At 46.9% G+C, this 288358-nt stretch overlaps 3 protein-coding genes across 4 annotated transcripts; 1 reads left to right on the top strand and 2 right to left on the bottom strand.

Moving 5' to 3' along the window:
- Positions 1 to 62466: 62466 nt before the first annotated feature.
- CRABP2 (cellular retinoic acid binding protein 2) lies at positions 62467 to 237056 on the bottom strand. 2 transcript variants are annotated; one of them, XM_063947074.1, is made up of 5 exons: positions 236964 to 237056; positions 133320 to 133447; positions 76623 to 76801; positions 64247 to 64363; positions 62467 to 63594 (listed from the first exon to the last, which is right to left on the bottom strand). In XM_063947074.1, the coding sequence occupies exons 3-5, from the start codon at positions 76788 to 76790 to the stop codon at positions 63544 to 63546; spliced, it is 336 nt and encodes a 111-aa protein (XP_063803144.1). In that variant the 5' UTR covers positions 76791 to 76801; positions 133320 to 133447; positions 236964 to 237056; the 3' UTR covers positions 62467 to 63543. The 2 variants fall into 2 exon arrangements, with proteins under 2 accessions (XP_063803144.1, XP_063803143.1); XM_063947073.1 differs by lacking the exons at positions 133320 to 133447; positions 236964 to 237056 and adding an exon at positions 99845 to 100190.
- A 1434-nt stretch (positions 237057 to 238490) lies between these two features.
- ISG20L2 (interferon stimulated exonuclease gene 20 like 2) lies at positions 238491 to 260190 on the bottom strand. Its single transcript, XM_063947072.1, has 4 exons — positions 259999 to 260190; positions 243692 to 244582; positions 242462 to 242662; positions 238491 to 238697 (listed from the first exon to the last, which is right to left on the bottom strand). The coding sequence occupies exons 2-4, from the start codon at positions 244460 to 244462 to the stop codon at positions 238584 to 238586; spliced, it is 1086 nt and encodes a 361-aa protein (XP_063803142.1). The 5' UTR covers positions 244463 to 244582; positions 259999 to 260190; the 3' UTR covers positions 238491 to 238583.
- Positions 260191 to 260224: 34 nt separating this feature from the next.
- On the top strand, positions 260225 to 274697 carry METTL25B (methyltransferase like 25B). Its single transcript, XM_063947071.1, has 10 exons — positions 260225 to 260321; positions 261735 to 261872; positions 264650 to 264761; positions 265179 to 265300; positions 267532 to 267745; positions 268513 to 268575; positions 269634 to 269777; positions 270883 to 271652; positions 273407 to 273591; positions 274481 to 274697. The coding sequence occupies exons 2-10, from the start codon at positions 261826 to 261828 to the stop codon at positions 274612 to 274614; spliced, it is 1791 nt and encodes a 596-aa protein (XP_063803141.1). The 5' UTR covers positions 260225 to 260321; positions 261735 to 261825; the 3' UTR covers positions 274615 to 274697.
- The last annotated feature ends 13661 nt before the right edge of the window (positions 274698 to 288358 follow it).

Here is a 288358-nt window from a genome sequence, read left to right as displayed (position 1 = left end):
GAGTGATCTCGCACAGAATCTATTCAGTGCATACATCCCTAAGACATCATTCACAGTTGTATCGCATGTACATGAGCCGATGCACGTAACACTATATCAGTTGTCGGTTGTACAAACGATATATTGCAAAGTGTGTATCCATTTTGTGACCTGAAGTCCCTCGGCCTACAGTAAATCGATAGGTTGTGTTCTGAATACTGTTTGTGCACCCCATAAAATGACTTCAGTCATGTCACTGGTTCCTAGCTTATTAATAGCAGGTGTTCTCATGCAGCATGGGACCAGATCACAAAATGGCTGCCTCCGATTGTGTGGCTGATGAATGGAGAAATTACCTCACAGAAAAGAGCCAGCCACTACTAAGTCAATATATCCCTGCAGGAGCCTCCGTTACACACATTAATAGCAGGCGTTCTCATGCATCATGGGATCAGATCACAAAATGGCTGCCTCCACTTTGTGTGGCTCACGAATGGAGAAATTACCTCACAGAAAAGAGCCACCAACAACTAAGTCAATATATCCCTGCAGGAGCCTCCGTTACACACATTAATAGCAGGCGTTCTCATGCATCATGGGATCAGATCACAAAATGGCTGCCTCCACTTTGTGTGGCTCACGAATGGAGAAATTACCTCACAGAAAAGAGCCACCAACAACTAAGTCAATATATCCCTGCAGGAGCCTCCATTACACACATTGGCCCTCATTCCGAGTTGTTCGCTCGTTCTTTTTCATCGCATCGCAGTGAAAATCCGCTTAGTACGCATGCGCAAAGTTCGCACTGCGACTGCGCCAAGTAACTTTACTATGAAGAAAGTATTTTTACTCACGGCTTTTTCTTCGCTCCGGCGATCGTAATGTGATTGACAGGAAATGGGTGTTACTGGGCGGAAACACGGCGTTTCAGGGGCGTGTGGCTGAAAACGCTACCGTTTCCGGAAAAAACGCAGGAGTGGCCGGAGAAACGGTGGGAGTGCCTGGGCGAACGCTGGGTGTGTTTGTGACGTCAACCAGGAACGACAAGCACTGAACTGATCGCACAGGCAGAGTAAGTCTGGAGCTACTCTGAAACTGCTAAGTAGTTGGTAATCGCAATATTGCGAATACATCGGTCGCAATTTTAAGAAGCTAAGATTCACTCCCAGTAGGCGGCGGCTTAGCGTGTGTAACTCTGCTAAATTCGCCTTGCGACCGATCAACTCGGAATGAGGGCCATTGTTCCTCCAGTTTATACCTAACCTGAATCTCATTGTGTTTGTTTTACATGACACAGGCTTAAGTGTATTACTTCTCTTATCCGGCACATTCTAACTTCCCATGGGGTTGAGAAAACCATTTACTGTGCAATTAAAGTTACACCTGCTAATGAGAATGCATTTAAGTTTTAGTTGAGGTTAAGACGATTGTGCGTACAAGCCCTTCGGCCATGATGGCTTATCCGTGAGTTCACATCTGCAAAGCTACTAATTGACTTTGTATAGGATTAGTAAAAACGAAACCTCAATGTAAACCTTTTAAAATAGCTGAGGAGGAATTCTTTGCTGTCCGAAGAGCTTAGGATAAAATGCAGATGAGCTTAATTAGCGAGCTGTTGTTTTCCTAATTGAAGAACCAATTATCTCATTAATTAATAAGAACCCAGGGGGGGTGGGGTGAGGTTGGAGGCAAACCAGGATTACTCAATTCAGGCATTGCGGTGACTTTAGGGGCGTCTTTGCTGGTTCGGACCCCTGAAACAGGTCTTATTTGTTCATGTGTTTTGCCCATAGATCTTGGATATATGCTGAGGTCAGCTTTACTTTAGCATAATCTGTCCCTGTCTGAGGTAACCCTACAGAAAGGCCTGACCTGGGTGTCCGTCCATGGGAAGACTGAAGTATTGTCATTGTGGCATTGAAAGCTGATAAACAGTGCAGATATGAGTACTAACAATGGAAGAGTGGACAGTACAAGGACAAATTGTTTACTGAGCAACTTTCTTTGCCTGTCAGAGAAAGGAAGTCAGCTGGTTCACTCTGTTTTGCTTTTCCACAGTTACATGGCCATCAGAATAAAGCTGAAACAACTGGGATGAAATGGGGTGATTCTTGTGATCTCACAAGAATTGGGGTAGGACGTGTATTAATTTAATACTTATTTACTTGATATGTATATACATTTTAAAGGTATTATACAGAGAGAGCAAAAAAAAAAAAAAAAACATCGGGAGTGGGTGCTGCCACACTGATACCCCTTTCACACCGCAGCTTGTACCCGGTAATTTGCCGTTTTTACTGGCTTCCTAAACGGTTCCAGCTGCGATGTGAAAGGGTCACCTTCAATTTACCGTTTACAAAATACCGGTATTTTGAAATGGTAAAAAAGCAGGGTCCTACCCGTTTCAGACCCGTTTAATTGTGCAGTGTGAAAGGGTCTGAAATGGTATTTGCAAGCCACAGAAGGTGATAGGCTGTCTCCATGTGCGATCTCACCAGGCAGAAGCAGGAAATAAACATTTAAAATGACAACCACTGTTTTGTATGGGTGAAACGGGTTCAGTGTGAAAGGTACCAAAATGGTAATGAAATGGTAATATAGTAGTTACAACATGCGATGTGAAGGGGGTTTAACTGCTCAGACCCGTTTTAAGAACCGTTTCAAAAGCAGGTTTTGCGATGTGAAAGCAGCATGTCTGTGCTGGCAAAAGGAAACCAGCTCTAGGTCTTAATGGAACAGTGCCCCTAGTGGCCTAATCAGGGAAAGTGCAACAAGGATTCCCAGAATGCTTTGCGGAAATGTAATAACATAGAGACCCCATTTGACACCTGCGCACACACTTCTGATCTAGTGCCACATGTCTGTGGGGTGGCGTCTATTGAAACTGCAATACAGCAATTCTCACGAGGGCCTTTCACATGTCCCAGCCGCTTCCTCTGCTAAATGCTTGTGGGAACAGCTGGGCCATAAACAAACCTTTATGGTATAATTCACTAGGGCTTACCAAACACGTAACATTCCTGTATGTTTAGAGCGATACTAGTTACCAGCCTGTCAAAATGACGGAACAACATAACTGTAATGCCAGCGCTGACGGCTCTGTGCCTAAACGGAGCAATACTTAAATTGCTCTATCAGGTGCCATCTAGGGGCCACCAGTGCGCAAAACCCTTGAATTCCCCCCCATAGAGGTGAGAAGCCTTTTATTATATAGGATGTTTCTGTACGAGGCTGGTGAGGAGATTCCTCTCCCTCGTTGTACAACGCTACTGTGGAAGGATTGCTTCTTAATAAACATATAATAATACAATGGGGAAAAGTGCTTGCTGTCTTTAGCGGCATGCAATAAAATGAGGTGCCGGATACTAACATGACTAGGTGGTGGGTATGTGGCATCTACCCTCATCACTCCGGCTGCAGCCCTCCTCGCCCAACTCTACTTGTTTCTGCACACTCTTGTCAGCTTTACTTTTATTATACGTGTGATTCCCAAGAACAAATAAGTTATAATAGCTTGGTTCATGTGCCCCTAAAGGCCCTCATTCCGAGTTGATCACTCGCTAGCTGCTTTTAGCAGCAGTGCAAACGCTAAGCCGCCGCCCTCTGAGAGTGTATCTTAGCTTAGCAGAAGTGCAAACGAAAGGATCGCAGCGCTGCTACAAAAAAAGATTGTGCAGTTTCTGAGCAGCTCCAGACCTACTCCTACCTAGCGATCACTTCAGACTGTTTTGTTCCTGGTTTGACGTCACAAACACGTCCTGCGTTCGGCCAGCCACTCCCCTGTTTCCCCAGCCACTCCTGCGTTTTTATCGGGCACGCTTGCGTTTTTACACACACTCCCCGAAAACGGGCAGTTACCACCCAGAAACACCCACTTCCTGTCAATCACTCTGCGGCCAGCACTGCGACTGAAAAGCGTCGCTTGACCTTGTGTGAAACTGCATAGTTTTGTGTGAAAGTACGTCGCGCGTGCGCACTGCCCCATACGCATGCGCAGAAATGCCGCTTTTTCACCTAATTGCCGCGCTGCGACCTAAAGCAGCTAGTAAACAACTTGAAATGACCCTCATAGTTCCTAAAATACCCGAAACAATGAAGAGGAAGGATAACTAATAATACTGTGTTTTACAGGACAATATAGGGAAAAAATTAAATACAATTTATAAATATATATTTTTATATAACATATTGGAAGTGAATTGTCATAATACTGGTTGAGTATCCCTTATCCAAAATGCCTGGGACCAGAAGTATTTTGGATATCTGATTTTTCCGTATTTTGGAATAATTGCATATCATAATGAGATATCATGGTGATGGGACCTAAGTCTAAGCACAGAATACATTTATGTTACATATACACCTTATACACACAGCCTGAAGGTCATTTTAGCCAATATTTTTTTAACTTTGTGCATTAAATAAAGTGTGTCTACATTCACACAATTCATTTATGTTTCATATACACCTTATACACACAGCCTGAAGGTCATTTAATACAATATTTCTCTAACGTCCTAGTGGATGCTGGGGATTCCGTAAGGACCATGGGGAATAGACGGGCTCCGCAGGAGACAGGGCACTTTAAGAAAGAATTTGGATTCTGATGTGTTCTGGCTCCTCCCTCTATGTCCCTCCTCCAGACCTCAGTTTGAATCTGTGCCCGGACGAGCTGGGTGCTACTTAGTGAGCTCTCCTGAGCTTGCTATAAGAAAGTATTTTGTTAGGTTTTTTATCTTCAGAGAGATCTGCTGGCAACAGACTCTCTGCTACGTGGGACTGAGAAGCAGCCCTACTCACTGAAGATAGGTCCTGCTTCTTAGGCTACTGGACACCATTAGCTCCAGAGGGATCGTACACAGGATCGCACCCTTGGTCGTCCGATCCCGGAGCCGCGCCGCCGTCCCCCTCGCAGAGCCGGAAGACAGAAGCCGGTGACAGAAGCAAGAAGACTTCGAAATCGGCGGCAGAAGACTCCAGTCTTCATATGAGGTAGCGCACAGCACTGCAGCTGTGTGCCATTGCTCCCACACTAAACCCACATACTCCAGTCACTGTAGGGTGCAGGGCGCAGGGGGGGGCGCCCTGGGCAGCAATTAGAGACCTCTTTGTCAAAAGTTGGCATAATATACAGTTGGGCACTGTATATATGTATGAGCCCCCGCCAAAATTGTACATGAAAGCGGGACAGAAGCCCGCCGTCGAGGGGGCGGGGCTTCTTCCTCAGCACTCACCAGCGCCATGTTTTTTCTCCACAGCACCGCTGAGAGGAAGCTCCCCAGTCTCTCCCCTGCAGTTACACGGTAGAAGAGGGTAAAAAGAGAGGGGGGGGGCACATAATTAGGCGCAAAAATCAATATAAACAGCAGCTACTGGGTTAACATTAAGTTACTGTGTTATTCCTGGGTTAATAGCGCTGGGGTGTGTGCTGGCATACTCTCTCTCTCTGTCTCTCCAAAGGGCCTTATGGAGGAATTGTCTTCAGATGAGCATTCCCTGAGTGTGAGGTGTGTCGGTACGTGTGTGTCGACATGTCTGAGGTAAAAGGCTCCCCTAAGGAGGAGATGGAGCAAATATGTGTGTGAGAGGGTGTCTCCGTCGACAACGCCGACACCTGTTTGGATATGTGTAATTAAGTGCTAAGGTGAATTTATTGCACAAAAGATTAGAGAACAGACAGGAAATCTACCCATATCTGTCCCTATGTCGCAGAGACCTTCAGAGTCTCTCAATGCTCACTATCCAAAATAATAGACACTGATATCGACACGGAGTTTGACTCCAGTGTCGACTACGATAATGCAAAGTTACAGCCAAAATGGCAGAAAAGTATTCAATATATGATTATTGTAATAAAAGATGATTTGCATATCACTGATGACTCATCTGTCCCTGACACAAGGGTACACATGTTTAAGGGGAAGAAAGCTGAGGTAAATTTCCCTCCTCTCATGATGAAAAAAAGCGGGAATCTCCAGACAAGAGACTGCAGTTTCTCACAAAGAATTCTCAGGCAGTATCCTTTCCCCACTAGGGCCAGGATATGATGGGAATCTTCCCCTAGGGTGTCACGTTTGCCCAAAAGGTAGCCCTGACGTAACAGCTATTCTCAGGGATCCTGCAGATAGCGTGCACATTCTGGTACACTACTCAGACCGGCGATTGTGTCGGCATGGGTTTATAGCGCTGTGGCAGCGTGGACAGGTACCTTATCAGCAGAGATTAAGACCCTAGTATGCATATAGATATATATATATATATATGTATATATAGAGATATATATATATATATTAAAGATGCTGTCTTAAGAGATATGTATGTATAAAACATGCCCAAAGAGACATGAGTATACTGGGTCCTAGAGTCAAAGCTATGTCGATTTCTGCTTGTCGTGTCCTGTAGAATATGCAATGGACAGATGATGCCGACTTAAGAGGCATATGGAAGGCTGAGGATTGTGTGGAGAAGGGTTCTCGGACCTGGGCCCTCATTCCGAGTTGATCGCTCGTTATTTTTCATCGCATCGCAGTGAAATTTCGCTTAGTGCGCATGCGCAATAGTCGCACTGCGACTGCGCCAAGTAACTTTGCTATGAAGATAGGATTTTTACTCACGGCTTTTTCTTCGCTCCGGCGATCGTAGTGTGATTGACAGGAAATGGGTGTTACTGGGCGGAAACACGGCGTTTTAGGGGCGTGTGGATGAAAACGCTACCGTTTCCGGAAAAAACGCAGGAGTGGCCGGAGAAACGGGGGAGTGTCTGAGCGAACGCTGGGTGTGTTTCTGACGTCAATCCAGGAACGACAAGCACTGAACTGATCGCACAGGCAGAGTAAGTGTGGAGCTACTCTAAAACTGCTAAGTAGTTTGTGATCGCAATAATGCGAATACATCGGTCGCAATTTTAGGATGCTAAGATACACTCCCAGTAGGCGTAGGCTTAGCGTGTGTAACTCTGCTAAATTCGCCTTGCGACCGATCAACTTGGAATGAGGGCCCTGGTCTCCACAGCTATAGCTGGTAATTCTGATATTTTGCCTTATATTCCTGCACAGCCTAGGAAAGCACGACATTATTAAATGCAGCCTTTCGAAAAAGAGACCAGAAAGTCCGAGGTGCGTCCTTTCTTGACAGAGGCGGGGGTAGAGGAAAGAAGCTGCACAACACAGCTAGTTCCCAGGAACAGAAGTCCTCCCCGGCCTCTACAAAAATCCACCGCATGTCGCTGGGGCTCCACAGGCGGAGCTAGGCCCGGTGGGGGCACGCCTTCGTAAGTTCAGCCACAAGTGGGTTCACTCCCTGTTAGATCCCTGGGCAATAGATATGGTGTCTCAGGGATACAAGCTGGACTTTGAGAAGATGCCCCCTCACAGACGGCCCTGCCGGCTTCCCCCCACGAGAGGGAAACAGTGTTAACTGCAATTCACAAATTATATCTTCAACAGGTGGTGGTCAAGGTTCCCCTCCTTCAACAAGGAGGGGGGTATTATTCGACCATGTTGTAGTCCCGAAACCAGATGGTTCGGTCAGACCCATATTGAATTTAAAATCCCTGAACATATACCTGAAAAGGTTCAAGTTCAAGATGGAATCGCTAAGAGCGGTCATTGCAAGCCTAAAAGGGGGAGAGTTTATGGTGGCTCGGGACATAACGGATGCATACCTTCATGTCTCCATTTATCCACCTCATCAGGCGTACCTCAGAATTGCGGTACGGGATTGTCATTACCAATTTCAGACGTTGCCGTTTGGTCTCTCCACGGCCTTGAGAATATTCACCATGGTAATGGCGGAAATGATGGTGCTCCTGCGGAAGCAAGGTATCACTATTATCACGTACTTGGACGATCTCCTCATAAAAGCGAGATCAAGAGAGCAGTTGCTGAACAGCGTATCACTTTCTCTGGAAGTATAATGGCAACACGGCTGGATTCTATATATTCCAAAGTCGCAGTTGGTTCTTACAGCTCATCTGCCTCTCCTAGTCATGATCCTAGGCACAGACCAGAAAAGGGTTTATCTCCTGATAGAGAGAGCTCAGGAGCTCGTGACACTGGTCAGGAATCTATTAAAACCAAAACAGGTATCAGTGCATCACTGCACTCGAGTCCTGGGAAGGAGGGTGGCATCATACGAGGCCATTCCCTTCGGCAGGTTCCATGCAAGGACCTTCCAATGGGACTTACTGGACAAGTGGTCCGGATCACATCTTCAGATGCATCGGTTAATCACCCTATCCCCCAGGGCCAGGGTGTCTCTCCTGTGGTGGCTGCAGAGTGCTCACCTTCTCGAAGGTCGCAGATTCGGCATTCAGGACTGGGTCCTGGTGACCACGGATGCAAGCCTCCGAGGGTGGGGGGCAGTCACACAGGGAAGAAATTTCCAAGGGCTGTGGTCAAGGCAGGAGACTTGCCTTCACAACAATATCCTGGAACTAAGGGCCATATACAACGCCCTAAGTCAAGCGGAGACCCTGCTTCGCGACCAACTGGTTCTGATTCAGTCAGACAATATCACCGCAGTGGCTCATGTAACCGCCAAGGCGGCACAAGGAGCAGGGTGGCGATGGTAGAAGCCACCAGAATTCTTTGCTGGGCGGAGAATCACGTAAGCGCACTGTCAGCAGTGTTCATTCCGTGAGTGGACAACTGGGAAGCAGACTTCCTCAGCAGGCATGACCTCCACCCGGGAGAGTGGGGACTTCATTGAGAAGTCTTCATGCAGATTGCAAGTCGGTGGGAACTGCCACAGGTGTACATGATGGCATCTCGCCTCAACAAAAAGCTGCAGAGATATTGCGCCAGGTCAAGAGACCCTCAGGCGATAGCTGTGGACGCACTGGTGACACCGTGGGTGTTCCCGTCAGTCTATGTATTTCCTCCTCTTCCTCTCATACCCAAGGTGCTGAGAATCATAAGAAAAGAGGAGTGAGAACAATACTCTATGTTCCGGATTGGCCAAGAAGGACTTGGTTTCCAGATCTACAAGAAATGCTCACAGAGGACCCGTGGCCTCTGCCTCTAAGACAGGACTTGTGCAACAGGGGCCCTGTCTGTTCCAAGACTTACCGCGGCTGCGTTTGACGGCATGGCGGTTGAACGCCGGATCCTAGCAGAAATTGGCATTCCGGATGAGGTCATTCCTACGCTGATAGAGGCTAGGAAGGATGTGACGGCTCAACATTATCACCGTATATGGCGAAAATCTGTTGCTTGGTGTGAGGCCAGGAATGCCCCTACGGAGGAATTCCAGCTGGGCCGTTGCATTCACTTCCTACAGTCGGGAGTGACTTTGGGCCTGAAATTGGGTTCCATTAAGGTCCAGATTTCGGCTCTATCCATTTTCTTTCAAAAAGACCTGGCTTCTCTTCCTGAAGTCCAGACGTTTGTAAAGGGAGTGCTGCATATTCAGCCCCCTTTTGTGCCTCCAGTGGCACCTTGGGATCTTAACGTGGTGTTGAGTTTCCTGAAGTCACACTGGTTTGAGCCACTCAAAATCGTGGAGTTAAAATTTCTCACGTGGAAGGTGGTCATGCTATTAGCCTTGGCGTCAGCTAGGCGTGTGTCAGAATTAGCGGCTTTGTCACATAAAAGCCCTATCTGGTTTTCCATATGGACAGGGCAGAATTGCGGACTCGTCCACAATTTCTGCCAAAGGTGGTGTCATCCTTTCATATGAACCAACCTATTGTGGTGCCTGTGGCTACTCGTGATTTGGAGGATTCCGAGTTACTAGATGTGGTCAGGGCTTTGAAGGTTTATGTAGCCAGAACGGCTAGAGTCAGGAAAACTGAGTCGCTGTTTATCCTGTATGCATCCAACAAGCTGGGTGCTCCTGATTCAAAGCAAACTATTGCTCGCTGGATCTGTAACACGATTCAGCAGGCTCATTCTGCGGCTGGATTGCCGTTTCCAAAATCAGTAAAAGCCCACTCCACAAGGAAGGTGGGCTCTTCTTGGGCGGCTGCCCGAGGGGTCTCGGCATTACAGCTTTGCCGAGCAGCTACTTGGTGAGGTTCGAACACTTTTGAAAAATTTTACAAGTTTGATACCCTGGCTGAGGAGGACCTTGAGTTTGCCCATTCGGTGCTGCAGAGTCATCCGCACTCTCCCGCCCGTTTGGGAGCTTTAGTATAATCCCCATGGTCCTTACGGAGTCCCCAGCATCCACTAGGACGTTAGAGAAAATAAGATTTTACTTACCGGTAAATCTATTTCTTGTAGTCCGTAGTGGATGCTGGGCGCCCGTCCCAAGTGCGGACTTCTTCTGCAATACTTGTATATAGTTATTGCTTAAATAAGGGTTATGTTTGGTTGCATCAGGGTTGATCTGATGCTCCGTTGTTGTTCATACTATTAACTGGGTATGTTTATCACAAGTTGTACGGTGTGATTGGTGTGACTGGTATGAGTCTTGCCCTGGATTCCAAAATCCTTTCCTTGTACTGTCAGCTCTTCCGGGCACAGTTTCTCTAACTGAGGTCTGGAGGAGGGACATAGAGGGAGGAGCCAGAACACACCAGAATCCAAATTCTTTCTTAAAGTGCCCTGTCTCCTGCAGAGCCCGTCTATTCACCATGGTCCTTACGGAGTCCCCAGCATCCACTACGGACTACGAGAAATAGATTTACCGGTAAGTAAAATCTTATTTTTTAATAACTTTGTGTATTAAACAAAGTTTGTGTACATTGAGCCATCAAAAAACAAAGGTTTCACTATCTCAATCTCACTCAAAAAAGTCCGTATTTCGGAATATTTGGATATGGGATACTCAACCTGTAAATGGTTACTACGCTGACCAGACCAAAGTATACGTATTCCATAAGTAAGAATAAACCTAATTTCATCTATGAAGACCCCATTCACTCACAAGCAGGTAACACTTCTCTATTCTCACTTGTCCTGCCATAGGGCTTAATTCAGACCTGATCGCAGGAGCAAATTTGTTAGCAGTTGGGCAAATACATGTGCACTGCAGTGGGGGGCAGATGTAACATGTGCAGAGAGAGTTAGATTTAGGTGGGGTGTGTTCAAACTGAAATCTAAATTGCAGTGTAAAAATAAACAGCCAGTATTTACCCTGCACAGAAACAAAATAACCCACCCAAATCTAACTCTCTCTGCACATGTTACATCTGCCCCACCTGCAGTGCACATGGTTTTGACCATTAGCTAACACATTTGCTGCTGCGAGCAACTCCGAACTAGGCCCATAGTGTGCTACTGGCGGACATTTTGATTGTGGCATCACCTTTCTTAATGGGATTGAGGTCTTGCAGGTCTCATCCTGAGCCATTAGCCCAGGCATTCCCAACCGCGGTCCTCAAGGCACACCAACAGTGCAGGTTTTAGTGATATCCAGGCTTCAGCCCAGATGGTTAAATCAAAATAACTGAGGTACTAATTAAGTCACCTGTGTTCAAGCCTGGATATCACTAAAACCAGAACTGTTAGTGTGCCTTGAGGACCGAGGTTGGGAAACACTGCATTAGCCAGAATATAAAACTGTCACTTGGATGGGACTTGTTAAATAGTAATACGTAGGTCATTAGACCTCTGGAGACTTGGACTGCTGTTCCCAGATCTATATATATTTGTAAGTCCTCAGTCGCTCATATCATGAGTGTAGTAGTAACCTTTCTCTATAACAGTGGTTCTCAAACTCGGTCCTCAGGACCCCACACAGTGCATGTTTTGCAGGTAACCCAGCAGGTGCACAGGTGTATTAATTATTCACTGACGCATTTTAAAAGGTCCACAGGTGGAGCTAATTATTTCACTTGTGATTTTGTGAGGAGACCTGCAAAACATGCACCGTGTGGGGTCCTGAGGACTGAGTTTGAGAACCTGTGCTCTATAACAAAGATGCAGATGTAGATAACAAGTCCCAACAACACACTAGTTTTCAAATATTTTTGGGGGTCCATTTATCAAAGCTTGGAGAGAGATAAATTGGAGCTCATGCGCCACTTTATCTCTCTCCAACCTTTGATAAATCTGCCCCTAACAGTTGGAGAGCGGATTGGCTGGTGCTTTCTCTTTCTCTCCAAGGTTTGATACTTCTCCCCCATTGAGCCCTTTTACAGGTGCAAACACTCCCATTTGTAAGCAAAATGGCTTTGATTTGCTATGGTCTATTAATGGTCAATTAATGAAGTTAGCTCCTGCAATAACCCATACTCTCCCCTCTGTGATGTCTGGGTGCAGCATGGAAACATATCATCATAAACCTGAGCATCCATATTATTGTACACAAATCACCTCAGGCCTAGTGGCGTAGCCAGCTTTTGACAGGAGAGTGGCATTAAGATGGAAAATACCCCCTTACCCAATTAAACACTTTTTGTGAAGAACCTTACTCTGGGACCCCACATTTTGTTATACCGTCCTGCACTTTAAAAACCTGACATACACTGACGGCCACATATGCTTGACGGTTTTCCAGCCATCTTGCGCTTCACAGGCAGAGCCAGACTGTTCCATTTGACTCCCTTTCCTAGCTAGGAAGTCAGCAGTGGAGAGAGGGGACTTGGGGGTGGGGAATATATGGCTGGAATCTGCGATCTGCCTATTGGTAGATCAAGCACTGGTTGTTGCCCGGCAATGTAGCCCCCTTTCTCCTAGACAAAGTAGTCGGCCCCTCATAGTCATGGCCTCCATACTGTAAAAACAACACAGGGCTGGCGCCAGTAGAGGCACCATTTTTTAAAAAGGTTTTTGGCAGAGAGTGCAGTTGCTCCCCCTGCACTCTCCCTGTCTATGCCACTGCCCAGTCAGTGAAGGGGATGGGATCTGAGGGAAGGGGGGCAGTCTACTCCCCCCATATGAATTATGTATTAATTATTTTATTACCAGTTATTTCTATAGCGCACACATATTCCGCAGCACTTTACAGAGAATATTTGGTCATTCACATAAGTCCCTGCAAAGCAAACCTGCACAAACCTGGGGAGAACATACAAACTCCACAACATGAGGGCCACTGTAGGACTGTGCCAGTCTCACGGGTTGATATGACATAATATTCTCCGCCTCAATGACCAGGTTCCAGCTCTTCCATGGCCCTTTGGAAGTGTTAAGCTGAGATGTGCAGTGGGCAGCGATGGGACTCATTAGCGGGTAAGGCACAGCATGTGATTGATGGCATGGTAACTGGCATCTGTGCCTGTCACTATATATTAGTAGAATCTGTCTCGGCTATTGATCAAAGCGTGTCTCATTCTTTGTGGGTCTAGTGTTGATCCTGGATAATCTGCTTAGTGCTCTTGTTCGCGCGGTGACCTTTTCGGGAAAGCCATTAGCTTCTTCCCGTCTCCCAGGCCCTGCCAGAGAAGTGACCGATGTGTAACTCTCTCCGTACTTAAAGGGCATATTTCTATTATCCATGTGTCTGGTGCAAGATCAAGGGGAGCCACGTAAACGTGGCAAATGTTCCGCTTTGCACTATTCAGTTCCTCACCTTTTGCACTTTGTGACCAAAAGGACTGTTTGCATCTTATTTCCCCCAAAACCGTAAAAGGGGGAATGCAGAACGGCCTATCCCTTGTACCCATTTCCTTTGCCCTGTGTTCTCCATTTGTCTGGCAGCCATTGACGGAAAAGGCATGCTGGTACTTGTGGTTACACAATGGCTACCAGCAGTTCCAGACGAACACAAATGAGTCCCCTAGACTCAAAATGACATAGGGGCTTTTAGCTTTGCTTCCAATTTACACTCACCAGACAGCGCACTTGTCTTACAATGTCTGGCCAGCGGGCGCTTTCATAGAACTGTTCAATACTTTGGTCATGGAAAATGGCTCTTTGGATGTAGACGTGCGCTATATTTGCACTGTATCAAACTGGAGCCATAGACAGTCGGAACAGATCAGATCTAGGAACGCTTGCAAGATCTTCTAAACGGAAACACATTTTTTTAATATACACTAGGACAGATCTTGTAGGGGAGGGGGGAGGTTGCAGCCGGGTGGGGGGCTTCAGAAGAGCCTTGTGCATTGCGTCACCATGGATGTACCTGCTACAATTTGGGTCTTTTTGCAGAGGGGTAGAAAACTGGTCGAGGCTGGCCTGTTCTCCTGAGAGAACTCCTTGACATTCCAGTAGCTTCATTCCAACAACCTCAATATGGTTTCTGTCCCACAGAGTCGGGAACCTTCACTCAAATTGGCTAATAATTGGTAGTACCAGCGAGTCTGAGGTTCTGTCCCCTGTAGGTATGGTAATTGTGCTGGGAATAGTCTGGCTCTTGCCTTCTTCCATCTAGCAGTCCCAGCAAGATAGTGTTGATACTTCTGCTTGTGCCACAAGCTAGAGAACCTGTAGAGTTGGCCTTGGGTCATTCAGACCTGCATCCTAAACACAAAACACAGATTAGCTGCAGACAGAAATATATATGGTTTTCTCAAGAGCAACCAAGACAAGCCCCCCGGACAGGTCCATAGCTCAATCAAACTCAGTGAGATCCACCATAGCAAACCCGACCTCCCACCAGTCTCTAGAAACACTGGTGTTTTTATTGTTGGGTATCTAGTGAGGGAGGGCTGTAACTGCCAGTTGGTGCTCATCAAGGTGTTGTCCCATCCAAGATTCAACGATCCACAAATATTAACCACAGAGGCGGTGGCCGCCTAAAGCCAGGCTTGCCTTTCAGTCTCCATAGCTGCATTTGGGTGCACTCATTTTCTGAGCATGCGCAGTGTGCATTAACACTAGATACACCACACAAATGGAGGACAGTTTGCGTCAGATCCTTTAATATGGAAGTCTATGTAGGCTGTCTTTCAGTCATATGGAGTAGTGGCACCCGCAATGATTTTGAAAAGTTAGCTCCCAGGATCCTGGCCATCTGCACCCAATGACAAATTTGCAGATAAGTTACATTGGTAGAAGCAATAATAAGTGTTGCAGATAATTTCAGGAGCGTACAGAGGGTTGTGCGACTGAAGCCAATGGGGAGCCGGTTCCTTTACTTCCGGTCCCGGTATTCTTCCTGTATATACAAGTGGTCACTGGACCACGGAGAAAGATTTTGTGAAATGTAGCCCACAGGCGTTAGCTGTCGGGGCCAAACTACGGAAAGCTGAGGTTTTTTGGAGCTTGGAACATTACATAATTTATCCGCCCCACTTAGAAACCTATTGGGGGCTGTTTTTGCAACAGTCACCCCTTCATATATTTGTGGGATACGTAATGTTTGCAGGATTATAACAGATGTTTTGGGATAATATGTCCCAAAGATTTTTAAGCACCTTCATTTTTTCTCTTCACTTGGGCATTACAGACGGTGTAATGGTTAGCATTACTTACTCACCGCACTCATGATATCATGAGTTTGATTGCCACCATTGCCCAAACTGTGTGGAGTTTGTATATTCTCCCCGTACTTGCGTGCGTAATCTGGTTTCTGCCTACAATCCAATAATTTACTGGCAGGTAAATAGGCTCCTGACAAAAAAAAAAAAAAGAACTCTACTGTGTACTTGGGCAAACTAGATGGGCCAAGTGTTTATCTGCCGTCAAAGTTCTATATTTCTATCTCCTTACATGAAAACCCGCTCACAACGTTGGAACCCAGACTAAAAATAAAATGTGATTTCTCCATCTCTGAGACATAGGCTCCAATTGAAAGAACAGGGACTTGGCGATTTCCATGAGGACAAAAGGCTGTTTTTGAAACCACATACAGACTCGTCAGTATAGAACTGTTGTTCTGACACGAGGGTGACTGAGTAATGTATTTCCAATAGGGAGATTGTCCATCAGGAATGTAATTGTCCCATTCACTACTATTGGGGTTACTAAACTTTTGAGTGATGCTAGCGGAATATTCTTTTTACTCAGGATATGTCCCTTTCCCTCACCCATTATCCTCCCAAATCCTATGTCTCCCTCCCCCTGTGAGCCTGCTTTTCCTATGTAAAAGAGGGTCTTCAGAATAGCTATGTCCCCAGCCTTTGGAATGGAGATCAGAGATTGAATTAGCTGTCTTTATAATGGTGACGGAGCCAGCAGGGGGTCCAGAGTCCTGGAAGAATTAGTGTCCCACCTACTTTTAGGTCTTAGAATTGGTCAAGCATATTATTTAACCCCTTCACTAAGAGACCGACTACCCCATTGTCATTGGGAAAACCAAGAAAGTATCATGCAGACATGAGGTGGGCAGATGTGAAGAACTATGGACTCCATTTTTCACCAGTTTCAGTCTGACTGATATCCACAATGATGTGCCAAGTAGCGTTGCCTCTGATTGTGTCTATGATGATAAGCTGGTCTAGAAGTGAGGGTTAGTGCGATACGGGCAGAAGTCAACCTACAGTACTGTGGTAGCACATATTCCACATCTCTTGACCATGCCTCATCAGTTTGGTCTCCACATCTGTGAAATGATTGCTCACAGATCCTGGTTCAATGGAGTACAAATCAAGTGCCTGGGACACAATGTGTGGACAGCTTAAAGGATAAGTCCCACCACTTGTGGACTCTGTATTATACAAAAGCAAGAGATAAATGACCATTTTTGTCAGTGGACCTCCAAGCCTCTGTGCTGCAGTGTGTTGGGTACACTCTTTAGTTGAGTGCCATACTGGACTTTTAAATGATGTGGATACCAGTAGCATTCAAAATGAAGTTATTATGCTTTGGGAGATGTTAGCACTTACAGGGAAATGGATTAATCATAACAGATAATAACCCATATTGGGTTTTCAGTGTGTTTTAAAAAATAAATGTTGATCAGAGACTGGGGCATACAGTGCCTCCCAACTGTCCCGATTTCAGAGGGTCAGGCCCAAAGACATGCATCTTCAATGCCCACGGTGATTGAAGGGTGATTTTGAGCGTGTTGGGGCTATCCTAGTGCTTCATAGCGCTAGACATGTCCTTGTGGGCGTGGCTACTCTGGCTGCACCATGGCCATTCCACCCAACACCACCTTCTGTCTTCTGTCAGGGCCGTGTCCTGATATAGATTTATCCAATATTGGGAGCTATTGTGTGACTGAAGAAAAGTTAAATGTCTGAATCCATTGTGCATCCATTGTGTGAACATGGAGGCAGCCATTTTGTGGGCTCAAAACTTTTTTTTTTGTAATTTCTTTGATACAAAAAAAAAAATACAGCAAGCGACTCAAAACTTCTTTATAATAGCACAGAACTATGATACTCATTCATCCAGAGATGTAGATGTCTATTACATGCTGGCCCTCTTCAATGGTGGATTTTGGTACTGGAGGGGGGAGGGGAGGGGAGGGGAGGGGAGGGGAGGGGAGGGGGGGGGGGGCGGCGGCGGCATGTGCTAACTCCCAGCACCTTGGCCCCTTTACAAAATGCTAGGGAATATTGGTTCAGCTCATATAATGGCTGCCTCCACTGGCCACGGTTGCTCCTTATAGTATAATAAAACACACGTGGGTGGTGGATGATAGGTCGACAGTCATATGGGCGCAATAGGTTAACACCATATGGTCGACAGTCAAAAGGTCGACAAGGTCAAAAGGTAGGCAGTACAAAAGGTTGTTGGGTTCAAAAGGTCGACATGAAAATGGTCAACACAGAATTTTGGGGTTTTGTTTCATGTTTTTTTCACCTTTTGCGTAATTTACTATCCATGTCACCATCTGTTACCTTTAGTAACCTTGTGGTGAGTGAAGCACAAACTTGTGGCGAGTGTCACACAAGTGACACCCGAAAATCCCCCAAAAAGTGTCGGCCATTTAATATGTCAACCTTTTATACCTGTTGACCTATTGACTGTCAACCTGTTAATTCACACCCAACACAAAAAAAAATAACACTATGCTATAGTCAACATAGTGATAAATAATGAGGTGTGGCTATTAAATAACGAGCCTGATGTTGTAACTTACATTTAATAAAATGTAAGTTCATTTTAACTCCGTTCCACTTCTATGTGCTTCCCTTCTGCATCCACACACCGCTGCATTCTTATCTCCCATTGGTCAGATTCATGCTGTAGCTCATTATCTGTCGGCTGTGTCATCAGTACCTGATACAGAACAGGTTCACTTCAGTACAGATTTGACTTTAGGGAAAAGAAAGAAGTCACAAGGTGCTAGGTCTGGTGAGTATGGAGGGTGTTCTAGCACTGCAATCTGTTTCTCGGCCAAAAAAACTGCTTCACAGAGAGCTGTGTGGGCTGCTGCGTTGTCCTGATGGAGGATGAAACCATTTTTCCACAACTCTGGCCTCTTTCTTCTGATTTTTTCCTGCAAAGTTTCTAGAACATTTTTGTAGTAATGCTGATTCACTTTTGTGCTTCCGGTACCCAGTCTGCTGCAATAACACCCTAGATATTGCTTGAAGGGAATCTTATCTGTAGCTCAGCTGTCAAAATTGTTGCATGCAGAGAGCTCTGCCTTCCACTCTGCACACACGTGTTGGAGGGAGAGTCCAGCGCAGTACTGGACGGAGGCAGTGGTATGGTGAGTCACAGAGGCGGGGGGAGGTGGCAGTGGGCACACACACTGGACTCAGCAGCTCCACACTGACCGTCCCTCACTGTTCCCTACACTCACCCTCATTGCACACTACACTCACCCTCACGTCTTCCTACTCCCACCCTCCCTTACTGCTTTCTATAACAACCTTCACTCACTGCTACCTACACCCACTCTCTCTGCTCCCTATACTCACCCTCACTGCTCCCTACACCAACTCTCTCTGCTCCCTTAACTCACTTCTCCCTACACTCACCCTTACTGCTCCCTACACCCACTCTATTCCCCTCACTCACTGCTCCCTACACCATCTCTCTCTGCTCCCCTAACTCACTGTAGCACTCACCTTTATTGCACCCTACGCTACACCCTACACTCACCCTCCCCTACTGCACTCTAGAACAAACTTCACTCACTGCTTCCTACACCCACTCTCTCTGCTCCCCTCACTCACTGCTCCCTACATCCTTCCTCACTGTTCTCTACACTCACCCACCCTTACTGCACCCACCCATACTGCTTCCTACTCCCATCCTCCCTTACTGCTCTCTCTAACAACCTTCACTCACTGCTCCCTATACTCACCCTCACTGCTCCCTACATCCACTCCCTCTGCTCCCCTCTCTCACTGCTCCCTACACCCTTCCTCACTGTTCCCTACACCCTTCCTCACTGTCCCCTACACTCACCCACACTCACTGCTCCATACACCCTTCCTCACTGTCCCCTACACTCACCCTCACTCAACTGCTCCCTACACCAGTCTCACTGCTCCTGCTCCCTACACCCTTCCTCACTGTTCCCTACACTCACCATCTCTCACTGCTCCCTACACCCTTCCATAATGTGGGCTCTACCTGGCATAATGTATATCAGGGGCTATATCTGGCATAATGTAGATCAGGGGCTATATCTGGCATAATGTATATCAGGGGCTCTACCTGGCATAATGTATATCAGGGGCTCTACCTGGCATAATTATATCAGGGGCTCTACCTGGCATAAGTGGGGTAGTTTGTCAGTAACTTGGAATGTGGATTGAACGTTCACAGAAATATGGTAGTTTGCAGCATAAAACAGGCAAATTACTGTCTAAGTTTGCATAGTTGTACAGAAAGGAAAGGTAAAGGAGGGCTGTTATGCCTCCTCTATGATATGAGACTTTTTTACTTCAGGGTCCACTTCCCTTAGGCCATTGTAGAGGAATGTAAGTTATGTAACCATAGTGTGGAAAGTCATGGGCTCCCAGTAACACAGCCCAGAACTTTACAGATGTGTCACTATTTATTGCATAATAAATAGTGACACATCCTTGACCTAGATGTTTGAGGAGAAGCCTGTCATGACGGTGGTCCACTGCAATAAATCCATGTGGACAAGCTCCTACTGAGTTCCGCTGTACAAACTCTTCCTCATGTGCCTCATAAGTCTCCTGTACAAACTGTCTGACAACTGAGTATTCCCTCTGACAAGTTTGAAGTTTACTGGCAACCTTTGACCTGTGAGGTCTCCAGGAGCCATTGCCATTAGTGACAGCCATCTTAACTTATCCTCTCTGCAACTTTACCAAAATAGTTACACTTGCCTTATATCGTGGCCACATGTTCCAGACATCTGGGAACCACTGTATCTGTGTGCGGCACGATTTCCACAGAAGTAAGAACAAATACTTACTTCAATAGTTTGTACTGTTATGTTTTTTTCCTGTCAGAAGAATATTTAAATTGATGTATAATGATGACGTGATGTATTCTGTTTACAGAAAATGTAAAATACGTTCATGCAGAGAAATATACAGGGGACGATGCTGAATGGAACCTACGTCTGTTCACGGAAATGAGGATACGTAGGCTATACAGCCTCATACTCACCTCCCATCACATCTACAGTCAGTGTCGGACTGGCACATGAAGAGCCCGCCGGGGGAATGCAGTTATAGGAGCCCATACTTAGGGCTGTTGCCAGCCTTCAAAGGGTGTGTGGCCAGCCTCCACAGAGGCTTGAAATACACAATAGTTTAGTGCAGTGTAATGCAACATATCTACCATGTATAATACAAGTGCACAGTCTGGAACCTGATCCCTAGAGGAAGGAGTGGGCCCTCAGGCAGTGGGGCCTACCGGTGGTTTCCCTGGTACCCCTGTGGGCCAGTCCGACTCTGTCTACAGTTATGACTGGAGAGGCGGGAACTGGCCTGTAACGGCCATTCTAACCTTACTAGCAGCAGACTAATTGCCTGGGCTGCTGGTGGAGCTAGGTGGGGGCCAGGTCCGTTGCCACCCCCTCAGTATATACCTGTGGGCGACGTCATCTTCCCTGAGTTATCTTTGGAAAGATGGTGCCGCCCATTGCAAGCAAAGATTCGGTCACTGTGTCGGAGTCTTTGTTCTATAGTGGCCAGTGTCATCTTCGCAAGTATTGTTGTGAAGATGGCGGTGGCCAGGGTGACCCCCTTCCTGATCAAGTAAGGTAGGAAGCGTTTTGCATATATTCCATGCGATTCGATACATCTAATCACATCGTGGGAAAAACCTGTCTCCCTGCAATCCACCAATCCACTCATGTCCTCTTTACAAAGCATGATCATAAATGACTTTTGCATTTTGAGTGCGCAGTGCTCCCCTGTGACGCCCCCGACTTGTGATATCATGTGGGGGCGGGGCCAGCAGCAGAAGCTTCCCATACGTACCTACACTCCCGCAAGTTGCAGGAGACTCCCAGAAGAGTAGGCAAACCCCCACATCCCGCCCACTTCCTAGTGAAGTGGGCAGGATGGAGAGATAATCCCAGGAATTGATGTGCCGTAAGGAAGGGGTGGGGTCAAATGACATTGGCATCGCCTCTCTGGACTCATCCTGAAGAGAAGAAAAGCTAGTAGGCATGGAACTTCTCGGACGCTCTACACACTGCGGGGTGCATGTTCCGAGTGTCCTTTGTAGTGAAGGAGCACCTCTGAGTGCAGGTTGCCATTCCAGGCGCTGTGCTAGCCAGATGCTGGGGGGGGTGGGGCAGCGATGATGCCGCTCCCAGGACCCGGGTACCTTTGGTGAATGCACCGCTCGCACACTACTCCCTACGTCCCTGTGAGTACGTCTCTTCAGTAGTATCTTAGTAGAGTCCAGCAAATGAGACTAAATGGTAATAACTACATCTTCCATTGTATCTAACATGGGGAGAAAAAATACAGGTATTAAAAATCAGGCATTAATCTGGGAGCGTCCCTGGAAAACAGGGACCGTTGGCATATCCTGGGACATGATGAGCTGTATTCTCATGTGTACTTGCTCAGTAATGGCTGCCTGTGGGCACTTGTTGGATGTCTCCCATCCGCCGCTGGACATGTTGGGAGTTACAGTACATAGCGCTGGGACACTGTGTGACGTACAGTGTGCTTATTGCACCATACGCTGGTGATCCGGTAGTGACTTGTTCTCCTGTCATTCTGCCTCTTTCATCTTCTCATGGTGCCAATATCCTTCTTGGCATAAAGACGGGTAAGCAGCCACCTCTATTTGTTCCACTTCCAATCAAGATGTTATTACGGGGCATAATATTTATTTATCGGTATATGACCCTGATGACCACAATTTCTTATCACAGCTTACAGAGGCAATAACAAAGTAAGGGTCGGCGGGATTTATCATTATGAAGGGGCTAATGCAATCACGGGATACGGTCATTAGGTCAACAACTATTGGTCAACATGGAAAAAGGGTGACATGCGTTTAAAAAAATAAAATAAAAAAATTCTTTATTTTTTGAACTTTTTTCATACTTAACGATCCACGTGGACTACCATTGGGAACGGTAACCTGTGCCGAGCGCAGCGGGACACGGTGCACTAATTAGGGTTCCCCGTCACTTTACGAATAAAACGGCACCAAAAAAAGTGAAAAAACTCATGTCGGCGTAATGCATGTCAACCAATAGTGGTCGACCTAATGACCCATACCCGCAATCGCTCTACTACCAGGATTGGTCCCCAGCCGCAGTACTGCGCATGTTCAGTTACCAGACTACACGTGTGCGAGCGCAGAGTGTTGTGTAGGAATCCTGTCCCAGGAAACTGTGCAGCGTGAAGCCCATAGGCTACAATGAGAGGGCGTCTTGGGCCTGGTACCTATCTCTCATTCCGGAGCTTAGTAAATGTGACATTTTAGCAGCCGCCACAGAAACCTATGGGGGCTGCTTTTTCAATCGGAGACAGGGGCCCGCATGAGATATGTTCGCCGTGCATACATTCTAGTCATGCTTAATCTTTTAGGGCAAAACGTATGTATTTAACAATTCAAGTGCTACTTGAATATGAAGCCCCCATATAAACTTGACTGAAAGCTCTGTCGCCCCTCCCATAACCCGGCCTTGTTCTTGAGTTCTCTTCGTCCCGGGAAAGTCACAGTAACAGCTATTGAACCCACCATCTTCATAGGACCATAGGATCAGGGCAGTCGAGTGCCGAGCTGGGCCCAGGTGCTTTTCAAGGGGCGTGGCCTAATCACAGGAGGTGTGGTCATGTACCCTTAGAAAAAAATACTGGAAAAAAAAACTATTTTAAGCACCTCCATGGCCACACTGCAGCCCAGTACACAGCCAAGTGTGCTGGGCTGAGGAAAAGAGTTGCTGCTGCCAGGTAAGGGGGAGGGGGCTTGGGACCTCACTGGGCCCCTCCATCAGACCTGGGCCCGGGTAATTTGTACCCAGCCCCCCCCACCCTCTCGGCACCACTGCATAGGACTGTTTCTCGGAAACGTGGCATCTTATATGCCTGGGCTGTAGCTGTTTTACTGGCCAGAAACTGCTTTCATCTCACTTTATTTTTATTTTCCATGATTGGTTATCACCAGATCTGCCTTCTGTGAACCTGCTGTGCTCCGACTGTTCTTACTACTGAATAAATATATTATTTACTATTATATTATTGTATTATATAATCTGCTGCCTTAACCCCTGTTATTCCAACAAAGACAACGTAATTCTCTGATTCTTACACCGTTCAGTAAGCAGCATCTGAGCACTTGATATAAAATGAGACTGAGTATACACACTGTCACGGTTTGATTTGGGGTGATGGATGGTTAGAGGAGGGGGAGGCGTGGGTGGGGGTGAGACGTCATATTAGCAGTTAGGGGAATGGGAAAAGCACACACACAGAAGGGATGAGGGGGAATGAGCCTGCCCTGGCCTCTGACCCGGGTGTCAGTGATAAAGTGGGTGCTAGGCTGAAGCTGGCGTGCCTGTCACAGCCTGGAGAAAAGACAAACAGGGGAGATTGTGTCCGTGGAGATAAAAGGGGGACCGGAGTCTGGGGATCTGGCCTCCCTGGGCCTTTGTCCGGCCAGGCTGGAGGCCGCACATAGGATCAGTCACATCATGTGATTGGGTCAATCAGTGACTTGAGGAGACACAAAGTCTAGGACTCCGGATAATCCATAACAGGCTTTATCTACTTCTAATACGGAGGAGATGTAACAAATGGATAACTCAGCCTCGCCACCTCTTGCCTCAGATTCAAACCGGCTCTCAAAACCCACGTGGTATAAAAGCCTTCCAGCTCTCACCCTGACCCACAGGTTCTCAGACTCGGTCCTCAGGACCCCACACAGGGCATGTTTTGCAGGTCTCCTCACAGAATCACAAGAGAAATAATTAGCTCCACCTGTGGACCTTTTAAAATATGTCAGTGAGTAATTAATACACCTGTGCACCTGCTGGGTGACCTGCAAAACATGCACTCTGTGGGGTCCTGAGGATAGAGTTTGAGAACCTGTGCCCTAACCCATCGCTCCATGCTCCTCACTCACTGTCTGTGTGTCTATTCCTCAACTTTTAGAGTGTAAGCTCTCACGAGCAGGACTCTCTTCCCTCGTGTTCTGTTCCTCCAATAATATAATACCATCATCTCTTACCCACTGCCAGCAACTGCGCTGCTTTTGCAGGTATTATGGCTGCATGTGCAGCGTTGTTATATACATTATCCAATGTTCTGCAATGTTTCATCCTGTAAGTCTTTTGCCATCTTTTTGTGTTATATTTACGCTGCTTATGTACTATGTAACTTTGTGCTGTGGACCCTTTGTATACTGGATGTTTATAATCTTAACAAAAAATATATATATATATATATATATATAGTCAGGAATCACGGCGGCACTCAGGAGACTTTTATATATATACATAATTTTATGAAAGTAATGTGTAAAAATATTAACTGTCCACCTCCTTTTTCAGGGCAAGACACTCCCCTGGAAATAGCTGAATAACCTATATTATATTATATTATAATATATAATATTTATATAACATACACACTTATAATAATGTGATATGTTGGGCATTTATAGTTCAAATTCCGCTTATTTAAATGGATAGTCTTTATTGTTTTCTCTTGTGGAACTTGTTAGTCATACGGACTCCACTACAGCACTTGAATCGCTGTTTTAAAATCCTCATCTGACTGGCTAACTATTGAAAGTGGAGTGCACTACTGTTAGGACTCCATGTTGCTACTCCTCCAGGGACGCTTCATTCCCTGTACCAAGATGGTCGCTGAGGCTTTTACTGAGTACGTGCGGAGCCATCTTGAGTGCCACAGTGGAGGACAATAATCATCCACTGGGCTCCAGTGAGACCTACAATTACCTGCTGCTTTGGACACTGTACCAGCATCCTGCAACGCTACCAGGTGAGCCCTGACACTCCGCTCTACCAGTGTGTGTATATAACAGTGAGTACGGCTGTACCTGCTTTTTCTTCAATAAAACCTTGCCACTGTTTATGTATTTGGGCTATAGCTGTAAGCCATCCGCTGGTGTGTGCGGAGACTCTGCTATATCCTCAGCCTGTACACACATATTTCCAAGCTATTTACTGAATTGAGTCCGGCACTCACACAATTGTAAACAGGGGTTGAAATGGAAATGTCAAAACAGCGCTGGTGAGCAACATTGGCTTCCGTATAATTAACAAGTGCCTTTCCATTATTCATTAAAAAAATAATTAATTTAAATAGTACTGCATAAATTAATACTGTAAAATAATTGAATCAGTGCTGTATAGAAAAAACAAAGCCTTCTCATGACCATTTTCTGGTTACACCGCCCTATGACAGCTGGAACAGGACAGCGAGTGCAGCTTGAATGCTTGGTAAATAGTTTCTCACAGCGGGATTACTGCCAGTGATACACCCTTGTATAGAGGGAAAGTTGACGCCTCTGTGTCTGCAGCAAGTAATCGTCATTAACATCAGTGTGTATCTGCATCTACCCTGTAGGTACGAAAGATACGCCTCCTAATGGAAGCATATGCCTATAGGGGAGATGCATCAAGCCTCGGAGAGAGATAAAGTGAAGAATTGCCCAAAGAATCAGCTGCTACCTGTCATTTCGTAGATTGTGCTAGATAGATGTCAGCAGCTGATTGGTTGCTTTGGGACTCGTCTAGATTTTATCACTCTCCAAGGCTTGGTACATCTCCCCCTGTGTGAGAACTCCCCTTCTCACCCAGTTCCACCTCCTATGGATGTAAGGTATGATATGTGTAAGATGCATGGCATGAATCGCTCATATACGCTCACCGATGTCAGCTCCACATTCATGGGATAATCATTAGGCTAAAAACACTAAAGAAATACAATAAATCTAAATAATGATATAAGTGTGAAATTGGTCAGCTTTATTATGTCATTAAAATAATATGGTCGGGGTGAGAAGCGCAGTCAGGTAATCGGTGGAGCCACCTGACTGAACGCAAGTTCTTTGAATAACGGCCCTCATTCCGAGTTGATCACACCAAGCAACTTTTTGCTGCCCATGCGATCATCTAGACGCCGCCTATGGGGGAGTGTATGTTAGCATGGGATCCGGTCTGAAGATCGACAGTGTCTAGGTCGACAATGTTTAGGTCGACCACTATAGGTCGACAGTCACTAGGTCGACATGGATGGAAGGTCGACAGGGTTTCTAGTTCGACATGTGCTAGGTCGACAGGTCTAAAAATCAACATGAGTTTTTCACATATTTTTTGGGGGGGGGGATTTTTTCATACTTAACGATCCACGTGGACTACGATTGGAACGGTAAAGTGTGCCGAGCGAAGCGGTAGCGGAGCGAAGGCACCATGCCCGAAGCATGGCGAGCGAAGCGAGCCATGCGAGGGGACGCGGTGCACTAATTGGGGTTCCCGGTCACTCTACGAAGAAAACGACACACAAAAAAAAAAAATATCCTCATGTCGACCTTTAGACCTGTCGACCTAGCACACGTCGACCTAGAAACCCTGTCGACCTTCCATCCATGTCGACCTAGTGACTGTCGACCTAAACATTGTCGACCTAGACACTGTCGATAAAACGAACCACACCCGTTAGCATAGCAGGGCTGTGATCGCTTGTGCAGCCCTGCTAAGCTAAAAAAGTTTCCTGCAAAACAAGACCAGCACTGGACATACTTACCCTGTGCGACGGATCCAGCGATGATGGGCTCGGCTTTGACGTCAGACATCCGCCCTCCATTCGCCTGGACACACCTACGTTTTTCTTACCACTCCCCAAAAACGGTCTCCAACGGTCAGTTGACGCCCAGGAACACCTTCCTGCAGTAAATCTTCTTGCGATCGCTTTTTCCACTGTCAGCGTCGTAACGACGCGTGTGCGCATTACGGCCCCCGCGCGTGCGCAGTAGTGACCCGGTCGCACTGTGCGAATGAAAGCACGCTGCGATTGGGTGGGAATGTCCCCCAACATCCGAATGGGCCAATTGCTTCCGCAATGCGGTACTTTCCACCACTTACCACATAGATACTAATCGCATATGTTCTACCATATTAGTAATGCAAAGGACAGTTTTCTCGATGAGAGCTGTGTCGGGACTTCTGGGTTTCAGACCTGGGAGTCCCTCTGGGGGTGCAGGGAGGGAACCAGTTAGATCCTTCTCAGAGGACATTGTAGAAAGAAGCCCATTGGCTTCTAGAGCGTAACGCCCCTCCGCATCTAAGCCCTGGAATGCATATGGGAAATGCACCCAAAGTTTGAATACAGTAGTTTTTAAAGTTTTGGCCCGCAATTTCCCCTTAGTACATCCCACCCCCAGTGTAGTGAAGCAGAGCGCACCTCACCAGTGCAGCAAGATGGCTTCCTGACTGCCGTTCTTAGCAGTATGGTGGCTTGTGACGTAAGCATAGGGGGGTGTAGGACAGGTAAGACCATTCTCCCATAAGAAAACACCCGGTCTCCTTCCCTATAAACTGATAGTAGAGAATTGCGCAGATCCCTGTGTTTTGGTGTTGGTTCTAATTCATCATGTTTTGGTTTTGGCAAAACCACCCTGAAGTGTTGCGGCTCGCATTTGGTCTATGGTTTGCTTAAAAAATAGATGTAAAAAATTTGATAACCATTGATAAGAATCATTAAGAATTGTTGTTGGGAAGAGCACAGAATGTAGAAAGAAGTTAGAAGGCATCTACCACTCACAGTAGCCCACCGTCTCCGCACACAGGAACCATGGGGCCTTCCATTTGGCCCTTTTGTTACAGTAAACTCATCATTCTATAAATCACTTTCAGCGTCTCCGAAAACAGCTGCGTTGTTCTGGAGACGTGAAGAATTGGGACCACCAAACCTTCCGATCAAAAAAGGGCGACATCTGCTCTCTGGGATCTTTTCTTCCATCGAATAAAGATGCGTCCCAGAGTCACAAAAACCCTCAGGCTTCTATGTTGGTGAGAACGTTGGCCGGGCTTTGTCAGACGTCTCCATTTTAATATCGGACGTCACTGTTATCAATCTTACGGAGCAGGGGAGAGGAAAATGCCTTGTGTATAGGAGGTGTCCATAAGCTATTAATAATTAAACGTTCCCATTCAGTCTGGCAGGAAGCTTTCATGCATTCTTACCTCTTGCCATTCATCCGTGTTTTGGTGATTCCTCATTCTCAGACGGCCGACTTCTTTTTGAGGAAGTATTCTCCATGGAACAGATGATAGAAGCACAGAGCCTTATATTTCATTGTGGACCCCCCCCCCCCCCCCCCAACAAGCAACATGGGGCGATGGGACGTGTCTGGAGTTATGGGGCTGAATACTACGCCCTGGAGGGTAAATAGTGCCAAGGCATTGGGCCGCAGCTTATTCAACCCCATTAGAAAGCAAGAACAACGAAGGCTTTAATACTAAAAAATATAATAGTCCTATACAGAGGATTAACTGGCCTTCAATAAGCACGTTAATGATTATTTCAGTCATGTACTGTAAGTGCATTCAGTATCTAAACAAGTAATGTAAATTTCACCCCGACCTGTCACGTATTGCTGGCAAAGGCTACTGTAATTATAGAATTAGCTCAGGATAGTGGTAACATAATGAATTTGATTATTTTAATTTATCTTACGTCATAGTGGATACTGGGGTCTTGTACCATGGGGTATAGATCGGGTTGTTTGTTCATATTTCGTGTGGTTCATAGGGATAAATAAGGGAATATCCCACGTGTTGCAAACAGGCTGCTTTTAACTGGCAGCGCAGGGCTGCATACAAAAACGATTGTCAGAGTATAGATCGGGTCCACTGGAGCCTGGCACTAAAAACTTTTATTGTGTGCTGGCTCCTCCCCTCTATGCCCCTCCTACCAGACTCAGTTTAGAAAAATGTGCCCAAGGAGTCGGGTGCATTACTCTGGAGCTCCAGAGAGTTTCCTTTTGTTTTTATTTTAGTTTATTATTTTCAGGTATCTCTGCTTGGCAGACAGACTACCTGCTTTGTGGGACTTAGAAGGGGGACTGAACCAACCTCCTGAGGGTTAATGGTTCGTAATCCCAGCTGACAGGACACTGAGCTCCTGAAGTACTGATCACACATCGTTAGTATGTGTGCCCACACCAGCAGCTAGCCGCCACCCTCTAACAGATGCCGAAGTACAAGGTGCAGTGAGTACAGGGTCCTGGTTAGCGGGTCCCTGGTGCAGTTTTGGCAGCAAGTCATGCGGCAGTCACGGGCCCAGAGCTACGGTGTTCCCTGCGGGCAAACTGGCTAAGGGCTGATGCCCCTCAGTGCTCACTGTCACAAAAAGGCTTTGTGTGTACTGTATGCATATTCTGATGTTACTTCTAACATAACCAGTATAAACTATTGATCAGGGACCGACCGCCATTACAGGGGGCGGGGCTTCCGGAGCAGGACATGAGGCGGGAAGGCCCCATTTCCTGCTGCTGCGGATCAAGGGCTGCATGCACGCTGCTCCTCCAGAGACCCACGATGCTACAGGACTCTGTGCTGGTACCAGGGGGTCATAGAAAGGGGGGAGCACACCAGCGGTAGCACCGCTGCACTACTGTCAGGTCATACACTTAGTTACACATTGTACTGCTGTGTTTCTGTGTGCTGGTGTCCGCTCCTCAGTGTCACTCCAGGGGCTCTCTAGGGTCTGTGTGGAGGTGTTGGTAAGTGGGCTGCGCTGTTATTACAGTTGTGTAAGATGTCTGTGGACATGGTAACGTGTGCTGCCTGTAACTCAACCCCGTCTTGAACAATGATCCTTATCTCCACAAGGTCACAGTTGACAGGCACCTGACTGGCTAGATAGTTTTAAAAGCATGATTCAGAATGTTAATTCAGAACTAGCTGCAGCTAGAAAAGAGAGACGGGTGTTAAAACACTCTATTGATTGTGTGACCAAAGCAGCAGATACCAGAAAGGCTTCTCAGCCCCGTCTAGTGGTTTCACCTAAACGCTCACTGTCACAGGTGCTCGGGTCTGATTCTGATCAGCCTGATGTAGATGATGATATGGATGAGGACAGCTCTCTGTCCCCTGGGGTGGAGGCCCTCATCTTTGCTGTGAGAGAGGCTCTTCACATACAACTCATCCGGCTCTGACTCCTGATCTGGTATTTTAATGTTAGACCAAAGACCTCCAGCAATTTTTTCCTGTGTCTAAAGAGTTAAACTCCCTGGCCAAGGAAGCATGGTTAAACCCTGATAAAAAAAAATTAAAATTCCCCAGAGGTTTTTAACTACTTTTCCCCTCCCAGCTGAGGACAGGAAGGTCTGGGAAAAACCCCAGTCAGTCGATACGTCTGTATCCAGACTGTCTAAGAAATTGGTACTGCCGGTGCCAGGGGCTATATCCCTAAAAGAGCCAGCTGACCGTAAGATTGAGACCACGCTTAAGGCAATATATACGGCAGCAGGCGCAGCACAACGCCCCACAATTGTTTGTGGGTGGATTTCCAGGGCGGCAGTCAAGCGATCAGATAATATTATTGACGGTTTAGACTCTCTGCCCCAGGATGAGGTAATTACTCTGCAGCAACATATACTGTACAGGATGCTGCAAATTTTATGAGTGAGGCTATTAAAGAGTTGTGTAAGATAAATGGCCGCACTACTGCTATGGCTGTTTCGGTGCGCAGAGCTCTTTGGTTACGTCAGTGGTCAGCAGATGCTGATTCCAAAAAGGGTGTAGAAAATCTTCCCTTTACAGGTGATGCCTTGCTTGGAGATTAATGAAATAAATGGGTCTCCCAAGCAACGGCGGGTAATTCTACCTATCTGCCGTCGGCTGCGCCACCTGCTAGATGTTCTTACACAGGACACTCCTTGCAGTCCTTTCCTGTGGCAAGGTTCAGAGGCAGAGGCCGTGGGGGTCTCTACCACTCCAAGAGGATCTCATGGTAAGTCCCGTAAACCTGCAACTGCTGCATCCCTGGACCAGACCACCGAATCCCCTGCAGCTAAGCCTTCTGCGTGACGGTTGGCCCCAGCAGCAAGGCGACTTTCAGGTAGATGCTCGCCTTCAACACTTCGCCCATGTGTGGGCGGAATCCTGCTGGGATCCTTAGGTGAGGGACCTCATTTCCCAAAGATACCAGCTAGAATTTCAAACACTCCTCACAGATTTTTCAATTCAGGCTTTCCAGCTTTACCCGCAGCAAAAGTTACCTTTACGAGAGGCTATTCAAAAACTCTTGCAGACGGGAGTGGTGGTTCCAGTACCTCCTCCGTTATGCATCAGGGGTTTTTACTCCAGTCTTTTTGTCTCTAAACCCGTATCTGCGGGTGTTCAAATTCAAGATGGAATCCCTGCGGGTAGTGGTGTCCGCTCTGGAGGAGGAGGAATTCCTGATGTCTCTGGATGTCAAGGATGCTTACCTACACATTCCCATGTGCCCCCTCATCAGGCTTACCTCAGGTTCGCCATATTGGACAACCATTTCCAGTTTCAAGCCTTACCCTTTGGATTATCCACAGATCATGGCGGAGATGATGCTGCAACGCGCATGATGGGAGTCAACATGGACGATCTCCTGATAAAGGCTGTTCCAAGGAGTGTCAAGCTGCACAGTATCGATCTTACGACTCGCCTACTTCCGGATCATGGGTGGATCCTAAAGTTTCAGAAATCTCACCTGGAACCGACCCAATGTCTTTAATTCCTGGGAATGATTCTGGATACAGTGTCTCAAAATGTATTTCTCCCGATGGACAAGGCCTTGACTATCCAGGCTATGGTTCGATTGGTGCTCAGTCCTCGCAAGGTATCCATACATCTTTGCATTCGATTACTGGGCAAGATGGTGGCTGCTTACGAAGCAATCCAATACGACAGATTCTATGCCTGTCCATTTCAGCTGGATCTACTGGACAAATGGTCGTGGTCTCACCTTCATATGTATCAGGAAGTGACCTTATCTCTGAAATCCCGGATTTCTCTATTATGGTGGCTACAGGTTCCTCACCTGGTAGAGGGCAGGAGTTTCAATATCTACTCATGGACTCTACTGACAATGGATGCCAGCCTCCGGGGTTGGGGGACTGTGACCCAAGAGGCCCAGATCCAGCGGATATGGTCGAGACAGGAGTCTGTTCTGCTGATAAACATCCTGGAACTCAGGGCAATTTACAATGCTCTTCTGCAGGCGTCTCATCTCCTGAAGGATCAGGCGATCCAGGTTCAGCCGGACAACGCCACGGCTGTGGCGTACATAAACCGACAATGGGGAACAAGAAGCAGAGCGGCGATGCGAGATTTGTCAAAAATCCTCCTTTGGGCGGAGGCCAACGTAAGGGCCATCTCGGCCATATTCATTCCAGGAGTGGACAACTGGAAAGCAGACTTCCTCAACAGGCACGACTTCCATCCGGGGGAATGGGGCCTACATCCCCAGGTGTCCAGGTGTTTCAACAGCTAATTCACCAGTGGAGCTGTTCCCAGGTAGATCTGATGGCTTCTCAACTCAACAAGAAGGTATGCCATTACTGTTCCAGAACGAGGGATCCGCAGGCTGTTGCAGTGAACGCACTGACGACGCCGTGGATGTACCAGTTTGTGTACCTGTTCCCTTCTCTACCGCTAATCCCAAGGCTTCTCAAAAGACTGAGAAGGGAAAGCGTTCAGGCAATTCTAATTGCCCCGGATTGGCCACGACGGGCGTGGTACTCGGACCTCCTAACCATGGCTCTGGAGGATCTCTGGCCTCTACCATTCCGAGAAGATCTTCTTCAACAGGGTCCGTTCGTCTATCCAGACTTACAGCGGCTACGTTTGATGGCTTGGAAGTTGAGAGGGAAATTCTAGCTAGGAAAGGTCTTCCCTCTACGGTCATTTCCACCAAGGTCCAGGTCGGGAAGATGGTTACGTTGAAACATTACCATCGTATCTGGAAAAAGTATGTTTCCTGGTGTGAGGGTAGAAAGGTTTCTCCCGTGGAATTTAGAATTGGTTGTTTTCTACTTTTCCTGCAAGCGGGAGTGGATATGGGCTTTTGGTTAGGCTCCATCAAAGTTCAGATTTCTGCGCTCTCTCTATTTTCTTCTAGAAACAACTTGCCATGTTTCCTGCCGTACAAACTTTCTTGAAGGGAGTTCTTCATTTGCAACCGCCCTTTGTACCTCCCACGGCTCCATGGGACCTCAATGTGGTTCTGTCCTTTCTCTAATCAAACTGGTTTGAACCCTTACATAGGATGGAGTTAAAATTTCTCACCTAGAAGACGGTGATGTTGTTGGCATTGGCGTCTACCAGACGGGTGTCTGAATTGGGGGCCTTATCCTGTAAGAGCCCTTATTAGATATTTCATGAAGACAGAGCGGAACTTGGGACCCATCCTCAGTTCTTGTCAAAAGTGGTGTCAGCATTTCATGTGAATCAACCTATTGTGGAACCAGTGTTGTCTGACGTTTCCGTTGGTCCCGGATGTGGTCAGGGCCCTGAAGATTTATGTCAAAAGGACAGCTCGTCATCTGAAATCTGACTCGCTGTTTGTCCTTTTATGATGCCTCCAAGGTTGGTTGGCCGGTTTCGAAGCAATCTATTGCTCGCTGGCTCTGGTTGACCATCCAACAGGCATATACTTCGGCGGCTCTGCCCTTGCAGACGTCTATTCAGGTCCACTTGACTAGGTCGGCGTGCTCTTCCTGGGCGGCTACCCGGGGAGTATCGGCCCTACAGTTGTGCCGTACAACATATGGCACATGTGTGGTATCATCTGGGGGGCAGGAGGAAGCACCTGAACTGCCATCCAGTTATGTCCATGTGTGAGGGAAGTTTTTATAAAAAAAATTAAAATAAATAGGAGAGTAGTGAGTTTGGGGTGGGATGTACTATGCACCATATTTTGGATGCAATACATCCCACTACTTATCGGGTGTATAGCAGCTGGACACTGAGAAGGATCCAACTGGCCAAAGCAACAAAAATGCCAGTTTCTGGAGTTGTGGACGCATTTTGGCCCTCATTCCGAGTTGATCGCTCGCTAGCTATTTTTTTGCAGCGCTGCGATCAGATAGTCGCCGCCTAAAGGGGAGTGTATTTTTGCTTTGCAAGTGTGTGAACGCGTGTGCAGCCGAGCTGGACGAAAACGTTTTTTGCAGTTTCTGAGTAACTCTGAACTTACTCAGCCGCTGCGATCACTTCAGCCTGTCCGGTCCCGGAATTGACGTCAGACACTCGCCCTGCAAACGCTTGGACACGCCTGCGTTTTCCCTACCACTCCCAGAAAACGTTCCGTTGACACCCATAAGCGCCCTCTTCCTGTCAATCTTCTTGCGATCGGTTGTGCGAATGGATTCGTCGCTAGAAGCCTTGCCCAGCAACGATGCTGTTTGTACCCGTACGATGCGCCTGCGCATTGTGATGCATGCGCAGTAGTAACCTGATCGCTGCGCTGCAAAAATCTGCAGTGTGCGATCAGCTCGGAATGACCCCCTTTGCTTTTAGTACATCCCGCCCTTGGTGAGGTAATCATTGCCATGGGACAGAGACGAGCCCTCTAGGGTCACACAGGACATCACACTGATAAAGTGAACTAGGCCTGACAAGCACGTGTACAAAGTACTCACACTACCAAGGCTGCAGAAACCAGTTTATGACAGGTAAATAAACACATCAAAGACTGCACCCACCTCACCTGCAGCCAAATACCTCACCCGCTTTTGTGAAAAGAAACAAGACCAGGTTGCTCCATAGGCCTCGCAGTTTCTGTCAGCAATACGCTTATTGTGTCACTGACAGAGAAATATTTCCTCATTGCTTACCAACTTGTGAGCCGCCCTTAGTCTTGTCTCGCTGCCAACGTGTCGCGGTGAGGACGCTATGCGGGACTTATTGTAGGACCATCAAAATATTATTTCAAGGGAGGATATATTTGCTGTTAGGGCTGGTGAGATTGTTATCCCCGTCACTTGTACAATACGTACTTTATGACGTTACACGTATGAGTGACAGTCGTCTTCCACCTGGATAGCGCAGCGCTGACTACAGTGAAGGAGAGCGCATTTCCGAGATTCGCCTGCTCGCTTTCACTTTTTATGGATGTTGTGGGGGACAGTGAAATGAAAGCTATATGCTTGGACGCTTCTGTACTGTTCCCCAGGTCAATAACACTGACATGAAATGTATGTATATTTTTGTATTCTGATTAGCATTCATTTTCATAGCACCAGCAAGTGATTGTAGCGCTATACAGAGTAACAGTGCAATAATCCATGCAGGCAATACAATATTATCAAACAGTACTGTCAGGAAATTAAACAGGATGATATTTAGGGGGTATTTCTGAGGTGGGAATAAAGCAAAAAAGAACTAGTAACTTAGCCTGTCGGTAAATCATCCTGTACTACATGAGGGATGGGGGGATGTATAAAGGGGGTAATTCCGAGTTGATCGCTCGCTGCCGATTTTCGCAGTGATCAGGTGAAAAAACGGCATTTATGCGCATGCGCAACGTACGGATACAAAGCTCTTTGTGGTTGTGCTCAGGTACTAGCAAAGTTTTTCTTCGCACTGACGGCAGCAAGAAGATTGACAGGACGGGGGCGTTACTGGGTGTCAACTGACTGTTTTCAGGGAGTGTTTGCAAAAACGCAGGCGTGTCTGGGCGTTCGCTGGGCGGGTGTATGACGTCAAATCCGGACACGAATAGGCTGAAGTGATTGCAAGCGCTGAGTAGGTTCAGAGCTACTCAGAAACTGCACAAACTGTTTTTGCAGATCTCGGCTGCACATGCGTTCGCACTTTTGCTAAGATAAAATACACTCCCCAGTGGGCTGCAGCATAGCATTTGCACGGCTGCTAAAAACTGTTAGCGAGCGATCAACTCGGAATGACACCCAATGTGCAGAGAGATTTACTTGTCAGAGGGGCCAAACTCATATGTAAATTGCAGTTTCAAAACAAGGCTGTTCAGCAGCTGTGGGCTACATGCAAAAGCAGCCAGTATTTACCCAGCATGCAAAAATAAAGACATTTGTTCCCCTCCCAACTCAGAATCAGCTCCTTAGAAGTGAATTAACCGCAGCAGCATCAATGCCCTGAGAGGGTGGACAGAAAGGTTTAGAGTGAGAGTGCGGTGAATACAAGGACAGTGCAGAGAGAGAAGCAAGAGGGTGAATAGCCTTGTGAGCGCTTGTAGCCTAGGGCAGTGGCTCCCAAACACGGTCCTCAGGGCACCCCTGTCCAGGTATTAGAGATATCCCTGCTTGAGCACCGATAATATAACTTAAACTGCCTGAGATGCTAATTAAGTCACTTGTGCCTAAGCATGGATATTCTTAAAACCTGGACTGTTGGGGTGCCTTGAGGACTGCGTTTGGGAACCACTAGTCTGGGGGATATAACAAGCATGTGGACAGGGAAGAGATGAGAAGGGAGGACAGTGGCTTTGTCTAATGGCAATTAGTGAACTCTGCCATTACATGGCCAGTAATGAATGAATTAACATTGATATATGCACTGGGAAATGAACCCAGGCACAGGGCCGTATCTATGGTGGTGCAGCCGGTGCTCGGCGCACAGCGCATATGCCCTGTGGTCGGTACTGGCCGCATTCACCCAGCGATTGCCTTTGTATGTGCCGCTGTCAGCTGCAGCGCTGGCCAGTGTAATGTATAATAGTAGGGGTGCGCCAGGCTCCTTATCTGCCATGCACATTACTGTGGCCAGCGCTGCAGCTGCCTATCCATGTTCTCCACCCCCTCCCCCAGCTCCCGTAGTGTCTTCAGGGACGTCATGACGGCTCTTCCAGTCCAGTCCCACAGTGCCCTGAAAGGAGCCGTTCCATCAGCGTTGGGCTGCAGAAGAGGCGGGGATGGAGTGTACGGCTTCACCCTGATCATATACTGTTATACAGGTAAGTGCTGTATTCAGAGAATGTGCGGGGGGAACGGGATCTTCTATTGTGTGTCATAATATGTATGGAGCATTTAACTGTGGGAACAATGTGTATGGGGCATTACTACTGTGTGGTCATAATGTGTATGGGGCATTACTTCTGTGGTAATAATGTGTATTGTGTTGGGCATTACTGTGTGGGCACAATGTGTATGGGGCATTACAACTGTGTGGGCATAATGTGTACGGGGCATTACTACTGTGTTGGCATAATGTGTACGGGGCATTACTACTGTGTTGGCATAATGTGTACGGGGCATTACTACTGTGGTCATAAAGTGTATGGGGCATTACTACTGTGTGGGCATAATGTGTAAGGGGCATTACTACTGTGTGGTCATAATGTGTATGGGGCACTACTACTGTGTGGGCATAATGTGTAAGGGCATTACTACTGTGTGGGCATAATGTGTATGGGGCACTACTACTGTGTGGGCATAATGTGTATGGGGCACTACTACTGTGTTGGCATAATGTGTACGGGGCATTACTACTGTGGTCATAATGTGTATGGGGCATTACTACTGTGTGGGCATAATGTGTAAGGGGCATTACTACTGTGTGGTCATAATGTGTATGGGGCACTACTATTGTGTGGGCATAATGTGTAAGGGCATTACTACTGTGTGGGCATAATGTGTACGGGGCATTACTACTGTGTTGGCATAATGTGTAAGGGGCATTACTACTGTGTTGGCATATTGTGTAAGGGGCATTACTACTGTGGTCATAATGTGTATGGGGCATTACTACTGTGTGGGCATAATGTGTATGGGGCATTACTACTGTGTGGGCATAATGTGTACGGGGCATTACTACTGTGTGGGCATAATGTGTACGGGGCATTACTACTGTGTGGGCATAATGTGTACGGGGCATTACTACTGTGTGGGCATAATGTGTACGGGGCATTACTACTGTGTGGGCATAATGTGTACGGGGCACTACTACTGTGTGGGCATAATGTGTACGGGGCATTACTACTGTGTTGGCATAATGTGTACGGGGCATTACTACTGTGTGGGCATAATGTGTGAGTGGCATTACTACTGTGGTCATAATGTGTATGGGGCATTACTACTGTGTGGGCATAATGTGTAAGGGCCTTACTACTGTGTGGCATAATGTGTAAGAAGCACTACTACTATGGGCGCAATGTGCATGGAGCATTACTACTGTGTGGCATAATGTGTAAGAGGCATTACTACTGTGTGGCATGATGTGTAAGAGGCATTACTACTGTGTAGCGTAATGTGTATAAGGGACACTACTGTACAGTGTAATGTGAATAAGGGGAACTACTGTGTGGTGTAATGTGAATTGGGGTACTATAGTGTGGCCATGCCTGTTCCATAATGGACTACACCCCTTTTCGTGGGCACGCTGTTTCTGTTTACAATATGCGGCGAGGGGGCACCAATGCTCTATCTGGCACAGGGCACTGCCCAGGCACATATAGAAAACACACAGTATTACACTCAGACGGCAATATATAGCCCTGGACTATCACAGTGAGCTGGGACTGCAGTATACATATAGTCGTAGTGAGACGGACAGATACACTACGTAGGGTGCGATAATAGTGTTGAGCTTTCAGTAAATAACGTAACATTCCTTGGAAATATTTCTTCCTCTTTTAATTTAATTTTCCAAACCTTTTATTTGTTTATTTTTTTAGAAACGATTAATTTCCCTGCTGCGCGCACCCAAAGTATATCCTCACTTTCATCATCTTATACGTACAGCTCCTGGCGCTGGGAGAGCCACAGGCAGCGGTCTTTACAAAGTTTTGGGGCAAACTCTCAGATCCACGAATATGGGTTAGGGCGGGGCCTGGGGCCAGTTCAAGATGTGGGTGGGGCCATGTCACAATGAGGCCAGTAATAATAAACAGGCCTCACAGACAGAAGATAATCCACATACATTGGCATTTATTACTTAATAATGTATGACATGATGATTAATTAGACATTATTTCAAAAGAAGAGAAACGCCTAAAGGCTAATAAACAATCAGTACACGTACATGTTGTTACCGGGGAACAGACTTTCACCCAAACAACTGATAGAAAAATAAATACATTATATGCCCTTTCCGGTATAAAAGCCGTATGGAACTTCCTCGCAGCTGATGCCTCTTGCATCAAGGGTACTGAGTGGGCATCAGCTGCAGCCAACCAATCACCATCCCTCGACACCAAAGGTGTCAGCAGAGGGGGCATACTGTACGTGAGTCCAAAAATGTGTCTCCTCTCTGCATTCTTCTAGTTAACTATGAGTGTGCAACCAGCGTCAAAGGGCGCAAAGCAGAGGTGGCGGTACCATTGCTGCCCCAGTAGGCCCCCCCTCTGCATACATCTTTAGGATGATTCCACAATGCCATGATGTCACATGTGCAGGCTGCTACGGCCCTGGTTGTAATTAATGAGGGTTGGGTGTTTTTGTATTGGTGAAAATCTATAATTGGGATATAGCCAAAAAGTCGACAGGCAGCATGTCAGCATTCTCAGAATGATACAGGGTTAGGCTACGGGCGGGAGGGATAGGGTTAGGCTGTGGGGAAAGGTTAGGAATAGGCTGCAGGGGAAGAGGTTAGGGTTAGGATGCAATGGAAGGTTAGGCTGCAGAGAGGGGGTTAAGCTGCGCGGGAGGTTAGGGTTAGGCTGCAGAGGGGGAGGTTAGGGTTAGGCTGTGAAGGTTAGTGTTAGGCTGCAGTGAGGGGGGTTAGGCTGATGGAGGAAAGTTAGGGTTAGGCTGCAGAGAGGGGGTTAGGCTGGGCGGGAGGTTAGGGTTAGGCTGTAGAGGGAGAGGTTAGGGTTAGTCTGCAGAGAGGGGGGTTAGACTGCGTGGGAAGTTAGGGTTAGTCTGCAGAGAGTGAAGTTAGGGTTAGGCTGCGGAGGTCAGGGTTAGCCTGCAGAGGGGTGTAGTAGGGTATGCCGGCGGCCAGGCTCCCGGCGACCAGCATACCGGCACCGGAATCCCGACCGCCTGTATACCGACAGCCGGGTGAGCGCAAATGAGCCCTTTGCGGGCTCGCTGATCCTCGCCATTCTGCGGGCACGGTGGCGCGCTACGCGTGCCACACTATCTATTCTCCCTCCAGGGGGGTTGTGGACCCCCAAGAGGGAGAAAATGTGTCGGTATGCTGGCTGTTGGGATTCCGGGGCCGGTATAATGTGCGCCGGGATCCCGACAGCCGCAAACTGAAGACCACCCCTGCAGAGGGAGAGGTTAGTGTTAGGCTGCAGATGGGGAGGTTAGGGTTGGGCTGCAGATGGGGAGGTTAGGTTTAGGCTGCAGAGAGGGGGTTAGGCTGTGTGGGAGGTTAGGGTTGGGCTGCAGAGGGGGAGGTTAGGGTTAGGCTGCAGAGGGGGAGGTTAGGGTTAGGCTGCAGAGGGGGAGGTTAGGGTTAGGCTGCAGAGGGGGAGGTTAGGGTTAGGCTGCAGAGGGGGAGGTTAGGGTTAGGCTGTGCGGGAGGTTAGGATTAGGCTGCAGAGGGGGGGTTAGGCTGTGCGGGAGGTTAGGATTAGGCTGCAGAGGGGGGGTTAGGCTGTGCGGGAGGTTAGGGTTAGGCTGCAGAGGGGGAGGTTAGGGTTAGGCTGCAGAGGGGGAGGTTAGGGTTAGGCTGCAGAGGGGGAGGTTAGGGTTAGGCTGCAGAGAGGAGGTTAGGGTTAGGCTGCGGGAGGTTAGGGTTAGGCTGCAGAGAGGAGGTTAGGGTTAGGCTGCAGAGGGGGAGGTTAGGGTTAGGCTGCAGAGGGGGAGGTTAGGGTTAGACTGCAGAGAGGAGGTTAGGGTTAGGCTGCAGAGGGGGAGGTTAGGGTTAGGCTGCAGAGGGGGAGGTTAGGGTTAGGCTGCAGAGGGGGAGGTTAGGGTTAGGCTGCAGAGAGGAGGTTAGGGTTAGGCTGCAGAGGGGGAGGTTAGGGTTAGGCTGCAGAGGGGGAGGTTAGGATTAGGCTGCAGGGGGGGGGGAGGTTAGGGTTAGGCTGCAGAGGGGGAGGTTAGGGTTAGGCTGCAGAGGGGGAGGTTAGTGTTAGGCTGCAGAGGGGGAGGTTAGTGTTAGGCTGCAGAGGGGGAGGTTAGGCTGCAGAGGGGGAGGTTAGGGTTAGGCTGCAGAGGGGGAGGTTAGGGTTAGGCTGCAGAGGGAGAGGTTAGTGTTAGGCTGCAGAGGGGGAGGTTAGGGTTAGGCTGCAGAGGGGGAGGTTAGGGTTAGGCTGCAGAGGGGGAGGTTAGGGTTAGGCTGCAGAGAGGAGGTTAGGGTTAGGCTGCAGAGGGGGAGGTTAGGGTTAGGCTGCAGAGGGGGAGGTAAGGGTTAGGCTGCAGAGGGGGAGGTTAGGGTTAGGCTGCAGAGGGGGAGGTTAGGTTAGGCTGCAGAGGGGGAGGTTAGGGTTAGGCTGCAGAGGGGGAGGTTAGGGTTAGGCTGATGGAGGAAGGTTAGGGTTAAGCACTAGAAGGCAAGTTAGGTGTAAGGATTAGTGTACAATACTCACCAAACCACCAGGACCCTGCAGACGCCACTGGAGCCGCCAGGAGCAGGTAAGTCACTGAAGGGCCACCAGGGACTATGGGGTCTATGTACTAAGCCAAGGAGAGTGATAAAGTGGTCGGAGATAAAGTACCAACCATTCAGCCCCTAACTGTCATATTACAGGCTGTGTTGAAAAATGACAGTTAGGAGCTGATTGGCTGAAACATTATCTCCGTCTACTTTATCTCTCTCTAAAGCTTAGTACATAGACCCCATATATGTCAACATTCTAACATGTTGACATTACATCACTGTATATATGATGTATTTTTACATTGTCAACAGCAACCCTATGACCACGTAGACATAATGAACGCCGTTGACATATATATATGTATGCAGCGACACGGTGCTACCATACGGGCGGGAAACGCAACATTCCTAGTTGTAATAAAGGAATAAATGACGCGGATTCAGTGAACAGCGGAGGCTCGGCGTCTCGGCCATAATCTCTGAAGAATGTAGGAGATTGGCGTCCACGTAACACTATCCTTTCTGAATCATTTCTCAGTATCCCCACCTCGCACAGCTGCTAACGATGGCTGCGCCAGCCGGATCTCTGGATGATGTGATCATTATCTCCAGCTCAAAGACAGGAGGGGGGTGGGGGGTCATTTAACCCTTTCTCGGCTGTAGGGGAATGTATCATGCGCGATCTGAAAACCTGTCACTTTTCTCTTGCAGTAAAGCGCGGTATTGGCACAAAAGGCGGATGAAAGACGATTTGGACCACCCAGAAAGTTGTGGGTTTTTTTCGTGTCCCTGCAAAACACAGTCACTACCTAATTCTTGGCATTCCTTTGTGTTCACGTTTTCCTGTATATGTGGGAAAAAAAATGAATCTGTTGTTGATGTGCCAGATTGACAGGGTGATAGTGTCAGGGTTTCAGCAGGTAAAAAGCCACAAATAGGCCGTGATTTATGGTGATGGAAAACGCAGTTCCGCCCCTCTTCAATCAGGGGGTGCACAGTACGGAGAGGCCTACCGAACAAAGAATGCGGCGATAAATGTACTACCGCTATGCTACTTTTCTCTCCATCTCTGGCTCCAGTGCAGCAGTAAGTTAGCCCTTAACACTCCCCGCCAGTATCGCCAAAGCAGGTTGAATTTGGCTCATCTGTCTGTGCCAGAATTGGATGGTAAGTTGCGTTGAGAAGCTAGGATAGACACTCAGCCTTATTGCTGCAATTTAATAACTAGCCCACTAGGCGAGACACAAGTGAATATGTTGCAACCGCGACATGACTGGTCTCAGGAAGGAGGTGCAAAACAGGTGCTGCAGACTCTGGAGAACTGCAGAAGTGCATCTTTACTAACAGCAGTCATGCTGAACAATGTCTGCAGTGGCTCTTCCTGTATAACACACATTTCCTGTGTCACAAACACTTCCTGTGTGACCAGGGTCATATTAAAAGCCACAACGGCTATTCTAGGACTGTCCTGCCCCCCCCCCCCCCCCAACCGTGGGACAGTTGAGGGGGAGCACTGTTGGGGAGATGGGGGTAGCACTGTCACTGCTGCTTTGTATAGCAGATAATTAATAGATGTCATGCACATGTGCACGACATCTATTCACAGTACAGGGAGATCTTGGGGGCTGCCCAGCTGTCCTCACTCATATCTCCAGTTGGGCTGCTTCCAGTTTTGGTTGTGTTTTATACACCAGTTAGAACGCACAGACAGGCATCCTTTTATTTATACCTTCAATGTTGCTCAAGGCAGGTTGATGACAGAAGGGTTTATTCATGAAGCAGTGAAGACAGGAGAGAAACAGACCAGTGGAGAAGTTGCCCATGGCAACCAATCAGCATCTCCCTTTCATTTTATAGAATGTACTTGATAAAGGCTTTCTTCAAAACTGATTGGTTCCATAGGCAACTTCCCTACTGGTCCTTTTCTCCATCTTTTCACTGCTTCATGAATAGGCCCCACAGTTACATGTCGCCCCCATCTACACAAGGTAGGAACTGGAACACCTGACCAGCAGACAGAAGCCCATTGGCAGTGATGGTGGATGACCTGGTGCCTTAGATGTGGCAACAGGCAAACTGATGACATTTGGAAAATGAAGCAGTGAAAAGTGTGGAAACGAGAGCCCGTGGAGAAGTTGCCCATGGCAACCAATCAGTGATGAGGTAACATTTATAAAGTGCTATATTAAAAATGATACGTCGCAGTACTTGGTTGCCATGGGCAACTTCTCCACTAGCTCACTACTCCGCACTTTTCACTGCTTCATGAATAGTCCCCTCTGAATGCACTAGTAGCTGTCATGGTAGAGGCCTCAGAATCCACAGGCAAGTTTTCGCTTAGCACTTGAGGTGCTGCATTGTCTGGGTGATATAAAGAAAAGCCTCCACTCTGCTCTATGTATGAGATGGCAGAATGGGCTTGGAGAGGGACAGCAATGGTGGAGTCTGCGCTTCAACCGGTGACCTTGCTTTTCTATATATTGGCCATTGCACTGGGTTAAATGAGAAAAATCTTCATACCACCATAAATCCTGTGATAGCTCCGTCTGCAAGTAGGTGGGTGCTCCATGGTCATAGAGGCTGTGATTTAAATCCCATGGTGAGCACTGTGCTATCTGTTGAGAAAATGACCCATTGCCTGAACCAAGTTTTCCAATTGAGGCCCTAGTTTCCATTGTTCTAATTATTTTGCAAGGTACTTTAAAAAATGAATTAAAAGCTGCGTAGCTCCATGCAGAAACCCTGTGGCCGACCTCCCCACTTCCAATGAGGCACGTCCTAGCTCAGATCTCCACCTTGAGGGCTCTCCTTGCATGGACTATGGAATATATAGGTCATTCCAGGGTGGTGACAGGGAAAGGTCTATGAAGATGCATAGAGCTATTCATTCTTATAGACGAGTTATCAATTTCTCCCGGGCGTGGTGCAGGAGTGCGTTCAGAGGCTTCACCACGTACATTGGAGACCACACTGTGACGGAAAGTCTGCCCATAGCATGCAGCCTGTGCAGGTGGCAATGGTGCTTTTCACAGTTGTGACTGCAGCTCTTCAAAGTGGGTGTCACAGCCCTGGTACATTCAGCTGTAACCAGAGGAAGGGCAGATACTGGCATCAGCAAGAAGCCACAGGTGCCACTAAAGCAGAAAAGTCTAATACGGTCGCAGCAACGTCCGACTCAGGATCTATCCTTTTGTTTGGAAATCTCCATGCATTTCGACAGAGGTAGGATAGATAGATAGATAGATAGATAGATAGATAGACAGACAGATAGACAATGACAGCATCCTCATTCGCAATTATTACACCTGACTGCTTCATAAAACTTCAAGGAGTCTTCCTTCTGCATCATGTCCTGTGCCGGCTCATAGAGCTAGTAGCCTGATACCGTGCAGGTTAGTGATGGGAAGGCGCAAGTTAAATACCCAATGCTGCTATCTTTTTCGTTAGTTGTAAAGCCCCCATGTAATTTACTAGATCAATTGAGTACATGATGAAACATCAAGGAGTCTCCCATCTGTATACGGCACTATCCTGGCTCACAGGGTTAGTATCCTGATACCGTGCTGATTAGGGAGGCCAATCCCGGGCCGTTTTTTCAATTTCGGGATTGAAAAACGCTCAATCCCGGGATCCCGGGATTGCAGTAGGGATCAGTGAAAAAGGGTGTAGGGAGCAGCGCTGGAGGGTAGGTAGCGGTGCGGGAGGGTGTAGGTAGCTGGGCGGGAGGATGTAGGTAGCGGTGCAGGAGGGTGTAGGTAGCGGGGAGGGTTGGTAGCGGCGCGGGAGGCTGTAGGTAGCGGCGCGGAAGGGAGGGAGGATGGAGGTAGCGGTGCGGGAGGGTGTAGGTAGCTGAGCAGGAGGATGGAGGTAGCGGTGCGGGAGGGTGTAGGTAGCTGGGCGGGAGGATGGAGGTAGCGGTGCGGGAGGGTGTTGGTAGCTGGGCGGGAGGATGGAGGTAGCGGTGCGGGAAGGTGTAGGTAGCTGGGCGGGAGGATGGAGGTAGCGGTGCGGGAGGGTGTAGGTAGCTGGGCGGGAGGATGGAGGTAGCGGTGCGGGAGGGTGTTGGTAGCTGGGCGGGAGGATGGAGGTAGCGGTGCGGGAAGGTGTAGGTAGCTGGGCGGGAGGATGGAGGTAGCGGTGCGGGAGGGTGTAGGTAGCTGGGCGGGAGGATGGAGGTAGCGGTGCGGGAGGGTGTTGGTAGCTGGGCGGGAGGATGGAGGTAGCGGTGCAGGAGGGTGTAGGTAGCTGGGCGGGAGGATGGAGGTAGCGGTGCGGGAGGGTGTTGGTAGCTGGGCAGGAGGATGGAGGTAGCGGTGCGGGAGGGTGTAGGTAGCGGGGAGGGTTGGTAGCAGCACGGGAGGGTGTAGGTAGCGGCGCGGAAGGGAGGGAGGCTGTAGGTAGCTGGGCAGGAGGATGGAGGTAGCGGTGCGGGAGGGTGTACGTAGCTGGGCGGGAGGCTGTAGGTAGCGGTGCTGGAAGGTGTAGGAAGTGGTGCGGGAGGATGTAGGTAGCTTGGAGGGTTAGTAGCAGCACCTGAGGGAGGCTGTTAGCACTGCACGGAGGTAGGGTGGGTGTAAGTAATACCACTTACTATTAGGTGGGCGGCAGCCATGGACACACTGAACGCGGCGGCATTTCAAATGAAGCGCCGGCTGCCAGCCAACCAGAGCTGGCGGACCGGCAGCCAATCAGGGAAGCGGCCGCAGCAGTCGCTCCTGATTGGCTGCCGCTGCTGCGGCAGCTTCCCTGATTGGCTGGCGGCCGGCGCTACATTTGAAGTGCCACCGCGTTCAGCGTTTGTCTATGGCTGCCGCCCGCCAAATGCTAAGTAGTATTACTTACACACCCACCCTGCCGCACATGCGCAATGTAATCCCGTGGATCCCGGGATTGGATGCTCCAATCCCGGGATTCAAATCCCGGCATTTTTGGGGCCAAATCCTGGGATCCCGCCGATCTCGAGCCCGCGATTGGCCTCCCTAGTGCTGATTAGTGATGGGGAGACCCAGGTTCTATTCCTCATTCTGCTTGCTTTTTAGTTGGGGAGACTCCATGTATTTCACTAGAGCAGTGGTTCTCAAACTCGGTCCTCAGGACCCCACACAGTGCATGTTTTGCAGGTCACCCAGCAAGTGCACAGGTGTATTAATTACTCACTGACACATTTTAAAAGGTCCACAGGTGAAGCCAACTATTTCACTTGCGATTCTGTGAGGAGACCTGCAAAACATGCACTGTGTGGGGTCCTGAGGACCGAGTTTGAGAACCTGTGCACTAGAGCACAGGTTCTCATACTCGGTCCTCAGGACCCCACACAGTGCATGTTTTGCAGGTAACCCAGCAGGTGCACAGGTGTGTTAATTACTCACAGACACATTTTAAAAGGTCCACAGGTGGAGCTAATTATGTCATTTGTGATTCTGTGAGAAGACTTGAAAAACATGCACTGTGTGGGGTCCTGAGGACTGAGTTTGAGAACCTGTGTGCTAGAGCAATAGAGTACATGATAAAACTTCAAGGAGTCTCCTGTCTGTATCAGGTCCTATGTTGGCTCACATGACTAGTATCCTGATACTGCACTGGTTAGTTATGGGGAAGCCCAGGTTCACTTCCCCATGCTGCTTCCTTTTTTAGGTAGATGGGAGATCTCCATGTAGTTCACTAGATCGATAGACTGCTTTATACAACTTCAAGTGGTCTTTCTTGTGTATCAGACACTATGATGGCTCGCGGGACTAGTAGCCTGATGCTGTAGTAGTCTGAGATGGAAAGGCACTGGTTCCGTTCTTTCTGTAGCTGCCTTTTTAGTACTAACACTTAAAATTGATATAAACATTTCATTTGTTAGTAAATATGTTTAAATCAATTAAAATGTGTTTTTAGATAATGTACCCTTATTGCTTATTACTGTTACATTAGAGTTATGACATTGAGACATATAGCTGAGTTGACCAGAAGGAAAAGCTGACTCCGTTGTTCCTTGGTATGTTACGCCAGGCTTCCTGGTAATTACATGATCTGACACAGCTGGCCAGTAGCCATGTGCTCACCTGTTCTTCTTGGTATCTGGGATGTTGCACCATGTGGAATACTGTGATAGAGATCACTACTTACTTGCATCAGGACCTGGCACAGTGCATACCTCTCAACATGACCCATTCCAGCAGGGACAGAATGCTCTGTTTCTGGACTTCTACTCTTAATTAATGATTGCCATCATCTGTGGCGAAACACATTTTTTTAATCAATTAACTAGTGCAACACAGGTGACAGCAATCATAAATTATAGAGCAGAGCATTTTGTTCCTCCTGGAATGGGTCATGTTGGGAAGTATGACAGTGCACTAGAGAAGGGTAACCTACTGGTGTAGCAATGCTGGCATCCCAGGTAGGATTCTTTCAGGTACCTTGGATGCTGCCTCATGAGGTGTCTTCTTTTTCCCTTAGGCATGCCATGCGGGCAAGCAGCAAGATTCTCTAGGGATAGTGATGGTAGAGTCCCTGCTTAGGGTCCCCCAGTCACGGTGGCCTCTCTGTTACTGCTCTGTGGAAGATGGATGACATGGACAAAATGCCCCCTGTTAGTGGGTAGAACACCTATGAAACCTGTGTGTAGTCCTGCAGAAGGCTGTCCCTTAGTGTTGATGTTGCACTTTAATAAATAATAAACACAATGCAACATCCACCTCAGGACACCTGACTGAGGATACAACCAATGTGGAAGCATTCTCAAGGTGCTCAAGCCTGGTTGGAGATTTGAACTCAGACCTCCAGCAACTGATAAGCAGAAGAACACCAGGCAGCCTTTCAGCTGAGCCACCACATGGACAAGCATATCCTGAGACTATTACCAATATCATTAGGCAGCCAGCTGGAAAATTACAAATACTGAAAATAACACTGGTCTTGGTATTCGAACCAGTGGCCTCATCACAACACTGGCAGTATCTTTCCACTAGGCCATTTAGCCTGCATATAGTGCTGCCAGCAGAAAAACTTAAGGGTACTAAGGTAAAAAGAAGCCACATGGGATTCAAACCAGGATCTTCACTACACTGTACATAGAATACCTGGCTGTTAGCTCACGGATCCAATTTGCCATGTGCCTGACTTGCGATACTTTTCTTAATGTTAACAATCAGCCTGCTGCAATATTCAAGGTACTAAAATGAAAGATAGCCTTAGCCTCCACTATCAGAGTCACTGTGTAAGGTTCTGTGCTGGCTTACAGGGCTTGCAACTGGATACTTCGATGGTTAGTGATGAGAAGCCCCAGGTTCAATACCCAATGCTGCTAGCATTTAGTTAGTTGTGAAGCCTCCATGTAATTTACTAGATCAATACAACAGTACATGATAAAACTTCAAGGAGTCTTCCCTTGGAGTCAGGTACTGTACTAGCTCACAGGGTTGGTAACTTGATATTGTTATGATTAGTGATGGGGAGACCCAGGTTCAATCCCCTATTCTGATTGCTTTTTAGTCAGTTGGGAAATCTCCATGTATTTCACTAGATCAATAGAGTACATGATAAAACTTCAAGGAATCAGATCCTCTGCTGGATCACACAGATAGTAGGCTAATACTGCACTGGTTTGTGATGTGGAGACCCAGGTTCAGTGCCAAATGCCTCTAAAGTTTTACTTAGTTGGGGAACCACCATGTGTTTCACTAGATTGTTAGAGTACTTGATAAAACTTCAAGGAGTTTCTCATAAATATCTGCTACTGAGCTGGCTCACAGGGCTAGTATTCTGTTACAGTGTTGGTTAGTGATGGGGAAACCAAGGTTCAATGTCCAATGCTGCTAGATTTTAGTTCGTTGGGAAACCTACATGTAATGTACTGGATTGACAGAGAACTTGATAAAACTTCAAGGAGACTTTCCTCTGTATAAGACACTGTGATGGCTTGCAGGTATAGTAACCTGACACAACGCTGGTTAGGTATGAGGACCCATAAGTTCAATACCCTATGCTGCTTCATTTTTAGGTAGATGGGAGGTCTCCATGTATTTCACTAGATCGATAGACTGCTTGATAAACTTCAAGGAGTCTTCCCGCTGTATCAGACATTGTGATTGCTCACATGACTAGTATCCTGATGCTGTACTGGTTAGTGATGTGAAGACACTGGTTCAATTCCCTGTGTGGTTACTTTTATTTAGTACTAACACTTAAAAATCGATATAAACATTGAATTTGTTAGTAAATATGTAGAAAACAACAACATTGATTTAGAATAAATTAAAATCTATTTTTTTAGTAAATGGACCCCTTATGGTTTTTTACTGTTGCATTGAGACATATAGCATAAAGCATATCTTGAGACTATAACCTATATCATCAGGCAGCCAGGAGGAAAATTACAAATACTGAAAATAACACTGTTCCAGGGATTCAAACCAGTCATCTCACCATAACTATTCAGAGAAACTATCCACTAAGCCACAGAGCCTGCACATGTTTTTGCTCAGCAGAGAGACCTTCTAAATGTGTATTCTGTGTTTTTTTGCACTAGATCAGTTTTGTAAATGATAAACATTCAAGGAGTCTTTTGTCTTGGTCAAGTACTGTGGTGGCACACAAGGCAAGTATCCTGCTCATGAATTGATCAATGATCAGGAGTTCCAGGTTCAATTCCCACTATAACATGTCTTTTAAGTTAGTTTAAAAGTCTCCTTGTTTTTGACTAGATTGATTGCATGATAAATACTCAAGGAGTTCTGGCACTGTGCTGGCTCACTGAGCTAGTAGGTGAGACTGTTCTGGTTAGTGATTTGGAATCCCTGGTTCAACTCCCACTGCAACCTTTATTTTAAGTTAGTTTGGAATCCTCCATGTATTTGACTAGTTTGATTGCATGATAAACCTTCAAGGAGTCTTTATTCTATATCAAGTACTGTGATGGCTTACAGGGCAAGTAGTTTGATACTGCAGTGGTTACATATGGGAAGACACTGGTTCAATTCCCTCTACAGCTTTCTTTGAGTACTAACACTTAAAAATGTCATTTGTAAATCTGCAATTTATCCCCAAAACACATCAATTAAGATCTATCTTTAGTAAACTTACCCCTTATTGTTTATTACTGTTGCATTAGAGTCATGACATGAGACATATAGCTGAGTTGACCAAAAGGAAAAGCTGAATCCGTTGTTCCTTGGTATGTTACACCAGGCTTCTTGGTAATGCATGATCTGACACAGCTGGCCAGTAGCCATGTGCTCACCTGTTCTTGGTATCTGGGATGTTGCACCATGTGGAATACTGTGATAGAGATCACTACTTACCTGTATCAGGACCTGGCACAGTGTATACCTCTCACCATGACCCATTCCAGGAGGGACAGAATGCTCTGTTTCTGGACTTCTACTCTTAATTAATGATTGCCATCATCTGTGGCAAAACACCTTTTTTAATCAATTAGTGCAACACAGGTGACAGCAATCATAAATTAAGAGCAGAGCATTTTGTTCCTCCTGGAATGGGTCATGTTGGGAAGTATGACAGTGCACTAGAGAAAGGTCACCTACTGGTGTAGCAATGCTGGCATCCAAGGTAGGATTCTTTCAGGTACCTTGGATGCTGCCTCATGAGGTGTCTTCTTTTTCCCTTAGGCATGCTATGTGGGCAAGCATGCAAGGTTCTCTAGGGACAGTGATGGTACAGTCCCTGCTTAGGGTCCCCACTCTTACTGTCTCCTGAGGCAGATGGATGACATGGACAAAATGCCCCCAGTCAGTGGGGAGATCACCTGTGAAACCAGATGGTGGTGTGTAGTCCTGCAGAAGGCTGTCCCTTAGTGTTGATGTTGCACTTTAATAAATAATAAACACAGTGCAACATCCAACTCAGGACACCTGACTGAGGATACAACCATCATCCACTAGCCCAGGGTACTCCATACCATGTGGAAGCATTCTCAAAGTGCACACTAAGCCTGGTTGGAGATTTGAACTCAGACCTCCAACAAGTGACAGGCAGAACGGGGCACCAGGCAGCCTTTCAGCTGAGCCACCACATGGCCAAGCATATTTGCAGACTATTACCAATATCATTAGGCAGCCAGGTGGAAAATTACAAATACTGAAAATAACACTGGTCCTGGGATTCAAACCAGTGGCCTCACCACAACAGCAGAGGTATCTTTCCACTAGGCCACTGAGTCTGCATATAACTCTGCACAGCAGAAAAACTTAATGTCTTGAACCACCCAGCTGCAACTTTAAGGGTACTAAGGTAAAAAGCAGCCAGAGAGGATTCAAACCGGGATCTTCACTAAGCAGTACATAGAGAATAAGGCTGTTAGCTCACGGATCCAACTTGCCATGTGCCTGACTTGCAATACTTTTCTTAATGTTTACAATCAGCCTGCTGCAATATTCAAGGTACTAAAATGAAAGATAGCCTTAGCCTCCACTATCAGTCACTGCGTAAGGTTATGTGCTGGCTCACAGGGCTTGCAACTGGGTACTTTACTGGTTAGTGTTGAAAAGCCCCAAGTTCAATACCCAATGCTGCTAGCTTTTAGTTAGTTGTGAAGCCTCCATGCAATTTGCTAGATCAATACAGTACAAGATAAAACTTCAAGGAGTCTTCCACTCAGTCAGGTACTGTCCTACCTCACAGGGTTGGTATCTTGATCTTGTTCTGATTAGTGATGGGGAGACCCAGGTTCAATATCTCAGTCTGCTCGTTTTTTTTGTCAGTTGGGAAATCTCCATGTATTTCACTAGATCGATAGAGTACATGATAAAACTTCAAGGAATCAGATCCTCTGCTGGATCACACAGATAGTAGGATAATACTGCACTGGTTTGTGCTGGGGAGCCCCAGGTTCAATGCCAATTGCCTCTAAATTTTTACTTAGTTGGGAAACCACCATGTGTTTTACTAGATTGTTAGAGTAGTTAATAAAACTTCAAGGAGTTTCTCACATATATCAGCTTCAGGGGTGGCTTACAGGGCTAGTACCCTGATACAGTGATGGGAAACCAAGGTTCAACGCCCAATCCTGCTAGATTTTAGTTCGTGGGGAAACCTCCATGTAATGTACTAGATTGACAGAGAACTTGATAAAACTTCAAGGAGACTTTCTTTTGTATCAGACAGTGTGATGGCTTGCAGGTATAGTAACCTGACACAACGCTGGTTAGGGATGGGGACACACAAGTTCAATTCCCTATGCTGCTTCCTTTTTTAGGTAGATGGGAGGTCTCCATGTATTTACTAGATCGATAGAGTGCTTGATAAACTTCAAGGAGTCTTCCCTTGGTATCAGATGTTGTGATGGCTCACATGACTAGTATCCTGATGCTGTACTGGTTAGTGGTGTGAAGACACTGGTTCAATTCCCTGTGTGATTACTTTTATTAGTACTAACACTTAAAAATCGATATAAACATTGAATTTGTTAGTAAATATATAGAAAACAACATTGATTTAAAATCAATTAAAATCTATTTTTAGTAAATTGACCCCTTATGGTTTTTAACTGTTACATTAGAGTCATGACATTGAGACATACAGCTGAGTTGACCAGAAGGAAAAGCTGACTCCGTTGTTCCTTGGTATGTTACGCCAGGCTTCTTGGTAATTACATGATCTGACACAGCTGGCCAGTAGCCATGTGCTCACCTGTTCTTCTTGGTATCTGGGATGTTGCACCATGTGGAATACTGTGATAGAGATCACTACTTACCTGGATCAGGACCTGGCACAGTGCTTACCTCTCACTATGGCCCATTCCAGCAGGGACAGAATGCTCTGTTTCTGGACTTCTACTCTTAATTAATGATTGCCATCATCTGTGGCGAAACACATTTTTTTAATTAATTAACTAGTGCAACACAGGTGACAGCAATCATAAATTAAGAGCAGAGCATTTTGTTCCTCCTGGAATGGGTCATGTTGGATAGTATGACATTGCACTAGAGCACAGGTTCTCAAACTCGGTCCTCAGGACCCCACACAGTGCATGTTTTGCAGGTCTCCTCACAGAATCACAAGTGAAATAATTAGCTCCACCTGTGGACCTTTTAAAATGTGTCAGCGAGTAATTAATACACCTGCTGGGTTACCTGCAAAACATGCACTGTGTGGGGTCCTGAGGACCGAGTTTGAGAACCACTGCACTAGAGAAAGGTCACCTACTGGTGTAGCAATTCTGGCGTCCAAGGTAGGATTCTATCAGGTACCTTGGATGCTGCCTCATGAGGTGTCTTCTTTTTCCCTTAGGCATGCTATGTGGGCAAGCAGCAAGGTTCTCTAGGGACTGTGATGGTAGAGTCCCTGCTTAGGATCCCCAGGCATGGTGGCCTCACTCTTACTGTCTCCTGTGGAAGATGGATGACATGGACAAAATGCCCCCAGTTAGTGGGGAGATCACCTGTGAAACCAGATGGTGGTGTGTAGTCCTCCAGAAGGCTGTCCCTTAATGTTGATGTTGCACTTTAATAAATAATAAACACAGTGCAACATCCAACTCAGGACACCTGACTGAGGATACAACCATCAACCACTAGCCCAGGGTGCTCCATGCCATGTGGAAGCATTTTCAAGGTGCTCAAGCCTGGTTGGAGACTTGAACCAAGACCTCCAGCAACTGATAGGCAGAAGAACACCAGGCAGCCTTTCAGCTGAGCCACCACATGGCTGAGACTATCCTGAGACTATCCTGAGACTATCCTGAGACTATCCTGAGACTATTACCAATATCATCAGGCAGCCAGGAGGAAAATCACAAATACTGAAAATAATACCAGTCCTGGGATTCAAACCAGTGACCTCACCATAAGTGTGCAGGGAAAGTATCCACTAAGCCACTGAACCTGCCTATAGCACTACATTGCAGAGATATGTTTCTCAATGTCTTGAACCACCCAGCTGCAACTTTAAGGGTACTAAGGTAAAAAGAAGCCAGATGGGATTCAAACCGGGATCTTCACTACACTGTACATAGAATACCTGGCTGTTAGCTCACGGATCCAATTTGCCATGTGCCAGACTTGCGATACTTTTCTTAATTTTACAACCAGCCTGCTGCAATATTCAAGGTACTAAAATGAAAGATAGCCTTAGCCTCCACTATCAGAGGCACTGTATAAGGTGTTGTGCTGGCTTACAGGGCTTGCAACTGGATATTTCTGGTTAGTGATGAGAAGCCCCAGGTTCAATACCCAATGCTGCTAGCTTTAAGTTAGTTGTGAAGCCTCCATGTAATTTGCTAGATCAATACAGTACATGATAAAACTTCAAGGAGTCTTCCACTTGGTCAGGTACTGTCCTAGCTCACATGGTTGGTGACTTGATACTGTTCTGCTTAGTGGTGGGGCGACCAAGGTTCAATATCCCATTCTGCTTGTTTTTTAGTCAGTTGGGGTCTCCATGTAGTTCAATAGATCAATAGAGTACAAGATAAAACTTCAAGGAATCTTCCTTCTGTATCTGATTCTGTGCTGTCTCACACAGGTAGTAGGCAAAGACCACACTGGTTTGTGTTGGGGAGCCCCAAGTTTAATGCCTCTAAATTTTTACTTAGTTGGGAAACCACCGTCTGTTTCACTAGATCACAGTTTCTCAAACTCTGTCCTCAGGACCCCACACGGTCCATGTTTTGCAGGTCACTTGTAGATTTTTCAAATGTGACAGTTGGTGATACACAGTGCAGCTGTTGGGTGACATGGAAAACGTGAACCGTGTGGGGTCCTGAGGACAGAGTTTGAGAACCACTGCACTAGATTGATAGAGTAGTTGATAAAACTTCAAGGAGTTTCTCATCTATGTCAGCTACTGGGGCAAAGACCACACTGGTTTGTGCTGGGGAGCCCCAGGTTCAATGCCTCTAAATTTTTACTTAGTTGGGAAACCACCATCTGTTTCACTAAATTGATAGAGTAGTTGATAAAACTTCAAGGAGTTTCTCATATATATCAGCTACTGGGGTGGCTCACAGGGCTAGTACCCTGATACAGTGCTGGTTAGTGATGGAGAAACCAAGGTTCAGCACCCAATGCTGCTAGCTTTTAGTTTGTTGGGAAACCGCCATGTAATGTACTTGATTTATAGAGTACTTGATAAAACTTCAAGGAGTCTGTCTTCTGTACCAGACAGTGTGATGGCTTGCAGGTATAGTAACCTGACACAGCGCTGGTTAGGGATGGGGACCCAGAGTTCAATTCCCCATGCTGCTTCATTTTTAGGTAGATGGGAGGTCTCCATGTAGTTCACTAGATCAATAGAGTGCTTGATAAACTTCAAGGAGTCTTACCTCCATATCAGACGTTGTGATGGCTCACATGACTAGTATCCTGATGCTGTACTGGTTAGTGATGTGAAGACACTGGTTCAAGTCTGTGTGGTTATTTTTTTTTAATACTAACACTTAAAAATCGATATAAACATTTAATTTGTTAGTAAATATGTAGAAAACAGCATTGATTTAAAATCAATTAAAATCTATTTTTAGTAAATTGACCCCTTATGTTTTTTTACTGTTGCATTAGAGTCATGACATTGAGACATATAGCCGAGTTGACCAGAAGGAAAATCTGACTCCGTTGTTCCTTGGTATGTTACACCAGGCTTCTTGGTAATGACATGATCTGACACAGCTGGCCAGTAGCCATGTACTCACCTGTTCTTCTTGGTATCTGGGATGTTGTACCATGTGGAATACTGTGATAGAGATCACTACTTACTTGGATCAGGACCTGGCACAGTGCATACCTCTCACCAGGACCCATTAGAGGAGGGACAGAATGCTCTGTTTCTGGACTTCTACTCTTAATTAATGATTGCCATCATCTGTGGCGAAACACCTTTTTTTAATCAAGCATCAAATCCTAACGTGGCTGTATTTTTAACATATACCAGGCTGGCTGTCGATATTGAGAATAGCCTCACTGCATGTTCCGTGGAATCAGCTGCCTTTGTGGGCTAGTGGCTATGCTCTTCTCCGCTGGTGCATGGTGGGGACCCTGGTTCTATTCCCGATGCTTCTCCTTTTAGTAACTTGCCTTCACGCTGACTGATGATATTGACAGAAGTCATCACTACGGCAAAGTGGCTCACTACACCAGTACCCATGTTCTTTAGTCATTACAATGGCGGAATCAGGGGTTTTAATCCCCAACAAGACCTATTGTTTATTGCTGTTGCTTTAGACTGAGTGATAACTTTGAGAAAAACAGTTGTGTAGACCATAGGTTCTCAAACTTGGTCCTCAGAACCCCAAACAATTGATGTTTTCCAGGTCACCCAGCTGATGCACAGATGTATTAATTACTTACAGACACGTTTTAAAAGGTCAACAGGTGGAGCTAATAATTTCACTTGTGATTCTGTGAGAAGACCTGGAAAACATGCACTGTGTGGGGTTCTGACCCTGAGGACTGATCTAAATCAATGTTGTGTTTCAGGGTCTAAATCGCACATTTGAACAAGCCACTGCTCAGCAGGGAGACTCAATGTCTTAAACCACCCAGCTGCAACTTTCAGGGCACTAAGATAAAAAGAAGCCAGACAGGATCCAAAACGGGATCCTTCTGCTGCATATAGATAACCGGGCCATTAGCTCACTGAGCCAACTTGTGTTTTGCCAGTCTTGTGATACTTTTCTCAATGTGTACAGTCAGCCTGATGCAACATTCAAGGTACTAAAATCATACCTCCCAACATGACCCTCTCCAGGAGGTACACAATGCTCTGCTCCTGGACTTTTCTCTTAATTTCTGATTGCTGGCACCTGATTTGAACAGGTTAATGTATAAGAAAGGTGTTTCAGCACAGGTGATGGCCATCATAAATTAAGAGGGAAGTCTAGGAGTAGATCATTCTGTCCCTCCTGGAGAGGGTCATGTTGGGAGGTATGCTAAAATTAAAGATTAGGATTAAAGGCCACATAGGCCTAGTGCTGAAAATGTCCAAGGGCCTATGGTGAGAAGGGGAGGAGCTATAACTAATGCTATGTGGGTGTGGCCAGTGCTATGTGGGTCTGGCCAGAGCCACATGGGCGTGTACACCTCCTACACTGTCAGCCCCACTGTTTCTCTACATCAGTGGTTCTCAAACTCGGTCCTCAGGACCCCACACAGTGCATGTTTTGCAGGTAACCCAGCAAGTGCACAGGTGTATTAATTACTCACTGACACATTTTAAAAGGTCCATAGGTGGAGCTAATTATTTCACTTGTAATTCTGTGAGGAGACCTGCAAAACATGCACTGTGTGGGGTCCTGAGGACAGAGTTTGAGAACCTGTGCTCTACACAAATAGTAAAAAAACTGCAGATTTTTTTTTGAGGAATCTAGAAATGCAATTGTAACACTTATGAATTATGGCCGACCATGGGGCCAGCGAGGCAGCTAATTATCATTATGCTGCGATGATGGCGGGCCTCCCACTTTGCTCTAGAGCACAGGTTCTCAAACTCGGTCCTCAGGACCCCACACGGTGCATGTTTTGCAGGTCTCCTCACAGAATTACAAGTGAAATAATTAGCTCCACCTGTGGACCTTTTAAAATGTGTCAGTGAGTAATTAATACACCTGTGCACCTGCTGGGTTACCTGCAAAACATGCACTGTGTGGGGTCCTGAGGACCGAGTTTGAGAACCACTGCTCTAGAGACTTGTGATTACCTACAATCCACGATGATTCCAGTGTTCCTGCAGCACCACTACCCAATGCCTATATACATTCAGCTACTGGTGAGCTGTATGACACCACACTCTGCTCAAGCTCAGTTTCATCACCAGTATATATGTAACAGTGAGTACGGCCGTACCTGCTATCTACCAATAAATCAACACCATTGGTATAGTAACTGGGCTGTTCATAGTGTGAGCCATTTTGAAGATAAAGCAGATACAGTCGTACTCACTGTTATACTCACTGATAGATGGAGCCGAGTTTGAGCAGAGTGGGGTGTCGTACAGATCACCAGCTGGCCAGTTTATGTAGGTACCAAGTTAGTGGTGCAGGATGCTGGAACAGTGGCTAAAACATCAGGTAACCACAGATCTCACTGGAGCTAAGAGGAAGACTACTGTATCCCACTGTGGTTGCTCCGCAAGTGCTCAAGCAAGCTCAATAGTAGCCTCTGCGGCCATCTTGGCACAGGGAATGTAGCTTCCCTGGAGGAGCAGCAACATGGAATCTGCGCAGTAGCGCGCTCCACTTTCAGCAGATTCAGGCTTACAAACAGGAAGTCTTGTGTGCATAGAAAAAGTGAACAACTCCATTATCTCATGAGCTGCACTGATTGGCTGGGAGCTCTGCTTCGCTACGTTGAGTAGACTGTCCCATAATACCGTACTAAGCCGCTGTAATGATTTTTTTATACTTTTCTTTTGACTCACAACGTGTGAGTGGCAGGCCCGTCTTGCGTTTGAAGTCACGGGCTGCGAGCTGACTCTTAAGCATGGTGGAATTAGCAATGGCTTAGACATGAATGTTGAGGATTTGATTCCTTGAGCAAACGTAATTAACCCTGTCTGTACCACTGCTTTGTTGTAATCTTTGCCTTATATACTGCATATGGAAAATGGGACGATGCCTTTTCTATAGGGATACAAATGTTACTTACAGGGATTCGCAGCATCTGTGCATTACATTAGTAGAGTGCTGTCCAAATAAGGATGGTGAACACAGGGGGCACCCAAAAGCCTCGAAGCGCCACATCTGGCTCACGGGCCTCCTGTTGGACAGCCCTGTGTTTATACTATTATATATTACAGATTAACTGTTTTCTGAGAACCAACATTACAACTAGAGCAATCTAATGCAGAAGTCACTCTTGTGATTACAGATGTGTACGGGTGCTGTACGTGTGACCGGCGGACAGGATGCCAATCTTTAAAATCCCAAAAGTGGCGAGTTAAGTATGCTTTCCCCTCCCTTCCCGCAGCCTAACCTACCCTTTAGTGCCTAACCCCAACTCCCCCTGCCCCCCGGTGGTGCCTAAATGTAACCCCCTTCTACCAGCAGCCTAACTCTCCCCCCTTTAGTGCCTAAACTTCCCACCGGTGATGCCTAACACTAACCCTCCCTCCCTGCAGCCCAACCCTAACCCCCCCTCCCCCCGTCGCAGCCTAACCCTAACCCCCCCAGGTGGCGCCTAAACATGACCTTCGCTCCCGGCCCTAACCCTAACTCGCCCGATACACTTACGGTTGGGATGCCGGCTGTCGGGATTCCAGTGTCGCCATTCTGAAGGGTGTTGCGATTCCGACTGCCGGGATCATCACAGCCGGTATCTCAACCGCATCCCACGGGTACAGGATATAACAGTGACACATACGCATTATCGGGATTTGAAGGCAGGGGGCCACGTAGGAAATGTAAATGTCATTCTGTGTTTCAGTGTCACTACTTCATTTAATTTTACGACCGGTACGGCAGCCATAAGCGCCACCTGCAGCTGTTACCATTTAAATGATCAGACAGGCTGCATATTAACATCTCCTGCTTCCTGATTGCCTTAACAGTGCACATGTGGAAGTTAGCGGAGCTACAACACTCAGCCTGCCACAGTGTGCGATCACAGCATAAATTAATGAGCACTCGCTCCCGAGTCCCACACATCTCAGCCACAAATGGCCCCATGCGGCATTGCTCCTAAGTTGTGCGTTAACTCTGCAGGGCAAACTGTGAAGTGCATGAAGAACTGGGGAAATCATCCTGGACCCCCCAAAAATGGCAAATAGGTTAGCAGAATAGTATAGGAGGCTGCTCCTGGACATAAGCAAAGTAGATTGTATTATTAAAATGTGTCAAATGGTTGATTTTTGCAACCTTAATTAATGGATGAAAAATTATAGCCAGCAATTGTACTTCAGCAAACAATAGTGTGTAGAGCAGGGGCGTATAACAGAGGAGGAGGCCAGTGTGCAGCCCCCTCTGTCCGGCCCCCTCCTCTCTAGCCGGCAGTGCAGTAAAAGTCTGAGTACTAGGGGCACAGACTCTATTGCGCAGAACTCTGGTGAAATGGTGCGGCGACCATTTTCCCGGAGATTTGTGGAGAGGTTCTACCACCGGCGGGGGACTCCGGAGAGGTGAGTATTAAACAAATGGTTGCAGGGTTTGCGTTATGGGGCCCTCCTGGACTGCACCCTTTATAGATAGATACACCAGTGGACTAGAGTATTTTCGGGTACAATATAATGTTTTTATTGTGGTTTTTGAGTGTCTAAATAAAATAAGTAAAATGTTGGGAAAAAAACCCTTGTAGGTCCCATCTGCAAGTTCCAAATTCCTTTTCCCATCTTGCGATATTCCTCGCAGACCCCAGTCAGTTTGGGGGGGCGGAGCAGTGGTAGCAACCGGCACAGTTCATCAAAACGGGGTAATTTTGTAGGCGTGACGGGTCCGGGGTCTCTTAGAAATACGGTGTGCAGACCAGTCCCCCCCCAACACACACCTTTTGGGTCCAGGGTCTCAGTGATCAGATGCAGTCTTCCTGGATGTCCAGATTCTACAGCCACAGTCTGAGTAACCTTAAGCCTACACAAACTGACTGTGCCTGAAAACACGGCGAATGCGACCAATGTTCGCGATGGTGATCCAAGGCGCACTCGGATCTCACAATTGCTAACAGGAGGAGTCCATCTCCTACAGATGCCTCTAGCATTTTAATTACACGGACTTGCACAGTCGCTTCCTTGTGGCTGTGCCGTTCCTTACAAATGTGAATTAGGCCCTATGTCCTGACATGTTTTACATTAAAATAGGGACTTTTTCCTAGCCGAGAGGTGCAAACTAAAAGCTGTGATTTTTCCCACTGAAACCTGAATTTAAGTGGACTTCTACGTGCATATCAAAAACCCAGCCACACATTAAAAAGTTGCGTCACCTACTTCGCGGCTAATTGAATTTGGTTGCTGAACATCCCAATCTTCTGATTGGATACTGGATGCTCCACCCTGCCCTATAACTGTCCTGCATGCCTGTGGGCAGCCAGTACAGAGAGAAGTATACCGTAGGTTCTCTAGCTCTAGTCACAGAAAAAGATGAATCCAATTACTTCTAAACCTAGAAAAATGTGTATGTTGTTCTGTGCTTTAAAGTCCAATTCATATTATGATCCCATCAGATAATACAGGGATGTCCACTTATAGGCTCTCCAAATCAACCTCTTTCCAAAGAGAACCACTGTCCCAGCATCTACCACATCTGTATAAAAGGAATAAATACATTCTTCCAAAAATTCTAAATTGCTTTATCTTACTTATAGGAACGTGTGTCCCAGTGCTCCTGTATTTTCCAGCAGAAACACAAACACATCACATTTCACAAAGGAAAATAAGGACAGCATTAAAGGTATATTAAGGAAAGCATTAATGGGATAATAAGGAAAAAAAAAAAAGGCATATAATGATAAAATAGTAGTTCTTGTTATCAGTATCCTAGGCTCAAATCTTGGCTGAGCGAAGCCTTTTTTGTAGTTTCCACCTGTGTCCATGTACCCCATTTGTGTACGGCCACTCTGAACCATTAAAAAAAAAAACAATAACAAAAACAACGGCCAATCGGAAACACGTAAAAACAAACAGCCAATCTGAACTACATAAAAACAGTCAATCTGAACCACAAAAACACAAACAGCCAATCTAAACCACGTAAAACCAAACAGCCAATCTGAACCACATAAAAACAGTCTATCTGAACCACGAAAATATAAACAGCCGATCTGAACCACATAAAAACAAACAGCCAATCTGAACCACACAGCAGCCATTCTGAACCACAAAAAATACAAACAGCAGCCAATCTGAGCCACATAAAAACAAACCACCACCAATCTGAACCACAAAAATACAAACAGCCAATCTGAACCACGTCAAAACAAACAGCAGCCAATCAGAACCATGAAAAGACAAAACTTTTTGAAGTATTTTTCTTTACTTAAAAAAACAAACATATGGACAAATAAATACAGAACAATGCATAAACTAGAAAAATAAAAGCAATGTGAGAAGATTCTACCTCAGGAAATAAAACATTTAGCTAGCAGTACTACATTTTCTAGCTATGTGTTTCAATACTATAAATGTATAAAATGCTTAAAGCCAGTTGTATTAAAGAAAAAAAAAGGAAATATCCATTTTCTCTTCTCAGGTGGCGCTATATTCTGGCTAAAAATGAACCTTTAGTCCTAAAGGAAAAAGGAGCAATATGGCTGCCTCTCTGTAGTGCTTTTAACCTCATTGGTTGCACACCTGTGTCTACTGTATGTACATATCAAACTGTCTATATAGAAGTAATGCACGGGTCTACTTTACAATCATTTTAATTATGTGCCTGTGGGTGAATGTGCACTGTGTTCTAGAACGTCTCTAAGACAAAACACTTCAAATCTGAAGGACATATTCACAAGGCTGGCGGCCATCTTTAAGAATTCTACTTTGAAACCCTATTTCTTTTTAAATTACTTTTTAATCGATTAGTATTATTGCAAATAAGTCAGGTGTTTGCCTCATTTTCTACCAATGCTGACTATCAACAAGCCTTTGTTTTCCTTTTCTGTTATACATTTTCTGGTTGCCCATCCTAAAATGGCGCAAAAGATTAGATGGCTGTACATAAAAAATGGCCGACAGAAACAGTTTTCCAAGAACAACTTGGAATGGTCAATCTAACATATAAATTAAACTTTTCATTTGGCACAGCCTAATTGACCTTTCAGTTATTACCCCATCACTCTTCGCACGAATATTAACGCTACAGTGTTGCCCACTCTGGTTATAAACGAGTCTTTGCGGCAAGATGAGAAAGAGGTCAATTCTACCATCTTCCAAAACAATAATGAAAGGCTGTGGCCATTGTAGGGTGAGTATTGACTTTATCGTGTCTTGCTGTAAACGGGATACTCTCTGCTTTAGAAGAAGTGGTTACTAAAGATTCAGACGGTGGGCCGGACAAGATCAACGCCTCAGATTTCTTAAGGTGGCTCGGTGAATTTAGTCTCTAACATAAATCCGTGTACAGACGACATCATCAGCAGTCATGGTCTACAAGGGAAAAGGAATAAAATAAGTATACAGTTTGCAACAGACGTTGTCACGGGGGCAGAATTCACATCCCCTAACCCACCCCCTTAGTGCCTAACCTTAACCCTCCCTTTTTAGCGCCGAACGCTAACTCTCCCTCTAGTGCCTAAAGCTAACCCCCCTTACCCCCTGCAACCTAAGCCTAACACTCCCCAGCATACTTATGATCGGGATGCCGACAGTTGAAATTCCGGCGTCGGCACTGTGATCGATGTCGGGATACCGCCGTGTCGGTATTCCGGCATCGGTGTTCCGACTACTGGCATCCCAAACGCCGGTATGCTAATTGGATCCTGAACCAGTGATATTACAGAGGCACCTTATGACTAACTTTCATGAGGAAACGTTTTCCGCACAAAATGGCTGCTCCACTGTGTTTAGGGCACAAAGCCAATGCCCATTCTACATTAGCTTTTAAATGTGCATCGTACTGACAGGAAACCGTGCAAGAACGGGCTTAGAAAGAACTTATTTGATAACATGGTGGAACAAATCCCATGTGTTGTCTGTGAAACGAGTCAGCAGCTTGTTTTTGCCAGTTTTACCAAAAAGTAAATGTTAGCTTGGACAACGTACAGCATGCTGTAGGGAATGGTGGGACTGGCGTTCTTACCAGGATAAGTTCTCCATCATTGGTCAGTTCTCGGGACCAGGAAGTCTTGGGTCCTTCTCCTTTCAGAAGTCTTTGCTCACATACCATTTTGTTCTCACTTTCCCATTTTGCCAGGCTCTGGAGAGAGATAAAAGGGAGGCACTTAATTAAATAACAAATAGGCCCTCCAGAAAAGGGCATTCAATACCAAGGACCCCCATCCGTCATGTGCAGGAGACAGCAGCCTCCTCCTGGAAGCTCATTACTGAGGACTCTAACACTCAATTTCCTCCTTTCTTCCACATTTCACCCACTTAACTTCCTGACTTTGGAAAGTGAATGGGGGCAGGGAGACAGCTGAAGTACAGACAAGGAGGGGTAACAAAGCATTACGGATGGACTCACTGAAAAGCCATCAGCAGCTTGAAGCACGGAGCTTACCATCAGCTGCGAGACCTGAGTGGCTCAGTTTGGATGCTCCTGATTGCTGCCTCCCTGCACTGTTTCTTAATGCTAAATGGGCTGAGCAATTGTTATATTAATGGGGCGTATTTTACATATGGAAATGAGCACACACACACACGTTTCAGCAAAAAATACATTAAAAAATTATATTTTGAAAACTCGCAAAGATTCATAACGGCAGGAAGCAAATCCTCCAGCCTTAATTTTACATTTTAAATATTAATAATAATAATAATAATAATATGAAATACCATTAAAATAAAATAAAAATGATATATTTGCACATTATGAATATAGGATTAAAGATCACAGAATCAAATGGCACAGTTTTGTTTTTTTACTATTAGAAGAAATGCCTATTGGACCTTTAGTCCAGTTTCCCATCCCTTGGACGTATTTATTCACAATGTTATAAAAAATTTACTGACTCGTAGCAGTTTTTACTAACATGTGGTTTCCATTTTTTTTTTTCAGAATTGAAAGTGAAGCAGAAACTACTCAAAGAAAAGGGCTAGGCAAAAGCTCATACGATAACACAATGTTTTACGGATTGCTTTGACACTTTTCCGTCAAGGGCATAACTTCTTATTTCCGCGCCCCTTGTCGCTGAACTGACAGAGAAAAATAATTACATATAGACAAGTGGCCATTTTATGGAGGAGCCATCTTTCCCCCCTCTACGGTTTATCAAAATGGATCATCTGAAATCGGTCTATTCATAGTAAATGGAAAAAGCGCAGATAGCGCAGGAGAGCGTGCGCTGGGAAGAATCTCAAGAGGAGTCACTGGAGCACACTATCAGACCTGGCTGCCAAGGCCGGAGAGTCATATGTCTGATAATGAGACCAGAATCGTGTAAGGCTGAAGGAAACAGAGCATGTGACTCCCTCCAGAGTTGTCACGCTTGGGTTAGTCCGTCAGGGGCCTTTGTGTCGGCTGGCCCAGTGCCAAGTGCTGGCTTTCCTCCTTTATTAAAAAGCGATGACCCATATTTTGTCAGAAATATTCTAGGTTCTCAAATTCAACTTCAACACCCGCTCATTGTCCTCAGTATAACGAGATTCATAAAAGGAAAAAAAAAAAAAAAAAACACCGCTACATAGGCTAGCTCCGGACAGTCCCAATTTTTGGAGGTGTTTGATCTCACTGGTAATGGCCGGATTGGGCCTCGGTGTTGGCGTATTGAGCGCAGTTTTTAAATAGAAGTTTACTGGGGCCGCTGAATAATGCTCCCTAGCAATACCGCCTGGCAGCGGTAAGATGGTATGTTTTTGTCAACTTTCATCTTATCAGTATTCATACCGTCAACGTGAGAATGTCACCATGTCAACATAATTAGAAAGTCAACACCACATTCCTGGGGGTCTAGCAGTAATTTAACTGTTACAGTAGATCCTACGGCTCCAGTGGTGACGTCCGATGGATCCTGCGTGGCTTCCGGCGGTAAGTGCCCCCCCCCCCTAATCCCAACCCTGCGCTGCCGAGCCAGGCAGAATGCTGACATGTCAGATTGTGAATGGCAACATTATGACTACATCCTGTATGGAGACCCTTACTGCGCTCACTAGACACTCCGGGGTCCGCTCTGCGTACGTGACCCGGAATATGCACACTGCACCGGAAGCCAGACCTGGGGTTCCAGTTGCAGATTCATTCATAGATATAAATAGAAAAAAATACATATATTGTTAGAAAATAAAAAAAGAATATACAGGATGAGTATCCCTTATCTAAAATGCTTGGGACCAGAAGTATTCTGGATATGTGCTTACCCTTTTCTTACTTTAATAATCTTCAGCTGCACCACATCCAGCAGTCTTCTGCCACCTGATACTTATTCCAGTGTCATCTGCTGATGTAGCTATGTCTATATACCCTGTACTTGTCCTATATTGTCGTCAACTGTAAGTTGCTGTTTTCCTGCTTGATTGTTTGTTTATGTACTCTGCAATTGGGCGCTGCGGAACCCTTGTGGCGCCATATAAATAAAGGATAATAATAATAATAATATGGAATTTTTCCGTATTTTGGAATAATTGCATACCATAATGAGATATCATGGCGGTATGACCTAAGTCTAAGCGGGATCCGGTCCGAAGATAGACAGTGCCTAGGTAGGCAATGTTTAGGTCGACCACTATAGGTCGACAGTCACTAGGTCGACAGGATCAGAAGGTCGACATGTTCTAGGTCGACAGGTCAAAAGGTCGACATGAGTTTTAAAAAAAACTTTTTCATACTTAACGATCCACGTGGAGCATGGCCAGCGAAGCGAGCCATGCTAGGGGACACGGTGCACTAATTGGGGTTCCCGGTCACTCTACGAAGAAAACTACACCAAAAAAACTCATGTCGACCTAGAACATGTCGACCTTCCGACCCTGTAGACCTAGTGACTGTCGACCTATAGTGGTCGACCTAAACATTGTCAACCTAGACACTATCTAATGATCCACACCCGTCTAAGCACAGAATGCATTTATGTTAGATATACACCTTATACACACAGCCTGAAGGTCATTTTAGCCAATATTTTTTAATAACTTTGTGCATTAAACAAAGTGTGTGTACATTCACACAATTCATTTATGTTTCATATACACCTTATACACACAGCCTGAAGGTCATTTAATACAATATTTTTAATAACTTTTTGTATTAAACAAAGTTTGTGTACATTGAGCCATCAGAAAACAAAGGTTTCACTATCTCACTCAAAAAAATCCGTATTTTTGGAATATTTGGATATGGGATACTCAACCTGTATATATATATAAAAAAAAATAAGAATTTACTTACCGATAATTCTATTTCTCGGAGTCCGTAGTGGATGCTGGGGTTCCTGAAAGGACCATGGGGAATAGCGGCTCCGCAGGAGACAGGGCACAAAAAAGTAAAGCTTTACTAGGTCAGGTGGTGTGCACTGGCTCCTCCCCCTATGACCCTCCTCCAGACTCCAGTTAGGTACTGTGCCCGGACGAGCATACACAATAAGGGAGGCATTTTGAATCCCGGGTAAGACTCATACCAGCCACACCAATCACACCGTACAACTTGTGATCTAAACCCAGTTAACAGTATGACAACAGAAAGGGCCTCTTAAAGATGGCTCCTTAACAATAACCCGAATTAGTTAACAATAACTATGTACAAGTATTGCAGATAATCCGCACTTGGGATGGGCGCCCAGCATCCACTACGGACTCCGAGAAATAGAATTATCGGTAAGTAAATTCTTATTTTCTCTATCGTCCTAAGTGGATGCTGGGGTTCCTGAAAGGACCATGGGGATTATACCAAAGCTCCCAAACGGGCGGGAGAGTGCGGATGACTCTGCAGCACCGAATGAGAGAACTCCAGGTCCTCCTTTGCCAGGGCATCAAATTTGTAAAATTTTACAAACGTGTTCTCCCCCGACCACGTAGCTGCTCGGCAGAGTTGTAATGCCGAGACCCCTCGGGCAGCCGCCCAAGATGAGCCCACCTTCCTTGTGGAGTGGGCTTTTACAGTTTTAGGCTGTGGCAGGCCTGCCACAGAATGTGCAAGTTGAATTGTGTTACAAATCCAACGAGCAATCGACTGCTTAGAAGCAGGTGCGCCCAACTTGTTGGGTGCATACAATATAAACAGCGAGTCAGATTTTCTGACTCCAGCCGTCCTTGCAATGTATATTTTTAAGGCTCTGACAACGTCCAACAACTTGGAGTCCTCCAAGTCGCTAGTGGCCGCAGGCACCACAATAGGTTGGTTCAGATGAAATGCTGATACCACTTTAGGGAGAAAATGCGGACGAGTCCGCAGTTCTGCCCTATCCGAATGGAAGATTAGATAAGGACTTTTATAAGATAAAGCCGCCAATTCAGATACTCTCCTGGCAGAGGCCAGGGCTAGTAACATAGTCACTTTCAATGTGAGATATTTCAAATCCACCTTTTTCAATGGTTCAAACCAATGGGATTTGAGGAAATCTAAAACTACATTTAGATCCCACGGTGCCACCGGAGGCACCACAGGAGGCTGTATATGCAGTACTCCCTTGACAAAAGTCTGGACCTCAGGGACAGAGGCCAATTCTTTTTGGAAGAATATTGACAGGGCCGAAATTTGAACCTTAATGGATCCCAATTTGAGACCCATAGATAATCCTGATTGCAGGAAATGTAGGAAACGACCCAGTTGGAATTCCTCCGTCGGAACCCTCCGATCCTCGCACCACGCTACATATTTTCGCCAAATGCGGTGATAATGTTTCACGGTGACTTCCTTCCGTGCCTTAATCAAGGTAGGAATGACTTCTTCTGGAATGCCTTTCCCTTTTAGGATCTGGCGTTCAACCGCCATGCCGTCAAACGCAGCCGCGGTAAGTCTTGAAAAAGACAGGGACCCTGCTGTAGCAGGTCCCTTCTCAGAGGTAGAGGCCACGGTTCGTCCGTGAGCATCTCTTGAAGTTCCGGATACCAAGTCCTTCTCGGCCAATCCGGAACCACTAGTATTGTTCTTACTCTTCTTTGCCGTATGATCTTCAATACCTTTGGTATGAGCGGCAGAGGAGGAAACACATACACTGACTGGTACACCCAAGGAGTTACCAGTGCGTCCACAGCTATTGCCTGTGGATCTCTTGACCTGGCGCAATATTTGTCCAGTTTCTTGTTGAGGCGAGACGCCATCATGTCTACAATTGGTCTTTCCCAACGGTCTATTAACATGTTGAAGACTTCTGGATGTAGACCCCACTCTCCCGGATGAAGATCGTGTCTGCTGAGGAAGTCTGCTTCCCAGTTGTCCACGCCCGGGATGAACACTGCTGACAGTGCTATCACGTGATTCTCCGCCCAGCGAAGAATCTTGGCAGCTTCTGCCATTGCACTCCTGCTTCTTGTGCCGCCCTGCCTGTTTACATGGGCGACCGCCGTGATGTTGTCCGACTGAATCAACACCGGCTTTCCTTGCAGGAGAAGTTCCGCCTGGCTTAGAGCATTGTAGATTGCTCTTAGTTCCAGAATGTTTATGTGAAGAGACTTTTCCAGACTCGTCCATACTCCCTGGAAGTTTCTTCCTTGTGTGACTGCTCCCCAGCCTCTCAGGCTGGCGTCCGTGGTCACCAGGATCCAATCCTGAATGCCGAATCTGCGGCCTTCTAATAGGTGAGCCTTCTGCAACCACCACAGAAGTGACACCCTTGTCTTTGGTGACAGGGTTATTCGCAGGTGCATCTGCAGATGCGACCCTGACCATTTGTCCAACAGATCCCTTTGGAATATTCTTGCATGGAATCTGCCGAATGGAATTGCTTCGTAAGAAGCCACCATTTTTCCCAGGACTCTTGTGCATTGATGTACTGACACTTTTCCTGGTTTTAGGAGGTTCCTGACCAGATCGGATAACTCCTTGGCTTTTTCCTCTGGAAGGAAAACCTTTTTCTGAACCGTGTCCAGAATCATTCCTAGGAACAGCAGACGAGTTGTCGGGATTAAATGGGATTTTGGAATATTCAGAATCCACCCGTGTTGTCTTAGCACCTCTTGAGATAGTGCTAAAGCTGTCTCCAGCTGTTCTCTGGACCTTGCCCTTATTAGGAGATCGTCCAAGTATGGGATAACTAATACGCCTTTTCTTCGAAGAAGAATCATCATCTCGGCCATTACCTTGGTAAAGACCCGAGGCGCCGTGGACAATCCGAACGGCAGCGTCTGAAACTGATAGTGACAGTTTTGAACAATGAACCTGAGGTACCCCTGGTGTGCGGGGTAAATCGGAACGTGTAGATACGCATCCTTGATGTCCAAGGATACCATAAAGTCCCCTTCTTCCAGGTTCGCTATCACTGCTCTGAGTGACTCCATCTTGAACTTGAACTTTTTTATGTAGAGGTTCAAGGACTTCAGATTTAGAATAGGCCTTACCGAGCCATCCGGCTTCGGTACCACAAATAGAGTGGAATAATACCCCTTTCCTTGTTGTAATAGGGGTACTTTGACTATCACCTGCTGAGCGTACAGCTTGTGAATGGCTTCCAACACCCTCTCCCTTTCGGAAGAGACGGTTGGTAAGGCAGACTTCAGGAAACGATGAGGAGTATCCGTCTCTAATTCCAACCTGTACCCCTGAGATATTATCTGCAGGATCCAGGGGTCTACCTGCGAGTGAGCCCACTGCGCGCTGTAATTTTTGAGACGGCCCCCCACTGTCCCCGAGTCCGCTTGAGAGGCCCCAGCGTCATGCTGAGGTTTTTGCAGGAGCCGGGGAGGGCTTCTGTTCCTGGGAAGGAGCTGCCTGTTGGTGTCTCTTCCCTCTTCCTCTGCCTCGTGGCAGGTACGACAAGCCCTTTGCTCTCTTATTTTTGTAGGAGCGAAAAGGCTGCGGTTGAAAGGTCGGTGCCTTTCTCTGTTGGGGAGTGACTTGAGGTAAAAAAGTGGATTTCCCGGCAGTAGCCGTGGCCACCAAGTCTGATAGACCAACTCCAAATAACTCCTCCCCTTTATACGGCAAAACCTCCATGTGACGTTTTGAATCCGCATCGCCTGTCCACTGTCGTGTCCATAAGGCTCTTCTGGCTGAAATGGACATAGCACTCACCCGAGATGCCAGTGTGCAAATATCCCTCTGTGCATCACGCATATAGATAAATGCATCCTTTATTTGTTCTAACGACAGTAAAACATTGTCCCTATCTAGGGTATCAATATTTTCAATCAGGGATTCTGACCAAACTACTCCAGCACTGCACATCCAGGCAGTTGCTATAGCTGGTCGTAGTATAACACCTGCATGTGTGTATATATTCTTTTGAATAACTTCCATCTTTCTATCTGATGGATCCTTAAGTGCGGCCGTCTCAGGAGAGGGTAACGCCACTTGTTTGGATAAGCGTGTGAGCGCCTTGTCCACCTTAGGGGGTGTTTCCCAGCGCGCCCTAACCTCTGGCGGGAAAGGGTATAATGCCAATAACTTTTTTGAAATTATCAACTTTTTATCAGGAGCAACCCACGCTTCATCACACACGTCATTTAATTCTTCTGATTCAGGAAAAACTGTTTGTAGTTTTTTCACACCATACATAATACCCTGTTTTACGGTATCTGTAGTATCAGCTAAATGTAACGTCTCCTTCATTGCCAAAATCATATAACGTGTGGCCCTACTGGAAAATACGTTTGAATTTCTACCGTCGTCACTGGAATCAGTGCCCGTGTCTGGGTCTGTGTCGACCGACTGAGGCAAAGGGCGTTTTACAGCCCCTGACGGTGTTTGAGGCGCCTGGACAGGCATTAATTGATTGTCCGGCCGCCTCATGTCCTCAACTGACTGTTTAAGGGAAGATAAACCATCACGTAATTCCACAAATAAAGGCATCCATTCTGGTGTCGACCCCCTGGGGGGTGACATCTGCATATTTGGCAATTGCTCCGCCTCCACACCAATATCGTCCTCATACATGTCGACACCACGTACCGACACACACCGCAAACTCACAGGGAATGCTCTAATGAAGACAGGACCCACTAGCCCTTTTGGGGAGACAGAGGGAGAGTCTGCCAGCACACACCACAAAGCGCTATATATACAAGGGATATCCTTATATTAAGTGCTCCCTTATAGCTGCTTTAATATATATATATATAGCCATTAATGTGCCCCCCCTCTCTGTTTTACCCTGTTTCTGTAGTGCAGTGCAGGGGAGAGACCTGGGAGCCGTTCTGACCAGCGGAGCTGTGACAGAAAATGGCGCCGTGTGCTGAGGAGATAGGCCCCGCCCCTTTTTCGGCGGGTTCTTCTCCCGCTATTTTTCCAGTCAGGCAGGGGTTAAATATCTCCATATAGCCCCTATGGGCTATATGTGAGGTATTTTTAGCCTTGTATAAGGTTTATATTTGCCTCTCAGAGCGCCCCCCCCCAGCGCTCTGCACCCTCAGTGACTGCCCAGTGAAGTGTGCTGAGAGGAAAATGGCGCACAGCTGCAGTGCTGTGCGCTACCTTATGAAGACTGAGGAGTCTTCAGCCGCCGTTTTCCGGACCTCTTCACGCTTCAGCATCTGCAAGGGGGTCGGCGGCGCGGCTCCGGGACCGGACTCCACGGCTGGGCCTGTGTTCGATCCCTCTGGAGCTAATGGTGTCCAGTAGCCAAGCAGCAAATCCACTCTGCATGCAGGTGAGTTTACTACTTTCCCCCTAAGTCCCACGTTGCAGTGATCCTGTTGCCAGCAGGACTCACTGTAAAGAAAAAAAACCTAAACTAAACTTTCTCTAAGCAGCTCTTTAGGAGAGCCACCTAGATTGCACCCTTCTCGTTCGGGCACAAAATCTAACTGGAGTCTGGAGGAGGGTCATAGGGGGAGGAGCCAGTGCACACCACCTGACCTAGTAAAGCTTTACTTTTTTGTGCCCTGTCTCCTGCGGAGCCGCTATTCCCCATGGTCCTTTCAGGAACCCCAGCATCCACTTAGGACGATAGAGAAATGTAGAAAAAGCTTTTTTTTCTTCATAATAAATATTTTTGGACGTAGCATCTGCTATAGTCATCCAAAGATAGCAATAGCATTAGGAGGACCGTTCCTTACTAAAGGAACTCCCTCATGGGTTGCATTACAGAGGGCTTCCTAAATAGAGAGAACACTCATATTCACATTTAGGACTTCTCCATCCATAATAAATAAACCCTTAAATATGATATATTTGTATATTTCCTTTATATGAGAGTCTGTGAAGTTTATGGACTATCATTATGTCAATGTGGAATATGACAAACAACCAATCAAAAATGAGCTTTGGTCAGTTGATGGCAAGTCAGAAAACGCTAGGAAATATGATTGGACGGGTTACTGTACACTTGCACTATTTCACAAAGTTAGAAGGTCGAGGCCCCAATACACGTAGCCTCCGTTTTCCCAACCCAACCGGAACCACCGATCAGCAGCCATAAATGATCCGCGATCCGTCAGGGAATTGGGGAAATTGTTAATGTTAAAAATCCCTGATTTGCCGATCCAGACCGTTTTTGGTCAGGATCGAAGAATTGAGAATTTTAAACTTGTCTAATTCGGCAACGCAGACGTCGGGAGAGTGAAAAATGGGGATAATCTGTGGCACATGGTTTGGTGCCATAACTCCTCACGTACAGCTATTGTATAGTTATATCTATGTTTAAATGTGTATATAAATGATACAAAAGAATGATATTATCCTTAAAAATACACTTTCTTGTATACTCAACCTTAAATAACCTGCCAGACCTCTGACACTACCTAGTTTTTCCTTCACTTACAATAAGCTATATACTGTATATTCAGTGAGAGAACTGTACGGCAGATGTATTGCCTCTAAGATTTGGCAGAGTTGCACTTTGGTGCTGAATTTCCACCTACAACAGATTCAGCATAACATCATTCTACCCAACCGCAAATTGCTTTGCAGAGAGAAGTGTAATTTCCTTTTTGCTAAAATAGGCATTCAATTAATATCCCAAGCTGCACTCGGGACTGCCTAAACTCATACCATACAGGGGACTCGAGAGGCGTCGGGAGTTCAGTTTCCACTTTCTCAGCTTCTGTAACGGTTTCAAAAAGGAACCAATTTAAGTTTTTTAACCCGCAGCGCTTGACGGAATAGCCGCAAGCCCCACTGGCCAAAGAGCCATGTTGGGGTTAATTGCATAAGCCTTCATGCCATAAATAAATAGCTTTGGGAGTCACTTGCTGGGAAGGGGGAGCTGGCTGCTTATCACCGGTCTTTTAATATATGCTAGAAGACATCTTCCAGCACGCTATAAACCAGGAACGGATTTCGGTAGATGATTTATTTAATGGCTCACCAACCGGCAGGGAAATCCACTCCTAAAAAAACAAGATTTTTTTTTTTTTTTTTTTGCAGAAACAATGAGTGCAGTGTTTCAGCCACCTGTGGCCAGAATCCCAAAATCGGTTATATGGGTACATTTTTTTTTTTTTTTCATTTTTTTTTTTTTGACACTTATAATAAAGGATAGTATTGAATTGCATATAACATAACTTGTCTTTGCTTGGATGTTATAGCTCGAGTTCATTTTAATGCTGGGAACACAGTTGTAAGGCAGGAAGTGTAAGGGCCTTAGTAACGCGGTAAACTGGGTCATAAAACTTACGTTCCATCCTGGCCACACACGGGGGCGTATTTATGTAGGAGCAAAAACAGGGGATTCGGCAGCAGTCGCTCAGTTCATTGTGGGAGGTTTCCATAGGACTGTCGTCTCTGGAGATAACGCTGTCTTTGCACGGGGGGGGGAAGCTTATTTAACAAGTATTCGGGTGATACGTGTCGTGCCAAGAGCTGGTCGTGGCGCTGACATGTCATGTTAGGAAAGGCATAATGCTCCTAAGCGCAACTCTAATTGCGAGTTGGTACTGGGTGACTGGAAACGGTGGTTTCCACTTGTAGACCCATTTTCTTGTGTTATACCAGCGCTAGTATAAAACACGAAAACGATGCCAGTGGCTGTGACACCTTACAAGCAGATTGTATTGCCTAAGAAAGAGAAGCTAGAAGTCTTGTTCAGTGTGAGACTGACGCAGTCGTTATGAACAACCGATATTCCGAATTTGGGCATTCAGGTCGACACCAAACTGTCGACAAGTTCTGAATGTGATCAAGTTCTGAACGTCATCAAAATCTGTGCGTGGACGTGGACAGTAGGTCAACTTTCAACAGTGTTGACATGTTCATATTGGCAACATATGACATGCCAACACAATCATGGTGACATACTGGTTTTTGCTTATTTTAGCTTAACCTTATTCCTAAACCTAACCATAAAAATAACAAAAATAAATAAATAATGGAAAGTCGGCATTTTGGTATCGACGTATAAAATGTTGACATTCTGAACGTGTCGACACATACTGTGTGTAAAAAAATCAGACCATGTCAGCATTCTGGTGTCGACATTATGACTATAGTGTCGACATTCTGAATGTTGACCTTCTGACTGGAACCCAGATGCAGAGTTGAATGCAACGCGTGCACGGAACTAAGGGGGTCAAGCCGAGTTGATCGCTAGCTGCCGTTGTTCGCAGCGCAGCGATCAGGCTAAAAATCGGCATTGCTCCGCAATGCGCACGCGCGACGTACGGGTACAAAGCCCATTGTGGTTGTGCACAGGTTCTAGCGAAGTTTTCAGTCGCACTGGCGGCCGCAAGAAGATTGACAGGAAGTGGGAGTTTCTGGGTGTCAACTGACAGTTTTCAGAGTGTGTTTGCAAAAACGCAGGCGTGTCTGAAAAAACGCAGGCGTAGATGGGCGGTGTATGACGTCAAATCCGGACACGAATAGGCTGAAGTGATCGCAAGCGCTGAGTAGGTTCTCTGAAACTGCACAAACTGTTTTTGCAGAGCTCGGCTGCACACGCGTTCGCACTTCTGCTAAGCTAAGATACACTCCCAGTGGGCGGCGGCATAGCGTTTGCACGGCTGCTAAAACCAGCTAGCGAGCGATCAACTTGGAATGACCCCCTAAATACGTACATTACCGGCATGCAAATATATCTCCAGTCCAGCCAACCAATATCCACGCGTTTGATTTCATGGCGGTCATTATTATCAGTGCGCACTTACCCCAGCCCCATCCTCTGTGCAAAATATGCATCTGAAACAGACGTAAGTACACATAGACTCAAACTCTGCATAGGCCGCAGTTCCGTACACACGCCCTGACTGGACCTATGTAAGGATGCCCAGTTACCACCCAATACGTTGGATACCCTCCACATATGGGCTTGTGTCCACCTCTGCACCAGGCCCCTTGAGTTACCACCCAATACGTTGGATACGCTCAACATATGGGTTTGTGACCACCTCTGCACCAGGCCCCTTGAGCGAGAGATTGTAATGGAATATTTCTGTCATGAAACCAGTAGAACTAACTAGTTGACTGACTGCATCTACAGTACCCTGATCCTCACCTTACATGGACGCCCATCTACAGTCTGTTCCTCAAATTCCTCCCCTATTTTGAAGTTGATCTCAGTGGTCCGGACGGTGGTGGAGGTTTTGATGTAGAACAACTGATCTTCCTGCTTGATCTCCACGGCTGGCTTAGAAGCAGCGGCCACTGCGATTTTCCGTAACATGACGTTGACGCCTGAGAAGACAGTTATAAACAAGTTTGGGTCAAAATGGAGTCACCTCAGACACTGCTGTTTCATAGTGAAGCATATAGCACAAAGCATATATTTCTCTATCGTCCTAAGTGGATGCTGGGGTTCCTGAAAGGACCATGGGGAATAGCGGCTCCGCAGGAGACAGGGCACAAAAAAGTAAAGCTTTACTAGGTCAGGTGGTGTGCACTGGCTCCTCCCCCTATGACCCTCCTCCAGACTCCAGTTAGATTTTGTGCCCGAACGAGAAGGGTGCAATCTAGGTGGCTCTCCTAAAGAGCTGCTTAGAGAAAGTTTAGTTTAGGTTTTTTTTCTTTACAGTGAGTCCTGCTGGCAACAGGATCACTGCAACGTGGGACTTAGGGGGAAAGTAGTAAACTCACCTGCATGCAGAGTGGATTTGCTGCTTGGCTACTGGACACCATTAGCTCCAGAGGGATCGAACACAGGCCCAGCCGTGGAGTCCGGTCCCGGAGCCGCGCCGCCGACCCCCTTGCAGATGCTGAAGCGTGAAGAGGTCCGGAAAACGGCGGCTGAAGACTCCTCAGTCTTCATAAGGTAGCGCACAGCACTGCAGCTGTGCGCCATTTTCCTCTCAGCACACTTCACTGGGCAGTCACTGAGGGTGCAGAGCGCTGGGGGGGGGCGCTCTGAGAGGCAAATATAAACCTTATACAAGGCTAAAAATACCTCACATATAGCCCATAGGGGCTATATGGAGATATTTAACCCCTGCCTGACTGGAAAAATAGCGGGAGAAGAACCCGCCGAAAAAGGGGCGGGGCCTATCTCCTCAGCACACGGCGCCATTTTCTGTCACAGCTCCGCTGGTCAGAACGGCTCCCAGGTCTCTCCCCTGCACTGCACTACAGAAACAGGGTAAAACAGAGAGGGGGGGCACATTAATGGCTATATATATATATATTAAAGCAGCTATAAGGGAGCACTTAATATAAGGATATCCCTTGTATATATAGCGCTTTGTGGTGTGTGCTGGCAGACTCTCCCTCTGTCTCCCCAAAAGGGCTAGTGGGTCCTGTCTTCATTAGAGCATTCCCTGTGAGTTTGCGGTGTGTGTCGGTACGTGGTGTCGACATGTATGAGGACGATATTGGTGTGGAGGCGGAGCAATTGCCAAATATGCAGATGTCACCCCCCAGGGGGTCGACACCAGAATGGATGCCTTTATTTGTGGAATTACGTGATGGTTTATCTTCCCTTAAACAGTCAGTTGAGGACATGAGGCGGCCGGACAATCAATTAATGCCTGTCCAGGCGCCTCAAACACCGTCAGGGGCTGTAAAACGCCCTTTGCCTCAGTCGGTCGACACAGACCCAGACACGGGCACTGATTCCAGTGACGACGGTAGAAATTCAAACGTATTTTCCAGTAGGGCCACACGTTATATGATTTTGGCAATGAAGGAGACGTTACATTTAGCTGATACTACAGATACCGTAAAACAGGGTATTATGTATGGTGTGAAAAAACTACAAACAGTTTTTCCTGAATCAGAAGAATTAAATGACGTGTGTGATGAAGCGTGGGTTGCTCCTGATAAAAAGTTGATAATTTCAAAAAAGTTATTGGCATTATACCCTTTCCCGCCAGAGGTTAGGGCGCGCTGGGAAACACCCCCTAAGGTGGACAAGGCGCTCACACGCTTATCCAAACAAGTGGCGTTACCCTCTCCTGAGACGGCCGCACTTAAGGATCCATCAGATAGAAAGATGGAAGTTATTCAAAAGAATATATACACACATGCAGGTGTTATACTACGACCAGCTATAGCAACTGCCTGGATGTGCAGTGCTGGAGTAGTTTGGTCAGAATCCCTGATTGAAAATATTGATACCCTAGATAGGGACAATGTTTTACTGTCGTTAGAACAAATAAAGGATGCATTTATCTATATGCGTGATGCACAGAGGGATATTTGCACACTGGCATCTCGGGTGAGTGCTATGTCCATTTCAGCCAGAAGAGCCTTATGGACACGACAGTGGACAGGCGATGCGGATTCAAAACGTCACATGGAGGTTTTGCCGTATAAAGGGGAGGAGTTATTTGGAGTTGGTCTATCAGACTTGGTGGCCACGGCTACTGCCGGGAAATCCACTTTTTTACCTCAAGTCACTCCCCAACAGAGAAAGGCACCGACCTTTCAACCGCAGCCTTTTCGCTCCTACAAAAATAAGAGAGCAAAGGGCTTGTCGTACCTGCCACGAGGCAGAGGAAGAGGGAAGAGACACCAACAGGCAGCTCCTTCCCAGGAACAGAAGCCCTCCCCGGCTCCTGCAAAAACCTCAGCATGACGCTGGGGCCTCTCAAGCGGACTCGGGGACAGTGGGGGGCCGTCTCAAAAATTACAGCGCGCAGTGGGCTCACTCGCAGGTAGACCCCTGGATCCTGCAGATAATATCTCAGGGGTACAGGTTGGAATTAGAGACGGATACTCCTCATCGTTTCCTGAAGTCTGCCTTACCAACCGTCTCTTCCGAAAGGGAGAGGGTGTTGGAAGCCATTCACAAGCTGTACGCTCAGCAGGTGATAGTCAAAGTACCCCTATTACAACAAGGAAAGGGGTATTATTCCACTCTATTTGTGGTACCGAAGCCGGATGGCTCGGTAAGGCCTATTCTAAATCTGAAGTCCTTGAACCTCTACATAAAAAAGTTCAAGTTCAAGATGGAGTCACTCAGAGCAGTGATAGCGAACCTGGAAGAAGGGGACTTTATGGTATCCTTGGACATCAAGGATGCGTATCTACACGTTCCGATTTACCCCGCACACCAGGGGTACCTCAGGTTCATTGTTCAAAACTGTCACTATCAGTTTCAGACGCTGCCGTTCGGATTGTCCACGGCGCCTCGGGTCTTTACCAAGGTAATGGCCGAGATGATGATTCTTCTTCGAAGAAAAGGCGTATTAGTTATCCCATACTTGGACGATCTCCTAATAAGGGCAAGGTCCAGAGAACAGCTGGAGACAGCTTTAGCACTATCTCAAGAGGTGCTAAGACAACACGGGTGGATTCTGAATATTCCAAAATCCCATTTAATCCCGACAACTCGTCTGCTGTTCCTAGGAATGATTCTGGACACGGTTCAGAAAAAGGTTTTCCTTCCAGAGGAAAAAGCCAAGGAGTTATCCGATCTGGTCAGGAACCTCCTAAAACCAGGAAAAGTGTCAGTACATCAATGCACAAGAGTCCTGGGAAAAATGGTGGCTTCTTACGAAGCAATTCCATTCGGCAGATTCCATGCAAGAATATTCCAAAGGGATCTGTTGGACAAATGGTCAGGGTCGCATCTGCAGATGCACCTGCGAATAACCCTGTCACCAAAGACAAGGGTGTCACTTCTGTGGTGGTTGCAGAAGGCTCACCTATTAGAAGGCCGCAGATTCGGCATTCAGGATTGGATCCTGGTGACCACGGACGCCAGCCTGAGAGGCTGGGGAGCAGTCACACAAGGAAGAAACTTCCAGGGAGTATGGACGAGTCTGGAAAAGTCTCTTCACATAAACATTCTGGAACTAAGAGCAATCTACAATGCTCTAAGCCAGGCGGAACTTCTCCTGCAAGGAAAGCCGGTGTTGATTCAGTCGGACAACATCACGGCGGTCGCCCATGTAAACAGGCAGGGCGGCACAAGAAGCAGGAGTGCAATGGCAGAAGCTGCCAAGATTCTTCGCTGGGCGGAGAATCACGTGATAGCACTGTCAGCAGTGTTCATCCCGGGCGTGGACAACTGGGAAGCAGACTTCCTCAGCAGACACGATCTTCATCCGGGAGAGTGGGGTCTACATCCAGAAGTCTTCAACATGTTAATAGACCGTTGGGAAAGACCAATTGTAGACATGATGGCGTCTCGCCTCAACAAGAAACTGGACAAATATTGCGCCAGGTCAAGAGATCCACAGGCAATAGCTGTGGACGCACTGGTAACTCCTTGGGTGTACCAGTCAGTGTATGTGTTTCCTCCTCTGCCGCTCATACCAAAGGTATTGAAGATCATACGGCAAAGAAGAGTAAGAACAATACTAGTGGTTCCGGATTGGCCGAGAAGGACTTGGTATCCGGAACTTCAAGAGATGCTCACGGACGAACCGTGGCCTCTACCTCTGAGAAGGGACCTGCTACAGCAGGGTCCCTGTCTTTTTCAAGACTTACCGCGGCTGCGTTTGACGGCATGGCGGTTGAACGCCAGATCCTAAAAGGGAAAGGCATTCCAGAAGAAGTCATTCCTACCTTGATTAAGGCACGGAAGGAAGTCACCGTGAAACATTATCACCGCATTTGGCGAAAATATGTAGCGTGGTGCGAGGATCGGAGGGTTCCGACGGAGGAATTCCAACTGGGTCGTTTCCTACATTTCCTGCAATCAGGATTATCTATGGGTCTCAAATTGGGATCCATTAAGGTTCAAATTTCGGCCCTGTCAATATTCTTCCAAAAAGAATTGGCCTCTGTCCCTGAGGTCCAGACTTTTGTCAAGGGAGTACTGCATATACAGCCTCCTGTGGTGCCTCCGGTGGCACCGTGGGATCTAAATGTAGTTTTAGATTTCCTCAAATCCCATTGGTTTGAACCATTGAAAAAGGTGGATTTGAAATATCTCACATTGAAAGTGACTATGTTACTAGCCCTGGCCTCTGCCAGGAGAGTATCTGAATTGGCGGCTTTATCTTATAAAAGTCCTTATCTAATCTTCCATTCGGATAGGGCAGAACTGCGGACTCGTCCGCATTTTCTCCCTAAAGTGGTATCAGCATTTCATCTGAACCAACCTATTGTGGTGCCTGCGGCCACTAGCGACTTGGAGGACTCCAAGTTGTTGGACGTTGTCAGAGCCTTAAAAATATACATTGCAAGGACGGCTGGAGTCAGAAAATCTGACTCGCTGTTTATATTGTATGCACCCAACAAGTTGGGCGCACCTGCTTCTAAGCAGTCGATTGCTCGTTGGATTTGTAACACAATTCAACTTGCACATTCTGTGGCAGGCCTGCCACAGCCTAAAACTGTAAAAGCCCACTCCACAAGGAAGGTGGGCTCATCTTGGGCGGCTGCCCGAGGGGTCTCGGCATTACAACTCTGCCGAGCAGCTACGTGGTCGGGGGAGAACACGTTTGTAAAATTTTACAAATTTGATGCCCTGGCAAAGGAGGACCTGGAGTTCTCTCATTCGGTGCTGCAGAGTCATCCGCACTCTCCCGCCCGTTTGGGAGCTTTGGTATAATCCCCATGGTCCTTTCAGGAACCCCAGCATCCACTTAGGACGATAGAGAAAATAAGAATTTACTTACCGATAATTCTATTTCTCGGAGTCCGTAGTGGATGCTGGGCGCCCATCCCAAGTGCGGATTATCTGCAATACTTGTACATAGTTATTGTTAACTAATTCGGGTTATTGTTAAGGAGCCATCTTTAAGAGGCCCTTTCTGTTGTCATACTGTTAACTGGGTTTAGATCACAAGTTGTACGGTGTGATTGGTGTGGCTGGTATGAGTCTTACCCGGGATTCAAAATGCCTCCCTTATTGTGTATGCTCGTCCGGGCACAGTACCTAACTGGAGTCTGGAGGAGGGTCATAGGGGGAGGAGCCAGTGCACACCACCTGACCTAGTAAAGCTTTACTTTTTTGTGCCCTGTCTCCTGCGGAGCCGCTATTCCCCATGGTCCTTTCAGGAACCCCAGCATCCACTACGGACTCCGAGAAATAGAATTATCGGTAAGTAAATTCTTATTATTTATAGTTTTGCTACAGGAAACGTTTGTGGTCAATTGACGTATTAAAAGGTCACCAGAGGAGACGGAACGCAGATGCTTTTCCTCAGACCTCCATTCCCATTTGTCATCAGACCCTCTGTCAACATAATGAGGGAGCCCTGTATCGCGTAACGCGACAGACAGATTCCTGTGACCTCTCCACACCTGTCTGCAATTATCCTTTATTGTTCCAACTCACAACAGATTCCACACAATGTGTTCTGAGTAGGTGCCAAGATCAAAACGAATGCTAAAATAATCATTTAAGTTGTTGCTGACACAGCGGAGGCAGCCATTTTGTGTGCTTAACTATTGAGAAGGCAACCTAGTATAAATTCACTAGGAAGCGGCGACATCGCTGAGGTGCAAAACACATTTATGGGCCTCAGTGATACCAGCGGCTCCTTATGAATATGTAAACTAATCATTCATAATCATTCCTTCAGTCCACAAAATGGATAAACGTTGGTGCAGCATACAACATGGCCAAGAGGTGTAGGAAAGAGATAACCTTTTAAGAACTGGAGTGGTTGCTCCCAAAAGACACAAATAAACACAGATAACTGTTATCGGAACTGGACTTTTTACTGAAGCGAAACCTTTCAGTCACAAATACAAGGTGGCGGGAAGGTGGCAGTGTGACCAATAAGCAAGGTATTTTAACACATCTGCATTCCTCCTGTCAGAGCATCCGACAACTTCTTTTTTAAGCACTAAGAACAGAACCTGTAATATCAGGGGGAAAAACACTAAATTACACAGTCGTGTCATTGCACTATTTCCTCGAGGCATAGATTATTACTGGACATGGGACATACTGTAGCAACATCAAAAATTGTCTTGTCACTGTAAAAGTATTTGGAATAGTGTTAAAACAAATTGTCCTGTTGTTCTTGGAGCATAAATCAGGGACATTTTATGCATTCATGAAAACTGGCTTCTGTCATGAAATATCCCAGTAACCCGACCCAAAGTTATTGCAATGCTTTAATATACTGTAGTAGATGTAGGCCTGGGGATTATGAAGGAACACACTTAATTAATACTGGAGCCGCTGTAACCAACACTTCTTCCTTTGCTAGTGACACTGGGAATAATAGGAGGTCATTAGAGACAGGGGGGGGGGGGGGGGGGGGGGGGAGAGATATGATTTTAGTACAGCATCATATGTCTAGGGCTTTTTCTGGTGGAAAAAAACCCCACATTTAAAAGGTAAACCCACAGTGTTACAGAGCGCCATATTCCAATTTTACAATTCGCCATACACATCTAGCAGTGGTCCCGTCTTGGTACCCTTGGCCATAGTCCCTTAGCTACGACCAGGGCTGTAAGCTAGGGAATAGAAACATAGAACTTGATGGCACGTGGTCCATCTAGTCTGACCCCCTTTTTTTTTTTTTTTACCATATTTTTATCTTAAAACTTATTTGATCCTTATTTCTTTGTAAGGATATCCTTATGTCTATCCCATGCATGTATAAATTGCTCCACTGTCTTAGCCTCTACCACCTCTGATGGGAGGCTATTCCAATTGTCCACTACCCTTTCTGGGAAGTAATTTTTCCTCATATTTCTCCTGAACCTCCCCCCCTCCAGTCTCAGTGCATGTCCTCGTGTCCTATTGCTACTCTTCATATGGAGAATGTTTCCCTCCTGGACTTTGTTAAAACCCTTGATATATTTGGTAGTAGGAAGCTCCTGGCCAGTGCTGCCAAACAGGAGCTTCCTACTACCAGTACTTGTTATGTGACATCATAATGTCAACTGCCAGAGGGTTAGAGCCGCCAACCCCCGGCAGTGGTCCACCGAATCTCGCTATGGCACTGCCTACAATATTTTGTTCTTTATCCACCATAATCCATTGGGAGGGAAAAAAACAAACAAAGGAGTGATATATAACTGCCCCCGAGGAGCTCCTTGTGAGCCCGCCTACTTAGTAGACATTCAGCCAATCAAGAGCAGTTTCTCCACTTTCAACTTAATTCACTGGGGGCGTGCAGTGGTTACAAAAACTACCAGCAGTAATTGATTGGTGCCTCACAGCCAGATGTAAATGAGTCCCAAAGCAGTTAGTAACCTGTGAGTAGAGGCATGTGACCACCAAGAGGCATGTCAGTGCAGCAGCTTCTTGCCATCAGTGCTGCACGCCGAGGGGGTGTGATCGCACAGACCAATAGGAATCTATATCCCCCTATAATATGGGCGTATATCTAACAATCACCAATGATCCCTATTAGTGCACAGAAAAAAAAACCAAAACGTTTGCAGGTGGAACCTCACAAGCTGGCCTTATCAATGTTCATCTTTAGGTAGCGGAAGGCCGATCGGATGACATACGGTCCTTTATCATTCTTTCAAAGCTGTTTAATATATATTGCCCTTTATTTTATTTGGGGGTGGGAGAGAACATCGGAGTGGTATAGTGTGAGGTGCAAGGACACAAGGAGAATTCCTGAGATGATCTCATTAGTGAAGCGTACAACAGGATGACTGGTTTGTCTTCTGAGGTCCCTGCTCGCCAACCAGACACAAGATCAGTGTAGACATATGATTTCCGAGAGCCGGGAAAGAAGGTCACGTCTGTAAAAGAGACGAGCATGATCCAGCTCGGTGCAAAATAAAAGGAGAGAGCTGTCATTTTCTCATAAAACCCATCTTGTTTGTAATGAATGAATAGAGAATAAGAGCCTTGTTTGCTCCAGGGCTTGGCTGGCAACTGAAGGAACGCTGGCAATGGCTCCATTCACGCTCCTCCCTGCATTCATACAACACCGAATAATCAAATCAGATTTCCTACTGTAGCTCATGGCCTTCTGTAACCTTTGGTACTCTGTATACCGGGGAGGGTTCCCGATGCCGCGGGGAAGATGACTCCACAAAACCTTTTTTTTTTTTCCACACAAGCCTATAGATTCCTCTCTAGCTCACCTTAAAAGACCATATTAACTTATATGGGGAAGTCTCTATAAAATGGTAGGACTGGAACTGAATTAATGATTATGATTGTCCTTTCCACACCTTATACTGTAATTCTGTATTGTCATTTTCCCGACCCTTCTAGCTCTTCTTATGCGAATGTGTAAAAGACAAGCATGGTTTAGTTAACACTACATTACAGTATTCAATACGGGGAGGATGTCACAGGGAAAACAGAGCTCAGAGGGTTGTGGTGAAGCGTCTCTGCTCACTAGATCAAGTGCAATGTGACTGTGGTTGCCATGGTAGTCAGATGGCACTGTGCAGAATTAATAGCCGCATGTAGAAACAAACCTTGGAAATATATTATTATTCTTTCAGGCTGAGAATGCCTCATTTTTTTTTACGTTTGATATGTAAAATGTCCGTACTCAGTAACCCCTCTGACAGAACAAATAGACCCTTGATAATTTGTAGCACTATGGCAAAGTAATTTCTCTCTCCTACGCATGGTTCTGAATAGTACCGGGGGGAGAAATGGCGCCGCTAGGAAGAGGTATGGGGGAGACTGCTGCACTTGGGTCCCCCGGTCACACTATGACCATCAAAGGTGAAGGTGCTGTACATTTGTAACAATAGTATAATTTTCATTCTTCATCCCAGAACGGCCTTGGCATTGAATGAAGGGTTCTGTCCGACCTTCCCAATGGGACTACATTATCCAGACCGGATAGGCAGTTGGGAAGGTAGGCGAACAAGTTCTGCCATTCAAATGTCCCGATTCCCACCAGTAAAAATGTTGAAAGGAATGTGGTTCCCATTGCCACCCTCCTACCTGGACGAACCCCATCACATAACGCACAATGCTTGTGTGCACATAATTATTGGATTTTGCAGACCAATCAAATGTCAGTGACCCTTATTCTGGTCCTAACCTTTTATTTCCACTTCAACATAAGATCGTAAACAACATACAAGTTAGATTTAAAATTCAAAGATGGTTTGGAGTTTTGGAACCAAGGCAAACATCGGAATTCGATACCAGACATTCTGGAATCCAAGTTCTAAAGCTGCAGGGTTAGGTTTTAAAGCGAGAAGAGAGGTGTTAAAATACTGAACAAATTAGGAGTTCCTGGAGACTGCTGAATAAAAGAAGACTTCTTATTTTTCTGCATCCCAGGCCGGCTGCAGACAGGCTTTGATCTTTCTATAACACGTTTAACACTAGGGTGATAGGACCATAAAGCCATAAAGTCTGCAGAAGATTTACGCCAGCCTCCATGACAATAGAGAAAGCAATAAAACGTGAAGGGCTGCTTTCTGCCTGTGAATCAGAGCGAGACCTGCAATTGTGATCAAAAAATCAAGGTGGTCTTTTAGCTTTTTGTCTGATGTAGAAATTAACAGCCCAGGGTACAGGGGTTAAACTAAGGCTGAAGGCAGAGATCAGAATGACCAGTTAGGGGGTTCAATAAGGTTGAGACAACAGACATTAATCTGATTGGGGGGGGGGGGGGGGTTATGAGCAGTTTTGGCTTCTCTCCCCTATTACTTGTTTATCTGATTACACCACCTATTACCAGTATAATATAAATCTCTCATCCCCTCCTGTATACAACACTGGGCTATAGCGTGTTTGATCCTTACAGTAAAACTTTTTTAACTAATTTGAATGATATTAATTTGTAACAAAGGTAAATTATCCTCTAGGAAACCTAGGCTTAGGGCCCAGATTGCCTTAACCCATGAGAGGCAGAGGAGGAGACCCAAACCAGTATCTGCACTTAGGGTAAGTCTGTGGTTAGGATAGATTTAGGCTGCGCCTAGGTTAAGGATGTGGTTAGGCTGCTCCTAGGGTAAGGATGTGGTTAGATATAGGATTAGGCTGCGCTTAGGGTATGGCTGTGGTTAGGCTGCGCTTAGGGTATGGCTGTGGTTAGGCTGCGCTTAGGGTAAGGCTGTGGTTAGGGATAGGGTTAGACTGCGCTTAGGGTAAGGCTGTGGTTAGGGATAGGGTTAGGCTGCGCTTAGGGTAAGGCTGTGGTTAGGGATAGGGTTAGGCTGCGCTTAAGGTATGGCTGTGGTTAGGCTGCGCTTAGGGTAAGGCAGTGGTTAGGTATAGGATTAGGCTGTGCTTAGGGTATGGCTGTGGTTAGGGATAGGGTTAGGCTGCGCTTAGGGTAAGGCTGTGGTTAGGGATAGGGTTAGGCTGTGCTTAGGGTAAGGCTGTGGTTAGGGATAGGGTTAGGCTGCGCTTAGGGTAAGGCTGTGGTTAGGCATAGGTTAGGCTACACTTAGTGTAAGGCTGTGGTTAGGGACAGGGTTAGGCTACATTTAGGGTAAGGCTGTGGTTAGGGATAGAATTAGGCGGTGCTTAGGAAAAGGCTGTGTTTAGGGATAGGGTTAGGCTGCGCTTAGGGTAAGGCTGTGGTTAGGGATAGGGTTAGGCTGCGCTTAGGGTAAGGCTGTGGTTAGGTCAATTTTGAAACCTTCTCAATATTCTCTTGTCATCTTGGTGAATGCAGATATTATGCATATCGATCTCCTATACCACAACCCACCAAACCTGCCAGAATTCCTGCCTGGTAGGCCTAGTGGCCCTAAGCCACGCTAAACAAGTTTCATTGCCCCACCTAATGTAATCAAATGCCACCCATATCTTTTTGTTTTGTTTTCTTGGGGCGAGGGTGGGGGTTTGGGAGAAGTTACCTTTAAGAAATCCATCTTATCAAGCTCAGGAGACTTCTCCATTAAGTACGGGTGAAATAGTAACCCTAGATAAAAATATCCAACATGTAATGATATGGTCATAAGCTATTAAAATATTCCTATCAGCTGGGAAGAGGAGAACCTGATATGAAGGCTCCAAGTACTTGAATTACATGGGACATGGTCATTGATAAATAAGTAGAGGTGACAGACAAATAGGATAGAGGCGTTCATTATATGACGAAGAATTGCTTTAACGGTAGTACGGGCAACAGATGCAGAAATGGACATCCAAAACAGTTTTTAAATAACGAATATTAGATGTTATTTCCACTGGGGCTGGCAGACCTTCCACTATGCTTTGACAGGCAATATTAACATAATTTTAGATCAGAAGGGCTGATATAACATCTAACACGTTTAGACGTGTGGATAATTGTGTTACAAAAACCTGTAAACAGATGAATCTTCTGATCACAGATTCTTACGCAACATCCATAGAATTTACTCTCTCTAATGAGGAGACGTATCAAACCTTAAAGAAAGAGTAAAAAGTACCAACCAGCCAGCTTATTTTACAGACTGCGCTTAAAAAAAATTCCAGAAGCTGATTGGTTGGTACTTTATCTCTCTCCAAGGATTGACACATCTCCCCCTAAAAAAAGAGTCTACCCAAAGATTCATCAAAAACTCATTAGGCTGCATCTTCAGGGGGGAGTGCTACACCCTTCAGCTGCCAAGGTGAGTGGGGATAGGTCTCCCTAACATCTGGCGGTTGGAACGTACCTGCTGATAGGGTTAGGACAGTCCAGAGCTTGAGCAAAAACTCATGGCGCCCCAGGTAAGATATTGGTTTGGGGGTCCTTTGTCCACAATCTCTTTGTTAAGAAAAAAATAAAAAGGAAAAATTAAGTTTAATTTGGGCCCCTTAATGCCCACTGGGCCCTAGGCAGCAGCCTAATTTTAACTGTATATGTTCCAGCTATGTTAGCACTGACGGAAGGTAGGTATCAGGTATAATCTGTTATATTATTATTTAAAATAAAAAAAGGGTTTTAGATGATCTTATATCAGATGACCCATACACCAGACACATAAAAAATAATAATAATAATAATAAAATAAAGCCTTAGTAATGTGTTTGAAAATAATAAAGAACTTGATTGAAAACAGCACGGCTCTCACTTTGATAAATGCAATGTTGTTTTTTACAGCTGGGAGCGCTGATAAAGGACCTCCAGTATGTCAGCTTTCACGCTGCGTCCTGCGCTCAACAATTAAATCCCATTAATTTTGTGTAGCTGGAGCAGCCTGCGGTGAGAACTCAGTATTTTTCTCTCGGTAGGGGATGTGGAAAGAGACCGGAGTCAGACTCCCAACTCAAACAGTCTCCTTTCCAGCTGGCAGTTCTCTGCTGGGAAAGAGCCAAGATTCTGCCAGCGCCTGGGCTGCCCAGTGTCTGGTGAACCACATGGCGGGAGGGGAGACAACGCCATGTCTCTGCACCTGTTGTGTGCGGCCTCTGCTAAATGCCGGGGGGATTTACCGTAATTAACCCCACCATCGCACATTGTGCAGCCCACAAGGGACAGTGAACCCCAGGAACCTCGCGTATTATACTCGTGTCACTCATTGCTTGTCTCTTTAAAATGATGACTTTCTGGATAATGATTTTAGGGTCACATGTGTTACATTGCCGCAACTGTAACTGGATATGAGAATGGAGATAAGTGCAAAGCATAGATAAATACATTGGGGCAGATGTATTAAGCCTGGAGAAGTGATAAAGCAGTGATAAGTGGAAAGTGATAATGCACCAGCCAATCAGCTCCTAACTGTTCATTTACATATTGGAGCTGATTGGCTGGTGCGTTATCACCTTGCACTTATCACTTCTTTATGCCTTCTCCAGGCTTATTACATCTGTATTCTGTACGACAGTACAAAATAACCCTTATGTCTTATACATGGCTCATAAACGTACGAGGACATCTGCGCTCGTCTTGCTCTGCAGATCTGCAAATGGGGATAATATCATTTAAACACTATAACAGCCGAGCCATTCCACCTGCCTAAAGTGTTTTATATTCGCTGACTAACTTCACCCCTTTGAGCTTCAAATCCAATCTGCATCGTCTGGAGCACAGAAAGTGAATTGTGCAAGAGCACATGAAGCCGACAGTGGGATTTATACCGGCAAGCCTCGCAGCGTCAATGTAATGGATGAAGTGCATTTAACCACTGAGCCACGCAGAGTTGCATAAACTATTTGAAAAGGAACATACATTTCTAGGTAATAAAGCCGACATCTCTGTAACTCTACTTATTGCTTTAGTGGGTATAAAGCTATACTGCAGTTCAAGAACATAGGGGGTCATTCCGACCCGATCGGTCGCTGCAGTTTATCACAGTGCAGGGATCGGGTTGGAACTGCACATGCGCCGGCGCATGGCAGCTTTCGTTACCTAGCGATCGTCTCTGAGACAGAGGCGGTCGCTGGGCGGGAGGGGGCTGAACGGCGGCGTTAAGCCGCCGTTTAGGGGGAGCTGTCCGGCCAACGCAGGCGTGGCCGGACCGTTGGGGGGGCGGGCCGCGGCGGCTGCATGACTTGCTCCTGCAGCTGGCCGGGAGTTACTCCTCAAATACAAAGGCATCGCTGCTGTGCGATGCCTTTGTATTTGTGCGAGGGGGGGGGGGGGGGCAGACTGACATGCGGGGCGGACTAGCCCTGTGCTGGGCGTCCCCCCCGCATGTCAGGGAAAATGATCGTAGCTGTGCTAAATTTAGCACAGCTACGATCAACCCGGAATGACCCCCATAGAACTATCTGCACCCCGTCTAGCACACTTTCCTCATTTTGGAACATCCCCTCTGGGAGATCCAACAAGTGAGGTGCAAGGGACAAGTGTGCTGGAGTGACAGGGCAATTTTGCGTCATCTTGTCCCTGCCCCCGCTGCGTGCTGACACACAATGCGTGGCCGTGATGACGCATTTTGCATCAAGGCCTCGCTTACCTCAGAAAGAGCGAAGCGGCGGCTTATTTTGTTGGGAGTCTGTCAGGACTCCCCGATATCCGTGAGTCTCCTGGAACATCTTCAATGCCAGATCCCACCCGGGAATTGGAAACGGCTCCTTCCCGGGTGGGATCAGACATTGGACCCTAACAGCTGGCTTCTGTTGCCATAGCAGTGGGGGCGCCGCCTCTCCTTATGCTGTGAACGGGTCCCATCGACCCAGCAACCGGTTCACACTGCCACTGACCCGGTATTCAACCCAGGAATAACCCTTCTTATTACCCGGGTTGAATTACCAAGTCAGGCAACCCGGGAATTCTCACATTGCACACCGACCCGTGTCGACCCGGCAATATGCCACGTCGATACCGGGTTATTTCTGCGATGAGAAATGGGTATTATTTTGATGGACTAGTCGGAAGTGGAAGTCGGTGATAACGGAAGTCGGTTACCTAGGGTTTTATTTGCAGAGAGAAGTGCACAGGACCCCTCCCCGCGGAGCCCCGCCACAGCCCCCCTGACGACAGATACTTAGCCTAAAACCTACCTGAGAAAACAATGGTGAAAACAGCATCACAATAGGTTCCGTGGTTTCAGAGTTTAACGCAATCAGACAAACGTTCTCATTTATAAGATGTATAGATTGTGTCTCAAACAGCAGTAATTTGCTGTAACCCACAGCAACAAATCAGATTTCAGCTTTCAGCTGTCAAGTGTAGTTGAACTAGAGAGCTTTAATTTGATTGGCTACTATGGGTAACGGCACATTAATGCTGTTTGAAGCAATGTTATTTAATACAGCCCTGTGCGCTCCCATTTGAAAGGCCGGTAACAAAATATCAACCCAGCAACTTCTCAGCGAGTGGTTCTATAAGACTTTATAGCCTCAGACTTATTTTGGGAGCCAGAGTTTTAGAAATATACAACAATAGGCTGCTTGCCAGTAGTGAAAGAGGTCTCTGCTTTAATACACATGTACACCAGAGTTACACAACTTTATATTGTTATAAATCAGGATATCACAGATTTTCCACAATTATTACTGGCAGAGTACCACGTCTGGTTCCTCCGGAGGGAATAAAGTTAATGAAAGGATATACTGTTGCATGACCAGCGAAGAAGAATCTGGACATAATATATCACTCAATATAGTTTTAATAGTGAAGTAATCTGTGCGACGCTATAGTATCAAGGCAGAACAATGTAGATATAAACATTCATCTGTAACGTGACCGAAGCTGGACAACGATCTCCGACGCTAGTGACAGAAATATTCTGTGTAGCCGTCACAGGAAAGGAAGCGTGTTTCAATAATGAACGCCTTATGGTAATATTTTATTCATCGCAGGTTGGCTGCTTTTTCGACTGTGAGGAAAGTGGACCTTGCTGACCCAGATCTACAGGCATCAGGCCTAACACCCATTGACGGGTGGCTCCAATGGACAAAAACCTCCAAAGCAATACTCTTGTAATACATTGAGCATGTTAAAGAGGTCAGTTTAGAAATAATGACAAATATGGCCACAATTGTTTGTTGTTCATGCCGCCAGCACACATCAGTGGCAGCCATTTTGTGAGCTGAACCAATATTTAAAAGTAACTAATCAATTCGCAATAAACCAAGGCCTGGTTCCTGGTGAAGTGGTTCAGCTCACAAAATGGCGGCTGCCACCGTCTGCTACAATGATATTCTACTGCCATTATGAATTTCGTAGTCTACGAATGCCGCTGTAGAGTCGATGAGAAGAATCGCTCAGAGGCGTGACTGTGTCACTTTGGGGTGTGTCACGTTCCCAGGTAGAATGCCTGGCTATTCCAATATCATTGGTGCCCGCATCACCCGGGGGAGTCCTAGCAATGTAATAAATGTCCTGAATTGGGGAAGTTGGGTAGTATAGGTACACCGCCATTTCCCAGTGAATTGATTCTCAGGAGTCACAAAATGGCTACCACCACCAACAGGTGCATGCAAACACATTAGAGATATATGGTTGATGTAATTCCACCTTTTTTTATGTTAATAAGCCGCATTGCAGCACACCGCTCAGTCTGCACGGGAACCATTGGACGGGTCTGCAGGCACAAGTTTCCATGCAGTCTCTACAATACACTGTAATGTGTTATATGTGACAGTGCTTGGTTCCCCTGTTGCAAATTGCAGTGTATCGGGAAGGCAGGAGAGCCGCATGGATACACGGGTCTGCAGAGCAGTCAGGCCATTTCCATATAGGCTAGGGGCGTGCAGATGAACGGCTCCTGTTTCTGAGGGACACTTTGTTGCTTGGATCACTGACTAGATAATTAAAATTAATCCACGGAAATGGAGATGTAATAATGTCGACACCATAATATTTAATGGCATAATGTCGACACAGCCAAGGCGTTGACACTAAAACATTTAGGATTAGGCTTAAAATTAGATGTCTACATTATGTACCTGCCGACAGTATGGTGTCTATATATGGCTACAATGTGACTGTCGACACATCCATTGAAGTGACAATCGAGTCAATTTTGGGGTCTCAACTATTCACATTATGAAATAAACAATTCCACCTGGATTATTAGGTGGTAGCGCCTAGAACTTGTCAGCGCACAGAGTATGACTGTGAATGCTGGGTAACGCAGCCGTACCCCCAGCACTAACTCTCTGCTGCTTAGCGGTACCAGGCACGCATTCCAACCCAGAGCTGTGATATTCCCCCAGGGATCTATGACAATCTGCAGGACAGACAAGCCGCAAACCGAGATCAGACGCCTCCCGTAATCTCCAGACACTTTTCCTGTGCTTGTCAGATTTTATAATCCTATTAAAATAAAACTACAGTGTGCTTTGATATCTCTAAGACTGTACTGGTCTCCTTAAAACTGCTGAATATTTATTAAAGCCAAGTCTTGACTGATTCGCATGTACAGAAATCTTGCGGCGCGGGTGAGAGAGAAGCGGTTTCCTGGAAGAAATTACTTGCAGGAATGGAGTTTAAAGAGGTCTGCAACATTCAGGATTAAAAGGGTCAAAAGAAATCCACATGTAGGGCTACTGCCGGAGAGCTAAAGCTAACTCCGTCCTCAAGGCTTGCCTAACAGTCCAGGGTTTAAGGATATCCATGGATGAGCACATATGTTATAATCAAACTGACTGCAGTACTAGTTAAGTATACTTAAGCATAGATATCCTTAAAACCTGGACTGTAAAGGGTGAGTTGGGAAACCCCTGAACTATAGGGTAGCTGGACTCGTAGAATGTTGAGTTGTAGATGGGTTAGGTAACCAATCGGAGGATGGAAGTTTAGCGCAGTGCCTCAGCTGTTACGTACTTGGCAATTAGTAGAGACACGTGGTGGACTGAACAATATTAATTAGAATACAGCCTATCTACTCAACAGGGATCAGTGACATCACGCTGTGCCGCAGTGATGTCACAAGGTCTTTGTAAATAAGTTGCTTTCTCATGAAAATCACCGCTACACAAACGGGATCCTATGAGGTTCTAGATAGCCATTTTTATAGTCTAGTGCAGATGTTCTCAAACGTGGTCCTCAAGGCACCACAACAGTCCAGGTTTTAGGTATATCCCTGGCTCAGCACAGATGGATAAATCAAATTGACTGAGGTGCTAATTAAGTCACCTGTGGCCAAGCATGGAAAAACTAAAAACCTGGACCATTGCGGCTGCTTTGAGGGATGCGTTTGAGAATCTGTGCATACACAGAATTTAATTATTGTACGAACGTAGCGCCAACACGGAGCGGATTGTGGCACACAGCAATTAGGACCTAATAGTCTAACAATAACGCAGTGGAAATATGATGAGCAAAAGAAATGATCCCACAACACAAACACATTGTCACCATAATAACAAATACAGGTTCTTACATCTAGAGCAGGGCTGGCCAAACCAGTCCTCGAGATCTACCAACAGGTCATGTTTTCCAGGCCTCCTGGAGATCTGTAGGCTTGTCAGTTAGGAATGAATGCAGCACATCTTAATTGGTAATGACTACACCTGTGTACTAGCTAGGTGGTCTGGAAAATGTGAACTGTTGGTAGATCTTGAGGACTAGTTTGGTCAGCCCTGATCTAGAGTACTATCGTCCTACTTGTAAGATTAGGTACTAGTGGGTGGTTACATACATCGTCCCGTTATGTACTGATAATTGGATATAAATGTACCACACATGGTAGCCGGTTCCGTAAATGTCTGTTGAGAGCCAATCTGTGATGTATCAGTCATTGGAAGCTGTATGGGTGCTCTGATTGGCTGGTATAGAATACTCATAGTAGAAAAAGAAGAGGTGCAAAATGATATTGTTCCCAGCTAGACAGGGACAGTGAGAGCGGTGTCTTGTGCAGCATTACCAGAAGGGGAGATGACCAGGGGACGGATGGGCTGTGTGCGCTCAGATAGGTGCTGCAATGTGTACCAGAAGATGAGTGAAGCAGAAGTGTCACCTGGGATGACAATGTAACTATTATTAGTTTAACAGCGTTAAACACAATCCCTTACATAGGAGAAGCCCGGAGAGGAGACGCTGCAGGTGTCTTCGGGGGGTGGGGCCGGACTGTGACATCACTAAGCCCCACCCCCGCATCGGGAAATGCCGCGATTTGCGGGTCCGCGGGAAGGGGGCGGGGCTAAAATGAAGCGATTTGCATCATTTTAACCCCTTCTCCACCCGACGGACCCACGAATGCGGGAGGTTATCTCTCCATCCTGCTCGCATCACTAGGGTGTGAGCAGGATGTGGGAGACCTGCCCACTCTTCCGGGGGTGCGGGGGGCTACCCCAAAAAACGGGAGCCTCCCGCAGCTTCCGGGAGAGTAGGTAAGTATGGGAGGGGGAGATGTCTGTGTATTAGGAGGAGGGGAGAGGTCAGTGTGCCCTGATGTCTGTGTATTGGGAGGAGGGGAGAGGTCAGTGTATCCCTGATGTCTGTGTATTAGGAGGAGGGAGAGGTCAGTGTGTCCTGATGACTGTGTATTAGGAGGAGGGGAGAGGTCAGCGTGTCCTGATGACTGTGTATTAGGAGGAGGGGAGATGTCAGCGCGTCCTGATGTCTGTGTATTAGGAGAAGGGGAGAGGTCAGTGTGTCCTGATGACTGTGTATTAGGAGGAGGGGGAGGTCAGTGTCTCCTGAGGTCTGTGTATTAGGAGGAGGGGAGAGGTCAGTGTGTCCTGATAACTGTGTATTAGGAGGAGGGGAGAGGTCAGTGTCCCCGGATGTCTGTGTATTAGGAGGAGGGGAGAGGTCAGTGCTCCCTGATGCCTGTGTATTAGGGGGAGGGCAGAGGTCAGTGTGTCCCTGATGCCTGTGTATTAGGAGTAGGGGAGATGTCAGTGTATCCCTGATGTCTGTGAATTCGGAGAAGGGGAGAAGTCAGGGTATCCCTGATGTCTGTGTATTCGGAGAAGGGGAGAAGTCAGTGTGTCCTGCGGTCTGTGTATTAGGAGAAGGGGAGAGGTCAGTGTGTCCTGAGGTCTGTGTATTAGGAGGAGGGGAGAGGTCAGTGTCTCCTGATGCCTGTGTATTAGGGGAGGGCAGAGGTCAGTGTGTCCCTGATGTCTGTGTATTAGGAGAAGGGGAGAGGTTAGTTTCCACTGATGTCTGTGTATTAGGATGAGGTGAGAGAAATAATTCTCCTGATGTCTGTGTATTAGGATGGAGTGAGCGATATTATTCTCCTGATGTCTGTGTATTAGGAAGGAGTGAGAGATAAAGTCTCAGATGTCTGTGTATTAGGATGGTGAGAGACAAAGTATCACGATGTCTGTGTATTAGGACAGGATGAGAGATATTATCCTAACGTCTGTGTATTAGGATGGAGTGAGAAATATTATTCTCCTGATGTCTGTGTATTATGACGGTGAGAGACAAAGTATCCCGATGTCTGTGTATTAGGACAGGATGAGAGATATTATTATCCTAATGTCTGTGTATTAGGATGGAGTGAGATACATTATTCTCCTGATGTCTGTGTATTAGGATGAGGTGAGAGAAATTATTCTCCTGATATCTGTGTATTAGGTAGGTTAATTTGCGTGAATGTGTGTACATGTGATAGGGAATATAGAGTGTAAGCTCCACTGGGGCAGGGACTGATGTGAATGAGCAAATATTCTCTGTGAAACGCTGCGGAATGCGTGTGCGCTATATAAATAATTGGTAATAAATAAAATGAGGTGAGTCAAATTATTCTCCTGATGTCTGTGTATTAGGACAGGATGAGAGATATTATTATCCTAATGTCTGTGTATTAGGATGGAGTGAGATGCATTATTCTCCTGATGTCTGTGTATTAGGATGGAGTGAGATATTCTCCAGATATCTGTGTATTAGGATGGAGCGAGCGATAAAGTCTCCAGATGTCTGTGTATTAGGATGGAGTGAGATATTTTCCTGATGTCTGTGTATTATGATAGTGCGAGAGATAAAGTCTCCTGATGTCTGTGCATTAGGAGGATGGCGTGAGATATACTCCTGACGTCTGTGTATTAGGATGGAGTGAGAGATAAAGTCTCAAGATGTCTGTGTATTAGGATGGTGCGAGAGATAAAGTCTCCAGATGTCTGTGTATTAGGATGGTGCGAGAGATAAAGTCTCCAGATGTCTGTGTATTAGGATGGCGCAAGAGATAAAGTCTCCTGATGTCTGTGTATTAGGATGGAGAGAGATATTCTCCTGATGTCTGTGTATTAGGATGGAGTGAGAGATAAAGACTCCTGATGTCTGTGTATTAGGATGAAGTGAGATATTCTCCTGATGTCTGTGTATTAGGATGGAGTGAGAGAAAAAGTCTCCTGATGTCTGTGTATTAGGATAGAGTGAGAGATAAAGTCTCCAGATGTCTGTGTATTAGGAAGGAGTGAGAGATAAAGTCTCAGATGTCTGTGTATTAGGATGGTGAGAGACAAAGTATCACGATGTCTGTGTATTAGGACAGGATGAGAGATATTATCCTAACGTCTGTGTATTAGGATGGAGTGAGAAATATTATTCTCCTGATGTCTGTGTATTAGGACGGTGAGAGACAAAGTATCCCGATGTCTGTGTATTAGGACAGGATGAGAGAAATTATCCTAACGTCTGTGTATTAGGATGGAGTGAGAAATATTATTCTCCTGATGTCTGTGTATTAGGACGGTGAGAGACAAAGTATCCCGATGTCTGTGTATTAGGACAGGATGAGAGATATTATTATCCTAATGTCTGTGTATTAGGATGGAGTGAGATACATTATTCTCCTGATGTCTGTGTATTAGGATGAGGTGAGAGAAATTATTCTCCTGATATCTGTGTATTAGGTAGGTTAATTGGCGTGAATGTGTGTACATGTGATAGGGAATATAGAGTGTAAGCTCCACTGGGGCAGGGACTGATGTGAATGAGCAAATATTCTCTGTGAAACGCTGCGGAATGCGTGTGCGCTATATAAATAACTGGTAATAAATAAAATGAGGTGAGTCAAATTGTTCTCCTGATGTCTGTGTATTAGGACAGGATGAGAGATATTATTATCCTAATGTCTGTGTATTAGGATGGAGTGAGATACATTATTCTCCTGATGTCTGTGTATTAGGATGGAGTGAGATATTCTCCAGATATCTGTGTATTAGGATGGAGCGAGCGATAAAGTCTCCAGATGTCTGTGTATTAGGATGGAGTGAGATATTTTCCTGATGTCTGTGTATTATGATAGTGCGAGAGATAAAGTCTCCTGATGTCTGTGCATTAGGAGGATGGCGTGAGATATACTCCTGACGTCTGTGTATTAGGATGGAGTGAGAGATAAAGTCTCAAGATGTCTGTGTATTAGGATGGTGTGAGAGATAAAGTCTGCAGATGTCTGTGTATTAGGATGGCGCAAGAGATAAAGTCTCCTGATGTCTGTGTATTAGGATGGAGAGAGATATTCTCCTGATGTCTGTGTATTAGGATGGAGTGAGAGATAAAGTCTCCTGATGTCTGTGTATTAGGATGAAGTGAGATATTCTCCTGATGTCTGTGTATTAGGATGGAGTGAGAGAAAAAGTCTCCTGATGTCTGTGTATTAGGATAGAGTGAGAGATAAAGTCTCCAGATGTCTGTGTATTAGGATGGAGTGAGAGATAAAGACTCCTGATGTCTGTGTATTAGGATGAAGCGATATATTCTCCTGATGTCTGTGTATTAGGATGGAGTGAGATATTCTCCTGATGTCTGTGTATTAGGATGGAGTGAGAGATAAAGTCTCCAGATGTCTGTGTATTAGGATGGAGTGAGAGATAAAGTCTCCAGATGTCTGTGTATTAGGATGGAGTGAGAGATTAAAGTCTCCAGATGTCTGTGTATTAGGATGGTGCGAGAGATAAAGTCTCCAGATGTCTGTGTATTAGGATGGAGTGAGAGATAAAGTCTCCAGATGTCTGTGTATTAGGATGGAACGAGAGATAAAGTCTCCAGATGTCTGTGTATTAGAACAAGGCGGCAGGTCCGTGCAGCTGCAAACAGATGACACATTCCCTGTACAATGGGATGTATTCTCATCTCTCAGACAGCGTGTCCTCAGCTCCCATCACACGTGAGCCCGGCTATCTGATGAAGCACAGATCTGATCTCTGATCAGCTTACTCACCCAACACTTTCAGTAGCTCCTCGAAATTCTCGGAATGCTTCATCTTCCAGTTCCCCGAGAAGTTGGGCATTTTCTGGGCTACGCTTGGATGAACCACACCACAAGGAATAAAAGAAATATATATGTATATAATCTGTGTGTCCGGCAGCTGCAGCGCTGAATGGGAGAGCTCTCCTGCCCCTCTGTACGGTTACACAGCCACCTTTCTGCAAGAGTCAGTGCTGACGGATTCAGCCAAGTATAGATGTGTCACTCCTAGCCCCAGGGGCTGAATTCAAAATGCAGCCTCACAGAAAGAGCTCTCTGCCCAATCTGTGCAGGTTAGACTAATGCAACATACAGCCTGCTCCCTGACTATATATATACCCCCCCCCCCCCTCCTCTCTCATATGTCTAATGCTGGATCACAAGCCACCTCCTGCCACTCACTCACCCCCCCCCCCATCTTTCCCCTGCCTCCCCGGGGAGGGGCTACACAACAAAACCTCTAGCAGTCCCACCTGTGGCTTTATCTTACAAACCCACCACCCACTTACAAAGTGAAGAAAACAACACAAAAAACTATTTAACTTAAGCTGACAATTAACCCACTATAAAGAGGGAAATGACTGCAGCGGTTTTTTTCCCCACAATTTTTTTCAGTTCCAGTGAGAATCTGACCCCATCGGAATAGACGCTGGTGATGGGGGTATATTTACTAATGTTGGATTTTGCGTTTTGGCTGATTTTGCAATTGGAGATTTACTAAAGGCAAAATCGAATGTAAAAGCGAATATTACACCAAATCCCAACCAAAAGCGAATATCGGAAAAACATCGGTACTTTTAAATGGACGAATATAGAATCCTCTTATTTACTAACATTCAAATTGAAAATCGAACACAAAATTGAACTACTAATCCCCAAAATAAGACTAATAGCCAACAGGCGATTGTAGCTTCTAGACAACATTCTATTGTCTAAACCCTCATTATGATGAATATAACAGTACAGATGACGGATCCTATCCGATGTTTTTGCAATTGTGCCATTATTGGTAAATTGCGCAGGCATATGCTTTGACTGCGCCAAAGTCTAATAGCGTCGGCATAGTGACCGCCGGGATCCCGATCGCAGTAACATAACCACATCCCGTAAAGGCTCTATGTGACAAATGACATGTTTTTATCCTACGTGTTTGGATTCCCTGCCCCCATATAGTGCCAGGCTGCGGCTTAGGGGGCACTGTATGCAACGACGCAGGACTCGTCATGCACAGAATAGGTCCCATGCATGCGCAGACATCCCACCATCGGAAATGTACACAAACCAGAATTAGTGGAACCACAGCACAGCAGTTTCTTGCAAGTGATCCCTGTTCCCATACACTATGGTGAGCAGATCTCTGTTAATTGAAGGAAAGAAGTAATGAGTAGTTTTTGGTCCATGGGGGTCATTCTGACCTGATTGCACGCTAGTTTTTTCGTTGCGATGTGATCAGGTCAAAACTGCGCATGCAGGCGCGTAGTACGGGTACAAAGCGGATCGTTGCTGAGCGATGGATTTAACAAAGAATCCATTCGCACAGCCGATCGCAAGGAGATTGACAGGAAGAGGGCGTTTGAGGGTGTCAACTGACCGTTTTCTGGGAGTGATTGGGAAAAATGCAGGCGTGTCCAAGCATTTGCAGGGCGGGTATCTGACGTCAATTCCGGACACGAACAGGCTGAAGTGATCGCAGCGGCTGAGTAAGTTCAAACCTACTCAGAAACTGTGCAAAACTTTTTTGTACCACTCGGCTGCACACTGATCGCAGCGCTGCAAAAAGTAGCTAGCGATCGATCAACTCAGAATGACCCCCCATGTTGGAACGGCTGCCATTTTGGACATTGGTAAACATTTTTATTTTTGAAATTTTTAAATCGACTGGATTTATTTCCTAAAATGGCAGAGTTTCACTATTATAATCATTGCCATTGTAAATCAGGGGCTTAAACACGCCTAAATTGGGAAGTGCTTAGATTAACTTGTTATGCCTTCTTCTGGACAGACAGTAGCAAGTGAACGGCTGAACTTGATGCACCAATGGTTGGTAACCATGAGGAGTTTAGCCTACTTGCATCCCACCACTAGTCGCATGCATATTAGTGTTTATTAATGCCATATGTTGCAGAAGTTCCTTGAAGCCAATAAGGTCATTAAACGGAATCAACACGGATTTGTGAAGGACAGATCATGTCAAACCAACTTACTTGGCTTTTATGAAACAGTAAGTGCGCACCTTAATCAGGGTAAGGAGGTGGATGTAATCTTTTTAGACTTTGCCAAAGCATTCGACACAGTACCACCCATGCGTCTTATCTATAAGCTACAAGAAATAGGGCTAGGGAGCACAATATGCACTTGGGTCAGTAATTGGTTAGATAATAGGAAGCAGCGCGTTGTGGTTAATGGATCATTTCCAAATTGGACTGAAGTGCTAAGTGGTGTGCCACAAGGGTCTGTACTTGGACCACTTTTGCCCAACATTTTCATTAACGACCTAACAGATGGTCTAGAGAGCATGGTGTCAATTTTTGCAGACGATACCAAATCGTGTAAGGTTATAAATACGGAGGGGGATGCTGAGTCTCTTCAGAATGACTTAGTTAAACTAGAAGCATGGGCAGCCAAATGGAGAATGAGCTTCAATACAGGTAATGCACTGTGGGGGCAAGACCAGAAATTACACCTACATACTAAATGGGGAAATATTAGGGGATTCTGTACTAGAAAAAGCATGCATAAAACAGGGAATTGATGCAAGGGACGAGAGTGTTATACTCCCATTATATCAATCACTAGTGAGGCCACATCTTGAATACTGTGTACAATTTTAGGCACCATACTACAAAAAGGATATCCTGGAGCTAGAAAAGGTTCAGAGGCAGGCGACCAAACTAATTAAGAGCATGGAGACGCTGGAATACGAGAAAAGGCTTGCAAGACTAGGCATGTTTACACTGGAAAAGAGGAGTCTAAGAGTGGACATGATCAACATCTACAAATATATAAGGGGACAATACACAGAGCTTGCGCGGGACCTGTTTTTGGTAAGATCAGCACAGAGGACAAATGGACACTCGCTTAGGTTGGAGGAGAGGAGTTTCCGCACAAAGCGGCAAAAAGTTATTTTTCACAGTAAGGACAATACGTGTTTGGAATTCCCTGCCTGAGAGAGTAGTAATGGCGGACTCAGTCAACACCTTTAAGAATGGATTAGATAAATTCCTAATAGATAAGGATTTCCAGGGTTATGGTGCGTAGTCACGCATTATAGTTACTATAAAAAGAGGAATAAACACAACGGCCGACATCCGCATCAGACAAAATTTAGTCCAAAAATAATCCCTGCACAGGGGACCACAAATAGGTTGAACTCGATGGACAAATTGTATTTTTTCAACCTTAGATACTATGTTACTATGTATGCAAGCGGGTAGTGCGGCAGCAGAGATGAGTACAATCCTGTATATTGTTAGGTGTGCACCATGCGTGCACTGTGGGAGCAATTAGGGACAACGTGCTTTCCACTTTGCCTCAGGCCTATGTAGTCCATTAATAAATGTGCATATCTGTGTTATGGACAAGCAGAAGTGTATATAGAAGATCACTGGAACTTTGCGCCTAGTCTGCGGCAAAATTCTGTATTTGTGCGCAATTGAAAGCGATTCTGCTCATCTCTACTATACATAAAAACCGTCACACGTCTTAATTCCCCTACTGGGCCATAAGATTGGCGGACGCAAGTGCTACGCAAAGGATCACATTTTGCTGAGTCCGTCAGTGCTGTACAGTCAGTGCCAGTGATCTGCCTGCAAATAACCAGCCTACTTTTCAGACTCCGTTTTTGGAATGCGTAAAGGCATTACTGAAAAGCAAAAAGCAAGTACACATGGTAGCACACATCGCTTAAGAAAATAAATAAGACCAACGCAGTACCTTGTTATGACCTACAGGTGATTTATAGCAGAGATGCTTAAAATATTAAAGACCGTTCCAAATTCCGCACAACCTTTGCGCAGTCCAACCTCAAACATATTGCTATTCATTTTTTGTTTGACCCTGTGGTGTGTATTGTATAACTGCTGCGGCGGTCACAGGAAGTAGAGGTTCAAGCAGTAACTTAACCACCACAGCTCGTCGTCAAAAGAGGTTAAAGATTTTTCTACAGCCGCGTCTAAGTCTTTTGCCAAAGCCGATTTCTTAATACCGAGATGCCCATTTGAGGCATCTTTCGATGGGGCATTTCATGCCCTATGGCTGGTGCGGTTTCTCCATCTGGGTACGGCGTCCTGTGTGAGCAGTTGTGTATCTGTAGACGCAGCCCCTAACAGCGACACGCCGGAATCTGCATACCTCCCAGGATTGTCCACTGACCAGGCGTCCTGTTCTGATCTTCATCTCTGAGTGCCAACGGTGGGAAACCATGCGCGGTGCCATTCAGATGCACACGCAGTCCAGCAACATTGGCCAATTGCGTGCGGCATCGGCACTGCGTGCCACCCAGGATCACGACCTAAGATTTTTATTTTTTGAGAACACCACATTTTTATTTTCTACAATGATCCCAATGTAGTTAAAAAAAATATTCCCAAAATTTTCCCAGATCTTGATGTTGCTACAACTTGCCCGGTAGCACGCCCTCAGGTTACATAGCCTATGTGCAAACTTCCGGTTGCCACCCAGTCACGACCCATTGTGTATATTAGTGCTGTATGTGTATTAGCTCTACACAGGGTTTTGCCCGCATAGCCGTTTAGTTAAGATTTGTGTGTATTTATATCCACTAGACTTGAGTTGCTAGTAAGACTTATATGCTTCTGTTTAGGACAAATTTTATCTACTCACTGCATTCCGTTTGCCCAGAAGATTGCTTGGAGAGTAGCCGCAGTTGGCTTCCCCATATCTCAGCTCCCCTTTCTCACCAGTTCCAGAGCAACCATATACCGAAACTGCAGGGAGGACGGTTATGTTATGCTTCCATTTCCATATATTTCTGTTCTGATCTGACAAAAAAAAAAAAAAAAAGAATATTGAGGCATATGAGTAAATGTTTCAACGGGGTGAAGTAAAATCCCGCTACTGAACAAGGGGCTGCTCCAGGGGGCCATTTTTCTCATCGTTCACCTCACAGTCCCAACTGAGCGCAAAGGAGCATGCGACTGCGCAGTCCAATAGGAAGCCATAGTTTGACCCTGGTGGTTACCGCTCCCATACCTTAATACCTCCCGACTGTCCTGATTTCTGTGGAACACTCTTGATTTGAGGGGACAGTTCCACTGTGTCACAGGCGCCACGTTTGGAAATATTTACCAGCTCACTATAGCACCTCCAGTGTATGCGCCAGCTGAATGGTGTTTTAGGCTTGAGGCAGCATGGCACATAAAAAGTTCTACAAATACCCACTGGCAGCAGTTGGCGCGGTCTGTGATGCAGACTTGCACATAGTGTGCCACTACCACACTCTGATTTGACGTTTGTACCGCCTAACATTTATCCAGGCAAAAATCAGGAAAATATATGCCCCGCCCTCTTTCCAAATATCCACCACCATGCACCAAGACTTAGCAGACAAGCTGAACCACTTTTATTGCAGGTTCGCAAAAGAAGTCCCCTGTGGCCCAAAACAATCACCTCTACGATGCCCCGAACACCGACGGCCAACTCCAGGCACTGCAAGTCGCCCAAGAAGAGGTGAAGGCACTGTTCAAAAGAGCCAAACCCAGAAAAGCTCCGGGTCCTGACAGAGTGTCACCATCTGCCCTGAAATCATGTGCGGATCAGCTTGCCCCCATATTCACCAAGTTCTTTAACAAATCACTGGAGCTACAGAAAGTCCCTTCCTGTCTCAAAAGGTGCTCTATTGTCCCGGTCCCCAAGAAACCCTCCATCACAAACCTGAACGATTACAGGCCGATAGCACAGACATCTGTGGTCATGAAAACGTTTGAGCGTCTGGTTTTGAATCACCTGAAAACTGTGACTGGCCCTCAACTGGACCCCCTACAGTTTGCCTATCGACTGAATCGGTGTGTCGAGGATGCAGTCAACCTGGGCCTGCACTACATTCTACACCATCTAGACATCCCCGGTACCTACGCGAGTGTCCTGTTTGTCGATTTCAGCTCGGCCTTCAATACAATCATCCCCAGCATCCTCCACCCCAAATTACTTCGCGTAGGGGTCCCAGAAGCAATCTGTTCCTGGATAGACTTCCTGACAGATAGGACACAGGTGGTGAAAGTGGGAGAATTCACCTCTCAAGCGCGGTCCATTAGTACAGGGGCTCGTCAGGGCTGTGTCATCTCACCCCTGCTCCTCAGAGGCGCAATCAGTAAAGATCATCAAATTCGCCGACACCACAGTCATCAGCCTCATCAAGGACGGGGACGAATCGGCCTATAGACGGGAAATAGACCGGTTGGCCCAGTGGTGCAGCCACAATAACCTTGAACTCAACCCCCTCAAAACTGTCGAGATTATAGTGGACTTCAGGAAGAAGTCAGCTAGTGCACCTCCGCTAATGATTGCTGTCAGTGTGGTAACGCTAGTGGACTCCTTCAAGTTCCTAGGGACCACAATCTCCCAGAACCTTGAATAGGGGTCCAACGCTGACGCCATTGTCGGGAACGTGCAGTAGAGGTTGTTCTTCCTCAGACAACTAAGAAAGTTCAACATCCCACAGAAGCTTCTGCTCCTCTTCTACTCCGCGACTGTGGAGTCGGTACTGTGCTCCTCGATACTGGTATGGTACGGCTCCGCCAGCGCGAGGGACAGATGCAGGCTCCAAAAGGTGGTCGGAACCGCAGAGAAGATCATCGGGGCCGACCTTACCTCAGTCCAGGACCTGTACCTGTCCAGAGCTAAAAAGCGGGCAACGAAGATAGTAAAGGACCAGCTACACCCCAGCCACAGCATGTTTAACTTGCTTCTTTCAGGCAGGCGCTACAGGGCCGTCCTCGCTGGGTCCACCAGAAGCCTCAAAAGTTTCTTTCCCCAAGTGGTCCACCTGCTGAACTCCTGAACATTGACTGACTAGACGTATATGTAACTCACTTGTGTCCCTACGGTATATGTCTGTATGACTTTTCTTACTCCCCCCCCCCCCCCCCCCACCTGCTTATCTGTTACCTACTTGCTGTTGTATAGCAAACCGGAGACAGATTCCTAGTATACCCAAGAATACCTGGCTAGTAAAGCTGATTCTGATATTGAGATAAAGCCCTACCCAATTCATCATAACCCCCAGCACTTTTACAGAACTGTAACTCTGGGTGTGCGTGCAGCCATCTCGGCGGCCATTTTGGGACCGGCAGGAATAGCTGCGTCAGGGTGCACTTCCTGGGTCCCCTCCTAAGGGTGAGCAGAAAGTCAAAAAATTGGCAAAATGATTCTTTATAATTCTATAATTGATCTCAGGAAGTAAAAGGGGATTCCACCCTGTTTCCACATGTAGTTATTTTATTCCATTAAAGAGTTAAACGGACGCGTGTTTCCAGAGAAGAGGCGTGATGAAATCCGAGATCTCCGGCCACCACGATATGAGGGTGGTAAGTAAATGCAGACGGAGCTGTAAGTGGCAAGTTTGCTGTTCATTGTGTCAGGATGGAGCCTTGCCCAAACATGTCCTTGAGGATAAGAACATGTGTACTCTTCTGTCATACAGGGTGAACTGTTCCCAAAAGGCACACAGTATGTCAGATTTAATCCCCTTTTATAAACCACTACAGCTAGCAAATCATTCCAAACACATTAGCTGGTTTTATTTTCCAAGAACTATTTTTTTTCTTCTTCATTTTTAACTGCTGGAATATCTGCCTGAGCGATAGATAACTGCACACTGGGGGCTAATGGAGAGTTGAATGTAAATCAGTTTTGAGTATTGATCTCTGCGCATGCTCCAGAGCCGAGAATACACCGCTATGTCGACGACGTTGAGCCAGAAGCATACTTATTTCATTCTGTCCCCTGGGAGGTGCCGTAGAGGGAATGTGAAGGTGAGAGGTGTAAGCGCATTGCGCTGTAAGTCACGCCATCACAACCATAATGCCAAGAATCATTTTACAGTGAATCTTGTTGTTATAACATCCGCCCTGCCCACTTTCCTGAGAAGAGGGCGGCATCTCAGGGGGTTGTCTACTCTCCGGGGAGCCTGGGAGGACTCCTCGAAATATGTGTGTTCAGGAGCATAGGCAAATATGATTGTGATGGCGGATTTTGGGCATAGAGATATGGAGAGAAGGGCACATGTGTCACATGGTAATGATTAGTCTCATAACCAAGAATGTGCGTGTTCACCATGATCTGGCTGCTCCTTTGGGCATTAGGGCCATTAGAGTAACTTAGAACATTAATAGTTCAGGTTTACGTAAACACTGAATGAGTGAAAGTCATCGCCGTGAGTACCGACAGTCGGGTCCTCATCGTAATCTGTTTTACATTGCTATTTTGAATTTGTCACAGAAGAAGTTGTCTTCTAGAAAAACACCACTGGCTACCACTCCATTCATTGATTCCTATGTTGTATACTGTGCACCCAGTATTTAATACACTGAATGGAGGATGAACGCAGAACAATGATGTGTGATCTGGATTTTATTAATTAAGCCAGCCTCCAACATGACCACATATGGGGAGTGGGAGTGGAATGAAGAGAACTGTAGAGGGTGAGTGGCTTGTGGAAGTGGAGTTTTGTAGAGGGCGAGTGGCGGGTCGAAGTATGGTGAGGAGTTCTGTAGAGGGTGAGTGGTTGGTAGAAATGGAATGATGTGTTCTGTAGAGGGTGAATGGCTAGTGGACGTCTGGTGAAATGTTCTGTAGAGGGTGAGTGACTGGTGGAAATGTAGTTAGGAGTTCTGTAGAGGGTGAGTGGCTGGTGGTAGTGTGGTAAGGGGTTCTGTAGAGGGTGAGGGGCTAGTGGAGGTGTGGTGAATAGTTCTGTAGAGGGTGAGTGGCTGCTGGAAGTGTTGTGAGGAGTTCTGTAGAGGGCGAGTGGCTGGTGGAAGTGTGGTAAGGAGTTCTGTAGAGGGTGAGTTGCTGGTGGAAGTGTGGTAAGGAGTTCTGTAGAGGGTGAGTTGCTGGTGGAAGTGCGGTGAGAAGTTCTGTAGAGGGTGAGTGGCTGGTGGAAGTGGAGTAAGGAGTTCTGTAGAGGGTGAGAAGATGGTGGAAGTGGAGTGAGGAGTTCTGTAGAGAGTGAGTTGCTGGTGGAAGTGTGGTAAGGAGTTCTGTAGAGGGTGAGTGGCTGGTGGAAGTGGAGTGAGGAGTTCTGTAGAGGGTGAGTTGCTGGTGGAAGTGTGGTAAGGAGTTCTGTAGAGGGTGAGTTGCTGGTGGAAGTGGAGTGAGGAGCTCTGTAGAGGGTGAGTTGCTGGTGGAAGTGTGGTAAGGAGTTCTGTAGAGGGTGAGTGGCTGGTGGAAGTGGAGTAAGGAGTTCTGTAGAGGGTGAGAAGATGGTGGAAGTGGAGTAAGGAGTTCTGTAGAGGGTGAGAAGATGGTGGAAGTGGAGTGAGGAGTTCTGTAGAGGGTGAATGGCTGCTGGAAGTGGAGAGAGGAGTTCTGTAGAGGGTGAGTGGCTGCTGGGATTGTGGTGAGGAGTTCTGTAGAGGGTGAAAGGATGCTGGAAGTGGAGAGAGGAGTTCTGTAGAGGGTGAGTGGCTGCTGGGATTGTGGTGAGGAGTTCTGTAGAGGGTGAGAAGATGGTGGAAGTGGAGTGAGGAGTTCTGTAGAGGGTGAGTGGCTGCTGGGGTTGTGGTGAGGAGTTCTGTAGAGGGTGAAAGGCTGTCTAGTGGAAAATGGAAATGGGTCAAAATTAGTTGAGGGGGACATTGTTTGGTGGACGTGGGTTGAGGAATTTTGCAGAGAAGGGGAAGGTGAAAGCGCAGGGAGGCTGGGTCATTGGTGAAAATTAAATATGGTGTCTGACAATAGGGGCGAGGGGGGGTTTGTCTGGTGGAAGTGAGGTAAGGAGTTCTGTAGATCTGGATCATATTGATAGTTTCATTGGTTTGTGGCTAAGTTGGCCCCTGTTCGTGTGTGCATTTGTGAGAGGGAAATTAGATTGTATGTTTCACTGTTGCTGGGACATATGTGAATGAATAAACATACTGTGACTGTACATCTCTGCCGAAATTGTTGGCTCTACATCAGTAAATTATAAAACGAATAACTACTAACAATACAGGGATATAACATGAGACAAAACGTGAGACGAGCCCGTTCACTAATGGTAAAGCCACGTGTTATGTAAGGGAAGGATCTGGGCAGATGAGATGGGCAAAGCCACCATTATCCCACGTCAGCTTTCACATTTCCTCCTGCAACAGCTGGAAAACATATGTGGTATCTGCCCCTTGTCTGTGTCCCAGCTGTCAGTCCTACTCGCACACAGCCAGGCGCCTCCTGCATAACACTATGCTGCCCACTGCTAGATCTATGTACTAAAATACTTCTCCCTTGCTCAACATACAGGGCTCCCCATGGCAGCAGCTGGTCCAGCTAATATAATCCATTCCCGCTGGGCAGGGGCACAGCCTCCAGGGTGGGGAAGACTGCACCATGGAGTAATCTACTATAGTTCCCCATTTGTCTAGGCTGGGGTGCAGAAGTGCAAGTAGACTGATACACGCACAGAGCTATGCAACCATTTGTGGTAGCCGGGACACCGCAGACGCAATGACCGGCTTGTTGCCATTAGTAACGGGCTGGGTTGTGTGGCCGCACTGCACTTGGCAGTGGGTGTTGGGAGAGAGGCTCCCAGCAGCGCTATGCTGACTTACAGTAAACGTCCCGAAAAAAAACATGGTAACAAACGTTGGAGATTGGTAAATCCGCCAGCACAGCAGCCTGATGGGAACCTATGGGGGTGTTGGAATGGAGGGACTGCAATAGATATCGGAGATATACTTTAATAAATATCCCCCAAAGAAATAAGGTGTTTTCAAAGGGACGACCTTGCAACCTAAAATCTCCCGCACAGCTAGCCACAGCAACATCCAATTCCCTGTATAATGGGGGTGATTCCGAGTTGTTCGCTCGCTAGCTGCTTTTAGCAGCATTGCACACGCTAGGCCGCCGCCCTCTGGGAATAGCGAAAGAAAGATTAGCAGAACTGCTAATAAATAATTCCTTGCAGTTTCTGAGTAGCTCCAAACCTACTCACAGATTGCGATCAGCTCAGTCCGTTTAGTTCCTGGTTTGACGTCACAAACACGCCCTGCGTTCGGCCAGCCACTCCCCCATTTCCCCAGCCACTCCCGCGTTTTAGCCTGACACGCCTGCGTTTTTTAGCACACTCCCGGGAAAACGCTGAGTTGCCACCCAGAAAGCCCCTTTCCTGTCAATCACACACCGATCAGCAGTGCGACTGAAAAGCGCAGCTGAAGCAACAGCAAAACTGCAAAGTTTTTAGTAAAATAACTAAGCGCATGCGCTCTGCGTACCATGCGCAGTTAGCAACAAATCGCAGCATAGCGAAAATCGGCAACGAGCGAACAACTCGGAATGACCCCCAATGTGCAATTCCCTGTACAATGTACATTTGTTTGCAGGTTTTGCAAAGAAATGTACATTCCCTCTGCACCTCCTGCCTCTCCTTTCCCAACACAAAGCTTCACATCTCTATAAATAATGATGTGGTACAGAAAAAATTAGCAACAGAGCATATCTATTAAACAAGTCATGGAAATAATTACTCTGGTTGGAGGATGTTAGTGGTATAATATAGCAGGACTCAGAGTCCCCATCCTTACAGCTGGTTATATATCCTCAATATCAGCCATTGCTCAGTGTAAGAGTGGTGCAGCAATAGCTCCACCTGCTGGTAGCATTGAGAACAGAACCCCCCCCCCCCCTCCCCAACCCTTGCAGTCACAGAGACCTATTTTATATATTTATTGACAATTATTAGTTTAGTGCCAGCATATTCTATTGCGGTTGCAATTGGGAACAAAAGAGTAATGAACGAGACCTATTTGTCATGAAATATTGGCGGCATATATTAAGTATCACCAGCATGTATGGCTGAGTCCCTTACACATATGCCGCACAATATTAATGCCCTTATACACATAATGACACACATAGTGCCCCCTACACATTTGCTGCACATTATTAGTGCCCCTACACACATAATGACACATATACAGTAGTACCCTGTTGCACATATACCACACATTATTAGTGCCCTTATACACATAATGACACACATAGTGCCCCTTACACATATGTTGCACAATGCATTTTTACATGACACACATAATGCTCCTTACACATATTCCGAACACTACTGCACAACCAACCCACTCACATGCACACAGCACTCACACTGCCACTAACACTGTGACCTCTGCCTCTGCTTGGATACAGATGTGTCCTCATAAATCTTGCCTCAATGCTAACGTCGGGCACCTTTTTTTTATGAAAATGCATCTTATTTGCATTGCTATGTGGCTAGGATGCACAAGCAGCTTCTGCTGATTAAAATGATATGCAGCATGCCTATATACTGTGTGAGACTGTGGCTGTGTCTGCATATGAAATGCTACACACAGATTATAGGCATGCCACATATCATTTTAATCAGCAGAAGCTGCTGATGCCCCTAGGCATATCAAATGCCTTAGGCAATTGCCTAGTTTGCCTATGCCTGGCTCTGCATCTGGGCGACATCGTATTCAAATCCAACTGAAAATAAACTGTATTTCATGCACTTTTGAATCATGTACTACAATGTTGAATAGCATTTACCATGCATTTTTTGTTAACCTTTAAACTTTTGGCGTTTTATTTTGCCTCACCCTGTAGAATGGTGTCCCACAAATACATGAAACATGAAATGAAATAAAATCAGTGGTTGACAGTGGCAAACGCAGGATTTGCATGGGGGGTTTCCAGAACTGGGCGGAGCCAATCACGGGGGTGGGGACTGAGGTGACCCAGTATATGCTGGGTCCGTAAAACTAGTGTGTCTGTGTGTGTGTGTGTGTGTGTGTGTGTGTGTGTGTGTATATATATATATATATATATACACACACATACATACATACACACATATCTACACATATATATATATATATATATATACACATACACACACACATACACATACATAGCATATTAAACAAGCATACATATATATATATATATATATATATGTACACACACATACAGTACACACACATATATATATATATATATATCATGTGTGTGTTTATATGTATGTATGTATGTATGTATGTATATATATATACACACATGTGTATATATATATATGTATGCACATGGATATATATGTACTATAATTAAAATAAAGTAAACTTTTATTGCACTTGCAAGTGCCACCAGGAAGACAGCAGGCTGCAGAGGACGCTAGACAGTCATTAATAATACTCATGCAGCTAAAAAAAAAAAAAAAAATTTTTTTTTTAAGTGGAGGGGGGTTTCTGGGTACTCGGAACCCCCCCCTGGGTGCGCCACTGGTTGATAACGGAAAATAATATTTTTCAGGACAACGCACACCCCAGTTCAAATCTCCTACCACATTCCTGTTTACATAGGGCAGGATTTCTTAATTCTCAGCTCAGAATAGGATTTATGTGATATGATGAAGTAGATCCGTCACCTACATATAATTGAGGCGGCCATTTTGTAGGTTTGCATACTACTCATGTCAATGCTGCCTATTCTTTCGCCAAGAATAAGCACCGTACTATTATAAATCAGGCCTTAGGAATATTAGTCAGGTGGGGTTGGGTATGCTTGACCGCCGGTCACCATACCAACGCTGGGATCTCAGCGTTTAGATGCCTGGCGGAGGGGGTGAGCGCAACAAAGCCCCTTGCGGGCTCGGTGGTGGGATGCGCTCGCCACAGGTTATAGTCCCACTCTATGGGTGTCGTGGAAATAGTCCCTGTTAGTCTACATGTCGACTGTTGGGACTATAAGGGTGCAGGATTCCGGTGTCTGTATTGTGACCGGTGGTCTCCTGACCGCCGGTCACGTAACTACCTGCCATCAGGTGTCATCAATATTATTCAGACCTTAGAAATAGTCAAGCATCATCTATAGTAGTCATGCATCATGAATATTAGTCAGACCTCATGAATGTTAGGTGGCTTTATGATTAATTAGGTCCTAGGAATATTAGTCAATCCTTATAAACATAATTGCCCACTCTCACACAAGTTTTGGGAGACTCTCGATATTTCGGGAAGTTCCCCTCATCCATGGAAGAGTTGCCGCATCTCCCACATCCCACATGATATCTAGTGAAGCGGGCAGGATGTAGCTCCGCCTCTTCCAGTGGACCAGCAAATCATGCTGTTTTGGGGTGGGGCCTAGTGATGGGACAGCCCACCCCTGCCCCCTGAGGTACCAAGCAGCGTCTCCTCTCCGGGCTTCTCCTGGAGAGGAAATCTGAGAAGTAGGTAAGTATGCTTATATATATAGTCAAGTGTCATCAATAGTAGTATCATTAATATTAGCCAGGGGATCAGTACGAAATCCCGCTGAACGGGATCGCGGCAGTCGGAATACCGACACCGGAATCCCAACCAGCACAATCCCGACAGGGGGGCGAGCGCAACGCAGCCCCTTGCGGGATCGCTGCGCTCGCTACACTCGGCACACTAATTTATTCTCCCTCTATGGGTGTCGAGGACACCCACGGAGGGAGAATATGTCGGGATTGTGCCGGTCGGGATTCCGGTGTTGGTATTCTGATCGCCGGGATTCCGTCCGGCAGGATCTTGACCGCATCCCTTAGCCAGGCCTTATGAATATTAGTCAGGCCTCATGAATATTAGTCAGGCTTTATGCCTCATGAATATAAGTCAGGCCTCAAGAATATAAGTCAGACCTCATGAATATAAGTCAGGCCTCATGAATATAAATAAGACCTAATGAATATAAATCAGAACCTCATGAATATAAATCAGACCTCATAAATATAAGTCAGACCTCATGAATATAAGTCAGACCTCATGAATATAAGTCAGACCTAGTGAATATTATTTAGACCTTAAGAATATTAGTCAGGCTTTATGCCTCATGAATATTAGTCAGGCCTCATGAATATTATTTAGACCTTAAGAATATTAGTCAGGCTTTATGCCTCATTAATATTAGTCAGACCTCATGAATATTAATCAGTCCTCATGAATATTAATCAGGCCTCCTGCAATGTCACCAGTTCCTATCAATTTAACAAGTTGCTTACTCGTTTGGCAGACAAAATGGATGCATCCACTGTGTGTGAGAGGTCCACTTTGAAAAGCAAGCTTTCTGACATATAACTAATAGCACATTTAAGAAAATCTATTTTAATCTGCAAATAACCACAAAATGCATATATTTTTCCTGCAGCCCTTGGAGAAGGAATAGGAAATTGCTGTCTTTGATCAAAGGATATAACGTGAAGTCCGTTTACATTCCTCCGTCAGAGTCACTTAGCCTGATGACTGGGGAGCAGCCTGGCGCTCTCAGCACGGAAAGTGAGATGACTTTGGATGCACTGGACGGGAAGGGTTTCAGTTTGTTTCCACATTTCCCCACCTTTGCTCTTAATCTTCTCACTCATCGGAGTCGCTGGCTGGGGTATAAGTAAGTCAGCTGCATGTTTTTCAGGGCTATCTGAAGGGAAATGCTGCTAAAATACGACTTGACATTGCATTATACAAACAGTAACTTATTTCAGCTGTGAAATTAAAGTCTATTTTATGATGGACAGTGTATATTTATAGTATACATGTATGGCATGTGTTTTTTGTTTTTTTATGGTTTTATATGGCTTTTTATATTGACAACTGCAATGGGTGCATATGGTCTATGCAGAAAATATGCAATTTACTAAAACCACTACAAAGGTAACGTGGATGTGTCTGGAAGTCCTAGTAGTTCCTATCTAGAAGACTGTGATTCACGTTGAGTAACATGATAGACATATTGGGCGTCGTACATAATGTGGCTGTAATCTAGGTTTCTTCCAACAAGCAGAAGTCCTATACAGGGGATGCAGTCAGGATGCAACGCTGGAATCCCCGACACTATTCAGAATGCCGACACAGGCATCCCAAATATGTACACATCCCGGCATCAAGCAAGTTGCGGGGGGGGGAGGGGGTTGTGAGGTTAGGTTTAGGCTGCGGGAGGAGGATGAGGGTTAGTCTGCACCCTGGGAGGGTTAGGATGCGGGGAGGGGGGGCACCCCCCCTCCAAAGGTTAGGGCTAGGCTGCGGGAGGGTTAGGTTTAATCACTTACGGGGGAAGGGGAGGGTTAGGCACTAAGGGGGAGGTTAGGGTTAGGCAGCGAGTAGAGAGGGTTTAGGGGGGTACCCCTGTTGGCTTCTTTGCTATCGGGATCCCGACGTCGGAATTTCATACGTCGGGATCACAGGCGCCGGCTTACCATACTGAACCCCTATACAGACATTCGTTGGTATTCTGAGTCTGTGCGGCTGGGGATGTAGTCAAAAAGTCAGTAATAACAATGTCGACACCACAATGTTGGCAGTTATGATGTTGAGATTGTTAGAATGCCGACATTAGGGTTAGGCTGTGGGCAGGAGGATCAGGGTGTGGAACTGAAAAGAGTCGAGGCTGCGGCGGGAGGGTTAGTGGAAAAATACCAGAACGCCGGAGGCTCAGAGGCGGTCACAGGACCTGGAAGACACCACTGGAGCCGCTGCAGCTGCCAGGAGCAGGCAAGTCACCTCTAGGCCCCCAGGCGCGATAGGGCGACTTTTTAACATGTCAACATTTCATCATGCTTGGTGCAGAAGACGCAAATGCTGTGCTCTCCACATATGCACAACTCAGAAGAGCAACTCGCCACAGGTTCTTACATGCAACGCCCCCTGATAACCACCCGGTAACACCCATTCAGCCATCGTCGAGAAGTGACTGAGATGTGTGCGACTTACTTGCAGATGCTCTAATTTGCACAAGTGGCAAAGCATGCGCATTTTGCTATATATATTGCGAAACGCGTCCGCATTCTTCCAGCTCATTGTGTGCTACCATGAGTGCAGTGACCATCTAAAATTATCCCGGATACTTTAAATGTTTTTTTGTTAGTGACAAAAAATCAAATGTTTCCTTATGTTCGGTCGAGATATAGCATAGATTAAATAAGAAGAGCGTCGTGACACCATTGCGCGGCGTCTGGCTGTTATGGGAATATTTCGAGCTAGAAGACCAATAGATGAACCCATCCCGCCTGATTGTGTGAAAACAAACACTGCCCATCCCTTACATTAGTGGCTGCCGGAGGATATTTGCGTTTTGGAAAAGGAAAAAAAATATCCCCGTCTCAGCCAAATGTTATCTTATGAGATAAGGGGTCTCACAGCTTCAAGTAATACATTTCAACCTAAAGCTGTCCACACACGGTCATATAAAACACCATGTGCGAGTCTCGTCTGACCACCAAAGATGACAAATCAGTGACTACAAACACCACATAGCGCTAAGACACATTGGGGGTCATTCTGACCCGTTCGCACGCTGCGGTGCGAACGGGACGGAAATGCGCATGCTCGGTGCCCGCAATGCGCACGCGCATAGTAGCCCAGTGACAGCCGTCGCCAGTCAACTACCAGAATAAAGAAGAAAGTGATCGCTAGCACGATCGCAAGCAGGTTGACAGCGGGGAGGCGTTCCGGGGCGGATACTCACCGTTTTCCTTGCGTGGAGATCCGAACGCAGGCATGTCCAGGCGTTTGGAGGGCGGTTGTCTGACATCAATTATTGGACCTTCATCGCTGGATCCATCGCACTGGGTAAGTAGCTGCAGGGCTGGTCTTGTTCTGCACAAAACTTTTTTAGCATAGCACGGCTGCACAAGCGATCGCAGCCCTGCTATGCTAAAATACACTCCCCCATAGGCGGCGTCTAGTTGATCGCACGAGCAGCAAAAAGTTGCTACATGCGATCAACTCGGAATGACCCCCATTAGCATACCACTAATAAACTATTATATTGCATGGAAGAGCCAAAGTAACATTTTTTAATGACACAATTGACACTTCCGGGGCACAATGGATACATTTGTCCATATTGATTCATACTTCAGCCCCAAAACGAGCAATTTGGAAAAAACAGAGCCTGTGTACCTCTCCTAACACCTACCTTAGGTTTAAGCTTTCAGTGCAGAAAACCCCATTATTGGTCCCTACCTTTTCCACTGACATGATAATCCCAGGTTATTGATTGTGAACCCAGATTTTTGTCATTGGAAATGGCTCAAACCAGGTCCAGTGACCCCTGGGAAACGAGTAACCCGGGACAATCTGACCCGGGACCCATTTAGAGCATAGGAAGAGCTGGCGCTTGCCTGCGCGCAGTGACATTGCCGATCTGGGAATAAGCCAGATCCTGGGGGGCTTATTCAGAGATGGATGCAGTTTACACAGCCGATGCATCTCTGTATGTAGCGATGTGCCATATACTAATTCCGTAGGAGGCGTCTTGTGTAAATAGACGCCTCCTGCCGTCTCCTCTGACCTGCTGCGGTGTCTGAAGGTGCAGCATCGGATCATTTGCGAGAACATCGGACATCTGAGTAACCTTCGGCTTAGTCAGGATTGCCGGTATAATCACACAGCAGAGGCCAGGAAATCTGCGTTGGAGGATGCACTAACTGAAAATCGGTATGTAGGTATGTCCCAACAGTGGCGAAAATGGGTGTGCCAACCCCCCCCCCCCCTTCCCCACCCTGTTACTAAATAGGAGGAAGCGGTAATAACAGTACAGCCGTTTCGCTGAGGTAAAAAGTTCTAGTGATAAAGTGTCCTAGTACAGTTCTTGCTTTGGCATCCCACACTGTTTTTGTAAGTTCACATTTTACTGAATTTGAGTGCTGGGATGATGGCAGGTAATTCATTTTGCTCTGTATCGGGTTTTCCTGGGAGGAATAAACGACGCATTTCACCTGCAACATGCACAGGGTGGCCTTACATAACCTTTTCTGCTTCGTACACGCTGATTCGTTAGCCATGAATATCCTCTGACAGAGCTGCGGGAAATGGAGGCGGGTGTAGAAGTCTTGGGGCTGAATAATTATATGGTGGGCAGTCGGTGGTATAGGTTATATTGGGAGAAACGCGTGTAACAGGTGACATATGTAATAGATTGGCCTGCAATAGGTGGAATTTCTCTGTAACATGTCTAGAAATGGAGGGGGGGGGGGGGGGGGTTGATCTGTACAATATCTGCCTGAGCTTTGTATGACTGGAAATTGTGGAGGTTTAATGTGCAGTCCATGGCATTCATCAGTCGGTGACGGAACGCTACAGAACTACGGTCCCGGTGGCCACTTTCTGCTGCTGGAACTCATCCCCAGGTTCTGTGTACGTTCCAAGCCCTCCTTGGCATGCTTCCTCCGCCAGCCCTCCACCAGCACAGCTCAGTTCGTGTTTCTTATAAATTCTGTATTTCCCACAGGGGAGATAAAGGAGCGTACCAGGGCGGCAGGCAGTTTTCCTTTATTTTGATCACCTCTCAGGTTTTACACCAGGTCAGCAGGTTTAGTGACGAGCATTAAGTCAGGAAAGTAATAAAGTCAGCCTGGAATTTATGCAGTCCTGAAATTCAGTGTTTCCTCACGAAAACCTCCATTCTCCACCCCATAACTGACCTCCATGTCGCCCGTACCCCCTCCTGCTCTACCAGCCCTATGAGGTGTAAGAGACCCGACAGAGAGTGATGGATCCCTGGGAACTGGAGTAATTCCCACACACCTCCAGGAATATTTGTGAAATTAATACCAGACTTTCCATAAACGTCCAGGTTCTTTTATCACCCGTTATTATGGCATTTTATTATGTAACACATTCCGGTGACCTGTACAGTGACTGGAGAGATTGGAGGGACCGTGCTGGGTGAACAGATATCGGAGCCAGAGACTTTGATACTTGGCCCTAAAATAAGAATATAACAATTCCCTCATACTTCCCAACTCTCCCGACACATAGGGGTGATCCCCTAATTTTTGGGGTGTCTCACAGACCTCCGGTAGAGTTGGAGACCCTCCTGCATCCCACCAGCTTGCTAGTGAAATCGGTGGAATGGGGTAACGCGAAAACGCCATTACTGGCAAATTCCATTATCACAGCTCCCTTGTACGTCATGACACAATATGTGGAATTGCGACACGCACAGCGGAACCACGTGAGGCCATTTGCCAGTTCCAAATTCCACCACCTTCTATCCACAAGGTGGCTATATCCCTCTCCCTTTCAGGAGCTTCCAAAAGTTGGCAAGTATGATTTAAGCTGGGTACACACTAAGCCGACATGTCGGCAGACCCGAGGTCGCGCCAACAGAGTGGCCAATTCAGGTCAGTATACACACCTACTGATCGGCCGCTTGATATGTTGTCCTGATGTCATAGCTGGGCGGGCATTTGAATTCCCGCCGACAGCTCAGCTGTGTCGGCAGACCGCCCAAACAGAAAGATGATTCATCAGCTGTGTTGCAGAGCCGACGCAATATGGCTGTGTCCATCATTCACAGACATATTGTTCGTACCCACCCGCGATATATCGGTCAGTGTGTACCCAGCTTTACTGTATATGACTGTATATGGATAGATACCATACTGCCAAATGAATAAAAGGGAAAATGAAATCGGGCTTTACAGTACCATGTCGGTCAAAAATCTCTGTGTTATAGGACAACGGCATACCTCCCAATATTAAATGTGACCAGATTGGGTCTGTCATAAAGGGGGTGTGGCCATGTCATAGATAGGTCATTTCTAGTGCTGACATACGCTAAGCAGCCCCTTATCCCCTTTCTGTCCCCTCCACTCATGTGCAGGTATGTGATCACCTATTCCCCACTGCCCTGCTGTATGGAGCCAGTACAGTCTATAAAATGACAGAACCTGAGAGGTTCCTGTAGCCAACTTCTCTACTTTATCTCACAAAGGGGGAGATTTATCAAATCTTGGAGAGAGATAAAAGCAGAGAGAAAGGTTCCTGTAGCCAACTTCTCTACTTTATCTCACAAAGGGGGAGATTTATCAAATCTTGGAGAGAGATAAAAGCAGAGAGAAATAAAGTATCAACCAATCAGCTTCTGACATTTTTCCAGCACAGCCTGTAAAATGACAGAGTGATTGGTTGGTACATCTCTCTGTGGCTCATTTAGGGTTAGGCCAGGAGAGACTCTAGCTAGAGATGCCATAATGCAGGGCTGGCCTACCTGTGGCACTCCAGCTGTTGTAAAACTACAAGTCCCATCATGCCTTGCCACAGTTTTGCTGTTAGGGAATGCTAAAACTGTGGCAGGGCATGCTGGGATGTGTAGTTTCAAAACATCTGGAGAGCCACAAGTTGGCCAGGCCTACCATAACGCAAAGTTGCACTGCGGGACGAACAGATTTAGGAGGATAGGGCGTCCTAGCTGAACTCTAAGTTACCGTGCAAAAATAACGCGGGACGGTATCTCTATGTTATACGAAGAAGCAGCCGGTATTGTCACTGCATGCGAAACACATAATAATAATAATAATAATAATAATAATAATTTACACCCCTGGTACCACAACATGGTTTGTCCAGGTGCAAATGTGCTCCCTCTAGCTGGATTTATGAACATGGCCCCTCATAGGTGACTGGCACTGGCATTACTGTGCATTGTGATATGGCACAGGCATTACATCCAGAAGCAAACGCAGGATTTCGAGAAGGGGGTTTCTTAATTATTGATTTCGCAATAAAGAAGGAAAAAATGAGGCAATATGCGTGCGACAGGCTGTGTTTAATTACAGGCCATTTGGGGCAGTGATTATAAATGACAGATTTTCACTTTAGAAAAGAACAATTTTAAATGTTTGGGGTTATTGTGAATAGTTTTGGCATCTGGGACCACCATTTGCTGAAACGCGTCCCCTGGCAGGCTCACTGCGTTCGCCACGCTTCGGGCGCGGTGTCTCGATTCGCTTGCCTAGAGGTTATGATTTGTGACATGTATAGTCCCTGAAGAAAAAGTCCACAAAACATTAAAAGCAAAAACGTGTCGACTATTATCATGTCGACCATATGAACCTGTCGGCCTTTTCCCGTGTCAGTCTTTTATATGTCTACCTTTTATCCATGTCGACCTTGTGTCTGTCGTCCATATGGGGTCGACCTAATGACTGTCGACCTATAGTCCGGAGCCCTACTAAATGGTAGTGTAGGCAGGAACAGAGGCCAGACAGGAGCAGAGTCTTGGAGTACATGGTACAGGCAGGATTAGGGCTACACTGGGGGTCCCCACCTGTGTGTCAGCTGACAATTAGAGCACGCTGTGCCGCTACTCTCCACCATACTCCACTATGCTGGAGGAGAGTAATTACTGTGGTGCTGACATTCCAGCTGTCACCTGACTGCCGCATTGTGAGAGGTGGAGTTTGTTTAATCAAGGTACTATAAGAGCAGACAGGACCATGTGAGATCAAATCTCAGATACATCAGTCTATGATCACTCTGCAGATTACATCATTTCAATTGGCGGAGGGTGGAGAATTGGGCAAAAAGCAGTGTGTAACTGAAAGCGGCACTCACATTCAGTGAACCATGCCTGCATTACAGGGGTGTACCTAGGAGTCCCAGCACCCCTGGCATACTAAGGTACTGGCACACACCCTCACCAATATTTTAAATAGGTTCAGCGCACACCTAAGTTGTGTGCCAAAAAGGTGCATGGTCTCATGGGGAAGGTGCTTGACCCACAATACCCCCATAATTCACATTATACCACTCAGTAGTGTCCCTTATACACGTTAAGCCACAATGTAGTGCCCCTTATACAGGTTACACCACATACTAAAGCCCCTTGTTCACATTACCCTACACAGTAGTACCCCTCACTCATTATACCCACAGTAGTAGTACCCCTCACACATTATGCCTGTAGTAGTGCCCCTGACACATCATGCCCACAGTAGTAGTGCCCATCACACATTATGCCACACAGTAGTAGTGCCCATCACACATTATGCCACACAGTAGTGCCCCTCACACATTATGCCCACAGTAGTAGTGCCCATCACACATTATGCCACACAGTAGTGCCCCTCACACATTATGCCTGTAGTAGTGCCCCTCACACATTATGCCCACAGTAGTAGTGCCCCTCACACATTATGCCACACAGTAGTAGTGCCCATCACACATTATGCCACACAGTAGTGCCCCTCACACATTATGCCCACAGTCGTAGTGCCCATCACACATTATGCCACACAGTAGTGCCCCTCACACATTATGCCCACAGTAGTAGTGCCCATCACACATTATGCCACACAGTAGTAGTGCCCATCACACATTATGCCACACAGTAGTGCCCCTCACACATTATGCCCACAGTAGTAGTGCCCATCACACATTATGCCACACAGTAGTGCCCCTCACACATTATGCCTGTAGTAGTGCCCCTCACACATTATGCCCACAGTAGTAGTGCCCCTCACACATTATGCCACACAGTAGTAGTGCCCATCACACATTATGCCACACAGTAGTGCCCCTCACACATTATGCCCACAGTAGTAGTGCCCATCACACATTATGCCACACAGTAGTGCCCCTCACACATTATGCCCACAGTAGTAGTGCCCCTCTTACATTATGCCCACAGTAGTAGTGCCCATCACACATTATGCCACACAGTAGTGCCCCTCACACATTATGCCCACAGTAGTATTGCCCCTCACACATTATGCCACACAGTAGTAGTGCCCATCACACATTATGCCACACAGTAGTGCCCCTCACACATTATGCCCACAGTAGTAGTGCCCATCACACATTATGCCACACAGTAGTGCCCCTCACACATTATGCCCACAGTAGTAGTGCCCCTCTTACATTTTGCCCACAGTAGTAGTGCCCCTCTTACATTATGCCCACAGTAGTAATGCCTCTAACACATTATGCCCTGGGCATAATTATTAGGACACACATACTTGCACTGTGCACTTATTGGCACTTCGGCAGCAATTATGTAGCATGTTCTTTTTAAACAGTCTGCAGCATACACGTAGGGAGAGTCAGTTTGAGATGAGATCATGAACATCCTGGGCCAGTGCCAGCAGCCAGGCGGAGGTGGTGAAACAAACAAATAAGTGTGCACAGGTGCTGCAGGGCCTGCCTCCTGGTCAGTGATTGGTCGGCTGTCACTCGTGGGTCTACTGTGATTGGACAGCAAGTGGAAGCATTGCACGTGGAGAAAACAAGTGTCTGCGGTTCTGCAGCTGGGAGTGCACACAAGTGGGGAGAACGGGGTGCAGGACTCCACTGGCAAGTGTCATCCTGGCCAAGGGGTAGATATGACCCAGCTAGCGTGTTCATGTAAATGTGGGCTATACAGACTCTGGACATTAGTGAAAATACGCATGTTAGGAGGCATAGCATTTGCACCTACACTATGTAGACAAAAGTGATTGGACACTGACAGCAAATAGATCAACAAGAGGTTACTGCCGTCAGTACTTTGTAGATCCACCAGGTGCAGTGATTACTGCAGACACCCTTCTTGGCAAACTGGCCACAAGTTCCTGGACAACAGCCAGTGGTATGTTTTGTCATTCCGCTTTAAGTACAGTGCCCAACTGCGACAATGAAGGAGGTTGAGTCGGCCTAGAACACACCCATCACTCCAATTAGTCCCAGAGGTTCTCAAAGCGGTAAAGATCTGAGCTGGCCAATCCATCCTGGTTACCACCATATGTTCTATATACCAGTCCAGCGTCGCTCTGGAAACATGACATCGTGCAGCCTACAATGTGGGGATGGTTTGTCCAATCACTTTAGTCTACAGAGAGTAGTATATAGCAGGTGCAAGTACCCCCTAACACTGACTAGTAGTGAGTCAGGCGCATAATCTACATTGTGGGCAATAGGTGGATCATGAATATATTCAGTACTTGTTGTTTAGGCAACGCTGTTACTCTTTAACGTTCAGATCCTACATTTCGCCTTTTTGCACTGAACCGGAGTAGATGACATTGAATCCATTGGTGAATATATAGACACACAGTGCTCGCTCTTTCTAAATGGCCCACAGAGTCTATGTTGGGTTCATTTTTAATTTACGCCCTATAAGGAAAGACAGGCATCGGGGTGACAGCTTCTAAGTCAACCCGTAAGAAACTGTTGTGAAATAATGTACGGCTTCAATAACACAGTGAAGACGATACATCTGGAAAGTATCTTTTGGAAGAATTTCCCCTCTCTTGCTTGATAAACCCTCTTTTCCTCTTTCTGGAAGCCAAGGGGATTTTTGCCTAATAGAGAAAAACAATGTTGAGTCTGAGTTCGCCTTTGGGGAAATTAAACAACATTTGGGACGCATTTTAATATGGAATAAGAATATGAGGATGAGTATACTGCCAAGTGCGTTCTTTCTTCTTTCAGTTACCACCGTTGCCAAAGCGCTTATCTTTTCAAGACCCATTTTAAAGCCTCTTATCGGTAGAAGATGGCTGTTACCAAGCTGTATACAGCTGGCGCTGCGAGATAATGAGAGGGTGCCAGATCACCGAAAGAAAGTCTGCAGCGTCATTGAACTCTGGAATTCTTCACGGAGCTTAATGGAAAACCAGCATGTGCTGCGAATAAATAAATGTTTGGAAGTTTGCATCCTCACTCCTGTAATTGATAACTGCGAAAGGGGCTTATTACAATGGAATAAAATGTTTCTGTTAGTTGGAAAACGCCTGGTGCGTCCTAAAGACGTAAGGGGAGGATCTATGACAGATCTGCAGGCTGCAAAGGTGCCATTCTGGCTCACAAGCAAAATGCAGGTGCAACAGGGCAGCGAAGGCCTCAGCCTTACACTCCTGGGCGGAGGCGGCACCACTGGCGCATCCCTAGTTACGGCTATGTGTGTATACGCAGTGCGTTGCTCGCTGTAGTACTTTTACACTTTTTGTTGCTGCTATTCCTTATAGCTTTCGTTATTTGTAAATCTGTACTTGAAAACCTATTCTAAAAGGAAATGTCACCGGTGCAGAAAGTGAATTCTTAGTTACCAATCTGAACTGATGTCGCCATGAACTTGTAAATGTGTATTAATGAAATATGAGGGTCTGTCTCTTTAAGCAGCTCATTATTAGGGTCAGACATGGAGCAGCAGGCATAGCGCTCGAAAGCCTGATGCGCCTCGCATTTTCCTGGCACGACTGCATGCTCCGTCTACTCTGATCAGTCCACAAGCGCACTCAGCGTGACAAAAGCTTTCTCTTCCTCCCTCGGACCTTTGCTATTAATTTGAGTCACTTCTCATTTCTTTTGATTCCGCTTGAGAAACTGGAGAAAATAAAAAAGCGCCCAAGTTTCTCACAGGGGCTGCCACGCACAGCGCAGCAGGGCACCGGGGCAGCCCTTGGAATTGGATCACAAGTGGCATGCGGTAGGCCTCGTCTCTTGGGGAACAGTGCTTTGGTGTGCAGCCAAATTCATTTGGGGATGTAAGTAAATGGACCAGCGGTGTGTGGCTTGGTAGATTTGGTCGGTGGTCTATTGTCCTAATTTCATGTTCCTGGAATGTTGGAATATAGCGTGCCAAATTGTGGGCGAGGGAGGGGATTGGCTGGTGTGTGGGCATAATAGGACATGATCTGTATGGATTGGGTATGTGGCCTAAATCTCCCTGATGTCTGGTGTCTCTCCCGGATGAACAGGAAGGTGGGCAAGTTTCCAGGAGGCCTCCAGCGGCCCAATTCATGAGTGAAGAGGATGCTCCAGATGGCTTGGTGAAATTGCACTCCTTAACCCCTTGCCTGCCATGGTCCCACGAGTTGCATTTCTTTCCCTGGCATTCTCTCATCTGATGTGTCAGATGGGCCCGATGGCAGCTGCCGTAAGCCCACCCAGCCAGGCCCTCAGGTGCTGCGGCAAAGAGGCAACACCCCACCTGCGACTGCAGAAAGATAGTCTTCCTGCAGCCCCAGCTTAGAGCGTGAAACTGTGGCTCCCACGACTACAGGCGCTGCCTGGTGGTGGGTGACATAGGCATCTGCCCACCAGCCTTGGCTGAATGTACTGCAGCAGAAACTAAAAATGCTACTTAAACGTTTGGTACCTGTGCCTCGTACCTCACTGATGTCACCTCTTCCTACTCACTGTAGGTGGTCATGTGACAGCTACTGGTCCCAGCACACACTGAATGCGCCACACATAGTACCAGATTCAGGTCCTGACGTGACGCCTTGTGTTACTGTATCTCTGACGATTCCAGCTGCGATAGCGGCTCCGTCCACATCTGGCCAGGCCTATTGAAGCTGATGTTTAATATGGCACGCCAAATCTCTGACATAGTTCCCAGCAAACCGTTCCTGTTTGAAGTTACATTTTTCCCATTAAAGTGATAATTTCTTGGACTTAACACAACAGACATCTCAGTTATCTTGGCCATAAACAGCTCCAAGAACCTTGATTTCTTTGCTTTGAATTCACAACATATCCATTAACAAGCAGTCTCTTCTCATCACAAGCTGCTGGAACGCATGCCAAGACCACCACCTCTGACAGAGAACTGTGGGGGCATGCTGGCATCTTTTATTATTTTTCTCTTTACTTTTTATTGCTAGGCACTGCAATTTTGCTCCTTTACGGAGAGTGGTTTTACCGCCTGTGACCAGATCCTGCCACCAGCCCTGGAGGCGCTTTGCTGTTTTGTGTGTCACAGCTCCGGACAGCAAAACGTAGCATAAAGACATGGCATACGTACCAAACATTAATATCACAGCACAGACTGGGTAGGCCGGATAACCAGGCCAAGGATAGGGAAACTCACTAAAGCTAGCCGGAGTCATGGGTAGGAATTGATTCAGTGCCCTAGTGATCCTGAACACAACACATTGGCGAGGGGACAGAGCCACAGGCGCTGAAGGGGATGAGACAATGGTGACGTGGAAGAACATGTTAAGGGAAAAGGATACACAAGAACATTGAGCTGCTCTACACTATAATTAGTGCAGTGATACTTTATTGCTTGGTGGAAAGGATATACAGTTGGAGCGGGAGCAGGGAAAGATACATGGTGGAGTGCTGCGGGGTGGCAAACGCACAAGGGGTGTTTCAAAATGCTTGATTTTAGAATGAGAGTGGCCAGCCCATAATTAGCAATTAAGGGCCCCATACACTAGAACAATAATACCCGATTTCAGCCCAATTCAGGAATTCGGCACGATATATCGGCTAAAATCGGGCATTTTAGAGGTGTTCCCGAACCGATCCGATCCGCGTTCCCGTGAGCATCGGATCCTCCAGATGGAATGTGCTGCACATTTATTCTGGTCCGGCCTGGGGGCATGGCTTGGGATCGCCACGATATATCGTATGCAAATGGGCAGCATCCGATGTATCTTGGCCGATCCTGCCCCCCGGGAGGCTGCCAGGGTGATCGCCTGCGACCACCTCCGACATGAGATGGTTCTAGTGTATGGGGCCCTTTAGCGAGCGACAGTATGCACTGTATGTAATACATCAGACATACGCAGTGGCAGTGGGGACAGCAGTTTCTACCTGCCTCTCAGCCTGCAGCCAGACAGTGAATGGCTGACAGCATGCTAATAGGCGGATGTCTGGAACTATCCACCAGTCAGAGCTATTCACTTTTTGAAGCATGTGTAGGTACTTTGTGGGACTGTAGGAGTGGTAAGCTATGATTTATTTATTCCCGTGAATGAGTGTGTTGGGGCCCCACTACATTGATTTGCCCAGGGCCAACAACGCTGTAATATGGCCCTGTGGAAGAGAGGGAATGAAGTTAAAGTTGCCTGAATGAAATGATAGCTGCAGCTGTTAAGATGCGTGGTGCGGGACAGGAAAGGTGAAGCAGGGTGGTGCCCCATTTACCAAGAATCCTGCACAAGGATAGCGGGACATATCCAGAGATGGATGCAGTAAGCACCGCTGCTGTGTCCAGGGCCGGATCTAGGGTGGGGGGGAAGGGGGACCACCCCCCTAACACAGTCATAGCCACGCCCACTTTTTTAGCAGAAGAGAGCTCTCCGGGGAGAGCCTACGGCAGAACGATGTGCTGCAGCTTATACCACAGCAGCACAGAGGAGCCAGGAGAGCAAAGTTTACAGAGCATTTGCCCCTCACTTGCTGGTGTGTGGGTACTAGGGCTAATAAATACAATTACCCCATAGCACAGTCACATGTACATAGAACAATCACAAAGCTCTATCTCAGTCTCACTCAAAAAGTTCAGTCAGAATTGAGAGAGGAGGAGTTAGGATTGCAGATGGGAGGAGTTGGGACTGTAGAGGGAGGAGTCAAGATTAAACAGTAAACCGCCCCCCCTAAAGAAAAGTCTAGATCCGTCCCTGGCTGTGTCTTTGTATGCAGCCGCTGTGTGAAAATATGTAAAGGCGGCAGGAGGCGTCTGTAATAGAAGGTCACCCACTGCCGGCTTTTGTAATCCGCTGCGACGCAGCCTCTGCGAGACCATAGATCATCTGAGTAAGCCTCAGGATGGTCATGTGACTCACGCTCCAGGGTCAGTGAAGCTGCCTCCAAGGAGACAGTCACTGGCCTCGGCAATGTTAGGCCCAGTGTACAAACGGTTTTGCACAAACCTGAGACATATGGATCTTCAGTGAAATATGGGGTCATAATTTCATATCAGTATAATACTTCCTTTCTGATCATATAGACAGCACGTATATCCCTGGTGGGATCTAATACTTACTAACCACACCGGTGGGGTGAACTTAGGAACTTATACTAAGTTTAAAACAAACATTTCTGTGACAATGAAGAAGAATTCCAGGAACACATGGGTCCAATCTGTACATATGAAACACATTCCGATCCCTGGCCTGATAAGGCTATGTAATATTATTCCTCAGCCCGCGCTCCCACAAGTCCCACCAAAGCCATATTGTTAATGTGACATATCCTGTGGAATTCTCTTGTGAAAGGATTAACATGAAGCAACAGATTATTCCCACCTGACACCTCCTGAACACCCCTCACTCGGCAGAGGACACAAAGCCCACTCCAGACTGGAGCCTGGTCACACAAAGCGATTATTATAGCTCAGGCTTACACGCAGCGGCTGTAAAACATGTACAGGCAGCGCGCCTCTCATTCCTGGCTCTCCCATACGCCTCAATCTCGCCTCAGTCTTTCCACTAGGAGATAAATCAGCGCTGCCTCAGCGTTCTGAGGGAAGATTTCATGCCGAGATAAATAGGGAAGCTAGAGAGAGGGTGGTCTGGCAAGTAAGGTGTTCCAGTGTTGAAACATGAAAGAAAACGAAGCGGAGAAGTGGACTTGCTATAGTAGCACGCAGCTATAATTATGTGCAAGCGTCGGGGCCTATTCTACACGTATGGTGGCAATAAATGCTTTTTTTTATTATCGCGGTGCTTATTACAATTTACCTATTTAATATACGTGCATCTGACACGACCACTTTGAACATCTTCAGATGCTCGAACAACACTTGCACCAAGGGCCAGGTTAACAAAAGGGAGGATGGAGCTACCGCCCCAGGCCTCCACATAGAAATAGGCCCATCACCATGGCAGCATGACGATGAGCAGCTGCCTAGCTGGCCACCCGGTCGTCCATAAATCATAAGTGTTAAAATTGTTTTTCTAGTTTTCTCACAAAATTATAATTTTTTTTCTAGTTTTATGCAACCAGGGAGACATTGGGGCTGATTGTGTAGAGGCGTACACACCCACATGGTTTTGGCCATGCCCACATGTCACTGGCCACACCTACACAGCACCACTCACAGCTTCTCCCCTTCTCCGTATAGGCCCTTGAATATTTTTAGCCCCAGGCCCTTAATTCGACTCTTTGTTGCATTCTTCAAGAAACAACACCATAGGGCTGCCCTGATCCATCAAACAAAACAGGGGACAATGTAGAGGTCCTAGTTCTCTGCCAACCAATTACATGACTTCCAGTTCCACCAAACCTCCGTATCTTCGTGCAACCTTACAACGACAAAGATTACTTTGGGTTACATTCCACCACCTATTTACCAAGGTTTTGTAAACGCTTGAGCCCTTTATACCTAATGCTTTCATTTGAATAGCTGTGCTTCTCCCCATTACGGCCACAGTGCCTGTCTTTGTCCATACTGATTGCAAAAGCTTTGGCTCCAAGCCTGTGTCTCTTAATGCCTCCATAAGGAACCATTGCTAATGTCTCTAATCCCATGGAACCAGGCGTGTGAACTAAGCATAGCTCATCAGACCTCTTATTCAGGGTAACCTTACAAGTCACCCTCCAGCTGAAGTCGGCTGCTTGCTCAAGGGTGTTCGTATGCTCAAACAAGTCTCCAGCAAATGCTAATAAAACACTATTTTGATCCATATTAGCTTGTAATTGGTGCTACAATCCTGCTCTAATGCCATGTCAATTATCGTCAGGCTCTGCTGATATAGTGGTTCCTTTTTATTGACTTGGGCCCCCAGGTCCTTGCCTAACCCTTCTTCCACCACCTAAATGTAAAGTTTGGCCCTATTCGTTTCTTCACCTTGACATAAAGTGATGTGGAGAGCATTAGCCTAGACACCTTCACTGCAAAGCAAACCTCCATAGATTCAGGACAGCTGCCCGGTGTTATGTTTCTGTAAGTCCTCTACACCGCTGGAACCAGCAACCAGTGGATGAGCTCCTCTACAATGGTATCTCAAGCTACAGGAGGTGCCCACTCTGTCTCTGTTCACTGTAGAGTCTAGCTTAGTATCAACATTACCACTAGATGAGATATCAGTCTATCTGCAGTTACCCACTGCTTGTATATATCACAACACAAAGTGCTTTAGATGCTTCATCATCTGCAGACACATGGAATACTCATTGGTAATGGCATGTACCACACTCCGATTGTCAAAACACTTCTGCCCAGATCTCGGCACGAGCTACTATTGGAAATAATGCCGAAAAAGGTGATGTCCCACATCCTTGTATACAGTTCTCCACCCAGGTAGGTTCTGCACACCACAGAACCTTCTGCATCTTCTGACTTGACCTCTGCTCTTGCACTAATAATACCATTCTTTTCTCGGCCTGTGCCCCCCCCCGTAGTTTCTGACTTCACACCACAACCTACCTCACCCACTGCCAGCCGGCCAGAGTCCAGCCCAGGAGCGGGGTTCAAATGCCAGCATCGAGTAAGACTGTTACTTATGACGGCGCAGAAGGCTTCATTAGCCCTCACTGCACCGCACAATAATCCCAGCGCTTCCTCCTCCACTTCCTTTACCACCATGCTAGGTGCAGTCACACTCAGCCTCAGCTTTGAGAAGGCGGCCCGTGTGATTGTGACAGGGCTGCCCTGCAGATGTCTTATGCTGCTTGTTGGAGATCCAGCTGGCTGCTTCTAATCAAAGATGGGCAGTTCCTGTCCTGCAGTCTGAGTCTCAGTGCAGTGCCCAAAACAAGGTATGCTGCCCCTGCCACCACCAGCTAAACACTATAATAATTATATTGTGCTGGGGAGGTGCCTTCCAGGCTCCCATAACTAATGGAACAGGTGACCAGCATTTCAAGGCCCAATCATCCTTTTCATCAGGGTGAAACATTGGCAATAAACCAGGATGCGCTCCTACAGTCAATCATTACCTGATGGCGTATTCTGTGAGGCCACACCCCCTGTGATACCGCACCCCTTATCTGGGAGCACGCGTGCCTTAGGTGCATGTAAATATAACTATTACCGTTCCCCTATCATGGTGCCCTCCCTTCATTTTCTTCTGGATCCTCCCCTGTCCACATTCAACTTGCTCTGAATGTCTTTCCTGACAATATGGATCCCCCTAGGCAGGGCCGAAACTAGGATTTTTGTCACCCCTGTCAAGGCAGTAATTTGCCCCTTTCGCCTGCAGCGGCAGGCTCCTCACACACACCACATGACGTCACACGTGCAGTGCAGGTAGGGAAAGAAAAAAACACGTTATTGTGCCGACTGATCCCAGTCCCTCTATGCCCTACGTGACTCTTTTTGCTGTGGGTCACCAGGAACATTCTGGTTGCAGAGAATGGAACAATGACTAATAAATTATGTGGTGCACTGATGCTGGTCATTTCTGTTGCCCCAAATTTGTATAGAACGTCTATTACGGAGAAAGTGCATTGGTATTATTTCTAAAAGGAACAATGGGTAAGGATGAGGGCCGATCAGAGGTGGACGCCCACTGCTGCGTTCAAAGGATACAGCATCGGGAAAAAATGCACGACGCCACCATTTTCTGTAACCTTCCACGGCGCCATCCCCAAACACCAGCAGTGCTGCGGCTTAAGAGGCACTGCGACCCACGTTGCAGGAGCAGTGAGACACGAGCAGTGAGGCTTCTGCACATGTACAGATCGGGGTTATGGCGCTATGGGAAGGGGGAAGACCCCCTAAGTACACGATGTGACGAGGTGGTTGTGCAGCTTTAAGCTGAGGCTTGCTCACTTCTTACTAGACTGGCAGTATGATTCATGTCTTTCACCTTTTATTTATCTCTGTTCATTTCCTCCCTCCGTGGATGTCAGATCCTGTCTACTGCTCCCCAGAGCTGCCTCCCTGTCTCTCTGCCTCCAGTTGGTTCTCATTGTAACTGCATTCCTTCTGCGCTGCCTAATGAAGGTACAATACAAGCAGAAGTGGTTTTCAGTTACACAAAGTTAGCAGACCCCATTAAATTAATTGTAGACATCTTGTTGCCTGTGGGACTCAAACTTTTACATTTTTTTATTTGATTTTTTTACATTTTAACCTTATAAAGCACATTTTTCTGATAAGCAGGATCTGGGGAACATTTTTTTCAATGTGCAAACAAGCCGATGCTTTATATAACTACAAGAGACCAGAGACGGAGAGCGAGGCTGTATTACTAGAACAGCATTCTAGGTTTGAGAAACGTCATGTTAGCATTGTTGGAGGTCCATTACAACAGAGACCCCGTATTGTGACTATCGAGTTGATCGCTAGCTGCATTCGGTCGCTGTGCAGCGATGAGGGGAAAAAAAAGGTACTTCTGCGTATGCGGTATAATGCGCACGCGCGAAGTACTAATACAACGAACGATGTAGTTTCACACAAGGTCTAGCGAAGCTGGTCAGTCGCACTGCTGGCCGCAGAGTTATTGACATGAAGTGGGCGTCACTGACACCTCTACACGCTACACTACATTACTGACTGCTCTACACGCTACACTACATTACTGACTGCTCTACACTACATCACTGACCCCTCTACACGCTACACTACATTACTGACTGCTCTACACTACATCACTGACACCTCTACACGCTACACTACATTACTGACTGCTCTACACTACATCACTAACCCCTCTACACGCTACACTACATTACTGACTGCTCTACACTACATCACTAACCCCTCTACACGCTACATTACTGACTGCTCTACACTACATCACTGACACCTCTACACGCTACACTACATTACTGACTGCTCTACACTACATCACTAACCCCTCTACACGCTACATTACTGACTGCTCTACACTACATCACTGACACCTCTACACGCTACACTACATTACTGACTGCTCTACACCCTACTACACTACTGACCCCTCTATACCCTACACTACATTACTGACTGCTCTACACTACATCACTAACCCCTCTACACGCTACACACTACATTACTGACTGCTCTACACTACATCACTGACACCTCTACACGCTACATTACTGACTGCTCTACACTACATCACTGACACCTCTACACGCTACATTACTGACTGCTCTACACTACATCACTGACACCTCTACACGCTACACTATATTACTGACTGCTCTACACTAGAGATGAGCGGGTTCGGTTTCTCTGAATCCGAACCCGCCAGAACTTCATGTTTTTTTTCACGGGTCCGAGCGACTCGGATCTTCCCGCCTTGCTCGGTTAACCCGAGCGCGCCCGAACGTCATCATGACGCTGTCGGATTCTCGCGAGACTCGGATTCTATATAAGGAGCCGCGCGTCGCCGCCATTTTCACACGTGCATTGAGATTGATAGGGAGAGGACGTGGCTGGCGTCCTCTCTGTTTAGAATTAGAATAGATTAGAGAGACACTTGATTTACTAATTTTGGGGAGCATTAGGAGTACTCAGTAGTGTACAGTGCAGAGTTTTGCCGATAGTGACCAGTGACCACCACTTTTATTTATAATCCGTTCTCTGCCTGAAAAAAGCGATACACAGCACACAGTGACTCAGTCACATACCATATCTGTGTGCACTGCTCAGGCTCAGGCCAGTGTGCTGCATCATCTATTATCTATATATAATATTATATATATCTGTCTGACTGCTCAGCTCACACAGCTTATAATTGTGGGGGAGACTGGGGAGCACTACTGCAGTGCCAGTTATAGGTTATAGCAGGAGCCAGGAGTACATAATATAATCCATTCTCTGCCTGAAAAAAGCGATACACAGCACACAGTGACTCAGTCACATACCATATCTGTGTGCACTGCTCAGGCTCAGGCCAGTGTGCTGCATCATCTATTATCTATATATAATATTATATATATCTATCTGACTGCTCAGCTCACACAGCTTATAATTGTGGGGGAGACTGGGGAGCACTACTGCAGTGCCAGTTATAGGTTATAGCAGGAGCCAGGAGTACATAATATATTATATAGTGAGTGACCACCAGACACACAGTGCAGTTTATTTAATATATCCGTTCTCTGCCTGAAAAAAGCGATACACACAGTGACTCAGTCAGTCACATACCATATCTGTGTGCACTGCTCAGGCTCAGGCCAGTGTGCTGCATCATCTATATATATTATATATCTGTCTGACTGCTCAGCTCACACAGCTTATAATTGTGGGGGAGACTGGGGAGCACTACTGCAGTGCCAGTTATAGGTTATAGCAGGAGCCAGGAGTACATAATATTATATTAAAATTAAACAGTGCACACTTTTGCTGCAGGAGTGCCACTGCCAGTGTGACTAGTGACCAGTGACCTGACCACCAGTATATAATATTAGTAGTATACTATCTCTTTATCAACCAGTCTATATTAGCAGCAGACACAGTACAGTGCGGTAGTTCACGGCTGTGGCTACCTCTGTGTCGGCACTCGGCAGCCCGTCCATAATTGTATATACCACCTAACCGTGGTTTTTTTTTCTTTCTTTATACATACATACTAGTTACGAGTATACTATCTCTTTATCAACCAGTCTATATATTAGCAGCAGACACAGTACAGTGCGGTAGTTCACGGCTGTGGCTACCTCTGTGTCGGCACTCGGCAGCCCGTCCATAATTGTATATACCACCTAACCGTGGTTTTTTTTTCTTTCTTTATACATACATACTAGTTACGAGTATACTATCTCTTTATCAACCAGTCTATATATTAGCAGCAGACACAGTACAGTGCGGTAGTTCACGGCTGTGGCTACCTCTGTGTCGGCACTCGGCAGCCCGTCCATAATTGTATATACCACCTAACCGTGGTTTTTTTTTCTTTCTTTATACATACATACATACTAGTTACGAGTATACTATCTCTTTATCAACCAGTCTATATATTAGCAGCAGACACAGTACAGTGCGGTAGTTCACGGCTGTGGCTACCTCTGTGTCGGCACTCGGCAGCCCGTCCATAATTGTATATACCACCTAACCGTGGTTTTTTTTTCTTTCTTTATACATACATACTAGTTACGAGTATACTATCTCTTTATCAACCAGTCTATATATTAGCAGCAGACACAGTACAGTGCGGTAGTTCACGGCTGTGGCTACCTCTGTGTCGGCACTCGGCAGCCCGTCCATAATTGTATATACCACCTAACCGTGGTTTTTTTTTCTTTCTTTATACATACATACTAGTTACGAGTATACTATCTCTTTATCAACCAGTCTATATATTAGCAGCAGACACAGTACAGTGCGGTAGTTCACGGCTGTGGCTACCTCTGTGTCGGCACTCGGCAGCCCGTCCATAATTGTATATACCACCTAACCGTGGTTTTTTTTTTCTTTCTTTATACATACATACTAGTTACGAGTATACTATCTCTTTATCAACCAGTCTATATATTAGCAGCAGACACAGTACAGTAGTTCACGGCTGTGGCTACCTCTGTGTCGGCACTCGGCAGCCCGTCCATAATTGTATATACCACCTAACCGTGGTTTTTTTTTCTTTCTTTATACATACATACTAGTTACGAGTATACTATCTCTTTATCAACCAGTCTATATATTAGCAGCAGACACAGTACAGTGCGGTAGTTCACGGCTGTGGCTACCTCTGTGTCGGCACTCGGCAGCCCGTCCATAATTGTATATACCACCTAACCGTGGTTTTTTTTTCTTTCTTTATACATACATACTAGTTACGAGTATACTATCTCTTTATCAACCAGTCTATATATTAGCAGCAGACACAGTACAGTGCGGTAGTTCACGGCTGTGGCTACCTCTGTGTCGGCACTCGGCAGCCCGTCCATAATTGTATATACCACCTAACCGTGGTTTTTTTTTCTTTCTTTATACATACATACTAGTTACGAGTATACTATCTCTTTATCAACCAGTCTATATATTAGCAGCAGACACAGTACAGTGCGGTAGTTCACGGCTGTGGCTACCTCTGTGTCGGCACTCGGCAGCCCGTCCATAATTGTATATACCACCTAACCGTGGTTTTTTTTTCTTTCTTTATACATACATACTAGTTACGAGTATACTATCTCTTTATCAACCAGTCTATATATTAGCAGCAGACACAGTACAGTGCGGTAGTTCACGGCTGTGGCTACCTCTGTGTCGGCACTCGGCAGCCCGTCCATAATTGTATACTAGTATCCAATCCATCCATCTCCATTGTTTACCTGAGGTGCCTTTTAGTTGTGCCTATTAAAATATGGAGAACAAAAATGTTGAGGTTCCAAAATTAGGGAAAGATCAAGATCCACTTCCACCTCGTGCTGAAGCTGCTGCCACTAGTCATGGCCGAGACGATGAAATGCCAGCAACGTCGTCTGCCAAGGCCGATGCCCAATGGCATAGTACAGAGCATGTCAAAACCAAAACACCAAATATCAGTAAAAAAAGGACTCCAAAACCTAAAATAAAATTGTCGGAGGAGAAGCGTAAACTTGCCAATATGCCATTTACCACACGGAGTGGCAAGGAACGGCTGAGGCCCTGGCCTATGTTCATGGCTAGTGGTTCAGCTTCACATGAGGATGGAAGCACTCAGCCTCTCGCTAGAAAACTGAAAAGACTCAAGCTGGCAAAAGCACCGCAAAGAACTGTGCGTTCTTTGAAATCCCAAATCCACAAGGAGAGTCCAATTGTGTCGGTTGCGATGCCTGACCTTCCCAACACTGGACGTGAAGAGCATGCGCCTTCCACCATTTGCACGCCCCCTGCAAGTGCTGGAAGGAGCACCCGCAGTCCAGTTCCTGATAGTCAGATTGAAGATGTCAGTGTTGAAGTACACCAGGATGAGGAGGATATGGGTGTTGCTGGCGCTGGGGAGGAAATTGACCAGGAGGATTCTGATGGTGAGGTGGTTTGTTTAAGTCAGGCACCCGGGGAGACACCTGTTGTCCGTGGGAGGAATATGGCCGTTGACATGCCAGGTGAAAATACCAAAAAAATCAGCTCTTCGGTGTGGAGGTATTTCACCAGAAATGCGGACAACAGGTGTCAAGCCGTGTGTTCCCTTTGTCAAGCTGTAATAAGTAGGGGTAAGGACGTTAACCACCTCGGAACATCCTCCCTTATACGTCACCTGCAGCGCATTCATAATAAGTCAGTGACAAGTTCAAAAACTTTGGGTGACAGCGGAAGCAGTCCACTGACCAGTAAATCCCTTCCTCTTGTAACCAAGCTCACGCAAACCACCCCACCAACTCCCTCAGTGTCAATTTCCTCCTTCCCCAGGAATGCCAATAGTCCTGCAGGCCATGTCACTGGCAATTCTGACGAGTCCTCTCCTGCCTGGGATTCCTCCGATGCATCCTTGCGTGTAACGCCTACTGCTGCTGGCGCTGCTGTTGTTGCCGCTGGGAGTCGATGGTCATCCCAGAGGGGAAGTCGTAAGCCCACTTGTACTACTTCCAGTAAGCAATTGACTGTTCAACAGTCCTTTGCGAGGAAGATGAAATATCACAGCAGTCATCCTACTGCAAAGCGGATAACTGAGTCCTTGACAACTATGTTGGTGTTAGACGTGCGTCCGGTATCCGCCGTTAGTTCACAGGGAACTAGACAATTTATTGAGGCAGTGTGCCCCCGTTACCAAATACCATCTAGGTTCCACTTCTCTAGGCAGGCGATACCGAGAATGTACACGGACGTCAGAAAAAGACTCACCAGTGTCCTAAAAAATGCAGTTGTACCCAATGTCCACTTAACCACGGACATGTGGACAAGTGGAGCAGGGCAGGGTCAGGACTATATGACTGTGACAGCCCACTGGGTAGATGTATGGACTCCCGCCGCAAGAACAGCAGCGGCGGCACCAGTAGCAGCATCTCGCAAACGCCAACTCTTTCCTAGGCAGGCTACGCTTTGTATCACCGCTTTCCAGAATACGCACACAGCTGAAAACCTCTTACGGCAACTGAGGAAGATCATCGCGGAATGGCTTACCCCAATTGGACTCTCCTGTGGATTTGTGGCATCGGACAACGCCAGCAATATTGTGTGTGCATTAAATATGGGCAAATTCCAGCACGTCCCATGTTTTGCACATACCTTGAATTTGGTGGTGCAGAATTTTTTAAAAAACGACAGGGGCGTGCAAGAGATGCTGTCGGTGGCCAGAAAAATTGCGGGACACTTTCGGCGTACAGGCACCACGTACAGAAGACTGGAGCACCACCAAAAACTACTGAACCTGCCCTGCCATCATCTGAAGCAAGAAGTGGTAACGAGGTGGAATTCAACCCTCTATATGCTTCAGAGGTTGGAGGAGCAGCAAAAGGCCATTCAAGCCTATACAATTGAGCACGATATAGTAGGTGGAATGCACCTGTCTCAAGTGCAGTGGAGAATGATTTCAACGTTGTGCAAGGTTCTGATGCCCTTTGAACTTGCCACACGTGAAGTCAGTTCAGACACTGCCAGCCTGAGTCAGGTCATTCCCCTCATCAGGCTTTTGCAGAAGAAGCTGGAGGCATTGAAGAAGGAGCTAAAAGGGAGCGATTCCGCTAGGCATGTGGGACTTGTGGATGCAGCCCTTAATTCGCTTAACAAGGATTCACGGGTGGTCAATCTGTTGAAATCAGAGCACTACATTTTGGCCACCGTGCTCGATCCTAGATTTAAAGCCTACCTTGGATCTCTCTTTCCGGCAGACACAGGTCTGCTGGGGTTGAAAGACCTGCTGGTGACAAAATTGTCAAGTCAAGCGGAACGCGACCTGTCAACATCTCCTCCTTCACATTCTCCCGCAACTGGGGGTGCGAGGAAAAGGCTCAGAATTCCGAGCCCACCCGCTGGCGGTGATGCAGGGCAGTCTGGAGCGACTGCTGATGCTGACATCTGGTCCGGACTGAAGGACCTGACAACGATTACGGACATGTCGTCTACTGTCACTGCATATGATTCTCTCAACATTGATAGAATGGTGGAGGATTATATGAGTGACCGCATCCAAGTAGGCACGTCACACAGTCCGTACTTATACTGGCAGGAAAAAGAGGCAATTTGGAGGCCCTTGCACAAACTGGCTTTATTCTACCTAAGTTGCCCTCCCACAAGTGTGTACTCCGAAAGAGTGTTTAGTGCCGCCGCTCACCTTGTCAGCAATCGGCGTACGAGGTTACATCCAGAAAATGTGGAGAAGATGATGTTCATTAAAATGAATTATAATAAATTCCTCCGCGGAGACATTGACCAGCAGCAATTGCCTCCACAAAGTACACAGGGAGCTGAGATGGTGGATTCCAGTGGGGACGAATTGATAATCTGTGAGGAGGGGGATGTACACGGTGATATATCGGAGGGTGAAGATGAGGTGGACATCTTGCCTCTGTAGAGCCAGTTTGTGCAAGGAGAGATTAATTGCTTCTTTTTTGGGGGGGGTCCAAACCAACCCGTCATATCAGTCACAGTCGTGTGGCAGACCCTGTCACTGAAATGATGGGTTGGTTAAAGTGTGCATGTCCTGTTTTGTTTATACAACATAAGGGTGGGTGGGAGGGCCCAAGGACAATTCCATCTTGCACCTCTTTTTTCTTTTCTTTTTCTTTGCATCATGTGCTGATTGGGGAGGGTTTTTTGGAAGGGACATCCTGCGTGACACTGCAGTGCCACTCCTAGATGGGCCCGGTGTTTGTGTCGGCCACTAGGGTCGCTAATCTTACTCACACAGTCAGCTACCTCATTGCGCCTCTTTTTTTTCTTTGCGTCATGTGCTGTTTGGGGAGGGTTTTTTGGAAGGGACATCCTGCGTGACACTGCAGTGCCACTCCTAGATGGGCCCGGTGTTTGTGTCGGCCACTAGGGTCGCTAATCTTACTCACACAGTCAGCTACCTCATTGCGCCTCTTTTTTTCTTTGCGTCATGTGCTGTTTGGGGAGGGTTTTTTGGAAGGGACATCCTGCGTGACACTGCAGTGCCACTCCTAGATGTGCCCGGTGTTTGTGTCGGCCACTAGGGTCGCTAATCTTACTCACACAGCTACCTCATTGCGCCTCTTTTTTTCTTTGCGTCATGTGCTGTTTGGGGAGGGTTTTTTGGAAGGGCCATCCTGCGTGACACTGCAGTGCCACTCCTAGATGGGCCCGGTGTTTGTGTCGGCCACTAGGGTCGCTAATCTTACTCACACAGCTACCTCATTGCGCCTCTTTTTTTCTTTGCGTCATGTGCTGTTTGGGGAGGGTTTTTTGGAAGGGACATCCTGCGTGACACTGCAGTGCCACTCCTAGATGGGCCCGGTGTTTGTGTCGGCCACTAGGGTCGCTTATCTTACTCACACAGCGACCTCGGTGCAAATTTTAGGACTAAAAATAATATTGTGAGGTGTGAGGTATTCAGAATAGACTGAAAATGAGTGTAAATTATGGTTTTTGAGGTTAATAATACTTTGGGATCAAAATGACCCCCAAATTCTATGATTTAAGCTGTTTTTTAGTGTTTTTGGAAAAAAACACCCGAATCCAAAACACACCCGAATCCGACAAAAAAAATTCGGTGAGGTTTTGCCAAAACGCGTTCGAACCCAAAACACGGCCGCGGAACCGAACCCAAAACCAAAACCCGAAAAATTTCAGGCACTCATCTCTACTCTACACTACATCACTAACCCCTCTACACGCTACACTACATTACTGACTGCTCTACACTACATCACTGACACCTCTACACGCTACACTACATTACTGACTGCTCTACACTACATCACTAACCCCTCTACACGCTACATTACTGACTGCTCTACACTACATCACTGACACCTCTACACGCTACACTACATTACTGACTGCTCTACACTACATCACTAACCCCTCTACACGCTACACTACATTACTGACTGCTCTACACTACATCACTGACACCTCTACACCCTACACTAAGTTACTGACTGCTCTACACCCTACTACACTACTGACCCCTCTATACTGTACATTACTGACCCCTCTATATCCTACGCTACTGATCCCTCTATATCCTACACTACAGCTGCCACTAGTACTGTCCATCAAAAACATTGATAAATTATAGCGATAGTGTGCTCCAAAGCAGGTATTATAGTAAAGTACCACCTCTGCAGGGGATCACTGCATCCATCATGTAACCCCACCAACACCCACCCCCAATTATATCCCAGACCTCACGAAAACATTCAGACATGGTGGAATTTGTGGCTGTAAAGCAGAGGCACAACAAGCTCCAGCATTCCTGGACTTGTGTGGTGCCACTATGTTACTATCGCAATGCTTACATAGGAACAGTACATCACACAATGGGCCTAATTCAGACCTGATCGTAGCTGTGCTAAATTTATACGATCAGTTTCACAGACATGCGGGGGGACGCCCAGCACAGGTCTAGTCCGCCCCGCATGTCTGGCTCTGTCCGCCCCGCATGTCTGGCTCTTACACTGAAGTCAGAATGCGGCGGTGGTTGATGGAAACACGCTAGATGCCGAGGTGTGGGGCTCCTCTCCCTCCCTTTACTCTGCTCCTCCCAGAGTGCCGAGTCAGTGCCTGACAGAGGTCAGACATGAGGTTCTCACTTGGGAGACTGAGCAGCACTAAAGCCGTGGTCTCTGCTACTACTGATCGAAGCGGGCAGCTGGAGCTGCAAACAGGAAAAGGCGTAGGCTGCCTTGAAAATGACTAGCACAACCGCAACACTGCAGGTAGAAAACAGATCCCCCGTCCCAGCACCGACCGTGAGCCAATTGCAGCTCACGGACCGGCAACTAATCAAGGCGGCCACTTGGATTGGCTGTGGGTCCTTGAGATGCGATTGCCTTACGGCTCCAAATTTAAAATGATGCACCTGACTGATGGTCCACGATCTGCTGCGGGGACCCATCTCTATCCGGACCGGGACACAAGTCCCCGCAGTCCCCCTTTGATGGCAGCCCTGGTGGTGGGGTTGGGTCATAAAAAATTAGACATCCATAGCGGAATTAAGTATAAAAGAATTCTCTCCATGGCAAGAATGATAGAGAGGCAAGAATGATAGAGAGGCAAGAATGATAGAGAGGAAGTCCACGCAGCACCTCTAAGGCTGAGTGTGGAATGAGGCAAATATTTCTGACCTTGAAATAGGCTGATTAGGGATCTTCAGCCTAAGCCTTTGAACTTGAAAGCGTTTTATGGGTCAGCGTGGAGGCTGCACAGATATGAAGCACCTATGAAACCACCTGCAACGGGGAAGCTTCAGGAAAATACTAGGGATGAGCGGGTTCGGTTCCTCGGAATCCGAACCCGCCCGAACTTCAGTTTTTTTTACACGGGGCCGAGCGACTCGGATCTTCCCGCCTTGCTCGGTTAACCCGAGCGCGCCCGAACGTCATCATCCCGCTGTCGGATTCTCGCGAGGCTCGGATTCTATCGCGAGACTCGGATTCTATATAAGGAGCCGCGCGTCGCCGCCATTTTCACACGTGCATTGAGATTCATAGGGAGAGGACGTGGCTGGCGTCCTCTCCGTTTATAGAGAAGAGAGTGAGACAGTAGAGAGAGACACAGTAGTAATTTTGGGGAGCATTAGGAGGAGTACTAGTAGTTACTTGCTGAAGTGATAGATAGTCTGACTGTATTATCTGACTTGTGGGGGAGACACTGACAGTGGGGAGCAGTTAGAGTCTGAGAGCAGGACTCAGGAGTACATATAACGTACAGTGCACACTTTTGCTGCCAGAGTGCCACACTGCCATTGTGACCACACTGACCACCAGTATAATATATATTGTGATTGTCTGCTTAGGAGTACTACTTGCAAGTTGCTGATAGTGTGACCAGTGACCTGACCACCAGTTTAATAATCACCACCAGTGAGTTTAATATATATATATATATATATATATATATATATATAAAATTGTATATAATATATATATATATATATATAATATTGTATACCACCTACCCGTGTTTTTTTTTTTTCTTTCTTTATACATACTACTATAGTAGCTTACTGTAGCAGTCTGCGGTGCTGCTGAGCTGACAGTGTCCAGCAGGTCCGTCATCAGTCATTACATAATAAATATATATACCTGTCCGGCTGCAGTACTAGTGATATATATATATATATATATATTGATTTCATCTCATTATCATCCAGTCTATATTAGCAGCAGACACAGTACGGTAGTCCACGGCTGTAGCTACCTCTGTGTCGGCAGTCGCTGGTCCATCCATAATTGTATACCACCTACCCGTGTTTTTTTTTTTTCTTTCTTCTTTATACATACTACTATAGTAGCTTACTGTAGCAGTCTGCGGTGCTGCTGAGCTGACAGTGTCCAGCAGGTCCGTCATCAGTCATTACATAATAAATATATATACCTGTCCGGCTGCAGTACTAGTGATATTATATATATATATATATATATATATATATTGATTTCATCTCATTATCATCCAGTCTATATTAGCAGCAGACACAGTACGGTAGTCCACGGCTGTAGCTACCTCTGTGTCGGCAGCCGCTCGTCCATCCGTAATTGTATACCACCTACCCGTGGTTTTTTTTTTTTTCTTTATACATACTACTATAGTAGCTTACTGTAGCAGTCTGCGGTGCTGCTGAGCTGACAGTGTCCAGCAGGTCCGTCATCAGTCATTACATAATAAATATATCTACCTGTCCGGCTGCAGTACTAGTGTTATTATATATATATATATATATATATATATTTTGATTTCATCTCATTATCATCCAGTCTATATTAGCAGCAGACACAGTACGGTAGTCCACGGCTGTAGCTACCTCTGTGTCTTTTAGTTGTGCCTATTAAAATATGGAGAACAAAAATGTTGAGGTTCCAAAATTAGGGAAAGATCAAGATCCACTTCCACCTCGTGCTGAAGCTGCTGCCACTAGTCATGGCCGAGACGATGAAATGCCAGCAACGTCGTCTGCCAAGGCCGATGCCCAATGTCATAGTACAGAGCATGTAAAATCCAAAACACCAAATATCAGTAAAAAAAGGACTCCAAAATCTAAAATAAAATTGTCGGAGGAGAAGCGTAAACTTGCCAATATGCCATTTACCACACGGAGTGGCAAGGAACGGCTGAGGCCCTGGCCTATGTTCATGGCTAGTGGTTCAGCTTCACATGAGGATGGAAGCACTCAGCCTCTCGCTAGAAAGCTGAAAAGACTCAAGCTGGCAAAAGCACCGCAAAGAACTGTGCGTTCTTCGAAATCCCAAATCCACAAGGAGAGTCCAATTGTGTCGGTTGCGATGCCTGACCTTCCCAACACTGGACGTGAAGAGCATGCGCCTTCCACCATTTGTACGCCCCCTGCAAGTGCTGGAAGGAGCACCCGCAGTCCAGTTCCTGATAGTCAGATTGAAGATGTCAGTGTTGAAGTACACCAGGATGAGGAGGATATGGGTGTTGCTGGCGCTGGGGAGGAAATTGACAAGGAGGATTCTGATGGTGAGGTGGTTTGTTTAAGTCAGGCACCCGGGGAGACACCTGTTGTCCGTGGGAGGAATCAGGCCGTTGACATGCCTGGTGAAAATACCAAAAAAATCAGCTCTTCGGTGTGGAAGTATTTCACCAGAAATGCGGACAACATTTGTCAAGCCGTGTGTTGCCTTTGTCAAGCTGTAATAAGTAGGGGTAAGGACGTTAACCACCTCGGAACATCCTCCCTTATACGTCACCTGCAGCGCATTCATAATAAGTCAGTGACAAGTTCAAAAACTTTGGGCGACAGCGGAAGCAGTCCACTGACCAGTAAATCCCTTCCTCTTGTAACCAAGCTCACGCAAACCACCCCACCAACTCCCTCAGTGTCAATTTCCTCCTTCCCCAGGAATGCCAATAGTCCTGCAGGCCATGTCACTGGCAATTCTGACGAGTCCTCTCCTGCCTGGGATTCCTCCGATGCATCCTTGCGTGTAACGCCTACTGCTGCTGGCGCTGCTGTTGTTGCTGCTGGGAGTCGATGGTCATCCCAGAGGGGAAGTCATAAGCCCACTTGTACTACTTCCACCAAGCAATTGACTGTCCAACAGTCCTTTGCGAGGAAGATGAAATATCACAGCAGTCATTCTGTTGCAAAGCGGATAACTGAGGCCTTGACAACTATGTTGGTGTTAGACGTGCGTCCGGTATCCGCCGTTAGTTCACAGGGAACTAGACAATTTCTTGAGGTAGTGTGCCCCCGTTACCAAATACCATCTAGGTTCCACTTCTCTAGGCAGGCGATACCGAGAATGTACACGGACGTCAGAAAAAGACTCACCAGTGTCCTAAAAAATGCAGTTGTACCCAATGTCCACTTAACTGTGGACAAGTGGAGCAGGGCAGGGTCAGGACTATATGACTGTGACAGCCCACTGGGTAGATGTATGGACTCCCGCCGCAAGAACAGCAGCGGCGGCACCAGTAGCAGCATCTCGCAAACGCCAACTCTTTCCTAGGCAGGCTACGCTTTGTATCACCGGTTTCCAGAATACGCACACAGCTGACAACCTCTTACGGCAACTGAGGAAGATCATCGCGGAATGGCTTACCCCAATTGGACTCTCCTGTGGATTTGTGGCATCGGACAACGCCAGCAATATTGTGTGTGCATTAAATATGGGCAAATTCCAGCACGTCCCATGTTTTGCACATACCTTGAATTTGGTGGTGCAGAATTTTTTAAAAAACGACAGGGGCGTGCAAGAGATGCTGTCGATGGCCAGAAGAATTGCGGGACACTTTCGGCGTACAGGCACCACGTACAGAAGACTGGAGCACCACCAAAAATGCCTGAACCTGCCCTGCCATCATCTGAAGCAAGAAGTGGTAACGAGGTGGAATTCAACCCTCTATATGCTTCAGAGGTTGGAGGAGCAGCAAAAGGCCATTCAAGCCTATACAATTGAGCACGATATAGGAGGTGGAATGTACCTGTCTCAAGCGCAGTGGAGAATGATTTCAACATTGTGCAAGGTTCTGCAACCTTTTGAACTTGCCACACGTGAAGTCAGTTCAGACACTGCCAGCCTGAGTCAGGTCATTCCCCTCATCAGGCTTTTGCAGAAGAAGCTGGAGGCATTGAAGGAGGAGCTAAAAGGGAGCGATTCCGCTAGGCATGTGGGACTTGTGGATGGAGCCCTTAATTCGCTTAACAAGGATTCACGGGTGGTCAATCTGTTGAAATCAGAGCACTACATTTTGGCCACCGTGCTCGATCCTAGATTTAAAACCTACCTTGGATCTCTCTTTCCGGCAGACACAAGTCTGCTGGGGTTCAAAGACCTGCTGGTGACAAAATTGTCAAGTCAAGCGGAACGCGACCTGTCAACATCTCCTCCTTCACATTCTCCCGCAACTGGGGGTGCGAGGAAAAGGCTCAGAATTCCGAGCCCACCCGCTGGCGGTGATGCAGGGCAGTCTGGAGCGACTGCTGATGCTGACATCTGGTCCGGACTGAAGGACCTGACAACGATTACGGACATGTCGTCTACTGTCACTGCATATGATTCTCTCACCATTGAAAGAATGGTGGAGGATTATATGAGTGACCGCATCCAAGTAGGCACATCAGACAGTCCGTACTTATACTGGCAGGAAAAAGAGGCAATTTGGAGGCCCTTGCACAAACTGGCTTTATTCTACCTAAGTTGCCCTCCCACAAGTGTGTACTCCGAAAGAGTGTTTAGTGCCGCCGTTCACCTTGTCAGCAATCTGCGTACGAGGTTACTTCCAGAAAATGTGGAGAAGATGATGTTCATTAAAATGAATTATAATCAATTCCTCCGTGGAGACATTGACCAGCAGCAATTGCCTCCACAAAGTACACAGGGAGCTGAGATGGTGGATTCCAGTGGGGACGAATTGATAATCTGTGAGGAGCGGGATGTACACGGTGATATATCGGAGGATGATGATGAGGTGGACATCTTGCCTCTGTAGAGCCAGTTTGTGCAAGGAGAGATTAATTGCTTCTTTTTCGGTGGGGGTCCAAACCAACCCGTCATTTCAGTCACAGTCGTGTGGCAGACCCTGTCACTGAAATGATGGGTTGGTTAAAGTGTGCATGTCCTGTTTATACAACATAAGGGTGGGTGGGAGGGCCTAAGGACAATTCCATCTTGCACCTCTTTTTTCTTTCATTTTTCTTTGCGTCATGTGCTGTTTGGGGAGTGTTTTTTGGAAGGGCCATCCTGCGTGACACTGCAGTGCCACTCCTAGATGGGCCAGGTGTTTGTGTCGGCCACTAGGGTCGCTTAGCTTACTCACACAGCTACCTCATTGCGCCTCTTTTTTTCTTCTTTGCGTCATGTGCTGTTTGGGGAGTGTTTTTTGGAAGGGCCATCCTGCGTGACACTGCAGTGCCACTCCTAGATGGGCCAGGTGTTTGTGTCGGCCACTAGGGTCGCTTATCTTACTCACACAGCTACCTCATTGCGCCTCTTTTTTTCTTCTTTGCGTCATGTGCTGTTTGGGGAGTGTTTTTTGGAAGGGCCATCCTGCGTGACACTGCAGTGCCACTCCTAGATGGGCCAGGTGTTTGTGTCGGCCACTAGGGTCGCTTAGCTTACTCACACAGCTACCTCATTGCGCCTCTTTTTTTCTTCTTTGCGTCATGTGCTGTTTGGGGAGTGTTTTTTGGAAGGGGCATCCTGCGTGACACTGCAGTGCCACTCCTAGATGGGCCAGGTGTTTGTGTCGGCCACTAGGGTCGCTTAGCTTAGTCATCCAGCGACCTCGGTGCAAATTTTAGGACTAAAAATAATATTGTGAGGTGTGAGGTATTCAGAATAGACTGAAAATGAGTGGAAATTATGGTTTTTGAGGTTAATAATACTTTGGGATCAAAATGACCCCCAAATTCTATGATTTAAGCTGTTTTTTAGGGTTTTTTTAAAAAAACACCCGAATCCAAAACACACCCGAATCCGACAAAAAAAATTCGGTGAGGTTTTGCCAAAACGCGGTCGAACCCAAAACACGGCCGCGGAACCGAACCCAAAACCCCAAAAATTTCAAGTGCACATCCCTAGAAAATACAGCTACTTCACTAGGATTCTAATAGTTTATCCGATCGCACGGCCGTTTGCAAGGGGATTGACAGAAAGAGGCCGTTTGTGGGTGGCAACTGACCGTTTATTGGGAGTGTCTGGAAAAATGCAGGCGTTCCCACGCGGTTTCAGGGAGGGTGTGTGACGTCAGCTCCGGCCCCGATCAGCCCGTTCTCATACGCAATGTAGGAGTAAGTCCTGGGCTGCGCGCACACTGGATTTTTGCAGCTCGGCGTACACATAGAATCGCACACTTGCACGGCGAACTTACACTCCCCCTGGAGGCAGCGACTATCTGATCGCAGGGCAGCCCAGCTATCAGGTCTGAATCACCCGCTGTGTACCCACCATTAGGTGAGGATTCGGCTGCGGGAGGGGTGGGTTAAGGGTAGGGTTAAAAATACTTACCGTGATCCTTCAGGTTTTGAACCATTGGGATGAATGGTCGGCATTTTGACGGTCAGGACAGTGAGTGCAGGGATTTGATACAACCCAAAAATGAAAAGCAAAGTACTATTTTTTTTCTTCAATATAGATAGTTTTTTGTGATTCACGGTCATACACAAAGTAAGGCTTTTTTTAAGCGACAAAACACGATATCAAGAGACGCACAAGTGCATGTGAAATAAGTCATCTAAACGCCAGTCTGCGCAGCGCACTTTGGAAACCATCGCCATGGGAACGCATTTATTTTGGGCATAAATGTCATGCTTGTCCAGTAGACCTCCAAAACAGCTCTCACTCCTCACAGAAGATTAGTAATGCTCCTTTCATCCACAGCAGATTTACGAAGGTCTAGAGGTTGCACGCAGCTGGGTGCCTTGTGCTTGGACGAGCTAATGAGGTGCCAATGACAATACGGATTCCATGGCCAGGCGGAGTGCGGAGAGGCAGCCTCCCTGCTGCAGAGTGCATGTTACATCTCCTCACTCGTGCCTCACATCTCGCCCCCCGGCTATTGTTCTCATTGAGCCCATCTCTAACCTCCAAACATAGCTGTGTTGTTACAGAGCTGCAAAGGACATGTGAATATTATCACCTCATTCCTTCGGCCCATGGTGCGGCAGATTATCTATATTTCTATATTAAAGGGACACTAGAATAGAAATGATTTGGTGAAACTCTCCCTGCCAAATCATGCAAAGACTTCTCTCTGCCTAAGAGATTAGAGGGCTGATGCGGAGCCACGCAGAGCCCAATGTTCTGGACTGCGTGGTGCGTAGCTGAGCGCATGTAACATTTCCGCCTGCATCTGAACGGTCGTTCACATGTGGGGGAGTTTCGGGAGGGAATGAGGAAATTGTGGCCTATGGTGAGTTGGGCTGAGATCGGTTGTCAGATCGCTTGCGCTAAATTACGCACTGATTATACTGACGGCTGTGGAACCACAAGTGATGTGCATGGAGACCCGTGTATTGGTTCTATTTCATAATCGTGTTTTGTTTTGGCAAGTATTTTGGTTTGGGTAAAAAAAAAAAAATAATATATATATATATATATATATATATATATATATATATATATATATATATATATTTATTAATAAAAATCTATAATCATTTATAAATACAGCTAAAGTCAGTACAATAAAAATTTAAAATCCCAATTCCAAAAAGTAGGAAGATCTAGACCGGGTTTTGCTTACGTTCGGATCCATGACATTCCGGTGGATTCAGAATACTGGGGAACCAAACCGCACATCTGTATAGCCGCGTTTATTTCCGTACATACAATGTAGGTATAAGTACGACCATCCTTATAGCATGCAGCTCTGAACCAGCTCCTATAGCATTGGGTTGGGGGGTAACCTGCATTAACCCTGTGGTACCCTGCATCCTGCTATCTGGCGGTTAGTAAACCAATAAACCTGGATAGGTTATCTGCCGTGCAGACTGACCTCCACTGCACACCGCCGCCTATCACCTCACCATGACAACACACCATGTGTAAAGTGTTAGTTCATCAGCAATGTCACAATGCCGACTCTAGAGCTGGCTCCTAGACCAATGTCTTTCTGGTGTTAAATTTAAAAAAAAATGTTTTGGAAGAAATACATGTGGTCATTGTACTGCCAGCCGGAGGTACCACATATACAATCTCCGGAAAGTTCTTGCTCACTTTAATTACGGCCCTCTCTAGTAATGTGTGTATGTATGTACGCTCTATCAGTTCATCACCCCGGCTGCCATTTCCACCCAAAACCCCATAACAATACATCTGTTTTGAAATTACTTCCTGGGCCTTGATTAAACGCCAGGCGCCCTGAGGTCGACGTGCCTGAGAGCATAAGTGCACAGCGGCACGTAATGGTGTCTGGCTCTTGAGTGCCTTCGTACTGTGGCACGCTAAATCATTCTTGGGTCCGTTCCCATGTTTCCTGATTTTGCCAACGAGCGCGCTGTCCGGGCTCTTTTTCAGAAACAAGGCGATAAGAGGGTAGTTTGTCTGCAAACCTGCTGTGACCTTACCGTGACTCACTAAGAAAACACAGCTCTTTCCTCACTAACCTAATGTTCTTCACAGAAATTCTGTGTGGGCCCTGGGAAGGCCCAGAGGTCACGGCACCTTTTATGTACGCAGAAAAGGGGCCGCTAATTTCCCCACACTGACGATATTAGGCCGATAGCTCAATTGTTAGCCCCACAAAATGCCTTTTGTTTTGTGATAAAATTCTGAAAATTTTCAATATGGCTCCTAAAGGTCCATGGGGACATATGCATCAATGCTTGGTGAGAGATAGAGTGGAGAAAGATAAAGTACCAGCCAAACAACTATGGCCCTCATTCCGAGTTGATCGCTCGCTACCGTTTTTTGCAGCGCAGCGTTCAGATTACTACTTTGCATGCGTATGCGCCGGCGTCGTACGGGTACAAACAGCACCGTTGCTGTGCAATGCTTCTAGCGACGAATCCATTCGCACAGCCGATTGCAAGGAGATTGACAGGAAGAGGGCGTTTATGGGTGTCAACTGACCGTTTTCTGGGAGTATTAGGGAAAACGAAGGCGTGTCCAGGCGTTTGCAGGGCGGGTGTCTGACGTCAATTCCGGGACCGGACAGGCTGAAGTGATTGCAAGGGCTGAGTAAGTCCTTGGCTACTCAGAAACTGCAAAAAACTTTTTCGTCCCGCTCGGCTGCACACGCGTTCGCACACGTGCACAGCCAAAATACACTACCCCGTGGGCGGCGACTATCTGATCGCTGCTCTGCAAAAAATAGCTAGCGAGCGATCAACTCGGAATGAGGGCCTAAATGTCATGTTACATGCTGAGTTTAAAAAAAATGAAAGTAGGGAGCTGATTGGCTGGTACTTTACCTCCGTCCACCTTATCTCTCTCCAAGGATTAATACAAACACAGCCTGAAAAGTGATAGTTATGAGTGGATTGGTTGGTACTCTTGCTCTCGTTCCAAGTGTTGATACATATGCCCCCCATGTGTGAGGTTTCTATATATATATATATATATATATATATATATATATATATTCAATAAGAGTCGGATCCATTCCGACATGCATTTGTATCTGACAACCCCTATTCAAAGCAGACTGTCAAATTTGGCCGGTGTCCGTGCGGCTGTCAGCAGCTCTCCGTGTGTGAGAACACAGGGAGCTGCTGGAGGGAGCCGCACATCACACCCCGTACCGCGCTGCAGGGAGAGAGGTGCCTGGCTGGGGGCGCCCGTGAAGGTTCCTCTCACCCCCGCTCCCCGTAGCCCGCTGCATCACTCCCCTATTCCACCGATCCACGTGTTCTCCGACAAGTCGGGAATTTCCGACTTGTCGGGAAAAAATTGCACTTTATGAATAGGTCGGAAGCTGCCATCTTTCCAACAAGACAGCAGCTTCCGACAGCTACTGAATACACCCCATAATGGAGATAGAATAAGCGCCCTAAGTGTGTTGTAGTTCTTAAAACAAAATATCCACACAGTATAGATATAGTATAGATAGGTAATCTGCGTACCAAATATAAGCACATCAAAAGATAATTCTCCTCTCCACCACCATAAACTTCACTTTACAAGGGTTAGTGGTCGTCAAGCCAAACTGCCAATTCAATCTTTTTCCAGCGATTTGAGCGATAACTACGGCTTTGAACAATCTATCGTTCAAATAGTCTAGTGTGTGCACAATGAACGATGAATGATGCGTACGCCCGCACTCGTTTGAAGCGGGTCATCAATCGTCCAGGCATGCAGCTCAATATTCAGTGCGTTGCTAGTAAAATCGCTCATATTGGCATGTGTGTACGCAACGAATGATGTCCAACATGAGCGACTTGACCAATCTGAAAGATAAATAAATATATATATATATATATATATATATATATATATATATATAAATAATTTGACTTGGTCCTGGACCACCAATCCAACGCACCCCTCCAAGTGCCCAGGGTGTCACAGCACACAGTTTGAGAACCGATGCAATAGAGGATGCAAACTGTTCCTCTAGGACACAGGTTCTCAAACTCGGTCCTCAGGACCCCACACAGTGCATGTTTTGCAGGTCTCCTCACAGAATCACATGTGACATAATTAGCTCCACCTGTGGACCTTTTAAAATGTGTCAGTGAGTAATTAATACACCTGTGCACCTGCTGGGTTACCTGCAAAACATGCACTGTGTGGGGTCCTGAGGACCGAGTTTGAGAACCACTGCTCTAGGAGTCCCCCTTTTAGATTGGCACTAATATGAATAGATTGCGACTTCCCTTGTAGCTTCACTCATTACAGTTTCCATCAACGCAAACACGCACACTCATCGGTATATTATAAACACACCTGTGGCCAGCTCCGGATCCCGGCAGTCAAAACACCGACGCCAAGAACCCGACACTACGCAGAATGTCGACACCGGGGAGGGGGTTGTGGTTAGGCTGCCTAGAGGCGGAGCTTGGTTAGACACCCCCCTCCCCGGAAGGTTAGGGTTAGGCTGTGGAAGGATTAGGTTTAGGCTGCGGAAAGGGGGAGTTAGGGAGAGCCACCACCGGGGAGGGTTAAGGTTAGGCTGTGGCCCGAGACGGTTAGCTTTAGGCTGTGGGGAGGAGAATTAGGGTCAGACACCCCAGGGAATGTAGGGGTCAGGCTGTGGGATATTGCTTCATGCACACAAGCATAATACATTTTTACCATCACACCAATTCTACTCTTCACCTTTCTGCCCTATTGGGATCAAGTAAAGGACTTTTTGCTCTAATGTATATTTCTTAAAACCGCTTTTAATTATTAAAAGCCAGTGGGGTTTTGCATGGGAAATCCAATTCATCAAACATCTTTCAGAAACAGACAAGTAAAATAAATGAGTTATGGATTAAAGAAATTATGTTTTGCTAGGTCAGTAACCCACTGGCATTGCTTGTGTGTAAAACCCACATATACACGCTATACATCTGCGCAGCGGCCCATACGTTATAAACCAGTGGCTGATATGCACTGGATCTGTTTAATACATGTGTTTGCAAATGCTCCAGGTTCGATCAGCACAAAGCTTTTCTCATTTATTTCAGTAGTCCTTTCATTTCAATGGCTTTTCCAGTCAATTGTAACCCCACTGAAACAAATGGGCCATTGAAACGAATGGAAGTAGGTACTATAGTAAAAAGAGATATAATGAAAAATGTAAAAAATAACTTTATACCACTCCCCCTAATATTAATTAAAAGCACAAACCTTATACAGCCTGGCCTGTTCCTTACTGAATCAGTGAGCTAGGGGTCACCCAGTTGAAAGGGGGAACCTAGAACCAGGCTATAAAGACTGGGCTAGTCATACTATTACAGAGGGTTATAGTGTGACGCATCACTGGTGTAGCCATACAAAGGGCTGAGGCATATATGGGGTGATATTTCTGGGCTGTAGGTATATTGCACAAAATAAATAAATAAAAGTAAATTGAGACATCCGGAATGGCTTCTTTGTCCTACTGGTAATCCTAATAAAATGTTGATGGGTCATTAAGATCACTGCCGTTTAATACACATAGCACAGTTTTTATTGAAATAAAAGTTTTATGATATAAAGCAATCCCAATAACCTTGTTCGCCACTTAATTACACTGGCATAATCCAACAGAAACGATTGCATCTTTTAATGGGAATTTGTATACCGACATGCATTATGCCGACATGTTCAACATGCCAACATAGTCAGAATACCAACATTTTAAATGCAGACATGTCAAAATACCGACATCAGTTTTTCTGTATTTTTTGTGTGTCAATGTCGACTAAGTGTTCCGTGTCCCCTCGCAGCTTTTGACATGTTGGCATTTCAAATGTCAATATTCCAACTATGGGGGAGGGGGTGGGGGGGTATTCAATTCAAGTTGGAACTGCCGTCTTGTCAGATAGACGTCAGTTTCCAACTTTCTTAGGTCGGATACTGTTAGGACCTATTCAATTGGGCTGCAGTTCTTCTGACATGTTGGCAATTCTGACTTGTCGGAAAACACACAGATCGGCGGATTAGCAGCGGATCAACGTGTTTAGTCGAATTCGCGGCCAAATCCGTCAGGTTTTAGTCCCGTTTCCGACAATGTCAATCCGACTTTAATTCCTGTCAGATTTGTCTGCTAATTGAATACTGAAATATTGGATCCTTTCTGTCAGAAAGGATCAGACATCAACTGACTACACTCCACAGTCGGCATTTTGAACATGTCGGCATAATGAACATTTGTTGTTTTGACCGTGTCGATATTTTGTCTGTCGGTTTTGTGTCCGTCGGTAAATCAACTGCTACCCGCTTAAACATACCCAAACACTTCTCAATATTTCAGGAGGCAGCCTATATACAGAACCTCACACGTTAACCTGAAAGCCCTACCCTGCAATGATGAAACCTGTCAAGGGTGAAACAATTTCTAGTCGGCAAGTCTTGTCGGCTCCCATGACTGTTTAGGTAAAACAACAAGAATGTCAGATACTTACACAAAAAGCTTATTCTTTAAAGAACTTTGAACTGTTGATATATATAATTTGAAACAAATGAATAATCCTGATCCGCCTAATTTTCATTCTAATCAGAACAATCCAACATTGTTTCCAAAACAAAGACAATGGTTCTCAACAAGCCCAAGTGTGCATCACTCAGCAGCTGAGAAAGCATCCTGGTATCAGGATGAGAGCCTGTGACTCAGAAATTCCTACATCATGAAATCCCGGGGCAAGGTGTGGTGCTATTGTGATAGGCGACTACGCCTGCAGAAGAAGCCGAAAGCCACTGCCTGGGAGTCAAGATGCCTAATTGGCCAACATAAATATGGCTGATATGACATCATCCGCCTGAAGAACTCCTGCCAGGCAGCTGCGAGGTGGGGAGTTACAGGGGGATCATGTAATACAGTATGAGCCAAAGAGGAAACAGATGAAAATATTGGTTTATAATACACAAGCGACAGTAATACATTTTTAAAACGTCCGCAAATTATTTCCTTATGAACAATGCAGAGAGATGACATCGCTTCAGTATTCCTTAGTCATGGAGCCCTCAATCTGTCCCGCTAACAGTGGGCCGGTGAGGTCTGGGGAAAGATCAGGGACGGCCCTGGGCATAGGCAACCTGGGCACTTACTAAGGCCACCTAGCTCCAGAGGGGGGCGTCTAGGATTACGCCTCTGTGCCCGCCAAGGTCGGCAGAGTAGGAAATGTGTCAGTGGGACGCCCTTTACTCATTACCACCCTAGAGCACACGGGTGTTGGCCGGTAGGTATGTGGGCACGGTGAGGGGGAAGGGAACCCAGAAAATCTTGTCCAAGGCACCAAATTGGTCTGGGTCAGCCCTGGGGTAGGTGCAGAATAATGCTACCTAAAGTAACATTTACCTAATATAACCAGGGAGAGTAACTGGCTATACAGTCCACACATCATTCTCATTCATTCCCTATATCCCAGATAGGCAGTGTTTCTATCCCCACGTGTTGGCCAGTGGCTGCAGTGTGCAGACATACAAGCAGGGTAGCTGTGACATTGGGAGGGCCTGGGTACTGGAGGCGTGGCCACTGAAGAAGGCATGGCAACACCACATCACTAGGTCGGTTCATGCAGTGCAGAGTACCATGAAGTTGTAGTGCATGCTGTCTGGGAGGGGGCAGGGCAATCGAGAGCCAGGCTGAGCCCAGGTACTTTTCAGGGGGCGTGGCCTAATCACATGAGGCGTGGCCATGCATATTTAGAAAAAATATTGAAAAAATTGTATTTTAACTGCCACCATGGCCACACAGCGTGTGCTGGGCTGAGGAGAAAAGCTGCAGCTGGAAGTTATGGGGGAGGAAGCCCGGGGGGGCCCGGGTAATATGTACCCTCTCCCCTTTTACAAATTACCTGGGCCCAGGTCTGATAGAGGAGCCCAGGTCCACCCCTCCTTTGATTAGGCCACGCCCCCTGAAAAGCACCTGGGCCCAGCCAGGCGCTCTACTACCCTGGCTGGGAGGCATGCCATGCTTCTGTGAGTGGGTGCTTCTGATGTGCTAGACACGCCCCCAAAAGAGGAGTTGCCATGCCCTCAGCACGCTGTGGTCACACCCATTCCAGTGGGGGCATGGGGGCCCAGGAAGTTGTTGTTCCGGGGCCCAGAATTTATCTTGGCAGCCCTGGGGAGATACCACTAGTGGGACAAGACTGTTCACACGTGACTACATCCAAGGTCAGGCACCTTTTTAAAATAAACTATTTCTTAATCTAATGGCCCATACACACGGTGAGATTCCAGCTATGCCCGATTCTCACTATGCGACAGGGGCTAGGTCGGCACATAGTCAGTATCGCAAGCACATGATGACTGTGTTTGCGATACTGACTATGTGCGATTTTGGCTAAGTGTAAATTTTGACTATCTCTTTTATAGAGATAGTAAAAATTGACTTGCCTGCACAGTCTATCTATTCTTGCGATGCCGACCGCGCGGGACCGCGCATCGAATCGAGATCGCAACTATATAGTCAAAATCGTAAGAAAAAATCTCACCGTGTGTACACACCATCAAATTGATTTATTTTTGTTTAATTCACCTTTCTTCCTATTTTAAGTTGAACTCTAGCAGAGAGGTGTTTTGCACCATTTTTATACGATTACGTTGTAAAAAAATAAATAAAAAAAATTGTATTCAGTTTTATTTCATTTTGTTTGCAACTCGCACCTTTGTTATTTCTATATTCTGTATTCTAATGTCGATGCAACATTTCAAAATAAAAGGAATCTGAATGCAACTTTCATTGTTTTTTTTTTGCTTTTTAGAAAAATAAGGTTGTTGAAAACAAGGCTATCTTTAGACATTAAGGGGCTTATTCTGACGCATCCGCAGTTGACTTTACGATCGGCCTCGGCTGCTTGTTCGCTACATTGTTCTAATGCGACTCAGAAGAGCTCCTGAATTTGCTGCAGCTGCACCTAAAAATACATCGCAACCAGAGTGACCCCCCCCCCCCCCCCTCCCCTTCTAGGGACAGCCATGTTCCGACTTATTCAGTGACATTACTGGATTAGGTCGGGGACTCTCCTAGCAGCTTGCAGATGGCTCCGTAACTGTGTGACCTCAGCAGCACAGGGGGAAGACTGTCGTCATACATCACGTATAATTGTATATTTAGAATTTAGTAACCCAACCCCACCCCAAGGGGCATCTGTGATATAGTCTCTATCTTTAGATATCTGTCTTATACGAGATCGAGTAACGGCCCCCTAAGGCCACTTGACACTTATTCTGCTCACCACTCATTTTGGAGGACAGGAAGAATATATTATATTTACTGGGAAATAATCTGGTCTGGAGGTTGATAAAAGGAACATGATGAACGGTTATATATTCTATTACACGGAGAACGGCACTGGTAGCGGGACTGATGGACGTTAGGAGAAATGTCTCTGAATATACAGAAAGATGAACTTCATCCTCAGTCATATTATACAGCTCTTTCTCACCTCATTAATAACTCACAAGATTACTGTGTAGTTGGGGGTTAGAGAGGCAGGGTGTAAAATACCGTGGCTAGGGTCTTCTGGTGGGCCAAACCTGCCCACAACCTGGTGTGGCCACTTCTCCTTCTGCAGTGGCCTGAACGGACAGGGCCAACATGGCATGGCTAAGACTGCCCACCCTTCTTTGAAGCGGCCTCTGAACTTTATATGGAAATATATGCATTTACCAAAGTAGGTTTTAGCCACCGTAACTCCCAGTTTAGGACCAGACCTTCATACTGTACATTTAAATGTTTGAGATTGACTTCTAAAATACTAATTTACCACTGAAATTATGGCGCTACATAGGAACATACAAATATGTCTGGGGGTGGGGGGTATTCATGGTAGTGGTGGGGGGCTGCACACGTGCCCCTCAGTTCTCACGTCCCTGGGCTGAACCACGATTTCTGTGACTGTGGAGCCCATTTATTAATTTCCGTTGATGTGACAAATGTCTTATCTCTGTCTCTGTGTATATATATATATATATATATATATATATCCAAGAAGAGTACAGGCACTCACCACTTCCTTGATGATGAAACATTTATTACAACTCACAGGTGTATCTCACATAGAGACAGTCAACAGCATGTCAGCAAAAGATGTCGACGTTTCGGCTCCATCTGAGCCTTTTTCAAGACAGATAGAATCACATCAGGTTCACACCCAGCAGCCCGTAACACACACCAAACCCTGAAGCACCTTTATAGCAGAGGCATATCACAAACCCCGCCCATCAACCAACCAACAGGAAGTAGCTAAAACACTAGTACTGCAGTGTCTAATCTAAGATATAGCCCATCCACTGTGTCATAGCGCCAGACACAAACATGGCATGTGGACACATTAAAGTATGTTGTTAATCCATCAAAGCGGCTAATTGCGGCTAATAGCCGCGATGCCGGAAGTGATGTGCGTTCCATTACCCGTGGAACGCACTCGTCAAAATTATTAATTGCGGATGTTAGCCATGATACCGGAAGTGGTGTGCGTTCCACTGCCCATGGAACGCACCCATGTGACCGGAAACACAGGCTGCGTAGGACGGCTGCCGGCCGTCGCTAAGCAACCGCACTGACAATACTGGTCACTGTGATACACGTAATAGACCTGCATAACGCGATCACATGACCTGACTAAGCTGCCATGACAACAAGAAGAAACATAACGATAAGGACCATAGTTATGTCGTATAGAATGTGTGAATCAAATGAAACACACCAAACAAATATTGGATGTATTATCGTTATGTTTCTTCTTGTTGTCATGGCAGCTTAGTCAGGTCATGTGATCGCGTTATGCAGGTCTATTACGTGTATCAGTGACCAGTATTGTCAGTGCGGTTGCTTAGCGACGGCCGGCAGCCGTCCTACGCAGCCTGTGTTTCCGGTCACATGGGTGCGTTCCATGGGCAGTGGAACGCACATCACTTCCGGCATCGCGGCAATTAGCCGTTTTGATGGATTAACAACATACTTTAATGTGTCCACATGCCATGTTTGTGTCTGGCGCTATGACACAGTGGATGGGCTATATCTATATCTTAAGGCCCATACACACTTGACGATAAAATGAACGACGTCGTTCATTTCAGCCCTCATCAACGACGTCGCTCATTATATCGTCAAGTGTGTATGCATCCGACGACCACCGATGCGCGGCCCCGCGGGACGTTAACGACCCTCGCTTATCTGTGGAGCATGTATGCTCAATTTCCACTATGGTCGTTACTGACCAGAGACGTCGTTGAATGTGTATGGTGTGAAAGACCAACGACCAACGACCAAGCCACTGTTCACCAGCCCTGTTCCCAGCTCATTATTTTAATAAACTGTTCAGCTTGAATGCTTCAACGATGAATGGTCTATGGTCTTTGGTCATTGGTAGTGTGTATGCTCATGTCGTTTGCTCAGCTGTTCAAGGGAAGTTCAAGGGAAGTCGTTAACGACGGTCATTAACGATGTGTGCATCGTCAAGTGTGTATGGGCCTTTAGATTAGACACTGCAGTACCAGCGTTTTAGCTACTTCCTGTTGGTTGATTGATGGGCGGGGTTTGTGATATGCCTCTGCTATAAAGGTGCTTCAGGGTTTGGTGTGTGTTACGGGCTGCTGGGTGTGAACCTGATGTGATTCTATCTGTCTTGAAAAAGGCTCAGATGGAGCCGAAACGTCGACATCTTTTGCTGACATGCTGTTGACTGTCTCTATGTGAGATACACCTGTGAGTTGTAATAAATGTTTCATCATCAAGGAAGTGGTGAGTGCCTGTACTCTTCTTGGATATGTTTTGGACTTCTTGAGAGCCCTTTACGGAGCACCGCCCATGTTGTGAACTGCAGCAGTCAGTGTGGACTTACCAGATAGATAGATATATATATATATATATATATATATATATATATATATACACACACACACATACACATATACATACACTCACACACATACCCGAGCCGGCTAAGACATAATGGAACTGAAAGTTCACATTTGTTATTTTAGTTCCATTAACGAAAATGGACTTACTTTTTAACCACTATACTGACAATTTCCTCCCCCCATCCCCCGAAACCATACAGAAATGGTTATTTAAACATATTTTTAAAGCTATATTTCAATATTTAAAAAAAAATAAGAATTTACTTACCGATAATTCTATTTCTCATAGTCCGTAGTGGATGCTGGGACTCCGTAAGGACCATGGGGAATAGCGGCTCCGCAGGAGACAGGGCACAAAAGTAAAAGCTTGAACTAGCTGGTGTGCACTGGCTCCTCCCCCTATGACCCTCCTCCAAGCCTCAGTTAGGATACTGTGCCCGGACGAGCGTACATAATAAGGAAGGATCTTGAATCCCGGGTAAGACTCATACCAGCCACACCAATCACACCGTACAACCTGTGATCTGAACCCAGTTAACAGTATGATAAACGAAGGAGCCTCTGAAAAGATGGCTCACAACAATAATAACCCGAATTTTGTAACAATAACTATATACAAGTATTGCAGACAATCCGCACTTGGGATGGGCGCCCAGCATCCACTACGGACTATGAGAAATAGAATTATCGGTAAGTAAATTCTTATTTTCTCTAACGTCCTAAGTGGATGCTGGGACTCCGTAAGGACCATGGGGATTATACCAAAGCTCCCAAACGGGCGGGAGAGTGCGGATGACTCTGCAGCACCGAATGAGAGAACTCCAGGTCCTCCTCAGCCAGGGTATCAAATTTGTAGAATTTAGCAAACGTGTTTGCCCCTGACCAAGTAGCTGCTCGGCAAAGTTGTAAAGCCGAGACCCCTCGGGCAGCCGCCCAAGATGAGCCCACCTTCCTTGTGGAATGGGCTTTTACAGATTTTGGCTGTGGCAGGCCTGCCACAGAATGTGCAAGCTGAATTGTACTACAAATCCAACGAGCAATTGTCTGCTTAGAAGCAGGAGCACCCAGCTTGTTGGGTGCATACAGGATAAACAGCGAGTCAGATTTCCTGACTCCAGCCGTCCTGGAAATATATATTTTCAGGGCCCTGACTACGTCCAGTAACTTGGAGTCCTCCAAGTCCCTAGTAGCCGCAGGCACCACAATAGGCTGGTTCACGTGAAACGCTGAAACCACCTTTGGGAGAAATTGAGGACGAGTCCTCAATTCTGCCCTATCCGTGTGAAAAATCAGGTAAGGGCTTTTATAAGATAAAGCCGCCAATTCTGAGACACGCCTGGCTGAAGCCAGGGCTAACAGCATTACCACCATCCATGTGAGATATTTTAATTCCACAGTGGTGAGTGGTTCAAACCAATGTGATTTTAGGAACCCCAAAACCACATTGAGATCCCAAGGTGCCACCGGGGGCACAAAAGGAGGCTGTATATGCAGTACCCCTTTGACAAACGTCTGGACTTCAGGCACTGAAGCCAGTTCTTTTTGGAAGAAAATCGACAGGGCCGAAATTTGAACCTTAATGGACCCTAATTTTAGGCCCATAGACAGTCCTGTTTGCAGGAAATGTAGGAAGCGACCCAGTTGAAATTCCTCTGTAGGGGCCTCTTTGGCCTCACACCACGCAACATATTTTCGCCAAATGCGGTGATAATGTTTTGCGGTTACATCCTTCCTGGCCTTTATCAGGGTAGGGATGACTTCTTCTGGAATGCCTTTTTCCTTCAGGATCCGGCGTTCAACCGCCATGCCGTCAAACGCAGCCGCGGTAAGTCTTGGAACAGACAAGGCCCCTGCTGGAGCAGGTCCTTTCTTAGAGGTAGAGGCCACGGTTCCTCCGTGAGCATCTCTTGAAGTTCCGGGTACCAAGTCCTTCTTGGCTAATCCGGAACCACGAGTATAGTTCTTACTCCTCTCCTTTTTATGATTCTCAGTACTTTTGGTATGAGAGGCAGAGGAGGGAACACATACACTGACTGGTACACCCATGGTGTTACCAGAGCGTCCACCGCTATTGCCTGAGGGTCCCTTGACCTGGCGCAATATCTGTCTAGTTTTTTGTTGAGACGGGACGCCATCATGTCCACCTTTGGTTTTTCCCAACGGTTTACCATCTCTTGGAAGACTTCTGGATGAAGTCCCCACTCCCCCGGGTGAAGGTCGTGTCTGCTGAGGAAGTCCGCTTCCCAGTTGTCCACTCCCGGAATGAACACTGCTGACAGTGCTATCACATGATTCTCCGCCCAGCGAAGAATCCTTGCAGCTTCTGCCATCGCCCTCCTGCTTCTCGTGCCGCCCTGTCTGTTTACGTGGGCGACTGACGTGATGTTGTCCGATTGGATCAATACCGCCTGACCCTGAAGCAGGGGTTTTGCTTGACTTAGGGCATTGTAAATGGCCCTTAGTTCCAGAATGTTTATATGAAGAGATGTTTCCATGCTTGACCACAAGCCCTGGAAATTTTGTCCCTGTGTGACTGCTCCCCAGCCTCTCAGGCTGGCATCCGTGGTCACCAGGATCCAATCCTGAATGCCGAATCTGCGGCCCTCTAGTAGATGAGCACTCTGCAGCCACCACAGAAGAGACACCCTTGTCCTTGGCGACAGGGTTATCCGCTGATGCATCTGAAGATGCGATCCGGACCATTTGTCCAGAAGATCCCACTGAAACGTTCTTGCATGGAATCTTCCGAATGGAATCGCTTCGTAAGAAGCCACCATTTTTCCCAGGACCCTCGTGCACTGATGCACTGACACCTGGCCTGGTTTTAGGAGATTCCTGACTAGCTCGGATAACTCCCTGGCCTTCTCCTCTGGGAGAAACACCTTTTTCTGGACTGTGTCCACAATCATTCCTAGGAACAGGAGACGTGTTGTTGGAATCAGCTGCGATTTTGGAATATTTAGAATCCACCCGTGCTGACGTAACACTAACTGAGATAGTGCTACTCCGACTTCTAACTGTTCCCTGGACCTTGCCCTTATCAGGAGATCGTCCAAGTAAGGGATAATTAAAACGCCTTTTCTTCGAAGAAGAATCATCATTTCGGCCATTACCTTGGTAAAGACCCGAGGTGCCGTGGACAACCCAAACGGCAGCGTCTGAAACTGATAATGACAGTTTTGTACTACAAACCTGAGGTACCCTTGGTGAGAAGGGTAGATTGGGACGTGGAGATAAGCATCTTTGATGTCCAGAGACACCATATAGTCCCCTTCTTCCAGGTTTGCTATCACTGCTCTGAGTGACTCCATCTTGAATTTGAACCTCTTTATGTAAGTGTTCAAGGATTTTAGATTTAAAATTGGTCTCACCGAGCCGTCCGGCTTCGGTACCACAAACAGCGTGGAATAATACCCCTTTCCCTGTTGTAGGAGAGGTACCTTGATTATCACCTGCTGGGAATACAGCTTGTGAATGGCTTCCAAAACTGCCTCCCTGTCGGAGGGAGACTTTGGTAGAGTAGACTTCAGGAACCGGCGAGGGGGAGACGTCTCGAATTCCAGTTTGTACCCCTGTGATACTACCTGCAGAATCCAGGGGTCCACTTGCGAGTGAGCCCACTGCGCGTTGAAATTTTTGAGACGGGCCCCCACCGTGTCCGAGTCCGCTTGTAAAGCCCCAGCGTCATGCTGAAGACTTGGCAGAAGCAGAGGAGGGCTTCTGCTCCTGGGAAGAGGCTGCCTGGTGCAGTCTTTTTCCTCTTCCTCTGCCCCGGGGCAGAAATGAGTGGCCTTTTGCCCGCTTGTACTTATGGGAACGAAAGGACTGAGTTTGAAAAGACGGTGTCTTTTTCTGCTGAGAGGTGACCTGGGGTAAAAAGGTGGACTTTCCGGCCGTTGCCGTGGCCACCAGGTCCGATAGACCGGCCCCAAATAACTCCTCCCCTTTATACGGCAATACTTCCATATGTCGTTTGGAATCCGCATCCCCTGACCACTGTCGCGTCCATAACGCTCTTCTGGCAGAAATGGACATAGCACTCACTCTTGATGCCAGGGTGCAAATATCCCTCTGTGCATCACGCATATATAGTAATGCATCCTTCAAATGCTCTATAGTTAGTAATATACTGTCCCTATCCAGGGTATCAATATTTTCAGTCAGGGAATCCGACCACGCCACTCCAGCACTGCACATCCAGGCTGAGGCGATTGCTGGTCGCAGTATAACCCAGTATGTGTGTATATACCCTTCAGGATATTTTCCAGCCTTCTATCCGCTGGTTCTTTGAGGGCGGCCGTATCAGGAGACGGTAACGCTACTTGTTTAGATAAACGTGTGAGCGCTTTATCTACTCTAGGGGGTGTTTCCCAACGCGCCCTAACCTCTGGCGGGAAAGGGTATAGTGCCAATAATTTATTAGAAATTAGCACTTTTTTATCGGGGGAAACCCACGCTTTATCACACACCTCATTTAATTCATCTGACTCAGGAAAAGCTACTGGTAGTTTTTTTTACTCCCCACATAATACCCTTCTTTGTGGTACTTGTAGTGTCAGAAATGTTCAATGCCTCCTTCATTGCCGTGATCATGTAACGTGTGGCCCTACTGGACATTACGTTTGTCTCCTCACCGTCGACACTGGACTCAGTATCTGTGTCTGGGTCTGTGTCGACCCACTGAGGTAACGGGCGTTTTATCGCCCCCGACGGTATCTGAGACGCCTGGACAGGCACTAATTGATTTGTCGGCTGTCTCATGTCGTCAACAGTTAAAGTGCTGACATTGTCACGTAGTTCTTTAAATACAACCATCCAGTCAGGTGTCGACTCCCTAGGGGGTGACATCACTAACACAGGCAATTGCTCTGCTTCCACATAATTTTCCTCCTCATACATGTCGACACAATCGTACCGACACCCAGCACACACACAGGGAATGCTCTGATAGAGGACAGGACCCCACTAGCCCTTTGGGGAGACAGAGGGAGAGTTTGCCAGCACACACCAGAGCGCTATATATATATATATATATATATATATATATATATATATATATATATATATAGGGATAACCTTATATAAGTGTTACTCCCTTTTATAGCTGCTGTTTATAATTTAGCTGCCAATAGTGCCCCCCCTCTCTCGTTTTTACCCTGATTCTGTAGGGACTGCAGGGGAGAGTCAGGGAGCCGTCCTTCCAGCGGAACTGTGAGGGAAAATGGCGCTTGTGTGCTGAGGAGATAGGCTCCACCCCTTCACGACGGCCTTATCTCCCGCTTTTTTCTGGAAAACTGGCAGGGGTTAAATACATCCATATAGCCCAGGAGCTATATGTGATGTATTTCTTTTGCCATCCTAAGGTATTTCAGTTTTTATTGCGTCTCAGGGCGCTCCCCCCCAGCGCCCTGCACCCTCAGTGACCGGAGTGTGAAGTGTGCTGAGAGCAATGGCGCACAGCTGCAGTGCTGTGCGCTACCTTAGTTGAAGACAGGAACGTCTTCTGCCGCCGATTTCACCGGACCTCTTCGTTCTTCTGGCTCTGTAAGGGGGCCGGCGGCGCGGCTCCGGGACCCATCCAGGCTGAACCTGTGATCGTCCCTCTGGAGCTAATGTCCAGTAGCCTAAGAAACCCAATCCACTCTGCACGCAGGTGAGTTCGTTTCTTCTCCCCTTAGTCCCACGATGCAGTGAGCCTGTTGCCAGCAGGACTCACTGAGAATAAAAAACCTAAAATAAACTTTTACTCTAAGCAGCTCAGGAGAGCCACCTAGCATGCACCCTTCTCGTTCGGGCACAAGAATCTAACTGAGGCTTGGAGGAGGGTCATAGGGGGAGGAGCCAGTGCACACCAGCTAGTTCAAGCTTTTACTTTTGTGCCCAGTCTCCTGCGGAGCCGCTATTCCCCATGGTCCTTACGGAGTCCCAGCATCCACTTAGGACGTTAGAGAAAATATATACCTAAGGGGTGTTTTGCACCCCAACCCTGTGACCATAGGGCACCATTGTAGTTTTACTTCCTACCCCCCATCAGAAATATTCCAAACTAGCAGCATACTGTAAGAGCCACTGAATTGTCAACCCCCACACCCCCTGGTGGTAAACAGATCCATTGCTACAGCCCCCACCCTTACCCCCCCAGTGTCAATGGGCCCCAGTTAAGTATCCCCCACCCCCCATGTGTCACTAAGTTTTCTTATACTTTTTATGTGGCTGCATAACTCCACTAGTGCCAGATGAAATACTTTCACATGTAGGGTACAGTAAGAAAAAGCCCCATTGCTTTTTATTCTTGATAAATCTGGCTGTACATCCTATGAATTCACTATGAACTTCTTTGAGGTGTATTATGGACCAGTTTTAATAAACGCATTTTATACTGTGCATTATACATAAAGCATAAAGTGATTTAGCTGCAACGGAATGAAGTGCTAGTATTGGCTTGAAACCTCGTACTAGGATTGAAGTTAAATCTACTTTTAGATACATCTGCTAGGATTTGTCTTCAAGAGGTATGATGAATAAAATAAAATATAAAAAGACTTGCGAGCCAGAAGCCATTTTGTTTTATTTTTGGAACACTACAAACTGAAGTCAGCCATTTTGTATGTGCTTTACTAATATCCATGAGGTAGGGGAAAGAAAGGACTGAATCAAAGATGGATGCAAATGCCGCCGCGGCTGCAATTTATTACGCAGTGGCTGTGTGAAAATGTGCTGTTGCAGCCGCCGGGATTTGTATTGAGACGCTTACTTGAGGCGTCTAAGATCCGCCGCTGGTGTACGGTGACACAGACATAGGACACACATCAGGCGATAATTGACCTAACGCTATGGTCGCAGCAAATAAGATGCTCGAGGTATTGCACAGGATTGCAGCCGCAGGCAAGCCCCCTAACAGTCACCACTCCCCCCCGTTACCTCCCGCAAACACTCCCTGCCTGTCACTCACTTTGCAAAGAAATCCTCACTCCGACAGACACTGCAAGACTTTCGCAGCGCACACACACACACACATACAGTGCACAAAACAGCGCTCCACAGCATACTGCATTGACATTTCATCCATAGATTGTAAGCTCCACTGGGCCAGGGACAGACATAAATGACTAAATACTGTCAGTAAAGCATAGCATGATACGTATGTGCTGCACAATACATACTGGGCGGGATGTACTAACAGCAAAATGCAGCCAGAATGTAGATACATGCCTCTTTTTGAGTTTTGGCCGCATTTCCCATATGTATCAAGCTCTGGAACCGCCAGCTATAGATGACATTGCCTAATAGAATCCTACTGGCTTATTTTCCCAGTCTTCTCTGAGAGGACTCTAGTGTCCCCTGCAACAAACGCATCATATGGCGCAGGCAGTAGCGGATCTTGCTACGGACAAGCAGGATTTTTGCCTGGTGCGCCGCCGCCATGGCAAGATGCGCTACTGGTGCTGTGCGCGATGAAGTCACCGTGCACCACACTGCATTGTGGGAGCGACACAGACGCTAGAGGTCATAATTGATCTCTAGTGTCTATGCGGTGCTATGGGAGAGACGTCATCACGTCTCTCCCATAGATCCGAGGAGCGGTGCCGGCGGCCGGAGACGGAGGGCAGCAGTGGTCGGGAAGCAGGAGTGGGGATTGTAAGTATTAATTTTTATTTTTTTATTTTTTTTCTACTCTATAGGGAGCACAGTACTGGGGAAAATTCTACAGGGGGCACAGTACTGGGGGCAATTCTACAGGGGGCACAGTACTGGGGGCAATTCTACAGGGAGGCACAGTACTGGGGGAAATTCTACAGGGAGGCACAGTACTGGGGGCAATTCTACAGGGAGGCACAGTACTGGGGGCAATTCTATAGGGAGGCACAGTACTGGGGGCAATTCTACAGGGGGCACAGTACTGGGGGCAATTCTACAGGGGGCACAGTACTGGGGGCAATTCTACAGGGAGGCACAGTACTGGGGGCAATTCTACAGGGAGGCACAGTACTGGGGGCAATTCTACAGGGAGGCACAGTACTGGGGGCAATTCTACAGGAGGCACAGTACTGGAGGCAATTCTACAGGGGGCAATTCTACAGGAGGCACAGTACTGGAGGCAATTCTACAGGAGGCACAGTGCTGGAGGCAATTCTACAGGGGGCAATTCTACAGGAGGCACAGTACTGGAGGCAATTCTACAGGGAGGCACAGTACTGGGGGCAATTCTACAGGGGGCACAGTACTGGGGGCAATTCTACAGGGGGCACAGTACTGGGGGCAATTCTACAGGGAGGTACAGTACTGGGGGCAATTCTACAGGGAGGCACAGTACTGGGGGCAATTCTACAGGGAGGCACAGTACTGGGGGCAATTCTACAGGAGGCACAGTACTGGAGGCAATTCTACAGGGGGCAATTCTACAGGAGGCACAGTACTGGAGGCAATTCTACAGGAGGCACAGTGCTGGAGGCAATTCTACAGGGGGCAATTCTACAGGAGGCACAGTACTGGAGGCAATTCTACAGGAGGCACAGTGCTGGAGGCAATTCTACAGGGGGCACAGAAATGGGGGCAATTCTACAGGGGGCACAGTACTGGGGCAATTCTACAGGGGGCACAGTACTGGGGGCAATTCTACAGGGGGCACAGTACTGGGGGCAATTCTATAGGTTTCACTGTACTGGGGGCAATTCTACAGGTTTCACTGTACTGGGGGCAATTCTACAGGTTTCACTGTACTGGGGGCAATTCTACAGGTTTCACTGTACTGGGGCAATTCTACAGGTTTCACTGTACTGGGGGCAACACTACTGTTGGCACAGCTACAGGGGTCAACTGACCACGACCCTTTTTCCTGAAGCCATGCCCCTATTTTCCTCCCAGGGTGCTGCGAGGTCTAGATCCGGCCCTGGGCGCAGGTGCAGAAGGACTCCTGGGTAATAAACCTGGAAGTCCTGTCATCACAAAGGACGGCTCTTTTTGGTGTCATTACCACCGCTATGGACACGATGAGTGGCGGGGATGTATCGCATGCAAATGTGATGCATAGTACATCCCGTCCATACAGAGGGAGGTATTATTATTTGCAACACAGACCTGTCAATTTCAGACTTTCAACACCTCTTATTACAGCTCCGAATTAGATTGTTTTATCGCCATATGTATCAATGCTGAGCTGGTGTAAATTAAAATGAAATAAACTATTACTTTTTGCGATTTTTTTTTACTGTCTTTTTGCATTTTTATCACGTTTGGCTTTAGGCAAATGAGATAACAGTGTGATTACTGCACATACGCTAAGATCACATCATACATTTTTAAATGGGATCGGTATTCGATGCCAGCGATCACATGACCGATGCTGGCATCCCAATGGTCATGATCCCAAAAAGGTGAGGTAAATATTCTACATTACCCCGCTAACCCTCTGTTACTGCAGCCTAACCCTAACCTCCCCCCTTAGTGTCTACCCCTAACCCCCCTCCCTGCATCCTAACCCTAACCTCCCCCCTTAGTGCTTACCCTTAGCCCCCCCTCCCCGCAGCCTAACCCCAACCTCCCCCTTAGTGCCTACCCCTAACCCCTCCTCCCCGCAGCCTAACCCTAACCTCCCTCAGGTGGCGCCTAAACCTAAAAACCCCCACCCCGCAACCAAATCCTAACGATCCTGGCTATAATTACTCTCAGGATCCCAGCTGTCGGCATTCCGGCGTCGAGATACTGCCCTAGTTGAGTTCCCAGAGCCGGTGTTCTAACTGGTGTCGAGATTCCAGCGTCGGTATTTCGACTACCGAAACTGCTTGAACGTATTTCTTTTAAATATATACAGTATATAAATACACACAGAAAAGCTAGAAAAATATATACTGTATATACAGTATTTTGTTCTCCAATCTACATTGTGATGAGAAAATTGGGGTGGGGGGGTGGGGGGTCTGAATGCACATTTATTTAATACAAAATATTAATGTACACTATTATATCACTTATTTTTAGAATAACAACATTAGCATTGCAGAATAAGGTTCTAAAAACCCGCTTCTGTTCCAAATTACGCCTTCAGACCACGCCGTTAATTACAAAATCCATGTGGCAAAGAAAAGTAAGACGTCAAAATTTGGTACATATGAAAATAATCACACTTCAGTTCATCTCTATGGTTGCTGCAGGGTTCTGTGTTATTATAAATGCTTAAAAATAATGCGACACAAGTTTGCGATAAACAGTAAAAATGCAACAACACATATTACACCCACAAAGACTAGAAGATCTTTATATGTGTAGTTTGGAGCGGAGAAGGGAAAGGGGGGACATGATAGAAACTTTCACATATATCAAGGGTTTTAGCAAGGTACAGGAGGGAAACATTCTCCAAATGGAGAGGTACTAGGATGAGGACATGCACAGAAAAGGTAGTGGGCAAGTGGAATAGCCTCCCATCAGAGGTGGTAGAGGCTAAGACAGTAGATCAATTTAAACATGCATTGGATAGACATAATGATATGGCTGGTTCTAGATCCAAGTTGGGTAAGGGACCTCTGACATCACCAGGGGGCGGAACCACATCACCAGTGGGAGGAGTTATGCCCGAACAGGTTACCCGAAATGTACGCTCACCACGCTTCGGGCTCGGTGGCTTGTTAAGGTTACTAAAGGTAGTAGTTGGTGGCGTGGATAGTAGAACTACTATCCTGCTGGCCTAACCCCCCCCCTGGTGATGTGGCTCCTCCTTCTGACATCATAGGTCCTTTAGGCCACTTGAATCTAACATCTACCATTAGGATATCCTTACAAAGACTTAATGATCAAGGTTAAGGTTATTATAAGGTTAAAAAGGGGCAGATTAGATGGGCCAAGTGGTTCTTATCTGCTGTCAAATTCTGTTACAGTCGATAATTAATAAAAGCACGAAAAAGCCTTTCAACTGCTTTTTAACGTAGAGACAGCTTTAATACATATGTCCCTTAGTACAAAGGAACAAAGATATCTAAGAGTATATATCTATAATCTCTGCAGCCTTTTACTGAACAGTTAATTGTGACTCAGATGGTTGCTAAGACACCACATAAATCTCCGGAATATCCACATTCTTATGGCCTGTGATATTACTAGTTGAAGTTGAAGAGCAAACCCCGAGGGGAGTGCCGCAGGGAGTGATTGCACTTCTGGGTAATATATTCCCCTGGCAGAATTGTATAGATCATTTTTACGGCCCCATGTGGCAGGCAGCCCTTTCTATGACTTCCCATTTCATTAACTTAGGAAGGAAACCATTTTTGCTCCTTGCTTTAATGAAAGGTCCGGGGAAGGCTTCCTGTGCTGCTGAATATCTAAACCTGCTCCATTCAAGATGAGAGTTCTTAACCCTTCCACTGCCGATATGCATGGGAAACCCGCCCAAAGCTAGCACCTTTATTATTATTATTATTACCAGTTATTTATATAGCGCACACATATTCCGCAGCGCTGTACAGAGACTATTTGGTCATTCACATCAGTCCCTGCCCCAGTGGAGCTTACCATCTATGTTCCCTACCACATGTACACACAGATTCACGCTAGGGTTATTTTTTTGTTGGGATCTAATTAACCTACCAGTATATTTTTGGATTGTGGGAGGAAACCGGAGTACCAGGAGGAATCCCACGCAAGTACGGGGAGAATATACAAACTCCACACAGTTAGGGCCTTTTGGGAATCGAACCCGAGACCTCAGTGCTGTGAGGCAGTAATGCTAACCCTTACACCATCCTACAGCATTGCAGCGTCTGACCGACATTTACAGACATGCATCATGATAGCAATACAAAAACCTACAATGTAATAGAGGTTGCAAAGGAGCTTACAATCTAAAGGGGATCCAGAATTATACATAAGGTGACAATGCTTTCTAGATGACCATCTTTTCATATATCCCCATGGAAGACCTCTTCAAGTTCTCAGTAATGCTAGTCTCTGTGCAACAAGACACAAAGATGTTGAAAACCAGGAGTTACGGGGCCCATACATCAGGCAGGTATTGGGGAAACCACCTGTTCTGCAGACGGTGGGTAATCAGAGAAATCCAACATATTAACTATCCCCGACTCACCGATTCCGCCCAAAAAAAGGTCATGAGTGGAGAGAGTGGGATTTTCACAGATCCGCTGATGGATCCCTATTCGTTAATGCCTGACGATGGGTAGATCCTACTGGCAGAACTGGAGATTGGGGCCGTAGATGTATGGCCACATTAGATCCTTGTCTTTTTGTGCTGACTAGAAGAGGTAATAAGTCTATGGAGAGAGGACAAGTGGTGAAGAGTAACCTGAAGTTGAGGTTGCTATTCAGGTAAAGGCCAAATAACATCTATGTAATTGTATATTCATCATCTCCACTTATATGAATAGTTACATAGATGATTCCACTACAAGACCATACTGCAAGAGGACCACGTGCCTGTCCTATATAGAAAGCGCTCTCTGTAGACCTTCATACAATAGATTCATGTTTTAAACATGTCGCTGATAGGACAGCTTCCTCCTGAATGAATACATACCGCCCATTGATCCAAATTTGGCGTGGACAGTCCCTATTGTAAGTTTAATAGGAGGTCATCTATATTTAAGTGGTTGGGTGGGGGTGCACTGGGGGTGTGGATCATTAGATTGACAGTGTCTAGGTCGACAATATTTAGGTCGACCACTATAGGTTGACAGTCACTAGGTCGACAGGGTCAGAAGGTCGACATGTTCTAGGTCAAAAGGTCGACATGAGTTTTTTTGGGGGGTTCTTGTCGTTTTCTTCGTAGAGTGACTGGGAACCTCAATTAGTGCACCGTGTTCGCTCGCCATGCTTCGGGCAAGGTGCCTCGCTTCGCTCAGCACAGATTACCGTTTTAATCGTAGTGCACGTGGATCGTTAAATATGAAAAAGTAAAAAACAACAACTAATGTCGACCCTTTGACCTGTCGACATAGAACATGTCGACCTTCTGACCCTGTCGACCTAGTGGCTGTCGACATATCGTGGTCAACCTAAACATTGTCGACCTAGACACTGTCGATCTTCAGACCGGATCCCATGCACTGGTCATGCCCCCACAGAACTGGTCACGCCCACACAGCACTGGCCACGCCCCCACGGCACTGGCCACGCCCCCACAGCACTGGCCACGCCCCCACAGCACTGGTCACGCCCCCACAGCACTGGCCACCTCCACTTCTCACAATAGCCACTGAATCCTTTTTATCCCCTGGCCCATGTGGCCGTTACTCTGGTCCTAATACTGAGGTCCAAATGGTCTCCTGGCAATCCTGATCTCATATGTCTTATAAAGGTATTAATTTGTACAGAGCTGTGGGATGCGCTGGTGCTTTATAATAACACAGTAGTAATAATAATAGGATTTTGGTACCTACCGGTAAATCCTTTTCTCCTAGTCCGTAGAGGATGCTGGGAACTCCAAAAGGACCATGGGGTATAGACGGGATCCGCAGGAGCTTGGGCACACTAAAATGACTTAAAACTGGGTGTGAACTGGCTCCTCCCTCTATGCTCCTCCTCCAGACCTAAGTTATAGGAACTGTGGCCAGGAGAGACGGACATTTAGAGGAAAGGATTTTTGTTTAAACTAAGGGCTACAAACATACCAGCCCACACCACAAACATACCGTACAACCGGAGTAACAGTAAACCAGCTAACAGTATGAATTAACAACAGCAACATGCTGAAAACGAAAAATACACCACCGTGTATAAACTAAGTTAACCAGCAAGAAAACACTGCAAGTAACAGTCCGCACTGGGATGGGCGCCCAGCATCCTCTACGGACTAGAAGAAAAGGATTTACCGGTAGGTACCAAAATCCTATTTTCTCTTACGTCCTAGAGGATGCTGGGGACTCCAAAAGGATCATGGGGTTTATACCAAAGCTCCAGACCGGACGGGAGAGTGCGGATGACTCTGCAGCACCGACTGAGCAAACACAAGGTCCTCCTCAGCCAGGGTATCAAACTTATAGAACTTAGCAAAGGTGTTTGAACCCAACCAAGTAGCTGCTCGGCAAAGCTGTAAAGCCGAGACGCCTCGGGCAGACGCCCAAGATGAGCCCACCTTCCTGGTAGAATGGGCTTTTACTGACTTCGGCACTGGTAGCCCGGCCAAAGAATGAGCCTGCTGAATCGTACTACAAATCCAGCGTGCAATCGTCTGTTTTGAAGCAGGATGACCAATCTTGTCGGAAGCATACAGGACAAACAGCGCCTCAGTTTTCCTGGCAACAGCCATTCTGGTGACGTAGATCTTCAAAGCTCTCACAACATCCAGAGACTTTGGAACCGCCACAGCATCCGTAGCCACCGGCACCACAATAGGCTGGTTAATATGAAATGAAGAAACCACCTTCGGCAGAAATTGTTGACGAGTCCTCAATTCCACTCTATCCGAATGAAAAATCAAGTACGGGCTCTTATGAGATAAGGCCGCCAATTCTGACACTCGCCTGGCAGACGCCAGCGCCAACAGCATGACTACCTTCCAAGTGAGAAATTTCAACTCAACCTTACGCAAAAGGTTCAAACCAGGAAGACATAAGAAACTGTAAGACCACATCAAGATCCCATGGAGCTACCGAAGGCACGAACGGAGGATTGATATGCATTACTCCCTTCACAAAAGTCTGCACCTCTGGGAGGACAGCTAATTCTTTTTGAAAGAAAATAGACAAAGCCGAAATCTGTACTTTGATGGAGCCTAATTTCAGGCCTGCATCTACACCTGCCTGCAAAAAGTGGAGAAAGCGACCCAAGTGAAAATCTTCCGCAGGAGCCATTTTAAACTTACACCAGGAAAGATACTTTTTCCAAATACGGTGATAATGCTTTGCCATAACCTCCTTCCTAGCCTTAAGGAGAGTGGGAATTACCTCCCCGGGAATACCTTTACGAGCTAAGATCTGGCGCTCAACTTCCATGCCGTCAAACGCAGCGGTAAGTCTGGAAACACGCATGGACCCTGCAACAACAGGTCCTCTCTTAGAGGAAGCGGCCAAGGATCTTCCACCAGTAATTCCTGAAGATCCGGGTACCAGGCCCTTCTTGGCCAATCTGGATCGACGAGAATCGCCTGAACCCGTGCTCGTCGAATGATCCCCAGTACCTTTGGAATGAGAGGAAGTGGAGGGAACACATACACCGACTGGAACACCCATGGAGACACCAGGGCGTCCACTGCACTCGCTTGGGGGTCCCTTGACCTGGAACAATACCTCGGGAGCTTCTTGTTGAGACGAGACGCCATCATGTCGATCAACGGAATTCCCCAACGCTTTGTCACCTCTGCAAATACCTCTTGGTGAAGAGCCCACTCTCCTGGATGGAGATCGTGTCTGCTGAGGAAATCTGCTTCCCAGTTGTCCACTCCCGGTAGGAAGACCGCTGACAGGGCGCTCACGTGTTGTTCCGCCCAGCGAAGGATTCTTGTGGCCTCCGCATATTGCCGCTCTGCTCCTTGCTCCGCCTTGACTGTTTATATGTGCCACCGTTGTGATGTTGTCTGACTGTACCAGGACAGGTCGACCCTGAAGAAGGCTTCTTGCTAGTTGCAGGCCGTTGTAAATGGCTCTTAACTCGAGAACATTTATGTGGAGACAAGCTTCCTGGAGTGACCATTTCCCCTGGAAGTTTCTTCCTTGTGTGACTGCGCCCCAGCCCCGGAGACTTGCATCTGTTGTCAGAAGTACCCAATCCTGGATACCGAACCGGCGTCCCCCTAGGAGGTGAGAACTTTGTAGCCACCACAGGAGAGAAATTCTGGCTCTGGGAGATAGACTTCTCTTCCGGTGCATGTGCAGGTGAGACCCGGACCATTTGCTCAGCAAGTCCCACTGAAACACCCGGGCATGAAACCTGCCGAACGGAATTGCTTCGTACGCCGCAACCATCTTCCCCAGAATGTGAGTACAGTGATGGATTGACACTCGTTGGCCTCAGAAGTTCCCTGACCATCGTCTGCAGTTCCAGAGCTTTTTCTTCTGGAAGAAATACTCTCCGTAATTCCGTGTCCAGTATCATGCCCAGAAAAGGCAGCCGAGTGGTCGGAATCAACTAAGATTTTGGCAAATTGAGCACCCAACCGTGCTGTCGCAGAACCGACAGCGACAAATTTACACTTCTCAGTAACCGTTCCCTGGACCTCGCCTTTATCAGGAGATCGTCCAAGTACGGGATAATTGTAACCCCTTGCTTGTGAAGGAGAACCATCATTTCTGCCAAGACCTTGGTGAAAATCCTCGAGGCCGTGGAAAGCCCAAACGGCAACGTCTGAAATTGGTAATGAGAATCCTGTATCGCAAACCTGAGGAAGGCCTGATGCGAATGATATATCGGGACGTGTAAGTAGGCATCCTTTATGTCGACTGACGCCATAAAATCCCCCCCTTCCAGGCTGGCAATCACCGCTCGAAGGGATTCCATCTTGAACTTGAAAACCTTCAAGTACGGATTGAGGGATTTTAGATTCAGAATCGGTCTGACCGAACCGTCCGGTTTCGGCACAACAAAGACGCTCGAGTAGAACCCCTCCCCCCGTTGGGACTGGGGAACGGGAACAATGACCCTCTGTTGACACAATTTTTGTATCGCTGCCAGCACCACCTCCCTTTCCGGAAGAGACACTGGTAAAGCCGAAATGAAAAACCGGTGAGGGGGCACCTCCCGAAACTCCAGCTTGTATCCCTGAGACACAATCTCTAGGACCCAAGGATCCAGGTCTGATTGAAGCCAGACCTGACTGAAGATTCGCAGACGGCCCCCCACTGGTCCGGACTCCCCCAGGGAAGCCCCAGCGTCATGCGGTGGACTTGGTAGAGGCAGGGGAGGACTTTTGGTCCTGGGCGCCTGACACGGCAGGCGACTTCCTTCCCCTTCCTCTACCCTTTGAAGCGAGGAAGGACGAACCTTTTCCTCGCCTGTATTTATTGGGATGAAAGGACTGGATCTGCTGATGTGGTGCCTTTTTCTGTTGTGTGGGAACATATGGAAGAAAAGAGGACTTACCCGCAGTCGCGGTAGAGACCAGGTCAGCCAAGCCGTCCCCAAACAAGACAGTACCTTTGAAGGGTAAAGCTTCCATAGCCCTCTTGGAGTCGGCATCAGCATTCCATTGATGTATCCACAACGCCCTCCTGGCCGATATGGACATGGCATTGGCTCTTGATCCCAAGAGACAAACATCCCTCGCAGCATCCTTCAGGTAATCTGCAGCGTCCTTGATATAACCAAGAGTCAAAAGAACATTATCTTTATCAAGTGTATCCATATCATTAGCTAAATTCTCAGCCCATTTAGCAATAGCACTACTCACCCATACCGACGCCACAGCAGGTCTGAGCAATGCACCCGTATTAGCGAAAATGGACTTCAGAGCTTGAGATCCGCCGGATCCTTGAGAGCTGCCGTGTCAGGAGACGGAAGCGCCACTTTCTTAGACAAACGAGATAGAGCTTTGTCAACATTTGAAGACGACTCCCATTTTTCCCTGTCATCAGAGGGGAAAGGATACGCCATGTAAATCCTCTTGGGAATCTGACACCTCTTGTCCGGCGACTCCCAAGCTTTCTCACAAAGAGTATTCATTTCATGAGAGGGGGGAAACTTCACCTCAGGTTTTTTTCCCTTGACCAAGCAAATCCTTGTTTCCTGCACCGCAGGTTCATCAGAAATGTGTAAAACATCTTTTATAGCCACAATCATGTATTGAATACTCTTAACTAATCGTGGATGTAACGCAGCCTCAGTGAAATGGACGTCGGAATCAGAGTCCGTGTCGGTATCAGTATCTACCACTTGATTAAACGGACGCTTTTGCGACCCCGATGAGGTTTGTACCAGGGACAAAGCCTCCTCCATGGACTTTTTCCACACCTGTGTCTGTGACTCCGACTTATCCAACCTCTTTGATAAAGAAGCCACATTCGTATTAATCGTATTGAGCAATGCGAGTAAATCAGGTGTCGGCTGCGCCGACAGGCCCAAATCTAGACCCGCATCCACTCCCCCAATAACCTCCTCCGGTGAATAACATTCAGCCTCAGACATGCCGATACGTAGTAACGACACACAGACACACACACAGAATGTCTCAGCTAGGGGACAGGCCCACAAAGAAGCCCAGATAGAGGACACAGAGGGAGTATGCCAGCTCACACCCCAGCGCCCATATATCCCCTCAAGGGATATATGTGACCAGCGCTGCTTAACCACAATAAAATGCACCACAACTGCGCCCCCCCCCCCCCCTCCCGATTAGCTCCCCGTTACGGTGAGAGGAGTTGCGGAGGTCCTGGGCAGCGTCTCCTTCAGCCGCATGTTGGAGGAGAAGATGGCGCTGTGAGCCGCGCGACAAAGCTCCGCCCCTTCCAGTCGCGATTCAGCCCGCCAAATTTGAAAATGTAAAAATGCCGGCGGGGGTCTGAGAAACGGTGCCGAGGCACCGAAAAGGCTTCTGCCGGCCCCGGACTTCAGTAACATGCTGCCCAGGGCGCCCCCCCCCCCCGCCCGCCCCCCCCCCCGCCCCCCCGCGCCCTGCACCCTGTGAGTGCCTTTCCTGATAATGTGTGGGAGCATGGAGCGCAGCGTTACCGCTGCGCTGTACCTGGTCACTGAAGTCTTCTGCCGTCCTGAAGTCTTCTGTTCTTCTCATACTCACCCGACTTCTTTCTTCTGGCTTCAGTGAGGGGGGTGACGGCGCGGCTCCGGGAACAAGCAGCTAGGCGCACCAAGTGATCGAACCCTCTGGAGCTAATGGTGTCCAGTAGCCGAGAAGCAGAGCCTTTAAAATAAGAAGTAGGTCTGCTTCTCTCCCATCAGTCCCACGCTGCAGGGAGCCTGTAGCCAGCAGGTCTCCCTGAAAATAAAAAACCTAACAAAAGCATTTTCAAGAGAAACTCAGGAGAGCTCCCCTAGTGTGTGTACAGTCACTCCTAGGCACAAAGTCTAACTGAGGTCTGGAGGAGGGGCATAGAGGGAGGAGCCAGTTCACACCCAGTTTAAGTCTTTTCAGTGTGCCCAAGCTCCTGCGGATCCCATCTATACCCCATGGTCCTTTTGGAGTCCCCAGCATCCTCTAGGACGTAAGAAAAATTATTATTATTCCATACACAGTAATCAAAAGCATAGGACATACATCCACAAGGCTGCAGACTAACATTTGTATGTTACATTGTTACATAGTTGTTAAGGTGGAAAAAAGACAAATGTCCATCGAGTTCAACCTATATTATAATTTTTTTTATGTTAATTAAATGCTGTATCCCTGGATATTTTTTCCGCTAGGAATTTATCTAATCCATTTTTAGACTTATTGATTTAATCCACCATTACTACCTTCACTGGCAGAGAATTCCAAATCCTTACTGCTCTTACTGTGAAGAACCCTTTTCTCCGTTGTGTATGAAATTTTAACCTCAGGGGGTGTCCTTGTTTCCTATGTAGTGTTTTTTTTTTTTTGTAAACAAATCGTTTGATTAATCCTTGTATTGTCACCTAATGTATTTATAAATATTAATAATGTCCCCTCTCAATCGCCTCTTTTCCAGTGTAAACCTATCTAACCTTTTAAGTCTTTCCTCATAGTCCAGTGCCTCTAACCCCTTAACCAGTTTGGTGGCTCGCCTCTGAACCCTTTCGAGTTCCAAGATATCTTTTTTTATAGTGTGGTGCCCAAAACTGTACACAATATTCCAGGTGTGGCCGCACCAACGATTTAGGGAGAGTGTAAATTGTCTCACCTGCTTCTGATGGGGGAGCCACCAAGGCACCGTCGTCTGCAGGAACGGGAGAGGACTGTGCAACTGCTCCTTCACTGTGCGCAAACAGCGGGCCTCGTGCAGATACGGGTGCATGTCGGCAGTAACTGCTCCACAGTTTCGTACGCAGAACTAAAGGCGTATGTTCGCCGGTAGGCAGACCTGTGGGCATTTCCACGGGTGCACCATTCCTATCGGCACGCTTGGCTATCGTACGATTTTGTAATTAACGGCATGGTCTGAAGGCGTAATTTGGAACAGAAGTGGGTTTTTATAACCTTATTCTGTAATGCTATTATTCTAAAAATAAATGATATAATAATGTACATTAATATTTTGTATTAAATAAATGTGAGAACACCCCATTATGCCCCGTTACACCCTTTCAACGGCAAGTGGGTATTTGACTGGGAATTTTATGACTCTGCATCATCCTGCATGCTTAGCGCCATAGCACGTGGAGTCCGAAAATGTGAACCGCGCGCTCCACAAACAAGAGTACGTCTAGTTTGCATCGGTGTATTTAGGGTCCACGCCAACCATATTACTCCCATGCCAGCACAGGGGGATTGCAGCAGCTAGAAAAGTAAATAACAGCAATCCTATATAATAAAAGGCTAATGCTGCTCCTCAGCTCTATGGGGTGATTCAAGTGTTTTGCACACCGGCGGCCACTAGACAGCTTTCAATGGAGCAATTCAAGTGTCGCTCCATGTGGGCGCACACAGCTGCTGACAGTGACATTACTTGTTCTGTTATTTTAAACAGTAAGTGCAGATATATTCAATTGAGGTCGGATCCATTCCGGCATGCATTTGTTGGAATGGATCAGACAAGCGCTATTCAATGACCGTCTCAATTCGACTTTAAAAAAGTCGAACTGGGATAAGGGACCGGAGCAGGGAGACGGGGGGACAGCCGCCGACAGATGGGGGACAGCAGCGCTACAGAAGCGACTATAGCAGCGCTGCAGGAGGATGTCACAGCCACTAGACCTCACAGCAGCGTCCACCCGGCTCCAGCAAGCGGGACCTCACTTGCTGGAGCCGGGTGGACGCTGCCGTGAGCGGCGGCTGTGCCACATCCTCCTGCAAAGCTGTGCTGTAGCGCAGCTGTCCCCCGTCTGCCCACGGCTCCCCCCCCCCCCCTCTCCTTTTCTCAGGTCCCTCATCTCAGTCCGACTTTTTTTTATTTTTATTTTTTTTTAAGTCGGACTGAGATGGTCGGAAACAGGGCCAAAACCTGTCGGATTTGGCCCCCGTTTCCCTCAGAAGCGCGCGAATCGGCAGCTATACCACCGATTCACGTACTATTCAACAAGTCCAATTCCCCGACTTGTCGTATAAAAAGCCCCTTCCAACCTGAAAAAGTTGAAAATTGCCGTCTTTTCGACAAGACGGCAGTTTTGACCTTAATTGAATACACCCCATAGATGCTACAAAGTGAGAAATTGTGTATGTTCCTTCATTGTTCAGATGGCTTCCTTCCTGTTGAGTATGGATCATTGGGTTGACCCTGTCTAGGTCGACATGCACTAGATTGACACCTGAAAAGGGTCAACATGAAAAAGGTTGACATGATTTTTTCAATTTATTTTTCTCACTGTTTTTGGTGTTGTTTATTTTCGTAAAATCAGTGGGAACCCCAATGAGTGCACCGCGTCACTCGCCATGCTTCGGGCAAGTTGTCTCGCTGCGCTCGGCACAGGTTACTATTCCCAATCGTGGTCCATGTGGATCGCAAAGTATGAAGAAGTTTAAAAAAATTTTTTATCAAAAAGTGAAAAACTAATGCCAACAATTTCCTAAGTCGACCTGTCACGTCGACCATTGAACCATGTTGACGTCAACATAATTAATGTCGACCAATAGTGGTCGACCTAATAACCGCATACTCTTCCTGTTTAGATAGGCCTCTTCATGTCATGATTTAACCTCCAACATCTTTACCAAATGCTGGTCACAGACTGAGAGCCACGTGTAGCTACTAAAGCCCCTTGAAGAATACGGATTGCCTAAATAGCAAGTGTTTCAATAGTGGACAGCAGCTACAAATGAGTCCGTAATAGTATGAGTCCGTAATAGTATGAGTCCGTAATAGTATGAGTCCGTAATAGTATGAGTCCGTAATAGTATGAGTCCGTAATAGTATGAGTCCGTAGTCAGTAATAGTATGAGTCAGTAGTCAGTAATAGTATGAGTCAGTAATAGTATGAGTCAGTAATAGTATGAGTCAGTAATAGTATGAGTCAGTAATAGTATGAGTCAGTAGTCAGTAATAGTATGAGTCAGTAGTCAGTAATAGTATGAGTCAGTAGTCAGTAATAGTATGAGTCCGTAGTCAGTAATAGTATGAGTCCGTAGTCCGTAATAGTATGAGTCAGTAGTCCGTAATAGTATGAGTCAGTAGTCCGTAATAGTATGAGTCAGTAGTCCGTAATAGTATGAGTCAGTAATAGTATGAGTCAGTAGTCAGTAATAGTATGAGTCAGTAATAGTATGACCCCTGCCCCCATTTCCTGTACATGAGGCTAACTAGTTAAAAGAGGCTAAAAGCGAAATGAAAGAACATCTAGACCTGGATCTACTGACCTTACAATGCATACCTCCCAACTTTCTAGACATGGGAGGAGGGACACAGGTGCACTCCGAAATTAAGGGGGGGGGGGGGTGACGAGGCATTTTTTCGCCACTAGTGGGACATGCCAAGCACTCAGAGCTGCAGGCGGCATATGCCCCGTTTCCCTCTCTCCCGGTGAATAGATGCATGCAGCGGATGAGAGGGTCTCCCAACTACCCCCCCCCCCCACCCAGACACACACCCAGACACACACACACACACACACACACACACACACACACACTGGGACACTGGGTGTCATGCAATGAAATGACAGTTGGGAGTCATGCAATGAAATCAGTGACTGATTTAGAGATGTATGCAAATGGCATCACAGCTGCAATTTAGTATGCAGTGGCTGCGCAAAGATATGCAAATGTCGCTGCTTCCGGGATTTGCAACGAGACGCCCGCTGACGTTGTCTCAGATCCGCCCCTTGTGTACGTAGGTGCAGACATCGGATAGAGAACGTATTTACAGAGTAAGCCTATGGCCGCACAGCATGTCAGCCGGAAGTAAGACACTGGAGCCATTGTAACTGCATATAGGATCACAGTCGGAAACTGCGACATGACTAAGGAATGGCCGCTATATGCCTGTATTTGAGTGGACACTTCCCTTACCTCCAACAAACACTCCCTGGTACTCATTTTGCAAAAAAATCCTCCCCTCGCGGGACATGCGCAGTGCGACTTATACAAATGTGCAGCCCATAGCCAGGGCTCAGATTCTTAGACTCCAGACCTACGGTCAAGGACAAAGCCTTCAGCTGGCAAGTGGCCTTGTTCTCAACCATTGGGAAAGGTCCAGATTTTCTCATCTCTAGATGTTACTGGTCAGACAGAAACGTCAACCCAGAAGTGTTTGGACGCATAATACTCCACGGAATTCTCAGGAAACAACGAATACCTTAGATTTACATTACTTCACAACTCATGAAACCTTGTTAAATATCTAAGTCGCTTCTGGGGAGTTTTTTCATTCAGCACCTGGCTGCCTTCCAGTATCCGCTTCATGGGGATTAATAAAAATAAAATAAAAATAGCAGTACAAGAAACAGAACTGCATATTATATAGAAGCTATATACGTTACAGCATAACTGGTTTGTATTACGGTATCTGCCTGAAGATAGAATTTTTGGAGTAAGAAATCTAACGGTCACTTTAAGTAAAAAATGATACGAACAATCTGGATTAGTTTGCAGCTGATTTGAAGAGTTTTAACTCATTTGAAGTAAGATGTATCAAGCCGTGAAAAAGGTGGAGAAGTTGCCTATGGCATTTGTCAAGCAGTGTCTATAAAATGATAGGTACAAGCTGATTGGTTGACATGGGCAGTTTCTCCAAATTGTCCACATCTCCACTTTTTACGCTGCTTGATAAATAAGGGAGTTAGTGTCAGAATAATTGTTGATAACTAAAGAACTAAGGGGGAACTTATCAACGCTTTGAGAGAGATAAAGTACTAATCAGCTACTTTCATGTTACAGGCTGTGTTTGAAAAATGACTGCTAGAAGCTGAGTGGTTGGTACTTTGCATCTCCTATCTCTATTTAAGCTTCCCTATAACGATTAGCAAATATGTACATAACTTTCTTTTCTCTTTGTGGATTGGAGTCACAGTGTGAAATCTGGAAATCAGCAGCTCATATGATTAATGTTCATTTTAGCACCCTGCACCTTTCAAAATCCGCGCAGTTCCTCTTTCCTGCCAGGGGTGTCGCTCTCTGCTGTAGTGCGTCACACTCTGATCTGTTACTCAGTGCTGTGATACAGACCTGTGTGTGCTGAGAAGCACCAGAGCAGAGAGCGACACCCCAGGCAGGAAAGAGGAACTGCACTGGTTTTGAAAGGTGCAGGGTGCTAGAATGAACACTATATTATAACCACTTATGCCCCCTACACATTTAGCGACCCGCCGCCGAGCTGACCGACGGCGGATATGGCCGAACCGGCAGCGGAAGGGGGGGTAACCATAGCAGTGTATGCTAATATGGACGAGATTGTCAATATTGGCCTGCATGCATAAGCGACCCGATACCAACGATAAACGAGCACGGGGCCACGCAGTGTTCATCGTTGGTGCCTACACACTGAACGATATGAATGAGTTCTCGTTGATTAATGAACAAGAACGTTCATACCGTTCACTAATACCTTTAAGTGTGTAGAGCCCATAAAGCAATCGTACATAATAATACAACAACTAGATCTCCCGGCACAACGTGCAGTTTAGCGGACAGAGTGGTAGCAGCAGCTTCTTCTTCTTCTTTTTCTAGTTTGCTGTGTATGTGGAGATTTGAGTGCTCAATCAGTGCAATGGACCAGAGAGTAGCTGACAGAAAGAAGAGACAGGCGCCTTACCATAAAATGGGAGAATGTCTGATTAGAAAGTGCAGTTCTCTCTCCTACTAAATATGTTTGTATATTTTCTTATCTATATTTATTATGGGATGTTTAACCTTTCCCTGATCACTTACGTTATATATGTTGTTAAATATGGTTTATACAGCCTATAGTATAGACCGTCTTTACTATTATTAATACTGTATTCCATACACTATCGAGTGTATAAAAAGGCTAATGTGTACATATATTTTCAGGGTCTGTACTAGGTTCTTCTACCGCTCCATAAGACTTCTGCACTTGCTCCAATGTTATGCAGGAGCGGGAGATTGTGGATTACATTTGGAAAACCCCCTCTAGAAATCCTGCGTTTGCCGCTGATTCTTGGAGGCAAGACTGAACAAGTTATCTCACTTCTCAGTCAGATATTCCCACCCTCCACTGGGCGTTTTAAGAGATGACAAAGAGGAATATCTGAGATGTTCACAGGCTACCTTGGCCCTTCCCTCACGCCCCAACAATAAAGTGAAAAAGTGCCCACTTTTGCCAGTCAGGTATCTTATCCCAGACCCGAGGCAGGATGCATGAAGCATCTCATTTTGCATGCAATCAGTGCTGCAAGTGTGGCAGTACTGCGTACCAATAAGAAAATCCCAGCTGGTACGCAGTACCGCCGGGTGTCGGAGAGAGGATAGCCCCAGCATGCGCCTCCACTCCTGCCTGCCCAGTGACTCCGGTAACAGACTGTCTCTCCTCCTCCTGCGTCCTGTATCTTAAATCTGGAACGGTTTGTGAGCCAATCAGAGCTCGCGGACCAGCGGCCAATCAGGAGCCACCACCGCGAGCTCTGATTGACTCACGGACTGGCGCCAGAGCGAAGATACAGGACGCCGACGCACAGCAGGAGGAGAGGAGATCAGACTGAGCAGGTAGGAGAGGGGCAGGAGAGGCGCGTGCTGCGCTCTCCTCTCCCCGACAGTCACACTGCACAGCCGGCCCCAGACAGCAGCAACGACAATGGTGAGTTGCTCTGCTGGGTGAATATATGGCACTGTGGGGGCATGTGTATTTGGCAACGTGGGGGCATATCTGGCACTGTGGGGGCATGTGTATTTGGCAACGTGGGGGCATATCTGGCACTGTGGGGGCATGTGTATTTGGCAACGTGGGGGCATATCTGGCACTGTGGGTGCATATCTATGCACCGTGGGGGCATAGGTGTATCTGGCACCGTGGGGGCATATCTGGCACTATTGGGGACATATGTGTATCTGGCACTATTGGGGACATGTGTGTATCTGGCACTGCACTATTGGGGTCATGTGTATCACGCCCCCCCCATTCTCATTGGCCACGCCTCATGTGGCCACACCCATTTTTGGCACGCGTGCACACAGTACCGCTAAGATTTTTTTTCTACTTGCACCACTTCATGCAATGCATACCACCACCCATTGCAAGCAATAGAAGTGTTCAGTAATACTGTATGCTTGAAAAAGAGCGCAAAGGTGAGCTGTCTTTTGCGATGATAGGACTTCCATGTTTATGACCCAGGAGTCTTCCTGCGCATATGTGTTGCGTGATGCACAGGCCACAGGGGACACTGGGAGGGATGTTTGGATCCCTCTCAGTGCATGTTGTGAAAAGAAGCCCATAGGCTTCTATAAGGCTACTGGGTCCAAGCTCTGGAAAGTACTGCATTCTGGAGCTTGATGCATCTGAGAAATGCGGCCAAACGTGGTCTAATAGTAAGTAAACTTTTCAAAACTTGTGTAGAATATTTGCTTCGTTCCACATTTTGGGGCATACGAGGGGTGTGCAAGTAGGTTTCCAGATGTGCAGTAGGTAGAGTAGACACAATCTTTCTGGGTGTGGACTGTAATCACTAAAGTTATTGTGGAATGTGATGGCACAGAACCGTATATAAGTAGCACTGCACACAGAAGTAGTCAGCATGTTCACTTACTTCACGAGCTCATCATGGAGCTCAGCAGAGGCCACTGGAGAGCCATGTGCTTCCACGACTACAGGAGTGGTCTGCGACAGCAGGAGAGGTTTTACTAACTGCAAGCTGCTTTTGGGGAGGAAGCACTGTTCCCGCATTACTGTGTTTGAGTGGTTTGCAGAATTTTAATCGCGGGCGATGGTTTCTGGAAGATGAGGAGCGCTGCGGCCGACCTGTGTCCACCATCACAAAGGACAACACTGCTGCTATAACGCCCAAGATAAAGAAGTAGATAGGCATCTCATCAGGCTCTCTCCGCTTGATATGCTACAAAAAGCTTGAAAGCAGGAGGAGGCTCAAGTGACATGGTGCCTCAAAATGCTGGCCAAGTTTGATGGCGGTTGTTCAAACTCTGGGAGATCATCAGTGGCAATGAATCCTGCATCTACAGTTTCGACCCAGAGACCAAACAGTCGGCCCAGTGAACCCCAGTTGGAGGCACCCAACCACAGAAGTTCTGAGGTGAGCTCAGAGTGGCCAAGCAAATGGTGGCTGTTTTTGTGGCCAAGATTGGTCACGTAGCTATCGTACCACTCATGCAGCAGCACAACATCACTGGAGACTGGTACGCCAACCAATGCCTGCCACAAGCACCGTCCAAGAACTCAAGCTCAGGTTACCCTTTCCCCATCATGACAATGCACCTGATCACAAGTCCAGGAAAGTGGTGAATTTTCTGGGCCATGAGAACATACAGGAGTTTGGTCATCCAGACCTGGCACCCTGCAATTACTTTGTGTTCCCACAAATCAAGTGCAAGATGCGTGTGATTCATTTTGAGTCACCGGAAGCTGCAGTGGAGATCTTCATCCAGCATGTAGAAGACCTACTTGCTTCGGACTGGTCCAGCTTCTTCACCAAGTGGTTTGAGCACATGCAACTTTGCACACACAAAACACAAGAGACACAAACCCAATGGTTTACGTACATCTCCGATGGCGTGAAATCTGCGCATGCGCAGATGCTGCATGCAGTGCCCCCTAATCCACAGAATGACCGACATGCTGCAGCCATTTTGGGATATGGATGGGGAGGCGATGGGCAACAATCTAGAAAACAGGGGTGCGTCGGCTCCATTTTCGAGGCATACCGAGGCCAGTGTCTGCGTCTTCTGGCACAGCTTCACTGGCCCCAGCTGCGTGAAAACACCGGCCATCCTGAATAACCTGAGGGTTACTCAGATGATCAATGGTCATGCAGAGGGATCTGATGCTGCCCCTTCAGACGCAGTAGTGGATCACAAAAAGCCTGCAGTGGGCATTTTTCTACACAAGATGCTTCCTGCTGCATCTACATAATTTAAGCACAACCGCTGTGTACAGAGCATCTATCCCGAAGTGCTGAAAAAGGGGATGGTTATGCGTGACCGGTGGTCAGCATTACTCTGTCGGGATCATGACCGCGGAATGCCGGCGGGGGCGAGCGCAACAAGATCCTTGCGGGCTCTCTGGGCTCGCCAATAGTCCCTGCTACCCGGCATGTCGACTGTCAGGATTGTCAGGGGGCGGGATGTAGGGGTCACGTGACTACATCCCGCTGAAAGGATGGACCTCTCAGATTTGGCCGCTGGGTGGCCTGGGTGAAAGGCCAGATCACTCTGTGTATTAGCCACTAAGCAGTGGAACAAGCCGGGGGGTGGTTACATTACTTTCCTTTGTATATAAGTTCTGTTTCATTTTACTATAGTTCCGTTGTTTGGGAGTATTCTCAGCTGTGTCTCACATACTTTAATTCCCAGATCACACTAGGCCTTTAATCCATGTCTGGGGGCATAACTTTGTTCTCCGTGTACATAAAACATTAACAAACTCGGCTCAGCCCAAGACATGAATTTACAGCCCGTGTCACTGGAAGTAAATAAAACGTTTCTTCGGAATCCTTAATTGCTAACAAGGATATTAATATTGTCTGTGCCTTTTACTTTGAATAAATCCAGATCATCATGGGTGTTCAGCATATGTTTCTTATAACCGCATGGAATTGGTGTCACGCTGGTGGATGCAGACTAATGATATTTCATGGAGAAGTACAGGACCCCTGGGCAGCTCTGATGAGTGATAGTACTGCCTCGGAACCTGGCAGAGATGACGCCACATCTGCGTTTTCTGGTCTCTGTTGAGTCCGGAAGACTCCTGGAAGGTGGCTGGAGAAACGTTAGAATCAACGCGCCCTGTGGCAAACTTTCCGGAAGGATTTCCAAGCTGAAAAAAATGGATTGAGGTGAAGAAATGTACTTTGGACAGGTTTGGGCCTCAGAAGAACATTGCGAGTATGCCTGATTAATTTAGCAGAGCAAAACATATTCAGGTAAAGGATTGGGCTGGGTTTATACCATTACAATAGAGACTGATGCACATAGAGCAGTACGGATGGTGTAATGGTTAGCATTACTGCCTCACAGCACTGAGATCATGGGTTCGATTCCCACCATGGCCCCAACTGTGTGGAGTTTGTATATTCTCCCCGTACTTACGTGGGTTTCCTCTGGGTACTCCGGTTTCCTCCCACAATCCCAAAATATACTGGTAGGTTAATAGGCTACCAACAAACTTAACACTAGTGTGAATGTGTGTGCGTGTACATGTGATAGGGAATATAGATTGTAAGCTCCACTGGAGCAGGGACTGATGTGAATGGCTAAATATTCTCCGTAAAGCGCTGCGGAATATGTGTGCGCTATATAAATAACTGGTCATAATAATAAATAATAGAGAAAGTATGTTTTTTCTACATGGAATATTGGAGGTACCCAGTTTGCTTAGAAGGTTAGAGATAAACAAATCGAGGGGGTTCAACCAACTCTAGTTGGTTCCATTTTAGTAAATACAGTACACCTTCACATGCGCACCATAGACTAATAGAAAATCTAGCTCTTTCTGCTTTAGTAGTCAGTGATTTATTAAGCCTGGAGAAGTTACAAAGCAGTGCTAAGTGAAAGGTGATGCACCAGCCAATCAGCTCCTGTCAATTTACGTATTGGAGCTGATTGGCTGGTGCGTTATCGCCTTGCACTTATCACTGCTTTATCACTGGCTGTTTATTTCATTTTGCAATATTTGAAAGAAAGTGCAAAGAGACAATCCTAAACTAGATGGAATTGGCGTTAATCCTAACACAGTAACAGACTGTCTGTGGCAGGCAGAGATTTGTAGACTTTTATGTGAAATCAAAATTAAAAATCGGCACCACTGGCTTGACGTCAGCATGGTGCCTAAAATCCCCACCTCTGTCCACTTTGGCAACAGACCCTTGGACTTCTTGTGGCCTCCTACTAATTTTCCACGTAAATCCCTTCTGGAAAGAGGAAGGAGCAACATCAAGCAAATACAATGAAACGCGTTGGCCGTAACATTGAAAAATAAATCTCCAGACGGAGCTGGATTTGGTTGGCAGACATGATAACGGTGGGGACATAACTCTTCTGGAAGCTTTGTTTGCCTAGCAGTAAAGTGTTGGATCGTTACTGGGGGAATAAGGAATGTTTAATATATATTGTTAGAAAAATATGCTGATTTAATGCATAAAATAATGATTTCTGTAAAATGCATCCGCTCTATGTTTATACAGCAAGTCTGTTTTTCTAAAGATGTATGGACTGTGCAATGGCTGTAACTGCTATGAAATGAAGAAAAATAGAAACGTTCCTAGAAAGAAGACATTAATGAAACCGAGCAGATAGGTGGAGACCTGTACAGATATTGAAGGCAGGGCCGAAACTAGGGTTTTTGTCACCCGGCGCAAGGTAGTCATTTGACACCCCCCCCCCCCCCCAAACAAAAAAGATTTTTTTTTTACAATAACTAAATAAAAAAAATAAACAATTTAAAATAAATAAATAAATTAATAAAAATATTATATATATATATATATATATATATATATATATATGTATATATATATATGTATATATATATATATCTTTCAGAACTTTTTTACCTGAAAAATTGCCTTTTCTAACATAAATTTTATATCCAGGAAAAAGTGTCCCCATTTTACACATTGCGGCAGGCACGTGTCCCCATTTTACACATTGCGGCAGGAAAAAGTGTCCCCATTTTACACATTGCGGCAGGAAAAAGTGTCCCCATTTTACACATTGCGGCAGGAAAAAGTGTCCCCATTTTACACATTGCGGTCGAAAAAGTGTCCCCATTTTACACATTGCGGCAGGAAAAAGTGTCCCTATTTTACACATTGCGGCAGGAAAAAGTGTCCCCATTTTACACATTGCGGCAGGCACGTGTCCCCATTTTACACATTGCGGCAGGAAAAAGTGTCCCTATTTTACACATTGCGGCAGGAAAAAGTGTCCCCATTTTACACATTGCGGCAGGAAAAAGTGTCCCCATTTTACACATTGCGGCAGGCACGTGTCCCCATTTTACACATTGCGGCAGGAAAAAGTGTCCCTATTTTACACATTGCGGCAGGAAAAAGTGTCCCCATTTTACACATTGCGGCAGGAAAAAGTGTCCCCATTTTACACATTGCGGCAGGAAAAATAGGATTTTGGTACTTACCAGGTAAATCCTTTTCTTTTAATCCATAGGGGGCACTGGAGTACTCTTGGGATATGGACGGCTTCCACCGGAAGAAGGCACTGAATAAATTAATTTTTGAGACTACTCCTCCCCTCCATATCCTCGAGCACTTCAGTGTTTTTTACTGAGCCGAACAGGATCGATAGAGAGATTGACAAAAGGAGAATTACCTATAATCTCACGGACAACAATAAAGTTGACACAAAACGTAACAGACAACTAAACAGTTGACACCCTAACTGATTAACCTTTGTTAAATTTAAACCAGTCGTGAAAGTGTGTTACCATAAGAACCACTGAACTTCCTAAAACAGATAAACTGCTCTGGGTGGGCGTCCAGTGCCCCCTATGGATTCAAAGAAAAGGATTTACCTGGTAAGTACCAAAATCCTATTTTCTTTTTCATCCACTAGGGGTCACTGGAGTACTCTTGGGATGTACCAAAGTTTCCTCCGTGGCGGGAGAGCTGTTTGGCACTTGTAACACTAAACGGCCAAAGCTAGATGCTGATGCCGCGAACGTATCAAACTTGTAAAAGCGCACAAACGTGTGCACTGAAGACCAAGTAGCCGCACGGCAAAGCTGTGTCGTAGAAGCCCCACGACTCGCTGCCCATGACGTTCCCACAGAACGTGTGGAATGAGCTGTTACTGATGTAGGTGGCTGTAACCTAGCATGAAGGTAAGCCTGACGTATGGTCAGTTTGATCCATCTGGATAAGGTCTGCTTAGAGGCTGGCCAACCCCTCTTAGCCGCATCATAGAGAACAAACAACGTATCCGTCTTACGAACCGTAGACGTTCGGGATACATAGACGCGTAATGCGCGAACCACATCCAACGTTTCAGCATTCTCTGTTAATACCGGAACTACTATTGGTTGATTGATGTGAAAAGACGACACTACCTTTGGTAGAAAAGCGGGATTCGTCCGAAGTTCCGCTCTGTCATCATGAAAAACTAAATACGGTGACTTGCACGACAAGGCACCCAGATCTGAAACACGCTTAGCCGAAGCTAAGGCTAAAAGAAAAATCGTTTTCCAAGTGAGAAATTTAATATCCACTTGTTGTAAGGGTTCAAAGTAATCGGACTGTAAGAAATCTAAAACCAGATTCAAGTCCCATGGTGCTGTAGGTGGAATGAAAGGAGGCTGTATCCTCATTACACCCTGTAGAAACGTATGTATTGACGGCAACGAGGCCAATTTCCTTTGAAAGTAAATTGACAACGCAGATACCTGCACCTTTAGTGTGGAAAGACGTAGTCCTCCATCTAACCCCATCTGTAAAAATAACAAAAGACGGGATAAATTAAAAGATGATGTCGGAAACTTCCGAGCTTCACACCAACCTATATAAGTACGCCAGATTCTGTAATAATGAGCTGCCGTAACCGGCTTCCTAGCTCGTACCATGGTTGGTATAACAGACTCCGGAATGCCCTCTCTTCTCAAGATGGCCTTTTCAACAGCCACCCCGTCAAACGCAGCCGCGCTAAATCGGGGTAAAGGAACGGACCTTGTTGTAACAGGTCCGGACGTAGTGGGAGTGGCCACGGATCGTCTGCGAGTAAACCGAGGAGATCCGAGAACCAAGTTCTCCGAGGCCAATGAGGCGCTATTAGTATGACTGTGACGGACCCTCTCTTGATCCGTTTTAGCAACAGCGGGAGCAGCGGAAACGGTGGAAACAGATACACGAGGCTGTACGGCCACGCGGCTGTGAGAGCATCCACCGCCACTGCCCTTGGATCTCTTGTTCTGGACACATATCGTGACACCTGATGATTGTGGCGGGATGCCATCAGATCCACCTGAGGGTAACCCCACCTCTGGATCAACATCTGAAACACTTCTGGATTTAATGCCCACTCTCCTGGATGAAAATCCCGACGACTGAGAAAATCTGCCTCCCAGTTGTCCACTCCCGGAATGAACACTGCCGACAATATCACCTGGTGATATTCGGCCCATCTGAGGATCCGAGCTACTTCCCGCATTGCCATGCGGCTTCTCGTTCCTCCTTGTTTGTTTATGTATGCGACTGCCGTCGCATTGTCTGACTGCACCTGAACAGTCTGAAAACGAAACATGTACACTGCTTGTCTTAGAGCATTGTAAATCGCCCTGAGTTCCAGAACATTTATGGATAGCGATCTTTCGTGATCTGCCCAGAGGCCCTGGAGCCGATAACTCTGAACTACAGCTCCCCAACCTCTGAGACTTGCGTCTGTTGACAGAATTATCCAATTCACGACGCCGAATCGTCTCCCTGCAGATAGATTGTGTATTTTTAACCACCAGAGAAGAGACACCCTGACTTGTGGCGACAATCTCACCCTGTGGTGCATCTGCAGATGTGATCCCGACCATTGCGCTAACACCTCCAGTTGAAACGGACGTGAGTGAAATCTTCCGAACTGAAGTGCTTCGAAAGCCGCCACCATTGTGCCTAAAAGGCGAATGCACAAATGTACTGAGACTGTGCGTGGCTTGAGCACTAATTGCACCAGATGACGAATGACCTGTACTTTCTGTTGTGGCAGGTAAACCTTTTGATTTACTGTATCGAGAATCATCCCTAGGAATTGAAGTCGTTGACACGGAATTAGATGTGATTTCTTTAAACTGACTATCCAACCGTGCTGAACTAGTACATTGTACGTTAGCAAAGCATGCTGGAGAAGCAATTGTTGAGACGGAGCCTTTATGAGTAGATCGTCCAAATACGGAACAATTATTACTCCTAGGGACCTGAGATGAGCTATCATCACGGACATTACCTTGGTGAATACCCGAGGCGCTGATGAGAGGCCAAACGGCAGAGCCTGAAACTGGTAATGGTCTCGCCTTATTGCAAACCTTAAGAAACTCTGGTGAGGTGGCCAAATCGGAATGTGTAAGTACGCATCTTTGAGATCCAGTGCAATCATGAATTCCTGTGGCTCTAACCCTGCAATTACTGACCTGAGAGATTCCATCTTGAATCTGTGGTAAGTGACGTAATGATTGAGACCTTTTAGGTTCAATATTGGCCTGACTGAGCCATCTGGTTTTGGTACCAGAAACAGACTGGAATAATAACCCTGCCCCTGTTCCTGCACGGGGACCGGAATTACAACTGCAGCATTCAGCAGAGACTGAATGGCAACCTGCAGAACTGCTTTCTTGTCGTCCGACACAGGCAGTCCTGTCGTGAAAAATCTTCCTGTCGGAAGATAATCGAACTCTATTTTGTAACCCTCTAATACTAAATTGCGGATCCACCCATCTGTGGACGTCTGCAGCCACGCCCCCTGAAAGCTCTGAAGGCGTGCTCCCACAATTGGAGATCCGAGATGGGCTGGGAGCCCGTCATGCCACTGGTTTGTTAGTGGTCTTAGTGTCTTGACGACGTGCATTGGATTGTCGGGCACTACGTCCCCGACCTCTTCTACCAGGCGTGACTGCTCCTGTGCCCTGCCCACGAAAGGGCTGAGTTCTAAAGGATTTGAACGCCGGACCAGAATATTTCCGTTTAGGTATAGTTGTAGGCGACGGAAGAAACACAGACTTTCCTCCAGTAGCCTCAGAAATCCATTTGTCCAATTCAGGACCGAAAAGCTTCTCGCCATCATAAGGCAATGCCTCTATACCTTTTTTAACCTCCGTCTCCGCCTGCCAAGAACGCAGCCAAAGTGCTCGTCGAACTATGACTAGCGATGAGGACAGGCGAGAAGTAAGCTGACAGACGTCAGTAGAAGCTGTACATAGATATTCAGCAGCTTCCCAGATTTGATCCGCGAGAAGTATAAGATGGTCATCTTGCAGAGCCGACTTGAGCTCTTTTATCCATACCATTAATGCTTTAGTAACCCAAATGCCAACCAACCCAGGTCTCAGCAGCACTCCAGCTGCTGTATACATGGACCTTAGCATAGCCTCTATTTTACGATCTGCAGGGTCTTTAAGCGTAGTAGCAGTTGGTACTGGTATGGTTAACTTCCTTGTAAGTTTAGATACGGATGAATCCACCGATGGTGGGTTCTCCCATGTAGCTGTCATGGACTCTGGAAACGGGTAACTCGATTTAAATCTACGAGGTATAGAAAACCGTTTATCCGGATTCTTCCGTGTTTCCAGTAACATTTTATTAAGAGATTCCGAAATAGGGAAACACATCGGAGATCTCTGTCGTTTAGTAAAGACTACCTCATCATTCGTCAGGGGCTCCTCAGTTTCCGTAAACTCCAGCGACTGACGTACTGCTCTGATGAGATTATCAATACCTGGGCTGTCAAAATCGTCACTATCTGACTGTTGGTCTATTTCGCCCTCCTCATACTCATGTTCAGTGAGGTCTAGTATCCCAGAGACTGGAAAATTATTAGGAAAAGGAAACTTATCTTTTCCACTCAAGGTGGACCTCTGACCAGATTGAGACTCCCCTGGTAACTCAAATGGTCTCATTTTAAACTCAGATCTTGCCGCCTCTCTTTCTTCACGAGAGGCGGCCAGCTCTGATTGTAAACCAACTAATACATCTGCAAGTAAAGCCCATGGAGGGTCCAGAGATGCTGGCTTTACTTCTGTGGAAATCGTATTTGTGGCTGTATTAACAACACATGCTGTACATGTGGTGGATCCATCAGGCAACACACTCTTACAGACATGACATGAAAAATGTTTCTTAGATTTTGCTGGTGTCTTACTCATTATAAAGACAGACAATACAAACTACACACAGACAGTCTGCACGACTCAGTAATAACACCAAAGTTCCTTGTATATATCAGGCAAGTGCAGTGCCTGCCAGCAATAAGAAAACTGACCCCCAAATTCCCCTAGTACCACTCTTAAGCCGAGATGTAATATAGGAATCCTGGAACAGACAGGAGAACATTAAACATGTTAAGTACCAAGTTTTTCTACAAAGCTTAACACTGCCAATACTGCTAATGTCTCCCCCCACCCCCACGACCTCCGTGTACAGCACCGGGTCGGGGCCTGCGGAACTTTGCATAGGGCCGTGTGAGCGGCCTGTACCTGTATGCCAAGGCAGCGGGGAACTCCTCGGCTGCTGCGGGCGGTCAGCGGGAGCAGAGAGCGTACTGCATAGAGCCGTGGAGCGGCCTATGCACACGCGCTCCCGGCCCGCCACACACAGCATAGAGTGGAGTGGCCTCCTGTGTAGCCAGGCAGCGGGGAACATATCGGCTGCTGCGGCGCAGGGAGCAGCGGTCTGCTAGGTAACTTAAGATGCTGGGAGCGGCGGAGAGTGAGAGCGCGCTGCATAGAGCCGTGAAGCGGCCTATGCACACGCGCTCCGGGCAGCGGTCGTTAGTGAGTGAAACATGCCCAATACAATCCCCAACAGTGGGGCGGCAGCATAAGCTGACCGCCCCTACCCAACATACCTGGACCGTAACAAAAGTCTATGACGGGGCTTCTCATCCAAGCTCCGTCCAGCTTTTTGCAGGCAGCCTGCAGGTGGAGTGAGGGAGCTCTTTACAGAGAGGTCCGACACTCACGGCTGTTCTCAGCCGCTTCCACTGTCCCTGACCCACGCCTGTTAGAAGGGGGGAAAGGACGTGGAAATCCTTGAAAGGAAAAAAAAAAAAAAAAACTTAGAAAAAATTCCAATACTTTGTGGACGAGCTCCACTATGCCTTCTAACTGTGTCGAGCACAGAAAAAACACTGAAGTGCTCGAGGATATGGAGGGGAGGAGTAGTCTCAAAAATTAATTTATTCAGTGCCTTCTTCCGGTGGAAGCCATCCATATCCCAAGAGTACTCCAGTGACCCCTAGTGGATGAAAAAGAAAAGTGTCCCCATTTTACACATTGCGGCAGGCACAGGTCCCCATTTTACACATTCCGGCAGGTGTGGGGAGAGGGAGGGAGAGAGAGAGAGAGAGAGAGAGAGAGAGAGAGAGAGAGAGAGAGAGAGAGGGAGGGAGAGGGGCTGACTTACATTTGAAGCGGTTCTCGCTGCTCTTCAGCCGCCTCTCCCTCCTCGTCTGCGCGGCTCCCCCTTCTCCCTCCTCGCGAGTGCCCAGCTCGGGGGGCGGGGTTTCGTGGAATGACGCGTTTGCGTCGTGACGTCACGACGCAAACGCGTCATTCCGCGAAACCCCGCCCCCCGAGCTGGGCACTCGCGAGGAGGGAGAAGGGGGTTTCAAGAAACGGCACTGGCGCATAGAGGGTGTTAGGGGGTCTCGGCGCCCCCTCCAATCCGGCGCCCAGGTCGCCTGCCCCCCTAGCCCCCCCCTAGTTTCGGCCCTGTTGAAGGTGTGCGGTATTAAACTTCCCACACATCACTGGCGATTCTGCCTTCCAAACAAAGGATTTATCATCCTGTGGAATGGATTATTAAAATGCAGCTTGCATTGGGGTCTGATGTGTGGTGGGTTTAAAGGTCCTAAATTGCCAGTAGTTTTGTGCAAACAGCCAATGGTTTAGTACAGTGGTTCTCAAACTCGGTCCTCAGGACCCCATACGGTTCACATTTTCCATATCACCTGCCAGCTGCTGTGTGTGTGTCACCAACTGCCACATTTTAAAAATCTACAGGTAACCTGCGAAACATGAACCGTGTGGGGTCCTGAGGACAGAGTTTGAGATCCTGTGGTTTAGTAAAACGGTTGACAACCTAGACTAACGGAATATCAGGCAAGTTTTAGCTATCTCACCTCTTTGTTGGGCATTTGTTTCTGCTGGGTTTACCTGATGTCTTTGGATACATAAGCAGATTAATGTACCCAATAATTTGTATTTATTTATTTATTTTAATTAAATCACTGCAAGTGGATGGAGATAAAATACTAACCAATCAGCTCCTAAGTGCAATTTTTATACAGTCTGTAACATGGCAGTTAGGAGTTGTTTGGAGGGTACTTTATCTCTCTCCAAGGATTATATAGGGGCGTGGCTTCACAGGGAAGGGGCATTGCCACATAACAGCACCAATTTACATTACACCGCACAGTAGTGTGTTTTTTCAAATGACAGTGGTGGTAAGAGCCCCTTATACATGTTGCAGCACAGTAAGAGCCCCTTATACACATTATAGCCCAGTAAGAGCCCCTTATACATGTTACAGGTCATTCCCTCTGCCACACATAAAAGTGGTCACACTCTCGATCTTGTCTTTCAGATTGGATTAGAAGTCACTGACCTAAAAATAACCCCAGTCATCTGGTCAGACCACTACTCCCTCTGGTTCTCAGTTGCAACCCCTCAAATAAGATCTCTGCCCGTGGAGTTGACCAGGTATCGTCCAAGGAGGGGTAGGACTCCCCAGGCTCTTGCAGCAAATCTGGATCTCTCTGCTATACTGGGTGCCTGTGAAGATTCCTGTTCTCTAGTCCGTTATTATAATAGGGATGTTATGGCTGCAATTGATATTATCGCCCCTGTGCGTTTAAGACCTCGTAAACCACAACGTCAAGCTCCATGGTTCGACAACAGTGTTAGTGAGCTCAAGAAAAGGGGGCGTAGACTGGAAAGACGATGGAGGAAGACTAACCTAGTGGATGACAAAATAAAACTAATAAAGCATAACGTAGAATATCAATCGACAATCACTCGTAAGAAATCACAGTTCCTGTCAAATGAGATCACAGCAGCAAACAATAGGCCAGCTCAACTTTTCCGCACAGTGGAGATGCTTTGCAAGCCAGCATGCCTGCAGACTGATGAGACCCTCTCCCAGGCAAGATGCAACGAGTTTGCAAACTTCTTTGCAGATAAAATATCCACCATCCGGGCTAGAATCTCCACAGTGCCATCAAAGGAGTGCCAAACTACAAAGCCTGCCAATATAAGCTACCTGCCTTCATGGACCAGCTTTGATACAGTTGATGTAAAGGACACTGCTGAAATTGCTCTGATTTTGCGTCCCACCACCTGTGATCTGGACCCAGCCTCAACCAAGCTTCTAATAGGTTGTATGGATATAATTGGTCCTGTCTTTGCAAAAATTGTTCAATGCTCTTTGCAGACAGGCATTTTTCCTGGACCCCTAAAGGAAGCAATTGTTAGACCGCTTCTTAAAAAACCTAATTTAGATCCCGACTGACTAACTACAGACCGGTATCAAACCTTCCTTTCCTAGGAAAGGTTATTGAGAAAGTGGTTGCAAATCAACTGGAAACCCGCCTGACAACCCACGATATTTATGATCCATTTCAATCAGGATTCAGGAGAAGACATAGCACTGAAACAGCCCTGGTGTGTGTGTTAAATGATCTTTTGATGGCAAAAGACATAGGTGACTGTTCAATATTAATCCTTCTGGATCTCTCGGCAGCATTTGATACCGTGGACCATGGGCTTCTGATTGAGCGACTGATACATTTCTGTGGTCTGGATGGCACAGTCCTAAGTTGGTTCAAATCATTTCTCACAGGCAGGTCACAGAGAGTATCGTCTGGATTATACTCATCACCACCAGTGCCATTGCCATGTAGTGTCCCACAAGGTTCTATACTATCCCCCATGCTTTTTGCAGTATACATGCTCTCACTGGGCGAAATAATCAGGCGCCATGGCCTGGTCTACCACTGCTATGCAGATGATACACAACTGTACTTGTCCTTTGCTCCGGGCACTGATAACCCAATAGCAACCCTAAATGGCTGTCTAGCTAAACTACAGGAGTGGATGAGCGCCAGTTGGCTGCGACTGAACCCGGATAAAACAGAGGTCCTTATGATACGACCGCAACATCAAAGGACAAGACTGCAGCATAGCCAACCTACTGGACTTACACTTGTGGATTCAGAATTACAGAGCAGTGATCGTGTGCGGAATCTTGGCGTTGTCCTGGATGGTGGCTTGACACTTAAACATCAGATATCAGCCACAATCAAATCCTCATTCTTTCACCTGAGGAACATAGCCAGAATCAAACACTTAATTCCCTCAGATGATATGCCAAAGGTCATACATGCATTTGTAACACCTCGATTAGACTACTGTAATGCCCTCTACCTTGATCTACCAGCAAAAGAATTGCAACGCTTACAGCTGGTGAAAAACACAGCTGCCAGGCTGTTAAGCAACCAGCCCCGTTCTAGCCACATAACACCCATCCTCTACTCCCTTCACTGGCTGCCTGCAAGATGGCGAATCATCTTCAAGATTGGCTTACTGAGTTTCAAAGCATTACATGACCAAGGCCCAAGGTACCTGAAACAGCTTCTGACCCCATACTGCCCCACTCGATTACTGCGATCTGTAGATGAAGGACTTTTAGCAGTACCTAGAATCTACCGTAATTCATCTGGGGGTCGAGCTTTTAGTCATGCGGCTCCGACTCTATGGAACTCATATCCACGCACAGTGCGAGAGACCCCAACTATAGAATACTTCAAAAGTAGACTCAAGACTTTCCTGTTTACTCAAGCATTTCCATAATGTCCCTTTTAGTATCTTCATGCTTCCGTATTTTATGAAAATGTACTTCATTATTTTCTGTACTATATTATGCTATGTATCTGGTAAGCGCCTTGAGTCCTATTGGAGAAAGAGCGCTATATAAATAAAATTATTATTATTATTATTATTATTACAGCCCAGTAAGAGCCCCTTATACACATTGCAGCACAGTAAGAGCCCCTTATACACATTACAGCCCAGTAATCGCCCCTTATACACGTTACAGCACAGTAAGAGCCCCTTATACACGTTACAGCCCAGTAAGAGCCCCTTATACACGTTACAGCACAGTAAGAGCCCTTTATACATGTTACAGCCCAGTAAGAGCCCCATATACACGTTACAGCCCAGTAAGCGCCCCTTATACACGTTACAGCACAGTAAGAGCCCCTTATACACGTTACAGCCCAGTAAGCGCCCCTTATACACGTTACAGCACAGTAAGAGCCCCTTATACACGTTACAGCCCAGTAAGCGCCCCTTATACACGTTACAGCACAGTAAGAGCCCCTTATACACGTTACAGCCCAGTAAGCGCCCCTTATACACGTTACAGCACAGTAAGAGCCCCTTATACACGTTACAGCCCAGTAAGCGCCCCTTATACACGTTACAGCCCAGTAAGCGCCCCTTATACACGTTACAGCACAGTAAGAGCCCCTTATACACGTTACAGCCCAGTAAGAGCCCCTTAGACACGTTAAAGCACAGTAAGAGCCCCTTATACATTATGCCAGGTAGAGCACCTACACAATCGGGGGGTGCAGTGTGTTTGTGTCGCCCGCCCCCCCCTACCCCCGCATGTACTCACTGCAGCCACCGGATCAAAGACACAGCTCCTGCTTACTACCGCCCACCTTCAACCTGGAAGTCCTGTACAGCGCAGCAATGGACAAGGAACTCGCCGTCGCTGCCCTGCAGCAGACAGTGCTGCAACACAAATAGGGCGGCCAATCAGGGTCACAGCGCATGATGCACTCTCAGCTAAAGTGCGCTGTATGCAAAGTACACGTCACACACATATAGTTACAGACGTGGACATCTGGTCACGCCAAGTCATGTGTTTAACCATGAAAACAGCAAAAGTAACATTACAGGGTGTTGCAGTTTTATGATTTTTGTAAATGATCCTTATTGTCAGCGCCCAAAATTTTTAGGCACAAACCTGCAATACCCAGGCCTGCCCGATGAAATCAGGAATAGAGAAAACACAGCGGAACTGGTCTTTCCTAAATACTTCCGTCAATCGGAGTAAGCCGCTGTGCGGTAATATACTAATGCTGCAGCACTGGATCACACTGCACGAACAGAGTCCCACAGGTTACGCAGGATGGCCGGGGGGAATTCACTGGCCTCATAACTCCCACAAAAAAATGGAGGCAATGCGTCTCCATTTTGGAAAACGCTTCCTGTTGCCGCACCCTCCCTCAGGCTACAGCTGAGGGGGCACTGTGCCTAGCAACACAGAACCCATTCTGCACATGCGTTGTACGGGTGCTGCACATGAGCAGTACAGCTTACATCGGACATGGTAGCGTTGTTACCCTTCGTGGAGAGGACCTTTCCCATAAGCCCCTGGGTCCATGTCACAAACTATTGGGAAAAGTAACCTGTGGCGAGCGAAGTGGAGCGATACACCGAGCCCGAAGCATGGGGAACGAAGCGAGCCCGCGAGGGTACAATGGTGCCAGGATAAAACTGAATAACCTCAAATGAACAGAGAATGGATAAAACACGATTTAGGTGCTGTAAGGGCGGAAGTTATCTACTGCCCTCTCGTACTGTCACTTCCTGGTCCTGATCACGAAGGGAACATAGACACAACCGACATTGTACAGTACGTAAACCATTGGTTTTGCGTACATCTGTGAATTAGCCCCAGTGCCCATTACATCCCGATGGTGGCAGTGGGAGATAAACCTAGGTCAGGAAAATGGAGGAGCGTTGCCAATTCTGGGAAAGATATTGAAACGTTAAATGGCCTATTCCTCTGACACAATCACCTGATGTAGACATAACATTGGACTTCAGGGCTGTAAGCAGAGTGCACAAAGCCAAAGAAGCGAGTGCAGATTGTACACCAGCTGTATTCCAGGCACCTACCCAGGATCAGCCGTTTCTGGTTAAGAGATCTTTCCCTTACTCAGGCACATGTTTCAGGCATGCTGTAAGAGCAAGGAAGGCCTTCCAAAGTGCCTCTGGTTTATGAGGCAACCCATATAATACAGAATTAGCATGTTAACAGGCCACAAGGAATTTACATCTGTGTAACCAAGCAGCAAAGTAACCCATTCCACTGCACAACGGGAACACGGCATTACAAAGCAGTGCACCCTTGAAGGCGCCGTAACACCAGAACTCAGTTGCGTGCGAAAGCTCCCCCCAGTCTCTGCTGCCTTTCATATGATCACACACAGAGGAGTGGAAAGCAGCTGGAAGCATTACGTGTATACTTCCATGTGAAACAAAGGTGAATACAGCCAATGTACCAACAAACCGGGTGGATGGAGGGTTTTCGTTACAGACCCCGGTTTCTGCTCGTATCAAGAGCCTGGCATCACTACTCTGTGCTGATGGGAGATCCTGCGGCTTTCACTATATAACTCTCAAGGTTTACTAAATGGTAATTTTGGGGGAGTTTCGGCGGTTTACTGGAGGTACTGCATTCCACTGATTTACTGAATCCCAACCCACCAGAAATCTGCAGAGAATCCAGTCTTTTGAATACAATAGAACACCCAAGCACCATCTATGTTCTTCCCATTATAAACCCCATATTTACTATGCAGCATGTTTAGAAACCACTAGTGGTGCAAAGAGGGGAGAGGGGTTGGGTACTAATTACTCGGGCTTGGGGCCGTTGGAGTGGCCCAGCCCAGGCCAGCTGCTAAGGGAGACATTGTCACCCTGTACGGCCACTGGTGCCCCTGTACAGCGTCGGGGAGGAGGGGACGTGATGACGGGTGGCGTGTGCACTCAGGATCCCTCCTCCCCGCCATCCTGTGGATGCAGCAGGTACTAAATGGGAAAAATATCTCCATGTGCGGCCACCGAGACCCCTCTGTGCTGCCAGCGCCCCCCTTGTTTTGTGGCGCTGAAGACACCATTATTTTAAACATTTTTTTTTTTTAACAGGGGCTACGGACATGACTCCTTCAGACTGGCCACGCCCCCTCAGTACTGTGACCCGTGCCCACTTTCTACGGCCCTGACTTCCACAAAACCCACCAAAAAAAAACTGAGGCAGTTGTGACATACAAGATGGGAAGCATGCGGTTTGAACTAATGCACCAATCAGAACGTGAGGAATCACAACGCACTGAATTGAATAAGGAGGCAGATAACATTGATAATCTCTTATGAGGAGAAATACTAATAATATTAATATATTAGGGGGAAATTATGACTAAATTGTATTAAGAGTGCAATAAAATATTAAAGTGGCAATATTATTTCATTGTTAATTGGAGCTTAAAAAATGTTTTTATGATAGGAGCAACATTTATAAACGTATGGAGCGGGGTTGCCTTCATTAGGGGCCAATTTTATGGGAAATTCTTCTAAAATAGCCCTTTTCTGGGGATACTCACAAAATGTAAATTTTCCCCAGTTTGTATGTAGGAGGTTCTGCTCTACAGGTTTCTTTAGGGGCTGCAGATAGGTCAGATTTAGCAAGCTCCGGGATGCTAGTGTACATGGGATGACTGTATAGCCAGTGATTTGTAAAGGGAGTAAAATGCTGTGAAAAAGGCTAAAGTTGCTGGACATAGCTGAGAATTGAGCAAACCCACATCGGCTGCATGAACCATCATCGTCTGTTGTCTCAGACTGAGGGGTGGAACTGAGTGCCCTCTGTTCATTGCTTCATGACTAAGGGGGTCATTCCGAGTTGATCGCTCGCTAGCTATTTTTTGCAGCGCTGCGATCAGGTCAAAACTCGGCAAAACAGCGCATGTGTATGCACCGCAATGCGCAGGCGCGTCGTACGGGTACAAAAAGGATCGGTGCTGAGCGATGGATTTAACGAAGAATCCATTCGCACAGCCGATCGCAAGGTGATTGACAGGAAGAGGGCGTTTGTACTGACCGTTTTTCTGGGAGTGTTTGGAAAAACACAGGCGTGTCCAAGCATTTGCAGGGCGGGTGTCTGACGTCAATTCCGGGACCAAAAAGACCGAAGAAGTGATCGCAGAGGCTGAGCAAGTCCAGAGCTACTCAGAAACTGCAAAAAACGTTTTTGTACCGCTTGGCTGCAGAAGCGTTTGCACACTTGCAAAGCGAAAATACACTCCCCCCATAGGTGGCGACTATCTGATCGCAGCACTGCAAAAAATTGCTAGCGAGTGATCAACTCGGAACGACCCCCTAAGTTCATTGGTAGAACCAATTCTTGTAGCTACAGCCAAAAGAACAAATAAAGGGCTCTGCTTAAATTACTAGGCAACCTGTGTCACCAACGGTGTCGACTGTAGCTTCCCTGGGAGTCTGTCAGTTTGGTAGGTTTGTGGATAGTGGGCCGGATACTGGCCCGGTCACTATACCGGAAAAGACGCAATGTACCTATTCTCAAAAATGAAACCTAAACGACCGACCAGCATGTTTTTTTGTAGTGTGGGAGAAAATCGGGGCACCCAGGGGAAACCCACGCAAACATGGGGGAAAGGTATAAGCTCCTCCAAGGTAGGGACTTTAACTCATGACCATAGTTCTATGAGGCAGTAATGCTAACCATAACGCCGCCGTGTTGTCAAGACCTCCATTTGTGGGTGGCGCGGCAGAGTTCTGATTTCGGAAACTCAAATGTAGGAAAGTCCGCTTAATAAATTTATATTATTGTGCCAGATGCATGAGCAAATCTGCAACAACTGCAAGCACCCGTATTTCTACGCGTTTATTTTGATTGCAAAGTACATATTTGCAATATGGCTTCAATACAATTTAAAAAATAATAAAAAAAATCTCTGTAGTACAGCAGGAGCTGTCCATTTCATGTAATGAAAAATACATTTCTACCTGTCTGTACCTCTTTATAGTAAGAACATGTTTGTGTAACTGCAATCCTTCTCCCATTCTGCCTCTTTATGCTAAGTGTGTGTAAGTGCTAGGTTCATGCAAATCTGCATAAGCACAGAGGTTTGCAGAACTTTCTGGACTTGCAAAGAATAATCTGGAGTAAGTCTTGCTCTCCATCAGCTTTTCATTATTTTGATTGAAAAAAATCATTTTTCTAAGCACACTTCAAATTTTAAGTTAAAGGAGTGAAATGCATCACAATAAGGATAGGATAAGTGTGTTCATACAACCTCTGAGTAGGTATACAAATGAAGTTGGTTAGGAAAGTGAAATGATGTGTGCCATCCTGTAAAACTGGACCACCACCCTAAAGTGTACCCACCCCATCAGTTCTGTCACATAATCCCATCCTGCAAATGTCATTTTTGTTCCACTGAATTCACAGCGCGTTTCGCTCAGCTACTCCCATCAGCATCCTCACACACACGTGAATTCCCATAAAATCTGGTATATTTGTGCATGTGACACTGCAAATGAGCATTTGCCCTCTGGATTCAGGCCTTTACACAGTTGTAAACTATGCAGGAAAAAGCAAAATGCAGGGGTACACTCTAAGGGGTACACTCTAAGGCAATCCACTGCTTCATTTAGGGATTAGGGATGTTAAGGACACATCTGAGGAAGTTTACCTTAACAAGGTTGACGGGCCCAAATTTTTGGACAAACGTGCTAAAAACTTCACTTGTGAGAGTTTAACCAAATTATTTTATTTTTATATTCAGTATTCTTAGTGCTTAGAGTTTGCACCTGCATTTTTCTTTTTCCTGCATAGTACTACAAGTCTCAGCATGGTAGCACCTCTTATGTTTAAAATGTTTAAAATTAGGGTGTTCTATATAATTGTGGGCTATAAAAATGAGTGAAAGCAGCCTATTGGTGCACAAGTGCGCACTCTCTCATGAAAATTAGTTTAGCCCATGAATTCGCTATCTCCACTGTCTGTCGGTGCCCAAAATAATTTAGTCATGTCTTCAATGGCATAGTGACTATTAATCATGTTTTTTTTCAGCGATGAAAAGGTTACATGAAAAAAAATAAAAAAAGACTTATAAAATTCCTCTCCTGCGTTGAGTTGTCTGTGTTTATACAAGCCATCATCTCTGTTTTATTACATTTAATCTCATAGAGCTGGTTTGCATTTGCCTCATTTGCTGGGAAGCCAAGTTCCTAACGAGATAAGATTCTGCTTGGAGATATTTCTTATTTTCCCCTCTCTCCTTTTTTTTCAGTGTAGTTAACAATAGAAAAGCAAAAACTAATGAAACAATTAATCAGGAGGGGTATGACACATTGAACCAATTATAAGTGTACAGTGTGGCTGCCCATTAAATAGATAGCTATGTCCAAAGCATACTTGTCTACGTTCCTGGAATTTAGGCAAGGCCACAGACTCACGGTAGCATCCCACCTACTTCCCAGCAAGGGGTCAGGGACCTAATGACAGGAAGACCCAAGTCAAGCTTGTCGGATGGCGATGGACAGTTCAACCGTTCTGTAAATATCTATGTACTGCACCATTATTTGCCATTAACTTACAGCAAGATAAGATACTGCATTATAAGGAGAAGAAGAATAAATATAAACTAACTGGATCATTTATAATTAACCAGACAAGCCAACCATGCTCTCTTTTCATTGGTCCTGTTCAGTGGGAGGTGGTCATTAAAGATGGTCGGTCTATAAGTACAGCAAGAATGTAGCTTTGGAACTTTCGTACACTTCAATTTGCACACGAGCAAATGTTTAGGTGGAGCTGGGTGGAGAAAAAGTGATCCTAACGAGGTACGTGGCACGCTAGGGGCAGGATAGGAGCAATGCAGAAACTGAAAATCATTCTGTGGGGTGAGAAAATTATAGAGGGCTGGAGAGGGTGCAAACGGGTCTTCTATTTAGGTGCACAGTTATTCTCCCTTCATAAAAAGTAAAGATCAGGCCTCATCCTATGAACCATAATGTTCCCATGCATTCGGATATAGAGATATAAATAGATAGATATATATATATATATATATATATATATATCTATCAACATGAGTTTTACGTGCTAGTGTGCGGAAATAGTAAATCTAAAAATATATTGTGACTCTGCAAGGCAATTGAAATGTTTACGTATACCGTATACTTGGGAATGTATTTAAAAAAACCCAAAAAAAACCTTTTACTAGTGGAATGTGAATTTCAGGTTAAGTATGCCTTTAAAATCATTCTGCTAACATGGCGGAATATTCTGAGATAATAAACCTCGGTTTCTGACAATCGTTCCAAATCCTGTACTGTCTATAACCCGAGATGATTCACCGCTGCATCTGGAACATTGGATATAGCCAACGGAGAGCCGGAGCCACAACATCAGTGCGAATGATTAACCCGTAAATCAGAGAGTGTGAAACTTCAGGCGTTCGGCTGAAGGCCTGGACTTCTATCACTGTCACAGAAGTAGCAGCAGCCTCCGTACCTGTCTGTAGAAGTGATTATCCTGATTCTGGACCCTGCAGTAACTCACTCACACAGGTTTAAAATCTCACTTGATGGTCTCTTGGCAACTGCGAGATAATGGAGTGAGATATGAGGCAAGGCAGGCTTGAAACGCTATCATACGGAGCTGTGCGAAGCGCGTTGGAACAGCCAGCAAAACTAAATCACAAGGTATTACAGGACAAATTCAAATGAGAACTTTTTCGCTCCGTATTCTTTAACAAACTTAATGAAGCGTATACATCACACAGCAGAGCTATATATCAGCCGGTCGGTTCTTTGCTTAACATAAAAATATTTCTGCTACGAGACTCCGCTCTGAGCACATAATGATCTGACAGCAAATGCTGGTCGGCTGCAGAAAATCACCCTGGTGGAAAGCACTAAAATGTAATGTGCAGTTTAAATGGAAAACATCTAACCCTCGTATATAAGGAGGCTTTATTTCTAATTATTTACCCTTATGGGCACAATGGTCCTGTGCCTACGGGGACTGAGAGGCAGATGGCGGTTCTTTCACCTCATAGCGTTTTTCTTTCAACAGAAAAAAGAAAAAGGAAATAAAAGGGTGAGGAATAATCAAGTGATTAAATGAGGAGCAGAAAGCTGCATGTTGTTTGTAAAAGAGATGTGGGGCTTAAGTGGTTAACTGTGTATGACTTTGCCGACTGGTTTTTGGTGACAAAATATGGCCACCGACTGGTTTTTGGTGAGAAAATATGGCCGCCGACTGGTTTTTGTCTTCTAAATTTTAGAGCAGCGTCTCTTCTTTCTGGTGGCATCCTCCGTCTTCGCCTTCTCTGCCAGCAAAATGGCACGCCTGCTTGAAGAGGCCAAATATATGTCCAGTTCTTTACAGACTTTAATCTATTTTTAAATATTTAAAAATGGTAATGTAAATGTTCAATTTTATATCGCGGGCATAAGAAGGCCCTATGTTTTATTACAAATTCATCATTATTTCATCATCGATTATATAGTCAAAGGGACGGAATACAGGCTTTGTAAAAGTCAAATGACATGTACCGGTGGCAGTACAAATCCTCGTTGTGGTGAAATGTGGTTGGGTACTGGATCCTGTCGGCCGAGATCCCGGCGTCTGTATGCCGACCGCCGGGATAGTAACTACTAGGTCCATTTCATTTCATCTGTCAATTGTGTAACATTTTAATGGAATGTTAAAGGATTGCAGCAAGAGCTGTCAAGTCTAGTTACCAAATCCTGCCCACTATCGGTACATTGCGGCATGGGACGCCACTGCGACCACCTCTGAATGAGGCCCATACAGCGCGCAAAGGTTACATTTGCAATACTACATCATCCACAGGAAATATCAGAGTCTTTGTTTTTTTTTTAAAGGGCTAAAGGCCCTTTCGCCCTAAAGATGAAGGAGGTTCCCTCCAAAGGACTCTACACATTTTCTGCAGCAGCTAAGCCATAGTAATTAATAGTATATAATTAAAACTACACTTTATCACTGCAATAACAAGGTTTCATAAATAAACCCCATATGTCTTATGTCCTGGGAAAACACATGGACGTGCACTTTCCGATATGGGACCCAGAAAACCAACTTACGACTAGTTTTGCTTTTTGTAGCATCATTAATAGGGAACAGTGAGATAATTAAGGTGACTCTAGTTCTGCTTCATGTGGTATCTGGGGAGTAAGAAGGTCTATGGGCAAGGTGATGCAAGAGGTGGGAGAACAGCCCAGGACGGGGAGGCATGGCTGCGGCACCTACTGAGAGACAGCACCACCTGGCATAGGTACGCCATGCATGGTGGTGGCAGAGGGTGCGGTCTCCTGACTGATAAAATACTAACAAAACTTTAGCGGGAATATGAATTCAAACCATTATCATACCTACAGGAGCATGGGGTCATAATCCAACCGGTATCCGGGTTCTAGGTCAACCATGTAAAGGTTGACCGTCATTAGGTCGACCACTGATGGTTGACATGCAGTAGGTCAACATGGTCAAAGGTCGATATGTCCAAAAGGTCAGCAGGTGCAACTGGTCGACATAGTTTTTTTAAAAAAATTTTTTACCATTTTAATCAACTTGTTCATACTTTACCATCCACGCGGACTACGATTGGGAATAGTAACCGAAGCATGGCAAGCAAAGCGAGCCATGCGAGGGGGCATGGTACACTAATTGGGGTTCTACGCCCTTTTTCAGCGAAAACGGCACCAAAAAAAAACATGAAAATGTTGCGTCTGCCTTTTTTTGTGCTCACTTTTTTTTCATGTCGACGGTTTAATGTGTCGACGTTTTGACCCGGTCAACCTAATGCATGTCAACCAATAGTGGTTGATCTAATGAACGTAGACCTTTATAATGTAGAGCTGATCATCCATACCCATCCAACTTGCCAACACTATGACGGGCCCTTTCATGACATGTCCACTGAGGACCCCAGGTGGTCATGTTGAGTAAACCAGTAGCAGCGCCAAAAGGTGGGGAGACACCTGCCTGGCAAATGGTGCTTAACTTGCAGACAGCTGCAAAAGGAACATGGCTGCGGACACCCAGCCAAGATTCACAGGCTCATTGGGCCCCTCCTCTCCTTCGACACCCCTGCAGCGTAACACCCCCACTGATGTCCAAATCTTGAGGAAAATTGGGAGAGGGGTCTGCAAAACTGGAAGTGCTAAAGTCCTTCAAAAACCTCTTCTGCTTAATGGCTTCTGTTCTAGCTTCTTCTTTAAGTCCATTTCCGTTACACAGAGATTAGACTTAATGTACCCACTTTGGTGACTCATCCATTTGTGGGGTCTGCAATGCCCCTGAATGGGAAACATTATGTTACGGAGCACGGAGTTCATCTGGAAGGCTGGAGGCCCACTCTGCATCCTTTATACCTTCCAGCTTGCTTCATCTCACAGCGGGGAGGAATTTCCCCATACGGACACGAAACGCAGCACTAAGACTTTCAATATGCTTCATCCCTACAGGAAATTGGGGCCTGGCAGAGGTAGACCTCTGCCTATAGGAGAGGTGACGTTGAGCTGAGCCGCAGTGGAAAGCACAATCTTGCAGAAGATTACAGCTAGGATAGACTGGGGAAGGAGGAATTACCCCCACCCCCCTTCCTTCTGCAGAACAAGTTACAGCGAAAGCTGTTGGCTAGTGGCCCATTTTCACTAAGCAGCATTGCTCAAGGAAGAAGTGGGTCTGGACAGCACCTGTTGGTAAATTAAGAGGACAAGCAGTTATTGTCATGTAGTGAGTGCTTATCCTAACACTGTGTATGTAGGCTGTGCAACATACAATATATAGTGGGTTTCTTTTCTGTGGCCAGGTCATAGCATTGCTCACAGCAGCACAGAGTATATCAGGAGAGGAGTGATGTGTCAGTGAGGACAGGGCTGCATGTGCAAGGGACAGTGACATGATTGGGGGAAATGGAGGTAGCAGGAAGCCACAGACTAAGAGTTACATAGTGGAAGGAGCAGGGCCACCCGCAGCACAGAGTATATCAGGAGACAAGGGATGTGTCAAAGAGGACAGAGCTGCCCACTTCACTAGGTGGGTCAGCGGATCTGGCAGGCTGACCTACTCTCTCAGGAGCCCGAAACTGACGAAGAAGTATGGTTCCTGGTGAACAGATACATGTAATCCCCAGGAATATCGCTAGTACAGCTCACAAAATGTCTGCCTACGCCGTGCCTCAGCGATGTCATGGTCGCTGGTTCTTAGTGACTCCAAAAGATCCATTTTTAAAAATCTATGTTCAGCTCACAAAATGGCTGCCGTCACTTTCATAGTTAACTAAACCGCATAAGTATTATTATTCCGGTGATGACATGACCCGGGTTGAATAGACAAAACTTTTTGTCATACTTTATTGAAGTCAGATTTCGGAGTATGATAATAGCCTCTCTTTTTGGCAATCGAGAAGTTTAGGTTTTGAGTTAAAAAAACAATGAGAGACTGACAGAACTTAATAAAGCAGAGTTTATTTGTACAGCGAAGGAGTTAGTCTCTCTAAAACTAGTTCAATAACAAAATGGGGAGGTTTAATTATTTTCAGTAGAAATTGACCCTAGAGCTGATGTATGGAAGAAGTTGGCTGCATTTCAGTAGAGTTCCAGGAGCAGAGGTGTTAACCCCATTGTGTTTGGGCCATGAAAAGCCCCCGGGAAGCATTTCCTCAGTGCAACAGATCTTTGCGATTCAGGCCCCTTGTTCAGCTCCAGATGTTGGAATTAATATTAAAAGGCCACCTACCACAGGCTTCTACAGCCATTTAAAGGGGAAATATTTATTTTCACGTTAATTCACTATAAATACACAGTAAAATATATAGGCACAGGCAAATCTATGGAAAAATCTTTTTCCTTGAGTGTGAGCTGGATTGCATTGCCATGGCGTAATACGCCAAAGACGCCATGTTCAGTAGTGGAAGATGCTGCAGCGGCAGTAGGTTCTGGAAGCGATGGTGGGCCAGTGTAAGGATTGCCGTTGACCATCGATGGTCAGCAACCACTGGCTGGCTTAGCATCGATGGCATTCCTCCGGTGGATTTCTGCTATCGATGGCAGATATGCCACAATCTGGTCTTTTTCACCCCCAGAGCAGGTCGCTTAGCCCTACCCCCATTGTGTTGATTAGCTCCATCCAATTCCCTGATTGGCCCGCCGCCTTCTAGTGACCAACAGCAGGGATGCTCATCAACGGTTCTCCCTTTATAGTTTCCATCCATCGATGGAAACCACAGATGGCACCATAGATTGAGAACATCGAACCCATGGTGGGGAGAATGTAGGATTAGGGCTTGTACATGAGTAGTTTACCAATCTGCATTCTAAACAGAGGGTAAATTGATGAAACTGCTTGAAAACCAGGGGGCATGGCCATGCAGCATGGTGGTGTGACCAGCTCTTCTGACGCATGAGACTGCTCCCATACCTTTACCCTATACGGCCTAAATCCACCTTTTGAATGTTCAGTGCACTCTGGCAGGTGCTATAGAGAGTAGCCGTGAACAGAACACAACACACCACCAAACCATCCAGACAAATTGGAATGAAGCGGTCTCCATCAGGACAAAGCTACAGTACCAAAATGGGACTCCCCTTGCACAAACAGTACAGTTAGGAGTTGTACATAGATACAGTATCTATTAACTTCTGTGCTGCACTTTCCTTGCTTCTACACTGTACCTCTTTTATGGTGTTAATGAATCCTCAGTGCGCGTGTGGGAGGCTATGGGACTTTATCACCGTTAACACGATTGCATGCTTCGAGCTGGACAAGTGTACATAGAAACGCGTTTCACCACCAAAGCTCAACACACTGTAACATAGAGGTGCAAAATTTGTCACAGAGATGGTCCAAATAAAAAAATAATCTCTCTCCTGACTCCAATTTTCTGGCTTCAACCTTTAAATATCAACTAATATGAACACATAGCATCTTACACTTGACAAAGGTTCCACAAGGAATCCGAAACGCGTTGTGCTGCCGCTATGCCGAATGGACTCCTCATTGGACTCTACAGATGACCAGGCTGAGTTAGGTGGGGTGTAGCTAAACCTGTCTGCAATCTGGGACCATGCTCACACATCCAGCCACTGAGGGTATGAGCCAAGGGGACTCCCATTCTTACTTCTCACTGTTGCACTTCATACAATTTGGGCCATTGTTTGGTGTCTTCTGAAGTTTGCACTTTTGTCACTTTTATGCTTAATAAATGTATTTTTCCTCTTTAATCAACACAGTGAACCTATTATTGATACGGGTTGGTATATGGAAACAGACATTTGGGATCGCAGAGGTCACTATACCAACTCTGTGGTCCCGGTAACCAGATTGTCGGCCGGCGGGAACCAGCGCAAGGAACTCCCTGTTAGTTGGCATGCCGACTGTCGGGGTAGCCAGAGATCGGAATTCCGGCGTCGGTATAGTGACCGTTGGGATCCCGACTGCCAGTCACATGACTACATCCCGTTGATACAAGGACTAACCGTGAGTTGTTGGTGTGTCACTTGCTTTGGTGATATTTAAGCGGCATACTTTCTGTATCACTCATTTACCTCTTTGTTGTGAACCCTGAAGATTCCCAGAACCATTGTGGATAGCATGCTGATAGAGTTGGTGGTTCTTCATGGGTGAACCCAAGAGGACCAAGTTGGTCATCTTTACACGGGATGTATTTAAGATGCCAGCAGTTGGAATACCGATGCCGGACTCCCGACACCTATCATCAAACTGCCCACGGCAGAATCCCAACAGCTGTCATCCCGAACGCGAGTATACCGGGTGGGATAGGACTGGGTGGGGGAGGGGGGTTAGGTTTAGGCATCTCCCATGGGGTGTTAGGATTAGGCACTGAGGAGGGGGGGGGGGGGAGGGTAAAGGTTAGGCTGCAGGGAGGGGGGGGGTTAGGTTTAGACACCACCAGGGGGAAGGTTAGGATTAGGCTCTAAGGGGGGAGGTTAGGGTTAGATTGTGGAAAGGGAGGGTGAGGGGGTGAGGGAGAGGGAGGAACATACATACCTCGCCACAGTCGGGATTTCACACTTCGGGATTCCGGTGTTGGTATTGTGACTGCTGCCATCCCATCCGGTGGGCAATCATACTGATCCCCCTTATACTATTTAGAAATCTTGCTTTGTGAAAATTGCCATGTACAGTATCACCAATTGCTTCTTAAATGAGGCTCACAGACAACAACAACAATGTACGAGGCTCAAAGACTGCAACCGGAAAATCACGCATGTGTAGTTTCATTGTGGAACTTCTGGGCTACTTACATTTCTACTCTTGCAGATTAATGGACCGGTATGCCATAGTATTTCTCCGCTGAGCTGAATTCAATTTGGCACGCAGCTCAGGAAACCTCTCAGGTAGATGAGCCCTAACGTTAAGTGCATCTAAACTCTACATTATTCTAAAAAATTAATTTTATATGGTGTAAGTAGTTTGTGCGTTACGGCCAGTTATGGGCCCTGATTAATACGGCCTTATAGCATATTTTTGCAGCGTACCTCATACCTGGAAGAACTGGTTTCATTTTTTTTTTTTCTGCCAATTTCAACACCGTGGGATCAATCCTTCATGCATCTGCCACATCTAGGGGCTGTGCACAGCTTTCCACTAATGATCTGTCATGGAGCCAGGGTGGGAAATGTCCGGACATTTCAGACAACATAAAACGTTTGACACAAGGACTATAGGCCCAAAAACCGCTGCAAAATGATTCATGAGAGGCCTCTCACCTTTTTCTTTTATTAACAATGTATCGTCCAAGCTGGCTGTTCCTCTATAAAGTTATCAACATTTGCGTCCTTAGAAAGAGCTCCAGGTTATAACGTAGGATATTGCAGTCTGCCTCGGAATAAAATGCAAACATTTGCAAACTTGGCACCAAGAGCCGCTGAACTGATCGTCACGGAGTCTGCCGTCCCAGATCATCTTATTAACCATTTAGGTATAAAGTTATAAACAGGGTCTGCTTTTATTTTAGTTATTGTAGTTCCACATAAAAAAAAGAGAAAATGCAGGTGCGCAAACTACGTACTAAACACTGCTAATCAGAATATTTATAATAAACCGTGCCATATAACCCAAAGTAAAATTGAGGTGCTTAGCATAATTTTGGCCAAAAATATGTGTCCACCAACCACTACCAGGTGATCTTGTTTGGTGGGTACCTACCATTCCTAAGGTCAAGTCCAGAGCATGGGATCCCACAGGCCAGCAGCATTTTCATTCATGCCTGAACATGATACAGTCAATTTAATTAGGATCTCTGCCAATATTGATAAGCGCGAGGCAAGCGTAAAAGAAACACTCAGAGTTTTTCTAAAGGGGGTACATTCCCCCCCATCTTTCTATTCTACATAGGCAGAGTTCTTTAAAAAAACAGCACTAATCACCTGCAGTTAATACTATTCATGGGTGGGGATACAGGGTGGGCTGTGCCACCCCCAAACCCCTTCCCCTCACTTAAAAATGCCCATATTGCTAAAACCCACCACTAGCTGATGCACATGGCACCTACTCTCTGTAAAACACACCTCTCAGTAGTCACAGCAGTCAAGACATAAGCCATAACTGTTGGACATACTTGTCTGGTAGAAACTTCCCAGACCCCAGAGAGAGATGGGAATTCTCTGGGGGTGCCGTGAACAAAACTGAGCCATCAAGCTCCGGCCACTGCAGTAAACACCTAGTAAAAACAGATATAAAGCTGCAATCACGCTAACATGACTTCACAGAGTGTACTGAGATGGGTGTGGCTTGATATCATAGCTCTACCCACTTAATATAAAAAAGACTTTGCATTACACTGTGTGGGTTAAAAGTTAATGGGGAGAGAGACGATGACGACTTATAAAATAATGAAAAAAGGACAGGTGAATGTGGGAATAACATCATGGTCCCATTCTGCACAAGCCAAAAAGTGTAATATAAGAAATATGCTGGACGTCCTTGAAAGAGAACGGGGAGAGGGCTGCAATAAATGAAGAATATTAGTGCCCTACAGTTTGATAAAGTGAGACTATTGTCTTATGAAAGCTGCTAAGCTCATTCATTATTATCATCATCCTTTATTTATATTGCGCCACAAGGGATCCGCAGCGCCCTATTACAGAGTACATTAACAAATATGAAAAACAGGAAAATAGTGACTTATAGTTGAAGACAATATAGGACAAGTACAGAGTAAATAAACCTAGCTAGATCAGCAGATGACACTGAAATAAGTATCAGGATGGCAGAAAGCCGCGGGATTTGCTGCCTTCGAAGATGGATCAAGTAAGAAAAAGAAAAGCACATGAGGGAAGAGGGCCCTGCTCGTGAGTGCTTACATTCTAATTAATGTTTGTTACTCCAACTTCTATACAGTGACATATTAGGGCATATTGGGGGGGGAGGGGGGGGGGGGATACTGGTTCTCTGGTCACTCAGGTTAACAGTTTAGAAAAAATGGCAAATGGCCAGGCCTCGTTTGATCACAGTATACAGTATATGGGTTTGAGGACTTTGAGGAGTCTACTGGTCTTTACCTGTAACTCTTATGTATTTTGTGTACACGCATAAAAGTCTCCATACATTTAAATGTCCACGGCTGTGTTTTTATTTGCACGTATTATAAGATTAGTGCGACTTTGCCTGTAGCGTATACTCTAGACACATCTGGACCTCACAAATGTGCACCAAGTATATGGGTTGCACTAAGTTACACCGCCTAAGGTGACGCTAAGTTGCATGGATGACTTTAGTCCCCATGATCCTAGTGGACTAAACGTACTCGAGAACACCTCTAACCAGCCTCTTCCAGTGCAAATGCCCTGAACCAGTTTCGGACAGGGCCCACCAGGGTATGCAATGGTAGGGGCCCAATCTTAAAGGGTGTGTCCAGCCATACGATAGAGGGTGAACAGCCACCACAGAAGAACTTGGCCAACCATTAGAGAAGATATGCTAAGAACAGGATATCTTTATAAAGGAGGGGACAGGGTGTGTCAGGACCTCACATTTTGATTGGCAGGAGGGTTAATCTAATCTTGGTTTAGTTTCCAGAACAACAAACCAAGAACTCAAGTTCACAGAAACATAGAATTTGATGTCAGGCTTGGCCCAACTAGACTGCCTAGATAGATAGATATACCTTAGTTCTTCGTAAGGATATTCATGTGTCTGTCCACCATGATACTGACCTCTAGAGGAGGGGTTGGGGCCCGCAGGAAGTGAGGCCCATCAGGGATTTCTCCCCGTACACCTGTGGGCCAGTCCAACCCAGCCCTGAACTGTGCAAAAGTTCTAAGTAGCACAAATGGGCTTCGGTCTAACTGTAAATCTGGGCTCCTGAGTGCTCCTATCTACAAGCACTACATCTTGATGTTACTGTAAGGGCTCAAGAAGACATATAATACCATTGCCTCTCCTCTGCTATCCACCGTCCACAGCGACTGCTAATAAGTGTCAGGGATAAATAATGACAGCACTTAGTGACAGCGCTTTACCTCCGCTTAATTCATTATCAGCGTAATCCAGTTCTTGACGTATCCGCTTTGACAAATGTCTTTTTTTATTCAATTAAAGCTGAAATCCCAGCTGCTTTATATTTATTGATTTCATTTTATGTTGGTCTCTGGGAGCTAAATCATTTTTAGAGGGAAGCAAACACTATTTTTTAAATTAAATGTTGACGTCAAGGGTTTGATATTTCACAGAGGGTATGAGCGTTGTGCGAGGTGAAATGCATGCAGGGTAATCTGTGCCAGACCTGCCCAACTGCCAGGGAGGGGGCATTTTCCAACCACCTTAACGGTAAGAAAGACATATGAGGTAATGTATCTGTATATGTGACAGGCTGCTGGGCATACAGACCTAGATTTTGGTCCAAGGGGCCATTGCGAGGGAAAAGGTTGTACAATTGGGGGACATCAAGGCCCAGCCTCCCACTGTGCAGCCATCATGCAGCGGGGATGAGCTCATGGCTACCTCAGCGCTGCTGCTGCTCCATACTTGCGTTTATACACGATCGAGTCACATTATTATGACCACCTCCTACATTTGATGTCGACAGTGTGTAGCCCATGAAGTACGCCACGTGTCGTGCGCTGGCTTGGTGGGTATATAAGCTGTGCGATGGGCCGTCTGCACACATATCACTCGTTGCGGTCATAGGTAAAAGGGGCAATTTATCAGAGTTGCAAAAAGGTATGATTATCGGCTTTTGGGCCAAGGGTGGTGGTATTTCTGACACAGCGCAGTGTGTGACCTGTCCGCGTGCTGCTGTGGTGACGGTGTATGGTGACTGGACAAATGGCGCCAGTGCGAATAATAGACGTGGAAACTGTGGAGCACCACGTGCCATTGATGTGAGATGTGAACGTCGGCTATGAAGGTGCGTGAGGGCCGAACAATGCACTACAGCGGAGCAGCTCACTGTTGCAATGAACATGGGGCTACCGGACGTGTGTCTAAGACGACAGTTAAGCCCGCCTAGCTGCTGTCTGTGCTGCACACGGCGGTTACTCTGGCGGCCAGGGAGATAAAATATTCATACATCGACGCAAAATCTTCCCTCACTGTAAGTCCATATACAGACCCAATTGCTCCCTCTTCGTGTTAATATAGAGAATTTAGCCCCAGGACAGGCATGGAGCTAAAAGCTGCCAGCACCGGGGTCAGTAACTCTCCTTCGGGGCGACACCTGCCAGATAATCCATCTGCACTGCTGGGACCATTAGCGGTGAGAAACGTAACTACGGCGGACATTGCTTTGTTTAAAAATAGTGAATTGGCTCTGTCTCCATTTGTGTAAGCGCAGGTTTGCTGGCGGGGGAAGCACAGGGTTGTGTGTTTATTTTTAATAGGGGAAAAGTGTTTGGCTGGAAGGAGCTCTGCTCTCTCGCTTTGATTAGAGGCAGGATCCCGGGATAAACAGATGGGCAGTGGGAAAAAGGACTCCAGGATTTTGTGTATACATATAGATTTTTATTTTTTTGTGCCCCCAGATTGGATATCACACTTTCAGTGCAACCATTTAGCAAGATATTTCTGTGTATAAAAGCTGGGGGTGAACGTGTGATCAGATTACGGCTGTTGTCGTGTTCCCGGGAGGTGTGAGGTGCAGTACCGATACCTCCCCCAATACTCCGCTTCCTCACCTGCAGCAGTAACAGAGAACATACCACGTGGTTGGGCCAGTCTCAGCACACACGCAAATGCCCTTCCAGTCACTGACTGCCAGTGCATGATGGAACACAGGGCCGTAACTAGGGAGGGGGAGGGGGGGCAAACGGTGCCGCCTCCCAGGGCACAGGGGGTAGAGGACAGAACCATCGCTGCCCCATGGCACGTGTATATGGCATGCAGGGTGCCTGCAATCACTCCCTGCAGTCTAGGAAGCCGCCACCTGGAGTGTCCTTGGTATGGTCCATACGCTGAACCTGTCCCTGGAAAGCACTGCCGAGCCGCCTGAGCATCCAGCTTCTCAGTCCTGGTGGCCCTTCCCCTTTGTTGGGACACCGGCACTAACAATAGTGACCGGTTGGCAGAACGGTCTGACTCGCTGAATCAATGTAAAAGGTGAGAGTGCTGTGCAGTATCAGTGACACTGCACACCCACTGCACTGCACAGCACTGTCACCTTTTACATTGATTCAGCGTCCAGACATTACCCTCCGCGATATCACCCACTCTATCCGTTACATTAGCCATCTCGGGGTTTCCAGGCCAGCAGCCCAGGTGCTGTGTTGCGGAGTCAGGGCCTCTGGGGATCTGGGCGCGGCTGTGGCTGGGAGGCACTTCTGTGACATCACGCGCAGAGGAGGCTCCGGGGCTCAGAGAGTATGCAGCACAGGGAGGGCTATGAAGGCCTTCCACTGCGCCGCTTTCATACACATCTATGCCGATGGACGCAGCAGCTTTTGTTCCACCTGCGGCGTGGCTAGGGAGTGGGGAATGTTGATGCCGGAGGGGGCAGGCGGACTGGCAGCAGGACATAAGACGCTGCAGTAAAAAGATTGTTTGTTTTCCCTATGTACAGCGCAGAGACGTGCTGCAGATGCCCAATCAGCTGTGGACTGGGTGTGATAGACCTGCTGCTAACCCAATGAGAGCTCCTAGCCACGCCCAGCGTTATCCACACAGTCACAGAGTGACAGATCTGGGCTATTATATAGGATATATATATATTCCCTATCACATGTACCCACAGACACATTCACGCTAGTGTTAATTTTGTTGGGAGCTAATTAACCTACCAGTATATTCTTGGATTGTGGGAGGAAACCGGAGTACCCGGAAGAAACCCACACAAGTATGGGGAGAATATACAAACTCCACACAGTTAGAGCCATTGTGGGAATAGAACCCATGAACCTCAGTGCTGTGAGGCAGTAATGCTAACCATTACACCATCCGTACTGTATTACATATCCGCGCAATGCGGTACTCCACTGCAACGGCGAATACTAAGCGGAGCAATCAGGGTTAATTTACAGTTCCACTACTGCAAAAAATATATTTAAGCAAATGCTTTTATATATAAAAATGTGCTGTAAATATGCGGTTATATTTTATCTACTTATTGTTCCTACCTCCGGAGCTCCAGAAAATATTTAAAAAACAATCCATCGATATCTTCTGGTACCGCCATTCTGGCATTGCGTCAACAGTAAAGATAACATGGTAGTATAAGAAAACAGCTATAAATACAGCCAACAGAAACCTCTGGAAGTGCTGGGCACTAGCGGGGTGCGTACTGTACCAGGTGTCACCATCCGAGGGGGTGACAGCAGAATGACGACTACTCCTCAGAGACCTCAAAGTGATGAAAACAGTGGCGTGCTGTGAGGCCACGCCTTTTCAGGCGCGCGGGGGGTGTATTTGGACTACTGGTTAACATTTGTACATCTCTACGGAACCCGTGTTAGTGGCACCATAAAAGATGATGATAATAATAATAATAATAATAATAATAATAATAAAGGCTAACAGAAAAAAAAAGCTGACAAAAATATATGAAAAACCCCCACTATTTTATTTTTAAGTGCCCATCCATTTTTTTTTTTTTTAGTTTTTAAAAAAAGCTTTTATATTATTATTTTGTTTTACGTTTAACAAGTACAGCTGGCGGCTGAAACCGAGCTTTCAGTTCCAAGTGATAACAGTCATAATGATAAAAGCCCTAAATGCATTTGGGATACATTTAACTTGTATAAATCTAGTTTGTGAGATAAGCCTCAGGCACATTTAGCAACTTCTCTGTACCTCACAAATGGCATCCATTTTATGTTCACGCTCTGCTGACACCATGATGGGCCTCAGTAAATTACTATTCTGTCGTTTAGTGCCTGAAAGGTAATGAACTTTCCCTTTCATGGAAGCCTCCACGGTAACCGCAGTCCTGACCTCCTCTCCACTCCTCCAGGGTCAGGGGAAATGGTGCTTAAACAGGCGAGATTTATGTGAAGGCACAGTCATCTACTAAAGCGGCCAGGCCTCCATTTTGTTATGCACCATTAGCAGACAATGTTCTTTATGGCAGTGCTTGGTACGTGGCACCCAGGATCGTTAAGTGGCATAAATCACAGAATTCCCCTCAGAGACAGAGACTTCCAGCTCGTAAGCCTGAACTCTGTGCAAGTGGCTCTTCAAAGCCAAGGTGGACGTCGCTTCTGCTGCTTCTCCTCCCCTTTCCGGCAGCTTGAGGTCACAGGGGCCATTTTCTCAAGTCCATTGCTCTATTTTCTCAGTAATGAAAATGGGGTTGTGAACCAGTTGTCAATGGGATTCAGTAACTGTGCCCTGCCTGGGGCCCGGGCTTGCCCTCAATACTGACCTCATTTAATACTGCTTTGTATTATCCACCACGGTAGGAAGAAGTGTAGATGCCATGATTAGGGGCCTCATTCCCAAAAAAAACACAAAAAAAAAAAAACACAGACGTTGGAAGCAAGGGAGTGATTGGCCGGGCCTTCTGGTCTAGGGTGTCATTTTCATCTTTCTCCAGGCCCAGGCTGGGTTCCATCACATCATGTTCTGCTTAGCTTCGGCTGTCAGTTGGAGGTCAGCTGCAGGGAAGTGTTAGGGCTCTAGGGCATAGCACTTAGGTATTTGGCGGACATTCCTATTGAAGTTGCTGGGCCGTAAGACCAATGTTTGGACAGTGACTTTTTCGCTCTTCAAACAACATATTTCTCTGGTGCGTAATGATATCACCAGCAATAAAATGACATAGCCTTATAACTCGCATACTTCAGAAAGCCATTACAAAATTCAAGTGCAAATGAGTTTGACATCTGGCTCCTACTCTCCTATCTGTGTTTGGGAGCTAACTTATACCCCTTTTCCCCTACTAAGCGCGGGTCGCAGCCGGGAGCCTGACACGGGTGCTACCCGGCTGCGGCCCGTGCTCAGCCCCCTTTCCCACTGCGCACACCAACCTGGCATATTGCCGGGTTGGTAACGCTGCTGATGAGGCTGCAGGGGGAGGCGCGGGGAGATCACATGATCTCCCAGCGCTGCCCTTCCATACAGTGTAAACGGGAGCCGTGTCGCATCGACGCGGCTTCCGTTTACACTACAACCCTACCCGAATCATTCCCGTGTCCTACCCGGGTAGGATTCACGGGTCACTTGATCCGGGTTTTTGTGGGGGGACCCTTTTTCACTAGCAAAAAACACGGGTAAATGCACGCTCCCGTGCTAACTCACCACTCACTTCAGCTGTGTAAGGGGTCGGCAGCATGCTGCTGGGGCGAGCGGTTCCCCTGTGGCGGAGACCGATCAGACCCCTCTGGAGCTTAGTGTCCAGTCAGCGGAGATAGTGGTTCAGACCCCGTAGGGCGGACACTGCTCCCCCCCTTAGTCCCTCGCTGCAGGCTGTTGCCAACAGCCTCCTGTAAAAAAAACAAACTCTATTTAAAACTTTTCCAGGAAAGCACTGTAGAGCTCCCCTAGCTGTGACCGGCTCCTCCAGGCACATTTTCTAAACTGAGTATGGTAGGAGGGGCATAGAGGGAGGAGCCAGCCCACACTATTAAACTCTTAAAGTGCCAATGGCTCCTGGTGGACCACTCTAAACCAATGGTACTAATGTGGACCCCAGCATCCTCTAGGACGTAAGAGAAAATACATTATATAGTTCTAGTGCTACACAGTGTGCCGCCGCGTCACTTCCTGCGTACGTGTCTTAGGGTTACAGACGCGTGGATGACTGCTTACATCCACAATCCATTCAGCCCAATTTGCATTCAAGCCATGGCTTGCATTCAAGCCATGGGGAATTTAAAGCGTCCTCCCCGGAAAATAATCGTATAGTAGGTGTAGTAAAATATTCGGTATCCGGGTGACAAATCAAAATGTATTGATCGACACCATATGACCGACATGAATTAGGTCGACGTGACAATGGTCAACACGCGTTTTTGGGTTTTTCACGTTTTCCCAACATTTCCTTTATTTACTTTCCACGTGAAGATCTATTGGGAATATTAACCTTGACCAAAGCTAAGCGGGATGTAGTTACAATGCCGTCGAAAATACAGACGCCGGAATCCCAAACGGAGACATTATGGGGTATATTCAATTAGGGTCGGATCCATTCCGACATGCATTTGTCGGAATAGATCTGACAACCCCTATTCAATCTCATCTCAATTCGACTTTTAAAAAGTCGAATTGAGAGGAGGGACCCAGAGGAGGAGAGGGGGGGGAGCCGCGGGCAGACCGAAAAGAGCAGCGCTACAGTAGCGCTGCAGGAGGTTGTCTCACAGCCTCCCGACCTCACAGCAGTGTCCACCCGGCTCCAGCAAGCGTGACCTCACTTGCTAGAGCTGGGTGGACGCGGCTGTGAGACATCCTGCTGCAGCGCTTCTCTCCCCTGCATGCCCTTCGGCTGCCCCCCCCCACCCCTTTCCTCCTCTGGGTCCCACATCTCAGTCCAACGTTTTTATGTCAGGCTGAGTTGGTCGGAAACGGGGCCAAATCCTGTCGAATTTGGCCCAGGTTTCACTCAAAAGTATGTGAATTGGCAGCTATACCGCCGATTTACGTACTATCCGACAAGGTGAATTCCACGACTTGTCGAATAAAAACTGATGGGACTGAATAGGTCAAATCACTATTCGACCTTAAAAAGTCGAAAACTACCGTCTTTTCAACAGACAGCAGTTTTCGACCCTAATTGAATATACCCCTATGCCGGCATCACAATACCGACGGAGCTCGGAATACCAACAGACGGAATCCCGAACGTTCTTCCAGCAGGAATGCTGTCGGGGTGGTGTGGAGGGGGTGATTGGGTTAGGTTTAGGCATTAGAAGGGGGGTTAGGGTGCAGGGACGGGAAAGATATGGTTAGGTATAGAGGAGGGAGGGTTAGGCACATAGAAGGAGAGGTTAGGTTTAGGCAGCAGGGAAGGGAGGGTTAGGGTAGGGGGCAGGGGAGGGTTACAGTATTACGGCAGGGGAGGGTTACTGGGACACAGTCCTGAGTGGGTGAGGCAGTCCCACCACAAACGGGACAATTATTAGAGTCTCTCATTACCGCTATCACACCCTCATGGCCTCCTACGCTCAGTTGCTGCTCGGCTGGATTCTGGATACCGCAACGTGGCAGACCGAGAGCTTCTTCAGGCAACAATATCATCATTTAGAACAAATTTAGTGCTGCCATTCTCTAAACTGCCAAGTGGTATAATACAAGGGTACATCTAGAACTACTTACGTGGTCAATTCATTACACAGAATTTATACCCAGAATAAGTACATAGCAGACTATCCCCATTATGTATTATATCCGTGCTTCTCAACTGCAACCCTGAAGTTTTCCCAGGAGATCATATTTTCAGGATTTCTCGCTGTGGAAGCAGGTGGGATAATTATGGACCCTGCAAAATAGATTAACTCACCTGTGTGGTTAAAGAAATCCACAAAACATGGCCTGCTGGTGGTACTTGAGGACTAGAGCTGAGAACCCCTGGATTATCTAATAAATACTAAGTGGTCAGTTTACGCACCAACAACCTGTAATCTCAGAAGTAGTCACAGCATAGGGTACCTGCTGAGAGATCACCGAGCCTCCTTCTGGCTGGGTCCTCACACCCACATTCTCTTGAGTTTGCAGTCTGCCCCCCACAGCTGAATTTTCTTGGATGCCGTGACCTGTGGGTTAAGGTTGCGCCAGCAGGGGGTAGCGAGTGGGTGGGAAAGACGGATGGTAGACACAGAAAGTAGCAGAAAGACGGACCAGCCCAGGACTGTAAGGCAAGAACTACAAGTCCCAGCACAAAAGCACAGGATGCAGACGCCAGAACCCTAATTATCTATTTTCGCAAGGAGATCAATGTCATTACAGCTGGAGGAGAGGTGATGGATTCTATAAGAGGAGAAAACTGAAAGTCCAAGCCCAACAGCCAGAGATCCCTCAGCTGCTGACACCAAGAACCCTAATATCTATACTTATTACATATTTATGAGATAGTACATTTACTAACTGTGCTGAGCCATACAACACGATGTTAGGACACGCCCACAATGTCACAGAGTAACATGTCAGGAGAATTAACCAATAATATCCAGGACGTGCAGCGACAATAAGGAATAAGGGAGCGGGGATGGAGGAAACAGGAAGCAGAAAGGCGGACCAGACCACGGCTGATGATGTTGATCTAGTGCGTCATAACTAATAAAGGTGGCTGGTCATTGGGGGAAGGGCCATCAACTAGTAAGCCAAGTAAGGTCAGGGCCAGCCACGATTAGTGCCAGGTCACGTAAACACCCCCCCCCCCCACACACACACAAAAATAAATAAATAAGCCTCTAGCATTCCCATTATCATGTTGGCCAAACTGGAAAACTCCCAATGAGCCTTATGGCCAATCCTCCCCTTATTGAAACTCCTTATAAACAAAGCTGCTAACATTACTTGCAGTAGGGATCCCTAATCCCTATGTTGTAGTCACATAAAATGAAGCTGAACACCGTTTGGGCCATGACTGCTTAAAAATATGGGGGCAGATGTATTAACTTGGAGAAGGGATAAAGAAGTGATAAAGCAGTGATAAGCGTAAGGTGATAGATAACACACCAGCCAATCATTACGGATTTGAAAAATGACTAGGAGCTGATTGGCTGGTGTGTTATCACCTTCCACTTATCACTTCTTTATCCCTTCTCCAGGCTTAATACATCTGCCCCCTAGTGAGAAATCGTCATGATCTACTCAGTACTCATTACGAACACCCTGCGTACTTCTCTGTAGGGAACAACAATCCCTATTCACAGTGATGCCTGTCCTGCAGAGACCACAGACACATCACAGAGCTGTGTTCCCAGCTTGAATCTGGTCTGCGTTTCCATTCTAGAAGGCCACGCTATTAAATAACATACATTTGCAGATAAAGCCGCACCGTCATCCTATATGAAGACAGTTTTTCCATGTTTCCAGCGTAATTGAAACAAATTGCTTATGGTTTGGCTGCGATTCTGCCCAGAGATTTCTGCTGAGTGGCTGAAAATGGAACATTGCAGATTTAATTCCTCAGCAAACAAGGAGAGATATGGATTAAAGTGTTCACATTCAATCAGTAAGGTCTTCCAGGAACATAAGCAGCAGCCGGTGGAAGGAAATTGCTCTGACATGTATACCTATATACATTTCAGCGGGAACTATGGTAAAGGAATCAAAATCTTAGAGAGAGAAAAAAAAAAAAAAAAAGGGATCAAACACATGTTGTTTTTTTTTTTGTTTTTTTTTAAAGATTACGCATATACAGATAATTCCTATGGAATTTCCTATCATTAGTTCCCCGGCTGAAATTAATTATGGCTTTTAAATTCAGTACAATAAATACGATTACGAAATTATGGCTGCCCACTAGTGGGCACCACCACAGCCAGATTAAAGAAGGGGCACAGGGCATACTGTACTCCAGGCTCCCCTCTGTCAGGGGGCCCCCTGGCCAGAGCACACTGACCATCACTAGCTCTCCATCTTGTGCAGCAGCAGAACCAGGCAGCCAGAATGTGAGCAGGACAGTATGCAGTGCATGTAGAGACACTGGAGTATCAGGATTCATGAGATACCGACGGAGCTCCCTAACCAGAGGAGAGATAGGAGGGGGAGGAGAGCTGTAAGTGACCTAGGGATCCCAGTTTCTCCTCCTCCCACCTGGGTGTCTGAGTCCTGTGTAACCAGTTATATAATGAAAGCATTTGGGTGCAGAGTCCTCCTGAGTCCTGTCCCTGTGTGTAAGTAGTACAGAGACTGCTGCTATTGCAAGATAATTTATAGATTTTATATTTCTATGTGTATTTTAGGGTTGTTTAAGTTGTCTTTGTTCCACTACGGGGAAAGCTTTATAAAATAGGTGTCTCTCAATTAGGTGGAGCTAAAACCAGTACCCAGACATTATTACACTATTAGTTAGTCTAATACACACCATTGGTTTAAATTTAATAAACACAATCCATAACTCCCAACATGACCCATTCCAGGACGGACATAATGCTCTCCACCGGGACATCCCTCTTAATTTATAATTGCAATCACCTTGTTGAAATACCTTTCTTATCAATGAAATAGTTGAATACAGGCGACAACAATCATATATTAAGAGGGAAGTCCAGGTAAAGAAGATATGGTCCCTCCTGCAATGGGTCATTTTGGGAGGCATGCACAATCTAATGTACACCCTCCCCTCCCCCCCCTCCAGGCTGAATCCGGCCCTGGGCCCCATGATGTAGTGGAGTGGGTTACCGTCATACAGTATATCTATCACGTTCTAACATCACTGCTGTGACCTAGAAAAACCACTTGGCCCATCTAGTCTGCCCATGTACACTTACACACGGGTGGTCTTCAGTATGCAGACTGTTGGGACCCCGGCGCACAGTATACCGGCGCCGGAATCCCGACACTTTTTCTCCCTCGTGGGGGTCCACGACACCCCTGGAGGGAGAACAAAATAGCGTGCGTGGCAAGCGCAGCGAGCCCGCAAGGGGCTCATTTGCGCTTGCCACGCTGTCGGTATGCCGGCGGTCGGGCTCCCTGCGCCGGTATGCTGGTCGCCGGGAGCCCGGCCGCCGGCATACCATACTACACCCCTTACACACTAAGGTTGAATTTGTTGGGACCCAATTAACCTACCAGTATATTTTGGGATTTTGGGAGGAGACTGGAGTACCTGGAGGAAACCCACGCAAGTATGGGGAGAATATACAAACTCCACACAGATAGGGCCGTTGTGGGAATCCATGGACCTCAGTGCTGAGAGACAGTAATAATAACCATTACACCATCCGTGCTCCATGTATTCCACTGTTCTTCCATAACTACAATACACATTCTTTGCTTATTCATTGCAGACAGAGCCTACAACACATGAACACATCTAAGCCATTTCTCAGAAATAGAGGAATATAATATTGTTTGTGATAAAACAATTCCATTTTTACGCCATACTGAAAAGTCCTGAGTTAGGGTATACGACAATCCTTATTAATTCCTTGAGGAAGTTAGTTGGCCTTTGTTTCCTTACAAAAATACACGTTTTATGTTTCTTCTCTATTCTCTCCAGACAGGATATTTTTTGTATTTAATATGGAGTGAGCATTGAATTAACCACTTTACTGGGTGTATTCTATAAGCTATGTTTCATTGCGGTGGTTACTACACCACACACTCTCCATGCCCTTAAGAGGAAGCTGAAATATGGCAATATAATAGCACACAATACAAGGATAATCCTATACAGACTTAAATGTCTACTCCTATAGAAACATAAAAGGTCTGGCGATGCATATCCAGCCTCCTGGGCATCTTCTGAGTATGTGGAGTCATTTATGGTGTGCCCTCACAAACTATGGGCATGGGTTGTGTTAGTTGGGGAGCTATTTGGGGATATCCGTGCCTAAACTGGGCATATCAGGGGAGGGGGTTATCTCAACTCCAAATTAGTGCCCTGAAATTTCTGGAGGTAATAATAATATAGGAGGCCCTGTCTCCATCCTACAGGGTCTCAAATGATCTTGTGACACGCAAATAATGGGGCAGATGGCATAAGGAAGTGATAAACCAGTGATAAGTGCAAGGTGATAAACACACCAGCCAGTCAGCACCTGTCAATTTACATATTGGAGATGATTAGCTGGTGTTTATCACCTTGAACTTATCGCAGCTTTATCACTTCCTTACGCCTTCTACAGATTAATATATCTGCCCCAATGATTTGACAGTGAAAATAGGATTTTAATTACCTACCGGTAAATCCTTTTCTCGTAGTCCGTAGAGGATGCTGAGGTCCACATTAGTACCATGGGGTATAGACGGGTCCACTAGGAGCCACTGACACTTTAAGAGTTTGAGAGTGTGGGCTGGCTCCTCCCTCTATGCCCCTCCTACCAGACTCAGTATAGAAACTGTGCCCGAAGAGACGTACAACTTCGAGAGAAGGATTATACACAGATAGTGGCAAAATTCACACCAGCTCACACAAACAAGGCAAACCAAGCTAAGTAGCTTGAAACATCAGCAAAGGCTGAACAATATTACTTAACCAAGTAACAAAACAGTACTTACCAAGAACAAAGCAGTACTGAACAAAGTAACCACTGCAGGATCATGAAGCGCTGGGCGGGCGCCCAGCATCCTCTACAGACTACGAGAAAAGAATTTACCGGTAGGTAATTAAAATCCTATTTTCTCTTACTTCCTAGAGGATGCTGGGGTCCACATTAGTACCATGGGGATGTACCAAAGCTCCTAGAACGGGAGGGAGAGCGCGGAGGCTCCTGCAGAACTGATTGACCAAACTTCAGGTCCTTCAGCGGCCAAGGTATCGAACTTGCAGAACTTTGCAAACGCGTGTTTTTCTGCCCAGAGGATGATTCTGGTTACCTCTGACATTGCAGCTCTGTTCTTCGTTCTACCCTGTCGGTTTATGTAAGCCACTGTCGTTATATTGTCCGACTGCACTTGAATGGCTCGATCTCGCAGAAGATGGGTCGCTTGGAGAAGACCGCTGTAGACAGCTCTTAGTTCCAGAATGTTTTTTGGTAGGCTGGATTCCAGGATGGACCACCTTTCTTGGAAGGTTTCCCCCTGAGTGACTGCGCCCCAGCCCTGGAGACCTGCATCCGTGGTTAGAAGGATTCAGTCATGAATCCTGAACTTGCTGCCCTCCAGAAGGTGAGGTAGTTGTAGCCACCAGAGGAGTGAAATCCTGGCTTTCGGTGACAGACGTATTCTCTGGTGCATGTGTAGATGAGATCCCGACCACTTGTCCAGGAGATCCAGTTGGAAAGGCCGAGCATGAAACCTTGCGTACTGTAGAGCCTCGTAAGAGGCCACCATCTTCCCCAGAAGGCGAATGCACTGATGAACTGAAACCCGGGCTGGCTTCAGGACATCCCGGACCATTGTTTGTATCACCAACGCTTTCTCCTCCAGAAGAAACACCCTCTGCACTTCTGTGTCGAGAATCATTCCCAGAAAAAACAACCTCCTGGTCGGCTCCAAATGTGATTTTGGGAGATTCAGGATCCAACCGTGTTCCATGAGCAGACGAACCATGAGAACAATGGACTGTAACAGTGTCTCCCTGGACGATGCCTTTATTAGCAGATCGTCCAGATATGGGATTATGTTCACCCCCTGCCAGCGGAGAACCATCATCTCCGCCATCACCTTGGTGAACACCCTCGGTGCCGTGGAGAGGCCGAATAGCAGTGCCTGGAACTGAAAATGACTAAGTGCGAATCAGAGAAAATCCTGATGCGGCGGCCAAAATCGGAATGAGGAGGTACGCATCCTTGATATCCAGGGATACCAGGAATTTCGCCTCCTCCAGACCCGAGATCACCGCCCTCAGACTCCATTTTGAACTTGAATTCCCTCAAAAGGGGGTTTAGCAATTTCAAGTTCAAAATGGGCCTGACTGTACCATCCGGTTTCGGTACCACGAAAAGGTTCGAATAGTAACCTTTGTTTTGCAGATGAGGAGGGACCGGTACAGTAACCTGTGCCTCCACCAACTTCTGGACGGCTGCCTGCAGGACAGCCCTGTCTGCCAGCAAAGCTGACAAGCCTGATTTGAAGAATCGATGAGGAGGGAGATCTTGAAATTCCAGCCTGTACCCCTGGGACACGATATCTTGCACCCAGTGGTCCAGGCCAGACGACACCCCGACGTGACAGAAAAGCCTGAGTCTCGCTCCCACCGGCCCCACGCGGAGGACTTCGGCGTACCTGAAACAGGTTTCTGTTCCTGGGAACCCGCCGCAGCCGGTTTCTTGGATTTGGGCCTGCCTCCCCTAAAGAAGGTGTTGGACGGTCTGGCCTTTCGTGGCTTGGCAGCCCGAAGGGGCTGTGATGCATTTGAAGAAAAGGGTTTCTTCGTAGCAGGTGCAGCTGAGGGAAGAAAAGGGGACTTACCCGCCATAGCCGTGGAGATCCACGCATCTAACTCTTCCCCAAAGAGAGCCTGACCTGTGTAGGGTAGGGTCTCCACACTTCTCCTGGATTCTGCGTCGGCAGACCACTGGCACAGCCACAGTCCTCGACGAGCTGAGACAGACATGGAAGAAATTCCTGCAGCCATGGAACCCAGGTCTTTCAAGGATTCTACGAGAAATCCTGCCGAATCCTGAATGTTATGCAAAAACAATTCAACATCAGATTTATCCATAGTATCCAAATCTTCAAGTAACGTGCCTGACCACTTTACTATAGCTTTGCCAATCCAAGCACTGGCAATAGTGGGACATAATATAGCCCCTGAAGCCGTGTACATGGATTTGAGCGTATCATCAATTTTACGATCAGCCGACTCTTTCAAGGCGGTGGATCCTGAAACAGGTAAAACCACCTTCTTTGAGAGTCTGGATACAAACGTCAACAATGGGCGGCTTTTCCCTTTTTTCCTATCCTCCACAGGGAAAGGAAACGCCACCAGGACCCTTTCAGGGATCTGGAATTTTCTCTCAGGGTTCTCCCATGCTTTTTCAAAAATAGCATTTCATTCTTTTGACGCAGGGAAGGTTAGCGAGGCTTTCTTATTATCAGTGGAGTAGGCCTCCTCAACCTGCACAGGTGTTGTATCAGTAATATTCAACACATCCCTAATGGCCTCTATCATCAACTGCACTACTTTAGCAAGAGATGCCGCCCCCCTCAACACATCCCCATCACCGTCCTCAGTGTCAGAATCGGTATCCGTGTCATCTTGCATAATCTGTGTAAGAGCACATTTTTGGGAATATACAGCGGGGGCCCTGAGGTAACAGAACTGGGCCAGACTGCCATAGAGTTCTGTAAAGTCTGAGTTGCAGACTCATTCTGTGCAACCCTAGTAAAAATCTGAGAAATCATAGATTTAATAGAGGATAACCACTCGGGCTCTCTTGCTGGTATCTGTGCTAAAACAGTGCAATCCTGATTACATGGAATGGGATCATCCCGAAAGGACATATCCTCTGCAGCATATGACACAGAGTCCCTGGACATAGCTTAATGGAGACCACAGACACTACACACACGGGAGGGCAGACAGAGTTTCACCCCCAAGAATGGCAAGAGACACACCAATCTTCTGGCTCTGTAAGGGGGTGGCAGCATGCTGCTGGGGTGAGTGATCCCCTGTGGCGGGGAACGATCGATCCCCTCAGGAGCTCAGTGTCCTGTCAGCGGAGATAGTGGCTCAGACCCCGCAGGGCGGACACTGCTCCCCCCCTCAGTCCCTCGATGCAGGGAGGCTGTTGCCAGCAGCCTCCCTGTAAAAATACAAACTATAAAATAAACTTTTCTAAAGAAGCTCTGTAGAGCTCCCCTAGCTGTGGCCGGCTCCTCCGGGCACATTTTCTAAACTGAGTCTGGTAGGAGGGGCATAGAGGGAGAAGCCAGCCCACACTCTCAAACTCTTAAAGTGCCAATGGCTCCTGGTGGACCTGTCTATACCCCATGGTACTAATGTGGACCCCAGCATCCTCTAGGACGTAAGAGAAAAGCTTAGCACAAAGCGTCTGCAACTCAAAAACTGAATGCAATAGATCTTTTCTAGTGATGTCACCTAAAAGCTTAAGAAAGGCGGCTGGAAACAGCTTCAATATTAAACACCAAGCGCCAGGACCAATTCAGCGAGACCTGGCAGAAGCCCACAAGCACAGACTGGGAGGTCCGATAAGATTCGTGGACACGCCTGGAAATGATCAGATCTATCGAGGAAGATTTTAAGCAATCGCAGCATGCCGCCCAATTATACAAAAAACTGGAGAACAGTGATTTATGTACTAAAGATTCCGGTACGGTCTGCAACAGTGCCGGAACTTAGCCGAGAGTCATGACTACATATACTCAGCTTTGCAACATGCCAGTACGGACTATGGTAGGATAGTAAGAGAGGCTCCTTCAGGTAATGGGCTGTATGCATACACCGCCGCTCCAGAACATCTGCTTAGAGGAACCATTAAATAACCTCAGAAGAGACTTTTAAAATGCCAGGGTAACTATACTGTATCTGTAGAGTCAGGTAAAGTGCACCACCACACAAGGCAAGGCTGTATGCTATGTGACTATATAGGGCTGCTGGACTAATGGATTAATAATCGTCCAGTGATGTAAGAAATGCAGGCTGTGTGATTGGCAAGGTGGTGGGCAGATCTGGGTATCACAGCTATAACGGATGGATGTGGCCCATCAATGCGGAATGGAATAGTCTAATGCGATGGAATGGGTAGAGGGTTTGCAGATTTGCAGGCATTCCTGATGAAGCACTAACATTAGAATATGGCCAGAATACTAAACTAGAACAGGGGCCATACGGCGATATAGGCATTTCGGGAAAAGTTCTTAACACCACAGATAAGCATAATTCTGCAAACACGTATTTACACATCAGTAGTGTGGTTATGCAATGCAAATTGTGATAATGAACGATTTTCTAAAAATAAGAGCGTCCTTTTGCAGCATGTGTATACATCATTACACTCCCAGCACAGGCGTACAACTGCTGTATCCATCTCCAATCTCTGCACACATAACAGTGCAACAGTGCCACCTAGTGTACATCCCTGGAATTGAATGTTACGTTTATTCTGTGTTACAGCTCCCACTGCTGTCACTCACCTGGCAGTACACCACTGCTGCATATGGTTTGCGAGATTTGTAATTCAGTACAAGTGGTGGGTTGTAGGGAACACTGGGAACTGTATAAGCATTTACATAATTACTATGTGCTCTCACTCTCATATGCACAGGGAAAATAGGTGACTCCCATGAAAATGAACATATGGTAGCGTCCCTCCACAGGATGCCTATACCACTTTGAATTTAATTCTAACTCCTCTACTCACCTACAAAGATCTCAACCTCAGCGTTCCTCCTTAAATAGCCTGCCTCATTTCTTGACACAAGGCCTCTCATCCTCTTCCCTCTGATACAGGGGGCAGCCACCCCTCCACCCTGATCAGTATAGATGGTGTAATGGTTAGCATTATTGCCTCACAGTACTGAAATCTTAGGTTTGATTCCCACCATGGCCCTAACTGTGTGGAGTTTGTATATTCTCCCCGTACTTGCATGAATTTCCTCCGGGTACTCCGGTTTCCTCCCACAATCCAAAAATATACTGGTAGGTTAATTGGATACCAACAAAATTAACCCTATTATAAATGTGTGTGCGTGTATATATGGTAGGGAATATAGATTGTAAGCTCCACTGGGCCAGGGACTGATGTGAATGGGCAAATATTCTCTGGAAAGCGCTGCGGAATATGTGTGCGCTATATAAAACTGGTAATAAATAAATCACCGCTTCCCACTCTCAGAGTCAGGATTCCCTCTCCTGGGCTGACCCTCACCTCTACACTTTCATCCAGCCTCCCAGCAAGCCCTGAAAACTATAACTATAGGCCCTCCACCTAACTCTGCAGTCCCCATCGTGTCCCCCCATAGATTGTAAGCTTATACAAGTAGTGTTCCTTTTCCCTCGTCTCCTCCACATAACTATGCTAAAGGCTCACTTTACTTCTGCCTCTATGTGAATTTATACATAGTCAGTAATTATAATAAAAATTGATTTTGATTGTCTATAAGAACTACACTGCCCATCTATTCTCTCCATTTTTTATTCTAGTAACGGTTAGGTTTATTGTTTTCAGATTTAGCAATAGAAGTCTACCCAGTTATATATCTTTGCATCAGCTGCAAACTACCCCCCCCCCCCCCCAGGCGATTTTCCCTTTAATACCATTAGTAGTATCACCGATAAAGAGATTTAAATAGCCCTGGTCCAAAAACAGATCTCTTGGCATTCTCCTCTGTAAGGATGGCCATCCCCCATTGAGGATTACAAACTATCAATGGATAATGGCTGATGCCAAATAAGTTTGCCTCGATTTCAGAGAACAGATGGCTCGCCATCGATGGTAGAGAGACCCTGATGTTTTTTTTTTCTTTTTCTACTTAATGCTGGAGCTCCGCCCCCTGACGGACCTACAAGGTCCCGCACCTAGTCTCCGATTGGCCGTCAGCTTAGTAAGCCATAAAGCAGGATAACCATTGGTGGGTGAAACCATTGATGGTTTTTCTGCGAATAGGTTTAGACCGTTGATGGTTGACGCATCGTTGGCCATCACTACCCCTTTGTTAACGTAATATAACATCTGAATGTGTGTGTTGTTCTGCATTACACATGAACAAATTGTACTGAAGGGGCTGCATATATATGTCCCTAGATATATTTGGGAGAACCAATATTCAGCCAATCAATGCTCTAGGAATGAGTGACATCACTGAGGCGCGAGGTGTCGTCCGTTTCTACTGTGAGGAAATGGGTCCCTGTAAAAGCTAAAGAAACAAAACAAACGCCATACAATAAGTAAAGCCGCCCAATCTGTTTTTTTTTTATTCCATAAAAGTAGAAGCAGTACAAAACAAACCGCTGCAGTAATAAAACTCTGGAACTCTGGGTATCACTGCGGGACTCTGCCGGCCGCCAGCTCTCGCTCACACTCGGCCTCTACTATCCGGTACAGCTCCATGGTGGTCTTTGCGTCTTCTACGGAGGAATGGCCAGCCCTGCCGGTCTACACGTGAACAAAGAATACTGAATTTCACGCAAAACAGCGGTAAATAAAGCCACTCACCTGTACCGTAAGCGTTGCGTTCACATGCAAATTACGCATGCTTTCCCTGTTGCTCCTGTGTGTATTCACATTTAATTAGATCGTTAGCTCATTGGAAAAAAAAAAGTAGTACTATTTGTCCCATGTATCGATTACCCATATCACATGCAGTTGCTTTAAAACGTCATAATGGAGATAAGTCTGTGTTGTAGCGGATTATCCGGTGCAGCAATGGGGCGGTATTCAAATGATATATCACGCCCAGACTCCTTTCTAAAGTGATCCCCGTTATCACGTATCTTGTACCCATAGTTATCAGGTTTAGTTGAGTAAAGGGTTAGAACGCCTCACTACCTCGGGGGTAGCGGGTTGAAAAGATGATACCACACCCATTAGCAGAAACAGAACGGGCGTGGAAGGGGGCGGAAAGAATTGAATACCGCCCATCGTGTCCATTTCCCTCACTGGTAAACACGATCTTTACAAACACCTTGTAGAATACTATCGCTCCAAGAGCGCTCCTGCACTGCAACAGGAAATCCCAATGATGTCACTGTGTGACATCACCAGGGATTTCCTCCAGGTGGGCGGGTCACTGCTTGCCACCACTCAGACGCCCAAACGATGCATTGCTATTTCATTAATGCAGACCCAACAATGACTGCAGTTACTGAGAAAATCAAATATAAATGGCTCCAATAGTGAGAACAGTTAAGCGAAACCAGCGCAACCTCCGATGATCCCTAAAGATCTGATGGTGAAATATATAAAAGTTAAAAAGAAAAAATATATATAATGTCTCTATAACTTCCCAAGACTTTGATTTAACGTACCCCCTCCTGGCACCCCAGACAAATACATTTCTGAATGGATTTTTTTGGTGTGATTTTTGTTTGGTATTCCACAGAAAATTGATGACCAATTCAATTCTAATTCAATATTTTTACTAAAAATAGACACTGGTAAGTCCTTTAAAAACAAAATAACAGTTTATTTGGTTGGATAGAATGATTCCTACGAATAAACCAGGCCAAAGAGGTGTAAGCCTCCTCCTGGTGAAGGTTTTATCTAGTATTCACTCTAGAATTTTTTTAGGGCAGGGTGCTGACCTTGGGGAGGGCACATTTTTAAATCGGGAGGGCACATTTTAATTTAGAAGGGCAAAAGTATGTACATACTGTAATATGTATGCAGGTGTCTTAAACTGGCAGCACACTGTATCTTATAAACCATCCCGGGACACATTCGCTTCAATCTGACAGCACATTTTAAGTTTAAATGTGCCGTCAGATTGAAGCGAAGGTGTCCCAGAATGGTTTATATAGCATTTATGTGCTGCCAGTTTATTTCTGAAGTGTCTCAATAGGGTTTACATAGTTTATTAAACTATATAAATCCTATTGAGACACTTCAGAATTAAACTGGCAGCACATGTTGCTATATAAACCTGATTATTTCTGAAGTGTCTCAATAGGGTTTATATAGCAACACGTGCTGCCAGTTTATTTCTGAAGTGTCTCAAACTGGCAGCACGTGTTGCTATATAAACCCTATTGAGACACTTCAGAATTAAACTGGCAGCACATCGTATTTTAAATGTGCTGTCAGATTGAAGCGAAGGTGTCCCAGGTTGGTTTATATAACATTCATGTGCTGCCAGTTTATTTCTGAAGTGTCTCAATAAGGTTTATATAGTTCATTAAACTATAAGATTAGTTGAGTGCTGCCAGATTACAACTAAAGGGGCACCAGGCAACCTATGTACAGTAGGATAAATAGCTTAGTCTGGCAGCACTAGTCTTGTGTCAATTCAACTTACCGGGGGCTGATGCTGCGGGAGTGATCGCACTGGTCCCCCCCTCACACACCGCGGAGCTGGATGAAAATGGCCGCCACACTGATCCTCCCCGGCGTCCTCTTTTATAGGGTCATGTACACAGAGGAGGGCTGGGTTTGCCTCGGCGGGAGAGGAAAACCCAGCCCTCCTCATCTCAACAGCAGCCTACAGTATTGCCGAGACCCGAGAGCTGTGAGCACGACAAGCCTGAGGCAGCGGCAGGGAGGCGTGGCAGCACGGCGGGAGCAGTGGCAGCGTAGCGGGGAGGAGTGCCAGCGTGGCAGGGAGGAGCGACAGCGCTGCGAGAGGAGTGGCAGCGCGGCGGGAGGAGTTTCAGTGCGCCAGTCCTTTAGTAATCAGCAGGGCGGGCACAAATAGGCAGGGCGCATTCTGACACTCAGAAAAGGGGCAGGGGTGCAGCGCCCCGCTAGAGTGAACACTATTTTATCTACACAGAGCCGACCCTCTGTTCCAATTATCCCTATTTATACTGCTGTAAAACTTTTTGGTCGTGCGATGCAATTGGTAGTAAAGATAAAATAAACATGCCCTTTACACTCACCGCAATGAGGAATTGCACAAGTAACAGAGTCCACAGACACACACACACACACACACACATTACACTGTCAAGGATTCTGAATGGTCCAGAAATATCTCAGAGTGGGTGGGAAATGTAATGGTACAATCAGACCGCATACAATCCATATTGGATGTGATGGAAAATTTGATCTTCGTGAAATAAAAATGTGTGTGTGTGTGGGGCTGTAATGATATACAATCTACAAAAGTGACATTGGAGGTCATTCCGAGTTGTTCGCTCGCAAGGCGATTTTAGCAGAGTTGCTCACGCTAAGCCGCCGCCTACTGGGAGTGAATCTTAGCATCTTAAAATTGCGAACGAAGTAATCGCAATATTGCGATTACACACCTCGTAGCAGTTTCTGAGTAGCTTCAGACTTACTCGGCATCTGCGATCAGTTTAGTGCTTGTCGTTCCTGGTTTGACGTCACAAACACACCCAGCGTTCGCCCAGACACTCCTCCGTTTCTCCGGCCACTCCTGCGTTTTTTCCGGAAACGGTAGCGTTTTTTCCCACACGCCCATAAAACGGCCTGTTTCCGCCCAGTAACACCCATTTCCTGTCAATCACATTACGATCGCCAGAACGATGAAAAAGCCGTGAGTAAAATTACTAAGTGCATAGCAAATTTACTTTGCGCAGTCGCAGTGCGGACATTGCGCATACGCATTAAGCGGAAAATCGCTGCGATGCGAAGATTTTTACCGAGCGAACAACTCGGAATGAGGGCCATTGATCGGTGAACATGTAACAGGAAGATAAAGAAAAAATTAAAAAAACTCCAATCTGACTGCGTATACTTTTGATTGGATTTGATTCCATGTCCCATACAACCTAAAAAAACTTCTATACCACTTATTCAAATTATGCAACTACATTGCGTGCTGTAGGGCACAATTTACAAACTGGGGGCTGATGGGTAGTAGAGGGGGAGGAGCTCCACACTTCTAAATTAATTAGTGCCAGCTCCCACTAACCACATCTCTATACCCCAGTTTAATTACCTCCAGTGTCCCCACGTGGATGAAAGAGAAAATATACAATCTACAAAATCGTGATTGATCAGTGAACATGTAGCAGGAAGATAAAGAAAAAAAAACGCCAATCTGATTGCATATACTTTTGATTGGATTTGATTGCTGTCCCATACAACCTAAAAAACTTCTATACCACTCAATCAAATTGTGCAACTATATTGTGTGCGCTTGTAGGTTGACTTTTTTACTATTTATCAGTTTTACCAGCACCGTGATGAACCTGTAAAACATCCCAGAAGGTCATAAGGATAGGAGGCGGCGGCATTACCTGGATGTTTTTGTGTAGCAACTCTTTGGCTAGGCGTTTGAGAGACGCAATCTCCTTCTCCTGGAAGCCTGCCTTGCGGTTCAGCTGCGGGATCTTCGACGTATCTCGCGTCATCTCCTTGGGGTGGAAGTACCCTATGGCCTTGTAATCGTTTTGGATGGCGTGGCCGATCACTATCTTACCATTAAGGATTTTTAAGATCTGCGGGATCAGCAACAACAAAAAATTAGAGTTTTTGAACTTCCTCCCACAAGCAGCTCATAGACAGTAACTATAAGAAAGAAAATTGTGAATATGAAGCTTGAATTTATTAATATTCATTAAATTGCCTAAGGTGTTTTCCCCCAAAAATACAAAATTTAATTTTTCAAACCTCTCTTTATATTTGAACATCTCCCATTACCTCTATAAATCAGTTATACCCAGATACTGAGACCGCCCTGACGAAGGTCACCAATGACTATCTCACTGCTAAGGCCAATGGCCACTTCTCCACCGCCATTCTTGTAAACCTACCTCATGCCTAGCAACATCATGCTGATGACACAAATATCCTTTCCTCCAATGGCCTCTCCCCTCAACCCTGCTAGTCTCTTTCCGACACCCCATCCTGGGAGTCCCAGCGTTTTCTCACATTAAACAAGACCAAACCTTCCCTCACCATCTCCAACCAATCTCTTCTTGTAGGTAACACCTCTCTCTTAGCTGTTCCCCAAGTCCCATGTCTGGGGTCATCCTAAACTCCCCCCTATCCTTCCTCTTCTGTCCCCACTTCCACCTGCAACCACCTCTGCTCCCTCCTGATCACCTTCTCTCACACCCATATCCAAAATTTCTCCTGCTCTGCCCCCCTCCACTGGAACTCTCCCCTTCGTAAGTCTTTCGGCCCAGTATCAAACATCACTCAAAACTTTTTCCAGTAGAGCCTACCAGCCCTCTTTCCTCTCCTCCCCTGTGCTTCACCCTTTAACTGTTCACCCCTCCGGTTAGCATGTAAGCCCCCGCAGACAGGGTCCTCCTTCTTTGGGCCAAATGTAATACCCTCGAGATCTGTGAGAGCCAGGAACTGTAGTCCCTAGATTTAAAATGGCAACTTGTTTAAAACAAATTGCCGCTTTAAATCTAGTGACCATCTTGCGCACAGGATCATCAACCTGGTTTCTTATTTCCTATATTTCATACATAGGTAAAGGTTGTGTAGATGTATTAAGGGACTACACCCCCTCTCACCTCCTTTTGTGCCACGGCAAACGGAGTGGCATTTATCAAGTGTTCCTTCCTTATTCCGCTCCACCTGGTCCTGTAATCGGTGACAGGATTAGCCGGTTTAACGTACTTGTCGAACACCACATCCCCCTGGTAGTTCACAATGCTGCACCGTGCCAGATCGCTGTTCCGTCCTTTGAGTCCAGTGCCCACCATTTCACAGTCGATGGCCACCATTTTGTAACTGGACACAGAGGGAGCTGGAGCTATGCCGCTTTCAAATTCGCTCAGCAGGCTGGAGCTCGGTACCGGATGAAAAATCTTTGAAAGCTTTTTGGTGTCATGGGCTCGCCCATTAGCGGCGTTTGGTTGGGGAGGGCCTTGGCCCTTGAATGGTGCCACTGCTGAAGTATGAGGGGCCACGCAAGAATGCTTTGGACCAGAGCTTATGCTGACACTGAGCGTGCCAGACTGGTACGGTGCACCCATGGACACAGTACGGTGAGGTGTAGTGGACTCTCCCTGCCGTTGAGAAGCCTTTGTGTGGAATGCATTGTTGGCCGTCCTCACGGTGCTACCATCCAGTTGACCCTTTTTCTTATGCCGGTCCCAGGACTGCTGGTGACTAGAGTTCCGGTTCTGCGGCTTGTATGGCAACTGCTTCTGTTTCAGGAACCCCTTATTTTCCAAGTATCTCCTCCTTTTAATAAAGCGCTGGTGTTTGCTGTTTCCTTGATCGGCCCGTCCGCTAGGATGACCGGAAGACCAGTCCAGGTTTATAACTAGGTCGGCCATGACGGGTTACAACAGCTTCCAATCACACAAGGAGAAATAGATTAACATGTGTGCAAGTCCTGATCTAAAAAGACACATAGGCAATTATCCCTGAGCTGGAAAGAGAGGCGACGTCATCACCTAGAAAGGAAAAGACATCAATATTAACAGTCAGTCCATGATCATAGATCACTTAAGGCAGATCCTACATACATTGTTTAGGACACTAATTTATATTCAAACTACAATTTATGACCCGTTATTTGCCGGGGTTCTAGGCAGTGTGGCCAGTGCTGTAGGATCCCCCCTACTCCCCTGGCCGCAAACTTGTCCCATCTGTCTGCCACAGCAGAAGGAGCCCATCGGCTCCCATCGGGTGTGGAGGGACAGGCGACAGGGACTGCGCATGGTGCCACAGCACTATAATTATTATCGCTCCCCACCATTCTGAACTTCTGTGTCCAGATGAAGAATAGAGATCCTCCCATTACTGGGATGCGCCTCTATTCCCCTATAGATTGGAAGCCTGCGATCAGGGCCCTGGTGCTGCATACTGGTGCTGGCAGGGGGGAGATGGGGGCCACACTGGTGCAGGCAAGGGGGGGGGGGGGGGGCACACTGGCAGGGTGGGTGAGGTTATTATTTCTCTGACGTCCTAGTGGATGCTGGGAACTCCGTAAGGACCATGGGGAATAGACGGGCTCCGCAGGAGACTGGGCACTCTAAAGAAAGATTAAGTACTATCTGGTGTGCACTGGCTCCTCCCTCTATGCCCCTCCTCCAGACCTCAGTTAGAATATGTGCCCGGCCAGAGCTGGGTGCTCCTAGTGGGCTCTCCTGAGCTTACTAGTAAAGAAAGTATTTTAGGTTTTTTTCTTTTCAGTGAGATCTGCTGGCAACAGACTCACTGCTACGTGGGACTAAGGGGAGAGAAGCAAACCTACCTGCTTGCAGCTAGTTTGTGCTTCTTAGGCTACTGGACACCATTAGCTCCAGAGGGTTCGAACACAGGGCCTGACCTCGATCGTCCGTTCCCGGAGCCGCGCCGCCGTCCCCCTTGCAGAGCCAGAAGAACAGAAGCTTGAAGACGACGAAATCGGCGGCTGAAGACTCCTGTCTTCATTAAGGTAGCGCATAGCACCGCAGCTGTGCGCCATTGCTCCCAGCACACTTACACACTCTGGTCACTGTAGGGTGCAGGGCGCTGGGGGGGGGGGGGGGCGCCCTGGGCTGCAATTGAAGTACCTTTGGCATAAAAACACACATATATACAGTCTAGCACTGTATATATGTAAAAAACCCCGCCATTTTTTTACATGGAAAGCGGGAGAGAAGCCCGCCACTGAGGGGGCGGGGCCTTCTTCCTCAGCACACCAGCGCCATTTTCCCTTCACAGCTCCGCTGGAAGCAGCTCCCCAGGCTCTCCCCTGCAGTATCCAGGTACAAGACGGGTTAAAAAGAGAGGGGGGGGGGGCACATAAATTTAGGCGCAAAACAATACAAAAAAAAGCAGCTATTGGGTAAATCACTTATTAGCAGTGAAAATCCCTGTGTTATATAGCGCTGTGGTGTGTGCTGGCATACTCTCTCCCTGTCTCCCCAAAGGACTTTGTGGGGTCCTGTCCTCAGTCTGAGCATTCCGTGTGTGTGCGGTGTGTCGGTACGGCTGTGTCGACATGTTTGACGAGGAAGGTTACGTGGAGGCGGAGCAAGGGCAGATAAGTGTGGTATCGCCCCCGTCGGGGCCGACACCCGATTGTCATTTAAGACCTTCCACATATCCATCCAATGTAAACTCCTTACATAAAAGGTTTGATGACGCTGCAGCCTTGGGACAGCCGGTGTCTCAACCCGCACCTGCCCAGGCGACTCAGAAACCGTCAGGGGCTCATAAACGCCCTCTATCTCAGATGGTTGACACAGATGCCGACACGGAGTCCGACTCCAGTGTCGACGATGATGAGGCACATTTACAGTCTAAAATGACCAAGGCTATCCGTTACATGATTATTGCAATGAAAGATGTATTACACATTTCTGAGAGTAACCCGGTTAATACCAAGAGGGTTTATATGTTTGGGGAGAAAAAGCAGCCAGTGACTTTTCCCCCATCTGATGAATTAAATGAATTGTGTGAAGAAGCGTGGAGTTCCCCTGATAAGAAATTAGTGATTTCTAAGAGGTTACTGATGGCGTACCCTTTCCCGCCAACGGTCAGGTTACGTTGGGAAACATCCCCTAGGGTGGACAAGGCGCTGACACGCTTATCTAAAAAGGTGGCCCTGCCGTCTCAGGATACGGCCGCCCTAAAGGAGCCTGCGGATAGAAAGCAGGAAGCTATTCTGAAGTCAGTGTATACACACTCTGGTACTCTACTGAGACCTGCTATTGCTTCAGCCTGGATGTGTAGTGCTATAGCAGCGTGAACAGATACTCTGTTAGACGACATAGATTCCCTCGACAGAGATACTGTTTTGCTAACCCTGGGCCATATCAAAGACGTCGACTTATATATGCGGGATGCTCAGAGGGACATTTGCCTGCTGGGCTCTAGAATTAATGCTATGTCCATTTCTGCCAGGAGGGTCTTATGGACTCGGCAATGGACAGGAGATGCCGATTCTAAAAAACACATGGAGGTTTTGCCTTATAAGGGTGAGGAATTGTTTGGGGACGGTCTGTCGGACCTCGTGTCTACAGCGACAGCTGGAAAGTCGACTTTCTTGCCTCACGTTTCCTCACAGCCTAAGAAAGCACCATATTATCAAATGCAGTCCTTTCGTTCCCAGAAAGGCAAGAGAGTCAGGGGCGCATCCTTTCTTGCCAGAGGCAAGGGTAGAGGTAAGAAGCTGCACCATGCAGCCAGTTCCCAGAAACAAAAGTCCTCCCCTGCTTCCACTAAGTCCACCGCATGACGTTGGGGCTCCACAGGCGGAGCCAGGTGCGGTGGGGGCGCATCTCCGAAACTTCAGCAGCCAGTGGGTTCGCTCACAGGTGGATCTCTGGGCTATACAAATTGTATCTCATGGATACAAGCTAGAATTCGAAGCGACCCCCCCCCCCACCGTTACCTCAAATCAGCCTTGCCAGCTTTCCCCATGGAAAGGGAGGTAGTGCTGGCGGCAATTCACAAGCTGTACCTCCAGCAAGTGATTGTCAGGGTCCCCCTCCTTCAACAGGGAAGGGGTTACTATTCCACAATGTTTGTGGTACCGAAACCGGACGGTTCGGTGAGACCCATTCTGAATTTAAAATCCTTGAACACTTATATAAAGAAATTCAAGTTCAAAATGGAAATCGATCAGAGCGGTTATTGCAAGCCTGGAAGAGGGGGATTTTATGGTGTCGCTGGACATCAAAGATGCTTACTTGCATGTCCCCATTTATCCACCTCACCAGGAGTACCTCAGATTTGTGGTACAGGACTGTCATTATCAATTCCAGACGTTGCCGTTTGGCCTGTCCACGGCACCGAGAATATTTACCAAGGTAATGGCCGAAATGATGATACTCCTTCGGCAGAAGGGGGTTACAAATTATCCCGTACTTGGACGATCTCCTCATAAAGGCGAGATCCAGGGAGCAGTTGTTGATCAGCGTAGCACTCTCTCTAAAAGTGTTGCAACAGCACGGCTGGATTCTGAAAGTTCCAAAGTCGCAGCCGATTCCTACGACGCGTCTGCATTTCCTGGGTATGATTCTGGACACAGAACAGAAGAAGGTGTTTCTCCCGGAGGAGAAGGCCCAGAAATTAGCATCTCTGGTCAGGGACCTCCTGAAACCAAAACAGGTATCGGTGCATCACTGCACGCGAGTCCTGTGAAAGATCGGCAGGTTCCATGCGAGGATCTTTCAGTGGGATCTGTTGGACAAGTGGTCCGGATCGCATCTTCAGATGCATCAGCTGATCACCCTGTCCCCAAGGGCCAGGGTGTCTCTTCTGTGGTGGCTGCAGAGTGCTCACCTTCTCGAGGGCCGCAGGTTCGGCATACAGGACTAGGTCCTGGTGACCACGGATGCAAGCCTCCGAGGGTGGGGGGCAGTCACTCAGGGAAGAAACTTCCAAGGGCTGTGGTCAAGTCTGGAGACTTCTCTACACATAAATATACTGGAACTAAGGGCCATTTACAACGCCCTGAGTCAAGCAGAGCCCCTGCTTCGAAACCGACCAGTGCTAATTCAGTCAGACAACATCACGGCGGTCGCCCATGTAAACCACCAGGGCAGCACAAGAAGCAGGATGGCAATAGCGGAAGCCACAAAGATTCTTCGATGGGCGGAGAATCACATGCAAGCACGGTCAGCAGTGTTCATTCCTGGAGTGGACAACTGGGAAGCAGACTTCCTCAGCAAACACGACCTCCACCCGGGAGAGTGGGGACTTCATCAAGAAGTCTTCCAACTGATTGCAAACCGATGGGAACTGCCACAGGTGGACATGATGGCGTCCCTCCTCAACAAAAAGCTAAAAAGATATTGCGCCAGGTCAAGGGACCCTCAGGCGGTAGCTGTGGACGCCCTAGTGACACCGTGGGTGTACCAGTCGGTATATGCGTTTCCTCCTCTTCCTCTCATACCAAAAGTACTGAGAATAGTAAGAAAGAAAGGAATAAGACCAATACTCATTGTTCCGGACTGGCCAAGAAGGACTTGGTACCCGGAACTACAAGAAATGTGCACAGAGGACCCATGGCCTCTGCCTCTCAGACAGGACCTGCTGCAACAAGGGCCCTGTCTGTTCCAAGACTTACCGCGGCTGCGTTTGACGGCATGGCGGTTGAACGCCGGATCCTAGCGGAAAAAGGCATTCCGGATGAAGTTATTCCTACGCTGATAAAGGCTAGGAAAGACGTGACAGAAAAACATTATCACCGTATATGGCGGAAGTATGTTGCTTGGTGTGAGGCCAGGAAGGCCCCTAACAGAGGAATTCCAACTGGGTCGTTTCCTGCACTTCCTACAGTCAGTGGTGACTATGGGCCTAAAATTGGGGTCCATAAAGGTCCAGATTTCGGCCCTATCCATTTTCTTTCAAAAAGAACTGGCTTCACTGCCTGAGGTTCAAACATTTGTTAAGGGAGTGCTGCATATTCAGCCCCCTTTTGTGCCACCAGTGGCGCCCTGGGATCTTAAGGTGGTGTTGGATTTCCTGAAATCCCACTGGTTTGAGCCACTTAAGACCGTGGAACTAAAGTATCTCACGTGGAAAGTGGTCATGCTGTTGGCCTTAGCATCGGCTAGGCGTGTGTCGGAATTGGCGGCTTTGTCATGTAAAAGCCCATATCTGATCTTCCATATGGACATGGCAGATTTGAGGACTCGTCCCCAATTTCTCCCAAAGGTGGTGTCATCGTTTCATTTGAACCAACCTATTGTGGTGCCTGCGGCTACTCGGGACTTGGAGGACTCCAAGTTGCTGGACGTAGTCAGGGCTTTGAAAATATATGTTTCCAGAACGGCTGGAGTCAGGAAGACTGACTCGCTGTTTATCTTGCATGCACCCAACAAGCTGGGTGCTCCTGCTTCAAAGCAAACTATTGCTCGCTGGATCTGTAGCACGATTCAGCAGGCTCATTCTGCGGCTGGATTGCCGCATCCAAAATCGGTGAAGGCCCATTCCACAAGGAAGGGGGCTCTTCTTGGGCGGCTGCCCGAGGGGTCTCGGCTTTACAACTTTGCCGAGCAGCTACTTGGTCGGGTTCAAACACATTTGCAAAGTTCTACAAGTTTGATACCCTGGCTGAGGAGGACCTTGTGTTTGCTCATTCGGTGCTGCAGAGTCATCCGCACTCTCCCGCCCGTTTGGGAGCTTTGGTATAATCCCCATGGTCCTTACGGAGTTCCCAGCATCCACTAGGACGTCAGAGAAAATAAGAATTTACTCACCGGTAATTCTATTTCTCGTAGTCCGTAGTGGATGCTGGGGACTCCGTCAGGACCATGGGGAATAGCGGCTCCGCAGGAGACAGGGCACAAAATTAAAAGTTTGACCACTAGGTGGTGTGTACTGGCTCCTCCCCCTATGACCCTCCTCCAAGCCTCAGTTAGGATACTGTGCCCAGACGAGCGTACACAATAAGGAAGGATTTTGAATCCCGGGTAAGACTCATACCAGCCACACCAATCACACCGTACAACTTGTGATCTGAACCCAGTTAACAGTATGATAACCGAAAAGAGCCTCTGAAACGATGGCTCCCAACAATAATAACCCGATTTTTGTAACAATAACTATGTACAATTATTGCAGACAATCCGCACTTGGGATGGGCGCCCAGCATCCACTACGGACTGCGAGAAATAGAATTACCGGTGAGTAAATTCTTATTTTCTCTGACGTCCTAAGTGGATGCTGGGGACTCCGTCAGGACCATGGGGATTATACCAAAGCTCCCAAACGGGCGGGAGAGTGCGGATGACTCTGCAGCACCGAATGAGAGAACTCCAGGTCCTCCTTAGCCAGGGTATCAAATTTGTAGAATTTTACAAACGTGTTCTCCCCTGACCACGTAGCTGCTCGGCAGAGTTGTAATGCCGAGACCCCACGCAGCCGCCCAAGAGGAGCCCCACCTTCCTTGTAGAGTGGGCATTGACAGATTTAGGCTGTGGCAGGCCTGCCACAGAATGCGCAAGTTGAATTGTGCTACAAATCCAACGAGCAATCGTCTGCTTAGACGCAGGAGCACCCAGCTTGTTGGGTGCATACAGTATAAACAGCGAGTCAGACTTCCTGACTCCAGCCGTCCTTGAAATATATATTTTTAATGCTCTGACAACATCCAGCAACTTGGAGTCCTCCAAATCGCTAGTAGCCGCAGGCACCACAATAGGCTGGTTCAGGTGAAACGCTGACACCACCTTAGGGAGAAACTGAGGACGCGTCCGCAGTTCTGCCCTGTCCGAATGGAAAATCAGATATGGGCTTTTGTACGATAAAGCCGCCAATTCTGACACTCTCCTGGCCGAAGCCAGGGCCAGTAGCATGGTTACTTTCCATGCAAAAGTTTGGACTTCAGGAACTGAAGCCAATTCTTTCTGGAAGAAAATCGACAGGGCCGAAATTTTAACCTTAATGGACCCCAATTTGAGGCCCATAGACAATCCTGTTTGCAGGAAATGTAGGTATCGACCCAGTTGAAATTCCTCCGTTGGGGCCTTCCTGGCCTCACACCACGCAACATATTTTCTCCAAATGCGGTGATAATGTTGTGCAGTCACTTCCTTCCTGGCTTTAATCAGGGTAGGGATGACTTCCTCTGGAATGCCTTTTTCCTTTAGAATCCGGCGTTCAACCGCCATGCCGTCAAACGCAGCCGCGGTAAGTCTTGGAATAGACAAGGTCCCTGCTGAAGCAGGTCCCTTCTTAGAGGTAGAGGCCACGGATCTTCCGTGAGCATCTCCTGAAGTTCCGGGTACCAAGTCCTTCTTGGCCAATCCGGAGCCACGAGTATCGTTCTTACTCCCCTTTGCCGTATAATTCTCAGTACCTTGGGTATGAGAGGCAGAGGAGGGAACACATACACTGACTGGTACACCCATGGTGTTACCAGAGCGTCCACAGCTATTGCCTGAGGGTCTCTTGACCTGGCGCAATACCTGTCCAGTTTTTTGTTGAGGCGGGACGCCATCATGTCCACCATTGGTCTTTCCCAACGGACCACAATCATGTGGAAGACTTCTGGATGAAGTCCCCACTCTCCCGGGTGAAGATCGTGTCTGCTGAGGAAATCTGCTTCCCAGTTGTCCACTCCCGGGATGAACACTGCTGACAGTGCTATCACATGATTTTCCGCCCAGCGAAGAATCCTTGCAGCTTCTGCCATTGCCCTCCTGCTTCTTGTGCCGCCCTGTCTGTTTACGTGGGCGACTGCCGTGATGTTGTCCGACTGGATCAACACCGGCTGACCCTGAAGCAGAGGTTTTGCCAGGCTTAGAGCATTGTAGATTGCTCTTAGTTCCAGTATATTTATGTGAAGAGACGTCTCCAGGCTTGACCACACGCCCTGGAAGTTTCTTCCCTGTGTGACCGCTCCCCAGCCTCTCAGGCTGGCATCCGTGGTCACTAGGACCCAGTTCTGTATGCCGAATCTGCGGCCCTCTAACAGATGAGCACTCTGCAACCACCATAGCAGAGACACCCTTGTCCTTGGCGACAGGTTTATCCGCTGATGCATCTGCAGATGCGATCCGGACCACTTGTCCAGCAGATCCCACTGAAAAATTTGTGCATGGAATCTGCCGAATGGAATCGCTTCGTAAGAAGCCACCATTTTTCCCAGGACTCTTGTGCATTGATGTACAGACACTTTTCCTGGTTTTAGGAGGTTCCTGACGAGTTCGGATAACTCCCTGGCTTTCTCCTCCGGAAGAAACACCTTTTTCTGAACAGTGTCCAGAATCATCCCTAGGAACAGCAAACGTGTCGTCGGGATCAGTTGGGATTTTGGAAAATTCAGAATCCACCCGTGCGGTTGGAGCACTACTTGAGTTAGTGCTACTCCGACCTCCAGCTGTTCTCTGGACCTTGTCCTTATCAGGAGATCGTCTAATTAAGGGATAATTAATACGCCTTTTCTTCGAAGAAGGATCATCATTTCGGCCATTACCTTGGTAAAGACCCGGGGTACCGTGGACAATCCAAACGGCAGCGTCTGAAACCGATAATGACAGTTTTGTACCACGAACCTGAGGTACCCTTGGTGTGAAGGGCAAATTGGGACATGGAGGTAAGCATCCTTGATGTCCAAGGACACCATAAAGTCCCCTTCTTCCAGATTCGCTATCACTGCTCTGAGTGACTCCATCTTGAACTTGAATTTTTGTATGTACAGGTTCAGAGATTTCAGATTTAGAATAGGTCTTACCGAGCCGTCCGGCTTCGGTACCACAAATAGCGTGGAGTAATACCCCTTTCCCTGTTGTAAAAGGGGTACCTTGACTATCACCTGCTGAGAATACAGCTTGTGAATGGCTTCCAATACCGTCGCCCTGTCGGAGGGAGACGTTGGCAAAGCCGACTTTAGGAACCGGCGAGGGGGAGACGTCTCGAATTCCAACCTGTAACCCTGAGATACTACCTGCAGGATCCAGGGGTCCACCTGCGAGTGAGCCCACTGCGCGCTGAAATTCTTGAGGCGACCCCCCACCGCCCCTGAGTCCGCTTGTAAGGTCCCAGCGTCATGCTGAGGCCTTTGCAGAAGCCGGGGAGGGCTTCTGCTCCTGGGAGGGAGCTGCTTGCTGCAGTCTCTTACCCTTTCCTTTGCCTCGGGGCAGATATGAATGTCCTTTTGCCCGCTTGTTCTTATAGGAACGAAAGGACTGCGGCTGAAAAGACTGCGTCTTTTTCTGCTGGGAGGTGACCTGAGGTAAAAAGGTGGATTTCCCGGCTGTTGCCGTGGCCACCAAATCCGATAAACCGACCCCAAATAATTCCTCCCCTTTATACGGCAATACTTCCATATGCCGTTTGGAATCCGCATCACCTGACCACTGTCGCGTCCATAAACTTCTTCTGGCAGATATGGACATCGCACTTACTCTTGATGCCAGAGTGCAAATATCCCTCTGTGCATCACGCATATAAAGAAATGCATCCTTTAAATGCTCTATAGTCAATAAAATATTGTCCCTATCCAGGGTATCAATATTTTCAGTCAGTGATTCCGACCAAGCCACCCCAGCACTGCACATCCAGGCTGAGGCGATTGCTGGTCGCAGTATAACACCAGTATGTGTGTATATACTTTTTAGTGTATTCTCCAGCCTCCTATCAGCTGGGTCCTTGAGGGCGGCCGTTTCTGGAGACGGTAACGCCACTTGTTTTGATAAGCGTGTGAGCGCCTTATCTACCCCTAGGGGGTGTTTCCCAGCGCGCCCTAACCTCTGGCGGGAAAGGGTATAACGCCAATAACTTCTTTGAAATTAGCAGTTTTCTATCGGGGGTAACCCACGCTTCATCACACACTTCATTCAATTCCTCTGATTCAGGAAAAACTACAGGTAGTTTTTTCACACCCCACATAATACCCCTTTTTGTGGTACTTGCAGTATCAGAGATATGCAAAGCCTCCTTCATTGCCGTGATCATATAACGTGTGGCCCTACTGGAAAATACGTTTGTTTCTTCACCGTCGACACTAGATTCGGTGTCCGTGTCCGTGTCTGTGTCGACCGACTGAGGTAAAGGGCGTTTTACAGCCCCTGACGGTGTTTGAGACGCCTGGACAGGTACTAACTGGTTTGCCGGCCGTCTCATGTCGTCAACCGACTTTTGCAGCGTGCTGACACTATCACGTAATTCCATAAACAAAGCCATCCATTCCGGTGTCGACTCCCTAGGGGGTGACATCACCATTACAGGCAATTACTCCGCCTCCACACCAACATCGTCCTCATACATGTCGACACACACGTACCGACACACAGCAGACACACAGGGAATGCTCTGATAGAAGACAGGACCCCACTAGCCCTTTGGGGAGACAGAGGGAGAGTTTGCCAGCACACACCCAAGCGCTATAAATATATAGGGACAACCTTAAATAAGTGTGTTCCCCTTATAGCAGCTTAAATATTATTAATATCGCCAAATAAGTGCCCCCCCTCTCTGTTTTTACCCTGTTTCTGTAGTGCAGTGCAGGGGAGAGCCTGGGAGCCTTCCTAGCAGCGGAGCCGTGTAGGAAAATGGCGCTGTGTGCTGAGGAGAATAGGCCCCGCCCCCTTTTCGGCGGGCTTCTTCTCCCGTTTTTCTGACAACCTGGCAGGGGTTAAATACATCCATATAGCCCGAGAGGCTATATGTGATGTATTTTTAGCCAGAATAGGTACTTTCATTGCTGCCCAGGGCGCCCCCCCCAGCGCCCTGTACCCTCAGTGACCGTTGGTGTGAAGTGTGCCGAGAGCAATGGCGCACAGCTGCAGTGCTGTGCGCTACCTCATGAAGACTGAGAAGTCTTCAGCCGCCGGTTTCTGGACCTCTTCTCTCTTCGGCATCTGCAAGGGGGTCGGCGGCGCGGCTCCGGTGACCCATCCAGGCTGTACCTGTGATCGTCCCTCTGGAGCTAGTGTCCAGTAGCCTAAGAAGCCAATCCATCCTGCACGCAGGTGAGTTCACTTCTTCTCCCCTAAGTCCCTCGTTGCAGTGAGCCTGTTGCCAGCAGGACTCACTGAAAATAAAAAACCTAACAAACTTTTTCTAAGCAGCTCTTTAGGAGAGCCACCTAGATTGCACCCTGCTCGGACGGGCACAAAAACCTAACTGAGGCTTGGAGGAGGGTCATAGGGGGAGGAGCCAGTACACACCACCTAGTGGTCAAACTTTTAATTTTGTGCCCTGTCTCCTGCGGAGCCGCTATTCCCCATGGTCCTGACGGAGTCCCCAGCATCCACTTAGGACGTCAGAGAAAAGAATTTACTCACCGGTAATTCTATTTCTCGTAGTCCGTAGTGGATGCTGGGCGCCCGTCCCAAGTGCGGATTTTCTGCAATAAGTGTATATAGTTATTGCTTAACTAAGGGTTATTGTTATGAGCCATCCGTTGAGTGAGGCTCAGTTGTTGTTCATACTGTTAACAGGGTAAGGTTATCACAAGTTGTACGGTGTGATTGGTGTGGCTGGTATGAGTCTTACCCTGGATTCCAAAAATCCTTTCCTTGTAATGTCAGCTCTTCCGGGCACAGTTTCCCTAACTGAGGTCTGGAGGAGGGGCATAGAGGGAGGAGCCAGTGCACACCAGATAGTACCTAATCTTTTCTTTAGAGTGCCCAGTCTCCTGCGAAGCCCGTCTATTCCCCATGGTCCTTACGGAGTTCCCAGCATCCACTACGGACTACGAGAAATAGAATTACCAGTGAGTAAATTCTTATTTTATTGCCAGTTACTTATATAGCGCACACATACGCTGCAGTGTGTACGGGGAGAATATACAAACTCCACATAGTTAGAGCCATGGTGGGAATCGAACCCATGACCTCAGTGCTGCGAGGCGGAACTGCTAACCATTACACCATCCGTACTGCCCATATCACACTGGCGCTGGGAGGGGAAGACGAGGGGGGGGGGGGTAGAACACTGGCGCTGGGAGGGGAAGACGAGGGGGGGGGGGGGGGGAGAACACTGGCGCTGGGAGGGGAAGACGGGGGGGGGGGGGACACTGGCGCTGGGAGGGAACACGAGGGGGGGTGAACACTGGCGCTGGGAGGGGAAGACGAGGGGGGGGGGAACACTGGCACTGGGAAGGGAAGATTAGGGGGAACACTGGCGCTGGGAGGGGAAGGCGAGGGGGAACACTGGGAGGGGAAGGCGAGGGGGAACACTGGGAGGGGAAGGCGAGGGGGAACACTGGCACTGGGAGGGGAAGGCGAGGGGGAACACTGGCGCTGGGAGGGGAAGGCGAGGGGGAACACTGGCGCTGGGAGGAGAAGGCGAGGGGGAACACTGGCGCTGGGAGGGGAAGGCGAGGGGGAACACTGGCGCTGGGAGGGGAAGGCGAGGGGGAACACTGGCGCTGGGAGGGGAAGGCGAGGGGGAACACTGGCGCTGGGAGGGGAAGGCGAGGGGGAACACTGGCGCTGGGAGGGGAAGGCGAGGGGGAACACTGGCGCTGGGAGGGGAAGGCGAGGGGGAACACTGGCGCTGGGAGGGGAAGGCGAGGGGGAACACTGGCGCTGGGAGGGGAAGGCGAGGGGGAACAGGGGCGCTGGGAGGGGAAGGCGAGGGGGAACAGGGGCGCTGGGAGGGGAAGGCGAGGGGGAACAGGGGCGCTGGGAGGGGAAGGCGAGGGGGAACAGGGGCGCTGGGAGGGGAAGGCGAGGGGGAACAGGGGCGCTGGGAGGGGAAGGCGAGGGGGAACAGTGGCGCTGGGAGGGGAAGATGAGGGGGAACAGTGGCGCTGGGAGGGGAAGATGAGGGGGAACAGTGGCGCTGGGAGGGGAAGATGAGGGGACACTGGCGCTGGGAGGGGAAGATGAGGGGACACTGGCGCTGGGAGGGGAAGATGAGGGGGAACAGTGGCGCTGGGAGGGGAAGATGAGGGGGAACAGTGGCGCTGGGAGGGGAAGATGAGGGGGAACAGTGGCGCTGGGAGGGGAAGATGAGGGGACACTGGCGCTGGGAGGGGAAGATGAGGGGGAACAGTGGCGCTGGGAGGGGAAGGCGAGGGGGAACACTGGCGCTGGGAGGGGAAGGCGAGGGGGAACACTGGCGCTGGGAGGGGAAGGCGAGGGGGAACACTAGCGCTGGGAGGGGAAGGCGAGGGGGAACACTGGCGCTGGGAGGGGAAGGCGAGGGGGAACAGTGGCGCTGGGAGGGGAAGGCGAAGGGGAACAGTGGCGCTGGGAGGGGAAGATGAGGGGGAACAGTGGCGCTGGGAGGGGAAGATGAGGGGACACTGGCGCTGGGAGGGGAAGATGAGGGGGAACAGTGGCGTTGGGAGGGGTAGATGAGGGGACACTGGCGCTGGGAAGGGAAGATGAGGGGGAACAGTGGCGCTGGGAGGGGAAGATGAGGGGACACTGGCGCTGGGAGGGGAAGATGAGGGGGAACAGTGGCGCTGGGAGGGGAAGATGAGGGGACACTGGCGCTGGGAGGAGAAGATGAGGGGGAACAGTGGCGTTGGGAGGGGTAGATGAGGGGACACTGGCGCTGGGAAGGGAAGATGAGGGGGAACAGTGGCGCTGGGAGGGGAAGATGAGGTGACACTGGCGCTGGGAGGGGAAGATGAGGGGGAACAGTGGCGCTGGGAGCGGAAGATGAGGGGGAACAGTGGCGCTGGGAGGGGAAGATGAGGGGGAACAGTGGCGCTGGGAGGGGAAGATGAGGGGGAACAGTGGCGCTGGGAGGGGAAGATGAGGGGACACTGGCGCTGGGAGGGGAAGCTGAGGGGGAACAGTGGCGCTGGGAGGGGAAGATGAGGGGACACTGGCGCTGGGAGGAGAAGATGAGGGGGAACAGTGGCGTTGGGAGGGGTAGATGAGGGGACACTGGCGCTGGGAAGGGAAGATGAGGGGGAACAGTGGCGCTGGGAGGGGAAGATGAGGTGACACTGGCGCTGGGAGGGGAAGATGAGGGGGAACAGTGGCGCTGGGAGCGGAAGATGAGGGGGAACAGTGGCGCTGGGAGGGGAAGATGAGGGGGAACAGTGGCGCTGGGAGGGGAAGATGAGGGGGAACAGTGGCGCTGGGAGGGGAAGATGAGGGGGAACAGTGGCGCTGGGAGGGGAAGATGAGGGGGAACAGTGGCGCTGGGAGGGGAAGATGAGGGGGAACAGTGGCGCTGGGAGGGGAAGATGAGGGGGAACAGTGGCGCTGGGAGGGGAAGATGAGGGGGAACAGTGGCGCTGGGAGGGGAAGATGAGGGGACACTGGCGCTGGGAGGGGAAGATGAGGGGGAACACTGGCGCTGGGAGGGGAAGGCGTGGGGGAACAGTGGCGCTGGGAGGGGAAGGCGAGGGGGAACAGTGGCGCTGGGAGGGGAAGGCGAAGGGGAACAGTGGCGCTGGGAGGGGAAGATGAGGGGGAACAGTGGCGCTGGGAGGGGAAGATGAGGGGACACTGGCGCTGGGAGGAGAAGATGAGGGGGAACAGTGGCGTTGGGAGGGGTAGATGGAGGGGACACTGGCGCTGGGAAGGGAAGATGAGGGGGAACAGTGGCGCTGGGAGGGGAAGATGAGGGGACACTGGCGCTGGGAGGGGAAGATGAGGGGGAACAGTGGCGCTGGGAGGGGAAGATGAGGGGACACTGGCGCTGGGAGGAGAAGATGAGGGGGAACAGTGGCGTTGGGAGGGGTAGATGAGGGGACACTGGCGCTGGGAAGGGAAGATGAGGGGGAACAGTGGCGCTGGGAGGGGAAGATGAGGTGACACTGGCGCTGGGAGGGGAAGATGAGGGGGAACAGTGGCGCTGGGAGGGGAAGATGAGGGGGAACAGTGGTGCTGGGAGGGGAAGATGAAGGGGAACAGTGGCACAGGGAGGGGAAGATGAGGGGACACTGGCGCTGGGAGGGGAAGATGAGGGGGAACAGTGGCGCTGGGAGGGGAAGATGAGGGGGAACAGTGGCGCTGGGAGGGGAAGATGAGGGGGAACAGTGGCGCTGGGAGGGGAAGATGAGGGGGAACAGTGGTGCTGGGAGGGGAAGATGAAGGGGAACAGTGGCACAGGGAGGGGAAGATGAGGGGACACTGGCGCTGGGAGGGGAAGATGAGGGGGAACAGTGGCGCTGGGAGGGGAAGATGAGGGGGAACAGTGGCATTGGGAGGGGAAGATGAGGGGGCGCTGGCAAGGGGGGGGGGGGGGGACACTGGCGCTGACAGGGGTGGCGGGGTTGGTTGGGGAACACTTGCGCTGGCAGGGGTGACGGGGTTGGTTGGGGAACACTTGCGCTGGCAGGGGTGACGGGGTTGGTTGGGGAACACTTGCGCTGGCAGGGGTGACGGGGTTGGTTGGGGAACACTGGCGCTGGCAGGGGGGGGGGGACCTCTCTCAGCCACACACCCACATGACAGGACTTACGGTTGGTTTCCCTTAGCCCACTTGATTCTAGCATCTACCCAGGACTTACCGCCGGAGCAGCCCGGACACAGCAGCCAGGAAGCCTCTCCCGGGTGACCCAGGCGCAGCGAGAGGTGCCCGGTACACAGTAACGGGCCACCGACGCCTCCTCTCCCCGCAGTACAGCTCCGGTGCCGGCGGCCAAGAGTCTCGGAAGAGCGGCTCCAACACGGCGGGCCCGGCGCTTAACGGAAACAACTGCCAGGAAGAGCAATGGCGGTGGCCGGGAGAAAGAGAAGTGACGTCACATCCGCTGCTGCTCTCTCACCTGGAGCACTGGCAGCCATAGCAGCGGAGAATGGGTGTGCTGCCTGTCTGAGCTCTGCTGCTCAGGTACAGCTACTGTACACCCGGGTTACCCGACACATATCGCCCGGCCGGCTCTCTGCAGCGGCTACACAGTGACACACGGGGCGTATTATAGGGAGGGAGAGAGACGGGATAAGGGGAGGGGGTAGGTAGATAAGGGAGGAGAGAGATATACAGAATAAGAACTGGAGAGAGGGAATAAGGGAGGGGTAGAGAGAGACAGAATAAGAGATGGAGAGAGACTAGATAAGAGATGGAGAAAGAGACATGATAAGGGAAGGAGAGAGAGACTGGATGAGAGATAGAGAGAGAGAGACGGGATAAGAGATGGAGAGAGACGGGATAAGAGATGGAGAGAGACGGGATAAGAGATGGAGAAAGAGACATGATAAGGGAAGGAGAGAGACTGATAAGAGGGAGAGAGAGACAGGATGAGGGAGGGGGAGAGTGGGACTGGATGAGAAATGGGGAGAGAGACAGGATAAGGGAAGGAGAGAGACTGGATGAGAGATGGGGAGAGAGACAAGATAAGGGAGGGAGAGAGACGGGATAAGGGAGGGGGAGCGTGGGACTGGATGAGAGATTGGGAGAGAGACAGGATAAGGGAGGGGGAGAGTGGGACTGGATGAGAGATAGGGTTAGAGACGGGATAAGAGATGGAGAGAGAGACATTATAAGAGAAGGAGAGAGAGAGACAGGATAAGGGAGGGTGAGAGAGATGGGATAAGGGAGGGAGAGAGACTGGATGAGAGGTGGGGAGAGAGACAGGATAAGGGAGGGAGAGAGACTGGATGAGAGATGGGGAGAGAGACAGGATAAGAGAGAGAGAGAGACAGGATAAGGGAGGGGGAGCGTGGGACTGGATGAGAGATTGGGAGAGAGACAGGATAAGGGAGGGGGAGAGTGGGACTGGATGAGAGATGGTAGTGAGAGAGATAAAGCATAAGAGATGATGAGATAAAGGAGGGTCTGGATTAGAGAGGGAGAGTGAAAAATGCGGGGAAGACAGAGGAAAATAAACCCTGGAACAACAAACACAAGTTGTTAGTAAATAATATTACATACAATAGATTGTCCCACATCCAGCGTGACTGACAAATGGCCCTTGTTATCAGCCCTACTGTGAATGGATCATCCAGTAGTCTCTCATATGGGAAAAGTTATGTTGCAGAGCTCACACTCAGTAAAGTTATTTGTTCAGTTTATTTAGTATTTATTTTGCCAAGTATAGAATCTCTCGTGAGTTTATATCATAGGATCTTTCGTGAGATGTTTTTAAGAATTTTTGTTTTATTTTTGCTGATCTGTAAACCTCCCGCCAGTTTCCTTTTAATTTAACTTTGAAATGTTATTACATAATATCAGCTGAATGTCACTACAGGGCTTTGTGTGACATGTTCTGGAATCTAATACCTGCGCCATATTTTACACCTGTAGGTAAATAAGGGGATCACAGTGTGCAATGAGCGTCGCTGCCACCAAGGTGTACGAGTAACGAGAACATTACTGATGAGACCTACAAGACAAGATGAGACCGGGCCACCCACAAAAGACAGAGGTATCACATCAGAGCGGGCAAGTAACAGGAGAGGCCACTGATTTACAGTAACCCATACCGACACACAAATGGGAATTAGCTGGGAAAGGGATTTCGGAGGGGCCGGTGGGGGCCATATAGGAGATCGGAGACTTCCTGAGCAGATGGGCTGCAGTGGGAAAGAAACCAAGATGGTGTTTTGGGTGGTAATATCACATGCCAAAGAAAGGGCCGGCCTTGCTCATACGCAGGGCCTGAGTCAGATGCATGTGTGAAAATGGACGCAACTCCTTTTCTAGAGCCAACTGTGCATGACGGCTGCGGGCGCTAGAACAGTGGGCGGGATAGTCTCGCACTTTCAGACGCGCAGGTTTGAAACTTAAAGCCTAATTCGGAGCTGATCGCTGCAGTGGCAGCGATCGCGGCCAGAAGCCCATTGTCTTGCTTGTGCGCATCTCACTGGTGCGATTGCCTCTGCTTGATTGACTGGCAGAGGCGGGCAGGAGGGGGCGTGCCACGGTGTTCAAACGGTGTTGGGGGGGACGCGGTCCAGACAATGCAGGCGTGTCCAGAACGTTGCTGGGGCGGGCCGCAGCGGCTGCGTGACATCATACGCAGCTGTTGCGACTCAAAACATTGCGGGTAGCTGTCTGTACCCCCACCATCACCTTTGCCGGGAAGGGGGGGGGGGGGGGGGGGGTTGGTCAGTGCTTGACATGCTGGGAGAGGAGATGAGGGGGAACACTGGTGCCGGGAGAGGAGATGAGGACCCGCATGTCAGAGATTGTGAGTGTAGATGTGCCAGCTCTGAATCACCCCCCTACTTCGGCCGATTGCTACTTTAGCATGTGAAAGTGAGCGCAGTGCCGCAGCCGTAGAGAAGAAGGAAATAGCGGCCGCAGAAGCGTGCAACTCAGGACCATGTAGTTTATGTGTGGAGGAGAGAGAAGCAGCATGTACACAAGGGTCAGCAGAGAGAGAGAGTGTGTGTGTGCATCCCCCTCTTCCCACCCACTTCTCTCTCACCCTCTTTTTCCTTGTCTCTCTGTTTCCTCCCCCCTTCTTCTCCCGGTCTCTTTTTCTGTCTCTCTCTCTCCCCCTTTTCTATCTGTATTTCTCTCTTGCCCCCCACGTCTCTCTTTACCCCTCCTTTCACTTTTCTGTGTCTCTCTGTGTCCCTGATTACTTCCTTTTTTCCTCTATTCCTCGTTTCTACCTTCCCTCTTTTTTTTCTCCCTCATCCTCTTTTTTTCTCTCTCTTTTACCTATTTTAATATTTTTAATTATCTCTCCTGTACTGAGCGGAAACAGAGGTTGTGTGTAAGTGGTGGAGAGTACTGGTAATATTTACAGCGCAGTGGACTGGGGGCGTGCGCGATCATCTCTCACGGCGCATGTCATCAGGGCTGATGCTTGCACCAGGCGTAGGAAACACTCTCATGGCTGTGTTCGTCCGCAGAAAAAAAATGTAATTCGGGTGTATGAGGAAGTGGGTGAGAACGCCCTTTGCTATCTTGCCAGCAGTGTGTTCCTGGTACCAGTGAGAGACGGGTGCTCACTTCCATCTGTTCTTACTGTGCATCCCTGGGATAGATATTTTAGCTCATTATATAAATCCAGGACACACGTGCAAGACAAAGATGGGGGCAGAAGGCAATGTTACATTGGAAATATAATGTGGTGATGGGGATAGATCGATATAAAGTAAGTAAAAAAAGAATTATAATGAAAACAGTGTTATGGGGTCTGTAATGTAGTTGGTGATGTTATTGTGTCATTTTTAATATCTTTATTTTCTGTGTATAACTATATAGGTGGTCATTCCGAGTTGATCGCTAGCTGCATTTGTTCGTAGCACAGCGATCAGGCTAAAAAATGGCAGTTCTGCGCATGCGGTGCAATGCGCACGCGCGACGTACGGGCACACCGAATGATGCAGTTTTGCACAGGGTCTAGCGAAGCATTTCAGTCGCACTGGTTGCCACAGAATGATTGACATGAAATGGGCGTTTCTGGGTGGCAACTGACCGTTTTCAGGGAGTGTTCGGAAAAACGCAGGCGTGCCAGGAAAAACGCAGGCGTGGCTGGGCGGGTGTGTGACGTCAAATCCGGAACTGAATAGTCTGAAGTGATCGCAAGCGCTGAGTAGGTTTTGAGCTACTCTGAAACTACACAAACCATTTTTGCAGGTGCTCTGCGATAAAAACGTTTGCACTTCTGCTAAGCTAAAATACACTCCCAGTGGGAGGCGGCATAGTGTTTGCACGGCTGCTAAAAACTGCTAGCGAGCCATCAACTTGGAATGACCCCCATAGTCTCAATCTTCCCCCATCCTGGTGCTTTACTAATACACCCAGAATCCGGGCCTGACGCCTGGCTGACCATACACCGTATCATCGGTAATTTTGTAAGGTGCGTTCCCTGTAACTGAGCCTACGCTAATACAGGTGACGCAGATTCCTACACAATGACAATGCTGTGTGTAACTGCATTTTGTCAACTATGTTTTGTTTAAAGAACAACTGAATGTGACAAATATCAACCGCAGAAGTAAAATACATTGCGCACCCCCCAAGTGTCCTGATTTTACAGGTACAGTAGTAAAAATAATAGTGAAAGAACTGCGTTTTGGTGTGATATCCACATACAGACACACGCTCACACTACTTAGAGCACACCCAATGCGTAGTTTCAGTTTGAATTTCCTTTCCAGCGGCAGTTTTATATTCAAAATTGTGTATGTGTAATTTGTATATAATTGTTGCTCTATATAATATTATATAACAGTTTCTGATAAGATTTTTTTTACCTCTAGCGTGTCCATCGAGCCGCTGAATCAGGTTTCTTTGAATCGGAATAAACAGCTTGCTGTGAATATTACACAAGTCCTGTCACTCTATGGCTATATCGCAGATTCCTATATTATTGTAAGTAGCCCTTATCACAGCATACGACACGTTGGATTATCTGTGGATGAAATATGTGGCGAAGATCTCGTTTCCAGTGCGTTTGATCCTGTGCACACCCTGGCTATGATCACTTTTGAACAACCCCTGCCCTGAAGTAGTCTGCCCCCTGAAGTATCACTCTCTGCTCTGGTGCTTCTAGCACACCCTGTTCTTTTCTCAGTGCTGATAGAGACCAGAGTGTGCTAGAAGCTCCAGAGCAGCGAGCAAAACCCCAGGTAGCAAAGAGGGATTACACAGGTTGTGTCAGGTGCAAGGTGCTAGAATGAACATTACTACTCACCAAACCTTATTCTGTAAATGGAATTCTAGAAGAAATTAGACCACCTCCATACTGCTGCTGTTATAAGCTAAAGTGTTGTTCTCTTGTGCCCTCAGGAGTTTTTTACAGATAACCTCTGGGGGTCGCTCCCAAGATCCTGGACGACAGTGTTGTCAGATCTGTCTGCGCCACAGTTGGCTGATCAGCTGCTGGCTAAGAGAAACGCAGAGGATTCTGGGTAAATCTATTGCTGTTATAGCCTTTTCACCTTATGTAAGGAAAAGAAAAAACCCTAATACTTCATATTATCTTATTATGTCCTCATTTCTCTTAATTAGGGGGCGGTTCAAGTGTTTTCTCTAGCATCCATAAGGAATATTGGGAAAACTTAGTACAATGGGGTATAGACAGGGTCCAAAGGAGCCGGTGCACTTTAAATTTCTTCATTGGGTGTGCTGGCTCCTCCCCTCTATGCCCCCTCCCACAGGCAGTTTAGCAAAAGTGCCCTCAGGAGAGGATGCACACTCTGCTGCTCCAGAGAATTTTCCTCAGTTTATTTTCTATCTTTGTTATTTTCGGTATGCTGTTTGGGCAACATAGTTTTTATCACACATACTGCACAAAAGCCGATTGGGTATTGCTGTGCAAAGTGGCTGAAAACGTGTAAAGTAGTGGGTGCACGGTGAAAAGTGCTATTTGGGTGCCCAAACAGCCGACTTTTTACACATTTCAGCTCGCCACCGCACAAGGCTGCAATGTGTACCCACGCAGCTATTTGCACCCGAATGGAGCGAGAATTCAATTGCTCTGTATGGTGCCAACTAGTGGCATTCACATGAAAAAACAATTGAATTCCCCCAGTAGCATTATGATGGAGACATGAGGGGTGATGTTTGAGTTGGTTTTAACCTGTGACTTTCCTGCACCTCTGTATGCAGTAACCCACCCCTCTCCCCCTCCGAATCCAGTACATCCATCTTAGGCAACCAGGTCGTCTTTAGGATGTTGACAGTTCAGCTGCTGTGACATCACCGCCTCTTCTCCTGGGAAGGGAGGGCCCTGCTTATGAGAGAGCCTATATTCTAATGGGAACAGGGCACCGCTAAGGCAAGAGTAGTGTGGCTCAGGGTGGACATTGGCACAGCAATGAGGCTGCTAGTGTTGGTCATATAGTGGGAGTAGTATAGGTGTGGGGGTGTACCAGCATGGGTTCTCTGGGAGTCTCAGGATTTGAAGCTCTGTGGGAGTCTGTGATTGGGCCTGGCAGAAAAATTCACAGGTGGTTAGTGGCGCAGGAGAAGGCGAGAGAGAGAGTGGTTACTAGAGGCGAGGTGCCGCTCAGAGGCATATGCAGGTCTGTGGTTGAGGCCTTGGTAGGAGAGGGTGAGTCATATGAATTGGATTCTGGAGGACACGGGAGCCAGTGTAGAGATTTGCAGTTTTGGTGCGGCCACACCTGACTCTGTGACATGCAGTTCTGCTACAGAGTGGTGAGAGGATGCAAGGTTAAACCTGACTAAAATACTGCCCGTATCATGAAAAGTCCTGTTTCGGCGCCCAAACAGGACACTTTTATCAAATTTCTGTTCGCCACCCCAGGAGGCTGCAAGCAGAAATATCAGTGACCGAACAGCAGAACAATTGAATTAATATTAATACAAAATCCTCTAGGCCAGACCAAAGGCTAAAAGACGTATATGACCCCTTTCCTCGGTCAGCCGCTAGGGGACACTGGAGGCAGGTGAAGACACTGGGGCATAGACGGTGGCTATAGGGAGCTGGCACTTTCAATTTATCAAGACGTGTGTACAGGCTCCTCCTCTTCTATTAGTTTTTTAATTGTCCCTCAGCAAGCCCTCAGTTTTTTAATTGTGCCAAGGGAGCAGGTCATGCCCTTTTCTTCGCAATCTGATCAGATGTGTCCTCCTACATCTAGACTCCCAGAACGGGGTGGCGTACATTGTGCTTCTTATACTAATCGCAGACACAGCGAAACAGCGCTGACAGTGTACTACAGGCGCCGGGCTGTGACAGGAATTAGTGTTACACACGTACAGTCGCAGATGAAGCGCAGTGTAACTGCAGTTTATATACAGGGTCAGACTCAGTCGCACACAGATGAACAAATGTCGCACATCACATTGCGCAGTGCAGTGTAGTTCTGTCGCCCCCGGTTATTTTATTTGTGTGAATAAGAGGCACATTGTGGGCGAACAGGGTGCCCAGGACCTGGCATGGTGAAAGCGGCTGTTTGGCGTGACTGAAGCCACAGTGTATGAGGATACATTTGTAGGTCAGGGGATACCGTTAGGCCGGCAATCAATAACAACCTGATTGCAGAGGGCGGGTTCCGGCAGGATGTATTCCACATGAAGGGTCACGAGGGTTACTAGAACAGGGTATACTGACATTGTGTAATAGGCGGTGATGTTGACTGAATCTTTCCTGTGGCTGTCCGCTGTATTCCAGGTACACGTCAGTGTGGCCGCTCAGCCTGTTAGCTCTGAAGGTCACCGCCCATTGCTTGGCTTTCCAAAGAATCCCACGTCATGAAATCGGTAGCTTGGACCAGAAAAGACCCGATGAGTTTCGGACGAACCACTGCCAGAGCTCCTTGTTGGATCCTCTGTTTCGTAAACACGTGAAGCCCAAAAAACAGCATGAGATCAGACAGCTTGGGAAAGTAAGAGTGTATATGGGATATGCTGAGAAGTGACCTAGATGCGAAAGCATCTCACTGCTGCGATCGCGGGGTGAGAGGGGGCGTGGCAATGGCGTTAGAACGTCGTTGGTGGGTCGCGGTCTTGACAACACAGGTGCCGTGCGATGCTTTCGCACCCGTTTGGGTTGGGGGGGGCAGGGCCTGACATGCGGGGTGGACTAGCCCTGTGCTGGGCGTACCCCCACCATATTTTTAGCACATCTACGTTCAGGTCTGAATGCAGGTTTGTTCAACAGCATTTATAAGTTCTGTATAACAGCAAAAGAGCATCGTGAATACTCCTTTCACACTGCATTCCCATGTCTAGCCTGGGTCACAACACGGGTTACAAGCCGTGTCACAGTGGCCACCGCTGGCTGGCCCAGGGATATTGCCTGGGCTTCTCTCTGCGAGCCCTTGTAGATGACATCATCTCCACGCGCCTGGAATGTGGCTCTCTCTATGCAGTGAATGAGACTTGGGTCAGACAACCTGGGTTACCCATTCATACGCCCTGTAACCTGGGTCCATCCTGGACCAACCCAGGTAGTTACCTGGGTTGGATTCCCGGGTCACTGGGCCTGGGTTATTATTCAGGGGCCTTTTCACACCCAGCCACAAACCCAGGTTTATACAGCGGTATGAAAGGGTTATTAACACTCCTTCAATATACATATTTTTTGTCTCTGCCCTCTCTAGAATTATATAATTAAATAATGTGTAGTTAATTCTCTTTTCTCGTTATGCAGTTGGTGAAAAAGCTGAGTGACGCCACAAGCTGTGATCACGTGGTGGACATTGGATCTGGTCAGGTATGACCCATAATCCTCTCACTTTGGGGACAGACCTCATTGTTGACCGACATTGGTCAGATCAGATCTGTTCTTAACTGACAAGTTGTATTCCCAAGTGCCCCTCAAAAATAGATTTCGGTATAAATTTAAGTTGAAAACATATTTTATAAAAAAACAATTATGTAAAATATTTGATTTAAAAAATAAATAAAATGCCTAGGTCTGTATCTCACCATTCGGGTCTATAGGCCCACGCTGTAATATTACCCACCTAGTGTAAAAGATTCCCAGTTGTGTAACCCCCACATCGTCAGTGCAGTGGGTCCCTGTGTTTTCACCTGTCCTCATCCTCCATCAGTGACCATTTTAATTTTCTAACTTTTTTAATATCGCTCCATTCCCCAGTGTCACATTTCTGTAATAATGCATTACACCTCCCATGGGTATTAATACCCCCCCCCCTCCCCCAGGGATGGTAGTTTATAAAAGCCAGGGTCCGCAGCCGGATGGTATGGTTGCATGCCAGCTAAAGCCCAGTTGACTGGTGGCTTCCCATGTGGGCATACCAGCGAGATGCAATCAATTTGTCGACAGCTATAATCCTGGCACACGGGGCCAGTCCCACTCGAGGGTGTCCGCGAAGTATAGAACCTTCTTTTCTTAAAGAACATGTAATAAGCACACACAGAGGCCGATTTAATTAGGGACGATGCAGCAATTTAGGCTCTTACGTTGCACATATGGTAACCCCTAAATAGCCTATTTTAAATGCACCCCTATGTCAACTTTGAACTAATTGCGCCATTTCAGGTGACGGCATTCCAAAGCCATTGCAACAGCACATCAAAGGCAATTAGCCCCTAATTGAATTGACCACATAAAGTCAGTTTAATTCCCTACCTAGCATGCACAATTACTGACGCACTCTATTAGTCCTGGAGATTCATTGGACTAAACCTTGTTCATGTTCTTCTCTAAATACTTCAGCACGTTCTAGAAACTTGTGACATATGGATAGCTCTCTGTCGGAGTACTCTATGTGCTGTCGTTCATTGCTTTTGTATATTACACCCTAGGGTCACCTGTCGAGGGTCTTATGCTTTGGCCACGGGCTCCGTGTGACGGCCGTGGAAGCTGACAGGAACCTGGCCACCTCTGCGGCCAAGTTTGACCAGGATTTAATGTACATGATGAGGAAAGAAAGGATCAGATCCCAAAAGGTATGGCTTCCTCTCATTACAGGCTGGGAAGGATGAATGCAAGATTTGCAGACGGCTATTGGATTTCAGGTGTCCAGTCTGTCATGTTTAGTCATATCTGAGCGCCACGCACACAGCTACCAGTTGTGTCTGCACAGTAACCGGCTGGAGAGAGTGTGCAGTGGGAGAGAGAGTACTGAAGGGTCCAGGGGAAATGGTACATTTCCAGACTGCACTGGAACATGGGCATGGTGTATAAACATTGTTGCATCAGCGGTCATGGTACCCAAATAAGCAGCAGCACGGCGGTAGCGCCCGAAGGTTTGGTGACAGACCCTACAACCATCAGTGAGATTGCAGGAAAGTATTTTCGATGGGATAAAGGTTTACTGTAAGCCAGAGCTTCCCAAACTCCACCCTTACAGTCCGGGTTTTAAGGGTAGCCATGTTTAAGCGCAAGTGACTTAATTAGTACCTCAGTCTGTTTAATTTAACCTTGTGGACTCAAGCATGAATATCCTTGAAACCTGGACCGCAGTGGCGTATATATATAATCGGTGCGGTGCACCCTGCATTTTCAGTACTTACCTCTCCAGAGTCCAGCTGCAGTGACAATGTTTCTGAGCACTAGGTGGTGTGCAGGTCTCCAGAAAAATTGCTGAGAAAATGGCCGCCCCCGCCATTTTTCCGGAGACCTGTACACCACCTAGTGCTCAGAGACACTGTCACTGCCATTACCTGATAGAAGGGAAGGGGGAGCTGACGGGGACTGCACACGGGTCCCCTCCTCTCTTGATACACCCCTGCTGGACTGGAAGAGCTTGGGAACCTCTGCTGTAAGCTTCTGACAGGAATCTTCTAGTATATTGCTATCAATCACTACGGGTTATAGCGTAGACCCCATACATCTAACATGTTTCTTGTATTTAATGTTAAACTACAAATGTAATATTCAACCTATCAATACCAGCAACGTGTGTATTCTGAAACCCATGGCAATTAATTTGATGGTCGCTATGATTGAGTCTAGTTAATTATAATCTAGTTGCTCTCGGTTACAGCGCATCTGCTGATTGCACTATGATATTACCGAGTTAACATCATTGTTTTATGTTTTTTTCTTTAGAGTAGTGATTCAGAAGCTATTCTGAACCTCTCACCAAAACCTCCACGGCACATCTTGGCATTTGTAAATCCTCAAGCATCATGGGAAGATTTTCTGAGACAGTTAGGCGGCTGTGGAGTAAAGACACAACTAGAAGCCAAAGGCGGAAACAAGATGGCTGCCGGTAGCTGGACAACAGTTTCGGACTTGTGCATTTCACATGTATGTGCAACAGAAGAGCTTGTGTCTGATAAACCAATGAACTCACAAATGCCCCATAACATCTGCACAGGTAACTGTGTAGCATGCTCTTGTGATGGTGGAACCACTACGGGACAGTGCCATTTGCCATTGAATAAATTTGTATTAACAGGACTCCATGCGTGTGGAGACCTAAGTGTAGCTATGTTACGCCATTTTGCCAGGTGTCCCACTATTGTGGGTATCACGTCAGTTGCTTGCTGCTACATGAAGTTAACCACACTCGAGGAGCCGCAACCACCTGGTGTCCTGGCTAATTCTCATCCGGGTATCTCAGATATACAAGAGTATGGCTATCCCATGAGCTCCTGGGTGTCCGGGCTCCCGGGGCACAAGCTGTCTTACAAATCTAGGGAGGTGGCGTGCCACGCCATAGAAGATTATATGGAGCGTCTTAAAGGTGACAGCGAAATTTTGAGAACTCATTGCTACAGAGCTGTGCTGGAAACTGTCATCCGAGGTGTAGAGCCGACCATGAAACGCGTTGGGGTGCAGACAATCAAAAAGGCTCACAAGCTTCCCTTCAAAGAGTAAGTGTATAAAAAACACTCAGACAGTTATTTTGATCAACTAAGGGGGGAATTCAATTACCCGCAGTCATGCCCGTGAGTATTTTTCTGATTACAATGAGTGATCTTATGGCCAGCGGATTCATCACCGTCACCTCTAGCAGACAGAATCAGAATCAGACTTTATTGGCCATGTATACTCACGTATACTAGGAATTGTTTGCGGTTTACAATGCGTCGCCAGATAACATAAAAGGAAAAGGCATAACATAATACACGTACACACATAACATACATTAGTATAAAACACTCTCTACAATCACAGACTTGTTAGGCATAATTTAGTAAGTGGACAGCTAGCGGAAATAAGCTATTTTTGGTTCTGGTCAGCTTGGTGAGAATGGACCTATAACGCCTGTCAGATGGAAGTGTTCCAAACAGGACGTGACCAGGGTGCATCTCGTCTGCTACGATTTTCCCTGCACGCTTCTTGACTCTGGACAGGTAGGGGTCGTGAACAGAGGGGAGAACGGCTCCAATGATCTTTTCTGCGGTCCTCACAACCCTCTGTAGCCTCCGTCTGTCACACTCGTTGGCAGCTCCATACCAGACTGTGATTGAAGAGCATAAAACAGACTCCACAATGGCTGTGTAGAAGATAATCAGCAGTTTCTGTGAAATACTGAATTTCCTGAGTTGCCTCAGGAAGAACAACCTGTATAACAGCAGTAATAGTAGTCTTACTACACCAAGCATAACGGTCTTGGGTATAAGGTGCAGTGGTACTGTATGATGGGGAAATGGGGGTGATTGCTTTTCGGGTAACGCAAACTGACCCATTATCATCGTCATCCTTACTGTCTGTACCCGGGCGTTACATGCTTCTAATGGTCAGGGGCTAAAAGAGAGGAGGTTTTGCTCTTCAGTCTGTGTCTAATTCTGCTTGTTGCACGGAAATATGCGGTGTGATTGATAACTCACTGATCGGGCCTATAGATACCTATTCCCCCATACTGCAGGGCTGTTACCTCCCAAACCAGATGCAGGAAGTTAGAGGGAGGCAGATGGAAGCTCCTGCATGGTTTCTCCTGCCCAGTAGTGGTGCTCTGAGATGGCTCTGAAGTCCATTTGGTGAATGTGTAGAGTTTTGCAGGTCACATCTTGCTATAGGGATCCCGATGACAGTGGGTGTAGAGTCTTGGTAGGTGTTCTGGGTGGGCAGCGCCGTCATACAAGGCGATGTTTCTTGTTTTCCAGCGTTACAGGGCAACACTGCGACCACATATGTCTACAGCTTCTCAGAGCTAATGCAGTTCTGTACAAAGACTGATAAGTAATCAGGAGAATTGTACAATATTTAGGGCTCATTCTTATTATTGTTAGAAAAATTAGTAAAAACCCATGAAAATTAACGTGCGCTTTAGACGTGTGCAAGCACATGGCGCAACATGGAAGAAGTGAGATCACAGCGAAGGGGAAGCGATCAGTGAAACAATGGAACCGACCTAGATACACATAGAAACACAAGTTTCTATGTGTATCTAGGTCAGTTCCATTGTTTCACTGATTGCTTCCCCTTCTCCTGCCGCATTTGCTCTGCTATATGAGAATGTAGCGTAAACTAGAGGCTTTGTCTTCTTCATTATCGAGATCAATTCCTAAATCCACATGTAATGTGAGTGTATGTTACTTACATATTTTAATATGTGAATTGACGCATTCTCCATTTATTATTGTATAATGGCTTTTATTGGTGCATTATTTTCCTCCATCAGATACGCTAAGCTGGGACTAAAGCGAGTAGGTCTGGATCCCAGCACCACCATGGATGAGACCTTAGTAGAACACATGCTGTCCCAGCACCGGAATGTGGTGGCATTCTTCAGTCTGGCCTTACTGCTGGCGCCTCTAGTGGAGACTCTTATACTGCTGGACAGGATGATCTTCCTACAGGAGCAGGGTAGGTGTTGTGGGCTGGTAACCTACCCAGGGAGACCAGACCTTCATATTCCTCCATCACACCCTCATTTAATAGGAAACAACATTGAATATTGGGGGTCATTCCGAGTTGTTCGCTCGTTGCCGATTTTCGCAACGGAGCGATTAAGGCTAAAATGCGCATGCGCTAAGTATTTTAACACCAAACGTAGTAGATTTACTTACGTCCGAACAAAGAAGTTTCATCGTTGAAGTGATCGGAGTGTGATTGACAGGAAGTGGGTGTTTCTGGGTGGAAACTGGCCGTTTTCTGGGAGTGTGCGGATAAACGCAGGCGTGTCAGGAAAAAACGGGGGAGTGTCTGGAGAAACGGGGGAGTGGCTGGCCGAACGCAGGGCGTGTTTGTGTCGTCAAACCAGGAACGAAACTGGCTGAACTGATTGCAGTGTAGGAGTAAGTCTCAAGCTACTCAGAAACTGCTAAGATTTTTCTATTCGCAATTCTGCTAATCTTTCGTTCGCTATTCTGCTAAGTTAAGATACACTCCCAGAGGGCGGCGGCCTAGCGTGTGCAATGCTGCTAAAATCTGCTAGCGAGCGAACAACTCGGAATGACCCCCATTGTCGGCTGCACTCGGTGGTGAGGTCATAAGGTGGGCTGACCAATCTTCATGAGAACATAGCCCGGAACCAGAGACACCGCGGAGGCTGCCCCATTGACTCACGTTGGGATGGAACGTCCTTTGAGAACATTGTGATAACTTGATAACATACATTTGAGCCATCAGATTATTATTTATGATTAACACTAGGGGTTGCCAGTGAGAAACCATTTTCTTAATGCCCTCAGCAAAGCAATTGAGGCACTTTGGGCAGCGGGTTATCTGAAACATGAATCTGTCTCTCTTGCAGGATTCCATTGTGATGTGATCCCTCTGTTTAAACCGCACTTCTCACCCAGGAATCTGGTTCTCGTGGCTGCTAAAGCATCTTCATCTATAGGGGATATTCTGGAGGAGGTTGCAGCTAGTGACCCAGGAATATAACCTAAGAACAGATCACACCTTATTAGCATTCTTTATACCTGTACGTTTTTATTTATTCTACAAATAAAGGTTTCATCTTAGAATATGTTCTGTAAGAGTTACTATGACTGCAGTGAGGAGGCCAGTGGGAGCCCTGCTTTGCCTGTTACTTGGCTAGATGCCTGCTGTAGCTCACATTTGTCTAGTTTCAGTGGATGCATGTTCTAATTGGCACTGTCACCGGAGTCACAGCTATGACGGATAAACTCCGAGAACACTGTAACATTCACAGTGATTCCCATTCTTGGCGGGCCGTGGAGCCTGCACTGCTTTCTGCCACCTGGTGCTTGCACTGCTTTCTGCCACTTGGTGCCTACATTGCTTTCTGCCACATGGTGCTTGCACTGCTTTCTGCCACATGGTGCCTACATTGCTTTCTGCCACATGGTGCTTGCACTGCTTTCTGCCACATGGTGCCTGCACTGCTTTCTGTCTCCTGGTACCATGGTGGCTGCACTGCTTTCTGTCACATGGTACCTGCACTGCTTTCTGCCACATGGTGCCTACATTGCTTTCTGCCACATGGTGCTTGCACTGCTTTCTGCCACATGGTGCATGCACTGCTTTTTGCCACTTGGTGCCTACACTGCTTTCTGCCACATGGTGCCTGCACTGCTTTCTGCCACATGGTGCCTGCACTGCTTTCTGCCACATGGTGCCTGCACTGCTTTCTGTCATCTGCTGCCATGGTGCTTGCACTGCTTTCTGTCACATGGTACCTGCACTGCTTTCTGTCACATGGTGCACAGCAGTACAGCAGAGTCTCCCGCGTTCCTGCGCTCTGTATTTCTCCTCTGCCCATAACCGTTTTATATGTAGGATTTTATCAGTTAATCAGACAGGTACAATTGTTGGCAGAACATTGAGCTTACAATACATGCTGCCTGCTATATAGAGCTACCAGTAATACTCACACGTGTATGTGTAATATTATCACTTGTTGTTGGCTGTGTTGCTCATTTTCGTGCCAGAGATGTGATGACAATGGAACACTTTTCCAGCATCGCCTACTGTGAAAGCGCCTGTACGGCCGCTGGCTGTGGGTACTTCTGCGTATAAGGAGCAGCCCCCACACTACACACAGTCCAGGGACCTGCACTCAAGGTAGACAATAATTCACAAGGCAGAACCAGGAAGTTGCATCCTCATGGTGATCACATAGCCATCCTTCTGCATCTCTATATATACACGTAGATAATAGATAACAACCGCTTGGCCTATACACATGTATAGACACTGACTTATTAGGGATATTTGTTGTCGGGAGCAATTAACCTACCTGTATTGTTTGTATTTTTGAATTGTGGGAGGACACCGGAGTACCTGGAGGAAACCCACGCAAGCACAGGGAGAATGTACAAACTCCACACAGTTGGGCCGTGGTGGGAATTGAACCCGTGACCTTAATGCTGTGAGAAAGTAATGCTATTCTGAAAGACTTTTGCTATTGGCGCTAACAATATACCGCAAACGTGTGTGTGTGTGTGTGTGTGTGTGTGTGTGTGTGTGTGTGTGTGTGTGTGTGTATAGAAAATAAAATAGAGGGGATTTTGTCATATTTTGATCAAAACATTTTAGCTTGCAGCCCACGTAAGTGGACCCCAATTTCCTGCAAGTCCCCACACTGGCCTATATGCTCAGCACACCATTACATTGCAGTTACATGTACTCCCCTCCCAGATACAGACGGGACATCTATACAGGGCTGGGTAGTGAGCCGCCCCCAACTAGGCCTTTTATAGCCCTAAGTGTAATCTGCCATGATAGCACTAGGCATTATTTATTTGAACAGAAATGAAATATGCCCGTACTTGGGTTTACCCATATTGTATAAGGTACCACTGTGTGGCAATATATATGTATACAAAACAGAAAGACTTTTAACAATAATATACTGTGAATCTGTCTGTATGTAGCACATAAAGTAGAGGGGATTTTGTCATGTTTTGATCAAAACATTTAAGCTTGCAGCCCACGTCAAGGGACCCCAATTTTCTGCAAGACCCTACACTAGTCTGTATGCTCAGTATTCACCAGGGACCCCCCGCAAGGAGGTTTGGACTTAGCTGCACCCGACACGTAGGTCGCGGCCCTCTGTCTATGTACCCCAAGTATTGAGCTGGTATGCACTGTAGCAGACACTGGAATTTGGTAATTGGTGTGCTGACGCTGGAACGGCAGAGCGCTGGAAGCTCGATGACAGGAACGTGGATGGAAACACAGAGAAACAGGGTCTCAACTTTGTGGCATGCCTGGAATTCCTATAGGAGCCGCAACCGCACACAGAGGGTAGGGCAGCCTCGTGGCTGTTGCTGGTGGGGTGAGGGAGGCCGGAGCAGAAGGGATCCTTGGTGCAGCAGTGGCAGCGGCTCCAGCAGTTGTACTGTATGCTTCAGGTAACGTCCACATCCGTGACGGAGCCAGGTCATTTATACGCAATCCGGGATCTGCGTCCTCAGGGTGATCGCGTAGCCATTCCCCTGCTTCTCTATACATAAACGCTGATCCAAGAGGAGAGACAAGAACATGATATAGTCACATTAGTCCATGCACTGTCATTGTACAAACATAAATTATTTAGTAAAGAAAATTTGTAAGTGTCCTGGACATTCCGAGAGTTTAGGCAAGTATGGTATAACGCATTATAAGCAGGGCCAGTGAGATAGCTGCGGGGCCTGGGTACCAAGCCTTCTGTATTTGGCCACGCCCCCTCAGGGGAAACCAATGGAAAATACAATTTGCAGTGCTATGAAGTGGTGTCACGTGCTGCAAAGGGGTCTCAGGACAAAGCAGATGGTGCAGGACCCTCCAAGAGACCCAGGTAGTAATACCATATGCCCCCCACTCTGCTACTGTATATAAGCGTGTGCTGATGCTTCTCCCCATTCATATAAATGACTGAAGGGCACGGACTTCCACTCGGGGGACTGAGTGGTAACGTTGGCAGGAAATCTGGACTCTTATGCTGGGTACACACTAGGTGATATTTGAAACGTTGTCGCTCATTTTGATCCTTCTGAGCGATATCGTTTGTAATATCGTCCAGTGTGTACGCACAATATCGTTAACGATGCGCGCTCCCGTTAATGAGGTGTTCTGTCATCTGTACATGCAGGTCAATTTTGGCTATATTGTCCAAAACTGCATGTTCTGGGTGGTGGCCGGGTGATGTCACTGAATGATATCGTTAGCGATATCGTTCCGTGTGTAGGCACTATATCGTTTACCGGGAGTTCAAGGGAAAACACTGACGATATCGCTCATACAGCTAGCTAGATGTGTTATATATGTATACAGTATATGTTCTGTTCTCCTGTGTATTATATATAATCCATACAGCTAGCTAGATGTGTTATATATGTATACAGTATATGTTCTGTTCTCCTGTGTATTATATATAATCCATACAGATAGCTAGATGTGTTATATATGTATACAGTATATGTTCTGTTCTCCTGTGTATTATATATAATCCATACAGCTATCTAGATGTGTTATATATGTATACAGTATATGTTCTGTTCTCCTGTGTATTATATATAATCCATACAGATAGCTAGATGTGTTATATATGTATACAGTATATGTTCTGTTCTCCTGTGTATTATATATAATCCATACAGCTAGCTAGATGTGTTATATATGTATACAGTATATGTTCTGTTCTCCTGTGTATTCTATATAATCCATACAGATAGCTAGATGTGTTATATATGTATACAGTATATGTTCTGTTCTCCTGTGTATTACATATAATCCATACAGCTAGCTAGATGTGTTATATATGTATACAGTATATGTTCTGTTCTCCTGTGTATTCTATATAATCCATACAGATAGCTAGATGTGTTATATATGTATACAGTATATGTTCTGTTCTCCTGTGTATTATATATAATCCATACAGATAGCTAGATGTGTTATATATGTATACAGTATATGTTCTGTTCTCCTGTGTATTCTATATAATCCATACAGATAGCTAGATGTGTTATATATGTATACAGTATATGTTCTGTTCTCCTGTGTATTCTATATAATCCATACAGCTAGCTAGATGTGTTATATATGTATACAGTATATGTTCTGTTCTCCTGTGTATTATATATAATCCATACAGATAGCTAGATGTGTTATATATGTATACAGTATATGTTCTGTTCTCCTGTGTATTATATATAATCCATACAGATAGCTAGATGTGTTATATATGTATACAGTATATGTTCTGTTCTCCTGTGTATTCTATATAATCCATACAGCTAGCTAGATGTGTTATATATGTATACAGTATATGTTCTGTTCTCCTGTGTATTATATATAATCCATACAGATAGCTAGATGTGTTATATATGTATACAGTATATGTTCTGTTCTCCTGTGTATTATATATAATCCATACAGATAGCTAGATGTGTTATATATGTATACAGTATATGTTCTGTTCTGTGTATTATATATAATCCATACAGATAGCTAGATGTGTTATATATGTATACAGTATATGTTTTGTTCTCCTGTGTATTATATATAATCCATACAGCTATCTAGATGTGTTATATATGTATACAGTATATGTTTTGTTCTCCTATGTATTATATATAATCCATACAGATAGCTAGATGTGTTATATATGTATACAGTATATGTTCTGTTCTCCTGTGTATTCTATATAATCCATACAGCTAGCTAGATGTGTTATATATGTATACAGTATATGTTCTGTTCTCCTGTGTATTCTATATAATCCATACAGCTATCTAGATGTGTTATATATGTATACAGTATATGTTCTGTTCTCCTGTGTATTATATATAATCCATACAGATAGCTAGATGTGTTATATATGTATACAGTATATGTTCTGTTCTCCTGTGTATTATATATAATCCATACAGATAGCTAGATGTGTTATATATGTATACAGTATATGTTCTGTTCTCCTGTGTATTCTATATAATCCATACAGATAGCTAGATGTGTTATATATGTATACAGTATATGTTCTGTTCTCCTGTGTATTACATATAATCCATACAGCTAGCTAGATGTGTTATATATGTATACAGTATATGTTCTGTTCTCCTGTGTATTATATATAATCCATACAGATAGCTAGATGTGTTATATATGTATACAGTATATGTTCTGTTCTCCTGTGTATTACATATAATCCATACAGCTAGCTAGATGTGTTATATATGTGTGTGAATTAGTAGCAGTGAAAGGCAATGTGGAATATATACAGATATACATATACCAACCTGGAAATCTGTGACGTAAGTGATGTAATTGATCATATAGGTGGCGGCCGCCAACCATTCATAGGATATCGCCGTCACAGTGCAGATCTAGCAACAAAGAGTAGAGAAGACGTCATGTATACGTTCTGGTCAGTGACTGGGACTACAGTACATACTGTAGGACTACATTATATATGTGTGTGTGTATATATATATATATATATATATATATATATATATATATACTGTGTATGCGTAATGTAATAAACATACCTGGATACAGATCTCTCCATTGCACAGGTCCAGTTGTATTGGGGCCATAAATGCCGCAACTGAAAGGTGTTTGTGTAAAGGAAAATCACATTATACCTGTAAATACTAGAATGTCATCACTTACCTCGTCAGTCTGTGCTGATTGCTACTAAACTAGACACGGGTTATACTTACCTACTTTGTCCACCTATCAGGAGGGGAGACGAGAGGACTGTTACTATCTGATATTATACCTCACAGGAGGGGAGAGGAGAGGACTATTACTACCTGATATTACACCTCTCAGGAGAGGAGAGGACTGTTACTACCTGATATTATACCTCACAGGAGAGGAGAGGACTGTTACTATCTGATATTACACCTCTCAGGAAGAGAGAGGAGAGGACTGTTACTATCTGATATTATACCTCACAGGAGGGGAGAGGAGAGGACTATTACTACCTGATATTACACCTCTCAGGAGAGGAGAGGACTGTTACTACCTGATATTATACCTCACAGGAGAGGAGAGGACTGTTACTATCTGATATTACACCTCTCAGGAGGAGAGAGGAGAGGACTGTTACTATCTGATATTACACCTCTCAGGAGTGGAGAGAAGAGGACTGTTACTACCTGGTATTACACCGAAGGAAGAGAGAGGAGAGGACTGTTACTACCTGATATTATACCTCACAGGAGAGGAGAGGACTGTTACTACCTGATATTACACCTATCAGGATGGGAGAGGAGAGGACTGTTACTACCTGATATTACACCTCTCAGGAAGAGAGAGGAGAGGACTGTTACTACCTGGTATTACACCGAAGGAAGAGAGAGGAGAGGACTGTTACTACCTGATATTATACCTCACAGGAGAGGAGAGGACTGTTACTACCTGATATTACACATCTCAGGAGGGGAGAGGAGAGGACTGTTACTACCTGATATTACACCTTAGGAAGAGAGAGGAGAGGACTATTACTACCTGATATTACACATCTCAGGAGGGGAGAGGAGAGGACTGTTACTACCTGATATTACACCTCTCAGGAGGGGAGAGGAGAGGACTGTTACTATCTGATATTACACCTCTCAGGAGGGGAGAGGAGAGGACTGTTGCTATCTGATATTACACCTCTCAGGAGGGGAGAGGAAAGGACTATTGCTACCTGATATTACACCTGTCAGGAGGGGAGAGGAGAGTTACACCTCTCAGGAGGGGAGAGGAGAGGACTGTTGCTATCTGATATTACACCTCTCAGGAGGGGAGAGGAGAGGACTATTGCTACCTGATATTACACCTGTCAGGAGGGGAGAGGAGAGGACTGTTACTATCTGATATTACACCTGTCAGGAGGGGAGAGGAGAGGACTGTTACTATATTACACCTGTCAGGAGGGGAGAGGAGAGGACTGTTACTATATTACACCTGTCAGGAAGGGAGAGGAGAGGACTGTTACTATATTACACCTGTCAGGAGGGGAGAGGAGAGGACTGTTACTATATTACACCTGTCAGGAAGGGAGAGGAGAGGACTGTTACTATATTACACCTGTCAGGAGGGGAGAGGAGAGGACTGTTACTATATTACACCTGTCAGGAGGGGAGAGGAGAGGACTGTTACTACCTGATATTACACCTGTCAGGAGGGGAGAGGAGAGGACTGTTACTACCTGATATTACACCTCTCAGGAGGGGAGAGGAGAGGACTGTTACTATATTACACCTGTCAGGAGGGGAGAGGAGAGGACTGTTACTATATTACACCTGTCAGGAGGGTAGAGGAGAGGACTGTTACTATATTACACCTGTCAGGAGGGGAGAGGAGAGGACTGTTACTATATTACACCTGTCAGGAAGGGAGAGGAGAGGACTGTTACTATATTACACCTGTCAGGAGGGGAGAGCTAATAAAATTTTATATTAAGAACTCAAATGTCAGCTTGTTACTTTGCTGATCACATGAAGAGGATACACATAAAAATTGATGTTCCCATCACCACAGAGCATATCATTCTTATGTGGCACACAGGGCGGCTGCTGAATGATTTGCTGTATAACTTTACAGACTGTATGATGTTATATGCAGCGCCAAATCCAAACGCCAGTGTTGCTCCTGACCTGTGGAAAATGGGATCGGATATCATCTGCAAAATAAACATTTACATGATGTCAGAATATAATGTGACTTTCTGTATTTATAGGTCAGACTTATCCTGCAAAATAACAGCTGATTATAATGAACAAGCGCCTCTAATTCTAAAATAAACAAATATTATCTCATAATGTGCCCCTTACTGTGAGCTCAGCAGATGTGTTACCATACAGAAGCACATGGATGCAGGCTGAGTCATTTATACAGCAGTGGCGCACACAGAGGGGGTTTCTGAGAACCCATAAACCCTGCCTGGTATGCCAAATTACATTTCTCTCAGAGACTGGGACAGCTGTGTCTCTGTCTCAACACAAACCACAACCACGGATCACAGCTGCCGCTCAACGGCATTCCGTGTTCTGACCACCGGGATCGGGCCGCCATACCCAAACTCCTAGGACTTCTGGGGCTGATGTAATATTACACCACGAGTACAAATCAGTACTTTTATGAATATTAATTGGCATATAGTTAAGCTGAAATCTAACATAAGCATTAAAGAAATCCATTTATTGGTGATAAGAGCTGATAAGGGAGGAGCCATAGTAACAGGGATACCCAACAAATGTCTCTGTGATATCCCTTCCTCATCAGCCATTCCAGCGCAGTATATAGATGTCACATCTGATCCCACTGGAGAGATCAAAGAGACAACTACCCAGTATAATTTGGAAGCATTGTAAAGGTGGGTGTGGTATGTAGGGATCCTGGCTGCAGAATGCCGGTGGGGGGTTGAGTGCAGAGCCCCCTGCTGCATTATGAATCCAGGATAATACTTATAGATGAGGTTCCCTCCTCCTGCAGCTTCCATGCTACCTGATAAGCGGCTCTGGTCATTTATTGCACCTAGTACCAAAACAGCCGCTGTGTTATCATATTATTCTTCTCTTCCTCAGTATTTAGGAGTCTATTCAGGAAAGGGCCAGGTCCCATAGCAGATATTGGAGGAGCATCCTGTAATAGGGCCCAATGGTGAGGAGAGCCTGGCGGTGTCCATCCACCCTCCCTAGGCCCCAGCTCTGCTCTTCTGCATGCTAAGGATGCTGGGAGCGGGAACCTTGGGAGGGCGGTTTGGCATTGTGATGCCTCCCAGCGGCCACACCCAGCACGGATGGCAGCGTCACCACTGGGTCTATGTACTATGAGCGGCACATTTCCACTCCTGCCATCAGTAATATATAAAACATTGGAACCTACCGGATAGATCGCCTGTGTCAGTATCCCGAAGTTTGAGATGAATCCCATACCCAGCAATATTCTCTGCAGCAGCAGCTGGTGTTTTTCACTGTCCACGTCCCTCAGATACATAAATCTGTACCTGATGTATACTATAGCCGATCCAAGCACAGCACAGCCGGAGAAGACCACGGTAAACACGGTGGACTCCGGGAAGTGCGATCCAGTGTCACTGTGAGGAGAAGACAACAGATACATGTGATGTAATATTGTATAATTGGACATATACTACTTGTATAAGCCGGAGCTCGTGTACATAGTGATTCTGTGTAACACAGTCAGCCTATATGTGTAACCCGGCAGCAGAGATGCAGGACAGTATAATGCCAACACATCTGTCCCAGAGGAGAAGACCAGGTTACACCTCAGTAACTAACTGACACATTCTTCCTCAAAAGAAAAGAGATCCACATATGCAGATTGGGGGACTACTCTGTCATTCCAGAGACCCACTGCCCCCCCCCCCCCCCCCCCATGCCCAGCCCAGGACCCCATGGTGTAAACCAGGGGTGGGGAACCTCCGGCCCGCGAAGCCGTTTGGTCCGGCCCACCAGCTGGTGTCAGTGAGACACGCTGCCGCTCAGTCCGGCGGCAGCGTGTCTCAGCTGTCAGAACAGGGAGACAGGGAGGAGAGCGCGGCTGTCGAGTGGAGCGGCGGCGTGTAGTACTGCAAACCAGCCGCCGGTCCGTGAGCCAATCAGAGCTCGCGGACCGGCAGCCAATCAGGAGCCGCGGCTGCCGGTCCACGAGTTCTGATTGGCTCTCGAACCGGCGGCTGGTTTGAAGTACTACACGGCGCCGCCGCTCCCACCCGACAGCCGCGCTCTCCTCCGTGTCTCACGGTAAGCAGCACGGAGGGGAGGGAAGAGGGCATCTGCATACCTGGCACTGTGGGGGCATCTGTATACCTGGCACTGTGGGGGGCATTTGTATACCTGGCACTGTGGGGGGCATTTGTATACCTGGCACTGTGGGGGCATCTGCATACCTGGCACTGTGGGGGCATCTGCATACCTGGCACTGTGGGGGCATCTGTATACCTGGCACTGTGGGGGGCATTTGTATACCTGGCACTGTGGGGTCATCTGTATACCTGGCACTGTGGGGGGCATTTGTATACCTGGCACTGTGGGGGCATCTGTATACCTGGCACTGTGGGGACATCTGTATACCTGGCACTGTGAGGGGCATTTGTATACCTGGCACTGTGAGGGGCATTTGTATACCTGGCACTGTGAGGGGCATTTGTATACCTGGCACTGTGGGGGCAATTGTGGATCTGGCACCGCACTATTGGGGGCATATGTGTATCACGTCCAATTTTAACTGGCCACACCCATTTTTTTGGCGCGTGCGCGCCTCCGGCGCGCACACACAGTACCTCTAAGGGGCAGACCTACTGGGGGGCAGGGTAATTTTTTAAGTTGAGAATTTTTGTATGGCCCCCGAAGGATTTTATAAATATCCAAATGGCCCTCGGTAGAAAAAAGGTTCCCCACCCCTGGTGTAAACCATCCAGCGTTATATAAAGTCTCACAAATATTAATAGTATTGTTCTCTTACCTAATTAGCATAATCCATGAATCATGATGACCACAGAGTATGGTCAGAAGAAACGCAGTAAAGAGTCCAGCCAGGGTCCAGAAGACCCAGACACACGGTACTATTGCTAGTCCAATCATCTTTACAATGCCAGGATACTGCCGCTGCTGTCTGTTATAGCTGGTCTGGGCATTGTGACATCACAAAAGGTGCAGGTGCACTACATGGTGCAGCATGCTACAGCTGGTCTTGTGACATCACTGAGGGGCGGTAACCATGGTTACTGCAGGTGCACTACATGGTGCCAGGGCCGGTGCAAGGTTTCTCAACGCCCTAGGCAAAACTTCAGCCTGCTGCCCCCCCCCCCAACCACACACCGAGTTTTAGTACTGTACATACAGAAAATGCGGTAGAACACAGAAAACAGGTTTTTACTGCATTTTCCTTTTAGTACATCCCGTCAAGCATGCTGACTCTAATGGGCCCTACACACTGGTCGATATCTCAGAACGATATTGTTCAGATAAGAACACTATATCATTCATATCGTTTAGTATGGAGGCACCGACGATGAAAGATGTGCCTCCCCGCAGTCGTTCATCGTTGGTTTTTAATAGTTTTTCAATGCAAGCCAATTTGAATGATATCGATCATCGTTCAAATCGCACTAATCGTCCAGTGTGTAGGGCTTATTAGTGGGAACTTCAGGACAGGTTGCTGCTGTAATGCTGCTGATGCTCTACCCCGGGTGCTCAAGAACCGCTAGACAAGGGCTGAATTAAGCCTTCGGGGGGCCCAGGGCACTTAAGTCAGCATACCTCCGCCGGGACACCGGCGGCGAAATGTCGGCAGGTGAGCGCAAGAAGACCCTTGTGGGCTCGTTGTGCTCGCCACAGGTTCTATCTACACTAGTGGGAATAGTCCCTGCTAGTCGGCATGCCGACTGTTGGGATTCTCAAGGGGCGGGATGAAGGGGGAACTGTTTTGACCGGTCACATAACTACATCCCGTGCCTGCTGTTTCTCTAATCCCGTGTGTGTGTGTGTGTGTATATGTATATATATATATATATATATATATATATATATATATATTCTAATAAAAGGCTAACGCTGCTCCTCACCTGTTTGGGGGGGGGGGGGTTTCAGTGTTTTTTCGTGCCGGCAGACTCTATATGGCGCCCGACCAAGCAGTACAAGTGTTGCTCCGTCCAGGTGTGCACAGCCACTGGCTCTGACATTACTGTTATGATGTTCTGTCATTTTGATGGCCTGGTAACTAGTGTATTTTATATATATATATATATATATATATATATATATATATATATATATAAATAATGTCATCTCTTTCCCCCTTCCAGCACCTCCATCCCTTATATATTTAAAGATGCACCCTCACCCCCACCCTTTGCTGTATAGATTAAATAATCCCCCCACACCTTAAGTATTTCCCAACCCTCTCACCCCCAGTCTTTATATATTAAATGAAGCTCTCACCTACCCAATGAGCCCCCAGTCCTTAATCCTGCTATATTTGGTGATGCAGTAGGAGGGACCCGACCCCTTGATCGCCCTATGTGTTGCGATCATGAAGGGTAGGGTGGGAGGGTCCACAGGGGCAAACACAGGATTTCTAAGAGGGGGTTTCCAGATAAATGCTATACATTTAAAGAATATATATATATATATATATATATATATATATACACACACACATCAGTGCCGTAACTAGACATTTTAGCACTGTGTGCAAGAAACGGCATCAGCGCCCCCCTTCCTTAACGAAAACCGGTGGCAGTGCGCGTCGTACGCGCACGCAAAAAATATAGGGGCGTGGCTTTACGGGAAAGGGGTGTGGTTACAAAATAATTCCAATTCATATAATGGTGCACAGTAGTCCCCATTATTCAAATTACGCCGCACAGTAGCACCACTACACCAGGTAGAGCCCCTTTTACACCTTAAGGCAGACAGCGTCCCCTTTTTACACATTACGGCGGACAGCGTCCTCTTTTTACACATTACGGCAGACAGCGTCCCCTTTTTTACACATTACGGCAGACAGCGTCCCCTGTTTACACATTGTGGCAGACAGAGTCCCCCTTTTACACGTTACGGCAGACAGCACCTCCTGTTTTACAAATTACGGCAGAGAGCGTCACCTTTTTTACACTTTACGGCAGACAGCGTCCACCTTTTACATGTTACGGCAGACAGCATCCCCTTTTACACATTATGGCAGGCAGAGTCCCCGTTTAACACAGTATGGCAGGCAGATTCACCCTTACACCCCCCCTCCCGTCCTAGTGTAGTGTAGTGTTGTGAAGTGTACTGTGGTGTAGTGTAGTGTAGTGTAATATAGTGTAGCGTAGTGTAGTGTAGTGTAGTGTAGTGTAGTGTAGTCACTTACGTGCTGTTGTGGGTGGGCGGCGGCGGCTTTACTGGGACACAGGCGGGCGGGTGGCGGCTTCAGCAGCAGGAGTCTTGTGGGCGGCAGCGGCTTCTGAATTTCAGGGGAGGGGGGCCGGGCTGCCGCTGGGCCATTGAGAAGGCTGCCTGTCGCACAGACGCTGAAGCGGCTTGAAAACTTCCTCTGAACTTGAAGCCGTGGCTTCAAGTTCAGAGGAAGTTGTGGAACACAGGTGGGCGGGTGGCGGTGGCTTCAGCGGGACATGGTTGTGTCTAGGCGGTGGGCGGCAGCTTCAGAGGGACATGGGCGGCTCCGCCGTCAGCGGGACACAGGCGGCGCGGCCTTCAGCAGTCTGGGCTCGAAGCTAGCAGGTGTGATGCCCGATGGTGTGCCCTCAGTGCATTTGTGGGCAAGGCACCATTGGCACACACCTAGTTACGGCTCTGATATACATAAGACTGCACCCCCCTCCCTCCCGCATTCAATGCAATTCAGCAACCAGATGACACTCCATGGGTGTTTAAAAAAAAAAAAAAAAAACAGAAAAACAGTGGCTGTATCATTTTCTATAAGAGTATGTGTGTAATAAATATATATATATATATATATATATATATTACACACATACTTACTGTATATTTCTATACATAAACACACCATACACACACACACTCGCATATAAATACATACACATAAAGTACGGTCACACTTAAACATTTGGAGGAGCTTGGAGTCCTTCTGACAAACTTATGCTGCATACCAGGGCAGACTAGCTGCCTCTTCCTGGAGCTCAGTGCAGCTGTGTACCTGCCTATCCTGTCGCTGCCGAGTTCCTGCTGCTACCAACATTTCTGGGTGCCAA

Source organism: Pseudophryne corroboree, chromosome 12 (assembly GCF_028390025.1).
Source record: "Pseudophryne corroboree isolate aPseCor3 chromosome 12, aPseCor3.hap2, whole genome shotgun sequence".
NCBI classification, from domain to species: Eukaryota; Metazoa; Chordata; class Amphibia; order Anura; family Myobatrachidae; genus Pseudophryne; species Pseudophryne corroboree.
This window is presented reverse-complemented; position numbering and strand designations above follow the sequence as displayed.

Bases quoted from the DNA above. Each gene is read 5' to 3' on its own strand.
- CRABP2 (XM_063947073.1), bottom strand. From the start codon at position 99,914: ATGCCCAACTTCTCGGGGAACTGGAAGATGAAGCATTCCGAGAATTTC. The intron at 64,364-76,622 runs GTGAGGATCAGG...ATCTCTCTCCAG, and splicing joins TAGATGGGCGTCCATGTAAG to AGCCTGGCAAAATGGGAAAG. The intron at 63,595-64,246 runs GTAAGAACGCCA...TTTCCCTTGTAG, and splicing joins ATGATGGAGAACTTATCCTG to ACCATGACTGCTGATGATGT.
- ISG20L2 (XM_063947072.1), bottom strand. From the start codon at position 244,462: ATGGCCGACCTAGTTATAAACCTGGACTGGTCTTCCGGTCATCCTAGC. The intron at 242,663-243,691 runs GTGAGAGGGGGT...CTGATCCCGCAG, and splicing joins TTGCCGTGGCACAAAAGGAG to ATCTTAAAAATCCTTAATGG. The intron at 238,698-242,461 runs GTAATGCCGCCG...GTTCACGTGTAG, and splicing joins TGCTACACAAAAACATCCAG to ACCGGCAGGGCTGGCCATTC.
- METTL25B (XM_063947071.1), top strand. From the start codon at position 261,826: ATGAGACCGGGCCACCCACAAAAGACAGAGGTATCACATCAGAGCGG. The intron at 264,762-265,178 runs GTAAGTAGCCCT...TTGTGCCCTCAG, and splicing joins TCGCAGATTCCTATATTATT to GAGTTTTTTACAGATAACCT. The intron at 273,592-274,480 runs GTAGGTGTTGTG...TCTCTCTTGCAG, and splicing joins GATCTTCCTACAGGAGCAGG to GATTCCATTGTGATGTGATC.